This window comes from Pelodiscus sinensis, chromosome 2 (genome assembly GCF_049634645.1).
Source record: "Pelodiscus sinensis isolate JC-2024 chromosome 2, ASM4963464v1, whole genome shotgun sequence".
NCBI classification, from domain to species: domain Eukaryota; kingdom Metazoa; phylum Chordata; order Testudines; family Trionychidae; genus Pelodiscus; species Pelodiscus sinensis.
The window spans coordinates 223,393,151-223,641,774 of NC_134712.1; the positions used below are offsets into that span (position 1 = coordinate 223,393,151).

The 248,624-nt window shown below is 46.3% G+C and overlaps 3 protein-coding genes and 1 long non-coding RNA gene across 13 annotated transcripts; 3 read left to right on the plus strand and 1 right to left on the minus strand.

Moving 5' to 3' along the window:
• The first annotated feature begins 659 nt into the window (after positions 1–659).
• ARMC3 (armadillo repeat containing 3) lies at positions 660–141,035 on the plus strand. Of its 9 annotated transcripts, XM_075922516.1 has the most exons (22): positions 661–1,372; positions 8,988–9,099; positions 12,573–12,630; positions 17,697–17,745; positions 33,357–33,474; positions 40,154–40,279; positions 50,452–50,520; positions 50,842–51,017; positions 53,294–53,506; positions 57,392–57,575; positions 67,064–67,216; positions 67,338–67,443; positions 101,955–102,204; positions 105,711–105,847; positions 116,609–116,777; positions 117,920–118,020; positions 120,876–120,968; positions 130,063–130,155; positions 132,036–132,236; positions 137,058–137,220; positions 138,917–138,966; positions 140,521–140,658. In XM_075922516.1, the coding sequence occupies exons 4-22, from the start codon at positions 17,698–17,700 to the stop codon at positions 140,525–140,527; spliced, it is 2,457 nt and encodes an 818-aa protein (XP_075778631.1). In that variant the 5' UTR covers positions 661–1,372; positions 8,988–9,099; positions 12,573–12,630; position 17,697; the 3' UTR covers positions 140,528–140,658. The 9 variants fall into 9 exon arrangements, with proteins under 9 accessions (XP_075778633.1, XP_075778631.1, XP_075778630.1 ...); XM_075922510.1 differs by lacking the exon at positions 138,917–138,966 and having other exon boundaries at positions 663–1,372; positions 140,521–141,035; XM_006119527.4 differs by lacking the exon at positions 138,917–138,966 and having other exon boundaries at positions 665–1,372; positions 53,312–53,506; positions 140,521–141,035.
• Positions 77,714–105,147, minus strand: LOC142827363 (uncharacterized). 2 transcript variants are annotated; one of them, XR_012902074.1, is made up of 3 exons: positions 104,924–105,147; positions 81,759–81,832; positions 77,714–79,231 (listed from the first exon to the last, which is right to left on the minus strand). It is a non-coding gene; the product is annotated as an uncharacterized LOC142827363 (long non-coding RNA). The 2 variants fall into 2 exon arrangements; XR_012902073.1 differs by having other exon boundaries at positions 81,685–81,832.
• Positions 120,991–124,993, plus strand: LOC142827362 (uncharacterized). The gene is made up of 2 exons (XM_075922519.1): positions 120,991–121,987; positions 122,510–124,993. Exons 1-2 carry the CDS (start codon positions 121,414–121,416, stop codon positions 122,998–123,000), a joined length of 1,065 nt encoding a protein of 354 aa, XP_075778634.1. The 5' UTR covers positions 120,991–121,413; the 3' UTR covers positions 123,001–124,993.
• Positions 141,036–237,640: 96,605 nt separating the features above from the next.
• On the plus strand, positions 237,641–240,501 carry PTF1A (pancreas associated transcription factor 1a). Its single transcript, XM_006119534.4, has 2 exons — positions 237,641–239,471; positions 239,978–240,501. Exons 1-2 carry the CDS (start codon positions 238,841–238,843, stop codon positions 240,178–240,180), a joined length of 834 nt encoding a protein of 277 aa, XP_006119596.2. The 5' UTR covers positions 237,641–238,840; the 3' UTR covers positions 240,181–240,501.
• The last annotated feature ends 8,123 nt before the right edge of the window (positions 240,502–248,624 follow it).

Below are 248,624 nucleotides of genomic sequence, written 5' to 3' on the forward strand. Positions count from 1 at the left end.
GCCCCTCTTCTCGCTCGCCTGCCCTGCACAGCAAGCAGTAGGCTCCTGGGGGTGTGGAAGAGGCAGTTCTAAGGCAAAGGGCAGGAGATGTGCAGTAGTAGGGGGAGGGGCAGTTGACGTGCCCTGCTATGTAGATGTGCCCTAAGGTGCCACAAGATCCCCTATCAGGTGTGGTGTTTGTTTATTAGGTGGTGTAGAATGAAGGATCAAGCAGACTGCAGATCTTACTTATTTTTTACCCTTAAAGTGCTCAAAGCTTAGGGGAGGAAAGTAAATGAGATTGTTTACTCCCGTGTGAAAAAGCATAAGGGATTAAAAACCTATTTTTGTGCAAAAATCTGTTCTCTAAACTCTAGACTAAAGTCAATAAGGTTACAAAGGTGTAGCTGTCAACAGGAATTGCCTTTTTTCTCATTCCCTTCTCCAATCATACACTTTCCATGCTTACTCAACATTTTCCATTTGGGAAATAAATTAGTTTGTGTTGGCACAGAAAAATTAGGATTCACTTCAGGTTGATTTAGCTTTAAGTTTTGGGAACAAAACTCAAAAGAAATCAAACGTGAGGTACCTTTATGATGGATTGAACTGTTTCAGACACAGTAAGTGGATAGAACCCTTCCTTTGCCTATTTACCCAGTCTTTTTTATTTTGTTTTTTTGTTACCATAATAGGGCTACCCTACTTGAACTTTCAACTCAGGCCAATGTGTTATACAGTATCTACACAACAGTATAGAACCCATTCATACAACTTGAGTTGGTAGGTACCGATCCAGATGACACACCTCAGCGGGAATGTCTCTTTTTTGAAGTTCAAATATGGTACCCGATCATAGCTGCTAAGAAATGATACAGCGGGAGGACCACGGCAGCACCAGCAGTCGCTGTGGGCATTGGCGAGCTTCCCGGAGAGGTGCAGCCCATCTGGGTAACTTTCACCCCCTCTGCCCTATCGCCCTGGCCGGGGCTCTCCCCTCTGCCCCCTTTTCAACGCTGGTTTGCGCCTCGGCCCCGCTCCTTAGTTCCCTGCCTCCAGCTGTTTGACCCCGCCGCCCCGGCACGTCACAAAGCGGTCTCGGTCCCCGGAGCAGGAGGCTCACAGAGGCTGTACATGGGTGCGAGCGCCCCCAACGCATCGGATGCAGCGCACAGCGCCACAGGCCTCTGCGGGCAGCACAGAGCGCGTAGCGCGAGATTCGAACCCCCGGACCAGGGCGCGCGCGCCTGCGCCATACGCCTCTGCGCTGCCTCCTCCCTTGGTAGCCTGAAGGGAGCGTGCGCCTCAGGCATGTTCTGCGTTTCCTAGCAACCGGGAAAACAACACGGGGGCGCTGGGCCCCGGCTGCTCCCCTGGGCACCCCTCGCCGCGGGTGAGTGGCGCGTTCCCCGCGGGACTGGGGGAGCTGGCGTGGTGGTGGGGGGGGGGGGGCGATGTCCGTCTGTCTGAGGGGCGGGCAGCGTGTGTGTTTGGGTGGGATCTGCCCTGGCCGGTCCGTGCAGGGGTCTGTGCCTGGCTCCCAGCCCCGGGGAGAGGGGCTCGGTGCCGGGGGAGTCTGTGTGCTCCGTGCACTTCCCCACTCGGATGTTCTTTCAGCTCTGATCATCCCCATGCCAGTCAGTCCCCATTGAAACCGTCTGGTAAGTCTGTTTATGCGCGCGCCGCTGCAGGGGCCCGCGGTGAAGTACGGGAGGCAATGTAGGAAGACGCTGTAGCAGTGCGAGGACCATTCCGGGTTGCTGCGGGCAGGGTCCTGCGCGCCTTAAATGGGATACTTCCCCAGTCTCCATCAGTAGCTCCACAACTGGGCTAGATCAGTGGTGCTGGAACCTTCAAGCTTCTGTGACTGCGACTCTAAATTGCCTCCGGTCCGGTCCAAATCCTGCTGAGGTCAACCCCAGTTTTCTGTTGACTTTAAGGGGAACTTCATGCGACCCTTAATAGCAGGGCTACTCAACTTTGGAAGCCTGGGGGCCACAGTGATGCTCACTACACATGCTGAGGGCCGTAACTTAAGTGCGGTTGCATATACATGCCAATACAGATGCAAATATATGCATATAGTTTCTTTCACACATTGTCCCCAAGCTCCCAGCACCTCCTTCCTGGGGCTGGGAACTCTGACACCTGGTACCTGTCTGTCCCAACCAGCCCATTCACTTGCATCTTTCAGTGTTCACCCCGCCTGGCAGATGCCTCGCCGTTGTGGAGTGTGTTCGCAGTGGAGATTGTGTTCAAAGGATCCCACGCATGTGCTGCGTGTTGAGCCTCGCGTAAACCCAAACTGTATCATGGGCAGGACTGGCCCGAGGCGGGCTGTGGCAGCTGGCACCCTAGGCGGAACGTGCGATCAGCGCCCCTGCCTGCACGGCCATCAATGGAGTAATGTCCTCATCGGGCGCCTCATTGAAGGCGGCGCCCTAGGTGACTGCCGAGTTGGCTTATTGTCATGGGCTGCCCCTGACAAACAGGCTGTGGACCACATGTGGCTGTGGGTTGAGTAAACCTGCTTAATAGTGAACTCTAGTATTCTGGAGTCTCTTCCTGCTTCTCATTCATTTGTGGCTACTCTGTTCTCTTGGTTGGCTTGTGGTCATGCGACTAGAGCATATTATTACCAACTCAAGGTATTTAAAAATCAAGAGTCAAGGTCCCCCCCAAATGAATCATTTAAATATTAATTTTATATTCTTTTTATTTTCCTTCTGGCTTTAGTCTGTTTAGAGTTCCCCTTTATGCTTTTCTTCACAATAAGAAGGGCTAGAAATTACTCTGTAAAATACAGTTTCAGAGGGATAGACATGTTATTCTGTAACTGGAGAAACTTAAACAACAACAAATAGTCTTGCAGCACTTTAGGCTGTGTCTAGACTGCAGAGAAAAGTCAGAAAAAGATACGCAAATTGTGAACCATAATTTCCGCCTTTTGGAAAAAAGAGGCATTTCCGAAATTTGGCCGGTCTACATGGGGCCAAATTTCAGAAAAAACTCCTCTTTCAGAACATCCCTTATTCTTCTCACCAAAAAGAATACAGGGATGCTGAAAGAACACGTTCACTTTTTTGGAAACTTCCGAAAAAGCGGACGTATTCCCTGGATGCAGCAGAGCAGTCCAGACAAAGCGTTAGAGAGACTAACAAAAAAAGTAGATGGTATCATAAGCTTTTGTGGGCATAACCCACTTCTTCAGATGAATGGAGTTTAAGGGGTCCAGTTTTCACATAAAAGCACAGAGAGGGCATGGGGAGGGGAAAGGAGGAAAAAGAAGAAAAAAGGGGGAAGAAATTCTCAATTAGAGAGTCCATGCTAAATGAATCTGATAAGAATATTTAGTACCCACTTTAAGTACCCTTTGTTTGAAGTTGAGATTCCCAGAGACTCACCTAACTCCAGTAAATAGAGTTGTAGGATAAACCCAAAAGTTGCAAGATTTATGATAAAGTCTTAAGAGTTGGCAACACTGTGAAAAACTAAGGTGTGAGAATTCACACAACTGAAATGGGAATCAAAAGGCACGGTTTGTTACAATTGAGATCTTAGTTTAGTAAACTGGCATAGCTACCTGAAAAGTTAGAAACCTTTGATTTATATAACTCTTAAATCGTTTGCTTATGAGGCAGATCCTCTTTGACTTGAGTATTAAAACTATCCTGCTGCTAGTGTACAGAAGGTGATTGCATAACTATCATGTCACAATTATTTTAGATTAATATTAAAGCAGTTCTTCCCATCTCTCTCTTGGGATGAGGGATTTTGCTGTATTTCTCAGTGTGACATTTAAAATCCCACACATAATTTTTAAAAATCTCCATCATTCAAATTGTCACACCTTGGATTCTCCAAGGATGTATACTAAGGATGTTAAAGACTAATCGACTAGTCAACTATCCAATAAGCATTTGCTTATCAGATAGTCTTTTTACTAGTCAACTAGTCAATATGCCCTCCCACTTGCTGCCTCTGTGAGAGAAACAGCAAAGGGGGGGGGGGGAACGGGTACTTCAAAGTGGCTGCTGCACAGTTGGTCCCAGGTTCCAGGGAAGTGCCACCGTGAAACACAGAGTCAGCTGGGGACTCCCCAGCTGATCCCGGGTTCCGAGTCCCCCAGGTGACCCCCCCCAACTTCCGAGTCCCCAGGTAACCCTGAGCTCCACAGCTGCCCCTTTAAAATGCCGCTGCCATGCATTTCAAAAGGGCAGATGCCATGGAGCCTGGGGTCAGCTGGGGACTCCCTAGCTGACCCCGGGCTCCATGGCTTTGAACTGCACAAGAGCCTCCACTGGGGACTCTTGTGCATTTCAAAGCAGGCACGCTGCATGCAGCCCAGAGCCAGAGGGAATTCCCACTGGCCCCTGCTGGGGCTCTTGTACATTTCAAAGGAGGAATGCGGAAGTGCCTGTCGACTAGTCGATGGAAATTCCATTGACTAGTCAATTAACCGCATTTTAACATCCTAAATATGTATTAGGTCTGGTGTTATGTAATATGTCCATTAATGATTTGAAAAGGGAGAAAAATGTGAGATGGCAAAATTTGAAGAAGAGGCAATTTCTTTTAGTTTAATCAACAGAGAAAATTGTGTCCTCAGTATCATCGAAAAGCTAAGTGAAGGGCTGCGCTATGGCAAAATAATGTATATTGGAAGGAATATTTTGAATTTTGCCATCACATTAATGTGTTCTAAATAATCTCTAACCACTCGGGGGAATGATTTGAACAGCCTTGTGGCAGCTCAGTGAAAACATCTGCTCAAGAAACTTAGTAGAATTCGAAATTTTATGATCCCATGTTAGAAATAATTAGTACAAAGTAAGCTGGGATTCTGTATTCATTTCTGGTCATTGCATCTGAAAAAGATGTAACAGGCATTGAAGGAGATGAGAAACAAGCAACAAATATGATTAGAGATGTGGAAAGGCTGCTGTATGAATAAACTTAAAAAACAACAAATGGTCTGGTAGTACTTTACAGACTAACAAAACATGTAGATGGTATCATGAGCTTTTGTGGGTACAGCCCACTTCTTCAGATGATCGGAGTTTTTCTGGAAAGGCCTGTTTTGAGAGATGAAAATTCAGAGAGAAAATAAGGATATAAATAAAATGAATAATGCAAAGAAAAGATAAATCACATGCATATAGTTAACTCAGGCTTAAAATAAAATAAAAAAAACGGGATGGTCTATGAAATTGAAAAACAACAAATTTAAAACTAATAAAATCATGTGTACATAATGCATAATTGACTTGTGGAACTTGTTGCCACAACATACCATGGAGGCTAAGAACAAAGAATTTAAAAAGAGTTTAAATATTTGTATAGATGATAACATCTGCAATTATGTTAGGATAAAAAAAATTGTTGGAGATATAAACCCTTATGCTTCAAGGAATTCAAGCAAACCACTAACAGATGCAAGTTAGGAAGACTGATTTGAAGGCAGGTGTGACGGACTGGGCTGTGTCTGGGCACAGCTGAGGGCGTCCGCTCAGGGCGAATTGCTCAACTTTGGGGCTCCTTACGGTCCCCAGACTGGTGACCTCTCCAAACAGGCCACAAACCAGTCCCACAGAGCGCTTCAGCTGCTGCCTGAAGCCTCACGAGCAAAACCCCTCCAACACCCCAGCAATATCTGTGCCCCAGATGGCCCCGGGCCTCATACACAGGTTGTGGGGGGGGTCTTAGAACCCAATCCCACCTACCATGAACAAGTTCTGTCCGGTTCCAAGAAACCAGCCACAGATCCCTGGTCAATTTACACTCTGGACCTTACCCACAAATCATGCTGAGCCAATCCTTTAGAATCTACCATCTAAAGGTTTATTACTGCAATAAAGAAAAGCATGAGAGTAAGGTTGTTAAAGAATAGTACATTACATGCATCGAATCTCCCAGTTCTCAATGCAGGCTCTAGCAGAGATGTTACAGCTGCTGGTTTAAAAGTCCTTGTTGCGCATCTTAGGATCAGGATGGGTCCACAGTTCTTTCTGGCTCTTCGATCCCTGCATTGCTGCCTCTGGGATGAAGTGCTGAGCTGAAGACCAAGATGGAGTCCACCACATGGCCTATTTATCCCTCCTTCCTGGTCTCTTCTTGGCTACAGCAGGTCACCTGGCCCACAGCCTATTCCTGTGTTCCCTGCTGGTAGCCCTTAGGCATGAGTCACCACTCATTCTTTAGGTGTGTTCTTGGCCCATTGAGTGCCATTGTCCCACAGGGCCTCGCTGATTAGCATGTCCATAGGCCGGGCTCTGCCCAGTGCTCAACCACCTGCAGGGAAATATTCAGTATCCACACAGATTACAGATTCCTAACTGCACACACAGACATTATACAATCACATGACGAGCGTACGAAGGATTAGCAGACAGTGAGCTTCTATTCAACACCCCACATGGCCCCCTTTTATACCTTTTTTGGGGCCAACACCCCCACCTACGGGTGCAGCAGTGATCTGGCTGCTTCCCTCAAATTCAGTAACGTGACAGCAGGTTACATGCAATTTCATCTGAAGTATTTGGTACATGTCAGTGTCAGATTCAGGATACTGGAATCCATGCACCTGTTCCGATCCAATATGTTTCTTTCTAGTGGCTTGAAGGGAACACTGTTATTGTCTTCTTTTTCTTTAATTTCTACTCATTTATTCAACTTCTTTGTTTATTAATCATAGACTATGCTTTGTACTATACAAAACAGAGAAAGACAATTTTTTGCCACAAATAGCCCACAGTCTAATAGAACTAGACTCAAATGTTTTCAGCTGCACATGTAAAGGGATTGAATGACTCAGGGTATGTCTACACTACAGCACTAATTCGAACTAACTTAATTCGAATTAGTTAATTTGAAGTAAGCTAATTCGAACTAGTGCATCTAGACCTATAAACTAGTTCGAACAGCATTTTGCTAATTCGAACTAGCATGTCCACATTGAGTGGACCCTGAACCGAGGTTAAGGATGGCCGGAAGCAGTGCCGGCAGGGCATCAGGTTAGGACTTAGAGCGTGGAGCTGCTGTCTCAGGCTAGCCGAGGGCTGTGCTTAAAGGGACCCGACCCCCACCCCGGACTGACAGTTCTCAGGGGTTCTCCGCTTGCAAAGCAGTCCTGACTTGGAGTGCCCTGAATGCCCACACTCGGCACATCACAGCACTCGGCCATCAGCCCGGCTGCACTTGCCGCTGGCTGCCATCCGGGGAGGGTTAATCGGGGGGCTGCAGGAGAGCTTCCACTCCGAGGAGCCCGCAGAGCCACCCCAGTCCTCTCCACTGGGGGCTCGTACTCCATTCCTCCCTCACCTCCTTCCACTTACCCCTCCCTAGCCCCCCTTCCTGATGTACAAAATAAAGGACACGTGTGTTCAAAAATAGAAACTCTCTTTTTATGGAACAAAACTCGGGGAGACTGGGAAAAGGAGGTGTGAGAGGGGAAGAGAGAGGGTGGGAGAGGGGAGGGCAACTAAAATGATCAGGGGTTTGGAACAGGTCCCATATGAAGAGAGGCTAAAGAGACTGGGACTTTTCAGCTTAGAAAAGAGGAGACTGAGGGGGGATATAATAGAGGTCTATAAAAGCATGAGTGGGGTGGAGAGGGTGCATCAAGAAAAGTTCTTCATTAGTTCCCATAATAGAAGGACTAGACGACACCAAAGGAAAGGAATGGGTAGCAGGCTTCAACTAGTAACAGAAAGTTGTTCTTCACAAAGCAAATAGTCAACCTGTGGAACTCCTTGCTGCAGGAGGCTGTGATGGCTAGAACTAGAACAGAGTTTAAAGAGAAGTTAGATAAATTCATGGAGGTTGGGTCCATGGAGTGCTATTAGCCAGGGGGTAGAAATGGTGTCCCTGGCCTCTGTTTGTGGAAGGCTGGAGATAGATGGCACGAGACAAATGGCTTGGTCACTGTCTTCGGTCCATCCCCTCCAGGTTACCTAGTGTTGGCCCCTGTTGGCAGACAGGCTACTGGGCTAGATGGACCTTTGGTCTGACCCAGTACGGCCATTCTTATGTTTTTATGTTCTAAGATCAGGGCTCAGGGTCGGGGTCTCACTCGACCACCTTGATTTTCATGCAAACCTGCTCCTGGGTGGCCAGGCTGGCAGCTATCCTGCCCTAGACGGCTGCTTTCCTGTGCCTAGTGCAGAGGTCGTGGACGTTGGAGGCTTCCCCCCAAACCTCGATGAGGTCCACAATGTCCACATTAGACCAGGCGGGCGCCCGCCTCTTGCATCCCCGGGCAGGCTCCCGGGAGCCGCCAGCCTGGTCCCGGGAAGAGGCGGAGGGCTGGGTGGCAGCGGGTGGCTGGCTCATGCCATGCCAGCTGCAGGGTCTTCTGGCTGGGTGCTGGCAGGCTTGCATCTGGCACGAGCACCGTAGCCAGACCGTGCTCCTTTAAGGGCTCCGGGGCCGGGATGGGGGCAGACGAGTTTCCCTGGTGGTGCCTAGAGTGGCCACCAGGGCAAGCTGGGAAGGGCTAGCCTTCCACTAATTCGAATTAAGTGGCTACACAGCCCTTAATTCGAACTACTTAATTTGAACTAGACGTTAGTCCTCGTAGAATGAGGTTTACCTAGTTCGAATTAAGTTCGAGCTAGCGGTTTGTATGTGTAGAGCCTATCTGTTAGTTCGAATTAACTTTGTAGTGTAGACATACCCTCACCTACTAGTGTCTGTGTTTTTGTGATAAACATTTTAGTTTGAGTTTTTCTGAAAATAAAATGTAGTAGTTTAGTACTTTTTCAATATACTATTTTTGTCACTGGATGTGTTGGCATAGAAGATTGGTAAAGAGCTATGGATCCTTATATATCTAGGATGACTACTCAGATTTGATCCCAATTGGTGATTTCTGTGATTAAGGTCCAGATTGGTGACACTAGCTATTTGTTGATTTATCAGCAATAAATTGATAGACAAGATTTGTTCTTAGTGGAAAAAAAAGTCACCAAAGAAAATCCTCACAATTGGTACCTTATTGATTATTTCAGAATGCAAGGGTTCGGTGAGGATGAAGACTGAAATACCCTCTCCCCAAGTGATTTGACAAGCTCTCTTCAGAAGAGATCTAAAGTATGTTTGGGGAGTGACATGGAAAAAAAGGTAACACTACCAGTCACTGTTAATGTTAGCAATCCCTGTGATATTATCACAAGTCTTATGATATTGATGCATTTTTAATACCCTAGATACTGGAATCTCATGAGAATCTCAGTTTCCATGAAAAAATAAGTAAGTTTCTAGCCCTTATGATTGTGAAGAAAAGCTTGAAATTATTATTCAGGTAGACACTAAAGGTTCAAAAATCAGAAGGCAAATAAAAAGAACTATGTGGTGGGGTTTACAAATCCCACGTTATTAAAGAAGGGAAGGAGCAGTACTGTCTCAAGAGAGCCTCAGTCCCCAGAAACTATAGTGCATGCTTCCAAATGGAGGGGAGGTACGGAGATACTTTGTGAAGGAGGGAAGCCATTTAGATCAAGAAGGAAAGGGCCTGGTATATCTGGTTTTGGAGGTTAGTTCATATATAAAGGGACAGGATATAAGAAATCTCAACGATGGAATTGGGAGAACGAAAGAAAGGAAGTTGCAGGGCTGGCACTAATGTTAGAGCAATAAGAAATGACACCTGAGATGTAGGCTGGGGCACAATTATACAGGGTTTTGGTGTCAAAGATGATACATTTAAACTTGATACTGTAGACTAAGTCATTGGTTTGCAAAGTTTTTGGCCCGTGGCCCACCCGGCTTAATACAAACCTTCTGCAGACCACCAGCTGCTAATGGTAACTCACCATTAATTATATAATTACACCCAAACCATTTTGCTAGTACTTCAGATAGGGAGAATGGTTAAATTTAGCCAGTAATAATTTAGATTAATATTTCCTTTCATAAAACAGATTAAGCACTTTAACTTTCTCATGTTAGTTTACCAAACTTCATTTTAAATAAAGTAAAATATTAATTTATGTCCAACACAAAAGCTTTCACCATTGCCTTTATTTATGGCAGGAGTGGGGAACTTTTTTTGAGTCAGGGGCCACTGATCCACATCAAAATCAGTTGGGGGCCACACAAGTAAAAAGCAAAAAAAAAACCCAAAAAACCCTCTGAAACCCCACAACTCTCACTGATGTGACCCCCAACTAAGACACCTCATTCTCATGGCAGTCCAGGGAGGAACAGTGAGGGCTGAGGTTCAGGGCTTCCCATAGCCCAGATTCAATCTTCTGGGGTTCTGGAGTAAGTGGATTTTGTAGACCCCCCCCCCCCCGGCTCCGGGGTGGGGTAAAAATGTGGGGTTCAGTGTGTGGGGCAGGACTTCCAGTGAGTGGGAGAGGGAAAGGGATGCAGGATCTGCACAGGAGGTGGGGTACAGAAGGGGGTAAAGGTACAAGGTCTGGGTGTGAGGTAGGGTACAGGAGCAGGCTGGGGGGAGTGTGCAGAAGCAGGGATGGGTAGTAGATGTTTGGCCATGGCTGAGGATACAGGAGCAGGCTGGGGTTGCAGGGTTTTGGTGGAATGAAGAAGTGAGGGAGATAGGGGTCTGGGCATGAGGGGAAGGGGAGCACTTACTTGCTTTCACTCCTGCTGCTCCCATTGGCTAGATTCTGTCCAATGGGAGCAGCGGGGAAAACCTTCAGGTAGCATGTCCATGCACTGGGGAGAGGGAGTGGTAGCGTGCAGAGCTGCTTCTAGCTCCACTTTCCTGCGAGCTGTATCCAGTGGGGAGGCTCAGGGCTTTCTCCCACCCCTCCTCCAACAAATGTTATACAGGCAGTCCCCGAGTTACGCGGATCCGACTTATGTCGGATCTGCAGTTACGAACGGGGCCCTTCCTCTCCCTGGTCTCCAGCAGACCAGGGAGAGGAAGCAAAGCGGCGGAACACGCGGCCAGCTGACAGCCCAGACGCGTCTGGGCTGTCAGCTGGCTGCGTGCTCCGCGGCTTTGCTCTGCTCTGCTCTGCTCCTCCTCCCCCTCCCCCTCCCCCTCCCCCTCCCCCTCGCCCTGGTCTGCAGACCAGGGGGAGGGGGAGCAGAGCAGAGCAAAGCGGCGGAACACGCGGCCAGCTGACAGCCCAGACGCGTCTGCTCTGCTCCCCCCCCTCCCCCGTCTGCAGAATCAGCCGCTGATCAGTTTCAGCAGCAGCTGACTTGGGGATGCCTGGGGTCCTTAAGTTGAATCTGTATGTAAGTCAGAACTGGTGTCCAGATTCAGCCACTGTTGAAACTGATCAGTTTCAGCAGCGGCTGAATCTGGACGCCAGTTCCGACTTACATACAGATTCAACTTAAGAACAAACCTACAGTCCCTATCTTGTACGTAACCCGGGGACTGCCTGTACTTGTAGAAATAGAACTAGCAGAATCTTGTTGGGGGATAAGTCAATATGCCACACTGTTTGTAAAGGCAGAATTCATTTACTGTCCCTAGCTAATAAAATTACCCACCACACATACAGACACTCATACACACAGTTCAACAGATGGAATATAATTACCAGCCTCAGTTGTTCATGCTATTCCACTGGCCAGGTGGTCTAGACATGAAGAGGGGAGCCGAGTTGTGTCAGTCTGCGCTGATGATCATGGAGGATGATTGTAGAACTGAAAGACCCAGTTCTGGTGTTTTGCACTCATCTTTTTATGTGTTTTAATCCATGGAGCCTGTCCTTTCCCATTGCCCCAGGACACTGTATTACCATGAGTCATCAGATAAGGGCAGATGGGACTTTTGTCTCTCTCTTTCTTGGGTGGGTTCTTTTGCAGGGTTTGCTCATAATGCTCTTCATCCACCAAGGTGGTGCTGGCAGCTGGTCTTCAAGGCTGGCTTGAGGGACTGATTCTTTTACACGAACACACATTCATACGTTTACATAGACTCACACCTAACTTTTTTAAACAGAGTTAAGGCAGTATGAAGTTTAAAATGGAGTTTGTTACTTTTTTATAACCTTTATATAGACTATATATATAGTAACATTAACAGATTATCCAAAGGCAGTTCTTAACAGGTTACTAACACATTAATCTAAATCCCATTCATAAACATTGGGCTGGAATTCATGAGGTTACATACATAATGTGCAGACCTACACAGGAAGCCGGCTCTGCAGAGGGTCCGCAAGGCAGGAGCACCAGTGCAGGCTCCCCATTGTGGGGAAGAGAGGGAATGGAGGAGGCTGCAGCTCAAACTGTGGACCACCTGCAAGGTGTCCACAGACCATTAGTGGTCCATGGACCTCCTTTTTAGAACCACTGGACTAAATTGTAGTAATCAAGGTAGGAAATGACAAGCTGTTGGGACAGAAGGAAAAAGTTGGATTTCTATAATGTAAAAGACAAACCTAGACTTTATTTAGTCTAATTAATTTTATTTTTAAGTCAAACTAATTAACATGTTGAAGAGAGAGAATACATTTCTGGGTCCTTAGGAAAAAATAGAAGCTGGTGGCAAAGACTGCAGTAATACAACCACAAACTATCCTGGGGCAGGGCACCATAAGCTTCAGAAGTGGATCAAGTGATAAATAAACTGGTCAGAAGTTATTCTTACATCCTTTTCTCTCTAGCTCCTCTCCATAGGAAAAAATTCCCTCCAGAACTAACCTCTGATTTCTTGACAAAGAGGTAAGTTCCACATCTGATGGTGCTTCTTTTTTTTCCCTTTGCTTTGTGTCTCAGCTGACTGCTGCTCATAGCTTGCAGGGTCTTAGGCTGTTCCTTGTCATGTATATTTTAGATCATGGTAGAAGAAAAGAACTGGAGGCAGTTAGTGCTTTATAAGTTCAAATATCTGATCCTCTCATCATGTAAATTTTTGTTTTTAAATGGATAGAAATGGACATTGTATTTCAATCCAGTATTAGAAGTCGATATTTGGAATACAGTAAACTTCCGATAATCTGGCACCTTTAGGACCCAGGGGGTGCCGGATTATCAGATATGCCGGACTATCGGAAGGGGGGGCTATGAGCAGCGGCTGAATCTGGGACAGCTGGGGTGCTGTAGGGTTGGTCCCGCAGCCCCGAGGGGAAGCACTACGGGACCTTCCCCGGTAGCACTCCAGCTGCTCTGCCCCCGGCTTCCCGGATTCAGCCGCTGGTCAGTTTTAACAGCGGCTTAATCGGGGAAGCTGGGGGCAGAGCAGCTCCAATGGTCCGGTTGCCCGGAGCACTTCCGGGTTGCTGATGGTGCCAGACCATCAGGAGTGCCGGACCATCGGAGTTTTACTGTAGTTAGTAGGATTTGAAAGTGTGTTTGAACACTGCAAATTTCATTTGGGCTTTTCATATTTTTCAAAGTAAGATTTGCAGACCATTTTCCTTATAGTTCACTTGCCATCCATCACTCTTGTATGAATTAGTGGAAAGGAAAACTATTTCTGCACTCATTTAATCTTTGAGTTTATTAGGGAATGATGCATTGAAAATCCACTTCTTGTTATGTGTTACTCTTCAATATAAAAAAGCCAGTTGTCATAAGATACTAATTTACACTTGACTAAGTTATTAAAATACTTTTATGCCCTTAATTCTTTGATCTCAAGTAACTTAGGAAAAGTATATGTCTTGGTAACAGCTTTTAAAATCAGAGAGTGTTTTTCTGCATCACTTTGGTTAAAAGATCCTTTACCATGTTCTATAATTAATATAGAGTTCCATCTTTAAAAAGGACATAATGACAAGTATTTCAGACCCAGAATTTTGTGACAATTAAAGTAATAATCTCACTTGAAGGATGTCTGTATACTAAATATTTAATTAAAATATTTATTTTCAAACTTAAAATAATAATGAAAACAATGGAGAATAAAAACAGTAAGACTATTATAGTACTTGAGTGTATTCTGTTTCAGTTACATGTGATGCATTTTCCTTTCATTCTAACCTTAAAAGGGCCTTGCTACATAAACCAGTTAGGCAAACTACTGTGCTGGCTATAATAAGCTATTGAGGAAGTAGATATGAGAGATGCATTTTCAGCTGGCGGAAGCTTGTTTGAATTTTGCATATACTGAAAACTGGAATACAGGTTTTTTTTAGTCCAGGGGCCAGGCTGTGGAAATTGACAGAAACTGCACTCATATTACTTGTTTTCTGGTGTTGCTATTTCATCAGTCTAACAGCTGACAAAAATATAAAATCCCTCACTTGTCTTTAGGAAGCTTTGATAACACAAATATGGTGATGAGAGAATGAAACAAAATAAAAGGAGAAACAGAATAAAAGGATTAGTCTCTCTAGTCCAGTAGTTATGGCATACACCTGTGACTTGGCATGATTGGGTTTAAGTATCCACTCTAAATCAGGCAGAATACGGATTTAAACTTAATTATCCTATGTTTTTGTACCCCTGGTGAATGCCATAACTGCCAGGCTATGGACGATGGGCTCACTGATAGCAGGAATTCCATCCTGGATCTGAGAAACCTTCCTAAAAAGGATTTGTCAATACTACTCTTTAATAGGAAAAGTTTCTGATTTTGATGAATTGCCACTTTTGGATGAAAAGTTGTGGGTCAGTGTCTTTTCCATATCTATTTACCCCAATTGACTGAGATAATACTGTATAAAATTCACATTTTTTTAATTAGCAGAAAACAATAAGGATCCATGTACATCATTGCCCAGAGTAGCCACTAAATAAAGGTAGTTTTATGTGAACTAACCTGACAAAACCATTTAATGATAGAATATACAGTAAAACTCCAGTGGTCTGGCATCCAATGGTCCGGCGCTCCTGATGGTACGGCACCATCTGGAACCCGGAAGTGCTCCGGGCAGCCGGACAATTGGAGCTACTCTGCCCCCGGCTTCCCCGATTCAGCCACTGCTGAAACTGACCAGTGGCTGACTTGGGGAAGCCGGGGGCAGAGCAGCTGGGGTGCTGCCAGGTTGGTCTGCAGTGCTGAGGGGCGCATTTCCCCCCCCACTCCACCCCAGACCCCTCATAGCCCCCCCTTCTGATAGTCTGGCCTATCTGATAATCCAGCACCCCCTGGGTCCTAAAGGTGCCAGATTATCGGAAGTTTACTGTACCAGGATAATCACTGTAGTGGCAAAGTAACTGTCTGAATAAAGTAATTAAGGTCCTGAGGTGAGGCCAAAGGCTGTTAGATCACTGAACACACAATTCCTTCATTCTACCGGTTGAACCTCTCTAATCCAGCACCCTCAGGACCCGTCCGGTGCTGAACCAGAGAATTTGCCGAACAATGGAAGGTCAGTATTTTCTAGCGGCATTATCTACACTTCCACTGGGATCTTGGAAGGCATTTAGGAGTAAATTAGAGCTAACTAACAACAGAGAACACTGAGCTAAGACTGGTGGCTGTAAACAAACTTTACAGGACCGTGAGAAACTTTGTCATACTCATGAAAAGTGAACATTCAGCTAACTAAAATCATGCTGGATCACTGATGTTGCTGGACCAGACAATGCTGGAGTAGAGACTCAACCTGTAATGCTCATTCATATGGATCATACCACTTTTTAACATTACCGACAAACCCAGAACTCTTTGAATATTGTAGGGAAGTGTAGCATTCCTTGCATATTTATCTGAGTTTTGAGTAAGATCCCATGATAAAATTCTAAGTGTTTGATTCTTCACTGCCTTGAATCGTGTGTATACATCTGTATAAAGTGAATGAAAACACTGTCAAGTTAGAATTGAAGTATGTTACACTTGCTTTGCACAGATGCAAATGAATGCACAAGGTACAAAGCAGTGGAGAAATAGGCTCTGGATTTTTATTAAATAATTTGTTCGGTCGTCTTTTCCCTTTCCACTTCCAGGGGCTAATCTGCTTCTATCCACAGCATGTAGTTATTCCACTGATCATGAATGTCAGTGTGTCTTCATAGAGATCCCTGTCTATATTTGTGTAGGTAATTACTGCAACTATACATAGAAAATATATTTGTGCAACTAAACATCCATTTTCATGTACAGTTGTGATAAATGTGTGCATAATTTTGTGCATGCATATAAACCTAAACCTACATAAAAGTTGACCCTTAATATATATCCTATATGCGAACAACAACTATCACTACAGCCTTACTTTGTAACAACATCTTGCCTCCAATAAAGTGTCTCTTTCTTGATCACTTTTTGGAGGTATATTTTGTTGGCATTTAAGCTTTTCTAAATCTGATCAGCTACGTCTACACAAGCCAGTCTTGCTCAAGAACATATGCAAATGAGGCGCGATGATGAATATTGCCACACCTCATTTGCATATTAATGAACCACCATTTTGTGCAAGGGGCTTTTGCGCAAGAGCCGTTCTGCCTGAAAATAAGGAGTAGAATGGCTCTTGTGCAAGAGGGGTTTTTTGCACAAAAAGGAGCAATGTAAACTGCTCCTTCTTGCGGAAAAGCCCCTTGCACAAAATGGCGGCTCATTAAGTATGCAAATGAGGCATGGCGATATTTATTGCCACACCTCATTTGCATATGTTCTTGCGCAAGACTAGTAGTGTAGCCGTAGCTATCAAGTGTTAAGAAGTTTGACGTCTTGGATCACAGAGGTTCCCTTGAGACTGTCACCTGGACTATGTCTACACTCGCAGCTTCTTGCACAAGAAATATGCAAATTAGGCTAAGTGTGGACTATTGCAGAAGCTCATTTGCATACCTCATGAGCTGCCATTTTTGCAGAAGAGGCTCTTGCGCCAGAAGGAGCTCAAGAAAAACCCTCTTGCGCAATGCCACTACGCCGATTATTTTCAGGAATAACGGGATTGCGCAAGCGGGTTTTTCTTGTGCAAGAAGGGGCAGTGTAGACAGTTCCTTCTGGCGCAAGAGCCTCTTCTGCAAAAATGGCGGCTCATTAGGTATGCAAATGAGCCTCTGCGATAGTCCACACTTAGCCTAATTTGCATCTTTCTCACGCAAGAAGCTGTGAGTGTGGACATAGCCCTGGCGTGCTGATCATACCACTGAGCTCATCTTTCTGCCCTCTGGGGTGCTCCATCACTTTGTCCTGCTGGGCCAGGAGTTCTGGTCTCCCCAGAAAAGGCACCCAAGATGGAGTAACAGCTCTCCCTCCCCCCCGCAGAGTAACACAGATGCTGAGAACAGCTCTGGAGGTTTCAGCTTCAGGGACTTGTCAGCATCCAGGAGCATAGCCTTCAAAAAGGACCAAAACCCCAGATAAATCAGTCTTTCTCTGTATAAGAGTTTTAGAGTTTGCTTTCTTTATCAGTGAAAGAGAGCTATGCACAGCTGTTGCTTTCCCCCACCCTCGGTAACAATTATTTACAACCCCATGAAAAAACACCAAATTCAGGATGGATTCCAGCACCAGGTGGCTTGGTCTTTATATGACCAATCACAGTTTAAGCTTACAGGAAAAACAGAACTATTTACAGATCATTGTCTTGAGCACCTTGCCATTAGGTTTATTAAGTACCACTATTGGCTTTCACTAGATTTCATATTTCTAATTTCATAAACAAGCATGATGCTTGCACACATAGAATATGAACATTCAAGTGATCACAGGCTCTTAAATGTTAGGTTACTTGACCTGTTTTGCAGAAAACATATTTGAGATATGCATATTCAAAACGTATTTCCGTAAAAATATGGAGACATAGCATCCCGACAGTATCCCTGATGGCCTGTGTCGTAAGACATACAACATCACTTGTTTATTAACTGCTTTGGGGTTTTTGTTTTTTTAGAATGGGCAAAAAAGTAAAGAAGGAAGTGGAGCCTCCTCCGAAGGATGTGGTAAGTGTATAAAATGCTATGTACTGTGAAATGAACATATCACACAATTAGGCTATGTCCACACTGCTGGTTTTTTTCAGCAGAAGAGATGCAAATCGTGCTCTCATTTGCATATCTTCTGCTGATCCTTTTGCAGAAGAGACTTTGCTACTAAAAAGCCTCTTGTAGACAGGACCATTGTTGGGAAGAAAAACTTTTTCACAAGATCCCTTATTCCTCAAAAAATGAGGTTTACATGATGTGTTGTTTTTATGAAGAGTGTTATATTTGGCAGTGTTTACAAACAGTAATGTATAAAATAATCCATGCTTCATTTTTCTCTATGGTCTGTATGTTCCCTTCTGACTGTAAACATCAGAGAAAGGGAAAAAGTAACCAAAAACTCCCTGGCATTCAAACTGTGGAGACTGGCACATTCTCAACTCAATGAGAGTAGATGTGTAGCAGTGTGGATGTCTCTGTTACTGCACAGACCTTAATGATTTGCATATGTTTTGAGCTCTAGCACCATGGATTCTGTGTTATCTGCAAAAAATCAGTGTCGATGCATTGCTGTCAATTTCGCCCCCTTCCCCTCACAGTGATCTGGATTCTTTGGGAGCCATGCTGCTATTGGCTGTGCCTCCAGTGACTCTGCAGTATTCTCCTTTTTGGGGGAAAGATGGGAGAGGTGGCAGAGACCATCAGAGAGCGTTAATGATGCATCATATTAAAAAATTCACTGAATTTTTATGGGAAGCATGCCACATAGAGTGGCTGCTCCCTCGCTCTGCCAGTTGCCTACAGGCTTGCAAAGCCTGGACCTCAAAGTAGTTTAAGGAGGGGCATTTAAGAGTTCCTGGGGAAGATAGAAGCATGCTGTGTTGATTCTATTACTTACTCAGTCTTGTTGCTTTCTTGGGTTATTTTTGTTCTCTTTTCATCAGGGGTGGATGAGAGTGCCGCAGGGCCCAGGGCAGCGTCACGGGGCCCCGGGCAGTGAAATTTCGCGGGGCCCCCCCTTTGACACGGCGCATGCGCCGTGGCGCCACGGCGCATGTGCAGGGCCTCGGGAAGCGCGGGGCCCGGGGCAGCCGCCCCACTCTCCCTGCCCTAAATCCGCCGCTGCTTTTCATTTCATTTGCTCCCATATACATTGTGAAAGAGAACACATAGTCTAAACTTAGCTCCTCAGTTCCTTTTCATTGGCTATTGGTGCCTTAGCAGGATCCTCTTTATGTAGTTTCTTTTTTAGAGGTGGTAGACTTGTTTCTTTTCACTATCCACTGTGGGCCAAATCCAATGTCCATTGAAGTCAGTGGGTGCTGGCTCAGGCATTGTGTCATGTGCCTATCCTGGTAATCTGATGAATTTTTCTTAGTTTTAGATGCCTGGCTCTATCCTTGCAGGGATGAGGACATTTTGGATGAGAGCAATACAACTTATGTCCAAACTTTGTAACCCAGCAACTTGCAGAAATGATACTTTTTCCATTATGATTAGCTAGTTTTCTAGGAAACAGTGGAATTTTATTGAAAAGTGGAAAGCATTCATTTAAAGCATCCATTAAAACAGAGTGTCCAACTTATTAGGGGCTCTAGTGGGTGGAAAATAGTATCTGAGTTCCTTGTGCATTTTTCCATTAATATTTAGACAATAATGAATTACACATTTTCATGTACTAGAAATGTCATCCATCTGAACTACAGAAAGATGTGAACTGCAATCCTTAAAAATTGCATTTAATTTTTATACGCGCTATGTATTGGGCCAGGTGACATGCAATGGACATCCAATGTTTTATTCAAGCTTCACCTCTGTCTTCAAGTATAGGACAAGTGTTGTCAAGGCGGGAAGTTTTACAAACAACTCATGTAGATTTAGATTAGAATATTGAATTTACAGTTTGTAAATTTTGGTCTGAAATCATGCCTGCCTCAGAGAAATATATTGTTCTAAAAATTATGATTTATCTGAAGATCAAATAGGACTCTTTTACAGAAATGTTTTGCAGAAGTAATACATCTTTGAACTTTTTCGGACTGGAATTGATAGCATGGGAAAGTCATCATTTTGTTCCCTGGAGGTACTGAAAATAGCAATGCAGATATATGTAGTTATCCTTTGCGTTACAGAGGCAAAGGGAGGGGACAACACATTGATATATCTGATGCTATAAACTATTGTAAAAAATACTGAATAGTTTCTTTAAATGATGTGAATGGGTAGCTGGTTAACTGGCAGCTCCGCAGGGCTGGCAGCTCCGTGGACCTGGTGACTGGGAGCCAATAACCCCATGGTCTAGGGGCTGCTCCAGCTGGGTCAGGCCCACCGCCCGTGGGATCCCACCTGTTTACTGATTAAATGGGATTTTACATCCCTATCTTTAAACTTGTTTCACTTTGAAAGTGTCAGGTCTTAACATTCTTGTATAATTCTTTGTTTCTTTGGGGGACTAACAATCTACATTCTAGAATTAGAATTATGTATTCTAATGATAATAATAAATTGATAATAAAGCAGGTCCAGATAACTTACATCCTCAAGTTTTAAAAGCTACCTGAGGAGTTTGCTGGATCGTTAATGTTGCTTTTCAATGTTTTAAGAACACTGGTGAAGTTTCAGGTGATGAAGAAAGCTAAAGTGCCAATATTTAAAGAGGGTAAATGGAATGACTTGGGTAATTATGGGGCTGTTAGTCTGACATCGATCTTGGACAAGATAGTGGAGCAGCTGATCAGGAACTTGATTAATAAATAAACAAGGGTTGTGTAGTAAATACCATTTGATATGGGTTTATGAAACAGTGATCATGTCAAACTTGATAGTTCCTTTTTTAAATGATAGACAAAGGTAGCAGTCTAATATATTTAGACTTTTGTAAGGCATTTGACTTTGTAGTGCATGATATTTTGATTAAACAATTGGAATAATATGGCACACATTAAATTGATTAAAAGCTGGTTATCTGATAGGTCTCCAAATGTAACAGTAAAAAGGCAAGTGGGTGGATTTCTAGTGGAGTTGCACAGAGAAAGGTTATTAGCCTACACTATGTAACATTTTTTAACAGTGACCTCAGCCTGAAAGAGAACATAAAATCATCACTAATAAAGTCTGCAGACGACACAAAGATTGGGGGGAGTGGTAAATAATGAAGAGGACAAATCACTCAGAATGATCGGGCTTGCTTATTAACTGGTTATCTAATAAGTGTCCAAATGTAACTGTAAAAAGGGAATCATCATCTAGTGGGTGGATTTCTAGTGGATTTGCCCAGGGGAAGGTTTGTTGCCTACACTAAACAGTATGAAGTTGAATATATTCTTATTGAATATGGAACCTGCCAAGCCTAATCAAAGCATCCTCAGCAAAGTGCAGAGCCCTCAGACCCACCATCAAATGGGATTAAAGTGCAGTCATCATTGATAGGAGACATTAACTCTTTTTTTGCCACATGAGGGATCCTGCCACTGGCCACAGATATACAAGCCTGGTCATTGACCTTGTCCATTGGAAATTCATTCAGAATGACTCACAAGTAGCATGGCAAATCAAAGCTGGGTGTACACATTGTAGGGTCATCATAAGAGATTGGTTTCTGATGTCAGCTGAAGACCATTCTTCATGTCACATTGACATTACAGAGAAATCTGGGTAGGCCAAGTTGTCTCACAGAGCCAAGTTGTCTCACAGAGCCAAGTTGGCCCCACTGACAAATGCACTCCTGGATGGTCAAAGAGATCTGTGTATATTGGTAGGCATGGGTTTGCCCAGAACTTATTAACCATTCTGGCTGTACTATCCTCACAACATATATGTGAAGTAGCGATGCCACTTAACATGGGAAGTCACAGTACTGATGTGGGTTAAATTTTCCCATTTATGATGTGCATGACTGAGTGTCGCTGTGAGTCAACCAACTTGACTAAATGTAAATGGGAATTATTAGGGAAGTTGCTGACCTTCCTCCGTGACTAACTTTGCTGTTACATACCCAATAAGCCCAGCTACATAGCCTTGGAAATGACATAGTGGCACTATGTCATTTATCTTTGTTGACTTCCCCTGATCACTGCACCTGAACTGCTGAAGCAGTGCTGCAGTTGCAAAAGCCAGGGTGTACTCAGCTGCCCAATATACTACTGAACTCCATTGCCTGTCTGTAGATACTGAATGGAATGAGGCTGCACAGAGACATCAGTTTCATATTAGCTTGAACAATGGTATAAACAATGAACTGGCACAGGTTGAGCTGCCATACTGTCTCAATGATTTGATCTACCTATATATCAGAATTAACATCTGCCTTACTGACCAGTGCCATGAATAGGGCTCACCCCTCGAGCTCTAACAATGTCCTGGTCTTTCACCTCTCAACCACCCACCCTACTCAGGAAACCATAATCCATGCATGTAGCCAGGCCTGCCCAAGCCTCACTGAAACTGAGAAGTCTCAATGCCAAACTTTGGGTCTCTGCCTATATTGTGGGGTATAATGGGGTTTGGCATGCAGGTCAGACCAAAGAGAGGTTGTGTCATCTCTTGCCCTGCAACCCTTAGTGCATTTCAACACTTACTGCTATATCTTCCAGCCTGGGATGTTCACAGCCAGCCACGAGCATATAGGTCAGATCCTGAGTGCCTGCATATAACCGCAGTGTTGGTCCAGCAGTTCTGACCCCAGCAGCCTTCCATTCACATTCCCTGGTCTCTACCAGTTTTAATTACTTGCAAAGTCACCCTAAAACACACCCACTCCCAAGACTAATTTTCAAAGAAATGAAAAGAATAAGTTACATTAAATTGAATCTTTGGATATATGAACTCCCATGACAACTGCGCTCCTGTGGGATTATATGAAGCTCAAAGCCCAGGACCTGATGAAATGCATCCTAGAATACTCAAGGAGCTGATAGAGGAGGTATCTGAGCCTCTAGCTATCATGTTTGGAAAATCATAGGAGACAGGAGAGATTCCAGAGGACTGGAAAAGGGCAAATATAGTGCCCATCTATAAAAAGGGAAATAAGAACAACCCAGGAAACTACAATCCAGTTAGTTTAACTTCTGTGCCAGGGAAGATAATGGAGCAAGTAATTAAGGAAATCATCTGTAAACACTTAGAAAGTGGCAAGGTGATAGGGAACAGCCAGCATGGATTTGTAAAGAACAAATCATGTCAAACCAATATGATAGCTTTCTTTAATAGGATAACGAGTCTTGTGGATAAGGGATAAGGTAGATGTGGTATACTTAGACTTTAGTAAGGTGTTTGATACGGTCTCGCATGATATTCTTATCAATAAACTAGGTAAATACAACTTAGATGGGGCTATTATAAGGTGGGTGCATAACTGGCTGGATAACTGGTCTCAGGGTATGTCTACACTACAAAGTTAGTTCGAACTAACGGACGTTAGTTCGAACTAACTTTAATAGGTGCTACACTAGCGCTCCGCTAGTTCGAATTTGAATCGAACTAGCGGAGCGCTTAGTTCGAACTAGGTAAACCTCATTTTACGAGGACTAACGCCTAGTTCGAACTAGCTAGTTCGAACTAAGGGCTGTGTAGCCCTTTAGTTCGAACTAGTGGGAGGCTAGCCCTCCCCAGGTTTCCCTGGTGGCCACTCTGGCCAACACCAGGGAAACTCTATGCCCCCCTCCCGGCCCCGGACCCCTTAAAGGGGCACGGGCTGGCTACGGTGCCCGTGCCAGGTGCAAGCCTGCCAGCACCCAGCTAGCAGACCCTGCACCTGGCACGGCACAGAGCCACCCACCCGATGCCCCCCAGCCCACCCCCTCTTGCCGGGACCAGGCTGGCGGCTCCCGGGAGCTTGCCCTGGACCACAAGAGGCGGGCACCTTCCTGGGCTAGTGCAGACATCGTGGACCTCGTCCACGATCTCCGCACTAGGCACAGGAAAGTGGCCGTCTAGGGCAGGAGAGCTGCCAGCCTGGCCACCCAGGACCAGGTGTGCATGAAAATCAAGGGGGTCCACTGAGACCCCCGACACTGAGCCCTGAGCTTACAATGGCCGTCCTGGGTCAGACCAAAGGTCCATCTAGCCCCGTAGCCTGTCTGCCAACAGCGGCCAACCCTAGGGACCCTGGAGGGGATGGACCGAAGACAATGACCAAGCCATTTGTCTCGTGCCATCCCTCTCCAGCCTTCCACAAACTTTGGGCATGGACACCACTCCTACCCTCTGGCTAATAGGACTCCATGGACCCAACCTCCATGACTTGATCTCACTTCCCTTTCAACTCTGTTCTAGTTGTAGCCTTCACAGCCTCCTGCAGCAAGGAGTTCCACAGGTTAACTATTTGCTTTGTGAAGAACAACTTTCTCTTACTAGTTTCAAGCCTGCTACCCATTCCTTTCCTTTGGTGTCCTCTAGTCCTTCTTTATGGGAACTCAGGAAGAACTTTTCTGAATGCACCCTCTCCACCCAACCCCTACTTTTAGAGACCTCTATCCTGTCCCCCCTCCGTCTCCTCTTTTCTAAGCTGAACAGTCCCAGTCTCTGTAGCCTTTCTTCATCTGGGACCTGTTCCCAACCCCTGATCATGTTAGTTGCCCTCCCCTCTCCCAGCCTTTCTCTTCCCCTCTCCCATCTCCTTTTCCCAGTCTCCCCCAGTTTTTTTTCAATAAAGACAGAGTCAATGTTGGAAGAAACGTTATCTTTATTTTGTACATCAATAAGAAGGGGGGCTAAGGAAGGGTAAGTGGAAGGAGGTGAGGGAGGAATGGGGTACGAGCCCCCGATGGGGAGGACTGGGCTGGCTCTGCGGGCTTCTGGGGTAGCCTGCGGCAAGTGCAGCCGGGCTGATGGCCGAGTGGTGTGATGTGCCCAGTGTGGGCACTCAGGGCACTCCAAGCCAGAACTTCTTTGCAAGCGGGGCACCCCTTAGAACTGTGTGTCCGGGGTGGGGGTCGGGACCCTTTAAGCGCAGCCCTCGGCTAGCCTGAGACAGCATCTCCATGCTCTAAGTCCTCCTCTGATGCCCTGCCGGCACTGCTTCCAGCCATCCTTAAGCCCTGTTCAGAGTCCACTCAATGTGGACTTGCTAGTTCGAACTAGCAAAACGCTAGTTCGAACTAGTTTTTAGTTCTAGACGCGTTAGTTCGAACTAGCTTAGTTCGAATTAACTAATTCGAACTAAGTTAGTTCGAACTAGCGCTGTAGTGTAGACGTACCCTCAGAGAGTAGTTATTAATGGTTCACAATCCTGCTGGAAAGGCATAACAAGTGGGGTCTGTTTTGGGACCAGCTCTGTTCAATATCTTCATCGACGATTTAGATATTGGTATAGAAAGTACGCTTATTAAGTTTGCAGATGATACCAAGCTGGGAAGGGTTGCAACTAATCTGGAGGATAGGGTCATAATTCAAAATGACCTGGACAAATTGGAGAAATGGTCTGAGGTAAACAGGATGAAGTTTAATAAAGACAAATGCAAAGTGCTCCACTTAGGAAGGAACATTCAGTTTCATACATACAGAATGGGAAGCGACTGGGAAGGAGTATGGCAGAAAGGAATCTAGGGGTTATAGTGGACCACAAGTTGAATATGAGTCAGCAGTGTGACGCTGTTGCAAAAAAAGCAAACATGATTCTGGGATGCATTAACAGGTGTGTTGTGAGCAAGACACGAGAAGTCATTCTTCCGTTCTACTCTGCGCTGGTTAGGCCTCAATTGGAGTAGTGTGTTCAGTTCTGGGCATCTCATTTCAAGAAAGATGTGGAGAAATTGGAGAGAGTCCAGAGAAGAGCAACGAGAATGATTAAAGGTCTAGAGAACATGACCTATGAGGGAAGGCTGAAGGAATTAGGTTTGTTTAGTTTAGAAAAGAGAAGATTGAGGGGGACGTGTTAGCAGTTTTCAGATATCTATAAGGATGTCATAAGGAGGAGGGAGAAAACTTGTTCATCTTAGCCTCTGGGGATAGAACAAGAAGCAATGGGCTTAAACTGCAGCAAGGGAGGTTTAGGTTGGACATTAGGAAAAAGTTCCTAACTGTCAGGGTAATCAAACACTGGAATAAATTGCCCAGGGAGGTTGTGGAATCTCCATCTGTGGAGATATTTAAGAGTAGGTTAGATAAATGTCTTTCGGGGATGGTCTAGACAGTATTTGGTCCTGCCATGAGGGCAGGGGACTGGACTCGATGACCTCTCAAGGTCCCTTCCAGTCCTAGTATTCTATGATTCTATGAAACTCAAGAAAGCTGGGGACAAAGTGGACACTTTGCCTTATCTGCAATATTCAGCCCTCTTTTGGGTAGTTTATAGAAATGATACGGTTTGTTTGTTGCTCTAGAACAGTGATTCTTAACCTTACTGCAGCCTGCACCCCTTTGGTTCTTAAAATATGTTCTCGCACCCCTTATTAAAAATTGTTGAAGTAGGTCAGTTTTAAACCTAAGATGTATCATAAAAATCTGGCATGTCTCGCACCCCCAGAAAGGGCATCCCACACCTCCAGTGGGTGCGTGCACCCCAGGTTAAGAACCACTGCTCAAGAGAGACAAAAACACATCTTATTAAGTGGGTTAAACATACCTTTCTCTTCAAATGCAGCACTGAGTTGGTTTACAGGAAAAATTACACAAATTTATTAATGATAGGACATACGTTAAGTGATGCCAAGCAGAAATTATTACAAGCAAATAAAATGAAAAAAACATCTAAAAGTCTAAAACATAATCTAGCAAGGTACAGGCTTTGTTTAAGATGGTTTCTCTCACCAGTCTCCCTTCTTCCCAGCCATGACTGACTTTCCCTCAGCCAAGACCTTCCTCAGAAGTGCAAAGGGCTGGTTTCCTTTGTCTTCCTAGATGAAATTTCTTTGCTTAAGCATGTTTCTCATTTATATTCCATTTCCAGAGATTTCAACTTTCAATGGTTAAAGAATCCATCTTTCTTAGCTTGAAAGAACTCTGTTCCTTTATGTCTGTCTAGTCATGGATGCCAAAAAATGACTTTTGAAGATAAAGCAAAGCCAAAAGTTCAATGACCTTTTTTCAAGAGACAAGATAACATCATGTTGTTTTTCCTATCCTGTGGGGTTTCCATCTGCCTTTATGTAAAAGAGTATTCGTAATTCCTTATATAGTGCTAATACAGAAGTTTTACAATTATATTAATTACTGATTTCTCATGGGCTTTCACAAAACACCTATCTCAATGTGGCCGCATTGAGGGGTGCGATCACCCCCGTCCAATAGGAAGGGGGGGTCAGCGAACCCCGTCGCCTGATTCTGGTCCGCTGGACTCAGAGTCTAGTCCGGATTAGTGTCTTTGGGTGCGATCACCCCGCTCACCTGATTCTGGGGGATCCGCGAACCCAGGGGTTGTCTGTCCCTCTGCGCGGGGGCTCTTCCCCACGGTCTCGACTGGAGACTCCCTCTCACTGGCGCTGGAGCGACTCTAGGCTCCCTACGGTGGCGGAAGGGGAGGGGGACCCGGGCCCACCCTCTCCACCGGGTCCCAACCCGGGGTCCTAAGCACAGGGGTCTGTCTACTCGCTCCCTGTGTGAGAGACGTGGGATGCACTCCCGAAACACGTCTACCCACGGACGCCAAAAGGGCCCTGCCCCGGGCTGCTTCCTTCCCCCCACGTATCCCGTCGTCCTTCCCATGGGGCCCCCGGAGCTTACCATGATTCGGTCGCCTGGCGGAGGAAGCGTCTGCTCTCCGCAGCAGGTTCCGGGGCCGTCGATAGCCCGCGTCTGTGGGGGTCCTCGGTCTCCGGGGGCTTGCGTCGGGGCACCGGACTCCCTGGGGGCGGCATTACCCTGCTCCCGGCCCCAAGCCTCTCTGGAGGCGGCCTCAGAAACCGCCCTCCTCCGTGCTGCCGGTGGGCCCTTTTTAAATGGCCCGCCGGAGGTGACGTGCTCCCGGTGCACCGCCCCTCCTGCGTCGGCGCTCGCTCCCCCGCCCCGTCCTGCCCATCAATCCCGGTGCCTGCCGTCAGTGGACACATGCCAGGAGCCGGGCTATCCATGGCTCAGTTTCTCAGCCGCGGGGGAAGTTGCGGCCGGGGTTGCTGCCTCCCCCAGCCCTCCTCCGTGCTCCTCCGTGCGGGCCACCTTCAGCCCGTCACACTCAATAAGCATTTGTAATGCATTACTACTGTGTACAATCAATTGATTCAATTACTTATCACATGAGGTTCAGACTTTGTAGCCCAAGTAAAACTGGGGAGAGACTGGGGAAAAAACCTGAGGGGGGAGGGAAGAAAGCGGAAGAGGGGGAGGAAGTGAGAGGTGGGGCTCAGGGATGGGGCTGGGACTGGTGCCTGACTTGGGTGATCCCATTGCCTCATGTGCGGGGCCCTCAGTGGCTACAGAGGGACTAGGAGCAGAAGCCAGAGTGTGGGTGTGGGTGTGGGTGGGGGACTTGGGAAGGAGAGGGTGCTGTGGGGCTGCTCAATAATGGCGACCAGGCGGTCGACAGCTATGGTATATGCTGCACACATGCTCAGGACCTGATGCGACAGCTCCTGCCAGGTGGTGTGGCACAGAGTCAGGTCGGCATCCAATCTCTGCTTCTACAGCTCAAGAGACTGCTACAGGGCACACAGGCAGGCAATGCGTTCCTGCTCCAGGTCTTCCTGGGGTCTCTGGGGTAGTTCTATGGTCTGTGTTATACTGGAGTTCAGTGTAGTTAATCACAGTGGTCCCTTCTGGCCTTTGAATCTATCAATAATTTACATTTACAGTGTATAGAACCCAGCGTCTGCCCCATACTGGCCCTTCAAAGGTTAAAACCCAGCCCTGAGCGAAGGCTGAAAGCATGAAGCCCACAGCTGAGGCAGGTACTGCCAATTAGGGCCCAGATTGGGCTGTATAAATAAGGGTTGCTGGAGGGAGGAGAACAGAGACACTTGCTCTAGCTGGAGAGCAGGAGGGACCTGGCTGCTAGGGAAGCTAGAGGCTTCCTGAGACAGAACAGTTCTGGGGAAAGGCAGGCAGAGCTGCGGAGCTTTGGCCTGACCTTGCTCCCAGGCTGCAGGGCCTGAGGCAAGACTTAAGGGTACCAGGGCTGTAGGGAAAAAGCCAGGATAGAAGAAGACAGCAGGTCTGCACCCCTTGCCAATGATGAGTGGCCCTTTCAGACTGCAGTTTGGCCCTGAGATTGGGATTAGATGACGACTGGCAGTGGGTCACTGAGGGAAGGTTGATGTAGGGAAATTGGGGGAGGGGGGTGTCTCTGGGAGGGGAAGACCCCAGATTGCAGGGGCACTGACATAGGACAGTACTAATAGGAAAAGGCACTGTGGGTGGTAAGGGACACAGGACTGAACCAGCTGAAGACCTGCAACAAGGCTGGGACTGACCAGCAGAGGGGCACTCTGAGTCAGGAAAGCTGATTCCCCAAGTGACCAACAGGAGGTGCCATGGGGATGAGTCCCACCCTGTGACAGTCCCAGATCTTTTCAAACTGAAATGCAGAGGTAGAAATGGGGGATAGGACATTAATCTGTTAAAATTCGACTGCATCAAAGGGCCCTGATCCAAACAATTGGAAAGGGGGGCGGGGGCTAGAACAGGTTTGTCTCGCTCTTTATCTTGTATTTATCACATAGCTCTTCTCTAAAATAACTTCCTATGTCCCAACACTGAGCATTTTTGGGTTGGGACAGGAAAAAGATCCTCAGCTGTCCAGTGGCCATTTGCCATGCAGGTAGAGTGAACCAAATCCAAGCGCTGTTGCAGTTCTGAGGCTGTTGTAGAGGCTGTGGAGTGGCTGTACTTCCTCACTACAGCCTAAGGAAAATATTCCCATAGAGATCTCCAGGGCATATACCTGTCATTTGGACTGTGCATTTGGGTCAGAATTGAACTCACTATGTTCAGACCTCACAGAGCTGGTGTGATGATTAATTAATTGCACTACTTTCTATGTCTGCTGCTGATCACAGCATGAACTGCATGGGGGTTGCTGGGCCATACTGTCAAGCCAACTCATCAAACTGCTTGATGGACATGAGCACAGAAAAGTGCATTAGCCAAGCAATCCTCTCATAGTTTTAGGGGGGCCAGTGCAAACTCTTACCCAGGTGAGTTGCCCATTGAAGCCAATGGACAGTAATGACACGGCAAAGACTAGTTATGTGAGGTGGAATTTGTAGGATTGGACTATAGGAACATATTATGCCTTACTTCTGCTGCACATGTATGCTGAAGAAAGGCGGCAAAAAGCTTCCTGTGTCCTCATCTACTCTCTTCTAGCACACCTTGCAGTTTAGTCTAAGAGCTGAGTGATCTAACTGGTCCTGAGTGATATCCTTGGCTGATGAGTTATATATATACATTTCTGTCACCTCAGCATTCAGGATTATTTAGCAACATGGAATACTGATATATTAGTGGTATGAAAATACAATAATGAATAGTATAGCAAAACAAATAATAAATGGTTTTAGGTGTGCGATTATATTGTATTAAAATATTTAATAATATACTAGTACTAACAGAATATATAATATATATGCAATTATTCATATTTTAAATGGTTTAATTTACTGTATTTTAAATAAAAGTACATTTTACAGGAAATCTTCATAATTTTAGCAGTCTGCTACATATTAGCCTTTCTAATACAGATGCTCTGACACAGCCATTGAATGTGATATAGCTAGGACAGAAGACCATTTTCTCAAAGTTTCAAAAATTGTACTATTTTTTAAAGCAAAAAACTTATTTTTTTGTTCATGGTTCAATTTTAAAGTCTTCAGAAATACTTCAGTCTAAATAAAGAACAAAAAGCTTTTTAAAAATTTGCCCTTTCTCAAGCTATGTCAGTTTGAAAGAGTCTATTACCAGGATCAGAGCAGCTGCATTTGATGGAAGGTTTCTTTCTGATTGTAAGAGGTCAGGAATGGAAACAAACACTTGTACCACTTCCAGCTGTCTGAATTGAGAATGTGTCAGGGTAATGCTCCATCTAGCATAAGATCATGGAGAGCGGGTGTTTAAGAAGGGATCTTAGGAGAAGACGATACAAGAAGGATCATTTTATTTTTAAAAAGCTATTACAATGTAGCAGTGCAGCAGAGTGCGCACCAGGGCAAACTCCTGTTCCCCACACAACACCTGAGTTCATGGGTTCCTTACAAGGGTGTGCTCTTCAAAGAATTTTTCCCCCAGGCTGCTCAGTGGCTGATACTGCCGCATCTGTGCAAAAGTTTCCCTCTTCTGCATGATGAAATCACATAGTTATTACTGTCTTCAGGACTTTCTGGATATACAAGGAAGTGTGAAGATTTCAGGTTTTCACATATGACTTTAGTGGAACCAGAGTTTCACCCATGTTATCAGACAGGTATTTGCAAAATTCACTGAGGCTGTTACTACAACCACATGTAATATTTTTGGGGACCATATTGTATTAAGGGTATGTATCACTGTGGTCCAGTGATTATATACAATTCCACAAGAGAGAATGATCACAGCTCCTCCAGGAATCAAAAACAGGAGTGGGGGATTAAGGTGAATCACTCAGGTTATAAAACACCTCTCCCTGCCACCCCAGGCGGCTTGGTTTAGACTGGTTCCAGAAAATACCATTTTTCCAGAGACCAACAGACAAAGGATTTTTGATATAAAAACGCTGGGTTTGAACTGACTTGGTCCTTGTTTCTGATTCAGCAAATAGTCAGGACCTTCTGTCCAATGGAGGCCTTAACACTTAAGGGATAGAAAGACTGTGGCCTACAAGTGCCCAAGAAATCTGATGGATGTATGTTTAGGCTACATCTGCTGTACAACAGAAAGTTGACTTACGAGCTAACCAACTCCAGCTATGTGAACTTCTCTTAAGTCGAGTTGCCACAGACTCACCATCATGGGGGGTCAACAGGAGAAAATCTCAATTGATTTTTCCCTTACTCCTCTTGTCTGGGGTAGACTGGCAGGGTTGATGGAAGAGTGATGTGTGGTCAATTTGGCAGGTCTTAACTAGACCTGCCAAACTGAACACCAGTGGATTGATCTCAGAGTGTTGATTTGGGCTGTAGTGTAAATAAAAATGTAGTGTTTTTAAATGTGATTATTGTTTTCATTATGTATTTTCTGTAATCCTTTTACTTTAAGATTAAATGTGCTTACTTAGAAAGAGTTTTATGGAAACTTGTAATTACTGGCAATACATTCCTTGGAAAAACAGCAAAGCACAGCTGCTACTGGCCTTTAAACAGAATGGCTTACTGAGGAGATCATATTGTACAAAACGGATCAGTGCAGCCTTAAACCCCCTGTTAACTGTTTAATTAGTTAATCATTAAACATTAAGCCCCTCCAAGCAGCAGGGAGCCCTTGCTGCCATTGCAGCCTTGTGGTCGGTGTGCAGATGCAAGCCTGCAACACCAGTTTCAGCTTCCAACTCAGAGGGGGCACAGGGGACGGGGGTGCGGAGGTGAAGAAAGCAACTCACACACCCCTTGCATGGGCCACGGAGCTACAGGTGGAGGAGCACCGACCTGTCCCTCTCCATGGGAAAGTCCTGCCCGCCACTGGGCGTCCTCCTCCCTTAGGCTCCACCAAGCTTACGGTCACAATGGTAACAGTGGTGCTTCTCTCAGTTGCTCCTGTGGGGCAGGCAACAGGTTGGGCTGCACAGGGCCCAGCTGGGTAGGGCGGGCTCTCATTGTGTGCAAGTGGCTAGCGCCTTACCTGTTCCCCAGCAACTGGTTAGGCTGTGTCACATCTAGCAGCAGTGGGAGAAGGTGGCTCTGGGGCTGAGGAACCCACACACTCAGGATGCAGTTGGGGGCTTGGGGCCCTTCAAGGCTTTGCACCCACAGGGACTCGGTCTGGGGGAGGGGCCAAGCCACCTCAGCACCCGCCCACTGAGGACGCCGTGGATCGGACCCCTGCAGGCCCCCACTCCAAGCAAGGCTGTACACCCTGGGGTCACCCTCCCATCCACTCCCCATCTCACCACACCATGCCATGCACAGCCTCCCTGCCCCCTCTCCTAAGGGTACCCTGCCCCCCATTTCTCTGAATCCTCCGAACCACCCTGACCCCCAGCTTTGTCCCCAGGCACTCCCTGCCCCCCTTTCCCTGCCTCTGGCAAGATATCCTACCCCAAACTCCCTCCTGCACTTTCCAACCTGGCCAGATACCCTACCCCCAGTCTGCTCCTGCACCCTCCCTCCTGGCCAGACACCCTACATCCAGCCTGCTTCTGCACTCTCCCACCTGGCCAGACACCCCTAGAGGAGCCAAAAAGTTTAAGAACTGCTGGGTTAGTGGGTTTTGATCTAACAAGAGTTTAGGATCTCTGCTTTGGAAACTATCATGGGTAAGTAATTTAATATTTTGCATGTGTAATCTATATAATTAGTTTAACTGAATTTATAACTTATTTGACATTAAATCTTAAAAGTGAGTTTTACTTTCTTAACTTCAGCAGAAGCTCAAGCTGTTATTAGGAAAAATGAAAATATAATGTTGTCCATGAATCTTTTAGAGTAGTTGGAAAAGCCATTTTAACAAATCTAACTAGCCAGTAAATCTCAGACTAGATCAAGTCTGATTTAAAAAAAAATGTAGGGCTGCTGTATTGAACAGTAAATCTTGTATGATTCAGAATATGCTCTTTTTGTGTGTATTTGTAGTTTGATCCTTTATCGATTGAAAGCAAAAAGGCAGCAACAGTGGTGCTTATGCTTAATTCTCCAGAAGAGGAAGTTTTGGCTAAAGCATGTGAATCTATATATAAATTTGCATCAAAAGGTTTGTCTTTTCATTATCCATCTCACTTCACATTTACTTAGTTTCTTAGGCTAGTTGTCTGACATTTTATAATTTCCAAACAATAACTAACCTACTTGCCAGTAAATGCTCCTATTGGAATGTTGTAAAATATCTCACATTTATATTTACAGTTATAAATAATTCCTGTTTTCTGCATGAAATAATTATTTTCATCTTTTAATAATAAAACTTACACTGAATGTAGGCTAGTCTAGCTCTGTTTTATCTTGAGGAAGAGATTGTGACATCTTGGAAAACAAGAGATTCTGCTTTACATATTATAATTTGCTGTACCAGTACATAATTTAAAATGGAGAAATATTTATTCCAAGCTCTTTGTGCCTCTGGGGATTTGTTGGCTTGATTGTTTTTTTGTGTTTTACTGTTTTTTCATTTCTTTCTCAAGAACAGTCTTTGCAAAGTAGAAGATCCTCATGAGAACAACCTTAAACATTGCTACATGTTTAGGAATCAAACAAGTGTCTAGTTTTTCATATCTTGCAAATGTTCTTGTTTAAGTTATATATAATCAAACCTAAATCAGAGTAAGACCATGTTTGTGTTCTGGAATTTTAGAGTGTATAAAACAATGAGGTCCTGGCTTTTGACTGGGGGTCCTAAGCCTTACTGTAACTATATATATGGTTTGTGAGTCTGTTTGTCCAAGAACACCTCCTAAATGGTAAGAGCTAGGGCCATCAAATTTGGTATGCAGCTTCCTCTTCTCCTAACTTAAAGTCAAGTCAGAGTTTGGATGTGCCAGCACAACCAGGAGTCCTGGAGAAAGGACTATATTCCATAACATGCAAAGGGAGGTGCTGCTGTTCAAAGTGACATGATATGAGAGTAGCCACTGAGGGCAGTGAGTACAACGGGGAATTATCTTGTGGCATGTCCACGGGAGGCAGCTGTACCACCAACTGAGTGGCCAGAAGAGCTGGGGCTCCACCATTTTTCCTGAGAGCACACATGTAGCCTGCCTACCCTAAACCCTTCCCTTCCTCCCCCTGTCAGCGTTTGGCCACAGTGCTTGAGGTGGGGAGTAATAAGACCCTGGTGTCCATGGGGTGGGGCTGGGAGATGAGAGAAAAGGGCCCCTGGCAACCAGGGGGGCTGGTGAAGGAGAGAAAAGGGACCTTGGTGGCCGGGGAAGCTGGGGGCAGGGGGAGAAAAAAGGGGTCTGTGGCAGCCAGGGGTGAAGCTGGGAGGGAGAGAAAAAGGATCCTGGTGACTGAGAGAGCTGGGAGGGGGAGAAAAAAGGGCCCCATGCGGCCAGAAGGGCTTGGGAGGGCTTGGGGTGAGAGAAAAGGGCCCTTGGTGGTTGGAGGAGTAGGGGGGAGAAAAAAGGATCCCTGGTTGCCAGGGGTCTTGGGGGGCTTGGGGTGTAAGAAAATAACCCCTAGCAGTCAGAGAAGCTGGCGGGGGGGGGGGGGGGAGAAAAGGGTCACTGGCAGCTCAAGGGAGCTGGGGTGGAAAGAAAAGGGGGACCCTGGAAGCCAAGGGGGGCTGGAGGATCTAAGGGGGGGAGAGAAAAGAGTTCCTTGTGGCTGGGGATGTGTGGGGAGGAGACTGGTGGGGAGGGGGAGAAAAATGGACCCTGGTGGCTGGGGAGGCTATGTGGGAGAGAAGAGGGCTGCTGGTAGCCAGGGGGCACGTGGCGCGGATGGTGGTGGTGGAAGAGAAAATGTAAGAGAAAGGGGACTCCAAAGAGATCCACCTAAACTCTTATTTGGTTCTCACCCTTTTCATCTGTCTATCAGAGTACCAAATGAGGCGTTCACACACAAAGTTATAAAGACTTTATTATCTATGGGATAGGGAAGGTAAAAAGGACTAGGGAAGGATGGAATAACTGGGTCTGTAAACTGAGGGACTCACACACAAACAATCAAACATGCACAACAGGAAAGAGGAAGTGAATGTTAGGCCTTCTGTCTTACCCCGCTGCAGGGAAAGCTGACTTCCAGTTTTCTGTCCAGATGACAGGGATTGGGAATGATCAAGCAGTGGTAGGAACTTAGGTTTGGCCCCAACTCCAAACCCAGCCTAGCCCCTTTGCATCATCTTGTGTGTGTTAGCCCTGTCTATTCAAGATGATCGGTGCTTGCAAGTGTGCTCCCCAATGATCAAATACCTTCAGATGTTATTCCACCTTAACAGCAGCTGTCACTCCAAGCCAGTGATCAGTCTTCTGAGGAGTCCTTTCACTCAGGGAAGCAGCACTCACTGCATCCTTTCAGTGAGCAAGCTAGAGAAAGAGAGACCACTCTGAGCTCCCTCTATTTGTGCGCTCCACTTACCTAGCAACATTTTCCTGCTTTTTCCCGGTTTTTCCACCTTTTTCCTAAGCAAGGAAGAAGAAGGCTAATCAAAATGGAGGCTCACCTGTTGTTTTGAACCAAAAAAAATGGCGAACCCACAAATAAACATCTCAGCTGAATTGCTGATTACAAAGGAGCTAACATGAACAGATAAAGAAGCTCGCATTAACAAAAAGGCCAGTGCTGGATAGGCTCTCCGGCCCTGAAGCACTTGGAAGAGGGGAAAGTGATCAGGAATAGTCAACATGGATTCACAAAGGGCAAGTCATGCCTGACCAATCTGATTAGCTTCTATGATGAGGTAACTGGCTCTGTGGATATGGGAAAGTCAGTGGATGTGATATATCTTGACTTTAGCAAAGCTTTTGATACAGTCTCCCACAAAATTCTTGCCAGTAAGTTAAGGAAATATGGATTGGATAAATGGACTGTAAGATAGATAGAAAGCTGGTTAGACCGTCGGGCCCAACGGGTAGTGATCAACAGCTTGATGTCAGGTTGGTAGTCGGTTTCTAGCAGAGTGCCCCAAGGATCTGTTCTCGGACCTGTTTTGTTCAACATCTTTATTAATGACCTGGATGAGGGGATTGATTGCACCCTCAGCAAGTTTGCACATGACACTAAGCTAGGGGGAGAGGTAGATACACTGGACGGCACGGATAGGGTCCAGAGTGACCTGGACAGATTAGAGGATTGGGCCACAAGAAATCTAATGGGGTTCAACAAGGACAAGTGTAGAGTCCTGCACTTGGGAGAGAAGAATCCCAACCATTGTTACAGGCTGGAGACCGACTGGCTAAGTAGCAGTTCTGCAGAAAAGGAACTGGGGATTACAGTGAATGAGAAGCTGGATATGAGTCAACAGTGTGCCCTTGTAGCCAAGAGGGATAATGGCATATTTGGTGCATTAGGAGGGACATTGCCAGCAGATCCAGAGAAGTGATTATTCACCTTTATTCAGTGCTGGTGAGGCCACATCTGAAGTATTGTGGTCCAGTTCATTGCAGAGGGTCCAGCAGGGGCTGGAGAGCACGATCTATGAGGAGAGACTGAGGGATTTGGGTTTGTTTAGTCTGCAGAGGAGAAGAGTGAGGGGGTATTTGATAGCAGCCTTCAACTTCCTGAAGGGAGGTTCCAAAGAGGATGGCGAGAGGCTGTTCTCAGTAGTGACAGATGGCAGAACAAGGAGAAATGGTCTCAAGTTGTGGTGGGAGAGGTCCAGGTTGGATATTAGGAAAAACTATTTCACTAGGAGAATGGTGAAGCACTGGAATGGCTTACCTAGAGAAGTATTGGAGTCTCCATCCCTAGAGGTGTTTAAGTCTCGGCTTGGCAAAGCCCTGGCTGGGTTGATTTAGTTGGGATTGGTCCTGCCTAGAGCAGGGGGCTGGACTTGATGACCTCCTGAGGTCTCTTCCAGCTCTATGGGTATGTCTACACTGCATTCCTCTTTCGAGAGAGGAATGCAAATGCAGCTGAGCGAAATTGCAAATGAAGCACGGATTTGCAATTTCCCTGCGCTTCATTTGCATAATTGCGTCCAGCCGCTATTTCGAAATACCCTATTTCGAGATAAAAAATGCCGTGTAGATGCAGTTATTTTGAAAGAAACCCCTTCTTTCGAAATAACCCTTACTCCTTAAAAATTAGGTTTAATGGTTATTTCGAAAGAAGGGGTTTCTTTCTAAATAACTGTGTCTACGTGGCGTTTTTTATCTCTAAATAGGGTATTTCGAAATAACGTCTGGATGCGATTATGCAAATGAAGCACGGGAAATTCAAATCTGCCCTTCATTTGCAATTTCGCTTGACTGCATTTGCATTCCTCTCTCGAAAGAGGAATGCAGTGTAGACGTACCCTAAGATTCTATGATTCACTGCAAAGTTGACTCAGGTAATAGCTTGAGTGCCTCTACCTTAAGTCCCATCCACACACAAAAATGATGCAGTGGTTCTTTTAATTTGAGTTGGCTAGCTCAATAGGGTGTACGGACTTCGCCAGTCAAGTAAGTTCTTCCACAATTCACTGGAAAAGAATTCATGGAGCAGCTCAGTTTACTGTAGTGCTAAGAACCACAAGTTGTGCCCCCAGTAGTCTTAGCACCACAAGTGAGTGAGTAGAACACTAGCTCAGACACGGCATTTTGAGTATTACATCATAGTGTGGCTGCAGTCACTTAAGCAAGGTTAACTTGAAATGAGTAACTTGAATGTTGATAACATGAGTTACTTTTTGAGTGAAGATATAACCCTGATATAAAGCTGCACAGCCACAAGAACATACTAGAGAATGAACTGAAACAGTGAGAGTCACACAATTCTTTCTCTGCTTCTACTTGTTTGCAGTGTAGAGTAAGTTATTTCACCCCTTTTAATGGAGCAGCTGTCTCCTCGCTGCTTGGTCAGCTACTCTGGCCAGTACATAGTACTCCGCTCCCTCCCTGCCTATTTTCTTTAAGTGAAGATGGTTGGCTAATCAGCTCCTACATTTTCCGTTGTGGCAAGCGTAATAATTTGAGCTGGACTATATAGTGGAGAAAAGGAGAGCTTTTACTCCCCTTACCATTCTGTGCAGCCAACTAAAGGCCATGACAATGTACCTCAGAGCTATTGTTTTAGTCTGTCTGTAGATTCAGGCAAATACCAGTACATTTGTTTACATTTTATTCACATTTGATAACCATTTTTAAATGAAGTTTTAGATTCTCAGGTTCACTTATGAAGCAATTAATGTGATTATTTATTTGCATTATAATAGGGACCTACGTACAGTACAAAAATTTGTCTGCCCAGGCTATTTTTGCCTTTTCTGCAGCTAACATTTCCAGAGTGTGCTCCCTGATGGTGCCCACTGCCATGTCAGATGCTTTGGTGCTTTTATTTTGCCATACAAAAATACCTGAGGGCTCATACCATTTGTGGCTTCTCCAAAAATGGATTTGTTAAGATTTCCCAACAATTATAAGACTTGGTTTTCAGTTCTTATAATTTTGCCAGAATTTATTTAACCACTTGAGTGGAAATTTTCCATGCGGGATGTCTGTCTCAGGCTAAGTCTTATTTTCAGTGAAACTTTCCAGAAGGCATTTCCAAGAGTTATATTAAGGAAAAATACGTTGTTTTGACTGTTTTAACAAATTGATTGTACAGGTTTTTGGTGGAGCTGTAGCAAGGACTTGAAATTTGGCAGAGAGAAGTTGGGTTGCCCTAATCTCAGTGATGTGGCTTTGCTATTTCTGTGAAAAATCACTCTAATTGAACAAGATAGGAATGAGCCTTTGGAAAAATCTGTTTACACATTACCAGTAGAGTTATTTTACAAAGTAGCTGATTAATTGTAAAATTATTCTCTATATTGAGCATGGCCATCCATACATGGGTTTACTGAGTGTTTGGACTATGCATGTAACATACCCACAGAGTGACTGGGTATATTGCCACTGGAGGCTGCAGGGACTGAGCAATACTCTCCATACAATTGCCATCAACAGATGGGAGTCACAGCAATCTTTAATGTGCAGAGGATGCTATTTTGTTCCAGGCAGCAGAACCTCACACGTATGCATCCTGACCGTGCACAGAATGACTTTGTATGTGTGGGGTGTGTGAGGGCCAACTGTGCAGAGAATGTCAGTTTACTCTTCAAAATGGTGTCCTTCATGCTGCCTAGGGTTCCAGCAGGAAAAATTTCATTAAAATGGGGTCATGTCAGCAAAACTTTGGAAACCTCTGGGCTAGTGGCACAAATTCTGCTTTTCTCCTGCTCCTTTATTAGGTTGATGTTGGTAATATTCCTCCAGCTTAGTGATCCTGAGATCAACACTCCATTGAGATGGATAGGGCAGTGCACAACTTTCAGAGCTGTTGTTTCAGGCTGTGTGAAGACAAGAAGTTATGCTTGGTTCATGTTTTCAAACTTTTTTCTACAAATGGTCTAGAAACAATTTATATCTTCATGAGGAATCAGATGTGATCACGTGACTCCAAGAGCTGGGGTCTTAAACCCAGGCATTTAGTACCTATGCTTTAGTCCATCCCTGGATGAGACATCACACCTATGTGAACCACATAATGTACTATGTTTAAGGGGTTTTAGGAGTATAATTCCATCAGTGAATTTTAATGACAATATTATGTTAGACTGCTTGATTTTAGATCACTTTGATACTATTTGAAATATATTCTGTAGTCCAATAAAGGCATTTATATCAATGATACCTTATATTAATATGTAATACCTTATATTAATATGTTACTATGAATGGCTTTTTATTGCATTTTGGTCTCAGGTAATTTTTAATAATTCACATTGAAATTTAAACCTAATTACTATTTAGGTGACGAAAACAAAGTGACACTCCTAGGTCTTGGAGCTGTGGAACCTTTATTTAAACTAATCTCACATGAAGACCCACTTGTGCGCAGAAATGCCACCATGGTATTTGGGATAATGGCTTCTAATAGTAAGAGTCTTCAGTTTTTAATTTTTTGTAATTAGATTGTATTTTGTGGGAATACAGTTGATGTAGATATAGCTTATGAACAGAAACTTTGATACAAATTAAAATATCCTATTAATGTTTGTTTCTTTGGTAGTTTGAAAAATATCTACATTTTTTTAAAATGCCAAATTTATCTCTGGTGTAACTCAATTGAGTGTGATATAGTTAAACCAGAAATGCATTTCACCCTAAACAACTTAATGTAGATGTAATAATTAGGTCTAAATTCTAGTTCACAATTGGTATTCTAGCATATCTAGAAAGGCTTTTATAGAAAGTAGAGGAAAAAGAATTAGCTAGTGCTTAGCAAAAGCTATGGTTAGGTAAGTTATTTAAGAAAATGAAGAAATAAGTAAATAGTCTTTTTACAGTCTATTGTAAGTTTCCACCCTACTAATATCACAAATGATGTCACGTTTTCTGGGTAACCTGACCAATTTTTTTTCCTGTCCTATCTTATTTAATCTTTTCACCGTCTTCCCTCTGCCTTCCTTACCAAGTTCTAGCTTCTGGTTCTGATTTTCAAGGCACTCCACAACTCCGCACCTGCTTATATTTCTGATCTGGTTTCTTTTACTCTTCCTCTTGTCCTTTTGCTCCACACCTCTTTCTCACTGACTGCATTATAAGCTTTTCCCTTTTTCATCATACCTTCCTTCATACTGCCCCTTAAATACAGAACAGACTCCTATTTATGATGTACCAACAATTACCACAGGGGTCTGAAGGATCTTCCCCTGTAAACATCTAGGACCTCTCTCTTTATGTAAGTTCTCCTCTAACTGTTTCTCCTTCAGTATAAATGTGAACATTGTGACATGCTGATAGGCTGCCTCACAGCATCATAATATGATATTGATTGGCTCAAAGAGTGTCTTAATTTAACTCCTGAACCTGTGTTTCCTGTTTGTTGTGTTTATGCTAAGCAAATGATCAACAATAATAATGTCTTGTGAGGGAGTGAGAGGAGGGCCTGGCAGTGCAGGGGCTAAACAAGGCCTTTTTGCCCAATTAGCTCCACCCCGTTTCACCTGCAGCCAATGCCAGGTCTAGAGGGAGAATGAAAGTAGGGAGCCTAGCTCAGTTAGGTGCTGACCAGCGAGGAGGCAGGTGCTGGTTCTGCCATCAACAGCAGCTGTTCCAGAAGATGGTCCAGCAGCAGCAACAGCTAATCGGAGAATTAGCAGCCCAACAACAACAGCTGATGCAGCATGTGATTTCCCTGCTACAACCCAGGACCCTGGCTGAGCTGCCGACACCTGCACTGGCACCTATCAAGCTTGCTAAGATGCAGGGGTGGCCCTAGACTTGCTACCAGCAACTGGCGCCCTAGGCGAACCATGCAATCGGTGCCCCTACCTCCAATGATATTGTGCCACCATTTGACGCCTCATTTAACTTGGCGCCCTAGGCGACCGCCTAGTTCACCTATATGGACGGGTCAGCCCTGCTAAGATGGGACCAGCTGATGATCCTGAGGAATTCCTGGAAACATTCAAGTGGGTGGCTGTGGTAGCCCAACGGGCCTGAGTGCAGCGGGCGGCAATCCTGGCCCCATATCTGATGGAGGTCGCCCAGACTGCTTACCGTGCCCTGAACCCTGTCGCCGCTCAGGACTACACCCAGGTCAAAGCAGCGATTCTGGATGCCCTGGACATTTCGGAGGAAACGTTTAGACAACATTTCCGGGGGGAGCAGTATTCTCCAGGAGCCCGACCCCACCTCATCTCCCAGAAGCTGTGGGATGCCTGCTGAAGGTGGCTGAAGCCAGAGACAAAGACAGGAGTGCAGGTTGCCTAGCAGATCCTGCTTGAACAGTTCACCCAGATTCTACCTTCTGGTGGGAGGGAATGGATGATGCAGAACCACCTTGATAGCATAACCACAGCCATCCAGTTGATGGAGAACTATCTCGTGGCCAAGTCCCCAGGGACGACACCCTCTTTGGGCCCCAGAGCAACCAAGGGCACCCCGACACCAACAGCTGAAAGTGGCCCAAACTATTTCTTTTTGAGTTTTTGGCTAGCTGTTCCTCAAAATCTTTTTTTGCTTTTCTTATTACATGTTTACACTTGATTTGACAGTGTTTATGTTCCTTTCTATTTATCTCACTAGGATTGGACTTCCACTTCTTAAAAGATACCTTTTTGTCCCTCACTGCTTCTTTTACATGGTGGTTAAGCCACGGTGACTCTTTTTTAGGTCTCTTGCTATGTTTTTTAATTTGGGGTATACATTTAAGTTGGGCCTCTATTATGGTGTCTTTAAAAAGTTTCCATGCAGCTTTCAGGGATTTGGCTCTAGTCACTGTGCCTTTTAATTTCTGTTTAACTAATTTCTGACTTGAAAACCTACCCCCGCTCCCAGGTGACCTTACAAGTAGGAAGGTGTGAAGAGCCTTTAATGGTTGGCCTGGCCCCAACCCTCACCTACCTAGTGATACTGGGCAGAGACTAGGGATATTTTGGGGAACTGCTGTCAGAAGTCATTAAACCTTCTGCTATGGAACGGCAACCCTAGTCTTTGAGAGCCAGTCAAGTTGAAACCACAACTCTTGCTGGAGTGGGGGAAGTGGCGGATCTGGGAGAGGGGACCTCCCAGGGCCCAGCACAAACCCAAGAGGACCCAGGCACCAACCAGCCTGAAAGGGAGCCAGCCTCATTACCCGAATTGGCAGTCCTAATGTGCCCCTTGGACTTTGTGGGAGAGCAAAGAGTTGACAGGACCCTGAGCAGAGCATATGACCAGGTGGCTGTAGTACATGGGGAGACCCCGGGGCCCCATCAAGTGGGACGGTTCCCCCTTTTTGAAATTCGGGGAGACTGCCTATACTGAGTAGAGAAGGACCCTCAAACGGAAGAAGTGCACCACCAACTCCTGGTACCTTGGCTTTATCAGAAGGAGGTCATGAGGCTTGCCCATGCCATCCCCATGGCGGAACACCTGGGGAGGGAAAAGACTCTGGCTCGGATCATGGCTTGCTTCTTTTGGCCCGGGATCCACTGGGAGCTGGCAGACTTTTTTGCCTCCTGCCCAGAGTGTCAGCTCACGGCACCCCGGCCAGTGGAGAAAGCCCCACTAATTACCCTCCCACGAGTGGAAGAGTAATTGTACCCTTCAAGCAGATTGGGGTGGACCGAGTTGGCCCGCTGGAGAAGAGTGCTGCTGGATACTAGTTCATCCTTGTCGCAGTTGACTATGCAACCCGGTACCCCGAAACTGTGCCTTTATGATTCATGAGTGCCAAGAGAGTGGTGACTGAGCTGATGAACATCTTTGCTTGGGTCGGAGTCCCTCAGGAAATCCTAACAGATCAGGGAACAAACTTTATGTTCCAGACAGTGCAGCAACTCTGCTGATGATTAAAAATCAAGACACTCCGGACATCCGTTGACCACCCCCAAATGGACGGACTAGTAGAGCTTTTCAACCAGACCCTGAAGGCTATACTCCGCAAATTTGTTCTAATGGATGTGCACCACTGGTACCAGCTCCTCCCGGCCCTCATGTTCACAGTCCGGGAGGTCTCCCAGGCCTCCACAGGGTTTTCACCTTTTAAACTCTTATATGGAAGGCAGCCACGTGGGATTTTGGACTTAGTTCAGGATATGTGGGAGGAATAACCCTCCCAAGGTAATAACATAATACAACATGTGCTTAACCTCTGAGAGAGGCTTGAAGCGCTAGGTACATTTTCTCAGGAGAACCTCCTCCAGGTCCAAAGGGCTCACGAGGCAACTTATAACAAACGTGTAAAACTCTGTGAGTTCCAACCAGGGGATTTGGTACTACTGCTGCTGCCCAGTGCAGATTCCAAACTCCTTGCCTGCTGGCAGAGGCCTTATGAGGTGTTCCGGCAAGTGGGCCCAGTAAACTATGAGGTGCACCAGCCTGACAAGTGCAAAGTGAAACAGATTTACCATATGAATCTCTTAAAACCCTGGAAAGCCCAGGAAGGGTTACTAATAACACCTTACCCACCAGACCTGGAACTGGGGCCCTAGGCGGAGGATACAGCAAAACCAGAAGTCTAGATTGGGTCTAAACTCACCCCTGAACAGAAGCTTCAGCCCCAGCAGTTAGTCACCCAATTCTCCTCTGACTTCTCGGTGAAACCAGGTTGAACTCACCTGGCCATCCATCACATCCAGATGGAACCTGGGGTTAGGATCCGGTACCATTGAAGGATGTGGTGAAATAAGAACTTCAGTCGATGCTGGCATTGGGGATAATTGAGGAGTCCTTCAGTGATTGGAAGAGCCCAATAGTCTTAGTCCCTAAACCTGATGGGAGCACCCGGTTTGCATTGATGTCCGGAAGGTAAATGCCATGTCCAAATTTGATGCATACCCCATGCCTTGGCTGGATGAGCTGCTGGATGGGCTTGGGGAGACAGAGTACATTACCACGATGGACTTAACAAAAGGCTACTGGCAAATCCCCCTGTCAAGGCTTCTTCCCCACTCTGGCACGATAAATGCAAAAGTGGCAGCCTGCAAAAGTACCCCAAAACCTTATCTTTCCAGGCTTTGGTATAAAGCTTCCCCCCAAAAATCTTAAAATCCTAGATTTTGGGGATAAGAAATCTGCTGCCACCACCTAAGTAATAATAAAGAAACCAGGGAGAGACCACTTGGGAAATCTCAGCCTCAAAAGTAAAACCAGGACACAAAAATTAACCAATACAGGTTAATAAAAAGAAAGGGGAAAAACTTTTATTATCACCACAATATTCCTATTGCCAGGGTAATGACTAGATGGAAAAGTCACCAATTAATATACTCATGAGGGGATTCCACCATGGGTCAAAACTTAGTTACAAAGTAGAGGAAAACCCATTTTTAAATGCACAGACATCAGATTCCCATTCCCAAACCATAAAATAATAAAACCTAATGGATTTATCTAAACTTTACCCTACTTACAGATAGTGAAGAGTCTTTCTTTGGACATTTTGTCTGTCCCACTCAGTAGCTGGAGAGAAACTGCTCAGGGACAAAGGAAGAAAAAAACCCAAAATGTCTTTGTCCCAGTTTGAACTCCCTATCTGCATTTCTATTAGCTGAGCAGATACCTGGTTAGGTAAAGTTAACCCCTTAGTCCCCAGCCTGCTGCCCATCCCTCATGGTCATGACATCCCCTCACATCCGAGTCCAAGAAGAAGATGGCTTTCTCAATCCCTTTTGGACTCTTCCAATTCTGAACCATGCCCTTTGGGTTGCTTGGCGCCCCTGCCACATTCCAGCAGCTGATGGACCATGTTCTGCATCCCCATGACCAGTACATGGCTGCTTATTTGGATGTCATAGGGTATGTCTACACTACAGAGTTAGTTCGAAATAACTTAGTTCGAATTAGTTAATTCGAACTAACGCGTCTAGAACTAAAAACTAGTTCGAATTAGCGTTTTGCTAATTCGAATTAGCATGTCCACATTGAGTGGACCCTGAACAGGGCTTAAGGATGGCCGGAAGCAGTGCCGGCAGGGCATCAGAGGAGGACTTAGAGCATGGAGATGCTGTCTCAGGCTAGCCGAGGGCTGCGCTTAAAGGGACCCGACCCCCACCCCGGACAGACAGTTCTCAGGGGTGCCCTGCTTGAAAACCAGTCCTGGCTTGGAGTGCCCAGAGTGCCCACACTGGGCACATCACAGCACTCGGCCATCAGCCCGGCTGCACTTGCCGCAGGCTGCCATCTGGGGAGAGGGGACAATTGGGGGGCTGCAGGAGAGCTTCCACCCCCAGAAGCCCGCAGAGCCAGCCCAGTCCTCCCCATCGGGGGCTCGTACCCCATTCCTCCCTCACCTCCTTTTACTTACCCTTCCCTAGCCCCCCTTCTTATTGATGTACAAAATAAAGATAACGTTTCTTCCAACATTGACTCTGTCTTTATTGAACAAAACTGGGGGAGACTGGGAAAAGGAGGTGGGAGAGGGGAAGAGAAAGTCTGGGAGAGGGGAGGGCAACTAACATGATCAGGGGTTGGGAACAGGTCCCAGATGAAGAGAGGCTACAGAGACTGGGACTGTTCAGCTTAGAAAAGAGGAGATGGAGCGGGGACAGGATAGAGGTCTCTAAAAGCAGGGGTTGGGTGGAGAGGGTGCATTCAGAAAAGTTCTTCATGAGTTCCCATAAAGAAGGACTAGAGGACACCAAAGGAAAGGAGTGGGTAGCAGGCTTCAAACTAGTAAGAGAAAGTTGTTCTTCACAAAGCAAAGAGTCAACCTATGGAACTCCTTGCTGCAGGAGGCTGTGAAAGCTAGAACTAGAACAGAGTTGAAAGGGAAGTGAGATCAAGTCATGGAGGTTGGGTCCATGGAGTGGTATTAGCCAGGGGGTAGGAGTGGTGTCCCTGCCCAAAGTTTGTGGAAGACTGGAGAGGGATGGCACGAGACAAATGGCTTGGTCACTGTCTTTGGTCCATCCCCTCCAGGGTCCCTAGGGTTGGCCGCTGTCGGCAGACAGGCTACTGGGCTAGATGGACCTTTGGTCTGACCCAGTACGGCCATTGTAAGCTCAGGGCTCAGGGTCGGGGGTCTCAGTGGACCCTCTTGATTTTCATGCACACCTGCTCCTGGGTGGCCAGGCTGGCAGCTCTCCTGCCCTAGATGGCCACTTTCCTGTGCCTAGTGCGGAGATCGTGGACGAGGTCCACGATGTCTGCACTAGTCCAGGAAGGTGCCTGCCTCTTGCGGTCCCGGGCAAGCTCCCGGGAGCCGCCAGCCTGGTCCCGGGAAGAGGGGGTGGGCTGGGGGACATCAGGTGGGTGGCTCTGTGCCGTGCCAGGTGCAGGGTCTGCTGGCTGGGTGCTGGCAGGCTTTCACCTGGCACGGGCACCGTAGCCAGCCCGTGCCCCTTTAAGGTGTCCAGGGCCGGGAGGGGGGCAATAGAGTTTCCCTGGTGTTGGCCAGAGTGGCCACCAGGGAAACCTGGGGAGGGCTAGCCTCCCACTAGTTCAAATTAAGGGGCTACACACCCCTTAATTCGAACTAGTAAGTTCGAACTAGGCTTAATCCTCGTAAAATGAGGTTTTCCTAGTTCGAACTAAGCGCTCCGCTAGTTCGATTTAAATTTGAACTAGCGGAGCACTAGTGTAGCGCCTATGAAAGTTAGTTCGAACTAACGTCCGTTAGTTCGAACTAACTTTGTAGTGTAGACATACCCATAGTGATTTATAGCCACAATTGGCAGGCCCACTTACAACATGGGGCGGCCGTATTGCAGTCCCTCAGGGAAGCTGGCCTGACAGCAAACCCTGCAACATGCCACCTCAGAAGGGATGAGATCACCTATCTGGGCTATATCTTGGGGAAAGGCATCGTATACCCCTTAGTGGGAAAGGTCCAAGCCTTCCAGCAGTATGCCCCTCCATTGTCAAAAAGGCAAGTACGCCATTTCTTGGGGTTAACCGAATACTATCCACGCTTCATCCCGGGCTTCTCCTCCATCGCAGCCCCTCTTACCAACCTCAAAAAGGAGAGTCCAAACCGAATCCAGTGGACCCAAGCTTGAGGAAGCTTTCCAAGCCCTAAAGGCCCAACTCTGTTGAAAACCCGTCCTGTACAGCCCCAACTTCTGAAGGGAGTTCTTGTTACAGACAGATACCTCTGATGTGGACCTAGGAGCTGTTCTCTCCAAGGTTGTGAAAGGTGATGAGCACCCAATTCTTTACATCAGTAGGAAGCTATTTCCCAGGGAGAAGGCCTATTCTGTAATCGAAAAGGAGGTGCTAGCAGTGAAATGGGCAGTGGACTCACTCTGATATTACCTCCTGGGTAGACACTTTACCCCCGCCACAGATCATGCCCCGCTTCGCTGGCTACATGCAATGAAAGAGACAAACCCCAGAACTATGAGGTGGTACCTCTCCCTCCAACCCTTCTTCTTCTTCTGGATTCAACATTGGGCTAGGAAGGCCCATGCAAATGCAGACTTTTTCTCTACGGGGGATAGAACGCAGTTGGGGAAGGGGCAGACCCCAACGGAGATCATGAGGGGGTGGTCGTATGAGACAGAGAGGGGAGGGCCTGGCAGTACAGAGGCTAAATAAGGCCTTTTTGCCCAATTAGCCCCGCCCCGTTTCATCTGCGGCCAGTGCTAGGCCTAGAGGGAGAATAAAAGGATTGAACCTAGCTCAGTTAGGGGCTGACCAGTGAAGAGGCAGGAGCTGGTTCTGCTGTCTGCTGGACCTGAGCCAGAGCTGTCTGCTGGGTTGGCTGCAGGGGGATGCAAGCCTCCAACCCCTCCCCCTGGCACAAAGGGGGAGAACCAGAAGGAAAACCCTATGGTGGAAGGGGAAATTGGACTCTTGGAGCCATGCCCCAAACTGAAGGAACAGACTCTGATAAGTGGCCAGAAGTCTTACACCCAGGGCCCCCAGCTAACACCAGGACCTAACCACTAGGCCACCCCACTGCCTGGGAGACCTGTCCACATGTCTTTTAAAAGTTTATCGCAGAATGTCTATGAAATAGTTTTAACAAAACCTACAACATTACATTTTTTAAGAATCAGGTTTGAAATTTGCTGTGTGTGTTGTGCCATCAGGAAATTAAAATTTAAATAAAAAATGATTACTTATTGTCGACAGAACGCGGCAGTAGTGTAGATGCAGGTATAGTTTTGTCGACAAAAGCCCACTTTTGATGACAAAACCCTGTAGTCTAGATATACCCACAGTGATCAGTTTTGGGACCTGCTCTGTTCAATATCTTCATCAACTGTTTAGATAATGGCATAGAGAGTACGCATATTAAGTTTGCAGAAGATACTAAGTTGGGAGGGGTTGCAAGTGCATTAGAGGGTAGGGTCATAAATCAAAATGATCTGGACAAACTGGAGAAGTGGTCTGAGGTAAATAGAATGAAGTTTAATAAGGAGAAATGCAAAGTACTCCACTTAGGAAGGAACAATCAGTTTCACACACAGAATGGGAAATGACTGTCTAGGAAAGAGCACTACAGAAAGGGATTTAGGGGTCATAGTGCACTAGAAACTATGAGTCAAGAATGTGACATTTGCAAAAAAGCAAACATGATTCTGGGATGCATTAACAGGAATGTTGTGAGCAAGACACAATAAGTGATTCTTCTGCTCTACTCTGCACTGATGAGGCCTCAATTGGAGATATTGTGTCCAATTCTGGGCACCACATTTTAGGAAAGATGTGGAGAAATTAGAGATGGACCAGAAAAGATCAACAAATATAATTAAAGGTCTATAAAACATGACCTAGTCCTTTGCCCTGGGCTGCTTCCTACCTCGCCCTGGTTCCCCTGGGACCCATTCGCCTTCAAGTCAGTACTTGCCGGGGTTGTGGGCGCGCTTCTGCCTCCCTGGGGTTGGTGGTTGCTGGCTCTGACTCCAGATCAGGCACGGGTGGTGACTCCGGTCTCAGCTGCTGCAGAAACACTGGCCCGGCCTGGTCTACTGCCTCATCCTGCGGTCTCCCTTGCTGCAGGGCTCCCTCTGCTTTTATACCCAGGCTCTGCTGGGAGTATGCCCAGCAGGGTTGGAGGGGCAGGGCTTTCTCCACCAGCTGGGCCTGGGCTACCCCCTGTCCTTCAGTGCGGGGCCTGTCCGCCCTATCACACACCCGCTACACAGTTTTGGTCCCAGTGTGCCCTGGGCATAATCCAGAGTGCAAAGGTGTGCATGAACTTTGAGATAGTTACTCACAGTGCATTGTTCTCAAAGTCGATAGCAGCCACCATGCAGGGGATGCGCTACGTCAAACTACCTTGAATTCTTGCACACAGTGGGAACATTCACCTTTGACTGTACAAAATTGGTTGCTAAAAAAAATCGACCTTAATACATTTGAGCTTATCTCTCAGTGTAGGCTTGGCCTAAGAGATGGTAGCTAAGTTGGCAGAGGTCTTCTGTTGACTTAACTGCATCTATACAGGGGTTGGAATGACCTGACTAAGGGCACAACATTTTTCACAATTTTTCACTGATCAACATAGCTAAGTCAATCTAGTTTTAAAGTGTAAATCATATGTAAATCAATTTCTTAGGATTAGGCAGTAGCATTAAGAAACCTTGCTTTTCATTCTGCGCATCAACTGTTTTTCTACATTATTTCCACATAACCACACAATATTTTTCATATTTATTTTTCTGTCCTTATAGATGACATCAGAAAATTGTTAAGAGAGCTAGATGTCACAAATTCAGTCATAGCTCGACTGGCGCCAGAAGGTAACCTGCAGTGCTCCTTTGTGTAAAACCTGTCAAAAGTAATTTACTTTTATTGTTTGATCAGGCAATTTAATAAAAAGCTTTCTTATAAGTTATGATTTGTCATAACACATTAAATAAGTGATTGACCTGATGCTTTTATAGCCACAAGTCAGTAATTTACTGAGTTATGATATGTTATGTAGATTGAACAGCACGTTTATAGCAAAGTATGGTAAGATTAACAGATAATGTTTATTGACTTTTAGATAATATTACAACTTACTAGCTGAATGAGTATATATTCTATTGAACAAAACTAATTTTATTTTCACATTGTAGAAGATATAATTGTCCATGAGTTTGCCAGTCTTTGCCTAGCACATATGGCAGTTGAATATACCAGTAAAGTGCAAATATTTGAGCAAGGTGGACTAGAACCACTTATCAGATTGTTAAGTAGCCCTGATCCTGACGTTAAGAAGAACTCTGTTGAATGCATCTACCACCTCGTACAGGTAATTATAGAAACAGATAAGCATTACATTTGCATTTCTTTTCTAGAGATTAATCACTAAAAATATCTGGTTCTATTACTATAATACCTATAATTTATCAATTTATTTAAAAATTGCTTAATCTCAAAGGGCTTAAGTCTCATTTCAGTTTCAGCTATAATTTTATCTTACTATAGCTATTTTGACTACAGTTCAGTTACTCTTGATTTTCATCATGGTTTGTCTAGACTGTGGAGTTTTTCTGGGATACTGGAGGAATCCCAGAAAAACTCCACCACATTCAGGGAACGCGTCTGCTCTTCCAACATTTTTTGTGGAAGAGCAGATGCGCTCTTTTTGAAGCTCTGTCTTCCTTGTTTCATGAGGAAGAAGGGCTCTTCCGAAAGAGGAGGTTTTTTCCGAAATTTGGCCCAGTGTAGATGGGCCAAATTTCAGAAAATCCTCTTTAAAAAAAAATCGGAAAATTTGCGTACCTTTTTCCTATAAAAAACGACAGTATAGACGTAGCCCACGTGAGCAAGATGAGAATCAAACACAAAAACATTTAATTAAATACAAATCTTGTTTTTCTATCTGGTAAGTCCTTACCTCCTACTGAGGATTGGACAGACAGACATACCTATAAAACTGCACAAATGGGGTGATTAAAATTGCTTCTGCCTTATTTTTGCAAACCAGTCCACAGCAATGATTTTGAACTTCTTCCTAAGTAGAGGTGAAAACTGTTGGCAGGGTTTTGGGTTTTTTTCCATATGAGAGGAAGGCATTGTAATTGACTACTTTCACAATCAGCACTAATATCGCCCACACGCTGGTTAGCAAAAGAACAGTACAGTTGTATAGTAGTTCTTTTCCGAGGTTAAGCAAATGAAGTTGTTTAATTAATTCAATTCTTGTCTCTCTTTTTTGGAGAGAACATGTCATCAGAACATGTCTTTATTCTGAATCATGTTTTGCTGTTTCTCTTCTCTTGCTAACTTTATTGCAAGGTGTATCTGGATAAATTGCACCAGGTGCTGCTTAAATTGATAAGGAAAATTATACACTGCACAGGTGCAAAATGCTATTATAAACACATTATAACTACTTTATTCCTTTTTTCATTTTTAATATGGCATAGTATACGTTCTTCATTGAGCAGTATATATATTCAAAGGTTGAAATATTAAACAAAACCAAGCTTTTAGTTACTGGAATATAAGGGCACGTCCAGACTATGTTTTTTTTTCGAAAGGAGATATGCAAATTTGACGCTAATCTGCATATCTTCTTCCAATCGCATTTTCAAAAGTGGTTCTTTCTAAAGTGAAAGTAGTCTGGACGTGCTTTTTTTGGAAAAAAATTCCTTTTTCAAAAACCCCGCTCTTCCTAAAAAAAGGAGGTTTACGTGGTTTTTCGAAAAAGGGTTTTTTTTTCCTGAAAAAAACACGTCCAGACTACTTTCACTTTCGAAAGACCCGCTTTCGAAAACACAATTGAAGATATGCAAATTAGCACCAAATTTGCATAATCTCCTTTTGGAAAAAAAAGTGGTCTAGACGTGCCCCAAGAGAGAAAATCAGGTTAGTGCTTCAAAGTGTGGAAAAGTCTCTTTTTTGTCACTAAGAGTGCATTTGCACAGCATCCTAAACTTGAAATAAGATACACAATTTGTGCTACACAAATTCCGTATCTTATTTTGAAACTATTTCAGAATAGTTTATTTTGAAATTCTGTGCATCTACACAGTGCCAGATTTAAAAATGAACGCACTATTACCAGCCATACTTTATCCTTTGTGCAATAAGGTTTACCAGAATGGCAAAATAGCACACCCATTATTTTGAAAAATATTTTGGAAAATATTTTGAAATAAATGGGTGGCTTGTATAGACATGGGGTAGCTATTTCAGGATACCTCCAGTATCCCAAAATAGCCATTCAGTGTAGAAGTGCCCTAAGATAACTTGAAATGATCAAACTAAATATCATCAAACTTTTCAAAAAAATCTTTATATGAACTAAAATAAGCATCAACATTTGGAGCCTCCTCAACTATAACTAAACATTATAATAAATACTTTAGTAATGCAAAATTATTTGGATTGTTTTGAATATTATTTTGTGGACTACTCATTTCAATTTCTATTTTTAGCTCAAATGAAAATAAACCTTCAAAATTAAAAGTTACAAAATATTAGCTCATTAGCATATTTTTGAAACTAGAGTTTCTTTGTTCTCTATGTAAAACCAAGAGTTGAGAATATGTCTTTTTTTTACTAATTACACTTACTCAGTTTGGTATTTCACTGCAGGATTTTCAAAGCCGTGCTGCAGTTCGTGAATTAAATGCAATTCCTCCTTTACTGGAACTACTGAAATCTGAGTATCCCGTAGTTCAGTTGTTAGCTCTCAAAACCTTTGGTGTAATTAGCAATGACAGAGAAACTAGAGTAATACTGAGAGAAAACCAAGGACTAGATCATCTTTTTAAGATACTGGAAACTAAGGTAACGTTTATTTGAATTATGAGTTAAACTATAAATGTAATCCTGGAAAAATGTGTTTCAGATATTCTGTATCCAAACTTCATCCATGCATCACACTAAAGAGATGAACTTCATCATTTAAAATTTGCTGTGTGGGGATTAACACTGTTTTTATAATGACATCACTGGTAATTTACTATACATTTTTATTTTATGTGAAGATTACTGCCTCAGTTTTAACCATCTATAAAATAAGTATGGTATTTATTAATATCCCTTGTGGCCATGTGCAGCAGGTGAACCTAGGTCTTGGGGAGACTAGCCCCAGGCATGCCCCTTCTGTATGGGGACCTGCATAGGCGTGCACAGCACATTTCATTACTGTGTGCACCCAAATAATTTTTTTAAAATGTACTCTTTGACCCCGATTAGCCACATCCCCTGACCCCCATTAGCCATGCCTCTGGGGGTATACTTTCGGGGCAATATGGACACATGACCAGAAATAAAAGATATCATGTGACACCCCCCCAAGGACTTTTCCCACCATCTTACTTCTCTTACCAATAGGGATTAGTTTGGCCCTCACTAACCCGCCCCCCCATGCAACTATCCTGCAATTCCATTAACCCAATGTGTGTGACATTAACTCGGGGGGTGGAGAGGCTGGGGGAAGTTTCTTCCCTCTAAGAGTTTCTTCCCATGAGCACAATAATTTTTGTGTTATGCACCAGTACTGAGTTTGTGGCTTGTTTGGATGTGCCACTGTGGCACCCAAGTTATTGATAAATATCTTACGAACCTCTACCTTTTCCCTCTGCTGCCATGTCTCCTCCCCTTGCTCCATCAGCTCCCCTGGTGCCTGCTGCCCCCCAACCCCTCACCCACCTCTGCTGTCCTGACTCCTGCCCTTCTCACTGTCCTCAGCCTTCCTGAGAGCTCCCCCCCTCCACCAGCCCTTTTCTCCCCCCCGTGCCCACTCCTCCAGTAGCCCCACTCTGATCATGTGAGCTACCCCTCCTCAACCTCTCTCCTAACACCTCCCTCTTCACTCCTGCCCTGCCTCTCTCCTCTGGTGCTGGTCCCTCCCCTGAAGGTGTCTGCCCTTCTGCTTCACTCCCAGAATCCCCTGGCATCTGCACCTTCCCTTACCCCTGCACCCTCTTGGTGCCTCCCTCTTCCCTCACTGTCTCTGCCCCCTTTGCCTTCTTTTTCCCTGATGCCCACCCCCTCACCACCCTCTGCCCCCATTCCCTCATGCCCCTGTGCCCTCACACATGCCTTGCTCCATCCCTGCCTTCCTCATGCCCACCACTTCTTTCAAGCCTTCTCCCGGCACCTACCCTTCTCCCCTCTAGCCCTCAAAGCCCTTCCCCTCTCCTCTCCTAGCATCATCCTGTCCCTCTTCTCACTGACACCTCCCCTCCTGCCCTTTTCCTCATTGTCTCCACTTCGCCCCCTGGCATTTGTCTTTCTCCTCCACTCTGTCCCTTGGTGCCTTCTCCTTTCTTCTCCTGACCTGCCCCCCCTCCCCTCAGCACAAGCCCCTTCCTCTCTGACCCTTTCCCCCTATTTTTCCCTCCTCCTCCAGCAGCCCCAGCTGGTCTGTAACAGGGACTGTTACCCTTCTGGTGCTCTCCTTACTCTGTCTGTCTTAGGTTTCTCAGCCCCCTTTTGGACCACAAATCCCCACCCCACAGTTTCTGGTTCCCAAAGTTCCAGCAGTCTCCCCATCACTTGGTCCGGGTCCAACTCGTAGGGTTTCGAGGTGTCCGGTTTTTTACTGGACAGTCCGGTTTTTGGGCCCTCTGTCTGGTAAAAAAAAAACCAGAAAATACCCAACACGTGCAATGTCTGGTATTTCCTGGTTTTCCGGCTGGGTGCCAGACTGAAGCCTGGCGGCGGCGAGGGAAATGACTGGAAAGTGGGGCGCAATTGGCACTGGGAGCCTCTAGTGGGGGGGGGGCTGGCCAGAGGAAGTGGGGGCGGGAAGCAGAGCTGGCAGTGGGTCAGGGGCCACAGGGCTGGCCAGGAGGAAGGGGGGGGCCGGGAGGAAGGAGGTGCAGGAAGCAGAGCTGGGGAGGGGGTTGAGGAACGCGGTGTTGGCCAGGAGGAAGAGGGGGGCTGGGCGGAAGGGGGGATGGGAAGCAGCTCTGGGGGGGTGGGGGCCAGCCTCACTGCCTCCCTCCCCAGACCAGCCTCACTGCCTCCGACCTCCCCAGGCCTGCCGCGTTGCCCTGACCCCGGCCCCCCCACCCTGACCCAGCCACACTGCCCCTGACCCAGCTGCGCTGCCCCAGACCCCGGGCCCCCCAGGCCAGCCGCGTGGCCCCAGATCCCGGGCCAGCCCCCGACCACCACCACCACCACCCCAGGCCAGCCGCGCTGCCCCCGGGCCAGCCACGTTGCCCCAGACCCCGGGCCAGCTGCGCTGCCCCCACACTGCCCCCGACCCCAGGCCCCCCGACCCGAGTCCAGCTGTGCTGCCCCCAACCCGAGCCCAGCTGTGCTGCTGCCAACCCCCCGGGCCAGCCACACTGCTCCTGACCCAACCCTCCCCCACACACCTCAGCTGTGCTGCTCCCATCCCCTGCTCAGGGACGGGCACCCCTCCCCGCCTTCCCGCCCGGGGTTTAAACTTACCTTGCTTGCAGGGGAGGCGGGGGTGACGATTCTGCTCCCTGCCGCCTGTTTCTGTGGGGTCCTAAGACCTGCCGGTTTTAGCCACACATGCGTGGTAAACCCTGCGCAGCATCTGTTCCCCGGCACACCAGGGTGGCCCTTTGAAACATTAGGGTGTGCCTGGGCACACCTGGTACACCCCGTGCACATGCCTATGGGAACCTGTCACTTCCCCCTTCCCTCACCAGAGCACAGAAGGCCCCCTCCCCAGCCCTGAGCTGCCCAAGCCTAAACCCAGACCCCAGTTGCCTAGTGGGTGGGCAGCAGGGTTCCTTCTAAGGTGCACCCCTGCATGGACACACACCAAGAATTTGAGTCCCGTCCACCTCCTCAGCAGGGGGCCCAAGCTTCCATATGGAGAGTGGCAGCAGCTGCTCTGGCGACCAGGGTTGGTGCCTGAGCCACTGCATGGAGGGTGGTAGTGGCTTCTCCAGGGCCAGGACCTGAGCTGCTGGAGAGTTGTGGCGACTGCTCTGGCAGCCGGGGCCCGAGCCGCCATGTGGAAAGCAGCAGCGACTGCTCCAGCAGCCAAGGCCAGGGCCCAAGCTGCTGCATGAATTTCTCAGCTCCCATTGGCCAGTTTCCATGAAGCCTCTCTTTCTCCCCCAGTACCCGGAGCAGAGAGCCACGTGGAGCAGCCACCTACTTAAAGCAGCATGGGGCTACTCTGAAGCAGCTGGCTGCTCTGTACCTGAGGGTCCCGGCAAGGGAGGGGAGCCTATGGGCCAGATCGGGTGGTCCATGGACCAGATAGGGTGGCCTGCAGGCCAGATCCCTGTGTCTTGCCCACCCCTCCAGAAGAGCCTGGCATGAAGCAGTGGGTCTGTCTGGATGTAGAGTATGGGCAGGGTCATGCAGGCAGTTTGGGTGGCTTAGCCTTCCCCTGCTTCTTGGTACCTGCAACTCATGCTTGTGGGAGTATCATGTGGCTTAATATATATTAAAGGTATTTGAAATTTTAAGATATCAGGTTCTCTTTAATGGCCTGATCCAAAACCCACTGAAATCAATAGGAGTCTTTTCATTTTTTTCATAATTATAACCAAGCTTGACTCCATACTAATACAGGTTCTGGAATCTATCAAAATATTTTTAAAAGATGAACAATGGATTTCATTTTATACCAGAATGTGCAGTAATTAATTATGGTAATTATCTTAGTTGGTAGAAAAGTTAAAGGTATTTTTAATCCTCATTAGAAGGCTTTTTATTTTTTTTCACTAGGAATTTAATGATCTTCACGTGGAAGCCCTTGCAGTGGTAGCAAATTGTCTTGATGATGTGGATACTATGCAACTAATTCAGCAGACAGGAGGCCTTAAAAAGCTACTTTCATTTGCAGAAGTGTCTGCCATTCCTGATATTCAGAAGAACGCAGCAAAGGCAATTGCTAAAGCAGCTTATGATCGTATGTTAATTTTCAAAGTTCTGTGCTCTTTTCTTTATAGAAATCCTGTGTGGTGAATTTTCAGCTAGCCTGAGGGTCACTTCTCAGCATGAGAATACAATACTAATTGTGCTAGGAAAAATACATCCACAAACGAATTGCAGTTTCAAATCTTAGTGGTCAAACTAGCAAACAGTTACTACATTGGATATAAAAACTCTAAGATTTTGCTTTGAGTTTATTTTTATTTGTAATACATGGGGGCAAAATGCTTTCAAAAAAGGAACCTTGGTCTCTGAAAATTGGAGCCTTTATCATTTATTTAATGATTTTAAATACTTGCTATCACAAGCATTTTTTGCCAGAAAATATTCCTTATTGGCAGTGGTTAAACCTGAATAGAAATAATTGGGCTAGTTCCCTCTCTTAAACCTACAACTGCTCATCTAAATGTCAGGAAAATTAAGGTGTGAATTCCTGTTGCAGGGACATAACATGGTTTAAAATGGCCTGCAGATTAATAATCCCTGTGGAATTAGGTTTTTTTTTCTTATCTTTCTATAATTATTCATAGCATGGCTCCTATTTTTACAGACAGTTTTTTTAAAATTCACCCTTGACTTGAGAATTATGCAGAACATATTCATTGCTTTTGCCTGTGAGGATGCTATTTAAATTAGTGTACATGTGAAAATACTTCTGGTGGGGGGAGTGGAGAATTATTGCAGTGCCTCTGGGAATGAAAAATAGTGTGGGGTGAGTAAGGTCAATTCCTTAGGTTGTAAACACCTCTGAGGAGGCACCACCCTCTAAGGAGGCTGACATATACTATTTCAAACTGGGTCTCCAGAAAGTAACAAGCAAAGAAAAGGTTTTCAGTATAAAAGGCTGAGTTTAAACAAAAAGGGCTGCCTTTCTGACCTAGCAGACAGTTAGGACCTTCTGTTCAGCAGGGGCACTAGTCCATGGAGAAGTGTCCTATCTATTTGCTGAAACAAAACGAAGGCCTTGTGTCAATTAAAACTTATCTTTTTATTCAAAAAGCTCTTTCTTTGTCTTCTAATCTCTGGAAAGCCCAGCTGGAACCAGTATACACAAACCACCTCAGGGGTGGAACTTTTCTGGAGTTGTTTAGAATCTCAGGAGTAATAACTGTCTACAGTTTTAGTTCTTATAGGATATGTGGTAACCCTCCTGTATGGAGTAGCACATAAACCTATGTAAAGCATTCTTGAAAGTAAAACAAAAGTCCCCAACGATACAGCACGAGGATGCAATATCTGTCAAATCTCCCCCATAAAGAAGTGGATATAATTAGGATGCTTATTTAACATCCTCAGGGAAATCACAAGTTTATTCCCTGGGTGGAATGTCTGCAATGCCTTTTATAACTCAGCAATGCACATAATAAACATTCTCCCCCGATAGCCAAATTTCTTTATCCTTTGAGGTTGGACCTTGGAACACTGGTGGCGTAAACTCAGTTTTGTTGAGTCGTGGAGAGAGAATATTGCTGTTGTAAGTTGAGGTGCATGGCAGTTCCTTGTTCCCTTGCTCATGGTACTTTATATTTTCACAGACCATGAGGCAATCACAGACTCCCCCTTCTTTGCAGTTATCTCCAGTGTCAGTTCCTTTGTTACCTGCAGAGTGTACCCATCCCTTCTTCTCCCAGTCACCTGCTCCATTTGCATTTTGGCTGGTGTGGTCCCTTGTAGCATTGGGGCTAACTGAGGGACCCAGTTCACCCATTCTTCCCTAAAAGCCGCAATAGTCTTTCACCAACAGGAAATAAATGAAATGTCTGCTAGCTCACCTATAACTAATACTTCTGGTCTCCTGGGTCTGTGTGGAAGTTTTTGCTGTGGATAGAGTGAAGGGTTTTATACTGGGAATTTTAACCCATGTGGGCAGTAGCTTAATGTGAAAATTATAAGCCATCAGTGAATTGGCTGTGTGACTCACCCCTGCTCTAAAGGTTGGGTTGCACAATGTATTCTGAGGTTGGGGTAGAGCTGACCTTCTGAGCACTGGCACTGGGCCTCAGTGGTTGGATTGGGAAATCCCAAGCAAAATGACCCAGCTAGACACAGATGGGACATCATTTTTCCACATCATTCCCAGAGCTTTTCAGAGAATGCTTCCCTCCCCCACCCCTTCCATCTCCTAGTGTGGGTCTCTACTTGGGCACAATCATTGTTCCTTGATCCCATTCCATCCTGGTTTGGTTGTCTATCAAACCCAATCCGGCTGTCTGCATAATGATTTGTCAATTTCCAAGCTATGATTATATCTCTAGGATATTTTGTCATTGCTGCAACCTCTGCAGTACTGTCTCTTTAGTCCCTGCAAGTCCTGTAGAAGGAAAAAGGGAGCTCTTCTGGCTCCTTCTCTGCAGGGGATAACCCATTCTGCTTCAGATTCTCTGAATGCAGGATGGTTTACTATCTCCAGTTTCTTCACATAATACATTTAATTTATGCACATTTTATAAACATATAATCTAATTTAATATATTGTTAGAAAAAACCTCTTATTCCCCTCCCTTCCCCCTCAGGTTCTTTCTTGTGTCCTCATCTTTCAGGTAGTTCTAATTCTTCTCATAACTTCCTTCATTTGATGAACTGAATATTTACACTAATTTCTATTGCAAATGCTGTATGAGTAAAGGGAACCTGCCTCTCCAGTCCACACTATGGATCTCTGTTATATTTTCTGCTCTTGTCAAGTCCATTCATGGAATGGCTATGAGAGTTCTGTACATTACTGATTGGCACTGTAGATTGGAGAGAAAGAGATTGTCAAGACTTTTATTATATATTTTTTTCAGTGTTGCTATTTATTATGACATTCTGGGGAAAAAAGGAACAATAAGAATATAAGCACCATTTTTCATAGTCCTATGACAGATTTCCATGTACTGCATACCGAGTAGATTACATATGTCCCTACTAATACAATATATTTTTATTTCTTCTTTCACACACTCTTGCATATAAACACATGCCTCTCTTCTTCCCCTGCTGCTTTATCTATCTATCTATCTATCTATCTATCTATCTATCTATCTATCTATCTATCTATCTATCTATCTATCTATCTATCTATCTATCTATCTATCTATCTATCTATCTATCTATCTATCTATCTATCGTTCTAACATCTACAGTATAACATTCCGAAAGCACATTCTAACAAGAACTACTCATAATATTTTACTGTACCATATGCAATCTTATATAATTGGATATAGCTGTCAGTGACTATGCATCTTACCTTTACTTTCAATGCAATAAAAGGTGTCAGCATAAAGACTTGCTCTTGTCTTCAGGCTATAACATATTGTACAAATGAAACAAGTTAAAAAATAAAGGTTAGAGAAGAACATTAAGACTATTTACCACAAAACTGTAGGATTTAGGGTGGCTGAAAGTTAGATGAAGGGACAGCATGTTATTCTGGGCTAGTGTGAAACCTCTGTCCAATAAACAAGCTCCTAGACATGGCACTAAGGAGAAAAAGAGGTATTAAATACATTGTAGCTAGCCTTGTGATCTAAAGTTAACTTCTCAGTGGAAGAAAGCATGGAACAGTAGCAATTACCAGGAACAGAGTAGGGGAAAATAAAAATCAAGAATATGCAAGTATGTTTGGAGGGATTTTTTTGTACCATAAAGGTATTGAACATCCAACATTTGTAAATTCATTGCATAAGTAGTATGCTTAGTGTCTGATACAGTACTCCATTATTACTGTGATTAAAATATAAGTGCATGACTTCTTGGGCAAAAATCCAATAGAGTACATTATAGCTCTGACTCACCATGTGACTTCATCATTAAAATCGGTTATATCTATACAGTAATCTGCCCTTTGCAGGTTTGGTGAACACAGCTGGATTTTCAAAACATTTCCAGCAGAGAAGAAGAATTATGGTCTTACATTAAAATGGAAAATTGTATTTCTTTTATGATGATACATGTTTCTATTTTTGACTGCAATGGTTAGCTATAAAACAGTGTCAGTTTCTGAAATAAGTAGTGTCGGCAGCTGTCACTGAAGTTGCTTTTTTCCTGATGGATATGATGCTAGTAAACACTTTTTTTGCATGTCATCCTTCAAAAAAGTATTTGCCTTAGCTTTTCTTTGTTGGGAAAAATGTCACAAAAGGATTCCACTATATGAACAAAGCAACTTAGGTGGCACAACTATTGTATTAATATTTGGACAGCATTTTAAGTTGAGTCCTCTGTTTATAATAAGGCCAAACTGGCAATTTGATCACTGTGCTATTAAAGTTTGCTTTGTTGTACAACAAAATTCTGAACTGAATAACATTTCCTTTTCAGAGCTTTTATTTATTCGGTTTGTATTTGACCCTGATTCACTGTTCTCTCACAAATAATGCAGTCATTTATATGAGTGCAAAGTGAGAACAAAATGGTCTTAAAATGCTGTAACTGTAATTTAGCAGTATTTTCATTCACTTTGCCCTGCTTTGGTTTGGTATAAATGATTACACAAGGTGCAGGGCAATAGTGTATTGGACTCTTTGTTCCTAATTTTGGGGTAAGAAGGAGAAGTAGAAAACAGACAGACAAACAAACAGTAGTTAGTCGGCGGTGGGCTCAGTGCTCAAAAACTGGGTTTGGTCCTCCACACTCTTCTGGTTGCTTGTGTCTGATTGCCCTGGTAGTATTAGATCAATATATTCAAATGATTTCAGGGTCGAGAGATTTTTCACTACAAATATGGTGTTGGCATCTGAATGTGAAAAGTGCTGTGGTGAATAATGACGCTTCTTTATTGTACATAAAAGGCATAATGAAACTCAAATGGACACACTCATGCAAACAGAAATAGTCAGCCAGAAATATTTGTCCTTAGACTCATAGACTTTAAGGTCAGAAGGGACCATTATGATCATCTAGTCTGACCCCCTGCACAGTGCAGGTCACAGAATCTCACCCACCCCTCCTAGAATAATCCTCTCACCTATATCTCAGATATTGAAGCCTTCAAATACTTTGAAGACCCCAAGATGCAGAGAATCCTCCAGCTGTGATCTGTACCCCATGCTACAGAGGAAGGCGAAAAACCTCCAGTGCCCTTAGAATACAATTGGAAATTTAAAATGTTCATAATTCATAATTTTCTTTATGCATGTAGTATACCATAAAGTCAAATAAAAATCTGCTTTTAGATTATTTGTAATTCTTCGTAATACATATTTGAAGGGCTGTATTTACTCGTTTAAAGGAACTATTGCACACTATTAATGTTTGCCTTCATATAGACAATAAATCTCTTTTTACCTGTTTCCGAGGGGGTAGCTGTGTTAGTTTATAATTGGAAAAAAATTAAAAAACAGTGAATAGATTAAAAATAAATTTGCAACCTGGACCCCTTTTCTCCGCACCTCTGGGGCTCGTCTACACTGGCCCCTTTTCCGGAAGGGGCATGTAAATTTCACCAGTCGTCGTAGGGAAATCCGCGGGGGATTTAAATATCCCCCGCGGCATTTAAATAAAAATGTCCGCCGCTTTTTTCCGGCTTTTAAAAAAGCCGGAAAAGAGCATCTACACTGGCCCCGATCCTCCGGAAAAAGTGCCCTTTTCTGGAGGGTCTTATTCCTACTTCAAAGGGCGCTTTTTCCGGAGGATCGGGGCCAGTGTAGACGCTCTTTTCCGGCTTTTTTAAAAGCCGGAAAAAAGCGGCGGACATTTTTATTTAAATGCCGCGGGGGATATTTAAATCCCCCGCGGATTTCCCTACGACGACTGGTGAAATTTACATGCCCCTTCCGGAAAAGGGGCCAGTGTAGATGTAGCCCTGAAGAAGTGGGTTGTGCCCATGAGAGCTCATGATATCATTAAATTTTTTGTTAGTCTCTAAGGTGCAAGACTATTCACTGGTTTTTATCTTTTTACCTATATATGACAAAATGTTCATCCTTAATTACACATGCCATTTGGAAAAATAAGAATATAATTTTAAAATACATAAATTCCATATGCCTGTAGCAATGATGAATTTGCTATTTCAAAATAAATTATTGAAGCAAGAAGACCCCCAAAAGAGTGTTATTAGGGTTTACAGACTAATTTGGCAAGCAACAGGTCAGAAGCAGTCTTGTCAAATCAGTCTGTAATCGCATAATGCCTTCTTGAGAGAGTTGCTATTCCATATCAATGCCATGCCAAGTTTCTGCTCTTGGTTAAAATTCTCCCAATACTTGCATTTTTGTATATTGTACTTTGTGATTTATATTATGTAACTTTGAAGAATCTAAAATATATAGAAACTGGTTTGTTAGTCTTTAAGGTGCTACTAATCTATTTGTTGTTTTTAAAGTTTTTCCTGGAAAAGAAAAAATAGTTAGCTGTGTGATATGTATGCACTGAGCTATTTCTGAAATAATGAGGCTTGATTAAAAATCTAGTTTTCATTAGCTTTATGCTCAAATTAGTAACTTTTTTTAGCTAAACCACGGGTGGGGAACCTCAGGCCTGAGGGCCAGATGTGACCCCTGGCTTGCCTGGATCCATCCGCCAAGACTCAGGGCCCATCCCCCAGTATTGAGGCGCCCACACTGGTGCTCCAAGCCCCACCCTCCACTGCCCTACTGCGGGGTTGGAGCACACAAAATCTATTAGGCTGGGCCCCCCTAGGCTCTGTTGTGGGAGGAGAATGTAGGGAGTGCCTTTCTCCTTTTCTGTCGGAGGGCCACCTCAGTGAGGGTTTCTTTTTTTGCTTCTCACTTGTGTGCGGCCCCCGACTGATTTTTTCTGAGTCAGTGGCCCCCGACCCAAAAAAGGTTCCCTATCCTGAGCTAAACCAAAGCTATCACAGAAGTTCAGTTTTCATTTAGAAGAACAATTTTAAATAACATTAAATAATACATTTATAAAATGTATTTAAATATTTAAAGTTAAATTAAAATGATCTTGTTTTTTTTCAGTTAGACCACAAACTAAGATGTATCTTGCCCTAGGCTGTAATTTCAGCAATGCCTTTGAATAGTAGTGGCAAAAATGTCAAAAGTGGCTGTGACTTATATACAGGCAGTCCCCTGGTTACGTACAAGATAGGGACTGTAGGTTTGTTCTTAAGTTGAATTTGTATGTAAGTCGGAACTGGTACATATTGTAGGGGAAACTCTAGCCAAACATTTTTTTTAGTTTTGGATAGCATAGGGAAAGGTTAACTCCCCTCTAATGTTTGTTTTGCTGTCTGTTCCCCTGTTCAGAAGATTTCACATCTATTTCTGTCCCTGTGACAAACTCAGGACTAAAGGAGTAACTCATCAAATACCAAACAGCTCTGCACCATGCTTTGAGCTAATAGCTTTATTTCCACACACCACCCAGGGTTCTAGGAGGAGGGTCCTTTTTTTGCTAACACAATGAGGCCAGCACTTTGTTTGTTTTGGTGGAGTCTTTGTTTGCCCAGGGAGCCCAGCATGTATAGGGGGAGGAGGGGCGGAGAGGCTGCTTTTGTCTGCTGTTCGGCAGCCTGTTGCTCAGGGGAGGGGGCAGCCTGTTGCTGGCAGGGGAGGAGGGGGGAGGCGTGCAGGATGCGAGGCCGCGGGGGGGGGGGGCAGCGGGCGTGGGGAGGCACTTTTCCTCTGCCTGGCAGCTCTGCGGGATCCCTGTCCCTGTGGCCAGCTGCTGCAGGCAGAGGCTAGTTGGAGCCGGCCGAAGAGGAGGAGGAGGGGGATTCTAGGACCCAGGTGAGCGAGCCCTGGGGACGCTGCTGCGCTCCGGGAGCCCAGCATGTATAGAGGGGAGGAGGGGCAGAGAGGCTGCTTTTGTTTGTTCGGCAGCCTGTTGCTGGCAGGGGGGCAGCGGGCGTGGGGAGGCACTTTTCCTCTGCCCGGCAGCTCTGCGGGACCCCAGTCGGAGCCGGCCCGAGGAGGAGGAGGATCCTAGGACCCAGGTGAGCGAGCCCCGGGAATGCTGCTGCGCATGTGCGGGAGTTGCCTCACCCCGTTCGTATCTAGGGATCCGACGTAAGTCGGATCCACGTAAGTCGGGGACTGCCTGTATCTGTCCTGTTAAAAGTCAGTGGAACTTGTGCTCCTGAATCACTTATGAACTTTTAAAAAGTGTACCTTATATGCATAACTTTAAGCACATAAGTAACCCCATTGCTGCCAGTGGACTACTCACAAGCATGGGCTATGCACATGCTTAAGTATTTTGTTTGCTCTCAGCCATAGGGTACATCTATACTGCGGGCTAAAGTTGAGTTAATATATGCAACTTCAGCTACGTTAATTGCATAGCTGAAGTCAAAGTACACTACCTTACTGGACTTTTGGCACTGTCCACACAGCAGGAAGTTGAAGGAAGAACATTCTTCCTTCAACTTCCCTTACTCCTTGTGAAATGAAGGGTTATAGGGTTACAGTAAGAAGCCCGTTATTTCGAAATAATTTTGAAATAATGGGCTTGCTGTGTAGACGTGCACTCTATTATTTCAAAGTAACGTGAATTATTTCAAAATAAGCGTTCGGTATAGACAAAGCCTTAGTGATTAGACTGATGAAGAGCAGCAGATATGCTGACCAGTGCTGCTTTTACTATGGAGTCCTGTCTCAGGGAGGATGCCCTCTGGTGTGCATTTTATTGTTACTCTGAATGGGGCTGTTGCCAGCAACCTACCAGCTGGGTGAAGTGAGGGACAGGACATACCCTCTAAACTTCAGAACATGCCTATTTTGTGGTAGGTTAGGCCTTCAAGGCTATTGGGAAGGCCTCTTTTGAGCGCTGTGGAATGATCCTGTGTTGCTGTTTGTATAGTAGGAAGAGACTTCCTATTCACTCTTCCTAGCCCCAGCACATCAGTGCAGCATAGGGCAAGATTGAGCTTTAAGTCTTTTGACATTGTCTTTAAAGCTGCATTTTAATGAGTTACTGTACAGAATTTAAAATGCACTTTTAAAATCTGCCTTTACCTTTTGTTTGTCCATATAATACAGTGACTGATATGGGAACCATCAAGTACACATCTTAACCGTTCTTTTATTGGCATATTTCCCTTTAAAATCCATGTACATGACTCCTGTTAGCATTAGTTGAGGGAAGAATATATCCCTTAATGAGTGTGGCTGTAGTAAGCAGAGAAAATGTGAAAACTGAATCATTGAGTCTGCACAAATTAGGTGATTTTAAGCCTATCGGAACAAATCCTCTCCTTAATTTGGTTGTGTTCAAAGCTGGTGATTAAAATGCATCCTTTTTATCTCCCTTGCCATTTGACATGGGTCTCTTCCCATGAAAGGGGACATCTGATAAAGCAGGAGCTAGTGTGAGTGCCCTTACCCGACTGTGAGGGAGGAATATAGGTGCAGTTGCTCAGCACTGTGATGCTACATGCCAGGCTTTAGATTCTCATTTGTATCTAAAGCAGGGAACAAATGTGTGTGATCAAATTGACATCTTTGTTCCCATTTGCAATCATAATTCAATCAAGATTAATGCTGTTTTTCTTTGTTTGGTGTAAAGCTGAAAACAGAAGAATTTTGCATGAAGAAGAAGTTGAAAAGTGCCTAGTAAACCTTTTGGGTACTGACAATGATGGCACCAAAGCTGCTGCTTCTCAAGCTATTTCTGCTATGTGTGAGAATTTAGCTAGCAAAGATGCTTTTGGAAACCAAGGTGAGTAAATTGGGGAAGAGATGGAATTAGTTTCATTAAACTCAGTTTTATAAGGCTTATATTATCATTTTACATTTCCCATGGTTTTTTTTAAGCAACATATGTACAATTATTTTTAAAGGGATTCCCCAGCTAGTTCAGTTGCTAAGCAGTGACAATGAAGAGGTAAAAGAAGCTGCTGCCATAGCTCTGGCTAATCTGACAACAGCCAGTCCTACCAATGTAAGGTAAGTATGTAATTAATAAATAACTATGTAAAATACTAGTCTAGACTTTCTCCTTTCTGTGTCCTAGATCTCAAGTCAATGTCAGTGAGAGTTATACACACACATGAAGAGAACACAGTATTACAGCTCAGGGGCCAGACTTTAACCTGATGCAAGGAATCTCTTGATGGCAATGAGCTGGTGTGGTAATTCTGTGCCACCCTCATTAGTCCCCGATGTAAGGGAGAAGGTCATGAAATCCCTACTCCATGGTGGTGTCCAGCTGCAGGAACAATTAATTCAGGCCTCTGGCAGCTTTTGGCTGAGCTGACCAAGAATGAGGGGAAAGTAAAATGGGCTTAAATTCACTTTTCTCTTGTCACACAGTCCTGCACCAGCCTTAGATAGGCTGGTGAATTTGATCCTAGGTCTGCAGATAAGAAAGTGATAATTTAGATTAAATGTGAATGTTGGATGAATGTTGTGTGACTATAATTACTTGCCAACTTTATTCCTAAATCAGACTCTCCTCTGAGTCATAGATGAGCCAAAGAGTAACTTTGGATGCATGAATGATACAGCCAAACTCTTCACTGGTACAAGTCAGCATGGCTCCAGCTAACCAGCTGAGAATCTAGCCCTATTTGCTCTATATTCATTTAACTCAAAAAAACCCCTAATCTTTTTCTTAATTAGAAAAAAATTCCAGCCTATAGATACTGAGGTACTGTAATCCATATTGATTCAAGAACAGTTTTTGTTTGTTGTTTTGTTTTTGTTTTTTGTCTCACTTGCAAACCACTGAAAGTAAGTACATTTAATGAGAATGCAGATATATCTTTAAAATTATGTGAATTTGCAGTGTCACGATATTGAGGCTATTCTAGTCATGTGTGGGGCTAATAAGAATAGAACAATTTTATTAGTTATATATTACCGTATTTTCCGGCGCATAAGGCGACTGGGCGTATAAGACGACCCCCTAATTTTCCAGTTAAAACATAGGTTTTGGCCTATACTCGCAGTATAAGACTACCCCCCCCCTTCCAAGGCAACACCATTTAATAACATCAGATTTGATTTAAATAATTTTAATTAAAATGGTTTTGACTTACCAGTACTTAAAATCCATATTGACTTGCAGCAGCACAGTTATTATGTTCCTTGGCAAAGTTTACAACTTTCAGCTTGAAACTGGCTTCAAATTTCCTTCTTCTTGCTGGAGCCATGATGGGGTCTTTTCTACCACCCACTTACAGAACGTCCCTAATCTTTTAGGCCGCTGGATGTGCGGTAATACAGTACTGTAGCTTCGGCTACATACAGAACGTCCCTGTGCTGATACTTTATGTACCGTGCTGAGCCAATCCCGGCAAGCGGTGTATTCTATTAATGCATACAAAGCCTGCAAAGGTTGTAATAGCCCGCCTCTCTGACTCAGCCAATCCGAGCAGGCTTTGTAGGCATTAATAGAATACACCGCTTGCCGGGATTGGCTCAGCGCGGTACATACAGTATCAGCACAGGGACGTTCTGTATGTAGCCGAAGCTACAGTACTGTATTAGGGCACATCCAGCAGGCTAAAAGGTAATAATAGGGACGTTCTGTATGTAGCCAAAGCTACAGTATGTTTATAACCGGCGTATAAGACGACCTCCGATTTTTGGGGGATGTTTTTTAGTATAAAAAGTCGTCTTATACGCCGGAAAATACGGTAGTTCCTTTTTGTGAGTCCGAGAGATTGCAGTCATAAAGGTAACAGCAACATATAAAGTTTTGTGTGACAAGAGCAACATAGTGGCTAACTCAAAAAGAGGTAGCCACTGGGGTAGAAGCATAGCATCTCTGACTGAGTAGACTGCTGAAGAGACCAGGGAGCACCCAGCAGTGAGGGAGCTGTGTGATAGTGCTATAGAGATATTTTGTGGTAGGCCCCTCTAATCTTTTGTCTGTCCTGCCCAGAGGGTCCTAAGCAAGATGCAGCCAAAGGTCCACAATGAGGTGTTACTTCAATTGCACCTTTACAGACTCTTTGGATTATAGGGTCCACACCCCAAACTGAAAGGACAGGGATGGGAAGTAGCTCAGGGCAGAGGATTTAGGCTACACTTGCACTTGATTGACAAAACTTTTGTCATTCTTGGGTGCTTATACCGTTCCCCCTCCCAGGAATGACAAAGTTTTACCACAGCAAATGAAAGTGTGAATGCTGCTTTTTTAGCAGAAGAGCTTCGCTGCTGACAAAGCAAAACCCCCTTGTGGGGAAGGAAGTATTTTGTCAAGAAAAGTGCTGACAAACAGCATCCACATGTGCAAACTTTTAGCGACAGGTCTGTGTCAACACAGCTTTGTCGCTAAAAGCTGCATAGTTCAGACATACTCTTAGACTCTCTGCTGGGAGTTGCTGCTTCCTCAGAGTCCCCATTCCACACCTATTGGTGACTGAGGCACCTTTGCTAGGGAAGCAAGTGGGCTAGAATTAATCACTAGGTCACCTAGCTCTCCATTACACAATTGGTGGAGAATGAAGGCAGATGTCCTAGTCCTAAAGGAAGTCTGGGATCAGGAAAAACACCTTCTTATGACAACAACCCCTCCCCAACTCTGCTAAAATAGAACATAAGAACATAAGAACGGCCGTACTTGGTCAGACCAAAGGTCCATCTAGCCCAGTAGCCTGTCTGCCGACAGTAGCCACCACCAGGTGCCCCAGAGAGGGTGAACCGAAGACAATGATCAAGCGATTTGTCTCCTGCCATCCCTCTCCAGCCTCTGATGAACAGAGGCCAGGAACAGAGGCCAAAATGAATGGCCAATCAGAATGTATAAGATCATCATCAGCAACAAGTATTTGAACAAATGGGCAATGAGCAACAACTGTTGGGCCACAATTTAGCAGCCCCAGAGCAGCAATAACAGCAGTAGCCTGTACAGCAGGCGGTCATGATACTACAGCCATCTACTACAGCAGAACCAGTGAGCCTCAACTTAGCCCTGGACACTGCCTGTCAGGTTACTAAGATGCAGCCTGGTGATAATCCTGAAGCCTTCCTTGAAACCTTTTAGCAAGTTGCCATGGTGACCTGATGGCTGCTAAACCAAAGAGCTATTTTGCTGGCTCCATGCCTAAGTGGGGTGGCACAACTGCATATTGTGCTTTAGACCCTGTGGAGGCCCAAGAGTATGCTTAGGTAAAGACAGCCATTCTTGGTGTCTGGGACACTTCCACAATGAACAGTATTCTCTGGGACCAAGATGCCCCCTGATTTCCCAGAAGCTATTAGATGAAGATGGGTTCCCAGGTTGCTGAGCATGTCCTGTTTGAACAATTCACCCAGATACTGTCCCCTTGAGAAAAATAATGGGTGACATCCTCCCAAAACCATTAATGACACTGTTCATCTCATGGAAAGTTATCTAGTGGCCAAGACCCCATACTGGCACTCTACCAGGGACCTGCGGGGACCACAGGTCCTATAGCACTGAATGATGGAACAAGTCATGAAAGCCAACACCTTGAGTGACTTCAATCCATTCCCTCCCCACCTGGGCCCAGGAGATCCCAAGGATCAAGAGGCCCATGGAGATCCTGGACTAAAAATGCAGAGCCTTTGACCCATACCTCAGTCTGAGAAACTACCATCCCACTGGAGTTTAAGAAGGCAATGTCATTGATCCCCAAATTAGGATGATCCCTTGCAGAGGGGACCTACCAAATACCCAGAGGAGGGCCCAATCATCACTGCAAAGACCAAGACAGGCCTTTTGCATGTGGTCTTCCAGGGCACTGGTTTCAAGATTGCCTCTATATAGAGTTTTGAGTTATTTTTTTTTGAGTTTTGAGAATATTTGGACCCCAGGGGCCTGAGCATGACAAGGAAATCCTGAAAAGATGACGTGCCCCATAAGCATGAATGGATAGAAATGGTGGGGCTTATCGATTCAGAGTGTCTCAGATCCTGGTGATCCCAAATGGCACCTTTACTTAATAATGTGTGTGTGTGTAGTGATGTGAAGTCTTACCCCTACATTCAAGTGTCTCTAACAGTGAGTGAGCATACAAAATCCTCATAGATTGCATCCCCTCTTACAAATCTCCTTAAAAAGGGCACCCTCTTCATACAGCATGACCTCTCATGCACCATACATTCAGGGTCTCACAGGTGGAGGTGGGGTCATATCAGCAGGGGCAGGTCCATGTTGTTTTTGGAAGTACTGGAATGTCTGGTATTCTGGGAATGCATGAATGAGCACCCTAATAAGGAGGAATATATGTGATGAAGCTAAGAAATCTAACACCTGAAAAAAAAAGGTTGAAGAGTACCTGTGAATCCAGCTAGCCAATGCTAGGCCTGGAGGAAGCAGAAAAGGTGAGAACTTGGCTCAATTCAGGGCTGACTGGCACAAAGGCAGAAGCTAGCTGCCTCCCTAAGGGGTGGCATCACTAGAAGCATGGTGGCTGGGGCAGACACAGGGAAGGAAGTACAGCATCCCTGATCAAAGGAGACTGCTAAGGAGATCAAGGAACATGGGGTCCCATTTCACATTTCAGTGGTGGCAGTAACTTTAACCATAATTCCAGGGGCTACTACTAGGCTGGTTTTTTTTTCCAGGTAATAAATGTATATATTAGTTGACAAAGTTCTGATATAAAGAAAGAAAAATATATTAAAACACCAAAAAGCCATATTTTAAGTTTATACATAAGTTCAGAACAGTCAGGAGATAATACAACAAGATATTCTCAATCACAAACTTTGAAACTTTGAAAGAACAAAGTTAGAAAATATATGTGTACTGCACATTTTGATAGGAAGTACCAAGAAGTAACAACAACAACAATACAAAGAAAGATTCTGTGTGTCAGGGGCATGTGCATAAGGGAAACTGTATGTAAGAGCTGTCCCGTTCATAGGCTGGTTTGTGGAAGCTGTCCCAAGCCCTGCTCCTTAGGAAACCCCGTAGTGGCCACCTCAACTGTCCTATGGACAGGTCCCAGGGTGGTCCCGGGAATTACCTAGGGGAGGAGCCTGGTGTGGGGTGGCAGCCACGTTATCCATGAATGTGAGCCCCTGCCACATTCTCCATGGCGGCAGGAACCAGAACAATCCTGGAGCCTGATCCACTCCGTCCCACACCACTGCCTTGTCCCAGCCCACTGTGCTCTGCTTCACTGTGGCAGTGAGAAGCAAAGTGCTTCAGCCCCAGGGTGCTCTACTTCCTGCCACCATGGAGAAATGGGGCACAGTGGGCTGGGAGAGGATGTCAGGGCAAAGCAGGGCAGGTTGTCAGATTGCTCCGGCTCCCACAATGAGTGTGGGAGAGAGCTGACCACTCCTTCCGCCCCACGCCAGGCCCCTCTCATACCCTGGTGTGTGTTGCTTGGGGGAGGAGATGGGAAGGGGCAGGGCAATGGCAGGGCTTGGAGGAAGAAGGGGAGCAGGGGTGGGGCCTGTAATGGGGGGTTGCCCTGGGCCCACACCTGGGGACCAGGGAAGGTTGCCCTAGGCCCTGTGCCCCCCCCCCCCCAAGGGACAGCCATACCGTGTGTGTGTTGGCAGAGTGTGTGAGAGAGCATGTATGTTGGGGCAGTGTGTATGTGAGAATGTGTTGGGGAGTGTGTGAAGGAGAATGTGTGTGTGAGAAAGTGTGTATAGGGGTAAGGGTAGGGGGGTGTAGGAGGCTGTGTGTGCCACCAGTGGAGGCCCACTCAGACATGACCACTTCTTCCATCAGTGAGCTCCCCAAGCACCCTGCCAGCCATTGATCAGCTTCCCAAAGAAGGGGATGCTGCCGTGGCAACTGGAGCTAGGCAGCTGGAGAGCAGCTGGCTGGACACCCAGCTCTGGAAGGGGTGGCTACAGGGGAGCTAATACAAATTTTAGGGTGGCTGTAGCCCCCATAAGTCTGCCCAAGACTTAGGTTTTATATTTTAGCAGGTTTACTATTAGTTTATAACACCATTGCCATCTATTGGACATGAAAAAAATTATTCCCTGCTGGACAAATCATTTTGGAACCTGAATATCGGGTTCTATTCTTATATTAATCTTTTAAAATATAGCTATATCTTATTGCCTTTCATTTTATGGGCTAGTCTATCCATGCTATAGACAATTATTAAAAGTAAAATGAAACTATTTAGATACATTGTGAAGTAATGTAGGATTAAACATGTTAAATATTCAAGCTGATAAGGCAAAAACTGATCTGACTATGTCTCTTATTTTGAATGTTGTTTCAATGTATGTATCATTTTTATAGCTGACTTAGTAATGTTGGTTACATTTTAATGTTAGGCATCTACTGGAATTAGCTTGTAGGAAGAAATAAGCTATTAAACTTATTTAAGATTCACACTATCCACAAAAATGAGGAGAAGAAAGCTTCTGAAATGTGTATATTTGATAGTTTGTTGTAAGTGCAAAATATAGAATTTTCAGCTAATGGTGTGTTTAGGAGAGAACAGAGGAAACCAGATTATTGGGGGTGCATCAAAGGCCAAAGAGAGCTGTATGATGCATGTTTGTGTGACAGAACACAAGTCTAGGTGAACACTTTTGACTTGCTGGGGATCTTATAAATAATAATTAGGGTACTGGGGATCACAACATGTCAAGGTTTCTAGACTAGAGGATTTAAAATTTTTAATTTTCATTTTTAATTGAACTCAGTGGAGTACTCATGTTGATACAATTCTACCCATCTATGGCCTCTCTCACTGTAATATCTGAGCACCTTTTTACTTACATGTATAAGTGTTTGCAGGATCTGGAGCTTAGGTTGTAAAATCCAGATCAGGAACTTGCTACTTGTCATCCAGGCTCATCTAGAACCTGATCCAGTGTTCTCTGATATCATGGGGGGCGGGGGGCGGAGGGGAGGGGGGAGATTTTCACCATTAATTGTAGTGGGCATTGAATCAAGCCTCTGTTGAAATTCATTGATCTACTGATCAAACTTAAGTACTGGACCACTGTATCTGGACAATGCTTTATAAATAGTAACAAAACGGACTTTCCTCTGTTGAGAATCTGAGCACTGTTTTTGACAAAATGCACTTAATATCCAGTGGTGATATTCCACTGTGGATGACAAGTGCTTAAAAATGCATAACTGTCAAGGGAAGAAACATTGAGCAATGAGTTTGTTTGCATTTGGAATGTTTGTTGTCATCAGTAGCCCAGCTAGTGCCTGCCTGACACACCTAGTAAATGGTAAAAGCATAAAACTAAATATACAGGTATTTTGATTATTAGTAAGTTGTATTTTATTTAGTGTTCTGTTAAAAATGGCCGAGAAAGTGCCTGATGTGGAAGTTACGAGAGAAGGGAAAGTTTAAATAAAGCCCTTCTCTCCCGCAAATCATGGATTGAGTCTGACACACAATTTGTATTCAAATGAAAGAGTTACCATACAAGATCATCTTTTAGAATTGATATACAAGTATCAATGTACAAAAATGCATACTAAAATAGTTAATCTATTGTTGAGTATACATACAAATTGTCAGGCCTCTTCTGAGTGCTAATTTTTTTTAAAGTGATGTGTGATTATAATGCTACAGATTTTATTGATTTTCCTAATTTAATAGTCTCTCTCATAACTGAAGTTTGTACTCCTGAGAGGGGGACCTATAGTACAATTTCACTAGCTGTATTGTAGGAAGGTAATGTGTCTTAATACTGACCCCTAGTGACAATCAGAATGAATTATTTCATATAGTGCTATTCTGTTCAAAAGTAGAAGGATTTTTGTTTGGTTTTGCAGGTGTTTGTTGTTGTTGTTGTTGTTATTACTTTTGCACCCAAAGTCTCTAATCTGCTAGGCACTGTACAAAATAAACATGGTTAGTCCCTGCTCTGAACATTTTGTTTAGTTTCTTTTTATTGTTCTTACATGTGTTCCTCAAAGCTGAAAGAATAGCCTTTATCCAAAGTAGATCAGTCTGTGTATAACCACCTCGTGATGGAATGTAACTTACATTGATTTGTTTTTGTCCAAAAAAGTCTGTAAAATTGCACTAACAAAGTGAATTTGAAACAGTAACTGCTATTCAAAACTGGAAAATACATCAATCTAAATTTCTTAAAAAAAACCAAACAGTTGAAATCTAAAGCTATTTTAGCTTTCAGAAATGGGCAATCATTTGCAGTTTTAAGATGATGCCATGTGACAGACACAAAGACCTCTAAGCTAGGAGTTCAGATTGCCTATTCTTGTGCAATATAAGAAATATTACTCAACCAAATATTTTTTTCATTTGACATACAAATGCTTGGCTATATAGAAGAGTCCCTCCTTTTATATAATGTTACTGTAGCTGCATTGCTAACCAGAACTGCTTGCTGCAGAGTTCTTTGATGGTGCAGAGGAGTCACCCCTGTTGATGACTTTTCTGTTTTTGACTTGGTATTGCTCATCTTTCTTGTTGGCAACAGAGAACTCTTTTATGCCATAGAAAAATTGTTTATCGCTCTCCCATCTTATAGAAACCTTAGCATTATAGAAATATGGGACTGGAATGGATCTCAAGAAATCAAGCCCAGTCCTCTGTGCTGAGGAAGGTTCAAGTAAATTTAGAACATCCCTGATTTGTATTTGTCCAACCTGTTCTTAAATCCCAAACGATCATCCTCTTTATAACACCATTCTTTTTATAACAACTCTTAACAATTTTGAATTCTGTTAACAGGTCTCCTCAGTCTCCTTTTCCTCAAGAAGGACCATACACAGGTTTTTTTAACCCTTCCTCATAGATCAGGTTTTCTAAATGTTCTATCATTTTTAATGTCATTCCACCTTGAGATATAGGTATCCTGAACACCTAATCTGGAGGAGACATTTGTGTAACAGTTGTAAATATCAAACTAATTCAAAATAGCAAAGAGAGTGACTCTAAATTGGGAATATAATAGTTAAGTATAGACCCTATCTAATGGAAGGTGGCAAAATCTGTTGGGCAATTCCGCATTCTTGTCCACAAGCCACTATTAGAGTTGGGAGTCAAACTTATAGAGCAGTACAAGGTATACCTACCCTCTTATTACTGCATGTCATTGTTAGGCTGTTCAGTAATATACACTGACTCACAATTTCTCATTGCAGTGAATTTCTTTAATGAATTAAAGATTCCAGGGCTTCCTGAATATTAAGTTCACATTTGGTAAAAATAAGCTTGGGAGGCAAATTTTCTGATGCTCTTGCATATTTCTTACATATGTATTTATATATTGAAAAATGTAGTAGTAGCACTTCGGGGGTAGGCATAGCTCAGTGGTTTGAGCATTAGCCTGCTAAACCTAGGCTTGTGAGTTCAGCCCTTGAGGGGGCTGGTTAGGGAGCTGGGGCAAATCTGTCAGAGATGGTACTAGATCTTGCTGTGAGGGCAGGGGACTGGACTTGACTCAATGACTTCTCAAGGTCCTGTCTAGTTCTATGAGATGGTATATGTCCATATTATTATAACTTTATGTAGTTTGCAATGACAAGCAGTGGCAATTAGGAAATGGCAGATTTACAGTTGTACAGAGAATCTTAATTCAGCCCTCTTGTGACTCCATCCTTTGCCCTGACTGTTGCAAGAGTCCTGCAGGAAAAAGTGTGTGTGATCATGTAATTAAAGATTGCATGTGCTCAAGGGCTTAGAACTAAGATTACACGGGCAGTCTGAATTCTGGTATTTCCTACTTACTGAGTGCTTGAATATGAAAACTTATTAATATTCTTTTAGCATATTTTATATGTAATTTTTTAGTTTGTTTTAAAGGGAAAAACAAATTCTGTAAGAATCCCTCCATCACACACCAATAGCAGGTTTTGAATCTTCTGTGTAACACTACGGACTATTGCCAGAATTACATTAACTGTTAGCAGAAGGCTGTGATTCCAAAAGGGAAGATGGGCTGCTAAGGCCAGTGCTAAATCTCAGAAAGCCTTGCAGAACTCTGTTCCTTTCTCCTGGAGCTGGGGAAGCTCCTACGTCATTTGGTGCACCCAAAGGAAGAGATGAGCTACTGGGGCCAAATCCTGGGTTTTAGGTGTGGTTGTGGGGAGCTGGATATGGCTTTGTCCTCTTCTCACCTGCCCCCCAATGCTGCAGCTGCTCTGGCAGCTCCCAGACATTTCCATTGCAATGTCTGCTGCTTCTGCTTAGAATGTTCATGTTACTATAATTTTCCAGAGCCACACAGGCAAGCTAAATGTAAATGGAATTTCAAAGGACAAAGAAAAGGCCGTTTTCTAGCCAAAGCGCTTTCTCTTTGCTGCATTTCAAAGCCCTTCTGCAAATAATGGAGGCATTAGAGTTCCTCCAAAAAAGACTGCAAAATCTTTTATTATGTAAAGTGTTAGGCAGTCTAAATAGAGAGTTCCCTACCATCTCCTCCAGTAATATGGATTTGAATTTCAGTATACTCTGGTGTTATAATTGAGGTCTTTGTAACTATTTCAGGTAAATTTAATGACAGACAGATATTAGAATGTATCAATGGGCCTCTAAATGAGTCAGCTGTCCCAGTCCCTGCCAATGAAGGGAGCTTAAGACTCAATTGCTTCAGGACTGCTAGGTTTATTGTCTTTTAAACTAGGTACCTGTCACTTACAATAACACAAACAGTATTTTGGGGCCTGAACCAAAGAATAAATATTTCTTGTTTAATGCTATCTAAATTGTAAACTTATTATTTATTATTTGCATTGTGGTAGCTTGTAGTGGCCTCAGTCAGGGAGCAGGCTACACACATAATAAATAAATCATCATTAATATCTCTTGTACATCACTGACAACAATGTGAGCTATTTAAATGATTTTGTACAGAGTAAATTAATTTATATTAAGCAATAAGTTACTTTTGGAAATTATTACAGGTCAAAGCAAAGACAAGGATTGTGATAACCATAAAAGACATGAATTGCATATTTATTCCCGTGGTTAATTTTTCTGATTATATGACAAGACAAATAAAGATTCAGTAAAGCTCAACATTAAAAAAGGAGGAAGAAAGAACATCCTTTGTGAGGGTTTCATAGTTCTGCTTTGCTGCTGTTTTTCTGAGCTAAAGTTGTTTTAGAGTCAGAAATTATATAATTGAGCTGGATCAGAAATGCCTTGTGTGGAAATGAAGTCATATGATTTGACACATATAGGGCCTGATTTAAAAAAATGAGTGTGTGTAATAAGATGCACATAAATTATGCATAAAATTAGGCAATTATTCATGAAAATTAGGTGTATGTATGCATAAATGGCCAGCTAAGCATCTTGCACACAATCACAGTAATTTTGCACACAAATTGCAAACATTTTGAAAATGAAGTCCCATAAGGAGTTCAGTGTCCCTGTGTGAGAAGATAGCATTTGATTTTTCTGGGCTGTAATTGAGTAAAATCCCACTCTTGTTGGAATACAGAATAAGAACCTAGGAAAGAATAGACTAGATATAGGCTAGTGGTGGAGGTGACAGAAAATAAAATTACTTTATAATTTATTTCATGAGTGTCATTAAAGCACTGCCCTGCAAAAGCAATGATGTGGAGCTGCACCCCTACATATAATTCAGGGACAGATTTTGTGAGATACAATTTGTCTCCAAGCTTACTGGTGCACAAAGACCAAGCATAGTCTCCACCCATATTTTTGAACAATGCTCATTACTTGTTCCACTGTACTGGGCTTTTTCTCCACTGTGGCCTGGGCACAAGAGGTAGGACCATGAGGCCACCTTCTTCCTGTCCTGTTTGGGATGATACGTGTTGCATTGAAGTTGCTCAGTTATGCTTGTAGCTGTGATTGTTCCTGACTCTTCCCTACAGGAGAAGGGGAGGAAAAAAAGCTCATTGGATCCTTCCATTCACACATAAAAGGGACAAGGGCTGTCTGGCCTGAGGTTGGAGAACTCTTGTGCAGTCAATTTGTTCACTTATTCTTAAAATCAGTGTACTGGATTCGTAGCTTTGTATTTCATGCCTTTCCTAACTAGTGGTGATTCGATTATCATAACAGACCAGAAGGGACTGTTATGTATCTAGTCTGACCTCTTGAATAACTAAGGCTATAAAATTTACCTGATATAATTCCTAGAACATATCTTTTAGGAAAACATTCCATTTTGACTTTAAAATGCCCATTAATGGAAAATCCACCACACCCTTGTTAATTCTCATTGTCAAAAATCTACAGCTTATTTCCAGATGGAATTTGTTTAGCTTCAGCTTCCAGCCACTGGACTGTGTTACACTTTTCTCTGAAAGATTGAAAATCCTATTATTAAATATTTGTTTTCTAGGTAGATACTTATAAACTAATCAAGTCATTCCTTAACTTCCTCTTTGTTAAGCTAAATTGGCTTTTCTCTGAACCCTCTCCAATATATCAACATGCTTTTTGAATAGTGGGCACCAGAAATGGACACAGTATTCCAGCAACAATTGTACCAGTGCCAAATAAAGAGGTAAAATCACCTTTCTACTCCTATGCAAGAGTCCCCAGTTTATCCATCCCAGAATTTCATTAGATCTTTGGCTATAAAATAGCATTGGGAGCTCATGTTCAGCTCATTATCCACCATGACTCCCAAATCTTTTCCAGCATCACTTCTTCCCAAGGTAATGTAATGCCAAGAACCAGTCCTTATGGGACTCATTGAAAACACACCCACGTGACAATGTTCTATTTACAGTTACGTTGTGAGACCTGTCATTTAGACAGTTTTTAATCCATTTCATGTGTGCCATGTTAATTTAATATTGCTCTAGTTCTTCTCTGAGTGATTGTTCATGTCAGTTCTAGTCAGGTGTGTGTGTGCCCATCTGCAAGGCCATCCCTACCAATATGCAAAATACATATATGTGTAGGGCACCATGAAATTTGGGACACCAAATTGCCACAAATTCCCTGGTGCCCTAGGCAGCTGTGTGCTGCATATTTGGTGTTGCCAGCCCCATCCCCTGGCCAGCCCCCCTGCAGGCTGCACTCAGCTGGGCCATTTCTAGGTGGGTGCAGGGCTCGGGACACCTCCCCACTTCGCCCCTGCCCTGCCCATGCTGCACCACTTTCCCTAACTGCCGTCCCTCTGAGCAATGTGGCCTAAAGGATTAGTGGGGAGGCCTGGAGCCAACATCAGGGTTTGGGCCTGTCCCCACACTCACTAGCAGCAGCAGGAAATGGAGGAACCTGGTGGCCCCAGCCCACTCCACTTCGCTGGCTGCTTGCCATGTTACTCCACTTCTTGCCACCAGTGGGTCTAGGGATGATGCCACCTCTTCCTCTGAGCCCCCTTCCTGAGTGATGCAGCTGGGATTGGGGGAGCAGAGTGAACTGAGTCTGCTACCAATTAGTGCAGGGATGGGCCCAACATCAGCTGTCCCTCACAGCTCTGGGCCTGCCCCCCAGAGTTCTTGCCCCTGCAGCTCTGCCCCTGCAAAGGACTGCATAGGGTACCAGAACATTTAGGGATGACCCAGCCCATATGCACAGCCAGAAGAATTTTTTTCCTAGCAGCATCTGTAAAGTAGGTCTTGGCTCTCCCTGGAGTTGTGCCTTCATGGCACCTAATATGAAGCCCTGCCAACACACCATCCCCTCAGTTCCTTCTTACTGCCAGTGACAGTAACTGGAACTTCCCTAGCTCTTTCTCTGGCAAGTGTCTTAGCAATTTGACTTATTCTATTTTCTTAGGCCTTGTCTACACTTACCGCTGTGGGAATCAATCTCTAGAAGTTGATTTAGTGGGTCTAGTTGATTGTGATCCTGTTGACTCTGGTACTCCACTGGAGCAAGAAGAGTAAAGGAAGGCAATGGGAGAGTTTCTTCCATTGACCCCCTGCTGTGGGGAGTGCTGCGCTAAGTTGAACTAAGATACATTGACTCCAGCTACACTATTCACATAGCTGGAGTTGCATACTTTAGTTTGACATTGCCCCATAGTGTAGACCTGGCCTTAGTTAGACAGTACAATAGTTCATAGTTCATTAGTTATAAATTTCCATTATGTGGGCTTTTCCCCTCACACTCTTTTCCTTTTTGCCCCTGGGACATGCCATGATCTCTGAGTTTCAAGACCTGCAAAACTGCATGAAGGTCATGCCGAAGACCCCCACATGTCCTGCTTATGATGTCTGGGCAAAGGTTACCAAAAAACCTTTTGCAAAATCTGTCAGGAATTCCAATCAAGAACTCTAAAAGAAAGGGACTAGCAGCTAAAGATCCTCCTCATGGAGGTAGCTCTCCCACCTATCCACCCAAGTGCCATGGATCTTACCACAAGCACGGCCTCTTCGGTGCATAGTGCGCCAGTTTCCTCTTTGAGGGACCAGGTGCGGAAGAAAGACGTACCTAAAGAACCTCAGCACTGACATCAAGTATTTTGGGGACACTCCAGCCTGTGGCACTGCTCGCAGTCACTGGTGCTGAAGAAAAAGCATGTTGAATGGGGTCAATCCCCTACTCAAAGACCAGCCACCTTTGGCACCATAGTTGCAGGGGTGCCTTTTCAGATTTTGGTGTGTGGGCCAACTTATGCATGCCGCAATGGCAGGGGCAGAGTGAGGGCATGGGAGGGGCCAGACTGAAGTCAAGTAGGGGGTAGGGTGCCGAATCCCGTCTGTCCTCCCCCTCCCAAAAATCAAGGGGCTATTAAGATGCATGAAAACCTAACTTTTTTGGCAGGTAATATAGCAGTTGGTTGACAGAGGCCCTATATCTAATTCTTATATAAAAGAAAGAAAATTAAATAAATAAACTCAGCTCCTAATACTAACGTGTTTTGACATCTTGTGGCAAGCCACTTAAGGGACACTGATTAGGCTTAAACTTTTAATGTATATTTTCACTTTGTTACTAACTCTGCAGACAGACTCTGTTAAGACTCTTGGGCTCTATCTCAGCTATGGGAGGGAAGTCACAGAATAGGCAGGTACATCTGGGTTCTATACGAGAACATCAGAGTGGCCATGCTGGGCCAGATCAATTCTCCATCTAGCCTAGTATAGTGTCTTCTGACGGTGGCCAGTGCCAGGTGCTTCAGAAGGAATGAATAAAAGAAGCAATCATCCATTCCCTGTGGCCCATTCCCAGCTTCTGGAAAATAGAGGCTAGAGAAACCATCCCTGCCCATCCTGACTAGTAGTTATTGATGGACCTAACCTCCTTGAACTTATTTTGTTCTTATTGGAACCCTTTTATAGTTTGGGCCTTTCCACCATCCACTGGCAAAGAGTTCCACAGGTTGACTATGAAGAAATAATTTCTTTCATTTGTTTAAATCTGCTGTCTGTAAATTGGGTGTTACATAACTCTTTCGTAAAAAGGAGTTATTCGTCGCAGAAAGAGGTATACCTATACCACAAAAAGCCCTCTGTTCTGCTGTTCTACTGTACATTTTCTTGTGCAAAAACGCGCTTGAGGTGTGGACGCTCTGTGGGTTTTTGCACAAAACAGCCGTTTTTGTGCAAAACCCCTGGGCTGTGTCTACATTGGCACCCTTTTCCGGAAAAGGGATGCTAATGAGACACTTCGGAATTGCAAATGCCGCGGGGGATTTAAATATCCCCCGCGGCATTTGCATGAACATGGCTGCCGCTTTTTTCCAGCTCGGGGCTTTGCTGGAGAAAAGCGCCAGTCTAGACGTGATCTTTCGGAAAATAAAGCCTTTTCCGGAAAATCCCTTATTCCTGATTATTCCCCCGCGGCATTTGCAATTCCGACTTGTCTCATTAGCATCCCTTTTCCGGAAAAGGGTGCCAATGTAGACACAGCCCTGTAGTATAGACGTAGCCAGAGTTCCTAGCACAGATCCCTATTCAGGAAATCTACAGAGCATGGTCTTCCATCCACACTTTTGCTGCCCACTATGTGATCACTCAACAGACTAGGGATGACATGGACTTGGATTAGCAGTGTTCCAGTTAGTGGCAGACTCCAACCCCACCACCTTTAGGCTTGGGAGTCATCTGATTGGAATGGACATGAACAAGCACTTGAAGACAACTACTCACCTTCTTGTAACTGTTGTTCTTTGAGATGCGTTGTTCATGTCCATTCCACTACCTGCTCTTCTTCCCCTCTATTGGAGCATCTGATAAGAAAGAATTGAGAGAGTGGCAGGTTGGCAGGGCTCTACCTTGGGCGCCATAAAGACACAATTCCAGGAGCAACCCAGAGTGATCCTGCAGCTGCTACTAAGGAAAAATCTTCCAGCTTTTGTGTACATGGGCATGCACACCTGATCAGAATGGACATGAAAAACGTATCTTGAAGAACAACAGTTACAAGAAGGTGAATAACTATTTTTTAATCAAAATATTTGTGGTATCAACTCAAATGACTTACAGAAGTCTAAATATATTACTACAACACTGCTATCAATCAAATTTTTAATCTTATTTTTAAAAGATAAGATCTATTTTCTGTAAATTCTTATGAATTATCATTAATTACTCTTCTTTAATTCTTCATTAATTAAGTCCCTTATTGGCCACTCCTTGTTCTTGTCAGGGATTGATATCAGGCTGACAGCCCTATAAATACATAGGCATCCCTTTTATTCTTTTTAAAAACTGACACACCTTTAGATTTCTTCCAGTATTCTAGAACTACCCCAATGCTCCAAGAATTATTGAAAGTCAATATTAACTGTCTAGTGAGCTCATCAACTAGCTCTTTTAAGATGGTTGGGTGCAAATTAAGCTAATTTAAAAATATCTTACTTTAGTAGCTAATGTTTAACATCCTCCAAAAGTACTAGTGGAATGGTGAGAGTGGCATCATTACCATATGATTAAACAATATAATCTGTTTTTCCATAAATAGAGAATAGAAATATTCACTGAACCATTTGCTTCTTCTGCATTATTATTGATAATGCTATAATTACCATCTTGAAATGGACCTATACCATTGCCAGGATTCTTTTTGTTCCTAAAATATTTTTAATACTTCTTATTGTCATACACTCTGCTGGCTATTTCACACAAGTAACGATAGTATAGATGTGAAAACATAGACTAGCTGTGCAATTACAAGCTCACTGGGGAGCCCAGATATATAATCAGGTTGCTAGTCTGGGCTGACATATCCACATGGTGACAGTTATTACCTGTGCTAGAGCTAGATTAAAGCTAGCATGAGTAAACCTAACTGTGCTACAATTACCCTTTCACTTGTGCTCCCTATCTCCCTCTTCAAAAAGGGCATAATAATACTCCGCAACTTCATAGAACGTTGGAAGAATAAATCTATTAATGATTGTTAGGTGCTCAGATACTACAATAATGGAGTTGTATAAGTATAGTTACTATTTTCACTTGTAGTGTAGACATACCCTAAGTAACTTGTCCATGGTCACATGAGAAGGGTATGGAAAAGTAAGGAATTAAATTGAGGGCCCATGATTCCCTAATCAAATCAATGGACTGTCTTAATTCTCTTCCTCAGCAAACCTATACATTTGTACCTATATACATAGTGCTGGATACAGTGTTACTCCTAAGTGTTCAAGCTCCTGTTAATGCCTGATCCTCCTATATGTTGCATACACTCAATTCCCATTGCCTGCTGTAGTAGAATTTCAGTCTACTCCTTCACATTAACCTTGATTAGGTTCTGCCAGCAGCAAAACCAAAGATACCAAGCTTCAAAATAGATTTTTACAACAGTGGAATCTGGACTGTGGGAAACTTGGCCACATCCATGATAAGTGGACATCTGGGTAAATGAAACCTAGAGAGGTTCAACCTGTGTTAATATGTTGACATTAGTTCCCAAAACTAATAGTTATTAATATGTTGACAGTAAGTTATCAAAGCTAATAAAATACTAAACTCTTCTGTTGCAGTAGTAGTATAGATTTGATCTTGTAATAGGGGCTGTATAGTTTTTAAAGAATTTGTATTGCAGTAAAGATATAAAAATAAGTCAGCACAAGAAAAATTCAGATTGCCATCTGTATATTTCCTGTGTTAACAGCCTTGCCAACTTTTGTTTAACAAACAGATCATCCAAATGTAAAATTACTAAGAAAAAAACAGTAAATTGGGCATATGCCTCCAGTCATTTGATCAAATAGCATATACAAACTTATCAGAAAAAGAATTCAATTTTACAGTGATTTCTGCTATACATAATACTGGTAAGAATAAGAAAAAAAATGAGAATGCACATTAAGATGGGATAAATTAGAAATCCATCCACTTTTTGGGATCCCAGAGAACAATAGAAATAAACCTGAAGCTATAGAAAAAACTGTCCCAACATATTTGAAGGAAGTAAAATATAGTCCTATTCTCTCTCTCTCTTTTTTCTTTTTTTTTTTTTGGTCTATGACACTTAGGCTATGGCTATGTCTACATAGCAGTGTTATTTCAGAATAATGGACGTTATTCTGAAATAATTTTGTGAACATCAACACAACAAGCCCATTATTTCAAAATAATTTTGAATTAATGGGCGTCTTATTCCAAAATCTGTAACCCTCATTGAACAAGGAATAACGCCTATTCCAAAATAGCTCTTTTGGAATAGGGCATGTGTAGACAGGGCAGATGGAGTTATTTTGAAATAAGGGGCTTCCAGCCCTTCCCACAAGTGCCCTGCTGGCCACTGTGTCCACACTCATGAAAACTCTGTAGTCCCTCTTCTCCTGCAGCCCTGAAAGCTGCACCCAAAGGGGAAAGGGCTTGTGGCTCACAGTGGGCCTGGACAACCCTGAGCCCCACAGCAGCTGCCAGACCAGTGTGTTCAGCCGCCATGAGCAACCCCATTGCTCCCACTGAGCCCTCCACAGCTGCAAGGGAGCTAGCTCCCAGGACCCTGGCTGGAGACAGAAGAAGCATGCATCTTCCTGGTCTGATGTAGAGATCCTGGACTTCATTGAGGTCTGGTGAGAGGAGGAAAATCTCCAGGATCTCCACAGGATCACCAGGCTCAGGAATACAGACATCTACGGCTGGATGGCCAACATCTTAGCCACCAAGGGCCACGTGCGCACCCTGGAGCAGGTGTGTATGAAGGTCAAGGGACTAAGGCAGGTCTATGCCAAGGCCAGGGAGTGCAGCTCCTGCTCTGGGGCAGCACCACAGGCCTGTCCGTACTACACTGAGTTCCACCACATCCTATAGAACCATAGAGCTGGAAGAGACCTCAGAAGGTCATCAAGTCCAGCCCCCTGCTCTAGGCAGGACCAATTCCAACTAAATCAACCCGGCCAGGGCTTTGTCAAGCCGAGACTTAAAAATCTCTAGGGATGGAGACTCCACTACTTTCCTAGGTAACCCATTCCAGTGCTTCACCACTCTCCTAGTGAAATAGTTTTTCCTAATATCCAACCTCCACCTCTTCCACCACAATTTGAGACCATTGCTCCTTGTTCTGCCATCGGTCACTACTGAGAACAGCCTCTCTCCATCCTCTTTGGAACCTTCCTTCAGGAAGTTGAAGGCTGCTATCAAATCCCCCCTCACTCTTCTCCTCTGCAGACTAAACAGACCCAAGTCCCTCAGCCTCTCCTCATAGGTCATATGCTCCAGCCCCCTAATCATTTTGGTTGCCATCCTCTGGACCCTCTCCAATGCGTCCACATCCTTTTTGTAGTGGGGGGCCCAGAACTGGACACAGTACTCTAGATGTGGCCTCACCAGAGCCAAATAAAGGGGAATAATCACTTCTCCGGATCTGTTGGCAGTGCTCCTCCTAATGCACCCTAATATGTCATTGGCCCTCCTGGCTACAAGGTTACACTGTTGACTCATATCCAGCTTCTCATCTACTGTAACCCCTAGGTCCTTCTCTGCAGAACTATTACTTAGCTGGTTGGTCTCCAGCCTGTAACAATGCTTGGGATTCTTCCATCCTAAGGGCAGGACTCTGCACTTGTCCTTGTTGAACCTCATCAGATTTCTTGTGGCCCAATCCTTCAATTTTTCTAAGTCACTCTGGACCCTGTCTCTGCCCTCAAGCGTATTTACCTCTCTCCCTAGCTTAGTGTCATCAGCAAACTTGCTGAAGGTGCAATCCATCCCCTCGTCCAGGTCGTTAATAAAGATATTGAACAAAACTGGTGCTAGAACCGAACCTTAGGGCACTCCGCTAGAAACCGACCGCTATCCTGACGTTGAGCTGATGATTGCTATGCGCTGGGCCCGGCCTTCTAGTCAGCTTTCTATCCATCTTACCATCCATTTATCCAATCCACATTCCCTTAACTTACTGGCAAGAATATTGTGGGAGACTGTATCAAAAGCCTTGCTAAAGTCAAGGTATATCACATCCACTGACTTTCCCATGTCCACAGAGCCAGTTACCTCATCATAGAAGCTAATCAGATTGGTCAGGCACGACTTGCCCTTTGTGAATCCATGCTGACTATTCCTGATCACTTTCCTCCCTTCCAAGTGCCTCAAAATGGATTCCTTAAGGATCCCTTCCATGATTTTTCCAGGAACCGAGTAAGACTGACCAGCCTATAGTTCCCTGGATCATCCTTCTTCCCTTTTTTGAAGATGGGCACTACATTTGCCTTTTTCCAATCATCCGGGATTTCTCCCGATCTCCACAACTTTTCAAAGATAATGGCCAAAGGCTCCTCAATGACATTTGCCAACTCCCTCAGTACCGTCAGATGCATTAAGTCTGGATCCATGGATTTGTATACATTTTGCTTTTCTAAATAGTTTCTAACCTGTTCTTTACCCACCAAGAGCTGTCCATCTTCATCCCATCTTGTGTCACATAGCACATTAGTCCGAGAGCTGACATTGTCCGTGAATACAGAGGCAAAGAAAGCATTGAGTGCTTCAGCTTTCCCCACATCATCTGTCACTAGGTTACCTCCTTCATCCAGTAGAGGCCCCATACCCTCTCTGATCACCAGCTTCTTCTTAACATGCCTGTAGAAACCTTTCTTGTTATCCTTCACATCCTTTGCCAGTCGCAATTCCAATTGCGCTTTCACCTTCCTGATAACCCCCCGGCATTCTCGAGTTATACATTTAACCCCTCCCTGGTCATTTGTCCAAGTTTCCAGTTTTTGTAAGTTTCCTTTTTGTGCTTAAGTTCACCAAGGATTTCCCCTGTGAGACAATCCGGTCTCCTATCATGTTTGCCTCTCTTGCTATACATTGGGATAGTTTCTTTCTGTGCCTTCCATAAGGCTTCTTTAAAATACTGCCAGCTGTCCTGGACTCCTTTCCCCTTCATGTTAACATCCCAGGGGATTCTGCCCATCAGGTCTCTGAGGGAGTCAAAATCTGCTTTTCTGAAGTCCAAGATGTGTATTTTACTACTCTTTTCTTCCTTTGGTCAGGATCCTGAAATCTACCATCTCATGATCACTGCTTCCCAGGTTGTCACCCACCTCTACTTCCCCTATTAGTTCCTCCCTGTTTGTGAGCAGAAGGTCAAGCTGCGCACAACCCCTGGTCAGATCCTTCAGCACTTGTACCAAGAAGTTATCCCCAACATTCTCCAAAAACTTCGTGGATTGCCTGTGTACTGCTGTATTGGTCTCCCAACAGATGTCAGGGTGATTAAAGTCCCCCACGAGAACCAGGGCCTGCGATCTGGAAGCTTCTCTCAGTTGTCCGAAGAAAGCCTCATCCACCTGATTTGGTGGCCTGTAGTAGACAGCAACCATAACATCACTGCTGTTGTTTGCACCTCTGAACTTAACCCATAGATTCTCAACAAGTTTTTCTCCCTCTATATACTGGAGTTCTGAGCAATCATAGTGCTCTCTTACATATAGTGTGACTCCCCCTCCTTTTCTCCCCTGCCTGTTCTTCCTGAACAGTCTATACCCCTCCATGGCAGCGCTCCAGTCATGTGAGTCATCCCACCAAGTCTCTGTTATCCCAATTAAATCATATTTCTTGGACTGGGCCAGGGCCTCCAGTTCTTCCTGTTTGTTGCCCAGGCTTTCCGTATTAGTGTACAAACACCTCAGATAACCAGTTGATCGCCCTATCTTCTCCATTAGAATCAGGGGTCCTCCTTTCTTGCTCGTTCCTCTTTGCATTTCTTCCTGGTATCCAACTTTCCTACTCCCCTCAGGGTTTTGGTCACCGTCCCCCAACTAACCTAGTTTAAAGCCCTTCTCACTAGGTTTGCAAGCCTGCCCGCGAAGATGCTCCTTCCTCTCTTTGTTAGGTGGATCCCATCTCTTCCTAACAATCCTTGTGCCCAGAACAGAGTCCCATGGTTGAAGAATCATAGAATCATAGAATAATAGGATTGGAAGGGACCTCAAGAGGTCATCGAGTCCAGCCCCCCGCCCTCAAGGCAGGACCAAGCTCCATCTACACCATCCCTGACAGATGTCTATCTAACCTGTTCTTAAATATCTCCAGAGAGGGAGATTCCACCACCTCCCTTGGCAATTTATTCCAATATTTGACCAAAGCCCTCATTGCGACACCACCTGCGCAATCACGCATTTACTTCCTTTATTCGACAATCCCTGCCCAGTCCTTTCCCTTCAACAGGGAGGATGGACGAGAACACCACTTGCGCTCCGAATTCCTTGATCCTTCTTCCCAGCGCTGCATAATCCGCAGTAACCTGCTCAAGGTCATTCTTGGCCATATCGTTAGTTCCCACATGGAGAACAGGAAGGGGTAGCGATCCGAAGGTTTGATCAGGGAGTTGGTCAGTCCCCTTCCCTCCCCATTGTGGACTAAGGGCTGGAGATGCCCATCATCACCTTCCTGCGGGGCACAGCTGGGGAGGATGAGGAGAAGCCAGATGAAGCCAGCACCAGCTAGATGCCTGCCAGCCAGGAGGTCATGCTCATCCTGGAGCTGGCACCCCCCACCTAGGATGTCTCCCAGGCATTGTCCAAGGCTACGCAAGGCCCCTCAGGTGGGTGCCATTATTGTCCCTAGACACACACAGGTGGAGGCAGCAAGTGGTCAGAGGTTGCTTTGTGCTCCTCCCTCAGCCTTTTGGGCTTGGGGATTGCACAGCAGCCTGTGCACATGGGTGCACGTGGCATGCCAATGTGGGGCACACAGCCCCAGGAGGCAGCAACAGAGGACCTTTGTGCTCTGGTTCACAGGGTGTCAGTAGAGGCCTGCCTTACTCCCAACCCCTCACCCTATTACCTCTAGAAGGAAGCTGGGGAAATGGAGCCACACACACACTCCGGAGTAACACACACGGCCCACACTCTTGGGGCAGCATCTGCTCCCAGGAACAGAGAAGTGAGATGGAGGAGCATCTGCCGCTCACACAGACACCTCCTCCCAACACCCTGCTCACCTCTCCTCCAGCGGCCAGGGATACAAGTCCTTTCCCTGTGGGACATTGCCACTGCCAGACCCACCATGTGCATGGCGTGGAGGGAAGGCCTGCCACCCCGTGGCCCACCTCCCACCCATTGGCTCCTGGTCTAGCGGGCACCTTCCCATGCCTGTTTGTCCCCAGGATATGGGGATAGTGAGGCTTCTCCGGGACATGTGTGTCCCTGCAGGAAATGGCATGCTGTCTAGGTCACAGATGACTTTGCTTGAAGCACATCACCTTTGTCTGACCCGGGGTCTTTTGGTCTCAGCTCAGAGATGAGGGCTGGCTTCATGCACAGTGTCTCCCAGGATGACTGCCCTTCTCTTTGTTCTCCACAGCTGGACTAGCTGTGAATGGGGAGCGGTCAATACCTCCTGTGCCATCCTCCTGCCCTCTTGTGACCCACTGGCACTGGAAAGTCCATTAGAACCTCCAGAGGGAGCATATTGCTGCCCTGTGAGCCCTGCAGTGCTCCATGGACCCTCAGGACTGGGGATTCGAGGAGGACCTACAGCTGCACCATAACCTCTGGCAGGAGCTGCTGCAGCAAGGCCAAAGCATCTACATGGCCTTCCACCTGGCCATCGACCACCTGGTGGGTGCTCCCATGCCAGCTCCCACCCCTCCATCTTCTCCTCATGGCTGCCGAGGGCCCTGCACAAGAGGCAGTGGGGCAACCAGACACAGGCGCCACTCCCAGACCTAGCCCTGATCCTCTCATTCCCTCTTCTCCCCCTTCAGTCTTCCCCCCTCCAGGTTCTTTCCCTAGTGTCCCTTCCCCAGTTACATTCACCCAAATAAAAAAAACCCAGAGTTTCTTGTTCCAAAACAAGAAGTGTAGATTGTCTCTGCAGGGGAGGGGAAGGGGGAAAGAGCGCAAGGGAAGGGAGGGTTGTGGGAGGAAAGGCAAAGAGGGACAATGCACAGGCCCCTTGTGGGGAGGCCCAGGGGAGAGTGTCACTGGGATCCTTGTGTGAAACTCTCCCTCAGGGCCTCATGGATACGCACACCCCCTAATGGGTCTGCTGTTTACCAACCTTGCTTGACTGCTCAAAGTCCTGCCGATCTGGCTAGTCTCGGCCCCCACCCTGGCAGGAACATCTCCCCCTTGCTTTCACAAATATTGTGAAGGACACAACACATTGCCACCACCTGGAAGATGTTCTGCTCACTGAGGTCCAGCTGGGTGAAGAGGCAACAGAACCTCCTCTTGAGATTGAGACACCTGAAGGTGCCCTCAACAACAAAATGGGCCCTGCTGAGCCTGGCATTGAAGCGTCCCTTGATTTGGTCCAGCAGTCCAGTGTAGGGCTTCATTGGCCAGGGGAGCAGAGAGTTGGCTGTGTCCCCTACAATATAGATCAGCATGTCCACATCTCTGACCCTGATGGTGTGGTTGGGGAAAAAGGTGCCAGCATGCAGCTTCTGGAAGAGGCTGGAGTTTCAAAAGACATGTGCGTCATGCACCTTTCCTGATCACCTGACATAGATGTCAGTGAACTGGCAGTGGTGGTTGATGAGAGCCTGCAGGACCATTGAAAAGCACTCCTTCCGGTTGATGTATTCGGATGCCTGGTGATCAGGGGCCCGGATGGAAATATGGATGCCCTCCTGCAGCTGGGGAAGTCCATGGCAGCAAAGCTGGTGATAACGAGGCCCACGTCACCCAGGTTGATGACTCTGCAAAGCTGGACAGTGTTGATGCCCCTCATCACATGTAGGAGGAGACAAACAGAGAATCACAGGGCTGCCAGGGCCCTCGGGAGGGCCCTGAACCCAACCTCCCTCCCCCTCACACACCAGGAGCAACCCCGACTAGCCCCATCCCCCCAAAGGGCTTTCTGAAAGCCAGTCTGAAACACCTCCCAGGGAGGGGGCTTCCATCACCACCACCTCCATTCTCTAAGAAACCCCAATCCAGCAGTTCACCACCCTCCTGGGACAATAGCACAAGAGTACCATACCTGCATGAGCACAGCCCCGATGGTCGATCTCCCCATGCCAAACTGGTTCCTGATGGATTGGTAGCTGTCCGGCGTGGTGATTTTCTTGAGGGCGATGGCTACCTTGCTTCTGGAGGGGGATGGCGGGTCTCTTATGGGTGTCCCATCGCTGGAGGGCAGGGGCAAGCCATTCACAGAGCTCCAGAAAGATGTCCTTCCACATATGGAAATTTTGGAGCCACCGCTGGTTGTCCCACTGCTCCAGGACGATCCGGTCCCACCACTAAGAACTGGTGACAGGTCACCAGAAGCAGTGGTGCACAATGTGCAGAGGAGAGAGGTGAGGAGGTGCCCCACAAGGAGCTGGGGGTCCTGTTCCTGCAGGACCTGGAAGGAAGCCTGCAGAAATTATAGCAGGAGGTGCACTAAGACATATAAGAAGTGTCAACTGCTGGGAGGCAGGTCTGGCTCCATGTCTAGAGAGCTGAGGTGTCCGCAAGGGCAACCACAGCAGGCAAAGAAAAGACTTTGCTGTCCCTCAAGAAGGTAGGCAAAGGAGAGGAGACATGGCTGTACAGGGGGGTCCCTTTAAGTTCAAGCATCAGCTCCAGGAAGAGAGTGCTGTCCTGGTAGCCTTAAATACGATTCAGCATTCAATGAGTGTAGATGCTCTATTTCAAAATAGCTCAGTGCTAATTCAATGGGCATTTGCTGTGTAGATGCTCTATTTTGAAATAAGGTATTTCAGAGTATTTCCTCCAAACTAGCTTATTCTGAAATAAGCGTGCAATGTAGATGTGCCCTTAGAGAACTAGATTCATTTTTCCCAAAAGGGTGTAGGGTGGAATTGTTAACACAGAAAATGTACACATTTGCAGCATGAGCAACTCAGAGATTTGCTGGGAATCACAGCATTTCTGCCCCACTCATAGACTCATACACTTTAAGGTCAGAAGGGACCATTATGATCATCTAGTCTGATCCCCTGCACAGTGCTGGCCACAGAATCTCACCCACCCTTCCTAGAATAATCCTCTCACCTATATCTCAGATATTGAAGCCTTCAAATACTTTGAAAACCCCAAGATGCAGAGAATCCTCCAGCTGTGATCTGTACCCTATGCTACAGAGGAAGGCGAAAAACCTCCATGGCCTCTGCCAATCTACCCTGGAGGAAAATTCCTTCCCGACCCCAAATATGGTGATCAGCTAAACCCTGAGCATGTGGGCAAGACTCATCAGCCAGACACCCAGAAAGTTCTCTATAGTAACTCCTATCATCCCTCCATTGACCTATTTCCCACTGATAATGAATGGTCAATTAGTTACCAAGATCATGTTATCTCATCAAACCATCCCCTTCATAAACCCATCTAGTTTAATCTTGAAGCCAGATAGATCTTTTGCCCCCACTACTTCCCTTGGAAGGCCGTTCCAGAACCTCACTCCTCTAATGGTTAGAAACCTTCATCTAATCTCAAGTCTAAACTTCCTACTAGCCAGCTTATATCCATTTGTTCTTGTGTCCACATTGGTATTAAGCTTAAATAATTCCTCTCCCTCCCTGGTATTTGTCCCTCTAATATATTTAAAGAGTGCAATCATGTCCCCCTTCAGCCTTCTCCGAGTTAAGGTAAACAAGCCAAGCTCCCTGAGTCTCCTCTCATAAGACAGGTTTTCCATTCCTTGGATCATCCTAGTGGCCCTTCTTTGTACCTGTTCCATTTTGAATTCATCCTTCTTAAACATGGGAGACCAGAACTGCACACAGTATTCCAAATGGGGTCTCACCAATGCCTTGTATAATGGCACTAACACCTCCTTATCCCTACTGGAAATACCTTGCCTAATACATCCCAAGACCATATTAGCCTTTTTCACGGCCATGTCACAATGGCGGCTCATAGTCATTCTATAATCAACCAGGACTCCGAGGTCCTTCTCCTCCTCCGTTTCTTCCAACTGATGTGTCCCCAGCTTATAACTAAAAGTCTTGTTATTAATCCCTAAATGCATAACCTTACACTTCTCACTATTAAATTTCATCCTATTGCTATCACTCCAATTTACAAGATCATCCAGATCTTCCTGTATGATATCCCGATCCTTTTCTGAATTGGCAATAGCTCCCAACTTTGTGTCATCCACAAATTTTATCAGGACACTTCCACTTTTGGTGCCAAGGTCAGCGATAAAAAGATTAAATAAAATTGGCCCCAAAACTGATCCCTGAGGAACTCCTCTAGTAACCTTCCTCCAACCTGACAGTTCACCTTTCAATATGACCCGCTGTAGTCTCCCCTTTAACCAGTTGTTTATCCACCTCTCAACTTTCATATTAATCCCTATCTTTTCCAATTTAACCAGTAATTCCCCATGTGGTACTGTATCAAATGCCTTACTAAAGTCGAGGTAGATTAGATCCACTGCATTTCCTTTATCTAAAAAATCTTTTACTTTCTCAAAAAAGGAGATCAGGTTGGTTTGGCACGATCTACCTTTTGTAAAACCATGTTGTAATTTGTCCCAATTGCCATTAGCCTCAATGTCTCTAACTACTTTCTTCTTCAAAATTTTTTCCAGGATCTTACATACTACAGATGTCAAACTAACAGGCCTATAGTTACCCGGATAGCTTTTTTCCCTTTCTTAAAAATAGGAACTATATTAGCAATTCTCCAGTCAAATGGTACAACCCCTGAGTTTAGAGATTTATTAAAAATTTTTGCTAATGGACTTGCAAGTTCATTTGCCAGTTCCTTTAATATTCTTGGATGAAGATTTTCTGGACCCCCCGATTTACTCCCATTAAGCTGTTCAAGTTTGGCTTTTACCTCAGATATGGTAATATCTACCTCCATATCTTTAGTCCCATTTGTTATGTTACCATTATCCCTAAGCTCTTCAGTAGCCTCATTAAAGACTGAAGCAAAGTATTTGTTTAAATATTGGGCCATTCCTAGAGTATCCTTAACCTCCACTTCATCCTTAGTAATTAGCAGTCCTACTTCTTTTTTTTTTTTCCTATTTATATGGCTATAAAACCTTTTACTATTGGTTTTAATTCCCTTTGCAAGGTCCAACTCTACCTGACTTTTAGCCTTTCTCACTTTGTCCCTACATGTTCTAACCTCAATAAGGTAGATTTCTTTACTGATCCCTCCCATTTTCCACTCCTTATATGCTTTCTGTTTTTTCTTAATCACCTCTCTGAGATGCTTGCTCATCCAGCTTGGTTTAACACACCTGCCTATAATTTTTTTCCTTTTTTTTGGGATACAGGCTTCTGACAGCTTCTGCAACTTTAACTTAAAATAATTCCAGGCCTCCTCCACTTCAAGATCCATAATTTCTTTAGTCCAATCAACTTCCCAACTAATTTCCTTAATTTATAAAAGTTAGCCCTTTTGAAATAAAAAACCCTAGTCTCAGATTTATTTTTGTTTATCCTTCCATTTAATTTGAACTGAATTAGCTCATGATCACTCGAGCCAAGGTTGTCCCTTACAACCATTTCATCTATGAGGTCCTCGTTACTCACCAAAACCAAATCTAAAATAGCATCCCCCTTTGTTGGTTCAGCAACTACTTGATGAAGGAATTCATCAGCTATCACATCTAGGAAAATCTGAGCCCTATTATTATTACTAGCACTTGTTCTCCAGTCTATATCTGGAAAGTTGAAATCTCCCATGATTACACAGTTTCCATGAGTATTTACTTCATTAAAAACATTAAAGAGGTCTCTATCCATATCCAAATTGGATCCTGGTGGTCTATAACACACCCCAAGCACTATCCCAGGGGAGGATCTGATAGTTTTCTTTCCCAATGTGATTTTTGCCCAAACAGACTCTGTCTTCTCCATTCCATCACTTTTTATTTCTTTACAATCTACCTCATCTTTGATATACAATGCGACTCCACCACCTTTACCGTTATTTCTGTCTTTCCTAAACAGCACATACCCTTCAATACCTGTACTCCAGTCATGCCTAGTATTCCACCATGTTTCTGTTATTCCTATAATATCTGGTTTCACTTCCTGGACCAATAGCTCTAGTTCCTCCTTTTTGTTACCTAGGCTCCTCGCATTGGTGTAGAAACATCTTAATTTTTGCTGTTTGGCCTCATTCACATTCTTTACCCAATTTGGCACGGATGTTATACCTCCAATATGACCTATTAGACTAGTATCCACCGTACCCTTCCTCATGTTCATTCTTCTACCCCCAGCTATATCCTTTACTTCGTTTTCCTCCCTCTCAGGCTATGTCTAGACTGCAAGAGCCTCTTTCGAAAGAGAGCGTCTAGACTGCACGCGGAACTTTCAAAAGAGCAAGCCGCTTTTTCGAAAGAATGCACCCAGTGAGTCTGAATGCTCTCTTTCGAAGAAGCCCTATTTACATTCAAGAACGCCTTCTTTCGAAAGAAGCACTTTCGAAAGAAGGCGTTCTTCCTCGTGAAATGAGGTTTACCGCCGTCGAAAGAAAAGCCGCGTTCTTTCGATTTAATTTCGAAAGAACGCGGCTGCAGTCTAGACGCAGGTGAAGTTTTTTCGGAAAAAGGCTACTTTTCCCGAAAAAACCCCTGAGTCTGGACACAGCCCCTGTGTTAAAATCCGGCGTAGAGATTACCTGGACATCTCCCAACCATCTCCCCCAAATTCCTAGTTTAAAGCTCTCTTAATCAGTTGAGCCAGCCTCCATCCTAGAAGTCTATTTCCCTCCCTACTTAGGTGAAGTCCATCCCTAGAGAACAGTCCTCTGTCCATAAATGCATCCCAGTGACCATACATCCCAAAGCCCTCCTTACAGCACCACTGCCTAAGCCATCTATTGATCATCATAATCCTGTCATATCTTAGTTGCCCTTCTCTAGGAACAGGCAGAATCCCACTAAAGATCACCTGAGCCTCAATTTCCTTGAGCATCCTCCCCAGCCTAGCATAGTCTCCCTTAATTCGTTCCAGCGAGAATCTAGCCGTATCATTTGTTCCTACATGAAGGATGATCAATGGATTCCTTCCTGCTCCCTTAATAATCCTCTTCAGCCTCAGTTCCACATCTCGTATCTTAGCACCTGGCAGACAGCACACCCTTCGGGTATGTCTACACTACCCCCCTAGTTCGAACTAGGGGGGGTAATGTAGTCATACGGAGTTGCAAATGAAGCCCGGGATTTGAATTTCCCGGGCTTCATTTGCATAAAGCCGGCCGGCGCCATTTTTAAATGCCGGCTAGTTCGGACTCCGTATCGCGCGGCTACACGCGGCACAGACTAGCTAGTTCGGATTAGGTTTCCCAATCCGAACTAGCTGTACGCTTCATGGAATGAGGTGTACAGCTAATTCGGAGTAGGAAGCCTAATCCGAACTAGCTAGTCCGTGCCGCGTGTAGCCGCGCGACACGGAGTCCGAACTAGCCGGCATTTAAAAATGGCGCCGGCCGGCTTTATGCAAATGAAGCCCGGGAAATTCAAATCCCGGGCTTCATTTGCAACTCAGTATGACTACATTACCCCCCCTCCCTAGTTCAAACTAGGGGGGTAGTGTAGACATACCCTTCTGTTCTCTGGATCAGCTCTGGTTACAGGCCTATCTATTCTTCTCAATAAGGAGTGCCCAATCACATAGACCTGCCTTTTCCTAGTGACAGTGCAATTCTCTGTTCTATCTCTAGCTTCCTCTGGCTGCAAGTCCTTGCCATTCCTATGTTCCCTTGTAATCCTCTTTAACCCATCCTTTATCCTCCTAATGCTCATTATTGGTGTTGTCTCCATTAAGTCTTCTCCTTTATCTATGGGACTAGCCACTCTTCTCTTCTTCCTTACCCTTCCATCTTCATTATCTACCTGCTGTACCCCTTCTTCATTCTCCAGCTCCACGTACCTGTTCATAGTATATTCATAGTATATTCATAGACTTTAAGGTCAGAAGGGACCATTATGATCATCTAGTCTGACCCCCTGCACAGCGCAGGCCACAGAATCTCGCCCACCCCTCTTAGAATAATCCTCTCACCTATGTCTCAGATATTGAAGCCTTCAAATACTTTGAAGGCCCCAACATGCAGAGAGTCCTTCAGCTGTGATCTGTGCCCAATGCTACAGAGGAAGGCGAAAAACCTCCAGGGCCTCTGCCAATCTACCCTGGAGGAAAATTCCTTCCTGACCCCAAATATGGCGATCAGCTAAACCCTGAGCATGTGGGTAAGACTCACCAGCCAGACACCCAGAAAGTTCCCTATAATGAATGGTCAATTAGTTACCAAGATCATGTTATTTCATCCAACCATCCCCTTATCATAGAATCATAGAACTGGAAGAGACCTCAGAAGGTCGTCAAGTCCAGCCCTCCGCTCTAGGCAGGACCAATCCCATCTAAATCAACCCGGCCAGGGTTTTGTCAAGCCGAGACTTAAACACCTCTAGGGATGGAGACTCCACTACTTCCCTAGGTAACCCATTCCAATGCTTCACTACCCTCCTAGTAAAATAGTTTTTCCTAATATCCAATCTGGACCTCTCCCACCACAACTTGAGACCATTGCTCCTTGTTCTGCCATCTGTCACTACTGAGAACAGCCTCTCTCCATCCTCTTTGGAACCTCCCTTCAGGAAGTTGAAGGCTGCTATCAAGTCCCCCCTTACTCTTTGCTTCTGCAGACTAAACAGACCCAAGTCCCTCAGCCTCTCCTCGTAGGTCATATGCTCCAGACCCCTAATCATTTTGGCTGCCCTCCACTGGACCCTCTCCAATGCGTCCGCATCCTTTTTGTAGTGGGGGGCCCAGAACTGGACACAGTACTCCAGATGTGGCCTCACCAAAGCCGAATAAAGGGGAATAATGACATCTCTGGATCTGCTGGCAATGCTCCTCTTAATGCATCCTAATATGCCATTAGCCTTCTTGGCTACAAGGGCACACTGTTGACTCATATCTAGCTTCTCATCCACTGTAACCCCCAGGTCCTTTTCTGCAGAACTACTACTTAACTGGTTGGTCCCCAGCCTGTAACTATGCTTGGGATTCTTCCGTCCCAAGTGCAGGACTCTACACTTGTCTTTGTTCTTGAGCTCTATTTTTCCATCACTGACCCATCTTTTCCTCTGCCTGGTTCTCTGAGTCACATGCTTCCACTGTCCATTTTCTTCGCCCAGGAGTCCCCTCTGAGGCCCTTGATCCTGCTTCCATCTGCATATCTAAGCTTTCCCTTTCAGCCACATCTTGCCTTTGCCCCATCATCTGCTCAAACCCCCTTCTAAACTCGACCAGAGTTTCCACCTGCATCTCCAGTCCTCGGATCTTTTCTTCCATCAGCTCTATCAGGTGGCACTTCATGCAAACAAAACTCCTTTCAGGTACCCCCTCCAGAATCATGTACATACCGTAGCTACCACATCCAATCATCCTCCTTGTGTTCTCTACTACTTGGGCCATGGCCACTACTGCCTCTGTGTTTCATCTACTTTCTCACCAAAATCCTATTAGTCCGGTGAACACAAAAACAGACCAAAACACCCTCTCCACAGCAAAAACAAACCCCAAACAAGTCCCACAATCCAAACGCCCTTTACAAACTTCCACTCAAACTCCCCTGTTTATAGCTCTGTTTGCTTGGCTCCTGTGCCGCTGCAGCTATCTATATAAAGGGTGTAGGGTGGAATTGTTAACACAGAAAATGTACACATTTGCAGCATGAGCAACTCAGAGATTTGCTGGGAATCACAGCATTTCTGCCCCACTCAATCCAACTTCTCTCTTGAGAGTTTGGATTAGGAAAAAAGTCACAATTTTAGTACCTTTATAGACTATATCAGCAGCTGTTTTCAGGATGTTTCTTTCTCCTGGATATTAGACAGTGAGATGATAATAATGGCGTTTGCCTATATTGTCCTTGTTTCATAGCTGCGCATAGCTGTTTATTGATGGTTTATTGATGCCTTCCTAGAGTATTAGATAGGTGTACTTTTACAATGAGGGCTTTGGGATCAAAGTTATTTAGGAATCCTACAATTCAGTATTCTAAATGTTCAGCCGGTTTTCTAGTATTCCCAACTTTCTTTTCTTGCAGAATTATGATTAGCAACTTTTCAAATCTGGATGCTTCTTCTGCTATCTTTGCCCTCTAAGACTACGTCTACACTACCAGCTTATTTCAAAATTAGTTATATCAAAATAATAACTCCTCAAGTAACTGTTTCAAAATAAGCTTGTTCCTCTTCACAGGCAGGAGTTGTTATTTCGAAATAACAAGTATTTATTTAGAAATAACGGGCTTAGTAGTATGGATGCTCACCTTCTTATTTTGAAATAAGGGGAGTTATTTCGAAATCCTCCCTAGTGTAGATATGCCTTCAGTGCATGACTCTGATCTCATTTACACCAGCATCAATCAGGAGCAATGCCATTGACATCCTCAGGATTACATTTGTGTGAAACTGGTGCTCTCAATCTGCATATGGTTCAGACATATTCAACTGTTTCCATGGTTCAGTGGTTATAATTTTTTCTGTTTGCTATACTCTAAGAGGTCTCAGTGTCAGAGACTCCATGGAGGGCGTAAAGCCAGCATAGCAGCCCTCTTCCATCACCTCTCAGTTCTTCCATCCTTGGGTCAGCTGATGACTGAGTTGGCCCACTATGTAGTTTTGGACTACTACATTTTAAACTATGGCTCAGCTGCAGTGGCCTCCTAAGGAGCCCTTCACCTGCTAGAGATTTCTAGAGCTCAGTGTGTTTAGACAAAGGCCTCCACCTGTCCTCAACTAATGCTGCGCATTGAGAGGGAAGAGAGGGCTGCTGTGTTGGCTTAATGCCATCCAAGGAATTACATCAGAAAAAAATATAACCATTATCTCTTTATACACTATAATCCCCATTTTACAGAGCAAGAGGGTTAAGAACATGATTTTTCCGGAGGTGCTAAGTATCTGCAGATCTCCTTGATTGGAAATGAAGTTGCAAGTGCTCAGCATCTTTAAAAATCAGGCCATAAGTCACTTACTCAAGGCCTCAGAAAGACTCCAAGTCTGAGCTGCAATTAGAACTCAAGAGTGTCTGGCTCTGCCATCTGTTCATACTATGCCTCTCTAAACGCCACCCAATGAATGAAATATATTACTGGAATCAGAGTATTTTTCAAGTTAGGTGCATTTATATACTGTAATTTGGAGTTTACAAACAATCTCTGTTGTGTTTTCTAATCATTTTAAGATAAAATACTCATTTGGTTTGTACATATTTTAAGATTAAAAAACATATATTTGGCTTTAAACTAATCAAAATTTCCCCCTAACCCAATTCAACTAGTGCTGTTGCTGAAGCTGAAGGAATTGAGCCATTAATAAATGTTCTGAGTGCTAAGAGAGATGGGACCATTGCTAATGCAACTACAGCACTAACAAACATGGCCACGCAAGAGCCATTACGTCTCAAAATCCAGAATCATGGTGTTATGAATGCAATTGTTGAACCACTACAGTCTACCAACAGCCTGGTACAAAGCAAAGCAGCACTCACTGTGGCTGCACTTGGTTGTGACGCTGATGCAAGAACTGAGGTGAGTCTTACGTTACCTTATGTCTCCTTTGTGAATATTTATTATATTTAATTTTTAAAAATAAAATTGAGGGTTTTTTTGTTTTACTGACCCTGAGGCCAAAATAATTTAATCTGAGTCTCTGAAAAATCCTTTGTTTTATAGAAAGTAAAAAAAATTGTGTCTCCTTAATAGAGAAATTCTCATTCAAATGAGCTTAGTTCAGTTTGATTATGAGCATTTGGAAAAACTGAAATATGGAAGACTCTCTATAATCTTCATTCCATTGTTCTAGACATACGTAAAGGCTGTGTCTACATTGGCACCCTTTTCCAGAAAAGGGATGCTAATGAGACCAGTCGGAATTGCAAATGCCGCGGGGGATTTAAATATCCCCCGCGGCATTTGCATGAACATGGCTGCCGCTTTTTTCCGGCTCGGGGTTTTGCCGGAGAAAAGCGCCAGTCTAGACGGGATCTTGCGGAAAATAAGCCCTTTTCCGGAAGATCCCTTATTCCTACTTTCAAGTATTCCTTATTTCAAGTAGGAATAAGGGATCTTCCGGAAAAGGGTTTATTTTCCGCAAGATCCCGTCTAGACTGGCGCTTTTCTCCGGCAAAACCCAGAGCCGGAAAAAAGCGGCAGCCATGTTCATGCAAATGCCGCGGGGGATATTTAAATCCCCCGCGGCATTTGCAATTCCGACTGGTCTCATTAGCATCCCTTTTCCGGAAAAGGGTGCCAATGTAGACACAGCCAAGATGAATGGGCCAAGCTCACCTCTGGTGCAGCTCCAGTGATTTCAGTAAGCTTTCATCCCTGATCAAATTTAATCCCCTAACATTTAGAAATGTATCCCCCAACCAGGAACTTTTTTAAGCTCAGAAACTTCCCTGATTCTTTTGCTGTCTGCCTTCCAGGCCCTTATGGCACAGTGATTGACCCTCTATTTAGTCTATTAGGAAAGATGGACATGGCTCTTGTAAACCTAAGTCATAGAGAGGATCGTTAATCCTTTGGTCAGTGGGAGGATCCAGTAAATGAACCTGTTCCAACCTATGTATCAATGGCTGTGTTTTGACTCTTCTTCCCATAAATTGGAAGCCTTTTCAGGGGGTCAAGGCAGCTGGTTAGGTCAGGAAATATAGGACATGGGCTTATTCATTTACCTGTAATATACAAACATAGAACATATTTCCTCCTGAAAATTGGAATGTGTTAGAACACCTGTCATGCACCGACCCGTCTAGCCACATGTCGGGGCTCCCCCCGTGGGGTGAGGGGGACCCTTAGTCCTCTGTTGCAATAGCCCGACCGGCCCTTATGGGGACCTTCCGAGGCGGAGGGGACCTGGGCCCTCCCCCTCTCCAGGTCCCAGCCCAGGACCCTAAGGGTAGGCGTCGTAGATGCGCTGCCCGACTGGGGGGGCTACGGCTGCAACTCACCAGTCCCCGGGGTTTTCCTGACCCCGTCCTGGGCTACTTCCTCCGTCTCGTCTGGTCATAATCTATGGGTATGTCTACACTACCCCGCTAGTTCGAACTAGCGGGGTAATGTATGCATACCGCACTTGCTAATGAAGCCCGGGATTTGAATTTCCCGGGCTTCATTAGCATAAAGCCGGCTCCGCCATTTTTAAAAGCCGGCTAGTGCGAACCCCGTGCCGCGCGGCTACACGCGGCACGGGCTAGATAGTTCAAACTACGTAGTTATTCCGAACTATCCGTACGCCTCGTGGAACAAGGTGTACAGATAGATCGGAATGGCTACATAGTTCGAACTATCTAGCCCGTGCCGCGTGTAGCCGCGCGGCACGGGGTTCGCACTAGCCGGCTTTTAAAAATGGCGGAGCCGGCTTTATGCTAATGAAGCCCGGGAAATTCAAATCCCGGGCTTCATTAGCAAGTGCGGTATGCATACATTACCCCGCTAGTTCGAACTAGCGGGGTAGTGTAGACATACCCTATCCTACTCCGTCCGGCGGGGGGGGTTCACCTCTTCCTGCTGGGTCAGTCCTCCATTGGTGTCTCCGGTATCCCGTCGGGTTTGGCATGGTCCCGGCGGGTTTCCACGGGCGCGGTCCAGTTCTTCCGCGTCCTCCTCCTCCTCCTCCTTGCTCCCAGTCGGGAGCCATCTGTTGAAGCTGGCGCTCCTTGCCGGGGACGCCGGCGCCTGCGTGCTGGGCCGTTGGTCCCTCCTCCCCCGGGCGGCCCGCCAGGGAAGCAACGGCGCCTGTGCAGGCGGCCGCCGCTGAACAGGCTCGGCAGAGCTGCTCAGGCTTCCCGGTGGCTCCGCCATCCGGCGCTCTAATGCGGGGCGCGGGGTTAGCCTCCGTGGTCCCTGCCGCCCCCTCACAACACCCCAGGAGAAAGGGTGTTAATGAGATTATGTACACATACAAGACAACACAAATTCATATATAATGTCATATATTTAGTTGCTAACAAGGCCAGATTAACTCTCCTGTTAAGCCAGGGCTATTAGGTTTTATGGGTCACCTGGGGGTTTGGAGTGTAAAAGTGGGCTCAGAGCTAGGGAAGAGGATTGGGGTGAGGAAAGGGGGGCAGCTCCAGCTAGAGGGGTGGTGTCTAAGGAGGGGACATGGATGAGACAGGGGGTTGGGATACAGCATGAAGTTATGAGTGTGGGGTCTGGGTGCAGGAGAGGACTCAGGGCTGGGACAGAGGGTTTGGATGAAAGTGGGTGTGTGGTGTGCAGGCTCTGACTGGGAGGCACTTACCTTGGGTGGTTCCTGGTCCATGCCACTGCAGGGCTAAGGCATGGCCCCTGCTTTTCCTGGCTTTGTGCTGCTGTGCTCCCCTAGGTAGCCAGCAAGTCTGGCCCATAGGCAGAGAGGTTTGGGGACCAGTGTCCAGCCTGCAGTGCAAACATGCCATGGGCCGGATGAAAAGAAGCAGCAAACCCGTAGCGTATGGGGACCCCTTAGCCAAGGCCCTTAGTTGCAGCCCGTAACGGCCCTTGTTAATCCGGCCCTGGTTGCCTGGAGACATCAAAGTTCTGAAAATGTGTACAACTCTCCATGGCAACCTTAGTATGTACATTCTGTACATTAAAAAAAATATCCTCTGCTTGTTGATGAAGAGACCAGAGATAGAAGTGGCATATGTATTTTCCCAGCCCATCCATAAACTTCTTTCGAGAGCCTACTTGGAGTGTGCAGTAGATGGAAAAAACTTGTATGTGCCCATCCCTTCATCCACCTGCATAGCATTTTTTCAGGACTCCAGTGTTTCAGTAACAGACAGGTCCTGTCAAAAGCAGATGTTTGCTTGAAAGTGGAATGTAACCTGGGGCTCTTGGGTCTTAATATATGAGCCTCTACTGCATGAGCTAAAAGCCAGCTGACTCATCTCGGACTGTAGAGCAGACTCATTATTCTCGCTAAGTGGTCTAGATGCCACTAGATGGGACACTACCACACCCAGTAGGTATGTGGGTGACACTTGCACAGACTTCTTCAGTGGGGTGAATGACTAAATGAACAATATTTTTGTGTCTCTTTTTAGTTAAGAAATGCAAATGGACTTGAGCCACTGGTTAAACTGCTACATTCTAAGAATGATGAAGTCAGAAGAAATGCCTGTTGGGCTGTTATGGTTTGTGCAAGCGATGAACTAACAGCAGTTGAACTTTGCAGAGTAGGGTGAGTAGAAGTGTCAGGGGTAGAGCGGGTGCTTTAGAAAAAAATAGATTGAAGTGGGGCTCACCTGTTGTTACTGTTGATTCATAGAATCATAGAACTGGAAGAGACCTCAGAAGGTCATCAAGTCCAGCCCCCTGCACTAGGCAGGACCAATTCCAACTAAATCAACCCTGCCAGGGCTGTGTCAAGCCGAGACTTAAACACCTCTAGGGATGGAGACTACACTACTTCCCTAGGTAACCCATTCCAGTGCTTCACTACCCTCCTAGTGAAATAGTTTTTCCTAATATCCAACTTGGACCTCTCCCACCACAACTTGAGACCACGATTGCTCTGAACTCCAGTATAAAGAGGGAGAAAAACCTGTTGAAAGTCTATGGGTTAAGTTTAAAGGAGAAAACAACAGCAGTGATGTTGTGGTTGGTGTCTGCTACAGGCCACCGAATCAGGTGGATGAGGTAGATGAGGCTTTCTTCAGACAACTGAGTGAAGCTTCCAGATCGCAGACTCTGATTCTCGTGGGGGACTTTAATCACCCTGACATCTGCTGGGAAACCTATATGGCAGTACATAGGCAATACAGGAAGTTTTTGGAGAATGTTGGGGATAACTTCTTGACACAAGTGCTGAAGGATCCCACCAGGGGCCGTGCGCAGCTTGACCTTCTGCTCACAGCAGGGAGGAACTAATAGGGGAAGTGGAGGTGGGTGACAACCTGGGAAGCAGTGATCATGAGATGGTAGATTTCAGGATCCTGACCAAAGGAAGAAAAGAGAGTAGTAAAATACACATCTTGGACTTCAGAAAAGCAGATTTTGACTCCCTCAGAGATCTGATGGGCAGAATCCCCTGGGATGTTAACATGAAGGGGAAAGGAGTCCAGGACAGCTGGCAGTATTTTAAAGAAGCCTTATTGAAGGCACAGAAAGAAACCATCCCGACGCATAGCAAAAGAGGCAAACATGGTAGGAGACCGGATTGGCTTACAGGAGAAATCCTTGATGAGCTTAAGCACAAAAAGGAAGCTTACAAAAAGTGGAAACTTGGACAAATGACCAGGGAAGAGATTAAATGTATAGCTCGAGAATGCCGGGGGGTTATCAGGAAGGCGAAAGTGCAAATGGAATTGTGAATTGCTAAGGATGTGAAGGATAACAAGAAAGGTTTCTACAGGCATGTTAACAAGAAGAAGGTGATCAGAGAGGGTGTGTTGCCCCTAATGGATGAAGGAGGTAACCTAGTGACAGATGGGCTGTGTCTACATTGGCACCCTTTTCCGGAAAAGGGATGCTAATGAGACACTTCGGAATTGCAAATGCCGCGGGGGATTTAAATATCCCCCGCGGCATTTGCATGAACATGGCTGCCGCTTTTTTCCGGCTCTGGGTTTTGCCGGAGAAAAGCACCAGTCTAGACGGGATCTTGCGGAAAATAAGGCCTTTTCCGGAAGATCTCTTATTCCTACTTGAAAGGGATCTTCCGGAAAAGGCCTTATTTTCCGCAAGATCCCGTCTAGACTGGCGCTTTTCTCCGGCAAAACCCAGAGCCGGAAAAAAGCGGCAGCCATGTTCATGCAAATGCCGTGGGGGATATTTAAATCCCCCGCGGCATTTGCAATTCCGAAGTGTCTCATTAGCATCCCTTTTCCGGAAAAGGGTGCCAATGTAGACACAGCTATGATGTGGGGAAAGCTGAAGTACTCAATGCTTTCTTTGCCTCTGTATTCACGGACAAGGTCGGCTCCTGGACTTCTGCGCTAAGTGACGCAAGATGGGATGAAGATGGACAGCCCGTGGTGGGTAAAGAACAGGTTAGGAACTATTTAGAAAATCTAAACGTACATAAATCCATGGGTCTGGACTTAGTGCATCCGAGGGTACTGACGGAGTTGGCAAATGTCATTGAGGAGCCTTTGGCCATTATCTTTGAAAAGTTGTGGAGATCGGGAGAAATCCCGGATGATTGGAAAAAGGCAAATGTAGTGCCCATCTTCAAAAAAGGGAAGAAGGATGATCCAGGGAACTATAGGCTGGTCAGTCTTACTCGGTTCCTGGAAAAATCATGGAAGGGATCCTTAAGGAATCCATTTTGAGGCACTTGGAAGGGAGGAAAGTGATCAGGAATAGTCAGCATGGATTCACAAAGGGCAAGTCGTGCCTGACCAATCTGATTAGCTTCTATGATGAGGTAACTGGCTCTGTGGACATGGGAAAGTCAGTGGATGTGATATACCTTGACTTTAGCAAGGCTTTTGATACAGTCTCCCACAATATTCTTGCCAGCAAGTTAAGGGAATGTGGATTGGATAAATGGATGGTAAGATGGATAGAAAGATGGCTAGAAGGCCGGGCCCAGCGGGTAGTGATCAATGGCTCGATGTCAGGATGGCGGTCGGTTTCTAGTGGAGTGCCCGAAGGTTCAGTTATAGGACCGGTTTTGTTCAATATCTTTATTAATGATCTGGATTAGGGGATGGATTGCACCCTCAGCAAGTTTGCGGATGACACTAAGCTGTGGGGGAGAGGTAGATACGCTTAAGGGCAGAGATAGGACTTAAGAAGCTATGTTTAACATTAAAGGTGAACATATATCAACAAAACTTAGGGCCATGCACACGACAGATATAATTGAGATAAACTCTATGGTCCAAATTCAGCCCTGATGTGAGGAAGTGCAACCCCATTGAGCTCAACGGAATTTTTATATATTGAGATGTGTACTAACAAGTGCCTACTCAGGGCTCTGAGTGCTTTGGTCATACATAAAACACAATCAAGCAAGTATCAACAAAATAAATGCAACAGTTTTCCCAAACCTAGAAAAAGGAAAAATACCACCCCAGCTACAAACCAAATGTTGAAATCCAAACCTGAAAACTCTAACCAGAATTCAACGGGTAGCCACTGTAGCTCACATGGAACACTACTGTAATGTGCTCCTGATGAGAGACTCCATCTTGTAATTGAAAGAAAGAGCTGGAAGCCTGGGTCTGGTGTAAAGCCTGAGACCTGAACCAAAGTAAGCAAGAGTTGTACTATGAGTAACAGACAGGGCCTGTCAAAAGCAGATGTTTGCTTGAAAGTCAGTATCCAGGACATGAACACAGTGCTAGCACTGCTAAAACATATGGAACATATAAATACATTCCACCAGGACAGTACAAGGACATCCCAATCTAGCACACGGTAACATAGTTTGACAAAAGTGATGAATAGTGATATTTTGTCTGAAACGTCAGAAGTGAAAGCACATTAATAGGTGGTGAATAGGAATGTTTTGGCAGAAATATCAGGAGGAAAGTATAAGGGAAGGCAAGAAACATATCATTAATGCGTAAGATAATACGTAAGATGTGTATTATAGATTGTTTGCCTCACAGGACATAGATGAAAAAAATTACCAAACATATCATGTATATTTTCTTTTAATAGCAGCTGGGGATGCTGCAGTAATCCCAGACTGCAAATACTGACAATGAATGAAGGGTAGATATTGTCTTTGTTATATTTTTTTCCACGATTTGTCCCATATACCAGCATTACTTCTGTTTGATTTTGAGTGAGCATCAGCCAATTAGCTCTCTCTCATGTCCCATTCTAAGTCAAATCCAGGTAAGGAAGTTGATAGCACTGTGTGACGGGACGGCCCCGCCCTGCACTCAAGGCCAGGAAAACCACCTGGTGCCGGGGGCGGAGAGAGCCCCACCCACACAGCCCTACTGGGCATGCGCCAAGGGGAGCGCAGGTACAAAAGGCTGCTGGCCTGCTCAGAAGGGGCAGACTGCAGCCCGAGCTGGAGCTAGCGTCCAACTGCCAGAGAGGGAGTCGCCAGGAGGGCTGAACGTGCCACTGCTGAGCCTGAGCCGGGCTCGGCCCCAACGCCGCAGCCGCCGACCGACCCCCCGTGACCCAAGTGCCGGACCGGACCCTGCCAACTCCAACGCTGACCGGGGAAGTACTAGTACAGCCATCCGACCAACGCCGACAGGTGGGACCGCTACGGGCCGGGGGTAGGAAGCGACTCAGGGCAGGGAGCTGTAGAAGCCCCTGAGGGCTCGGGGCGTTGCGGGGAGGAGCCCCTGCCGAGCCAGTGGTGGGAACCACCCGCCACTACTAGAGCCCTGGGTCGGGGCCCGGTGGAGAGGGAGGGCCCGGGCCCCCCTACCCCTCCTTCCCTGACCCCTGGTGAGTGGGGGCTGGGATAAAGAACTTTGGACTAGGCCTCTGGGCCTGCGAGCTGTGGTCTAGGCCGGGAGGCCGTATTTCCCCTAGTGCAGGGGCAGTGAACTTTGGACTAGGCCAGGAGGCCATATTTCCCCTATTGCGGGGGCAGTGAACTTTGGGGGTTAGGCCGGGAGGTCGTATTCCCCCTAAAAAGGGGCACCACGCTTCGGGCCGAGGCCCAAGCGGTGTGAGTGATGCCCCGGAGGAGGGTGGCAACCCCCAGCAAGGGGGGGGCCCCTGACACATGGTGGAGAATGAGGGCATTGATCCCCGCCCCTGGGCAGAGGGGTTGGAAAAGGGGGTTGCTAAACCAGGGCAAAAAGCGCCCCGGAGACAGAGCGGGGGGTTGTTGACCTGGCAACAGCAGCAAGAAGGATACCTGACGGAACTGCAGAGTCAGTTAGCGGGGTTATGAAAGCGACAGGACCGCTGGGAGCTGGAGGTCGCGGGCCAGTTGTGGGCCCAGGGAAGGCTGGGGTCCCGCGGGGTCTGCCCCTTTGGGCAAGCACTGACTGCAGAGCCCGGAATGGGGCCAATGGAGCCCGCTAAAATGATGGTGAGACTCAGGGTGGAAGGGAGCCCCACGGTGGCGCTGGTGGACTCAGGGTGCAGCCAGACCCTAGTTAGGGCTGACCTAATATCTGAGCCAGAGCCAGCAGGGGCCCCCCATCCAGTTGTTATGTGTACATGGGGACGTACGGGCGTATCCGACAGCATGGGTGCGGCTAGATGATGGCCAGGATGTGGGGGTCTACAGCATGGGGTTGGTCCCGACATTAGCCTACCCCGTGATATTAGGCTGAGACTGGAGAGGCCTAGGCAGGGTGTTGCGAGAGTGGGGTCAGCAGTCAGTGCTAGGGCCTGGCACCCCTCCACCCGACCTGGAGGAGGCCGCCCAAGGCAAGAGTCTAGGGAGGGAGGCGAGGCCGACCCCAGGCCAAGCGACGGACCTGCCACCGACCAGGGGAGATCACCCTGCCTGGGAGGACGAAGCCGAGACCCTGGAAGTAGAGGACGACTTCATGAGAGAACAGAGGGAAGACCAGACCTTGAGTCGAGCTTGGGAGCAGGTACAAGACCCAGGGGAGGGGGCAAGCCAAGAGCCCCGTAAGCCACAAGGCCCATGGTTCTGCGTGAAGGCGGATCAGCTATATAGTGTGGTCCGGGAACCCCAGACGGAGGAAGACATCTGGCAGCTCCTGGTCCCCCACAAATTTAGGAATGCTGTGCTCCAGCTGGCGCACCGGCTGCCTTGGGCTGGCCATCTCGGACGAGGAAAGACCCTGCAACGGATAGGGATGAGGGTTTTTTGGCCGGGCATACACCACATCGTGCGGACCTTCTGTGAATCCTGTCCTGAGTGCCAACTCACCAGTAGAAAGGTGGTGCCGAAAGCCCCACTGGTGGCACTGCCCGTGATAGGGATCCCCTTTGAAAGGATCGGGCTGGACCTGGTGGGACCCCTAGAAAAGGCCAGTTTGGGCTGTCAGTACATTATGGTGGTGGTGGACTATGCCATGCATTACCCAGAAGCGGTTCCACTACGCAATACCACCGCCCACACCCTCGCAGAGGAACTTTTTAAACTATTTGCGCGAGTAGGGATACCGAAGGAGGTTCTGACCGACCAGGGGACCAATGTGTCGTCCCGACTGATGGCAGAACTATCGCGGCTACTGAACATCCACCCTCTGAGGACGACGGTTTACCATCCCCAGACAGACAGCCTGGTGGAGCGTTTTAACCAAATGTTAAAGATGATGTTGCGTAAGTTTGTGACTGAGGACCCTCGACAGTGGGACAAGCTCCTACCAGCCCTGTTATTTGCCATTCGGGAGGCCCCCCAGGCGTCGACGGGTTTCTCCCCATTTGAACTCCTGTATGGGCGACAGCCGAGGGGAATACTCGACCTTTTACGAGAAAGTTGGGAAGAACAGGAATAACGCGTTCAAGGAGCAGTACCCAGCCGAACAAGGTACGATGGTCAGCAGACTGCGAGGTGGCTTTCAGGACACTGAAGGACAAGCTTACTAAAGCCCCTATCTTGTTCCACCCGGATTTCTCAAAGCCCTTCCTACTGCAAACGGATGCATCAGAAAGGGGCTTGGGGGCAGTGCTGTCCCAACAGGCAGAGGGAGGGGAGCACCCGATAGTATATCTGAGCCGTAAGCTCTTCACACGAGAACAGAACTATGCTACCATAGAAAAGGAGGCACTGGCAATAAAGTGGGCTATAGACGCCCTAAGATACTATTTATTGGGCAACACGTTTCAGGTGGTAACAGATCATGCCCCCCTGAAATGGTTAAATAGCATGAAAGAGACTAACCCCCGTTTAATGTGGTGGTATCTGTCTTTACTGCCATACAGTTTCAGCATAACCCATCGCCCAGGGCAGGTGCACACAAATGCCGATTTCCTTTCCCGGGTGGGGGAAGAGGAGATGGGAACAAGTGAGGGGGCAGGTACCCACTTAAAGGGGTGTGTGTGTGACGGGGTGGCCCCGCCCTGCACTCAAGCCCAGGGAAACCACCTGGTGCCGGGGGCGGAGAGAGCCCCACCCACACAGCCCTACTGGGCATGCGCCAAGGGGAGCGCAGGTACAAAAGGCTGCTGGCCTGCTCAGAAGGGGCAGACTGCAGCCCGAGCTGGAGCTAGCGTTCAACTGCCAGAGAGGGAGTCGCCAGGAGGGCTGAACGTGCCACTGCTGAGCCTGAGCCGGGCTCGGCCCCAACGTCGCAGCCGCCGACCGACCCCCCGTGACCCAAGTGCCAGACCGGACCCTGCCAACTCCAACGCTGACCGGGGAAGTACTAGTACAGCCATCCGACCAACGCCGACAGGTGGGACCGCTACGGGCCGGGGACAGGGGGTAGGAAGCAACCCAGGGCAGGGAGCTGTTGAAGCCCCTGAGGGCTCGGGGCGTTGCGGGGAGGAGCCCCTGCCGAGCCAGTGGTGGGAACCACCCGCCACTACTAGGGCCCTGGGTCGGGGCCCGGTGGAAATGGAGGGCCCGGGCCCCCCTACCCCTCCTTCCCTGACCCCCGGCGAGTGGGGGCTGGGATAAAGAACTTTGGACTAGGCCTCTGGGCCTGCAAGCTGTGGACTAGGCCGGGAGGCCGTATTTCCCCTAGTGCAGGGGCAATGAACTTTGGACTAGGCCGGGAGGCCGTATTTCCCCTATCCCAGGGGCAGTGAACTTTGGACTAGGCCGGGAGGCCATATTTCCCCTATTGTGGGGGCAGTGAACTTTAGGGGTTAGGCCGGGAGGTCGTATTCCCCCTAAAAAGGGGCACCACGCTTCGGGCCGAGGCCCAAGCGATGTGAGTGATGTCCCGGAGGAGGGTGGCAACCCCCAGCAACACACTGACATATGTATATGAAGAATGTACATACACAGGGCTCGCCGAACCGCGGCGAGCCCTGCTGTCCGGCGATCTGCACATCCGCAGATCATTCTGTGCATGCGCAGATTGCCTGAACCCGGCTCTTGCGGGTTGCAATCTACTCACCACGGGCGAGTAGATTGCATTATTTGTCAAGCCCTGTACATATATGTAGATGGAATATACATATAAGGTCTTATCCAAAGCCCATTGAAGCCAATGAACAATACTTTAATTAACCAAATAGGCTTTGGATCAGGCATATTAAACTGAGTATCATCAACAGTGTTCTCTGTAAGCTGTGTGCTTGTGTGGACACTCAGGAGAAATTCAGATGCTATCCAGCTGATTAGCAAAGTGCCCACAGGTTGGTTTTGTGTTTTTATTGGTGGTGCACATTCATACATGCCTTGGTGCACATGAAAATTATTCTGTACATAGAGGGAAAAAATCCACACATTGATGGAAAAGATCAGAGGAAACATTGGTCATCAGTATATACAATACTGTAGCCCACACCTCCTTAAACTTCATAACATATTTACACTGAAGATAGAGATGGGGCAAGAATTTCCCATCAGAGAATCACTGGAGCAGAAGAACAATTTCCCACAATTAACACCTTGAACCTCTCTGATGGTCCTATAATTCTATGATAGGTGGGAATGTAGCTACTAAGAGCTGCTCTGTTTACCTTTGCTTGGGTTCAGAAGTGTGTCAACAATAGCCTCTGCTCAACAATATTGAAAGCCTTTGCAAAGAATGGTAAAGGCCAGAGCAATATGATGAGTTTAACTGCTCGGATAACTATCTTTGCATGACCTTCATGATAATCTTAACCAAAAATGGAAGACTAGTTGTACCAGACACTGTGGGTATGTGTAGACTACATGGCTCCGTCGACGGAGCCATGTAGATTTGTTTTTTGGCAAAGGCAAATGAAGACGTGATTTAAATGATCGCGGCTTCATTTAAATTTACATGGCTGCCGCGCTGAGCCGACAAACAGCTGATCAGCTGTTTGTCCGCTCAGTGCGCTAGTCTGGACGCTCCCCTGCCGACATCAAAGCCCTTTGTTGGCAGCCCCGGTAAACCTCATCCCACGAGGAATAACGGGGCTGCTGACAAAGGGCTTTGATGTCGGCAGGGGAGCGTCCAGACTAGCGCACTGAGCGGACAAACAGCTGATCAGCTGTTTGTCGGCTCAGTGCGGCAGCCATGTAAATTTAAATGAATCCGCAATCATTTAAATCGCGGCTTCATTTGCCTTTGCCTACAACGCTCATCTACATGGCTCCATCGATGGAGCCATGTAGTCTAGACACAGCCTGTCAGGTAGTATGCCACGAGGTCAAATCTGCTGGTCAAAATATAGCAGACTCTGTGGTAAAAACAGAGAAACTATTCTTCCACATAGCATATGTCATGATCATGACAGCATACAATTTCAAAAATCCTTCATTGCACAGTTAGTTAAACTCAGCACAAGACTTCCCTCATCGGCGCACTCTCCATTTTCCTTCTTATGTCAGTGGTCACAATTCATCTGTAGAGAATGGATTTGCACACATTACTCAAAGGTTGAATTTTGCTTCCAGGTCTGACGGGCTGTGTCTACACTGCAGGGTTTTTGCACAAGAATACTTTTGCGGAATAGTTCTTGTGCAAAAATTTCTTGCGCAAAAGCACGTCCACACCTCAAAGTGCATCGCTTTTGCAATGCGCTTTTGCACAAGAGAGTGTCCACATTGCATGGACATTCTTGCACAAAAAAGCTCTTCTGGCCATTCACAGAATGGCCATCAGAACACTTGTGCTTTTTCAGATAGGCTCTGTTTGCACAAGAAACCCCTCCGGAACATCCACACATGCCTTTTTGTGCAACAGTTGTGTCCAGTTCTGGACACTGCATTTCAAGAAGGATGTGGAGAAATTGGAGAGGGTCCAGAGAAGAGCAACAAGAATGATTAAAGGTCTAGAGAACATGACCTATGAAGAAAGATTGAAAGAATTGGGTTTGTTTAGTTTAGAAAAGAGAAGATTGAGGGGGGACACGATAGCAGTTTTCAGGTATCTAAAAGGGTGTCATAAGAACGAGGGAGAAAACTTGTTCATCTTGGCCTCTGAGGATAGAACAAAAAGCAATGGGCTTAAATGGCAACAAGGGAGGTTTAAGTTGGACGTTAGGAAAAAGTTCCTAACTGTCAGGGTAGTCAAACACTGGAATAAATTGCCCAGGGAGGTTGTAGAATCCCTATCTCTGGAGATATTTAAGAGTAGGGTAGATAAATGTCTATCAGGGATGGTCTAGACAGTATTTGGTCCTGCCACGAGGGCAGGGGACTGAACTCGATAACATCTCGAGCTCCCTTCCAGTCCTAGTAATCTATGATTCTGTGATTCTATGAACAGCTGTAGCGCAAAAAGGAGTTGTGCCTTTTAGAAGGTTTACCTACACTGAAAAAAGCCCTCCGTTATACCGTATTACTCTTGATATCCTTGTGCAAAAATGTATTTGAGGTATGGACTCTCTGCGGGTTTTTGCCAAAAACCTTGTAGTGTAGATGTAGTCCAAGTAATGTAGTTCTCCTGAAACATCACAAAAATGAATGCTGTGCAAGATAATTATTCGTTTATTCTGCTACAAGGGACTCTGCAATTTCTGTCCATCAGCATTGGAGTTTATGAAGCTGAGTTTGCCTGCAAGGCTTGTGGAAGAACCATAACTCTTCTGTGAAATTATATATTTTGTTATTTTTACTATAAAATAAACATAATACATTGTTAAATCACCAGGTCCTTATGTGAGTTTGAACTGTCCTGTTTTGCTTACTTTTACACTGCCCTTATCTTCAACATAGTCAACATCCTTTTGACTGAGAACTAACTAGAACTCCCCTTTCATCTTAATGCTCTGCTTCACTGGCTAGAGAAATGGCTTTTGCTTTTGAGTAATATAAAGGTGTTTTTCCCCCTCAAGAGACAGACAGCTGCATGGAATTCACAGCCTCCTGCTGGGCCAAATGGCAGGAGACTAGGATTGAAAATAAATGTATCTAGAATATCTCAGCACCATTTAGTAAATAATTAATTCGTACTTAATGATGGATTAGTCACATTAATTGAACAGTTGTTTGTATTTCATTGAACAGTGCTTTAGACATCCTGGAAGAAATTAACTTGTCAACAGGGCGTAAAAATAACTTCAGTGAAGGAGCTCTGGACAAACTACTTGATAACAACCTTTCTCAAAAATACAGCCAGATGGGGTACTTATCATCCAGTAACATAATTACTGATGGGTTCTTTGATTATGGTCAGGTAAGTTACTTTAAATATTATTTAAAAGTCTATGCAGGTTCTGACTCTTCTCTTCATCAGACAAAGTACTGGGTTTATGGCTTCTTTGTACCACCCAAATGCAAAAGAGTCCTAGCAGGGACCGGGATCACCTTGCTTCCTTCTCATGTTGTATCTGTGTCTGCATGGTGAACTTTTGTCACCTTTTTTATCACCTTCTCGGGCAAATGAATCCACATTTTTTCTCATACTTCCGCATCTCTGGAATCTTACTGCTGACCACATGTACTTAGCAACCAGTTTCCTTTTTTGGATTCTTCCTGAGATACTTGGTTCCTCTCCTGCTCTTTTTCACTACAGTTTGTATAATGAGATGCCTCAATTGTCCTTCTGAGTGTCACTGTGAAGCCTAGAATGTCTTGAGTCAGTGTGAAGCAATGGAAACAGCTACAAACATAGTTAAGAACCTTTTTGTTCAAAATATCACCAGGTTCAATCATCCCTGTTATTCACTGTCTGCTACTGTACAGTTTAAGTTACCAGCCATTTTTACTTTACTAATTATACCTGTGAGATATTTAGCAACAGTAAGGCATGTATCTATGCCATCCAAGAGGTCTTGACCACTGAGATATCAGAAGTAACTGAACCATTCATTGCCCTTACTCTACAGTTAGTTTGCATGATGGAACAATTCAGTGATTGTGTGGGAAGCTTTCCATAAAATGGCCTTTCTAGAAAAACCACGCCATACTTTGTTTCTGTCTTAACTGTGCATGGGATCCTCAAAATTACCCAAGTAAATTACAAGCACAAGTCCTATTGAAAGTCAATGGGTTTGTGCTCCTAAATCACTTGGGTTCCTTTAAAAAAAACACGCTGAATTGCATGGACATGTTTTTGTTCTGAACTAGTTTTGGATTATATAACAATTACAATATAATAACAACAATTACAAATGAAATTATTTGTAAAACAGCTTCTCAGTGGGAGGTAAGTGAAGAAGAAACTGATTTTTTTTTGTGTTTGTGATTCAAGTTCTCAGCTATATTCTGTTAAAGATTCAGAATCTTACATTTTTAACCTTATTTTTTCAAAATAAGCTTTTTCGTTCACCTTTAATAGACTAAAGTGTCTCTTCTTTTATTCTAATTTTCCTGTAGGTAAAGCCTGGAGTGAAACTTTTGTCTTTGGAGGAACTGTGTACACAAGAGCTTAATGATCGTCGTGCTATAATTTTAGTTAATGCTAAACTACCAGAAGTGTGAGTCAGATTGCTTTGGAAAGATCACATTTCATTAAAATAACTTGCTTTTCCCCTCTGCATTCCCATAGCCCAACAGTACTGCAATTTTGACTTTCTACTGTGCATGAGATCTTTCTAGGTTAACCTTAACATTGTACTTCCTTTTTCAGGAGCCAAAGGTTTTGCATTTTATAAGCTAAGAGTTTTGATAGTTTTTTTTCTTGAAACAGCAAAGACCTGTTCAGAGAATTGCTCCAACTCTCAATAAAATGCTCTGTTCCAGTGTCCCATCAAGTAGCGAAATGTCCTGGAAACCCCGCTGGACATTTCACTACTCGATGGGACACCGGCTTGCAGGAAGAAGCAAGAAATGGTGCCGTGCCATTGCTCCTCATGTGGTGCAGCAGCCTCCTCCCCCTGTCCCCCAGTAGGGTGCGCAGGGCAACTGGGCTGGCTTCTGGTGGCATGCGGCCCCTCCCTCTTCCTCTGCAGGACTGCCTCTGCTGTGTGGAGTCCTGGTACAGAGGCACCGCCTCCTTCTCCTCCTCCGGGCCACCTTGGAACCCTGGCAGGAGCCGTGTGGAGCCCAGCTGGGGCACTGCAGGGCAGGTCACACTTGGGCTGGGCAGGTGCCGGGATTGCAGCAGAGTCCGCTCATGGTGCTATTTTTAGTACTGTCATCTCGGTCCTGGCGGGTGGCCCCAGCTCCAGCTGTAGTCAAGTGGCAACCACATGAGGTGTGTTCCAGCTGGGGCAGCCTCACCAAAATGGGCCTTGTGTGGCTGCCACTTGACTCCAGCTGGAGCTGGGCAGCCCGCAGGCAGGAGCATGGTACTAAAAATAGCACCGCAGGTGGCCTCTACTCTAGTCCCGGCACGCAGTCCTGCCCCGGAAGCAGCTGGGGCTGGAGCTGTGGGGAAGTCTAGGGCCGGACTGTGGTAATAAAAATAGTGTTGCAGCCCAGCTCCAGCCCCACAAACTGCTTTGCATGTGGAAGGTAAAAGGCGAGGGAAGGGGCAGGGGGAGAACTAAGGGGGAAGTAGGGGTGAAGAGAGGAAGGGGCTTGAGCTGAGGGGAGGGGGGCAGGGCAGGAGAAGAAAGGGGAAGGCACCAAGGGTCAGGGTGGAGGAGAGACAAATGTCAGGAGGCCAAGAAGAGACAATGGAAAAAGGCAGGGGAGGGAAGGTGTCAATGGGGATGGGAGAAAGAAGAGGACAGGGTGATGCAGGAGAGGGGAGGGACAATGGAGGCAAGAGGGAGGAAGAGGAGAGGGGAGGAGTGGAGTGGATGTTGGGAGAAGAGGAGTTGAAAGGAGGGGTGAGCATGAGGAAGGTAGGAGACGGAGCAAGTCAAGCATGAGGGCACAGAAGGGTGTGAGGAGAACTGGGACAAACGGTTGTGAGGGTTGGGCACCAGGGAGAAAGAGGGAAAGGAGGGCAGGGGCAGTGAGGGAAGGGGGAGGCACCAGGAAGGTGCAGGGGTAAGGGAAGGTGCAGGTGCCAGAAGATTCTGGGGGTGAAGCAGAAGGGAAGACGCATGGAGGGGAGGGACAGGCACTAGAGGATAGAAGAGAGAGGCAGTGAAGGTGGGTAGGGGGAGCTGTTAGGAGAGGGGATGGGGAGGGGTAGCTATAGATGATCAGAGAGGGGCTAGAGGAAGAATGGACACGGGGAGAGAAAGGCTGATGCGGGGGAGGGGGGCAGGTCCCCCAAAGGGCTGAGGGGAGTGAGAAGGGCAGGAGCAGAAAAAGAGGGTGAGGGGTGGGGGGGGGGCAGCAGGCACCGGGGGAGCAGATGGGGCGAGGGGAGGGGAGGAGAAATGGAAACAGAGAAAAGGGAGAGGTTTATAAGATATTTATTAAGAAATTGGGTGCCACAATGGCACATCCAAACAAGCGCACATGAATTCAATACTGGTGCACAAGACAAAATTCACTCCACTCATGGGAGGAAAATCTTAGAGGGAACACTTCTCCCAGCCTCTCCCCCCAAGTTAATACAATGCAAATGGGGTTAATGAAATTGCAGGATAGTTACATGGAATGTCCTGTGAGGGCCAAACCCGTCCCTATTGGTAGGAGGACGGGGAGGAATTCTTAGAGGGGTCACATGATACCCTTTACTTCTGGTTATGTGTCCATCTTGACCCTGGTCATTTGTCCATCTTGATCCCAGGAGTACTACCTTCAGAGGTGGGACTTCTTATGGCAAGGGGCGTGGATAATGGGGATCAAGGGGTATGACTAAAGGGGGGCCAGGAGGCATGGCTAAAGTGTCCCTAATTTTAGTTCAGAAAATATGGTCACCATATATTTACCTCAAAGCAAGAAACAGGGAAGCATCCTACTCTTAGATAGCCTTCTACATTTGTGGGTCAGTAATGTCAAAAACTGATGACTTCCCCTTTCCTACTAAAGTTAAAATACACCTAACAAACCCTGTTACATTTGAGCTCAGGAAATTGGTACTCTGAAAATCATTTAATCTAAACAGTCTTATTAGACAAGGCTCTGTCAATATCTTGTAAGTCCCAAATCCACTTCTCTGCTGTCATCACATCTATTAATTGAACCCTGTTCTCATTTTTATGCTGTACGTGATACCATAAAGATTTCTGAGATCACCTATTACAACTCAGTGCTCTTTGCAGGTCCCTAATTCTATCAAATATTCTTTCTTTGCCCTTCTTGACACAATCCTTTGCCCTGGTGGCACCTTCAAGTTTACCCTGGAGGCAGAGAACAGTTTTTGTTATGTGGATCTTTGGATTTTTTACTACTTAATAACTAATCACAATCACTAGTATACTTGCTATGCTTTGAACAAGTCTAGTGTCCTATTTTAAAGGTATACAAATATCTTGTATTTTTTCAGTTCCCTCAGTGCAGAGGACAAGTCACAAGAGCTATGTTCTGGACGAACCACATCTTCTTCTTCTTTTAGAAAAAGTAGTAAAGAAAGAACAAGGTATGACCTTAGGTTTTGTTAACAGTCAGCACACTCTGATTGCATAAACAGTCAGGCTGTGTCTAGACTACAGAGTTTTGTCGACAAAAGTGGACTTTTGTCGACAAAACTATACCTGCGTCCACACTACCGCTGAGTTCTATCGACATAACGTCGACAGAACTCAGCAGTTTTGTCGACGTATGTAAACCTCATTCTACGAGGAATAACTCCTTTGTCTACGTAGTTCTGTCGACAAAACAGCAGTGTGGACGCAGGGGAAAAGTTATATCGACATAAAAGGCCTCCAGGGAGAACCCCTGTTGGACACTCCTGCCACAGCTTGCAACTCTATTGTTCCTGCCAGTAGCCATCTTTAAAAGGCACAGGCACCCAGGAGCAGCACTCTGGCAGCAAGCGAGCTCCAGAGCAGACCAGGGCTGTACTGCTCAGTTCAGGTCGAGCTATGTCACAGGGACAAGCCCCCCCAAATCCCTCCGGCCCTTCCAGGGAATCATCCCCCCGGGAACCCCGGGGCTCGAAGCGCCGGGCACCCTCCTGGTCAGGGCCGGACATAAAAGCCCTCCTGGGCCTCTGGGCTGAGGAGGAGTCCCTCCAGGCCATGCACTCCACCAAGAGGCAGAATGCTGACATCTTTGCCAGAATGGCAGAAGACCTGGCCAAACAAGGCCACCATCCCCGCACACTGGAGCAGGTTAGGGCGAAAGTGAAGGAGCTGAGGCAGGGGTATGTCCGGGCCCGTGAGCAAAGCTCCCGCTCTGGGGAAAAGCCGTACTCCAGTGACTACTACAAGGACCTGGACAGGATCCTGGGGGCAGGGGATCCTCTGCCTCCTGAGAGACTGCTGGAGTCTGGGCTCGAGCCCCCCGTTGTACAGCTGCCAGAACACCTGCTGGGGGACCAGGAGCTCCAGGAGGAGGCAGACGAGGAGGAGGACGGCACCCAGAGCACCCAGGAGCCAGGCCTCGAGACACAGGAGGCCTCCCAGACCACCTCGGACCCTGGGGAGGGAACATCAGGTGAGTGCTGTGAGGGTCCAACACACACAGGGCAGGGCAGGGCAGGGCAGGCGGGAGCAAAGGGGACGGTGCAGTGCTCTAATATGTCATGCTGAGCAAGGCCCGGGGGGAGGGAGAGGGCACACCCATGGCTGCCCTCAGGGAGGACCGTGCTACCCCCCTACATCCACACGGCTGCTAGGCACCGCTTGTTCCTGCAGGCAGGGATGCCACATGCAGGCATGGGCTGGAGACGCTGGGACAGCCTCGCAGCTGCAGGCCTCTCAGCACTCTGTGGGAACCCCAACCGTGGCCCGACACTCATCCGTGTTGCTCAGCCATGGGGGATGCATGGGGGTGGGGGGGGTTATGACGGTGGCCTGCACACTGCCTGGGCCAGGCCACACCATGCCTTACTGAGACACACAAGAGCAGCCTCTGACCCTAGCACAGGCACTGCCTGCTGAAAAGAAGGAGGGCATGTCCTCTCAGGGAAAGGGTGAGCATGCATGACTGACGACTTTTCCCTCTTGTCCTCCACAGCTGGACCAGCTGACCAGGAGGGGGGCACCCCACCTGCCCGACAACCCAGACAGCCGCAGGGCACCCGTAGGCACTGGCGCACCTATCTAGAGCTGGTGCGCCAGCACGTTGGAGTCCTTCACGAGATGAAGGACTCCATGGAAAGGAGGCTGGAGGCAGATGCCAAGTGGCACCGGCAGTTGCTGCTAGAATTTAGGCAGCAGCACAGGGACATCTGCGCTGCCGTCCAGGGGGGCCATGGCCTTCCCTGGTCCTTTGCCTGCTCCTGCCCCTCCTCCTCAGCCTGCCCTTTCCTCTGCTCCTGCCCCCTCCTCAGCCACAGCCCCAGCCCCACCTCCTGCTCAGCCCCCTTCTGTGGCATCCCGCACGCGCAGCCGGGCGCGACAAGGCCACCAGAGCCAAAACAGGAGGAACTCGGCCTCCAGGCAGCCCCCTCAGCCCTGAGCCTCCCTCCCCCATTCCAAGTTCATATTCCCCCTTCCCACCAGTGACACAAACTGAGGGAAGCATTTTTTTAAGCACTTTATTTTCTAAAGCAAACATTTTTATTTTGTCTCTGAATCGAAGAGTTATTTATTTTCAATTGTTACAAAAAAACAGTTAAATAAAGTGATTTTTTTCAACATCACCTGTCTACATTCTCAGTGCGTGGGGACTGAGTAGAATGGGTGAATGTGGGGCAGGGAGGAGTTGCAGGGAGGAAGGCACCAGGGGCATGGGGCAATCCCACATGTGGAAGTCCCTGGGGACAATCAGGGGCCTCCCTGTGAGAATTCCTCCCTCAGGGCTTCCCGAATGCGCAGGCCCAGCTGGTGGGTTTGCCGGGTGGCAGCTGTCCGGGGCTGCCCAAACTGCCTCCCCTCCATCTCAATCTGTGTCCTCCATGCAGGGAGGAAGGCCTCCCCTTTCCTCTCTACGAGGTTGTGCAGCACACAGCATGCTGCAACCACATCGGGGATGTTGTGTTCCCCCATGTCCAGCCGCGTCAGCAGGCACCTAAACCTGCCCTTCAAACGGCCGAAGGCGCACTCCACCTGGAAGCGAGCCCTATTCAGGCGGGAGTTGAACAGTTCCCTGCTCGCGTCCAGGTGGCCGGTGTAGGGCTTCATGAGCCAGGGCATAAGGGGATAGGCCGCATCGGCCACAATGCACGTAGGCATCTGCACATCCCCGACAGCCAGGTTCCTCTCTGGGAAGAATGCCCCAGTCTGAAGCCTGCGGTACAGGTAGGAATTCCTGAACACACGGGCATCGTGTGCACGGCCTGACCGCCCGACACAAACATCCGTGAACTGTCCTCTGTGGTCGACCAGAGCCTGCAGCACCATAGAGAAGTAGCCCTTCCTATTGATGTACTGTGCCGCTCGATGGGGCGGGGCACGGATAGGGATGTGGGTCCCGTCCAGTGCTCCTCCGCAGTTTGGGAACCCCAGCCCCGCAAATCCAGCCAGGATGGTCTGCAGGTCTCTGAGGCGAACGGTCCTGTGGAGCAGCTCCGCATTGATGGCCGTCACCACCTGCAGAACGGGAGAAATAGAAACACACAGCACAGGACTTTAAAGGGATTGGCTCACCTGATGAGAAGTGCTCCCCTCTTTGTCCCCCAGACAATCCCTTCCCTGGCCCTGCACCATGGTAGGGGGAGGCTGAGAGGGCTTCTGCCTGTGCCACCCTATCCCCAATTCCCTGTGCCTGGTCCTGACTGCCCCCTGGACTGTCCCCCAAGAGTGACTTACCTCCATCAAGACGGCCCCAACGGTAGACTTCCCCACACCAAACTGATGCTCCACAGAGCGGTAGCTGTCGGGGGTGGCCAGCTTCCAGAGCGCAATGGCAACGCGCTTCTCCAGGGGGATGGCGAGCCGCAAGTGGGTGCCCTGGTGTTGCAGGGCAGGGGCGAGCCAGGTACAGAGCTCCCAGAAGGTGGCCTTCCGCATCCGGAAGTTTCTGAGCCACTGATCGTCGTCCCACTGCTGCAGCACTAGCCGGTCCCACCAGTCCGAACTGGTGTCCAGCCTCCAAACCCGCCTCTCCGGGAAAAAGTTGGGGGGCAAGGGCAGCAGGGCTGCAGCTGGATCCTGAGCGAGGGGCTCAAAGCTGGCCTCAGGATCCAGCTCTTCTGCAAAGGTCAGCATGCTCTCCTGAGCATGAAGCAGAGCTTCCAGCAGCATGGTGTGGGGCCATCGCCTGCCCAGGGCCAGCTCAGGTTTCATGCCCAAAGAAGCCAAAATAACACACAAACAAAAGACCAAAACAAACAAACACACACAAGAACAAAAATACAAACAAACAAAAAAACCCAAAAAGTCTAAACCCAAGCAAGCAAACACACACAGAAGCAAACAAACACACAAACAAACAGACAAACCAGATAATACACAGCTGTGGTGTCCAACAAAGCAAGGCAACCAGAGCCAGGAAAACTGCAGCAGCTTTGCTTTCCCTGTAAAGGTTGGCAAGCTAGAAGCAGGAGCAGAGCAACGGCTATCCAAGAGTATCCCTTTAAGCACGCGTCTCTGCAGAGAGCTTGCAGCAGTGCCAGGGCTTTATGGCTGCCCTTGTGACCTTTCAGAAGCACTTCCGGGTGCCTCCTCCTGTCGACAGAGCGTCCTGCAGTCTGGACGCTCTTATGTCGACAAAGCTGATCGCTTTGTCGACAAAGCAATGTAGTCTGGATGCTCTATGTCGACAGAAGTTTTGTCGACAGTATCTGTCGACAAAACTTCTGTCGACAGAAGCCTGTAGTCTAGACGTACCCTCACAGTTTCAGGGTAGCTGCACCTGTATCCCTCCAACTGTGAAAATGCCCAGCCAGGTCTTGGGTCTCCAGACACCGCATAAGAATATAGTAATAACCATACTGGGTCTGAACAAAAGTCTAGTTAGCCCAGTATCCTGTTTTCTAATAGTGGCCAATACCAGAGGGAATGAACAGAACAAGTAATCATTAAGTGATCCATCCCGTCGCCCATTCCCAGCTTGCGGCAAACAGAGGCTAGGGACACCACCCTGGCCCTTCCTGGCTACAAGCCATTGATGGACCTATTCTCCATGAACTTATCGGCTGTGTCTAGACTGGCCAGTTTTTCCGGAAAATCAGCCGCTTTTCCGGAAAAGCTTGCCAGCTGTCTACACTGGCCGCTTGAATTTCCGCAAAAGCACTGACTTCCTACTGTAAGAAATCAGTGCTTTTTGCGGAAATACTATGCTGCTCCCATTCGGGCAAAAGTCCCTTTTGTGCAAAACTTTTGCGCAAAAGGGCCAGTGTAGACAGCAGAGATTTGTTTTGCGCAAAAGTGTGTCTAGATTGGCCACGGACGCTTTTCCGCAAAAAGTGCTTTTGTGGAAAAGCGTCCGTGCCAATATAGCTGCTCTTTTCCGAAAATGCTTTTAACGGAAAACTTTTCCATTAAAAGCATTTCTGGAAAATCATGCCAGTCTAGACATAGCCATCTAGTTTTATACTCTTGGGCTTCACATCTTCCTGCAAGGAGTTCCATAGGTTGACCATGCATTGTGTGAAAAAATGCTGCCTTTTGTTTGTTTTAAATTTGCAGCGTATTAATTTCATTTGGTGAAATTACCCCCTATTTCTTATGCTTTGAGGAATAAATACTTCCATATTTACCCTGAAACAGTCACGATTGCATAGCCTTCTATCATACCTTCCCTTAGTTGTCTCTTTTCCAAGCTGAAAAGACCCTGTTTTATTAATCTCTCCTTATATGGAAGCCATTCCATATCCATAATCATTTTTGTTGCCCTTTACAATTCTAAATATGGTCATCCCATCTCAAAAATATGTCTGCATACAGTATTCAAGATGTGGACATACTGTGGATTTATACAGAGACAATCTGATATTTTCTATCTTATTATCTATCCCTTCCTTAATGATTACCAACATTCGGTTTCCTTTTTTAACGGTTGCTGCATACTGAGGACTTCAGAGGACTATCCACAATGACTCCAAGACCCCGTTCTTGAATGGCAACAGCCAATTTAGACCCCATCATTTTATATGTGTAGTTGGGATTATGTTTTCCAGTGTGCATTACTTTGCATTTATCAACATTGATTTCATCTGCCGTTTTGTTGCCCAGTCACCCAGTTTTGAGAGACCCATGTAACTCTTTGAAATCTGCCTGAGACTCAACTATCCTGCTTAATTTATCCTCTGTGATTTTTCCACCTTATTGTTTATCCTTTTTTTCAGATCATTTATGAATATGTTGAATAGGACTGGTCCCATTATAGATCTCTGGGGGATACCACTATTTACCTCTCTCCATTCTGAAAACTGACAATTTATTCTTATCCTTTGTTTTCTGTATAATATTGACTCTCACTGGGTGTTTTAAGATTGCATTGTGCTATGCCTAGCAAACCAGACTGCCTATGGCCAGCAGCACTTGTGCTTTGAATTCTCTCTGAGGGCTATGAACAGTATATTTCCAGCAGTTGCAAGTTACCACAGAGCACTTTCTATGAAAGCGCATTTATTCTTCAGATAAAAGCCTTACAGAAAAAAAAACAATAAAAACCGTAATCATATTTAACTCCTTTAAATGTGCAAGGAGTCACTCATCAGCCTTATGAGGTGCTAGTCAGCCAAAGTGTTTCCAATCATTCTGCAAGCATTGAGGCCCCTGCTGGACAGAGGATCTTATCCATTTGCTGGATCAGAGAGAAGCCCCTGAGTCAGTTTAAATCCAGCTTTTTTTATATCAAAAAGCCCTTAGTCTGGTGTTTCTGGAAATATCTGTTTGAATCAGTAGATGCGAGCCTTCCAGAGGAATCTAAACCTGAGTGATTCACCTAAATTACCTCTTCCCCTTCACATTGTCCTTTGTTCTGAAGGAGCTATTGCAGCTCTTTCCACCCTCCCTTATAGAGCTCATATGATCCTTGGCCAACATTGTTACATAAACCATCCATAAAACTAATACAATCTGCTTTTCCAAAGAGACAGCATGCGGTTGCAATATCTGTCACACAATCATCTAAATTCAGACAAGGCTTACATACTGACAGACTTTTAAACAAAACTGTTTCCAATGGAGTGAAAAAAAGTCTAAGGGTATGTCTACACTACCCCGCTAGTTCGAACTAGCGGGGTAATGTATGCATACCGAACGTGCAAATGAAGCCCGGGATTTGAATTTCCCGGGCTTCATTTGCATAAGCCGGCCGGCGCCATTTTTAAATGCCGGCTTGTTCGAACCCCGTGCCGCGCGCCTACACGTGGCATGGGCTAGATAGTTCGAACTAGCAAGCCATTCCGAACTATCTGTACGCCTCGTGGAATGAGGTGTACAGATAGTTCGGAATGGCTACGTAGTTCGAACTATCTAGCCCGTGCCGCGTGTAGGCGCGCGGCACGGGGTTCGAACAAGCCGGCATTTAAAAATGGCGTCGGCCGGCTTATGCAAATGAAGCCCGGGAAATTCAAATCCCGGGCTTCATTTGCACGTTCGGTATGCATACATTACCCTCCTAGTTCGAACTAGCGGGGTAGTGTAGACATACCCTAAGGCTACATCTAGACTGTAGGCTGCTTTCGGAAGAAGCTTTTTGTGGAAGAGATCTTTCGAAAAAACTTCTTCTGAAAGAGAGTGTCCACACACAAAAGCGCATCAAAAAAGCGATCTGCTTTTTCAAAAGAGTGCATCCTGACTGATTGGATGCCCTCTCGCATAAAAGGCCACCTGGAACCAGTTCAGGCAGGGCTTTAGGTCACCAGTTGCTTCCGAGTACTGGTGCTGGAGCCTTGCAGAGTCATGTGCTTAAAGGGACCCCCCTAGACAGACGTTTCTCTGCTTCTGCTGCATGCTTGCCTGCCTCTTTGAGGGACAGCAAAGCTCTTACAGTGCTTGCTGTGGTTGCCAAGCTTTTGTGGATGCCTCAGCTTTTTCTTGTGAGCCATGGAGCCGGAGCAGCCCCCGGGCATGCTATGGCCCCACACGGCCATGCTGCAGTTTTTGCAGCACTTTGTGCCAGCTGCCTTTCTGGTCCTGACCAAGCTGGATCCCAAGCTCATTCTGGGGAAGACGTTTTCCCCACACCCCAGGATTTGGTGCAACTCCTGGTAATAAGGGCAGGTGTGGGGTCCTGCCCCTGAGCACGAGCTGCACTCTCTAGCCTGGACATAATCCTGACACAGCTCTTTTACCTTACTCTGGACCTGTTCCAATGGTCCAGGGTGGGTGTCCACGTTCCGCCAGGGACTTGGCCATGCGCTCAAATATGTCAGCGTTTCGGTGCTTGGATCAGAGATCCTGCAAGGTGTCTCTCGCCCCACAGCTTGAGGAGGGACAGGATCTCCGCTCCAGCCCAGAAGGGTGCACACCTCTTGGTTCTCCTAGGTGGGTCCTGGGACCTCTGGGGCTCCTCCCTGCAGGGGCTAGGGGGAGTCGCAGGAGACTTGAGGCTCTGCCATGGGTGGCAGAGAGAGCTGCGCAGTGAGGTGCTGCTCTTAGGCCGGCTTCCTGCCACAAGGCTTGTCCAGGATGCTTGCAGTTTTAAGAGAGGCCAGGAGACAGGAACTATAGAGTCCTGATTACTTTGGACGGAGTGTCCACCGAGGCAACTGTGTTATTTCCTGGAAAACTCTTCTTTCAGAAAAAAAAACCCTTCTCTCCATCCACACAAGCCTTTTTCCAAAAGAGCTCTTTCAGAAAAAAAGGGTTCTTCCTCGTAGAAACAGGATTACCAACGCCGGAAAACCCCCGCTGTTCTTTCAATTTACTTTCAGAAGAGTGCAATTGCAGTGTGGACATATCCTCAATGAATAGGTCTGTTTTAAGACAATTGTCTATTAAAAATAGAATTCTGATTGAAATGGGTGATGAACAGTTTTCCAAGACAACAAAAATGATTAAATGTAATGTTAAGTCTGTTAACATTAATGTCTGTCAATTTCAGCCAGAAGAAGTAGCTCTCTATTGACAATCTTCCCACTCGGACTGAATGGAGGGGAAGAGGAAAAATAAACATGTTGCCTTTCCCTCCCTGGTGAAAGGCAGAGGTTTCTACAATGCCCAGTATGCACAGAGATATCCTTTCTGGTTCCTTTTTGCTGTGAAGGCGAGAGAGGAACCATCGTCCCAACTCAGGGTTTAGGGGCATCATTTTGACAGCTGATGCCCCTTACAGAGAGACCTAGAAGATACATCTGTAGCTATCTTACCTGTTCATTTGTGGGAGGTGCCTTGTATATGTAGGTGAGGGAGTTGAGAATATCTGAGGCACCTTTGTACAGATGACTTCCTGCAACATTGCATGGACTGTGGAGCAGACAGAAATGGATGTTGATAAGGAGATATATGGAATGAGAAGACAACAGAAAATGGTAGTGGTTGTGGAGCAATATTTCCAGTTTTTTCTTGGGGAATCATCCACAAATCACAGCACCCCTTCATTCTAGATAAGAGTTGTATTGCTAGAGATGGTGATACTTAATGTTGCCTATGCGCTTCTTTGTGTGTGTGTAAATTGAAATTTACTGTAAGAATGTAAACAGGATTTGGGAAACTACTTTTTAATTGTAATAGTTCAGTGGTATCTCCTGTGGAGGAAAAACAAGAAGCTTCTGGACGATCTCCCTCTTCACTCACCAAAAGCAGCACGAGAGAGAAAGGCTCCAGGTATTATAATTTGGATGAAATATTTTGGTATTTTAATTTGGAGTTGAAAAGCAAACTATTGATAAATAATAAGTGTTGACTATTAAAAATTAGGGACCTAATTCTCCGGTTAGGCTGAGTTCTGTTTGTGCAGAACCTAAAATAGGGCTCAAAGGTGGCCATGCCTCCATGAGGAAGAAAAGTTTAGTAGTAGACAGCTTTTTAATCTAACAGACAAAGATATAACAAGATCTTGTGATTGCCATTCATGATCATATGCATTTCTCAAATCAGAAGCTCCAGTAAGGAATGCAGAATGTGCAGTGAATAATCAATAAATATATTGACTTCTTATGAAATCTTACTAGGACATGCCCTATAGTAGTTGAACTTTGTAGTAGAGATGTCAACATGTAGATGACTACATGATTAACTGATAAGCCTAGGCTTATTGGTTGATCCTGTTGACTACACGCTTCCCCCTCTTGCTGCCTCTGTATCAGAGGCAGCAAGGGGGAGGTGGGACTGGTGCCTGTGGGGAGTCAGCTTAAAAGCCGACTCCACACGAGCATTGGATCTGTCTGCTCCCCATGCGGATAGAGAGGAAGCAGCATGGAGGGTGAGTGAGGCAAGTGGAACCGATACATGTGGGGAGCTGGCTTTTGTGCCAGCTCTCATGCATGCCAGCTCTGTGGACCCACCTGCCCCCACCTTTCTGCCTCCTATGGAGTCTGGGGCGTGCAAACAGAAGCCAGTGCTGGGGGAAGCTGGCTTAAAAGCCAATTTCCCCCAGCACCGGCTCTGCAGTGCTGCTTGTCTTCCACCCCCACACTGCTGCCTCTATCGGTGGGGTGGGGGTGGGCAGGGGAGGGTGCCACAAAGCAGCCTCTGTCTGCGGTGGGCCCCGGCTCACTACGGACAGAGGCTGCTCCTTGGCAGCAGCCCCTATCTGGGGGGGCTCCAAGCTCCCCGTGGGCAGAAGCTGCTCCAGCATCCCACTGAGCAGCTTCTGTCCATGGAGAGCCTGGGCCCACTGTGGACAAAGGCTGCTCTACATCAGCAGCTCCTGTATATGGGGGGGGCCAAGCTTCCCACAGACTGAGGGTGCTATCACAGAGCAGCCTCTGTCTGTGGTGAGCTCAGAGCCCCCCATGGACAGGGGCTACTGCCACCCTGCATAGCTACCTCTGTATCAAAGACAGCAACGCTGGGTGGTGGATGGGAGCTGGTCTGTGTGGGGAGCTGGTTTTTAAATGGGCTCGCCTTGGAGATCGGCTCCTGCCTACCATCCCACACAGCTGCAAATTTAAGGTGGTTACACGACTATTCAATTACACGCTAACATCCCTTGGTTGTAGCAACTTGCTTAGTATTACTTGCTCAACGATTTCATTGTTTTTGTTTGTTTGTTTGACGTCTCAGACTTCTTTCAAGTGAAAACTAGGATCTATAGAAGTTGTTTTGTTTATAACATTACCGACATTATATGGGACCAAATTCTCTTCATTTACAAAAATGATCCAAAAACAGGCTTACATATAGGCTGTAGAAACCTCTTATTATTATGTGCTTATCTTCAGACTGGTAGTGCTTACCACTGCAGATCCAGTAGTACAAACAGTCCTTACAGGGAGGGATATGCTGATGTCATTGTAACTGGTCAGGATTATGTGAGCACAATGCCACTTGGTACCTAAACCTTCCACAACTAGTGTCCACAGATCCTGTGAAATAGACTCTTTGACTGGATTTGGAGGCATTCAGAATCAGGAGAGAACTTCCCAGGCTCCTCCCCACAAAATAGGATTTTTGGGTGTGTCCATATACAGAGCCATGCAGCTAGAATTTGACTCTGAGAGATTACCACATTCTAAATAAACATCCATTATTTTCTATTAAAGAAAAGGAAAAGGGAAAAAAGAAGAAGAAAGACCAAAAGAAGAAGAAGAGTTGCAAACAATGCTTAAAGTCCAGGAAGTAGTTCTTGAAAAGTTACCGTGGCTGCCACCATTTGACTCCATTTTACTGGATTACATTATTGATGCTTCCAAAATAATCCTACCATTAACTACAACCAAAGAACAGGTTGTGGCACTTGCACAGTGAGTACTGTACTGTGTAGGAATGGGCAATAATTTTTTCAGGGGGGGGCACTTCACAAATTTTGATATGTGCTCGTTGGCTGGCTCCAGGCCCTCTGGAGAGGGCAGGGCCTCGGGCAGAAGGGCTACAGAAAAAGACAGTGTGTGTGAGTGTGAAAGAGAGACTTTTTGTACGTGAAAGACTGACTTTGTGACACAAATTGAGCGTGCGAGGAAGTGTGTGTGTGACAGTGACTGAGTATGGGGGGGGGGCGCAGAGACAATACCAGATGCTCCAGAGGGAGGGAACACAACAGGTAATCCTCACATGATCCCTCCCCTGTCACCACCTCCAGTGAAACAGAGGCTAGGGACGTCATTTCTACCCATCCTGGCTAATAGCCAGGGCTCGACAAATGCACTCGTCCGCTCGCCCGTGGCGAGTAGATTTTTCCAGCTGGTGAGTGCAGAGGCGGACTGGCCCGGTGGGCCGTTGTGATGGGCTGGCCGAAGCCCTCACTACGGGCGGCGCGGCCCCATGCGATCCGCTGGCCAGCAGAGGAGCCCAGCGCCACTGGGAAGGGGGAAGTGCGGCGATTCTTCCCACCAGGCTGCCTGTGTGCAGCTCTGGCACGAGGAGGCGGGGCAGGACACCAGAATGCTGGCGTGACCTGGCCCCGCTGATTTTAAAGGGCTGCGGCATCTCGGCTCTGGCCGCGTGTCCCTGGGAGCTGGCTGCGGCGCACGGCACAGCCAGGGCCTGCCCCACCGGCTCCAGTCCTGTCACGGCCCCAGCCTCCCTTTGTCTCCGCGCCACCGGTTCCCCACACCTCCCCTGCACCCCGGATCCCCTGCTCTCCCTCTTCCCTGCAACTCTTTGGCTCTGTGCCGTCCTTACACCCCACACCTTGCCCCCCCATCCCTGCCCCCCAGCTCTGTGCTGCCCATTCCCTGCACTGCCTCTAGACCCCGATCCCTCTGCCTCTCCTGTTCCCTGCGTCCCATTCTCTGTGCCTCCACCGCACCCTGATACCCCTGATCCCTGCATCCTTCTGGCTCTGTGCCTCCCGTTCCCCGCGCCACCCCCATACTCCCCCACTGTTCCCTGCACCTCTCTGGCTCTGTGCTGTCCCTGCACTCCCTGTGGGTTGGGAGTGAAGGGTGCTTGCCCATAGGGAGGGGCTGGACAGGGCAGGGAAAAGGCTGCTGTGACCCAGCAGCAAGTGAAAGGGGGAGTTCACTTGAAGCACCTTTGCCTTTATGGAAAAAAACAAATGAAAATGCTATTTGATATTTATAGGGCTAAAATGCCGGGACAAAAAAAGAAAAAAAAACCATTGCAAAATGCAAATATGTGTAAAAGACAACAACAAAGTGGGGGGGGGGCAAAATATTTTGCTTGGGGCAGCAAAAAACCTAGAGCTGGCCCGTGGGGAGAGGAAGGGGCTGGGCTGGGCTGGCCTGGTCTGTGGGGAGGGGAGGAGGAAAATATGGGGAAGGGGCTTGTGCTGAGGGGAGGAGGTCAGGAGAAGAATAAGAAGAAGAAAGGGGAAGGCACCAAGGAACAGGGGTGCAGGAGAAACAAATGCCAGGGGACCAAGTGCAGACAATGAGGAAAAGGGCAGGAGGGGAGGTGTCAGTGGGCGGGGGGACAGGGTGATGCTGGCAGAGGAGAGGGGAAGGGCACTGCGGGCTAGAGGGGGAGGGGGAGGTGCTGGGAGAAGGCTTGAAAGAAGGGGTGGGCATGAGGAAGGCGGGGATGGAGCAAGGCATGTGTGAGGGCATAGTGTCATGAGGGGAACAGGGGCAGAGGGTGGTGAGGGAAAAAGAGAGCAAAGGGGGTAGGGGCAATGAGGGAAGCGGGAGGCACCAGGAGGGTTCAAGTGCTGAGAGATTCTGGGGGTGAAGCAGAAGGGCAGACACCTGCAGGGGAGGGACCAGCACCAGAGGAGAGAGGCAGGGCAGGTGTGTAGAGGGAGGTGTTAGAAGAGGGGATGAGGAGGGGTAGCTCACACGATCAGAGTGGGGCTACTGGAGGAGTGGGCACGGGGGGAGAGAAGGGCTGGTGGAGGGGGACAGGTTTCAGGAAGGCTGAGGGCAATGAGAAGGGCAGGAGTCAGGACAGCAGAGGGTAAGGGGTTAGGGGGCAGCAGGCACCAGGGGAGCTGATGGAGCAAGGGGAGGAGACGTGGCAGCAGAGAGAAAAGGTAGAGGTTTATAAGATATTTATTAATAACCTGGGTTATATTTATTAATAACTTATTAGTAATTACTGTTCTTATTCTTATTAGGAATATATGCCATTGAAAAAAAACACTTTTTGTGGAGGAGGATGGCGAGTCCCTTTTTTGTCTGGCGAGTAGGGTTTTCCATAATTTGTTGACCCCTGCTAATAGCCATTGATGGACCTAACCTCCATGAATCTATCTAGCTCTTTTCTGAACCCTATTAAAATTATAGCCTTCACCACATCCTCTGGCAAGGCATTCCAGAGGTTGACTGTGCACTGAGTGAAGAAAAACTTCCTTTTGTTTGTTTTAAACCTGCTACCTATTGATTTCATTGATGACCCCTAGTTCTTATATTGTGGGAATAAGTAAATAACTTTTCCTTATACAACAGACTCTGCTGTGTGTCTCCTGCTATTATGTCTGAGACAAAATACAAATACATAGAGTTGGGAGGGAAATACTCTTTCCACTCCAGGAAAATATTTGACAGTTTGTAAAGTTTTCCTGTCTCACGTTGGCACATTCCCTCTTTTCTGGATAGATTATCCCATTTCTCAAGTGCCTAGCAGTTCATCACCTCAGACAAATCTCAGACAAATAGGTGTTAAGCATGGTGGAATTGGGATATATCCTGCATTTCCTTTCTGCCCCTTCATCCCACACCTCTACCTGGTCCCCAGGGATCCCTCTCACAAGTGTGTTCTAAGACAATAAGTGTAGATTCAAATACATCAAGAAAATAATATTCTGGATGGTGTCCGTTGGCTATGATTATTTCACCCGTAGACCCTGGAGGCTGGCATACTGTCCTTGACTTACAGGATGCCTAATTGCATGTGGCGATCCAGTCTGACCACAGGGTATTTTGGAGGTTCGTGGTAGCAGATTATCATTATCAATTTACCACCCTGCCATTCAGACCCTTATTGTCAGAGTGTGCTTTTACCAAGTACATGGCAGTAATGGTGGTCTGCCTTCACATATATCTTTACCTGCCTCAGCCATGAGGTCAGGAGCATATCTTGATCTACAGGCTCATAGTTTATGGACTGTCCACAAGGCCAGCTTACACATAAAGTGTATGTCTACACTGCCACCCTAGTTCAAACTAGGGTGGCTAATGTAGGCATTCAAACTTGCAAATGAAGCCCGGGATTTAAATATCCTGGGCTTTATTTGCATGTTCCCGGGCGCCGCCATTTTTAAATGCCCCGTAGTTCGAACTACCTGCCCGCGGCTACATGCGGCACGGACTAGGTAGTTCGAATTAAAGATCCTAATTCGAACTAACGTTACTTTTCATTGCAGACAAATCTGTCTGATTTGTCAATTTTATGTGTTCACTTATTTTTGATTGTATCACTTTGCTATATATGGCCGTGCCAATTTTCTTCCACAAATTGATCTGAGGAAGTGGGTCTGGCCCACGAAAGCTCATCACCTAATAAACCATTTTGTTAGTCTTTAAAGTGCTGCATAGTCCTGTCTTTTGTTTTAGATATTAGGGGCAAAGGTAAGAGAAAGGAATTTTTTTTTCTATTGTTAATACAACTTAGTTTTTTAAATGTTGTGATTGGAAACTCAAAAATAGCTTTCATCTAGTTAAATCTTAAATTTTCTCCATTCTAAAATTTCTCTGTGTCTTATGTTTAAAATGTTTCCGTCCACAACTTACTGCCATTTTTGTTTATATCGCTTTTGAATAAGCATGAGCAACCAATGACATTGCAGAATTTTTAGCAGCTTTCTCCTATGTAACCTTCTGTGCATGGAAGGGGTACTCAGTAAAAAGCTTTAGAGCCACTACGTTATACTAACCACTACCTTTCAATTCTTCCTTAAAAGTTACTTCTGATGTTCCTTCAATGGACTGTTGAAGTTAATGGAACTTAAGCACGTGCCTAAAGTAATACTAACTGCTTTGATGAACAGGAATAGACTTCTGAATCAGGGCTTAATTTTTTGGCATATGCACTTGTGTGATAGTAGTTGATAGTAGTGCACTCTCACAGTAATTGCACTGGCATTTTTTTAGTCCTGACCTTGGATTTCCTTGGTTTGTCCATTAATTTTTATATATAAATTACAAAATACAAATCAATACAATTACAAATGTTGGCTCTGGTTCAAGAAAGCAGATAAACACATGCATAACTTTTAATGTAATAGGGTTGCTTTCATAAATCAGCAGTTATTAGCTGTGACCTTATTTTTCTTATTTCATATTCTAATGTCTTTGATGTTATTTACTTAAAACACATGGTAGTACTGAAAAAATTGTAGTAAATAGTGCAAAAGATTCTACTAACTTCAGAGATGAATCCTAGCTTCTGAACTACTTTGTCATTAATTGTATGTAATTTTTGCTGCTTCTCTCTTGATAATTGATATTAAGTTGCTCAGCTCCGATGATCTTCATTATCATTTTAATTTATTTAATGGTGAGCACACTTCTAGTAACTGAATAATAAAACAAATGCATATATAACAAAAGTAATACACTTTTATATGACATACAGGTATTTTTGTATTTAAACAACTGCATTATTCCATTAAGCATGTATGATAGAAATGACAGATTTAATTGATTTTTTGGTGTACCTTAAAACAGGTTTGTTGCAGATAAAATGGGTGGTCCAATTGAAAGAGACAAATTACATGAATTCAGCTGGGAACTTCATATAAGCGAAATTGAATTTGAACTGAAATGCAATGTCGTACCCATTGGTAAAATCAAGAAAGGGACTTTCTACCACAGGGCTTTGCTTTTCAAGGTATATTATCATTTACTTTGCCCCTTAACTGATCTAAAGATACCGATGGAATTACGGTTCTTTATTTTTGTTAAAGGGATAGCACAAACTACAGTACATTAGATTCAAAAGAACCTTGTCATGTTATATTGCTGTTTGTGTGTATATTTAAGATATTTTCCATTTGGCAAATATTTGATTTCCTTTTGAATGAAAACCAGCCTGTCTTCTTTCTGTAAACATCCTTGTTGTGATAAGCATCATTGAACTTGTCTTAAGCGATGTCAATAGAATGCTTGATATAAGGCAAAAAGCCAAAATATTTGATTGGGAATCAAAATATATTCATTTTCCTGTAAACTGTAGAGCACTACATTATGAAGTGCTTATTATTTTTTCAACTGCAAATGTAAAATAGTTGAAACAATAGCTTCTGGCTGGTGCTTATGTGTAATACATTATGATAGGAGAAAGGGTCTTTCTTACACAGTCACAGAACATTTGACAGTGTGATGTGCTGTTGGGCAAATATTCATTTTTCCAGTATGAGTTAAGTGAGTGCAAATAAATGTTTCCTACAGTAACAGTGATAAAATATAAATTGAGCAGATACATGATCCTGTGGAAAGTAACCTGTAATTAAAAAGCAGTACAATTTATATTTAATAATGGAGGTTGTATCTTACAATGTAGAAAAGATTAGGTTCAAAATCTGACACTAGTGAATAGCTGGAGAGTTGGGCAGTTCCTTGGGGAAACATTGGCATGGAGTTGCTTTAGCATCCCTTCCAACTGCCTCCTGTTATCACTACCACTCCTCCCACTGGGGGAATTACTAGAGGAATCAAACAGACCACCTCACCAGCCCCTACTGCACAGCCACACAATAGGTATGTCTACACTGCATCTGGGAGCATGCTTCCCAGCCCTGGAGACAGATATGAACTAGCTCAAAGCAAGCTAGCAGGCTAAAAATAGCAGTGTAGACTTTTACCAGAGGGGTTGGTCTATATAATCAAAAATGAGGTGTCGTAAGACACCTTAAAGACTAACAGATTTATTTGGGCATAAGCTTTTGTGGGCAAAACTCTGACAAAGTGTTTTTTTGTCCACAAAAGCTTATGCCCAAATAAATCTGTTAGTCTTTAAGGTGCCACAAGACTCCCAGTTGTGTTAGTGTAGGTATTGCAGAAGAGGTGGTGGCACAGACTAGTAGCCAAAGTAAAATCCCATCTGACCCCATGGCTCTGAACTTGGATGACTATCTTGTGCTGCCGCCCATTCTGCAACATCCATACTGCTATTTTAGCATGTTAAAGCAGAGCTAGTGTGCATCTGTTTACCAAAGCTAGGAGCGCACCCTTAGCTGCAGTATAGCTATACCTACAGAGAGCACTCACAGAATTGGGCTCTGTGACAGTAAAGATATAGTGTGCCCCTCAAATTTTACTCCTTCCTGCATAGTTAGAAATGGGAATTTTATCCTACTGGAAAGGAAATGCCCGCCTTTCCCGTGGATTCTATAGAATGTACTTTGAGACCTAAAATACTTGATATTTTGGACTTCAAAAATCACCTAGAGTAGGATTTTCATACATAATAATGTGATTTTAAAGTTTCTAAAATTTGTTTTATATCATTTTCTTTTCCTTGTGAAGTTTTTATGTACATTTATGTCCTAAAAGAGCCTGGCTTAATCATGACTTCTCTCATTCAGCGATATGGGAATGGTAAACATACCCCCAAGATGAGAACACCACTAAACAAGTACTTTTGTTTATATTTTGACTCTTTAAAAATATATATATAGCATTAACAGACTAAATAATGGTGTGTTGTACAGATTGTACTAGCACAGTGGTTACCAACCAATAATCCTGACTGGTTTGGCCAGGAAGCTATCAAGCGCTGGCACTTCGGTTGCCCCTCTACCTAATGTTGTGCTGCTCCTGCCCTCTGCCTTGGAGCTGTCCCCCAGGAGCCTACCGCTTGCTGTGCACAGTGTGGGAGGGAGAAGAAGGGGGGTGCTGATGAAGGAAACCCTGACCTCTCTCTACTCCTGTACCTTATCTCCACAAAGAAATTTGCATTGCCAAGCTCCCTCCATCCCCTTCTCTCTGGGTATGTCTAGACTACCCCGCTAGTTCGAACTAGCGGGGGTAATGTAGTCATCCGCAGTTGCAAATGAAGCCCGGGATTTGAATTTCCCGGGCTTCATTTGCATGAAGCCGGCCGGCGCCATTTTTAAATGCTGGCTAGTTTGGCAGAATTCTATTTTTTTATCACTTTAAGAGATAATATCAATGTTAATTTTTTTTATCAATTTAAATTTTCAGAGGCGTATCAATTTGGGGAGGGGTTTCTCAGATAACAATTACTTAATGGCAATAGACATTCCCAAAATTAACTTGTGATATGAAGCATGGGGGAGGAGCAGGACAGCTCCCCATGGCTTTACCTAAATGGTGCCCCTAATCCTGCTCAGTCTATGCTTGCATGACCATATGATTTACATCCATTAAGATGGGACTAATAATACGTTTTCAAGCAGCATTTTTCTTACTTTGTCTATGTGTATATTATCAGTGAAAATACTTTTTTGTTGGTTTGTGTGTGTGATGATATTCATGTTTCCTAGCAATTACCAATACAAATATAATCCTCCCAAGGATGATTACAATATGTCAATTATAATGTAACATGCAAGAAAACTCAGGTGTTCCACATTCCAGTCATTTTTCACACATCTCAATGGCTTGTATCATACACTAGCCGGTCTGAATGTTGAGAGGGAAGTTTATAAGTGATGTTTCAATCACAAACTGAGTTAAACCTTGATTTCAAGCATCATCGTATTTTCCATGTTGTACACACATGCAGAGCATACATATATATCTTTATTTGTATAGATTATTGTAGGGTGTTGTACTTCAAAAACAGCTCCCTTAGGATTTTCTAAATTTGTTGAAAAGACTGTCTTGGGACCACATGTGCCCTATTCAATTTGAGGCCTGGAGGAGTGACTTATCATACAAAATGAATTAGTTCTTGAAAATAATTATAGTAACTGTATATCACTGCTGTTCTTCTAGAATATAGCAGAAATAACATTTTAAAAATGCAGTTTCCCTCCAGGGCCAACAGTGAAAATTCGCTGTTTGCAGAATCTTGTAGGGAATCCTACAAAATCTCCATAACCAAGTCTCCTTTAGGAAGGCTCTGCACCTTTCTGTGACCCGGTGGTGCATTTCATGAACTAAATATATTGCTTCAGAAACTAGTGATAACTTTCATTAACTCCTTTTTTGTTTTCTTTCATAGGTTATAGCAGACAGAATTGGCATTGGCTGTAGCTTAGTTCGTGGAGAATACGGCAGAGCTTGGAATGAAGTTAAATTAGTTGACGATTCTCCTCAAGGAATAACTGGGCTTCTACTTCCTCCTCAAGTTTATATTGTAGATCTAATGTACCAGACAGGCTACTTGATGAAGCAAAAGAGTGCAGAGGCAGATTCCTACCAACGTATTTAATCCCAATGCCAGATCTTTTCAAAAGGAAAATATTTTAAAGAGATTTAATTTATAAATTTGTATGAAATGTAAAAGTTTGTGGGCCCAACTTTCAAAGTTCGATGCTGAAATGAAAGCACCTATTCCCACATTAAGTTGTCTAAAGAGGCACTTTGACTCCTAAATAATTATTTTAAGTCTCTAAATCCTTGTTTGTGATCCATAATATGAATTTAGGCATCTCATTTTTAGGTATCAAGTTTGACATAGACGTTTTACTCATTTTATTTGATGCTGTATAATAGAATAAAAGGTAGTGATTCAGACTGTCAGTATCAATGGACATAATACTTGACTGCATTATCATTTCTCCCAGCAAAAGTATTTGAAATGATTAAGAACTAAAGGTCTTGTTCTCTTTTTTCCTTTGGCTCTTTCATCTTCCATTGATGTTAATGGATGTGTGTGAGATAAGGAGAATAAAAAACACATGACATAATTAGGCATGATTAAACCAATTTATAATATCTTTTTGTTAAGATAAGCAGAGTACTAAAAATTGTCTTAGACTTTGTCTTTACCAGCAATTTTGTTCCTAAGCTCTTGTTTGTCAGAGGTGTGAAAAAACACACCATTGACCAACATAAGTTTCACCAACAAGAGCTATGTGGAAGGGAGAGATGGTTGAAGATGATTTAATTTTGCCTGTGGGAAGTTTGGCTGACAGTTGGCGAAGTACTTCCATCAATAACCAGGGTCATCAGCATGTGGAACGCATGCTTTTGAGATATGTGATGAAAGGCTTGTATTTGTATTTATGACTGCTGATGAAACAGGACACTGTCATCTTCTTCACTCTCTAACCCCCTGCTGCAGTTCTACAGACATGCGGTGTGATTTCCTGATGGTTATTTTGGTAACATTTTCTCTTCTTTGATTGAAAATTCACTGAAACAAGTATTCTGAGATACAAGCCAGGTGAGATGAGATACCTTAGAAGTTGATCCAATAGAAGGTATTACCTCATCCACCTTTTCTCTGTCATACCTAGGACCAATATAACCACAACAACACTGCTTAAAATGGATATTGTTGGTCATTAACATCATACACTCAGCAACAACTTGAGTGGCTGTTTTAGCATCAGCATTGAAAAGCTATAGATTGACACAATATGTACACACATTGGTAGCAGAATTGAGATGCAGATTGAGTGTCTATTGCTGCTTTCTGTCACATAACTCATAGGAGTTGGTGCAGAGTGAAGCATTCACACTGATTTCTATATCTGGAAATGCAAAAATGCAACTTTAAAAATATGTGGAAAGAAATATAACATTAATTTCATTTCTAACTAGCTACCTATAAGGATACCTGTTCTACACATTAATATTTCTTTTTCTAGACAGGAAATGTAAAAACAATGTGTGACTTATTCTACTTCTTCAAAGAGTTCATGAGAAAATTTTTTTTCAAATGTATCAATGAAGAGTCAATGCAAGAGAAATAAAGTATAAGTAATTTGAAGTAAAAAATGAAAAATACTTTTCTAGACACGTAGCAAACACATTTGACAAGTAAACACTCAGCAAAACACATTGTGGGTCACAGACATCTTTGCACACTATAGACTTTGACAAAATTTCTGTTAAAAAAATGTCATTTGTGTACATTTGTTTTGGAGGCACATTTTCTGTCCTGTCATTAGTTTTATATGAACTGAATCCTGTTGCTTGAAAACTATAAAACACCAGGAAGGAATGCTCTTGCCAAGCAAAAATTGGCAACAACTCACAAGCAAGGTCAAAGTTGAATCAACATCAACAGGATACATGGAGAGCTACAGGGGTACATCCATACTACAGGAAAAAGTCGAATTAAAATACGCACAATTTCAGCTTCATTAATTGTGTAGCTGAAGTCAAAGTAGCTTAACTTGGCTTTTGGCGCTGTCTACGTTGCAGGAAGTCGAAGGAAGAACACTCTTTCTTTGACTTCCCTTACTCCTTGTGAAAACAGGGTTACTGGCATCCCTTACTCCATGGCTACGTCTACACTGGCCCCTCTTCCGGAAGGGGCATGTAAATTTCATGAGTCGTCGTAGGGAAATCCGCGGGGGATTTAAATATCCCCCGCGGCATTTAAATAAAAATGTCCGCCGCTTTTTTCCGGCTTTTAAAAAAGCCGGAAAAGAGCGTCTAGACTGGCCCCGATCCTCCGGAAAAAGTGCCCTTTTCCGGAGGGTCTTATTCCTACTTCGAAGTAGGAATAAGACCCTCCGGAAAAGGGCACTTTTTCCGGAGGATCGGGGCCAGTCTAGACGCTCTTTTCCGGCTTTTTTAAAAGCCGGAAAAAAGCGGCGGACATTTTTATTTAAATGCCGCGGGGGATATTTAAATCCCCCGCGGATTTCCCTACGACGACTCATGAAATTTACATGCCCCTTCCGGAAGAGGGGCCAGTGTAGACGTAGCCCTTGTGAAAGCAGGGTTACTGGCGGAGTGCCCTTCTCACTTTGAATTAGCTGTCTTAACTAGATCCTGGAAGATCGACCACAGCAGCTTCAATCTTACTCTGTAGTGTAGATGTACCCTCCATGTCACCAGTCAAACATTTGGAAATCAACAAATATCCTGGTCTATCAAAATGTCAGGAAATGTAATAGGAGATATTAACCATCTTTCCTACACTAAAGGGCCTGTTTTGGCCTCTTGAAAAATTTCTGTTGAGACAGATGATTTTAACAATTCAGGTCATTAACAAAAATCTATCCCCAGCCAGCCCTGATTTTCATCAGAATTAACATTTTATTTCATTTGTAGCCAAGTGGAAATAAATTGAGATGGAAACCATAAGAAAGAAGTGTCATTCTGGGATACAATACAAAGTCAGGCTACGTCTAGATTGCATTCCTCTGCTGACAGAGAGATGCAAATCAAGCACTTTGGAAGTGCAAATGAGCCCAGGATTTAAATATCCTGGGCTTCATTTGCATACTCACGTTCCGACACTATGCCGATCAGGCTCAGTGTCAAAAGTGAAAGTAAAGTGTAGGCGCAGCTCTGCCAACAGCGGGGAGCTTTTTTGGCAGCTTCTGTACTCCTCATACTCCTTTTTTGGCAGCTCCTGTACTCCTCAAAATATGAGGAGTACAGGAGCTACCGAAAAAGCTCCTTGCTGTCGGCAGAGCCGCGCCTACACTTTACTTTCACTTTTGACACTGAGCCTGATCGGCACAGCGTCGGAATGTGAGTATGCAAATGAAGCCCAGGATATTTAAATCCCGGGCTCATTTACACTTCCAAAGTGCTTGATTTGTATCCCTCTGTCGGCAGAGGGATGCAGTCTAGACATAGCCTCAGACACAGAGACCTTCTATTCATTTTTGAAGGAATTTTGTTTTAAATTTAGCCTTGGAAAATATACTTTCAGTATGGAATACAGTCACATATAATGACAAATTAGACTGCACTGATAGGTGGTAGGATGTGATTTTACAATTCTGAACTGGCTTGAATCGTCCAAGTTGTAATGAAGTCAATGGGCTGCATATGTAACTATGGGCTACAGTGATGAATTGTGAAGTGCTTTGCTCCATGCTTATGAATTCTTATGCTGGTGAAAAGGCCTATTAAAGTCAATGGTGTTCTGTGTGAGTAGTTGAAGGTTTTTCTGCTAGGGGTTGTGGCTCAGAGCCAACTCTGGATTACATACATGCAACTACACTACATAATATAATATAGTTAATGTAGTAGATGCATTAGCATGAGAAATGTTGTGTTTGTAGCTGCTCATCACTGGATGGGGAACATTTGCACTTTGGGTGGGCTGGCTTTTGGATGTCAGTGTGATGTCTTTTGAAAAATGATATGGCAGTTGAATCCCCTGTTTTTCCCCTAGAGCAGGTGCAGCGGATGTACAATTTACTCACAGCAGACAGTGCAAGCAGGCCCACATTGGCCCACCAATATCCTTTACCCCAATCTGGAGAAACATTCAGGGTAACTGACGTGTGTTTTATCTTTGTATGACCAGGGAACAGCTGCTATACAAATAATAAACTTAACATTTTTCAAGTAGTCTCTAATTACACCAGTAAAAATATACTCTGGTGGTGACTGATGTGAAATAGTATATATCACTCTCCCAAATAATTATTACATGTATCTCTTCACATTGCTGGTTATCAATTTATCTAGAGAAACCCCAGACTTGATATTCCTGTTAATTTTATGGGTTTTTTTAAATGCTCTAGTCCCTGTTCCCCTTCTCCCTCAGAGAGTATTCTGAGCCTCTCTCAGAGCAATAGCATATGTTTCATCATGAGTGAATTCATTGTGTGATCACAGTTCACCACTCAGGACCACGGGCATTCTAGGTACCATACAAACACATATGCTTTTGTTTTTCAGATTTGATTTGCTTTTTACACTTCCAAGATGTTGTCTCTTCCTGCTGATTTTATTATCTTTCACTTTCTATACCCCTTGGATGGAGGCTAGAGAGCAGCTGCAGGGAAGAAAACCAAAGGGTGCATGTCTCATACAGCAGCTGTGCTCATAGCAAAGAAGGGTTGATGAGGAAGAACTGCAGAAGGACTCGTTTTGCTCACAGTTGCCTATCACCAGGAAAAACTGAATCAGTTTCTCCCTTTATGCTCTATAGCATCTCTAAGCTGTGTTCACAGTACTCATTTGTAGAATCAAATGAAATAAAAATATTAAGTGAATCAACATGTTCCATAGAATCGCTATGGATAGAAATTCCATGCTCCAATAATAAGAAATTAGCAGTAGGGATATATTACCGACCACCTGACCAGGACAGCAATACTGACATAGAAATGCTGAGGGAGATTAGAGAGGCTACCAAAATAGAGAACTCTATAATAATGGGGGATTTTAATTACCCCCATATTGACTGGATACATGTCACCTCAGGAAGAGAAGCGGAGATAAAATTTCTCAATGGCTTAAATGACTGCTTCTTGGAGCAGCTAGTGCAGGAACCCACAAGGGGAGAGGCAATTCTCGATTTAGTCCTGAGTGGAGTGCAGGATCAGGTCCAGGATATAACCGTTACAGGACCGCTTGGGAATAGTGACCATAATATAATAACATTCAACATTCTGTGGTGGGAAGAACACCTCAGCAGTCCAGCACCCTGGCATTTAATTTCAAAAAGGGGAATTACACAAAAATGAGGAGGTTTGTTAAACAGAAATTAAAAGGCACAGTGACTAGAGCCAAATCCCTGAAAGCTGCATGGAAACTTTTTAAAGACACCATAATAGAGGCCCAACTTAAATGTATACCCCAAATTAAAAAACATAGCAAGAGACCTAAAAAAGAGTCACCGTGGCTTAACCACCACGTAAAAGAAGCAGTGAGGGACAAAAAGGTATCTTTTAAGAAGTGGAAGTCCAATCCTAGTGAGATAAATAGAAAGGAACATAAACACTGTCAAATCAAATGTAAACATGTAATAAGAAAAGCAAAAAAACATTTTGAGGAACAGCTAGCCAAAAACTCAAAAAGAAATAACAAAATGTTTTTTAAGTACATTAGAAGCAGGAAACCTGCTAAAAAGCCTGTGGGTCCCCTAGATGATCGAGCTATAAAAGGAGCAATCAAGGACGATAAAGCCATTGCGGAGAAACTAAATGATTTCTTTGCTTCAGTCTTCACGGCTGAGGATGTTGGGGAGATTCCTGAATCTGCACCGTCCTTTGTGGGTGATGAATCTGAGGAACTGTCCCGGATTGAAGTGTCATTAGAGGAGGTTTTGGAACAAATAGAAAAATCTCCGGGACCGGATGGCATTCATCCAAGGGTTCTAAAAGAACTTAAATGGAAAATTGCTGAGCTATTATCTGTGGTTTGTAACCTATCCTTTAAATCGGCTTCCGTACCTAATGACTGGAAGGTAGCCAACGTGACACCAATATTTAAAAAGGGCTCTAGAGGCGATCCTGGCAATTACAGACCGCTAAGTCTAACTTCAGTACCGGGCAAATTAGTCGAAACAATAGTAAAGAATAAAATTGTGAATCATGTAGAAGAACATAATTTGTTGGACAAAAGTCAACATGGTTTCTGTAAAGGGAAATCCTGTCTTACTAATCTATTAGAGTTCTTTGAAAGGGTTAACAAACATGCAGACAAGGGGGATCCAGTAGATATAGTATACTTGGATTTTCAGAAAGCCTTTGACAAGGTCCCTCACCAAAGGCTCTTGTGTAAATTACATGGCCATGACCATAAGGTCCTTTCTTGGATTGAGAACTGGTTAAAAGACAGGAAACAAAGGGTAGGAATAAATGGTAAATTTTCAGATTGGAGAGGGGTAACTAGTGGTGTACCCCAAGGGTCAGTCCTGGGACCAATCCTTTTCAACTTATTCATAAATGATCTGGAGAAAGGGGTAAGCAGTGACGTAGTAAAGTTTGCAGATGATACCAAACTGTTTAGGATAGTCAAGACAGAAGCAGACTGTGAGGGACTCCAAGAAGATCTCACCAAACTGAGTGATTGGGCAACAAAATGGCAAATGAAATTTAATGTGGATAAGTGTAAAGTAATGCACATCGGGAAAAATAACCCCAACTATACGTACAGTATGATGGGGGCTAATTTGGCTACGACAAATCAGGAAAGAGATCTTGGAGTTATCGTGGACAGTTCTCTGAAAACTTCCACACAGTGTGCAGCGGCGGTCAAAAAGGCAAATAGGATGCTAGGAATTATTAGGAAAGGGATAGAAAATAAGACCCAGAACATCTTACTGCCCCTGTATAAAACTATGGTACGCCCACATCTTGAATACTGTGTACAGATGTGGTCTCCTCACCTCAAAAAAGATATTTTGGCCTTGGAAAGGGTTCAGAAAAGGGCAACTAAAATGATTAGGGGTTTGGAACGGGTCCCATATGAGGAGAGGCTAAAGAGACTGGGACTTTTCAGTTTAGAAAAGAGGAGACTGAGGGGGGATATGATAGAGGTCTATAAAATCATGAGTGGTGTGGAGAGGGCTGATAAAGAAAAGTTATTTATTAGTTCCCATAATAGAAGAACTAGAGGACACCAAATGAAATTAATGGGTAGCAGGTTTAAAACTAATAAAAGGAAGTTCTTCTTCACACAGCGTGTTGTCAACCTGTGGAACTCCTTGCCAGAGGAGGTGGTGAAGGCTAGGACTATAATAGAGTTTAAAGAGAAGCTGGATAAATTCATGGAGGTTAGGTCCATAAAAGGCTATTAGCCAGGGGATAAAATGGTGTCCTTGGCCTCTGTTTGTCAGAGGCTGGAGAGGGATGGCAGGAGACAAATCGCTTGATCATTGTCTTTGGTCCACCCTCTCTGGGGCACCTGGTGTTGGCCACTGTCGGTAGACAGGATACTGGGCTAGATGGACCTTTGGTCTGACCCAGTACGGCCGTTCTTATGTTCTTATGTTCCCTTGCCCAGTGAGGTGAATAAGGAGGCAACTTAGGGAGATGATGAACAGATTTTCCAGCACACTTTGACTCCTTCAAAGTGTTTGACCTCTTGATCACATATTTTTCTGCAGGAAGATTATGCCTGCCTGAGTAAGAAGTGTGTGGCATTTGGTGACAGATGAACTCTCTCTGCTTTGGAGACCTTGCAAGTTGTGCCATGTGTAATTGGATCATTAATTTCCCCTAAGATTGCCTAGAATGGCCTGATTGACCTACTAGTATAACATCAATAATTTTAAACAACTAACAATATCATCCAAAGCCCAAGATTTGGTGGTGATGGGGGACTTCAACTATCCAGATATATGTTGGGAAAATAACACAGCGGGGCACAGACTATCCAATAAGTTCTTGGACTGCATTGGAGACAACTTTTTATTTCAAAAGGTTGAAAAAGCTACCAGGGGGGAAGCTGTTCTAGATTTGATCCCAACAAATAGGGAGGAACTAGTTGAGAATTTGAAAGTGGAAGGCAGCTTGGGTGAAAGTGATCATGATATCATAGAGTTCACAATTCTAAGGAAGGGTAGAAGGGAGAAAAGCAAAACAGAGACAATGGATTTCAGGAAGGCGGATATTGGAATACCTCAGAGAGCTGATAGGTAAGGTTCCATGGGAATCAAGACTGAGGGGAAAAACAACTGAGGAGAGTTGGCAGTTTTTCAAAGGGACATTGTTAAGGACCCAAAAGCAAGCTATTCATCTGTGTTGGAAAGATAGAAAATATGACAAAAGACCGCCTTGGCTTAATCATGAGATCTTGCATGATATAAAAACAAAAAAAAGGAGTCATATAAAAAATGGAAAGTAGGACAAATTACAAAGGATGAATATAGGCAAACAACATAGGCACGGGCAAGATTAGAAAGGCAAAAGTACAAAATGAGCTCAAACTAGCTACGGGAATAAAGGGAAACAAGAAGACTTTATAAATACATTAGAAGCAAGAGGAAGACCAAGGACAGGGTAGGCCCACTTGTCAGTGAGGAGGGAGAAACAGTAACAGGAAATTTGGAAATGGCACAGATGCTTAATGACTTCTTTGTTTCGGTCTTCACCAAGAAGCCTGAAGGAAGGACTAACATAGTGAATGGTAGTGGGAAGAGGGTAGGTTTAGAAGATAAAATAAAAAAAGAACAAATTAAAATTCACCTAGAAAAGTTAGATGCCTGCAAGTCACCAGGGCCTGATGAAATGCATCCTAGAATATTCAAGGAGCTGATACAGGAAGTATCTGAGCCTCTAGTTATCATCTTTGGAAAATCATGGGAGACAGGAGAGATTCAAGAAGACTGGAAAGGGGGAAATATAGTGCCCATTTATAAAAAGGGAAATAAGAACAACCCAGGAAACTACAGACCCGTTAGTTTAACTTCTGTTCCAGGAAAGATAATGGACCAAGTAATTAAGGAAATCATCTGTAAACACTTGCAAGGTGGCAAGGTAATAGGAAACAGCCAGCATGGATTTGTAAAGAATAAATCATGTCAAACCAATCTGATTACTTTCTTTGATAGGATAACGAGTCTTGTGGATAAGGGAGAAGCAGTGGATGTGGTATACCTAGACTTTAATAAGGTGTTTGATACGGTCTTGCATGATATTCTTATCGATAAACTTAGCAAATACAACTTAGATGGGGCTACTATAAGGTGGGTGCATAACTGGCTGGATAACCGTACTCAGAGAGTAGATATTAATGGTTCACAATCCTGCTGGAAAGGTATAACTAGTGGGATTCCGCAGGGGTCTGTTTTGGGACCAGCGCTCTTCAATATCTTCATCAGCGATTTAGATATTGGCATAGAAAGTGTGCCTATTAAGTTTGCAGATGATACCAAGCTGGGAGGGGTTGCAACTGCTCTGGAGGATAGGGTCATAATTCAAAATGATCTGGACAAATTGGAGAAATGGTCTGAGGTAAACAGGATGAAGTTTAATAAAGACAAATGTAAAGTGCTCCATTTCGGAAGGAACAATCAGTTTCACACATACAGAATGGGAAGTGACTTTCTAGGAAGGAGTATGGCAGAAAGAGATCTAGGGGTTATAGTGGACCACAAGCTGAATATGAGTCAGCAGTGTGATGCTGTTGCAAAAAAAGCAAACATGATTCTGGGATGCATTAACAAAACAAGACATGAGAAGTCATTCTTCCGCTCTACTCTGCGCTGGTTAGTCCTCAGTTGGAGTATTGTGTCCAGTTCTGGGCAACGCATTTCAAGAAAGATGTGGAGAAATTGGAGAGGGTCCAGAGAAGAGCAACAAGAATGATTAAAGGTCTAGAGAACATGACCAATGAAGGAAAGCTGAAAGAATTGGGTTTGTTTAGTTTAGAAAAGAGAAGATTGAGGGGGGACATGATAGCAGTTTTCAGATATCTAAAAGGATGTCATAAGGAAGAGGGAGAAAACTTGTTCATCTTGGCCTCTGAGGATAGAACAAGAAGCAATGGGCTTAAACTACAGCAAGGTAGGTTTAGGTTGGACATTAGGAAAAAGTTCCTAACTGTCGGGGTAGTCAAACACTGGAAAAAATTGCCCAGGGAGGTTGTGGAATCTCCATCTGTGGAGATATTTAAGAGTAGGTTAGATAAATGTCTATCAGGGATGGTCTAGACAGTATTTGGTCCTGCCATGAGGGCAGGGAACTGGGTACTAATAGAAATGTAGCCGTGTTAGTCTAGTCTAGCTGAAATAAAAAACAGGACTATGTAGCACTTTAAAGACTAAGAAGATGGTTTATTAGGTGATGAGCTTTCGTGGGGCAGACCCACTTCCTCAGATCAAATTGTGGAAGAAACTTGTAATGAGGGAGAATAAGTAGTTCCCCAGAGAGCGTCTTTGATCTCTTGATGTCCCTATTCATTCATACTCACTGTTAGTACATTTCTGAATCAGGGCTAGTCTCACTAGAACATGTTATTGTGTTTGCCATGAGTTGAGTTGGCTCATCTTGACTGGACAGCATAGACCAAGGCAAATCACATTCAGCATTGTAACAGTAACTTGACTCTTCTCAACTGTGTTCTGACATGATGAGATTTTCTAGTCCTCTGTGAAAGAAGGCAGAATGTGAAGGATGAAAAAGCTATTGAGTATCATTCAGCACAGAACTAGACACCATCATCCTTGGAGTGAGCCCACTGAAATTACTTATGCTGCCATGGAAGAATTTAACTCAATATGTTTTTTTGTTTTTTTTTTACCATATACATTAAGCAGATGGGGGGGGGGGGGGGGGGGGGAGAGGAGGGACCATTTGGTGGAAAGTACCAAGAAGTTTGAAACCTGCAGTGTTTGATACACAGGCTGTTCTGAAGTACCTGTGTGTGTCCTCCCTGTGTATGTTCTCACTGTGCACAAGCTCTAACCATTTTGTTCTCACCATCTAAGAGCTAGGCCCCTTGATGAAGTTTGTTGCAAGCAAATCTGTGACTGTGACAAGTTCCTACATTCTGCAGCACTTTGATGCAGCAGAGTGGAAATCTGGTGGCAAACTCATTTAAATTTAAATAAGGGAGGGTTTTATTTAAATATAAATATGTACAGTAGGGCCCTGTGTTATTTCTTTTGCTATCGTACAAGTTATCTTACTCAACAAGTTGGAGACATACTGTTACTTTTCGGTATGCCTCTGATTTTTCTTTTACTCACCATGCTATCTGCATTGTAGAAGATTCTAGTAGGGTCATGGAGTCTGGCAGCTTGGACAGCTGGGGATTTTGACTCATGTGAAGGTGGGGGGAAGCAGTTTGGAACAGAGAGGCAAAACATTGGCTTTTTCTGATAAAATATTCAGCAGAGAAATAGAGCAGGTAATAGTTAAACAGAGCTGACATTTAAAATGGTCACCTTTCATCCTTAACAGCACATTGAGGTTAATTCACATCTTCAGAGCTGTTTTTCAGGCTGCCTACAATTTATGAAAACAACAGTGCAACTCATTTTACTTGGCTTATTATTTCAAGGGTATCGTCACAATTATGAGGGCTGGAAACAGTTTTGTTATCAATAGCTTTGAGACTGGACCACAGTTATGATATATGAAGGGGGATTCTGTGGCAAATTTCAAAGCTGCAGCACTGGAGATGACATAAGACCCTGCAAGCAATGAATTAGAAACAGGTAACAGGCATTTCACATTCAGTAACAGCTGTCACAAAAGAGTAGGGCACCAGACCAAACTGACAGCCACTGCTGAAAGTGAAATGTCACTGGTTTCTAGCTATAGGTAGTGGTGAAAAGGCACTCTCAGATACCCCATTAGACTGTCCCCTGAAAATGTGGGCAGTGAGACCTGATGTAATGGCTTTTGACAACTTGATTGAACTGGTAAAAAGAGTCAACAGTTTTCAGTTTTAAAAATATCATTTTTAATCCCTCAGTGTCAGGTGCTGGGATATCTTGGCACGAAATGCCATGCAGCACTCCATGCATTTCACCTAATGCAGCATGAAGTAAGTGTGACTGACACAAGCAATATGACAAATGTAAGCAAACCAGAGAGAGTGGAAAAGGAAAGGGGGCTGAAAACCATCTTTCCAAGACAACAGCATTCAAGGAAGTATTTAGAAATTAAAAGTGCTCTTGAACAATAACAGTTAAGTTTTGCATGTGGCTTAACTATGGCACCAGAAAATCTTATTGGTGGACTCATCCACCCTCCTGCTGTTTATTTTACTCTTTTGTTGCATCTTGTTTCTTGGGCCTTGTGTAGTACTACTACTAAGTATTATCATTAATATTGATGCCATATCTTTTATGTAATGTCTTTCATCTTTAGATCTCAAGGTATTTTACAAAGAAGGTCAGTAACATCATTCCCATTGTACAGACGGTGAAACCATTACCAGATGAAGTTCACGCTTAACTCATCCTTTTGATAGGTTCCCTTTTCTAGGCCCCAGGTCTCAGTCTGTCCTTTCTCTTTCTAGATGGAATCATATGATTCTCCCACCCTCAGATAAGGCCCTGGGCTACAATCTCCTGTGATTACTTAAGCAGTTCTGACTTAGGTGCATCCCTGTAATTCTAAGCAATGACCATGGCAGTCAGTGACCCAGTAGTCTCCTTCAAGCAAAGTATTTATTTAGAACAAAACAATTACAGAGAAAACACATTTTAAAAACAATAATACAGGCTGGCCATGTACATAGCTGTTCCCTAACGTTTACCATTCCTTGGACTGGTGAAGATGATAGCTGCTGAGTTATATGGCCCATGGGTTCTCATGCTCCACCAATATTCAGGATTCACCAATGTTTGGGCTTATATTTTCAAAGCCATCCCATCCATAGGACAGATAAGGCCAACTGCCCTGAGTCCCATACTTCAGGAGGACATGGGTGCATGGTGGCCTGGAGCATTAGCAGAGGGCTTGGTGCCAACAGCAGTAAGCATTCTAGTCCTACTCCACCCTGCTGAGCCCCACCCCCACTCCAGGTCTTAACAGAACTCTGGGAAATGTCCCCGAGGCCAATTACTTTCTGCAGTGAGATGTCTGCTAGAATCTGCTCTTACCTTTGCCAAACCCAAGCTTGCATGTCTCTTGGAGACAGGATCCTAACAGTTTGCCTGTTGTCTTTCAAATCTTTGCTGGAGTGTCCTTATCTAGACCCAGGGTGTTGCTTTTCTGTTTGTTCTTCCCATAAACCTCCTCCTCCCCAGTCATTTAGATCAGATTTACCTCACTGACCTGATCACATACAATATTCATATAATTATTTATTATACATCAGTATCAATACATAAACACATAGCAATCCCACATCCTGGTTACTTGCAAACGTCTCAGTAATATTGTTATTAAACTAATAGCACTGCACCAGTTATGTCTCATCATAGTGCTGTGCTTGCATTGATTTAAACTGCCTCCCAATTGACCCATGTTGCAAGCATGAAGCCCAGTATTGCATTGACTGAAGAAAGCTGCTTCTAGGCACATGGCATTCTGGGCAGTTGTCAGGGCTAATAGTTGGATACCATCTAGAGCTTGGAAGAATTGTGGGAATAGGAAGCAAACTCCCATGACCTCTCCTCTTCTTAGGATCCCACAATTCATTTAGTGTTCTTTTGTCCATGCCATTTGAAAACTTCCTTCTGCCACCACTGTTAGCATGGAGGAATTCCAGAAGACTGCTGCAATTCTGTCTATAGCTGAGATTACTAGAATGACTATATGGTTGAGATTTGAAGAAGGCGAGGAGCTTCTGGTCCAGATGACCCTAGAGCAGTGAAGTGCAGAAGGGTAAACAGGCAGGTCACTTTTGAAGTGACAGATGCAATGTGGTTTAGGAGTGGGAGGACCCGCTAAACTGGTTTAATTAAACTGGAAAGGAAACACGTCCACATTTGCCAGTAAACTGATGTAACTCTGTATGAAATAGAGTTGTCAGTTTCAAAGTTGAATTTATATAGCAATATAAAACAATGTGGGTGGACACTCACCAGTATGTCTTTTGCCACTAAAAAACCCAGGCAAGGCCAAATCAAATACTGTAAGTTCTCTGAGTCAGAGTCCCTAGAACAGGGGTCTGCAACCTATGGCTCTCTACAGAGCCAGATATGGCTCTTCTGGAGCCTCAGCTGAGCCCCGCTTGCTTCCCGCGCATAAGGAAGACAGCGCTGGCGCTACAGCCTTACAGTCCCTGCAAGACTGGAACTCCAGAACCAGGTTCCTGCGGGGAGGGGGAGGGAGAAAGCCCCCTCCCAGCTGGCTGGCGTGCGGAGAACAAGCAGAACTAAATATGGCTTGGTGCGACAGCGTTTTCCTTCCTCCCCCCAGTGTGGGGGAAGCCAAGAACCAAAGGTGGCTCCCAGAGCAGTGACATTTCCTTCTCCTGCATACTTCCTGCAGCTTCCCCTACTAGCTCGTGGAGGCTTCTGAGGAATGGGAGCAGCAGGAGGAGTGTTACACAGTGCCTGCCATGCGGCACGAAAACAAGTAAGTGCCCTCCCCACCCCATCATGCCCAGCTCCTCCCCCCAGATCACCTCCCAGCCATACACCCTGCCCCCAGCCCCCTGGCCAAACACCCCCTGCCAGACAGCCCTTGCCCCCTGGCCAAAACCCCCCCTTCCCCAGCCAGACTCCCCTTGCCTCCAGCCTCCTAGCCAAAATCCCCTCTGCCCCCAGCCTCACACCCCCTATCCCTGACCAGACACCCCTGGCCTCCAGCCCCTGGCCAAAATCCCCCCAGCCTCCTGGCCAGACACCCTCTGCCCTCTTGCCAGCATCTGCCCTGCCCCCTGGCCAGATGCCCCCCTGTCCCCAGCCCGCTCCTGGCCAGGCAGCTTGCCCCCTGGCCAGACGTTGCACCCTCACCCCTCCTACACCACACCTTCCGCTCAGATCCTGCACTCCCATCCTAATCCCATTCACTGGCAGCCCTGTCCCACACACTTAATGCCTCATTTTCCCTCCCAACCCAGAGGCAAGGGGGCCCCACAAAATCCACTAACCCTGAAACCCCAGAAGAGTAAACCTCAGTCCTCCCTACCCCTCCCACCCTATTGTGGGGCTGGAGCACCAGGGGAGTGAGGCATTTCAGTTGGGGACCATATCAGTGAAGGTTGGGGGCTTTGTGGGGGGTTTTCCTCACTTGTGTAGCCCCCTACTGATTTTTGTGTGGGTCAGTGACCCCTGACCCAAAAAAGTTCCCCATCTCTGCCATAAAGGAAATGTTGAAATCTTTTGTGTTGGACATATTTTACTTTATTTAAAAATGAAGCCTGGCCAACAAGCCCCCAATTGGGGCCCAGCCCCCATCTGGCTGCAGTGTCATAACACTACTGCACTCCCCACACCTCAACCCTGAGCCCATCATATACTGAACCCCCTGCCCTGAGCCCCTCATACTCCCGCCTCCTGCTCCTCCATGTTTTTGCAAAGTTCTTTGAAGTTTACATCATAACTTGCCAAATCCAGCTTCATGCACACATTCAGACGGTCTTCTGTTAGTCTTACCCCCACATTCCCAGTGCCCTGCCATAATACTCCAATAACCCATGCACCCTAACCTTGTGCCCTGCATCCATCATACACCCCAATCTCCTGCCCGGAGCCACTCATACACCCTAATCCAGACTCCAGCATCCCCACATCACCAGCCCCCTGCCATAAGATTGACAGAAAACCTCCTGAATGTGTGCACGAAGCTGGATTTGGACAGTTATGATATAAACTTCAAAGAACTTTGCAAAAAGATGGAGCAGCAGATGTCCCATTAAAGTCTGTGAGTACAATGTTTCATTTATGCTATTATTAATCATTATGTCACAATATTAAGTTGTATATTTTCAGTCATGCAAATGGGCATTCTTATCAGGAGCGGCTCGAGGAGAGCTGCCGGCAACTGGCAGCTAGGTGGAATGTGCGATCGGCGCCCCGGCCTCCATAGCCCTCAATGGCGTGTCGTCCTCATTGGGCGCCGCGTTAAACACGGCCCCCTAAGCAACTGCCGAGGTTGCCTACATCCACGGGCCGCGCCTGATTCTTATACAGCTCTTTGTTGACCACTTGTTCTGAATTCTGATGTAGTTTGGCTCTTTGGTTTGAAAAGGTTGCCTACCCCTGCCCCTGCAGTTCTTCACTCTGGGAAAAAGTTAGGGCTACTACAATGTGTTTAACACACTTGAAGCATCACTTAATACTTAATGTAGACAAAGACGTGGTGCAGCATAGACACACACCTATTTAAACGTCTGTTAGCCAGCTAAGCACTTTGGTATTAACTACAATCAGCAAACATATTTTGCCATGCCCAGTTAACTTATTTCATATGTCTTTGCCCACCCTATCTGTTGTAGTGTTTAAATACATGTTTATTAAAACAACGTGCTCCCTCTCTATCATTGCCATTCTGCATTCTCCCCCCTCTTTGCTATATTGTCTTCATTGCCCAGAGATGCTGGGCTTCTTTATTTCATCTCCAGAAAATATTTATGAAATGTAAGCAGCAAAGGCTTTTTTTAAAAAATATGACAATTTAGTTTTAGTAGTGGTTGCTGATCATAGCCCCAGATATGTGGGTTAGGCTTTAGTGAACATGTTTACTTTATTATTGCTATATTAGCAAACCTGTAATTTTTTTCTTCTGTGAACACATGGCCTAGGGGCTTTGTTGGTAACATTAAAACCCTGCAACTCAGTGCTGAAGCCTGCAATCAGCTAAGAATATGGAAAAAGAAACCCTTCCATAAGTGCAGAATTCAGAGTGAGGCAATACAGGCCATACCCCTGTGGCAGAATCCAGGGTAGTCTGTGGTGAATGGGTTGTTACCATTGTGTGTTGGCTGGACAAAGAGGGCTCCAAGCTATATGACTAGATTAGGATCCAAACTTCCAATAGTTTCTGTGGTGTTCAAATGTGAGGATTGCTGTTGTTTGATCTGGATAAAGAGAAACCTAAGCTCTGGCAAATGTAACCGTGCGAGTAGAATATGTGAGCAGATCCAGGAATCCGCAGCTGTTCTTTGAACACCTCTAAAATCAGCACTGTCATCCTAGTTAAGCAAATTAAAGGCAAATAACCAGTGAAATGTTTCTTAAACCAATTTATTTGGGCTCTCAGCAACAAGCACCAACAATGGACCACTTAAAATTTTTTTTACAGATCACCTTTTAAAAAATCATGAACAATGAAGTGCTCCATAACCAGATTACTGTACAGTGTGACACGGATACATATCAGTCATGCTGGAGACATTTATTGCCTCATCCATCCTTCCTTATCAGTTGTTTCCTAGACAGAATTTACCCTTCAGAAGCAGGTAGGTGCATACAGCATACGTTCCTCTGACTGTTATTTTTTAGGACACACCAAGCTACAAGGGGACAGTTTTCCAGTGAAATCTCATCTCATAAACAACTCTGCCTATTTTCATGCTAAATAATCAGATTGTTCTTCCAGCTCATTAATGTTGCACTGACATGCTGGCACATCAGCACATCACTGCAGTTTGCTTTTGCTCAAAATTGGCCAAACAATGGAAACATATATGAATAATTCATTATTTTTTGAAAAAATCACCATTTTTACCACAAATTTTGCCTCCAGTCTAGCAAATATCTACAGTCAGGCAGGCCCCAGGCTCATGCAGAATCCCATTGATGAGCATCGACTGGCAGGATTGGAACCATTGTTTAACCAATTGTTAAACTAGCTGTTCACAGAACTTCACAAGTAAGAATTTCAGAGCCTTCCTGCATTTCTAGTTTGTGCTAGCTATCTGTCTGCCTGTCTGCCTTGTCTCCACTTAAAAGTTTTGCTTACATCACTATATCATTAGGACCATGTTAAAAAACATCTCACTAGGGCTAGGGCTACACTGCAAAGGTAAGTCAGAAAAAGAAACGCAATTTGCAGTATGCAAATTGTGTATCTTTTTCTGCTTCACTGTCTAAAGAGGCTTTTCTGAAATTTGGCGCGTCTACCCAGCACCAAATTTTGGAAAAAAGTGCTCTTTCGACACATCCGTTATTCCTTTTACAACAAGGTTTACAGGAATAGTGAAAGACCATATCTGCTTTTTTGAAAAATTTTCCGAAAAAGCAGATGCGTTCCTTGGATGCGGCATTGCTTCTCTGGGATACCTCTGGTATCCCAGAAAAACAGTGGAGTCTAAACGTAACCTAAGTAACAGAACTAGCTATGCAGAAAAAAGCCTTAACATAGATGTATTTATTCTGGCAAAAAGTCCTTATGCCTGTCTTTAGCTTATTTTATCCAGGGAGCCTGTATCAGCAATACCAGTGGAAGCAGTCTTTCCCACTATGTGCCTCCACTAGGAGGGTTTGCTCGTATAGCTGTCCTGGTACAGGTATACCAGCATTCACTTTCTAATATAGACTGTCCTGAAGATATAATGCTGCCCATCCCCATAATATCCATACGTCTTCCCTGTAAAATCAACAGCAGTATCAAAGTTGCAAGTGGACTTCATTGAATCACTGGCACATCTCCCTTTTCAGGGTCATAGTCTACTTAGGATCGGGCTTTTTGTTTTGATTGTTTAGATTTTGTCATTTACTTTTTGGAGGAAGGAGCTTTTTTGCTTTTTTTGTGTAGAAGGGGGCGTCAGTGCTGTTTGCCATTCATATGGTGGAATGGGCTTTTTGTGATTCCTAGATCCAGGGTAGGATTTAGGCAGGCCCTCTGTGGTGGCACTGGGCAGCATAAGCTACATTCCTTGATTGTGATTAGAGATTTAGGGAGTCATGGACTCTGGATGCAGCAAGCTCTGTGTTTCCAATGCCTGAGTCTTGACTCTTCTTTTTCAGGAGGGGGACTACAGTTTCTGGCTCTACTAGGAAAAAAACACCCCAATATCCTCCTTGGAATACTGGAAGAAGCAAGATTTGCATTTTCAGAACAGTATCTGTTTAATATTTATACATTCAGAGAATATAAATTTGAATACAATTATAACTGATAGGGAAATTGGAGTTGGTATGCAAATAAGATTATAAAATTCCCCTGTGCCTATAATTAAAGAAAGTCTGAACTAGACGTAGTGTTTCCTTGTTACTTAATTACCTCTTCAGACTTTCCTTATTTCGATGAAGTGTCCCTGGATTGTGCTAGCTTGTTTATTTGTAAAATAAACAACTTGTCCTTCAGTTCAGTGGTGTCTGCTACTTATGAAATGCAGTTGAAAACTAGAAAGCGTTGTTAGATACAAGAGTAACATCAGGATCTTCTTTTCTCCTTTGTTATTCAAATCTCTTTTCCCCAAAAGTAATTAGGGCCAGATTTTCAAAAGTATTTAGATACCTAAAGATGCAGCTATCCAGTGATTTAAGTGGGAGTGAGGGCCCTGATTTCTAACAGTATTTAGGTGTTGTGCCACTACTGTCAGGCCTAAAAAATGAAGCTGATTAAGGCACTTTGGGCTGGATCCACAAAGAGATTTAGGTGCTTGATTCTTCTTTTGGCACCAGTGACATTCTCAGACTCACCGTGCATTTATTGCCTAACCCTGGAGCCATCTACAGTCTCCTAATGGCACATGCAACTGCAATCAAACACCGTGGCTGGCCATTGTTAGCTGACTCAGCCTCACGGGGCTTGAACTGAGGAATTATAAAATTGCAGTGTATACATCCAGGTTTGGGTTGGAGCCCAAAGCCTTGAGCCGTAAGAGCGTTCACGGTCGCAGGCAGATCGAACTGCTTCTCCTTACCCTGACTGAAAAAATTTAGAAATAGTTAGTTTATACTTAGTTTTTAGTCATAGTTACTTGTTCTAGACATAAACTCACTTGTTAAATCTTATATATATATATATATATATACACACACACACACACACACACACACACACACACACACACAGGGCTTGACAAACGGGGGCTTGACAAACGGCGGCAAAATCTACTCGCCAGTCCTGCACTGCACATTCGCGCACCACCGGTAAATGGGGCGACCAACTGAAATCTACTAGCCACAGGCGAGTAGAAACAGCGGTTTGTCGAGCCCTGTATATATACATTTTATTTGCCTAGGTATAGTTTTCTCTAGTTATAATAGTTATAGTTGAAAGACTTCAAAGAGATGCCGGGCTCCCCTGGTTTCAAGAAATGTTCTACATGCCATGATGCGATGCCGGCGTCCTACAGCCATGCCAGCTGCATCAAGTGCTTGGGCAAGGGCCACTTCCCTCAGAAATGCCCACGCTGCTCAAAGCTGACAGCGCGTGTGAGACGAGACTGCGAAACGTGCTTAAAAATGTTGTTGTTCAGCAAGGCATTGCAACCTGCTGACAACAAGGTGACTGGAGCTCTTACCGCCGCAGGAAGACCACCAGCAGCCCACAAGATTAGCACAGCTGATAAGCAGGGCACATCCGGCTTGTCTTCCAGCACTCCAGCTCACAGACATAAAACGAGCCGTACTGTATCTGAGCCGAGCCCAGCCTCACACAGGGAGGCAGCACAGGCAATGCCAATAGCCCCAAGAGCCAATTCGGCACCTAAGCTGAGCAAACAAAGGCCACCAGCACTGGCAAAATCGGCATCAAAGGGGCACATGATGGCACTGATTACAGCACCAAGATCGCCATCTCTGGCACCGCCCCTGCGTCTGTCCTCATCTTCAGGCTCAACGACTAGCTCAACGGCGCCGAGTCATGTGGCACTGACCCACACTGTGCCGGGTTGCACTGCACCCGATCACACGGTGCTGACTGTAGCGGCACTGAGTCCGGCGGCACTGACCACAGCAACACAGCCTCCAGCGGTTCTGCTCCCCACACAAGCACCACATCGATCAGCACTCACGGCACTGGCTCTGAGCTCAAAAGAACAACCAGTACCGGCATCACATATGGCCCCGACGGCAGCACAACTTTCTCCTCAAAGACGCAAGGCTACTCATAAATCCAGGAGGATAATTACACCTTGCCCTAGCCTGGAACCAGCTGTATTTTCTCCACAGCTTTCTTCACCAATTTCAGTATGCTTGGTCCCTATGCAACATGAAGGCTGTCCCAGTCCCTACCAGAGGTGCTCACCATGGTACTCACCATCACCGCAGCGCTACCATAGATGGTCATACTCCCCAGCATACTCTAGAAGAAGATCTCATTCTCCTAGGTCACCTACAAGATCCACCTACACCAGATACCACCATATGTCCCATAGGAGATACTCACCATATTATTATTCTTCTCACCATGGTCATGATAGTTATTATCATTGCAGTGACTACCATTTGCATTGTTGCTCTTATAGCCATTCCCGCTTGTCGTCTCCGCACTATCATCAAAGGTATTCACACAGTACTACTAGGTTACCATCACCGTCCCAATCATCTACAAGGCCACCAACCTCTTAGGGGATGCACCTCCACCAGTGCAACAACCGGAACAGCAAGAAACTCTTTCAGAACAGGCTCAACCCCAGTCCTGACTCCAATCCCTCTTCTAGAGGCTAGACAATGGCTCGGTACTCACCTTCAGTGGAGCACCCACGGCGACACTGTCCGAAGAAGAAGAGGAAGTTACTCACCTTGTGCAGTAACGATGGTTCTTCGAGGTGTGTCCCCCCGTAGGTGCTCCACAACCCGCCCTTCTCCCCGCTTCGGAGTCTTTTCTTATGTTTTTCAGAGTGACCCGATTAGGAGGAACTGGTGGGAGCTGGACCGCGTGCAGCCTCATAAGCGGCATGAAAGGCATGCGACAACAACACGCATGCACGGTTCAGCTAAACCACGACTGATGAATCTTCAACCTGCGGCGCCGGGATGAGCCCAACACCTTCAGTGGAGCACCCATGAGGGGACACACCTTGAAGAACCATCGTTACTGCACAAGGGGAGTAACTTCCTCTTCTTCAGATGACAGAAGTGGATTGTACCCACGAAAGCTCATGATACCATCTACATGTTTTGTTAGTCTTTAAAGTACTACCAGACTATTCGTTGGTTTTAAGTTTTTCCTGTTACAGGCTAACTTGGCTACCCCACTGAAGCTTTTATTTTCTTATTTTCCATTCATGATTTTATAACCTCTTATCATATCTCCACTGAGTCATCTTTTCCATACTGAACAGTGTCAGTCTTTTTAATCCCTCTTATGGAACCCACCCCATTTTTGTTGCCTTTCTCTGCACTTTTTCCAGTTCTAATGTATCTTTTTTTGAAATGGATAACCAGAACAATATTCAAGGCATGGGCATACCATGGATTTATATGGTGGCATTATGTTATGTTCTGTCTTTTCTATCCCTTTCCTAATGGTTCCTAATATTCTTTCAGCATTTTTATCTTGACTTATTGAGTGGATATATTTCCAAATTTAATATGGATACTGCAGAATATTTGTGGAAGGCAAATTTTAACATTTGTAATCATAAGACTTTGTACCCCAACGCTGATTCTAACAATTAAATTACTCTGGTCATGCAACAGAAACCAGGTGACCTTGCTATCCAGTTTAAACAGCAGACATTGTGAATATAAAATGCTGATTCTCTCAACAAATTGCCTGTGAGTGACCTAAGCACCAAGAATTATAGTGAAATCTTAAATCACTACTCCATGAACCAACAAAAAACAGATTTGCCCTTAGACAGTTTGTAAACAGAAAAAGAGAAAATCATTCAATAAATGATGTTACGAGTTATTTTCTGAGCTTTAGTAGGTACTATATCCAGTAATCTAATTTATCATATATCCTATTCAGAATGCCTGAATTCTTACTCAGGCAACAACCCCATTCATGACAATATGCAAAATCCTATCCAGGTTCACATAAGGGCTTCATATTGTGACTGGCGTGCAACAGGAAAAAGAAATGTTGAGTATGTGTGGGGAATCTGCAGCATGCTGGCATACAGACTTCAGCAACATGGGGGCTCTCCCCCATCACCCACGGGGTCTAAACTGTTAAATGAATATTGATTTTGGTGTTGCCTTTCTAGAAGTGCTGTTCACAGCTGAATTCAGAAAGACTGTGGTCATAGGGGATGAGAAAGAGAAGAGACAGTGGATGAACTGAAGTGGGGGGGTCACACAACAAAAGCCAAACTATTATAAAACATTAAATAATCCTCCATGCAAAAATTTTACAGTTTAAATGTTAAGCACTGATCCCTACGTTTACATTTATGTGGATTTTGAGGTGTGCACATTTAATAATGAACCTAGGATTAACCCCCTATGTAAAACTCTCCACTATAGGGAAATGCTTTTTACAATATAGTGAAGCTTTGTGCAGTGTGTCTTTTGCAATTAAATATATTCACACAATCCATTCAGAAAAGGAAGCATTTGAATACTTATTGGAACCTCTGGAGTCTAAAAACACCAGACTGGAAATGTCAGGAGAAATAATTTTCCCATACAAATTACAGTAATAGTAGTATTGCAGTAGCCCCAGTTTACTAGGTGCTATACAAACCACATTTAGAGAATTTTTCTGTGCAAAGAATTTGTATTTGAAATAGACAGAATGGGTGCATCTAGACTGGCAAGATTTTGCACAAAAGCAACCGCTTTTGCGCCAAAACTTGGAAGCTGTCTACACTGGCCACTTGAATTTGCGCAAGAGCACTGACTTAGTAATGCACAAAATCAGTGCTTCTTGCGCAAATACTTTCACGCTCCCGCTCGGGAAAAAGCCCTCTTGCGCAAGAGGGCCAGTGTAGACAGGGAAGAACTGTTTTGTGCAAAAAAGCCCAGATGGCTAAAATGGCGATCGGGGCTTTCTTCTGCAAAATCGCGTCTAGACTGGCCACGGATGCTTTTGCACAAAAGCACTTTTTGCGCAAAAGCACCTGTGCCAATCTAGACGTGCTTTTGCGGAAATACTTTTAATGGAAAAACTTTTCCGTTAAAAGTATTTCTGCAAAATTATGCCAGTCTAGACGCAGCCAACAGATTTAGAGTGGGAGGAGAAACAGGCCCACAGAAGTGAAAGTGACTTGCTAAGCCCACTGCAGGTCAGTGAAGAGCTGGGAATAGGAACCAGGTTTCCTGACTCCCTGCCCAATACTGTAGCCCTAGACTTCATTACATGCATGCTCAGAACAGGACTAGACAGGCTTAAAATGCCATTCAAGGCTTGAGTAGCATTATTATTGTCATGATTATGAGGGTTAGCCAGCAGCCTGGGGAATAAGGGGTTAACTACACCTAGCCAGGTAGAGTGGCCAATAAGAATGTAGGTAGGACTTTCAAACTGGGACAAAGGAATTTGGGTTTTTTCCCTCCTTTGTTTTTTTTGGGTGAGTCTTCTGCAGCTACAGGGAGGGACAAGCATGTCTCTCTCTCTCCAAAAAACAATTCTTCACTTTCTGTAAGTAGGATAAAGTTTAGGTAGTTTCATTAGGCTTTATTGTTTTAAGGGTTGGGTATGAGATCTGATATCTGGCACTACGTAAGAGATGCTTGGCTTTTCTTTTTACTTAAGTTCTATCCCATGGTGTAATTCCTCCATGAGTATATTTTGTTACCTTTCCATCTGATCCTTATGCTTGCAACAGGAATATTGTTGTAATTATAAAAGTTTTCTTTTCTTTTTATTAACATGGCATTGATTACTTGTGTCCCCTGATTTTTATAATAGGGGTGAGATTTCCCAAATGATCTTTCCCCTAATTTCGTTATTAATATTTGGGTGGTGGCAGCGGAAGTTTTATTCCCAAAATCTAGATTTTTAAGATTTTGGGGGAAGTTTTATACCAAAGCCTGGTAAATAAGGCTTTGGGGTACACTTGCTGGCCCCCACTTCTGCATTTATCATGCCAGAGTGGGGAAGGAGCCAGGACAATTCTAGTAGTACCTGCAGACCCCCACCAGGATTGGGGCCTGGTTGTGGTGCAGGCTACACAAAAACACGTGTAACAGACAGTCCCTCACTGAAGAGCTTGCAGTGTAAACAGACTAGACAGAGAAAGGGTGCGGGAAAAGAGAAGTACAGCAAGGAAAGCTGACTTGTCCAGGATCACACACCAGCTGGGTGGTAAGCCAGGAGTATACCCCCAATTTCCTGAGTCCCAAATCAATTCCCTGTTTATTAGATCCGATGTTGCCTTCCCTGTTTTGGTCTGGCCACAAGTCCCAGTTTAAGGGGGTAGACCTAGCAGCTCTGCCACTGCTGCAGACACAACCTGTCTCCTCTGCAGGTGGCGTGAGGACTGAGGCTGTAAGGAATTTGGAATGCTGAATCAGGCCCTTATGTGTTACTTTTTGCTCTTGCAGCTTTACTGCTTCAGCTGCATCAGATTTTTAATAAGGGAATCCTAAGGGACAGCAAGGACAAACAATTAGATTAAACATTCATATAAATCTTAATCCACTCACAGCTATTAAAAATATCAAATGCAAATCAGAAGCTGAAATCATTGCTAAGCCATCATATCTGCTGTTTGGCCAAGTGTTGCCAGTACCAAGTGATTTAAAATTATCTTTTGAAATGTCATGTGGATTGGAGCAGTAAATGCCCCTCAGCTTTCTGCCCACCTCCTAAATCAGAAGTGCAAATGCAACACCAGAGCAGCATTAATGGGCAGCTTTACATGCAGAGAACCAATCAGCAGCATTATGCAGGTGCCTATTGTAGTGGGATCGGGCATTTATTTTTTATTGTGAGAAGGCCCAAAGGTTTGGAGGGTTTGGCAACAGCAGATTTTTCATCCTGCCTGCCTGAAAACACTTTACAAAATGCCATTCTCCATTTCTTGGACCCCCCTGAGAGAGAAAGGAAATATTACAGGAAAAACTTAAAAAACAACAAATGGTCTGGTAGCACTTTAAAGACTAACAAAACATGTAAATGATATCATCAGCTTTCATGGGCACAACCCACGAGAAGACATCAGCCCCTCTGAACTGAGTGTGGGGTCGTCTCACTCTCTCAGGCCCCCTCTACACACACCCCAATCCCCCACGCCCTCAGTGGTCATTTTTTTGTAGGGGCAGGATGCCTCAGTTTCAGATTTTGAGCATGGCCCCTCAAAACTTCTGTGCATGACTGAGCAGTAGAACCTGCTACGTGGAGCCCTGCTCCTGAGAAATTCCTGCCTGCCAGAAAGGAGACGCTCTATAATCAGGGAAATCAGTCTATCAACGGGAGAGCAATTTTCCTCTGACTGTGTGTGAGACATGTCATAGAACAGCTCCTAAATCATTTATATTTTACTTTTTTATGATCCAGTTGTGAATTAGCTTTTTCTACATTTTCATTGAAAGGATGGAACAGATGTCCAGGGCTTTCAGGGTGATAAAGCCATTAAAATAACTTACCCGAAGCTGAGGTTCCCCACCACTACTTCCAAGGGATTAGTCATTCAAACACATTGTTTAGGGTTGCATTGGGTGGAAGGAGGCTGTGACGTAGTGGGGGTACTTGCTGGGCTGTGGTGACCCCTGCTGTCTGGAGCAAGACCCAGCAGGGAAAACCTCGCTAGGCAGAGGTAATGCCAAACTTGTTGAACCAGTGGCCAGACACCCCCCATGGAGAGGAACAAAGGAAGGTGGAATGCTGCCCTGACTGGGGGGCAGGGCTGCAAGGGAATTTAGTTAGTTACTGTGGGAGAGCATGGAGGAGAGCCTAGGAGAAGGGGCTGGAGTTTAGGGGCCCAGTCTCCCCCATCTCAAGGGGGCCTGAGGCATCCTAGCCCAGCTCTGTGACCAGACTACATCTGTGCTGTGCTGTATCCTGGAGAGGCAATAAACTTCCTCTATTCCACCGGCTGGTGAAGTCTGTTTGTGCCATTTCGGGGTGCAGGAGACGGGGAACCCCCAACGCGCCGTCACACTGGTGTCAGGAGTGGGATGCACTGCACCCCGTGGATGGAGCTTCCAGCGGCAAGCGACAAGGCGCAGTAGAAGCAAGAGCCCTGGAGCCAGGCGTGCTGGAGACAGAGCGAAGCGGTTCCTGGGAATCGTGGGGCGCTGCAGCACTAGACTGGTGAGTCTGCACCGAGGGGCCCAGCGGGCAGATGGCCTACGCCCGACTCTTGAAGGCAGAGCTGGTGGGGCTGTGCAGAGAGAGGGGCTTGCCTGTGCAGAAAGCAACCAAGGCCCAGCTGATTGCCCAGCTGGAAGATAATGACCAGCCACAGGGCCAGGATCTTGTCCCCAGGGGAAGCAGCCAGACCCCCCCTGAGAGTGTGTCAGGCTCAGAGAGGGGGAGGAGCGCTGGAACCCAACGGAGAGATGAGACAGCGTCTCCCGGGAGGCCTGCAAGCCGTAGCCCATCTAGGGCAGGGGCCAGCCCAGCGGAGCTGCGGCGGCTGGAGATCCAGCTGCGGATCAGGGAATTGGAAGTAGAGGACCGAGAGAAGGACCACCAGGACCGAGAGAGGGAGCGCCAAGATCGAGAGAAGGAGCGCCAAGATCGAGAGAGGCAGCGGCAGCATGAGCTGGCCATGGCAGAGCGGAGAACCGGCGGGGCACCGGCTGCGCCAAGTGCGGATGGGCCCCAGGGTCCCAGGACTGCCAGACGCTTGGAGAGGCTCGTGGTGGCCCAACTGAAGGACATGGGTGACATAGACGGGTTCCTCAGTGCCTTTGAGAGGGCCTGTGGACTGCAACGGGTCCCCCCAGCTGACTGGCTGCAGGAGCTCATCCCTGCACTGAACCAGGAGGCGGCCGGAGTGCTCAGTCAGCTGGAGGACCTACAGCCAGGGGATTACAACCGAGTCAAGGAGGCCCTGCTGCACAAGTTCGGGCTGACCCCCGAGATGTACAGGAAGAAGTTCCGGGGGGTACAGAAAGGGCCACGGGAGACCTATGTGGACCTGGCCTCCCGCCTGGCGCAATACTGCCGCAAGTGGGTGTCTGGAGTCGGAGCCCAGACCGCAGAGGAGCTGCTCAAGCTGGTCATGATGGAGCAGTTCTATGAAGCGTGCCCACCCAAACTGAGGCTGTGGCTCAAGGACCGGAGACCAGAGAACCCCCAGGAGGCCGGGAGACTGGCGGATGAGTTCACGGAGAGCCGGTCCGGGTGTGAACGGGAGTCCCGGAGAGAGAGGGAACCGCGCAGAGACCGGATCTCGGCTGAGCGACGGAGGGAGTCAACTACGGGGCGAGACCAAGGAACAGGTCATCTGCGCCCCAGAGAACCAGCCAGGGCCTGGACAGAGACAGCCCAAAGCCTAACTTGCCATCGCTGTGGGCAAAAAGGCCACAAGAGGGCTCAGTGCACCAGGTCCCAGGACCGGGGACTTTCCAGGGTTAACTGGCTGGGGCGGGAGGAAGGGCAGGCTGCCCCAGAGGCAGGGGCTGGCAGGCAAACCTCAGCTCAGAGAGAGGGGAAGGATGCTCAGTGCACCTCCCCTGGGAGGTCTGATTCTCAGGAGGCGGATTTCTCCGTGTACCGGGTGGGGACAGGACGGCCCCTGCGGAGCGAGTGCCTCATACCCCTGGAGGTGGATGGTAGGAAGGTGACGGGCTTCTGGGACACGGGGGCGGAGGTGACTCTGGCCCGATCCGACATAGTGGCCCCGGAGCGGATACTACCCCACGCGCAGCTGACCCTGAAGGGCATAGACGGGTCCCCGTTTAAGGTGCCTGTAGCCAGGGTGCATCTGAAATGGGGGGCCAAGGAGGGCCTCAAGGAAGTGGGGGTGCACCCGCACTTGCCCACCGAGGTGCTGATGGGGAATGACCTAGAGGAGTGGCCCCATGAATCCCAGCGGGCTCTAGTCACTACCCGGAGCCAGAGCCAGCGGGGGGCTGACAACGTGGGTCCAGGGAAGGACTCCTGGCAGTGTCCTCAGGGTCCCATCCCAGTGGACACGGGGTCCAGCCAGGCTGGGACTCCGGACCTAGGCAGAGGTGGGGGACAGGTCCCAATCCCTGCCTCAGCAGCTGAATTCCAGGCTGAGGTGCAGGCAGACCCCTCCTTGCAGAGGCTAAGGGACCAGGCTGGCCTCCATGCAGCTCAGCCCCGGGGGAGAGGTGGCCAGGAGAGATTCCTGCGGGAGCGTGGGCTCCTGTTCCGTGAGTGGCTCCCCCCCAGGAAGGCGAGGGCATGGGGGGTCCAGCGGCAGCTGGTCGTCCCCCGAAAGTATCGCCTCAAGCTGCTGTATTTGGCCCACGATGTCCCCGTTGGGGGCCACCGGGGGATCCGGAGCACCCGGCTGAAGCTGCTCCAGCACTTCTATTGGCCGGGAATCTTTACAGCCGTGCAGCGGTACTGCCGGTCCTGTGACTCCTGCCAGAGGGGCGGGAAGGCCCAAGACAGGAGGAAAGCGGCTTGGGGGTCTCTACCCCAGATAGACCCTCTGGGCTTGCTGAGAGAGTTATGGGAGGGGAAGACCTCCCTGGATGGAGCTTCGGGGGTGGAAGCCGCCCTGGTTGTCCAGAGAAGGCTCACTGGGCTCATGGCCCCGGCCCGAGAGACCCTGGCCAGAGATCAAGGCCAGCGGAAGGGTGGGTGTGACCCCCGAGGACAGGCCTGCGCCAGTCGCCCTGGAGCGGGGCGGCGAGTGGACAGAGGGAAGCCAGCTCATGTGGGGCCTTGCCACGGCCGGCCTGAGTCAAGGGGAGCACCCATGTCCCCGGGGCGGGTTCCCACGCAGAGGACCCGAACTTCCCTAGGTCACGAGTGGAGTGACCCTGCTCAGTTCGCTCTCGGAGGGGGGAGAACTGTGACGTAGTGGGGGTACTTGCTGGGCTGTGGTGACCCCTGCTGTCTGGAGCAAGACCCAGCAGGGAAAACCTTGCTAGGCAGAGGTAATGCCAAACTTGTTGAACCAGTGGCCAGACACCCCCCATGGAGAGGAACAAAGGAAGGTGGAATGCTGCCCTGACTGGGGGGCAGGGCTGCAAGGGAATTTAGTTAGTTACTGTGGGAGAGCATGGAGGAGAGCCTAGGAGAAGGGGCTGGAGTTTAGGGGCCCAGTCTCCCCCATCTCAAGGGGGCCTGAGGCATCCTAGCCCAGCTCTGTGACCAGACTACATCTGTGCTGTGCTGTATCCTGGAGAGGCAATAAACTTCCTCTATTCCACCGGCTGGTGAAGTCTGTTTGTGCCATTTCGGGGTGCAGGAGACGGGGAACCCCCAACGCGCCGTCACAGAGGCTTTTCAAAATGGCTTACTACCTTAGGGTACAAGGAATAGGATCCTACAGTTCAGGGTAGAGGGACAGTTAGGAGTTGCACAGCCATTTTGGAAATGCATTATCTATTGTCAGATTAATTCATCTAACATACCTTGCACAATGGGTGTGGTAGCTGTTTATCACAATGGGCCACACTGGCTTTGGATCCCAGTGTCGGGCAGCACTACTGATGTTAATACACAGATCTGACAAGTTTGCCCAATATCTTTTTTTTAAATGGTGGTTAGGAAGAGATTGGTTTATGCTGCTTATGATGCAAAAAGGACTATTTTTGACCACTCTTCTATTTTCTCACTAATTTTTTTTAAATAAACACAAAGCAAAACAATACAGGGCATGCTGTTCACTTGAATGGTTGTCTTAGGCTAAACCAAACCTACCTATAGCACAAGTTAACCTCAAAAGATCTGGTGAGTCAGTTTCAGTGTGTTTCTGAGCCCCCTAAAGCTCCTGATGCTACAGAACTAGAATTGGTAATGTGGGGGGAACAGGCTTTGTAGTGAGATTGTTGGGATTTCGGCCAAGCCTTTTGTCATGATGCTTCAGCACTTTTACTGCTGAGCCCAGCTAGAACTCAGGACAAAGATGCATAAAAATTATTTCAACAGCTAGTTGACCCCATTTCCAGCAAGGGCATTCTGTGAGTGAATGTAGCCATGTATCTTTAGATATTATTTGCATACCAAACCCTTGTTGCCTGTCACCATACAGCCAATTACCAGGTGACTGCATGATCTTGACACTGTTTCAGGAGGAATCCAAACAGAGCTTAGAGCTATGGGTGGCGAGGGAAGGATCCTTGCTGGAGATGACATGGAGTTCTAAGGAGGTCTTGCAGATGAACGCCCTGGATTTCTCTGACCACAGTGGAGCTCTATGACTGTCAGGGTATGTCTACACTACCACCCTAGTTCGATTTGAATTTCCTGGGCTTCATTTGCATATTGCCGGGCGCCGCCATTTTTAAATGTCCGCTAGTGCAGACTCCGTGCCCCGCGGCTACACGCGGCACGGACTATGTAGTTCGGAACTCCTCGTGGAACGGTAGTTCAGAATAGGAAGCCTAATCTGAACTACCTAGTCCGTGCTGCGTGTAGCCGTGGGGCACGGAGTCCGCACTAGCGAACATTTAAAAATGGCAGCGCCCAGCAATATGCAAATGAAGCCCGGGAAATTCAAATCACTACCACTAGGGTGGTAGTGTAGACATACCCTCAGATACATCCAGCAAAGTGTATATATTTGTACCCCTTTCCTCAGTCCCCGGAACAAATCAAAATTGCAGTTACATATGACTGGCTCAATTTTGCAAGCAAACTCCCTATGTAGAGGGCTAACAGAAATGGGATGCTTTGTGGAATAATGTGCTGAAAACCCCCAGGAGCAGGGACATTGGAACAATTTTTTCTTGAGTGCTTGCTCATATCTATTCCAATTGAGGGGTGTGTGCACACTGTGTGCACACCTGCCGGGAAGTTTTTACGCTAGCTGCAACCCACTGGGTTGACTGTGGAGCCCCCTGAAGTGGCGCCAGTGCAATGCCCTGTACATGACAGTGCCAACCCAACAGCCCCTCAGCTCCTTCTTGCCAGCTACTCCAACAGTGGGAAGGAAGGTGGGTATGGAACAGACATGAGCTACACATCTTGAAGAACAACAGTTACAAAGTGATTCTGGAGTACTGCAGCTCCAAAGGCCACATCACATCTGGACTGCTGTACAATAGTGAAGTACGATGTAAAGGTATGGATCGAAGACCATGTCACAGCCCTGCAGATTTCCTGGAGAAGAACATTGGCCAGAAAAGCACCCATGTGGAGTACCAGGCTATGACAAAACTGGCAAACCCTTCACCCAGTCTGCCACTAATTGCTGTGAGGATTTCTGAAAGGGCTTAGTCCTGCCTATGTAGAATGCGAGAGCTCACGTGGCAACCATGGAGTGCAGCTGTTGCTCCCGCAGGCCTTGGTGAGATTTGGGATAGAAAACCAGAAGGAAAATATCCTGGCCTGTGTGGAAGTCAGAGACCACTTTTGGGAAAAAATCCAGATGAGGGCAAAGCTGAACCTGGTCCTTATGGAAAACAGTATATGGAGGGTCCAACACGAGGGAGCAGAGTTCCGACACCAGACTGACAGAGGTAGTGGTGAGGAGAAAAGCCATCTTTCCTGAAAGGTAGAGTAACAAGTCAGTAGAGGCTCAAAGGCAAGACTAGGGATGCCAGTGTGTAAGTGAGTACACAATTAACTGATAACGCCTGGGCTTATCAATTAATCTTATTGATTACATGCACTCCCCTCCCCCACTTGCTGCATCTGTATCAGAGGCAGCAAAGGAGGGGGAGGTGGGAGCTGGTGCTGTCAGGAGCCAGCTTTTAAGATCCAGAAAGCTGCCTGCACCCGCACCCCAGCACTGCTCTCTCTGAGAGAGAGGCAGCAGCGCACAAAGTCAGGGGGGCAGGTGGGAGCCGGTACATGCGGGGAGCTGACTTTCAAGCCAGCTCCCCATGTGTATTGGCTCATGTGAGCCATTTTCCCCCCTCACCCCACACTCCACACTGCTGCTTTTGGATGCTGGCACAGCCTCTGTCTGCAGGGAGTTTGGGCCCCTCATGGACAGGACCTGCTGCTGTCCTGTGCTGCTGACTCTGTGTCAGCAGCACAGAGTGACAGGCGGGAGTTGGTCTGTGCAGAGAGCTGGTTTTTAAATTGGCTCCTCTTGTGGACTGGCTCCCACATGCCACCCCGTGGAGTGGCAGAGGGCTCCCTGGGAGCGGGGCCAAGAGTGCACTGACTGCCGTCCCATCCCTGGGGACTTTCGAATAGCTGTGTAACTGCTAAAACTTGATGAGGTTACATGACTATTCAATTATTCACTATCTAACATCCCTAGGGAGGACATGTGACTGCCGAGAGAACCAGGTTGAGATCCCAAGAGAAGACTGGGCACCGGACCAGCAGGTGGAGTCTATCCATACCCTTGAAGAAGCATCTGACTAGGGGGCTCATGATGACAGAGCAACCGGCCTCTCCTGGGTGAAAGGCCAAAATGGCTGCCAAGTGAACATTTAACAAGGAGGTAGCCAGGCCCTGGTGTTTCAAGGAGACCAGGTACTCCAATACATAAGGAATGGAGGCGGATAAGGGCGCCAAGGTATGCTGGGGGCACCCACAGGAGAATTGTTTCTACTTTTCCAGGTTTGTAAGCCGAGTGGAAGGCTTCCTACTGCCAAGGACCTGATAGGCCAGCTCCGTGGGGGTCAGCCACAGAGCCACCATGCAGTAAGATGGACAGTAAGATGGGTGGTGAAAGCAACTGTGGTCCTGGATGATGAGGTTGAGATCAGGGGAAAAGAAATTGGTGGCTAAACCAACAGGTCCATGAGGGTACCAATGCTGGTGTGCCAGGGCAACAATTGGAATAAATATGAGCAACAAATTAAGAAGAGCAACAGTTACAAACGTGAGTAGACATTTTTTAGTGTGTAGAGGGGGTGTTTAGATGGAAACCATGTATTTGATGTTTGATATTTTTACTTCAGCACCCCTAGTTCCAGCACCAATGACCAGAAAAGTAATTTATACTGTTGCACACATGATTATATCGAGAGAATTTCAACATATGTAATGTCTGCTAATAAGAAACTTTATCAAACAGCTGCCTAAATGGTGGTTTGAAAAGGGTTAATTTTCTTTCTGTGTGTCACATCTGCTTGGCTGACTGCTCACTATCTGCCAGCCGAGGCATTATGTGATGCTCTGCTTGTTTCCAGAGCTGTCATTCAAGACAAGCTGGGCTGAGAAATGGTTAGAGCAGGAATAAATATCAGCAGAATAATCTGGACCGTGACCATCCACCTCCTACACTCTACCTCACCCACCTACACACATGCTGCTGCTGCTGCAACACAGCCACTGCAGGGCCAGGCACTGAGCTGCCTTCCCACCCCCATATTTAACAAGATGTTGTGCTTTTCCTGTGTGGCCCTTCTCTGTATGCAGATTGTACGACTGGCGCGCTGAAGTCTGGTCAGACACTTCCCCCACAAGGTAGCTGGACTGTAATGCAGGGAGAATTTACTTTAAAATTAACACAGTATAGTGAGGGGAGACTCCCTTGTGCACCGAAAAATTAAGTAACAACCTAATAGGTGTTTATGACAGTCTGCCAGGAGACATGCAGGCCTGTTCTCTGCCTAGCTTTGCATGAGCGGACACTGGGGAAGGCACTGTCACAAGCAGACAGGGACACTGATTCTGTTTTATCGCACTGAATACCTGAGCAATTTTGTTTTCAAGCCAAGGAAGGCTGGTCGCTATGGACTTCACTGGGCTTTGGATCAGACCCTTCTTGAAAAGTGACAGCTAATAGAACAAACAGCTGTGATTCACTGCTGCCTTGCACCTTTTTGATTGTTTGCACACATGCAAAGAGAGGCTAAAATGGGCATAACATGCTGCCATTTTGCTTTGGTCACATTTCATGCCTACTTGGCTCTAGTGTGAATGATTCCATCCAGTCCACGGGACTGGGGACTGGGCATGGAGTGTGGAAAATGGCTGTGGAGGTGAAATGGACTTGGCAGTATTACCAGTGTGTGTTTTAATTAAGCAATGGGTTGGCTGCACACTTCCTGTCAAATAAAGAGAATTACCAGCTCGGGGCTGAGGGGAACTAGTTTTTTTCTCATTCAGTGTAGCCATCTGCTGCTCCCATGCTGAACTGGACTGCTCTGGAGTATGGTGCAGCCAGCAAAGCAGTGGAGCCACCCTGCTTAATTTCTCTCTGTCTGTAAATTGTGGCATTTCTGAATAACTGGGATGCAACAAAGACATTGGGCTGGAGAGAAGCTACTGGCAGATTTTTTTTAACTTGGTGATTTAAAAACATGCTACTTAAATCAATGTGGATTACTTTAAAATGCATGTCTCAGAACTAAACACTTCTCCCCTATCTGCTCTCATTTCCAAGATACTTCAGGGGGAAATCCATTAATTAGTGATTCAGCCTTGGGGATACCTCCTGCATGAGTGCTGGGGCCACAGTGCAATGGAAATGCTTAATTTACATGCTAGAGTTAGGGGCTGGCAGCAGAGACAGGGTGGAGGAAGTGGGAGGCTGTGCTTTGTTTTGTGCTACTGAGTGTCTGCTCTGTGCCAGGCATGAGAACAGTGGAATGTCAGATTAGCTATTCTAGTGCTAGTGCAGGGCAGTGGTTGTCAAGTTGCTTACAACCTCCATCCAGGTTGCAATTAAGGCTTTTGTCTAGACTTCATGAGCTCCTGCTGGGGTAACATGGCTCCGCACCACCCTATCTCACTATCCACTAACTGAGCCCTTAATTAACAATGTGCTGCCACAGAGCGCTGCAAATCATCACGTGCAATAATTAACTAACCTTAGCGTGGGCCCTCTTTCAGTGCAGGGTTTCATGAACTTTGTAATCTAATCTTGAAACCAATTAATTGGCCTGATAACATGGTGTGTTGAATACCCTCAGTTTCCACTGGATTTATCACCTTGAAGGATTAGAATCAGTATTTGATATAAAGGTATTTGTGTCAAGAAGGCTAGACATACAGCAATAGTTTATGTGCAGAATTTATCTTTCCACTGGACGATGTGGAATTGTTCAGGCCAAATGTTATCTTTCTAACAAATCTTCAAAATGACAGCTCTTATTAAACATATTGATTTCTGGTCTCTTTATTATTCAGTGAAATTAAAATAGTTATTTCCATGACATTCAGTAACAATAAACAAATACCAAATCAGAAACAGAGCACAGAAATGTTGATAAAAGTACCTGATATGGTTTACCTTAAAAACCACAAATAGTCTAGTAGCACCTTACAGACTAACAAAACATGTAGATGGTATCATGAGCTTTCATGGGCACAGCCCACTTCTTCAGATGACAGGAGTTGATGACAGGAGTTGTCATCTGAAGAAGTGGGTTGTGCCCATGAAAGCTCATGATACCATCTACATGTTTTGTTAGTCTTTAAGGTGCTACTAGACTATTTGTTGTTTTTTACATTTTTCCTGTTACAGACTAACTCTGTGGTTTAATGACTCATTTGTAGAACCATGTTCTTAAAATAAGAGACCCAAACTATGAAAGACAAAATACATGACTATTATATAGATATATTTATCTGCAGTTGTCAATGCAAATCAAACAGATGTGAGGGCAAATAGTCAGTGAGGTGTTCAGTTGCAATTGCATAACCAGTACTCACAACTGCATTGACTGTGCTTGCAAATTTAGGAGCACAACAGCATACACAGTTTTGCATGCAGATACTGGGTATGTCTTATTTAAAGATTGATCCACACGGTTTGAAAGTAAATGATTTGACAAGGAATTTTTTCTTGAACAAATAAACATATTTTGTGCAGTTTAGGGCTAGAGCCATTATTCAATTGTAAGCCAATCTCTTTTTTCTCTCTTAATAAGAAGAGATTGAAATCTGTCAGGCTTGTCTTTTTATGGCCTATTCTGTGCACTGCTAATTTTAGTGCAACCCTTAATGACATGCAGATCACATTTTTATGTTTTCATATTCAGATGGAGAATAGTTAGGAGATTTGTCAGGTGACAGAGGCTTTCTCTTCCTCACAGATATGTATATGAAAGGTCATTCTCTGGTAAACCCTTCACCCCATTACAAAGTAGCCTTTAAAATCTTTTGGTTGGTTACCACACAATGCTGGCTCTTTCAGCCACTAGTTTGTAAACCAGAGTATCTTCCTAAAGCTTCTTACTTTTTAACACGCTCATCAGACCTTGAAGGCCCGATTCCAACATGACTTTCTAAAACCAATAGGAGCTGACCTCATGTATCTGAGGACAAGAAATGAGTACGATGAGAGAATCACGGCAATCCTCCTGCTCCACACAGACCATTCAGCTGATTTATTTTGTCAAGAATTTAAGTGATAAGACAAGGTGAAAATCTCTTTCTTACTAGTCTAATGCCTATATGCATTGTATGGACGTTTAAATCTATTTCACTTCTTGTGTAAAACATTCAGCTTCAATCTGCAACACAAATCTTGTTATAAGGCTGTATTGGACAAACTGGGCTACTATACTTTGGCTCAGTCTGCCAAGCTTAGCTCAATAAAATCATCCTCATTAGAGAAAATCCCACAATCTTTGTTTATCTGAATATCAAACATGACTAATTTTTTTCTTTTACACATTAATCTATATATAACCTTACTGATCATTTGAAATTACAAGGCTGTGGAAATTAAATGTTGTTCTAATGCATACACTGCCAAGGATTCTTCCTTTTTGGAGAGAGAACTTCTCAGCTCAAGGTGAAAGAGCATCTTGGAACATGAGAAACAAGAGTAAAAGGCCACACGGAGGAGCTTAAACTGGAATTGAAAGCAGAGGTGCAGTTGGCTTTGAGAAGCTGGACCTAAGGAACGAGGCCTCTTGCACCTGAAGCACAGTACAGTGTCAAAGCACAAGCTCATGCTGCTCTAATTTAGGGATGTTAAGTTGCAATTAATTAGCTAATCGAGTAGTCAATGGAATTTCCACTGATGGGGAGCACTCGCTATTGCAGATCCAGTAGCAGGGTTAGCGTCCAGGGGCAAGCGCAAGCTGGGACTGCTTAGTCCTAGAAGCTACACCTGCTGCAGCTCTGCATTTTAAATATAGTAAGAGCCCAGGTAGCTTCTGGGACCAGCATGAGCTGGGACTAAGCAGTCCCTGCTCACACTCCCTCCAGGACTGCTGTGGTTGTGCATTTTAAATGTAATAAGAGCCCATTGGGCTCTTGCTATATTTAAAAAGCAGAACTGCAGTGGGGTTAGCTCCCGGGGTCAACACAAGCAAGGACTGAACAGTCTCGGCTCGCACTGGCGCCAGAACTGATGCGGTTCTGTTTCCCGTCGCTCTCCCTGCATTGTGGAGACAGTGCTGGGAGGAACTGGCTTTTAAGCCAACTCCCCCCACCACCGGCTCCTGCTCCCCCCCCCCGCCTCTGACACAGAGGCAGCAAGGGGTGGGAATGAGTAGTCAACTCGACTACCCGATAAGCATAGGCTTATCAGGTAGTCAACTACTCCCTTACATCCCTACTCTAATTACAGCAGCATGAATCTATGGCATAAATCTCCTACACCGATTTAAACCAGGGCAGATTTTGAATCCCAGCCTGTATGGATAATGGAGTAGAGAAAGGATTATGCATATGCTGGGCTTTACCATGTTTCTTACCTACACCCTTGGAAGCACAGGATGTCTGGGAACAAAACACAGCTTCAAGAATCCTTCTCATGGGCTGTCCATTGCCTTACCTTAACTCATTTAGATGTTAAGGCAAGAAAACCAAAGGTGGCACTGGTTACAAGTGCATGCTGCTTGTGTTAGACCAGGGCTGAGCAAGAGGCTGTCAGCGGGCTGGATCTGGCCTTCAAAGCATTTTGATCCAGCCCACGGCAGCTCCCAGCTCCCCGCTGATGTGTTGTCTGGGAGCCCTTTTAATTGCTGCTATTGAAAGGGCTTGCAGCTCCCCGGCAATGCATTAGCAGCGGAGCCGGAGAGGCGCAAGCCCTTTCAGTTGCTTCTATTTAAAGGAATCGCACCTACCAAGCGGCTGCTACTGTCTTACCGAGCAGCCACCCGGCAGACCCAAGCCCTTTAAATGGGAGCAATTGAAAGGGCTCATGCCCACCCCACTCTGCCGCTAGCGTGTGGCCTGGAAGCTGCTTAGCAGGCGCATGCCCTTTAAATTGCTGCTATTGAAAGGCTCATAGCTCCTGGAGCCTGAGACCAGAGCCCTTTGAATAGCAACAATTGAAAGGGCTTCTGGGCTGCTGCCACCCTGCTGCTTCTCCACCCTCAGGCTAATCAAGACCTGGGGCTGGGTGGAGCATGCGAAGACTCCTCCCCCTACCAGAGCTGCAGGGCACCAGAGGGAACCACCAGCTGGTCAAAAAAGCTGGCAGTTGTCTCTAGGCGCAGCGTGCCCCTGGCAAGGCGGGGTGCAGGGGAGAGGCAAGACTTCATGTGCTCCCCCACATGATCTTGGACAGTGGAGTCTCCTGGCCCCATCCCTTCTGCTTGAGGCCATGCCCCTTCCGGGGCAACCTGCGACCACTTCAGAAATTCATGAAGTGGCCCCTCTTCAAAAATTATTGCCCACTCCTGTATTAGACACATATGTACACTCTCCATTTGTGTCCATTGGACTGTATAGCTAGGGTGGATGGAAGACGTATAACAAATCTGACATTAAGTTATAGCGTACACAGGAAATTAGTGTTCAGCGTAAAAATCAGAAGCTACTCAAACCTGCTTAGCCAAGTGTGCTTCATGTAGCTGTGTGTTTACTAAAACTCACTTTGCACTCAAAGAACATGTGTTTGTTTCTGAAAGGAAAATAGCATAGCAAGAAAGGGAAAGAAATAGCTTATGAATTGCACAGCTGGACAAACTGCATAATTAGCAGATGTCCCAGGATTAATTTCAGCCAAAGGCCAGTGGTTTTATGAGGTATTTCTCTGTGGTAGTAATAATACCTAGCACCGATATAATGTTTGTATATGTGGCTATCAAAGCATCTTACACAAAAGCTTGAGGGCCATTTTACAGGGGAGGAAACTGACACACAAAGAAGTTAAATGGTTTGCTCAAGGCCTAACTCAGAATCAAGCAGCAGCGGGACAGATGCACCAGAAGAGCTACAGAAGCCTGCTCTAAACAGAGTGGAGGTGAAACAGGAAAAAGCATCTGCAGCCCCTTCCAGAGGTCCCAAAAGAGACAGCACCACTGATGCTAAAGGCTACACTGGTTTATCCTAGCCGAGACTCTGCCTTCCATACTTGGAGGCATAATTTGTACTAATTATGGACTGGCCTTTTGCCTCTTTCAGAACTCGTTTCAAATCTGGCTCAGGTGGCTAGTTACAATGAGCCTTGCCTAAAAGTGATTTCTAATGGATGTTTTCTTCACAAAACCATGGAATGACTGGCAATTGCTGCTTAGAAACAGCCCATAACTGCAACAGCAGAGATGAAGTATTGCAGGCCAAGAAGGAAGCAGCATTTGGCAGAGTAGTGTGAGTGAGGAAGCTTTCCATAGAAGAAAATAAACATGAATCTTGTACCATAGTTAATGATTTTTGACCTTTTGACTCATCCATGTAAATCATTGCAAAATTGAATTGCAAGAAGTATGTAGCGTGGGAGAAGACAAATACATAATCTCCTGCCTGTATGTTAGGTCTTTTAATGACACTTTTTGTGGTGTCTCTTTGGAATAGTGTCTTAGAAGCTTGAAAGTATAATTTCATTAATTACTGATTTTGTCCATTTCCATTTGACCAACACGGAGTCATCCTAGCCACTCAATCTCTTTCCTAATGAAACAGGACAAATTGGCTCTGTTTGGCTTTCTTCTACAGAGGAGTCACCAGGCTATTGTAGAGGGATCACAGTATTGCCACCCTTACTATTGCACTGCCGTCAGAGCTGGCTGACTGGACAGTAATAGCTCCTGGCTGGGTGCCTTCCTCCAAAGGCAGAACTGCCATCAGCAGCATGGGAGTAAGAGCTGCAGCACTGTCTGTGACACCCCTGCCCTCACACACACAATAGCTTTGTGACCCTCTTTCAGGTCAGGATCCCCAGACTGAGAGAACCTGTTCTTTTGTATACTTTTCCTTATAGCATGAGGTACTTTTACAGTGTGGTGTGAAGATACACAAAAGACCAGTTTTCATGGTCTGTGTGCATTTTTCATGGCCTTGAATTTGGTAGGGCCTTAATCATGGCAGTATCTCAGCACCTTCCAGTAATGCATTAAGCAAAGAGACTAAGGGCATGTCTACTCGTATGGCTAAATTGACATTGCTGTGATCAAAGCAGCAGTGTCAGTGTAGCAGGCCTGGTGAAGATCTGCCAAGTTGATGGGGGGGGGGGGTGCCCTCCAGTCGACTTCTGTACTGAACCTCTCTGAGAAGCCTAAGGAAAGTCGGTGGGAAACTGTCTCCTGCTGACACAATGCGGTGCAGACACTGCTGTAATTTGACCTAAGTTATATTGACTTCAGTGCTTAATTTAGGCCAATTTAGAGCTTTAGTGTAGACCAGCCCTGACGTCTGTCATCTGTGGTTCATTCTCGCTCTCAAACTCTCCCCGGGGAGGAGATCTGTGTGTGGTAGATATAGTCTTTTGTTTTGACAGGGTTAGAGTTTTTACCTACTCATTACAGAAGGCAGCTGGAGATGTGTGCTCTGTAGTTGGGGTAGAAGGTAATGAGGTTTGTGAGTTCCTAGAGGAATTTGTTCCACAGTTGCAGATCAGACCTCAGGAAAGCTCTGTCTCCCTCACAGAGGAGGTTTCCCCATATTGCAGTGTTTCATTGTCAGTGGAGCGCAGTTGGTCCTCACCCCAGAGCTGTGTGTCACCTAGATATTGCTGGCACTTGTATTCGAATCCTCTAATTAGCTCCCATATTGGCTGCCTGTAAATATTGAACAGAGGTGGGGATAGAATTGACCCTTGTACCACTCCATAAGTGACAGATCTAGTGGCAGAAGTGCAGTTTCCCATCATTAGTTGTTGGGGATGTCCCTTCAGGAGGTACTCAACCCCTATAAGTGCATAACCCTGGACTTTGCCACCCCTTTCAGGTGAGACATAATTATCTTGTAGTCAACTGTGTAAAATGCTTCAGAGCAGTCTGGAGAATGGATATCTGGCCTGAATGAGAAAGTTTCAGGCAGAGAATATTAGCATTAGTAAGATGAACTTTTAGTTGGCTGTTAGTTAGTTAACTTCTCTATGAGCTTGCCGAAGAACCACAGGTATGACACTGGCTGATGTTTGGCGATCTGTTCAGTGTATGCAGGATCGGTTTGATAAGTGATGGCCAGACTATTGCATGTTTGAAGGAGAAAGAGAAGATTCCTTCCCTGAACAACGTGTTGTCTGTTTGCCTCGGGGGAGGCACCAGATGCTCATGACTGTCCTTCATCAGCCAGAAAGGGCATGGGTTGGATTCAGATATCTTGGGTCATGACTCTTTTAGGGTGTCCAACACCCAATCCCAGTTGAGATGTGAATGTACTGAACTCCAGGGATGCAATATGTTGGCTCTCTTCATCAGGCATCAGAAAACTGGGGAAACTTATATGGGTGATGGAGACAAAGGCGTTATTTGGGAGCCAATGTAATGGTCAAGGTTTATATACGATAGTAGATTCATGAGTTCCTTGTCCTGTAGATGGGGCTCTGCAGTCCTTTGAGGTCTTTTCAGTAGACTTTGGAATTTGATGGTGTCTTTGTCGTGGGATTGGGATCATGGGTGGATATTGGTTCTCAGAGGCTGGAGGAGCTCTGACCACTGCCTTAATGAGGCGATGATCCAAGATAGTGATTAAGTTTTGATACCTCCATATCAACATCTAATCCAATAAAGTCCAGGACTACGGTATGCCGGCTGTGTGGTTGGATCAGAGATGACGTGTGGAAGTTCTAGAGAGGTAAATGAGGAGAGGAACTTTAGAGTGTTGGTATCTGATGTCTTATAGATGTGAATGCCGAAGTATCTCAATATGACAAGTCTGAGATATTTCACCACCATTGTTGACAATGTATCAGAGATTTCCTCTGGTCCAGTGGTTCTCAAACTATTTACCATTGTGGGCTACATATGCAACTTATCTGTGGGTTACTCCCACACTACATATACTGGCTGAATAGCCCTGAGGATGTAATATGGGCCACAGCTGTGTGCTGATTGGGCCACAAGTGGCTTGCGGAGAACCACTACTTTAGTCTTTGATGCTCTGTAATTGGCAATAACATCTGTCAGCTTTGGCTCTGATTTCTAAGAGTCAAATTATGCCCTTGCATGAATGTATAGGGGTGAAGAAGGAGCACCTGAAGGAGGGGCCAAGCTGGGGGAGTTCCAACACAGGGGCTGTGTTACACAGCTCGGCTATGTCTAGACTGGCATGATTTTATGGAAATACTTTTAACAGAAAAGTTTTTCCGTTAAAAGTATTTCCGCAAAAGAGCGTCTAGATTGGCAAGGATGCTTTTGCGCAAAAAGTGCTTTTGCGCAAAAGCATCCGTGCGAATCTAGACGTGCTTTTGCGCAAGAAAGCTCCGATGGCCATTTTAGCCATCGGGCTTTCTTGTGCAAAAAATTAAGGTGCCTGTCTACACTGGCTCTCTTGTGCAAGCATTCTTGCGCAGGAGGGCTTATCCCTGAGCGGGAGCATGAAAGTATTTGCACAAGAAGCACTGATTTTGTACATTACAAAGTCAGTGCTTTTGCGCAAATTCAAGCGGCCAGTGTAGACAGCTGGCAAGTTTTTGCGCAAAAGCAATTGCTTTTGCGCAAAATCTTGCCAGTCTAGATGCACCCCTCCAGTATCTTTAACATAAGTGGTGTATAGGGGCTGCAGTCACAGTTCCAGCGCATAGTATGGAGAGTAGGTGTGGAGTTTTGCACTGCAACAGCATGCCCAACTCCTCTGTTGAGTGTGGCAATATTTAACTCCCAGAACCGCCTTCCTTGCCTTTATATTACACATATAAATCCCCCCACTATTCAGCTGTTTGTGGGCAAAGTTAATTTTCAGCCTGATCTTTAAGTAGAAAGTGGCCAGCAGATTGTGTTTCAAAATGAGAAAACACGTATTTAAAAAAAATATTCATTTCTTTTTCCAATTAAAGAGGATGGATCTCTGACTAGATATGATAAAACAGCTGTCACCACTATTGGCAAAATAAATTGACTCTGGAGCAGTTCTATGGCACAAGAGAAAAAGGAATTGAAATGGTAAGCAAGAGATCCAATGTCCGTCAAGAGACAATACTAGAAGTATTTCATGTTTCTGGGCTGAATCTATCCATCAGCTATTGGGAATGGGGGAGAGACTTTCTCTGGGATTGCTTATCCCCATCTACTGCAGTATTTCTTTTCTCTGGTGCTGGCCTACATGGGAAACTGGTCTGATCCAATGCTGCAGTCCCTGTGTGCATGTAAGCTGGGGTGCAGTCTCAGCCCTTTCTTTATGTGTTGTTTGAGTTCTAAGAACAAAGCTCAAAACCATAAAAAAAAACACCTAAGACATAACCAAAACAAATCAATTCAAATGACAGGTTAATAAAGGCTGGGGCCTTTCCAGCTCCACCCAACTGGGAGGGGAGAGAATACGACTTTCCCCTGAGGTAACCGCCTTTGCACTGTCATCCTCTTTCCTTTTATAACCTCATCCACAACAACCATGGAATGTGCTGGAACCCAATCACCCCTTGCATGCCAGACCATGTTCATACCTCATCACCCTGTTATATTTCATTCTCGAATTGCAAGGCCATATGGTTTAGTTCTATGTCAGGAACTTGTTGTGTGCCCTTGGACCAAATTATGTAACCTGTGTCCATTTTCTTAGCTATAAAATAAGGGTAACAATTCCCTGCTTCCCAGAGGGGCTGTGCCGATTAGTTAGTTTGTAGAGTACTTTGAAGTTGTTGAACTCTATATAAGCGACTTAACTAATCTGTGGGTGCTGCACACTTTCTGAGCTCTTAGAAGGTCATGACTCTGGTCCCGCTACTTCGATGATTTACACATTTGATGTTGGACTGTAGTCTGGAAGCTTGGAAAACAGGGGAATTATTTGTAGTTAATCCAAACGCATATACCTCTCTCCCCCCCCCCCCCCCCCCCGCTTCTGTGTGTTTGTGTTTGTTCCTCAAAGGCCACCTGTGAAGCCTTTGTTTTTCTTGTTTCAAATCTAACCCCAAATGTCCTTGTTGCCGATGTTGAGCCTTTAAAGCCGTGGTCACCAACCAGTAGATCGCGATCTACCGGTAGATCTCAGGGGCTCTAAGAGTAGCTCTTGAGCCCTCTCTGAACTGCGTGCCTGCACAGTACATTTACATTAGATTTCCTCATTTGAGGAGCAGCTACTCACCGAGCAACAACACAGGTGAGTAGCTGCGAGGAATGGTGGGAGCTGGGAGGTCGGGAGGGCTGAAACACCCCAGCAAGCTGACTGTGGCTTTCAGCTGAAAGTGGCTGCTCTGCGCTCCAGCTGATTGGCGGCTTCTCCTCTGCGCCTGCCCACGTGGAGCTTGATGCACCCTGGCTGAGTGCCATGGCCAGCTGGCCGGGCAGCCACTTCTCTTCCCTCCAGCCCAGCTGCCCTGCGCTCAGCCCAGGGAGGTTGCGTCTAGCTGCAGCTGTGCTGGAGCAAGCTTCCCAGGCTGAGCGCAGGATCACAGATGCCCATCTGATGGACTGTATACGAATAGCAATCTCAGACTACAACCCAGACTTTAAGACACTGGCATATACTGTTCAGTCACAGGTGTCACACTGAGACTTTGTTATTGGAAGAAAAAATATATAATTATCAATACTCGATTTTAGATTAGCAGAGAACAAAATGTATAATTGTAAATGCTTCATTTGACATTTGAATAGCATGAATTAAAAACAGACCATTTATTTTATAAGTATAAACATGTGATTTTAATTTTATATATTGCATAATTTAAAAATAAACTGTTTAACAGAGTGTATAAGGGCTGGGGATAGCAAGTGATGGACAGGATAATAGAGAGGGCGGAGGCTTCAAGGAAGGAGTGGGGTTCAAGGAAGGGGCGGGGCGGTAGATCTTTGCCTGTTCTGAGACTTAAAAAGTGATCTTGGGTGTAAAAAGGTTGGAGACCACTGCTTTAAAGAATTAATAGAATCATAGAATACTAGGATTGGAAGGGACCTCGAGAGGTCATCGAGTCCAGTCCCCTGCCCTCATGGCAGGACCAAATACTGTCTAGACCATCCCTGATAGACATTTATCTAACCTACTCTTAAATATCTCCACAGATGGGGATTCCACAACCTCCCTGGGCAATTTATTCCAGTGTTTGACTACCCTGACAGTTAGGAACTTTTTCCTAATGTCCAACCTAAACCTCCCTTGCTGCAGTTTAAGCCCATTGCTTCTTGTTCTATCCTCAAAGGCCAAGATTAACAAGTTTTCTCCCTCCTCCTTATGACACCCTTTTAGATATCTGAAAACTACTATCATGTCCCCCCTCAGTCTTCTCTTTTCTAAACTAAACAAACCCAATTCTTTCAGCCTTCCCTCATAGGTCATGTTCTCTGGACCTTTAATCATTCTTGTTGCTCTTCTCTTGTTAATACTATGCTGTGCTTCAGCCATTTATTGGAATCTATCTGAATAACAGAGCTCCAGCAGGTACCATTTGTATGCTCTAATGCCCCATGGTTTAAATAAGGGCCTCAAAATTCCATTGTGTATGGCTGTCCTAGTATGACAGGCAGTGCAACCTATTTTAAAGAGGAAAAAAATCATAGTCCAAGTTATCAAAAAATCCTTTGATGCCAGCATACTAAAAACTGTGCATGCGATTTCCATGATGCTGGCAGGGACATGGGTTCCTATACTTAAGCACATGAAGATGGTTATTAACACCTATTTAATTTTTGCTAACAGTGGGTCTGGGGACCCTTGTCCATTATAGGGAAGTAAGAAAACTTGCTGAGTTCCTCAGGCACTTCTGGTGTAATTCAAAACAAACTGGACACACAGCTCCAGCTCTTCCCAGCGGGACAGATGGTCAGGGCTGGCTTTAGGCCGATTCGCCTGATTCCCCCGAATCGGGCCCCGCGCGTAAGAGGGCCCAGCACCATAAAGCTGGAAGTATGTTGGCATGCCGGGTGTGCTGTGGGAGGGGACGTCGGCCCAGAGGAGGAGCACGGCAGCTTCCCTGCACTGCAGGAGGGGTGAGTCAAGCGCAGGGAAGGCAGGACTCTGCCCTGTAGCTGGGTATTTAAAGGGGCTGTGACTCTTTTCTTGAGTGCTGTTTTTTTTTCTCAACAAAAAATCCTGGCTGTTGGGGCCCCATTGAAACTGTTCGAATTGGGACCCGCACTTCCTAAAGCCGGCCCTGCAGATGGTGATAAGAGGCTGTAGCACAGGCAGGATCGAGCAAAGGCAATCTGAGTCCTAGGCATACCATGATGCTGTGTGGGCCTTCCCCCATCTGGTGGAGACAGGAGGACCTCCATGCTTGCCAGAGGCAGATGCAGCAGCCTGGGCTCCATTCCTCACCCCTTCCCCCCACAAGAGCAGAAGCAGGGCCCCCTTCTTTTTAGAGGAAGCAGTAAGGATCCCCTCTGGAGATGTGGGGTGACAACAGGCCCTTTCCACCCCCTGCCTCAGCGCTTTTCCCAGAGTGTATCTGTACAAGTGAGTGAGCCAGGTGTCCGCACTCTTCCCCTGCTCCACAGAGGCCTCAATTGAGTGATACGGCTGAGCCCCAGAGTAGCAGGTCTTGGTGCTTATACCCTATGGTGACTAATGAGGAAGATCAGACCTCTCTGAGCTATTATTTCAGGCTGCCTGAAGATTCAGGCAGACATAACTTTACCAGTCATACTTGGGTCTCCCTTTCAAGGCTCTTCTCAACCAGGCGGGAGAGGAATCTACTCTTAGAAATAAACCAGCCAACCAAAAAAAGAAAAAAAAACAAAAACCCTTAGAGTCTGATTTAGTCACATGACTCCAGAAGCTGGGGCCTACACATGTCATACAATGAAGTCATTCTGCCGCTCTACTCTGCACTAGTTAGGCCTCAGCTGGAGTACTGTGTCCAGTTCTGGGCGCCACATTTCAAGAAAGATGTGGAGAAATTGGAAAGGGTACAGAGAAGAGCGACAAGAATGATTAAAGGTTTAGAGAACATGACCTATGAAGCCAGGCTTCATGAACTGGGCTTGTTTAGTTTGGAAAAAAGAAGATTAAGGGGGGACATGATAGCGGTTTTCAAATACCTAAAAGGGTGTCACAAGGAGGAAGGAGAAAATTTGTTCCTCTTGGTTTCTGAGGACAGGACAAGGAGTAATGGGCTTAAAGTGCAGCAGGGGAGGTTTAGATTGGACATTAGGAAAAAATTCCTAACTGTCAGGGTGGTCAAATATTGGAATAAATTGCCAAGGGAGGTGGTGGAATCTCCCTCTCTGGAGATATTTAAGAACAGGTTAGATAGACATCTGTCAGGGATGGTGTAGGTGGAGCTTGGTCCTGCCTTGAGGGCGGGGGGCTGGACTCGATGACCTCTCGAGGTCCCTTCCAGTCCTATGATTCTATGATTCTATGAATGTCTATGTCTTCACCCCCTCTGCAAAGCCTTTCAAAATAGCCTGTGCTCAGAAGCATGCTTTGAGGAGGGGTTTAAAAGAAGCATGAGAAATTGGGATAAGACTACAAGGAAAGAAAAATGGGGATCAGTCACTTCCCTGAATAATGGGAGAAGACTGGGACTTGACACATGGAATTTTAAGTTGGCAGAGTTTTAACTTTAGAAAAGATTAATTAGGGACTTCAGTGCAGCCACTGAAGATTACAGCCTTGCAGAAACTCTCCTGGGTGTTTTTATTTCTTTCTAAATCCCCCCAAAAGTGACTCGATGATCCTTGTTCCTTAATTTTATTTATAAAATTGTCAGAGTTATGGATAAACAAATAGAGCATACTCTCCCAAAGTGAGCAAAGCTGGTATTGCTAATGACAGCTATTCTAGATTTGACATGTCTGCACAGGTTTACAGGCAAAATGAAATAGCAACTCTGATTCTAGAAGCTGAAAAGACATTCTGTAAAGTGAACTGAGAATGTGCATTACAGCTGAGAATAAAAGGCTGGCTTTAATAATAATTAATATCCAACTTTGATATAGCACTTTTCATCAGTAGGTCTCACAGCATTTCATAAAGGAGGTTAGTATCTTCCCCAATGGGGAAACTGAGGCATAGAGCAAGGAAGTGACTTACCCAAAGTTACTCAGCAGGAAAATGGAAGGGGCATGAAGAGAAACCAGGTCTTCTGAATCTGCATCCAGTGCTGTGTCAGCTAAGCAACTTACCACTTAATTTAGAGCTAAGCAGAGCTGGTTTACTCAAGCACAATTGCTGCTGTGTCTATGTAGAAGAGGTTCAGGGATGAACAAAAAGAATGACCAGAGGCAAGGGAAAATGTTCATATGAAGAAAGAGTGAAAAGACTGGATCTGCTTACTTTTGAAAGGGGACAAACAAACGTATGCTCCATATGTAGGGCCCTACCAAATTCACGGTCCTTAGGTTAATTTCAATCATAGGATTTTAGAAATCATACATTTCATGATTTCAGGTACAGGCAGTCCCCGACTTACGCGGATCCGACTTATGTCGGATCCGCACTTACAAACGGGGCTTTCTCGCCCCGGAGCTCGCAGGCAGCGGTCCCGCCACCTTGACCTCCGGGGTGAGAAAAGCTGCTCCCGGTGCCCCTGGTCTGCTGGGGACCATCTCCAGCAGACCAGGGGAACCGGGAGCAAAGCCGCAGCCGCGGCGGGTTCCTGCGCTTCTGAGCCTTTGCTCTGGCAAAGCCTCAGAGGCGCGGGAACCCGCCGCGGCTGCGGCTTTGCTCCCGGTGCCCCTGGTCTGCTGGAGACGGTCCCCAGCAGACCAGGGACACGGGGAGCAAAGCCGCAGCGGTGGCGGGGTCCCGCGCCTCTGAGGCTTTGCCAGAGCAAAGCCTCAGAGGCACAGCACCCCGCTGCCGCTGCGGCTTTGCTCCCCGTGTCCCTGGTCTGCTGGGGGGACACGTGTGCCCCCCCCCCCAGCAGACCAGGCTTTTGTTGTGGACCCTGGGGCAGAGCAGCTGGGGCGCTGCCAGTTGGTCCCGCAGCGCCGCTCTGGGTACTACTGGACCAACCCGGCAGCACCCCAGCTGCTCTGCCCCAGGCGTCCCCAAGTCAGCCGCTGCTGAAACTGACCAGCACTGACTACAGGAAGCCCGAAGCAGAGTTGCTCTGCCCCGGGCTTCCTGGAATCAGCCACTGATCAGTTTCAGCAGCAGCTGACTTGGGGATGCTTGGGGTTCTTAAGTTGAATCTGTATGTAAGTCAGAACTGGCAGTCAGTTTCAGCAGCGGCTGAATCTGGACCCCAGTTCCGACTTACATACAGATTCAACTTAAGAACAAACCTACAGTCCCTATCTTGTACGTAACCCGGGGACTGCCTGTATTTAAATCTGAAATTTTGCAGTGTTATAATTGTGTTGTTCCTGATATAAAAAGGAGTTGTGGCAGCGGCAGGGGACAAAGTTATTGTATGGGGAGAGTTGGGGATTGCAGAACTTTTACCCTTACTTCTGCACTGTTGTCTTCAGAGCTGGGCAGCTGGAGAGTGAAGGCTGCTGATGAGAGCCCAGCTCTGCAGGTAGCAGCACAGAAGTAAAGGTGATGGTTACTCCTTATCTCAGATATTTATCATCCACAGAGGCACTCACCAATGATCTCCATTGTCTCTCCTACTTTCAGATTAGCCAAAGAGACTAATTACCAGCTGCAGAATTACCAGAGGTCATAAGGGCTTGATTCTGAAAGTGCCGGAAAGGAAGTAAGGAAAAGTGGTCATTAGAAGTACTTACTGGCCAGCTGAGTAGCCTTCGCATCCACTGCATCCAGGGAACACTGTTTGCTTTTTTGAAAGCCCCTGTATTCCTCATTCTCAGAGAAAGAAGGGGGCTTCTGAAAGAGGGTTTTCTTTCTAGGTGTTTCCAACCATCTCTTTGGGTGGGGAGACAGAGGAGAATCCGACTGAAGACAATCATTGTTTTCCTCTCCTGCCTTAAATAGAATTTCCATAAGGTGGGATCCTTTGTTTGATTCCCCACCCCTCAGTGGAAAAGTACAGCAGATCAAATGGTGATTAGTATCAAGTGACCAAGTCACCTGATTCTATAGTACCATAAGTTTGAAGCAGTATTGAATATCCACAAGAAGGCCAAGCTTTTTCACAGTCCATTGTCCTCACTGATGGGCATCAGCTCTGTCTGCCTTTTCCATTGTAGTACCTGATATATCAGCACTGGAAGTGACCCAAAGCAGCAAATACAAATTATAGATACTCAGGTCAATATTCCTAAGTCCAGAGACAACAATGATACACGCATACAGACAGGATAATAATATGCAGTAACTCATAACTTTTCCAATGATACCTTTAATAAATTATTTCTCATAAAGTATATATATCAGTTGTATTTGTATTATAAGCATAATTTCAAACCAATATGTAATGCCACAACACCAATGTCTATAAATGTTTTAAAATGTACATTTCAGACTAGAACTTCAGTGGGAGCCTGAGGAACTATGTAATAGGGCAGTAAAATAAATTTGAAACCCCCCTTAAAGGCTATAGTAAAAATGAAGCTGGTCTCAGCAATAAACAGAGATAAAATTGTATCTTGATAACTGGGAACTGGCTTTGAGTGAGCATGGAAATATAATGAATACAAATAAACACTCTACTTAAACTCTTGTATCATTTTAGTTCATTGCTCATGAACATTTTGTAAAGGTTCAGAAGCTAGTAAGATGTTGCAAAATGCGGTGAAAACAAGGTAAAATGACTACAGTAGCCTAGAAAAGTGGTATCTTCTAGCAAATCAGAGAGTCTTAAAATTCTAAAAATTCAAAAAGCTATTGCTGTTCCTTTACATTAAAGCATCCTATAAACTTAATGTTAAATAAAGACAGGCAAGCATGAAGATGGGTCACTACTGAAAAGAATTGGGTTACTTGCTTTCGTTTGTGCTAAAATTCTAGTCTTACTGCAATTTTTAAAAAATCATACAACCCTTCTTATAATACACTACTCTAGAATTTCTTTCAAATAAATTAGATTTTGATCAGGTTGTATGAAGGAGGTCACATTCAATAACAACCATCTTTTAAGAATGGAAATAGTTCATTTCAATCTATGAATTTTCCTAGATAAATTTTTCCATGGACCAATTATTTTAAAAAGTATTTGAAACTAGTATTTGAAAAGAGAAACATTCATCATATAGATGAGCTACACACAAACACACACACACAACTTCCCAATAAAAAATCTGTATTTTCTAAAATGCATCCAAATTTTAGCCGAGGATAAACATATATATAGTTGATTACTCCCTACTACCATATGCTCAGTGAAAAAGGTTTAAAATACATGAAACAAAGACTTCAGCCTTTATAGATAGCAAATCATGAAGTTTTAATGAAACTTCAAACCTTCAATAACTATACAGCTGAGGCTTATATACAGTAAAAAGCATTTTTAGAATTATCTGGACTCCATCAAAGATGGCTAACAGAAATCAAAGAAAATGACATGTGTTGGAAGTATAGTATGGTGAAAGCTAATCTAATGCATATGTTTTGGGAAAGTCCAGTTATCCATAAATTCTGCGATTAAGTACTTCAAAGGACAAATATGATCTTGAACAGGGGTATTATTGTGGCTACTAAAATGTTTCTGTTAGGGGATCTAAGTGATATATCTACTGGTAAACCACACAGGGACAATTTTCTGTTGAAAGCTGGTTTTAATAGCCCAGAAGATGCTTTGAAAATGGAAAACCTCTCCAGTAAGGCTTAAACATTATAAAACTGGTGTAGAGGAGTAAATGAACTAGCAAATTTAGGGACAGATCCAAAACCTGTTGGGGACATAGTGGAAAAACTTCCATTAACTTCACTAGGTTTCAATAGGGTCCTTACAGCGCATCATCTCATTCTAATGAACAAAAGGATAATTGTAAGGAAATGAGGCTGTTTCTTTATAATTTATTATCAATATTCTATTGCGATTTCCATGTACTGTATGTAGGTGGTGAGGAGTTAGCATATTAATGTATAGAGTTTATTCTTATGTTCTGAAATTAAAACTATTAAGGCAGACAAAAAGAAGCAGAACTAGATGAAGTTGTAACCTGCTGACTGTATTGGTTCAGGTCATGCTTTAGGATGCTTCATGTGGCTCTTTACTGGCCCACATGTGTTGGCAAAACTGTCCCAGATCCTATAGAGAGGCTTGCATAGGAGAGTGACAGCACTGGGGACCACACAATGTCCCTTCACCAAGCCGTATGGAGAATCTGCAGCTCTGTTAACTTCCCTGGCATGAGCCCCCTATAATAGTGTTGAATACCATCATGAGGTAAGAGGGCGCGTTCCAGTCAGCAGATGACAAGTCTGGAGGAGCCCTTGGAGATCTGGGTCAGTTGAAGCCATGCAGTGTAGATGCACTGGGTCTCTGTGTGTAATAGTCATGCTTGGCTTCTAGCAGACCCTTGAGATCCATGGGAATTGGGGGCCAAATTCTGTACATCTTTTTCAAACCTGTAGCTAAGCATTTTAATTAATGCTTTGTATCTTCTATGTAATAAATAGAGCAATAGTTCTTAATGACTGTAGGATCACTCCTCTCCTTGTTACAGTCTCTGATTTAATATAAAAGATTATAATGCTTATAAAATTTACATTTATTTATAAATTATGTGCCAGATGTACATTGCTACTTTTGACGTGAATTAAAGAATCATTTTAGAGTATTAAAGCATTTTAGAATCATTAAATGTATCAGCTATTGATTAATACATCTTTCTGGAAAGCACAGGAAGTGTCTTTCATGACCCATCATAACTTCTTATCTTAATTAGATGTTTCACTTGAGACCATTTGTGATACAAGACTCCCTTTTGCTCCTGGAAACTCTTCTGTGGTGGTAGTGTCTCTGTATACCACTAGGTGTCACTGTGAGCATTGATTTTGGGGGACACTGCCAAAGCTAACCCTGGGATAAGAAATTCAAAACCTGGAAAGAGACCTTCAAAATTAGTTCTTCAATATACTTAGCATAGTTGTATAATCAGTCAGTCTTGATTTGTTGCAATGTCGTATAAATCTCCTATCCATAGAAATGAACAATTCTGACCTAGTTATTATTAAATCCTATTTTATTTATAAAGGAAGGAACTTTTAGATTCCTTTGAACTGAATTTTAAGTCTAAAACTATTAATTTGATCATTGTTTATATTAGATTTTAAGATAAATGTGCAACTAGTTTCTATTGATAATCCCATATATTAACTGTAGTATTCTTTCTTTTTAAATGTCTATCTGGAGAATGAAAATGGGTGTAAAAGAGGAACCCTTAGTAAGACAAATAAACTGAAACTATTACTTGGTGACTAGCCCAAACAGTGAAGGCTGCCTGTGCAGGAATGGAATGTTTCTTCTGTAATGGTAGGTGCCACTATATCCAACCATAGGTTTTACCGAGGTGAGAAACAGCTGGTGATCATCCACGTGTGCTGCAGAATAACCTGAGGGAAAACTAAAATAAGGACCAGGGTAGCTTGCAAGGCTCTTGTTTTTAAAAAGAATGTATTTCCAAAGCCATCTTCTTACAGACTGCACAGATCATAGAACTACAGGGCTGAAAGGCACCTCGCACAGTCATGAAGTCCAGCCCTCTGCACTTACGTGGGACCAAGAAAACCTAAATATTCCTGCAACATATTCATCCAACCTGTTCCTAGAAACCTGCACAATACCTCTTGCCAGCCTATTCCAGAGCTACCCTTGTTGGTCCAAAATTTTTTTCCTATTTCATAAAATCATAGAATATTAGAACTGGCAGGGACTTCAAGAGATCATCAAGTTCAGTCCCCTGCCCTCAGGGCCAAGCATTGTCTAGATCATCCCTGATAGATGTCTGTCTAACCTTCTCCTAAATACCTCCAGTGATGGAGATTCCACAACTTCCCTAGGCAATTTATTTCAGTGTTTATCCAACCTGACAGTTAGGAACTTTTTCCTAATGTCCAACCTAAACCTCCCTTGCTGCAATTTAAGTCCATTGTTTTTTGTCTTATCATCAGAAACCAAGGAAAACAATTTTTCCCCCTCCTCCCTGTGACACCCTTTAGGTACCTGAAAACCGCTATCATGTCCCTTCTCAGTCTTCTCTTTTCCAAACTAAACAAGCCCAATTCCTTCAGCCTTGCCTTATAAGTCATGTTTTCTAGACCTTTAATCATTTTTGTTGCTCTTCTCTGGACCGTCTCCAGTTTTTCTTTCTTGAAATGTGGTGCCCAAAACTGGACACAATACTCCAATTGACGTCTAATCAGTGCAGAGTAGAGTGGAAGAATGATTTCTTGTGTTTTGCTCACAACATTTCTGTTAATGCATCCTAGAATCATGTTTGCTTTTTTTTGGAACTATGTCACACTGTTGTCTCATATTTAGCTTGTGTTCCACTGTGACCCCTAGATCCTTTTCTGCAGTTCTCCTTCCAAGACAGTCACTTTCCCTTCTGTATGTGTGAAACAGATTGTTCCTTCCTAAATGGAGTACTCTGCATTTGTCCTTATTAAACTTCATCCTATTTACCTCAGACCATTTCTTCAGTTAGTCCAGATCATTTTGAATTATGACCCTATCTTCCAAAGCACTTGCAACCCTTCCCAGCTTCATATCATCTGCAAACTTAAGCGTATTCTCTATGTCATCGTCTAAATCATTGATGAAGATACTGAACAAAAATGGTCCCAAAACAGACCCCTCTGTAATCACACTTGTTATGTCCTTCCAGCATGACTATAAACAGTTAACTACTCTCTGAGAATGGTTATCCAGCCAGTTATGCATCCACCTTACAATAGCCCCATCTAAGTTGCATTTGCCTAGTTTATTGATAAGAAGGTTATGCAAGACCATATCAAATGCCTTACTAAAGTCTAGGTATTCCACACCCTATTTGCTAACTTAAATCTCCCTTGCTGCAGATTAAGCCCACTACTGCTTGTTCTGCTATTAGAGGGCATGGACAACTATGCGCAGTCCTCTTTATAACAGCCTGTATTGTAACAACCTGTATTGTATTTGAACAGTATTATTGGGTTCAGCCCCTCCCACGGTCTTCTTTTCTCAAAACTCAATAGGCCCAGTTTGCTTAACCCTCCCTTAAAGTTCAGGATTGCTAAACCTTTTATCATTTTTGTAATTCTCTTCTGGACACTCTCCAATTTACCTACATTGTTCCTACAGTGACCCAACTTGGACAAAGAACTCCAGCTGAGGCCTCACCATTGCTGAGTAGATTGTGACTATCATCTCCACTCCATATATACACCCTAGAATGACATTAGCCTTTGTCAGGAGTGTATCAAATTGTTGACTCATTCAATTTGTGATCTACTTACCACCAGAGCCCTACCATTTAGTCCCTTACTCCCTAGTTGTGTAGTTGTTCATTTGGTTTTTCTTTCCTTAATGAAACACTTTACTGAAGGTCATTTGGATGATGTCAGACGAATTCTCAAATATGGTTTGAATTTAAATTCTGGCCTTCAAAGTGCTCACAGTCCCACCCAGCTTGGTGTCACTTGCAAGTTTTATAAGCATACTCTCCACTCTGTTATCCAAGTGATTAATGAAAATATTCAACAACTCCAGCCCAAGGACTGATCTCAAAGGGATACTCCTCCACTAAGCACATCTTTCCACTAGGACAGCAAACCACTGATAACAACTCTGTGAGTATGGTCTTTTAACCAGTTGTGCAGCCACCTTATAGTAATTTAATACAGACCATATTTCCCTAGTTTGCTTTGATGAATGTCATAGGGGTCTGTAAAAAAAACCTTACTAAATGTCAAGATAGAGCAAGTCTGCTTCCCCTCTCATAAGCCTAGAGCCCTGTCAAAAAAAGAAATTACGTTGGTTTTTGGCATGATTTGTTCTTGTCAAAGCCATGTTGGCTGGTCTTTATAATCCTGTTATCTTTTATGTGCTTGTATAACACTGACAGGCAGAACTAGAAAGAGATCCATGCCCTGTTCTGCAAAGGAAGGCAAAAAATCTCAGCGCCTCTGCCAATCTGATCTAGTAGTAAAGTCCTTCCTTACTCCAAATATGGTGATCAGCCCACCTTGAGCAAGTGGGCAAGATCCAGCATCCAGACACCCGAGAACAAATTCTCGGTAGAAACCCAGGGTATGTCTACACTACCACCCTAGTTCGAATTAGGGTGGTAATGTAGGCAACCGGAGTTGCAAATGAAGCCCGGGATTTGAATTTCCTGGGCTTCATTTGCATAAAGCCGGGCGCCGCCATTTTTAAATGTCTGCTAGTGCGGACTCCGTGCCGCGCGGCTACACACGGCACAGACTAGGTAGTTCGGACTAGGCTTCCGAGGAGTAATGGTAGTTCAGAATAGGAAGCCTAGTCTGAACTACCTAGTCCGTGCCACGTGTAGCCGCGCGGCACGGAGTCCGCACTAGCGGACATTTAAAAATGGCGGCGCACGGCTTTATGCAAATGAAGCCCGGGAAATTCAAATCCCGGGCTTCATTTGCAACTCCGGTTGCCTACATTACCACCCTAGTTCAAACTAGGGTGGTAGTGTAGACATACCCCCAGAGCCCTGAGGGCCTAGTGTCCCATCTCCAGCCACTGGAGCTATTTAAGAATCAGAGTCACAGATGGGCCATATTCCATTGTAGCCAATCTCATCATACCATGCCCTCCATAAACATATCAAGCTCAGTCTTAAAACAAGTTAGATTTTGAAGGCTGTTCCATAACTTCACTCCTCTGATAGTTAGAAACCTTCATTTGTCAACCCTAAACATACTAACAGCCTGTTTCTATTCATTTGTTCCTGTGCCACCACGGAGCATTAAATAACTCTTCTCCTGCTGATACTGTCTTTCTGCTATATTTATAGAGGTAATCATACCTCCCCTCATCCTTTCTTTGGTTAGTGTAAACTAGCCAAGCTCCTTAAATCTCCTTTGGAAGATAGGGTCTCCATTCCTCTGGTCATCCAATAGCCCTTCGCTGCATCTGTTGTCATTTGGATTCATCTTTCTTCAGTAGGGATGCCCAGCATTGCACACACTATTCCAGATAAGGTCTCACCAGTGTCTTGTATAATGGTACTAACATTTCCTTGTCTCTACTGGAAACACCTCACCAGATACATCCCAAGATGGCATTAGTCTCTCATGGCCATGTAATGTTGGTAGTGAAGGGCATGTCTACACTAGGAAATTATTATTTTGAAATAACTCCTGAAATAATTATTTTGAAATAGCATGTCTACATTACAGGGAAGCCTAGAAATTAGTCCAAGGCAGGCTCCCTTAATGTGGATGCACTACCTTGACGTAGAGCCCCAGGAAGCAATGGAGACTAATTTCAATTACTCTGGGGAGTAGTTATTTTGAAATAGTGGCACTGAAACGTACACACTACTGCTATTTTGAAAATAGTGTTATTCCCTGTGGAAAGCAAGAGTTATTATTTCAAAATAATCAGCTTTTGAAATAACAGGCTTGGTAGTGCGGACGCTCCACTTGTTATTTCAAAATAACTCCCTAATGTAGACCAGGGCTAATAGTCCTCTTGTGATTGACCAATACACCCAGGCTTTTCTCCTCCTTTGTTGCTTCCAGAGGATACATCCCCATCTTATAGCCAAAAGGTTGGCTGATAGTCCCTAAAAGCATGACCTTGCACTATTGAATTTTATCCCATTTCTCTATTACATGAGTTTAAGGTCATTCAGATCTTGTTTGATATTCTGGTCCTCAACCATATTGGTAATACCTCCCAACTCTGTGTTATCTGCAAATTAGTACGCGCCCACTTTTTGTGCCAAAGACAGTAATGGAAATAAGACCAGTTCTTAAGGAACTCTACTAGTAATCTCCCTCCACCTTTCAGTATGACCGTGTGTAGTCTCTTCATGAATCAGTTCCTTACCCATCTGTCTCTTATATAGTATCAGGACATTGGCCTCTGCTCCGCCAGCAAGGCCACCTTTTATTGTCCATCAACCCAGTTTATCCTCAAACATCTTTATGCTTTCCCCCCTGCTGCCCCTTATGCATCCACTTTGCGAGGTAGCCCTCTGAGGCAGTAGCCAAAGAAGACTGGAATGGGCTGGCTAGCATAGAAACAGACATGGCTAGAATAGAAGCAAGCCAGAGCTGGAGCAGGAGCAAAAGCAGTTTGTTGAAACCATTAGCAATGTAAATGCTTCCAGCCAGGCAGATGTTCAGTAGGCTAGAGACACTGCTTCCCATAGGAGCGTAGATATCTGCCTTGGGATCATCTGTGTGTGTCCTCCCCTATGGATTAGCTGAACCCTAGGTAAATGATGGAGATAAGGGGCTGTCACAAGACTTGTAGGTAATTGCATCTGATGATTCATCACACTCTCCATCTTAGGAAGGACTCATCAGGCTTAAGCAGCTGGGGTATTGTTATGCATGGGAAGATCTCCCCTTAAAAGGAGATCACTCCCTGAAAAGCCACTTCATTATCCTCTCTCTTTAGATCTCAGCTTAAATCTCACATCTGCCTACACAGCGCTCAAGAATGGCTAAACAGCTGACATGCTCTGATGGCTGCTTGTTACACCAGTTGTAGTTACCTTGTGCTGTTCCACATCTGTCAGGTGTAGGCACGTGGTGTCTTAACACAGATTTTGGCACTGTAGAGACTTACACCCAGACATAATTCCTTGCACATCAGTGGCCCTATTGAGCTCAGTGGGACCACTTGTGTTCATAACTAAGCATGTGGAGACATTTTTGCAGGGATTGATTATAAGCTCCGTGGGGCAGGAAGCTTCTTTTTAGTATCTGTGTGTACAGTAGGACTTGTATTCTGATTGCACCCTCTCATCTGAATATGTAATTATTATAATAATAAGGGATTGAAACAGAAATGTGCTTGTAAATGCTGGCCTTTATTTTTTGCTTTTCTGTGTATTATTTTGAATATTATTTTCTCTTTTGCAGGACTGTGAGGTTGGTAAAAACCAAGGTGAGACTCATCCTGCAGCAATGCCAGCCCAAGCCAGAAGGCCCCATGGGTAGCATTTGCCATACCAGAGCTGATTCTGAGCGTATGTAGGCCAGGATTCAGTTCTGAAAGCGGCTGTATGCGACTTTCTGCAAGATGGTGAAAACATCCCACTTTTGCCAGTGGCAGTTAGCAGACTATGCTGTGAGTGCTCAGCTTGTGCCCACAGGCACGTTGACATCTGCCTGCCATCAAATGTCAGTATGAGACATGGGCCTTCCTTGCAGAACCGGAGAGTCCTGCCACCAAGCTGGTGGGCTGGCCCTTAGTCTGTGCACTTTAACTTACTTCTGAGGGGCCAGAGTTGCAGGGGCAATTGTGCTGTAGCAGCTTTCAGTTCCCAGGACACGGCTGCAGCTATTGCCAATGGGAGGTCAACTAACTATAACTGAGGAGTGAATCCTTTCCTTTGTACTTGGTAGTGTTTGAAATGCACAAGCCCGGGGCTCGGAAGTGTTTTACAGCCATTTTCCTCTGATTTTGCCACCTCTTTCTTTACACAAGCGAGGAGATTTATAATCAGGCCTGGTGATGGGGGAAGGGGTACAAAGGGGGCAATTATGCTGACGCCCAGAGATTCAAAGGGGTCCAGAGCTCCCAGAAGCTGCGGCCACTACAGTGGCAGCGACAGCAGCAGCAGCCCTTTGAATTGCCGCCAGAGCACCACTCCACAGCTCTGTGCGATTCTGAGGGCTGGAGGAGCATGCAGTCTGGGCGGCGGCACTAAGGGTTGATTGCCTGAGGCCCCACCCCTTCTGGAGGCATGGAGCCAAGCCACTCCCCCCCCCACACACCTTGCCCTGAGGTGGCTGTTGGCCCCGCTGGATATAATGATGACTATGGTCCTAATGAACAAGGGCTCAGATCACTTCTCTGAGGCAGCCACTTGCACAAGGTCACACAGCAAGTCTGGGACATGCGAAATGTATCTGTAGAGAAGGAACTCTGAAACCATGCACTGCCTTATCTTTTCCCCTCTCCTCCTTTGCCAGCCCCTGAGAGCTTCCCCTTCCTTGCTCTATGCCAAACGTATTCATTCTCTCACATGCATCTCCTCTGAGACCTGTTATTTAACCCCTTGCTCTTTTGAGCACTCCCATCTACAATATCCTAGGTATGGTGCAGGGGAGGGGAGCAGCTGCATGGATGCCCACCTTGGTCTGTGCCAATAACTGCTGCACGTACTGGTAGGGAAGCCTGTTGCCCACAACGTTCATAATCCCTCAGCAATGCTGGACCTCAGATTCCACATTGATCTGTGTCAGGAGCACCAGACTTCATGGGGTGCACTGCAGAGTAGCAGCATGACAGATCAGGGGCTGATCTCTGAAGTCTATCTGTACTCACTTAACAAGCTGTCAGTATTACCACCTCCTTCAGGTGCCCAGCCTGCCAGGCTTTACAACACAAGGACAAATACTGTTTACTGTAAGACTGAGAGGGGCAGCCCCTGAAAACAGGAATATTCTCAGTCAGGGCCGGCCCACAACATTTTGGCACCTGAGGCGGGGAGCTCAAATGACGCCCCCATGCCTTCTTTTCTCCTGCCTGCCTGTTATGTCTCTTGTGCCCTCCTACCTCCAGCACAGCACTCCACCATCTCTGTGCATCTAGAGCAGAGAGAATACATATGCACCAGCAACAGACACAATTTTCTACACTCTGGGTCCTAGTGGCACCCCCCCCCCCCAGACTGGCACCTGAGGCGGCCGTCTCAATTCGCCTCCTGGTAAGGCTAGACTTGTTTTCAGTTTTCAGGGACACATGGGTGCCCTATCTCTCAACAGAGACAGTCTGTGCTGGTTATACCCATTAATCTGGGTGAGGTGTATGTAAGAGGTGCATGAACTCATCTTTCTTTGTTTGGAAAGCTGGGAGAGGAATGATTCCTGATTTGGTGTGGTTGGGAGAGGAGAGCGGGAGTGATGGCAAAATGTTTTGTCTGCATGAGGCATTACAATCAGAGAGGGAAATGGAGACAGAACTTTCTCTCCAGAAGAGGTGTTTGAATAACGCTTTCAGTATTGGAAGGTTTATGTGCAGCCAGGTGGTGGCAGATGAAAAGCATCTAGAAGGATGGGAGAGAGGGATCAGAAGAGCCAGGGGAGTAAAGAAGTTGAGGTCTACTTACACTGATGTGACAGACTCTTGGGGGCATTTATGACATTAGAGCTGTAGCAGGAGAATATATTTTCCTGGATTACGAAGGGGACCTGACTCTTTACTAAACTAAGTTGAGCTAGAGGTAGGTGTTTGCAGTTGGAAGTTTAGGGGCTTGACCATGCTATCTATGAAGCTCACTGTTAATCAGTACACCAGCTGAAGACTGAACCAATAGGCATTCACAGCCCCAAGAATGACCTTTATCCCAATCTAGAAGAATTTTATTCTCTGTTTTAGGCTTCATATAATATCTTAGTCCTGGGCATTTCCTGAATGCATTTGGGTATTCATGCTTGGGGTTCATTCTGAGTAAAAGCCATTAAACCCTTTTCATGTACCATATGCTTAGCAAAGTATGCATGAGTTTACATGGGCCCCAAAGAAGGAGAAAGGGGCCTTCATGATGCTTTACTCAGAGTCTCTGACTGTGGGCTTACTCTGTAGGGATCTAACAAGGGGATTTTTCAAAAATTGATCACATGTAACTTTCTATGACCTTAGATCCTAGGCCTTATTTTAATGAATGAGCCTCCATTAAGAGCAGGGGGTAAATGTTTTCCCTTTGTTCCTCTTTTAGTTTACAAATTTGTCTTCTCCCATAGCTGTCTGTTAAAAGATTGGTTCTACCCCTGCTTTCACCTTTCTAATTTGATTACTAAGACATAAAATTGAGATCCTGACCACTTAGTGTTAAAGATCCACCATTGTGAGGTTAATGGTGGGCAGGTCAGTCTCCAGATTTTAAATGTCAGTCTTGAGGGTTACTTAGATATGATGTTCTATATGTTGCATCCTAAACTGTTGTGTGCTGTTGCTGCACACTGTCAAACAACATCAGTGTTTTGCCTCAGAGGTAACAGCAGCTAAGTGGTGGGTAAAAGGGGTAGCATATATTCCTATCTCACAAGCACTGTTGTGAGGCTCAAGTAGTTGATATTTGTAAAGTGTTTGTGGTTTTGTAAAGCAAATGTATTACTATTTCCCATTGTTGCTCTCATTTCTGTTGCCTCCTACTCTCTTCTCCACTATTAAAGCTGGGATGTCCTTCCCAACATGGTTTCTTCGTTGCAAGGTTTCACCTTCATGCTTTGCAGCCTATGGTCAATTGAGTCTGAGACAGCTGAAAAGTACGGGCCAATAAGGATTATGGCCTAATGCTCCTTCTTGGTTCTCGCTATTACACATCAGATTCAAGTAAGAGTCTAGATCTGTTGTGGGCTTTGTTAGGGCACAGGACTTGTCAAGGACAAAGTGTTTGCCATGTCATTGAAGCTGATAAGACGATATGTTTTATGGTTAGTCTAGTGAGAGTCTGCTGTATTTTTTTAAAATGACTTTGGGCCTGATCTTGTTTCCACTGAAGTGACGGAAACTTTGCCCAAGCAACTGGGGGTAGGAAAGGAAATCCTCATCTTTGGATCCACAAGAAAAAATATTGTTTAAAATTTTGTTTTCTTCATTGACACTTTTCTTTGAACCACAGTAAACAATACACCTCTAATACATACCAAGCACTAGCCAATTGGCATTAATTCAGTGAATTCTCTTTTTCCACAACTAGTATTAAGGGTCAATTTCCAATGACAACTATAACATGCAGTTGATTGTTTTAGGGAGGCTTTGATACTATGAAAAGATAACCCAGTCCTTTCCCCATTATTGTTAATAGGTATCTTGGGCCATTTTTTAAAGTTGGGCTTCTATTTGCAGATGCAATTAAGTAGTTAATATCTAAATACTTGAATTTACTAATGTTGCAATTGTGTTCTTTCATTTAATTTTTTTCCTCCCCCACCCAAATCAGAGACCTTTTGTCTACTGAGAGAAATCCAGGGTTGTTGTTTATTGAGAGAGAAAAAAAGGCACGTATTGAAGAAAATCAAAGCAAACCCAATACAAAAACAAGGAAAAAAGCAATGTTTATGGTTGACATTTTGTTTGGTTTCAAGGTGGACACTGGTCATTTGAGGGAATCTAAAAAACCTTTTTAACAATCTTATTTAACATGTCAGATAACCTGGCGGTTAATTCATTGTATAAGATAAGAGAACACAAGACAGCTCTGCAATGACTTCTAGGTTTTCAGACCTCCAGTGACATTGACACTGACAAAGGAGTAGCTTCTCCCTAGGGAAGATTGTGATCAGTTTTCTGTTATAAACCTGTGTGACGGTGCAGTTGGGGTTCCCCCAAATCCTGCAGCCCCGTAGCAACAAGGACAGACTCCACCAGTCGTAGAATAGAGAGGGGTTTATTGTTCTTTCAGGATACAACACAGCACAGATGTGATATGGCCACAGGGGCCAAGGGCCAGGATGCCTCAGACCCTAGGGTTAGGGGTACATCATCCCTAGGCCCCAGCTTAGCCTCTTCTCTCCATGCTTCTCCGACAGCAACTGTGTCCCTCCCAGGCCCTGCCCCCCAGCCAGGTGTTGGTCTCCACCTTCCTCCCTTTGTCTCTCTCCCGGGGAGGCTGAGCCTAGGTGTATGGATTAATACACATTTGGGAGTCAGTGAGAATCTCTCATCACAGCGCAGGGGCACACCGGGTTACAGAGCGAACAGCACCCACACTACGCCACAACCTGGATCTCACCCCTTTCAAAAACTCACAGCAAAGGTCTTTCCCCACCTAAGATCATATATAGAGCTTGAACCTCACAGTGCTAATCATCTGCAATTCTCTGCAGCAAGAAAGTTATAGGTACTCAACATGGGCCAGCCCCAGCACTCATTGGAGTAAATGAAAGTCATTCTTTTGACTGAGTGTAACCAGAGCAATACCCACCTCTGAGTGTTAGGTCAATAGACAATGCCAGTCCCTTAACACGCTTTAGTCTCTCCTGTGTGGCCCTTATATAAATGTTACCATTTTTTCCCAACAAAATCACCAGGTTAAATCCAACCAAACGATCATACTGGGTCAGACCAAAGGTCCATCTAGCTCAGTATCCTGTCTTCCAACAGTGGCCAATGGCAGATGCTCCAGAGAGAGTGAACAGAAGAGGGAATCAAGTAATCGCTCTCCTGTCAGCCATTCTCCGCCTCTGACAGAGGTTAGGGACAACATTCCTACCCATCCTGGCTAATAAATATTGATGGACCTCTCCCTTCATGAATGTATCTAGTTCTTTCTTGAACCATGTTAAAGTCCTCTGGCAAGGAGTTCCACAGGTCAACTGTGCACTGTGTGAAGGAAAACTTCCTTTTCTTTGTTTTAAACCTGCTACCTATTAATTTCATTTGGTGACTCCTACTTCTTATTCACTTCTTCCACACCAGTCATGATTTTATAGCCCTGTATCATAGCGCCCCTTAATCTCCTCTTTTCTAAGATGAAAAGTCCCAGTCTTTTTAATTTCTCTTCATATGGGACCCATTCCAAACCCCTGATCATTTTTGTTGCCCTTTTCTGAACCTTTTCCAATGCCGGTATATCTTTTTTGAGATGAGGCAGCCACATCTGTACACAGTGTTCAAGGTGTGGGCATATCATGATTTTAAATAGAGGCTATAAGATGTTCTCTGACTTGTTCTCTATCCCTTTTTAATGATTCCTAACATTGTTTGCTTTTTTGACTGCCGCTGCACACTGAGTGGATGTTTTCAGAGACTATCCACAATGACTCCAAGATTTTTCTTTTAAATAGCTGTAGCTAAATTAGTTCTCATCACATTGTATGTATAGTTGGGATTACTTTTTTCCAATGTGCATTACTTTACACTTATCAACATTAAATTTCATTTGCATTTTGTTGCCTACTCAGTTTGGTGAGATCGTTTTGAAGCTCTTCACACTCTGCTTTGGTCTTAACTATCTTGAACTGTTTAGTAGCATCTGCAAATTTTGCCACCTTACTGTTTACCCCTTTCTCCAGATCATTTATAAATAGGTTGAATAGGATGGGTCCCAGTATAGACCTGTGGGGGACCCCACTAGTTACCTGTCTCCACTCTGAAAACTGACCATTTATTCCTACCCTTTGTTTCCTGTCTTTTAACCAGTTCTCAATCCATGAACCACATTCCTTTTGCCAACCTTCCCGTTGCTAGACCCTGCTAACCTGACACCGTTTCTCTTTAGCTCCTTTCTGATGAATTGTGATGCAGGCAGGTTGCTGACAGGGGGAGGAAAATGCAGCAATGGTGCTAGGGCCCAGCAACTCAGAAAGGCCCAGGGCTCCCAGCTGCCACTATTGCTGCAGTGGCAATGGCCAGAATCTCGGGCTCTTTAAATCGCTGCTGGAGCCCCATGCAGCATGCTGCGTGGCAGCAGTGAGAGCTGCCTGGGGGGAGGCTAGCTCCAGCCCTGCCCCTTCCAGGAGCATGGGGCTGTGCCAATCCCCCCACCACCACCACCTTACCAGGGGCCCTGCAAGTCTGTCAGCCCCACTGGATGTAGGAAAAAAATACAGCCACCCAGAAGGAAACTTCAGACCTGATCCTACTAACCTATGCAAGCAGCATTTCTCCATGAGTATTATGCTACTGACTGCAGTGGGATTGACTACTCATATGAGTAAGAGGTTGGAAGACTGGGCCTTGAAATAGAAACCCGATGAAAACAAAATGAAAACGAATGCAGACCACTTGACAGCAGAAGGTAATCAGGAAGCCACGTTGGAGACAGGTGGCCCAGACCAAAGAAAAATCTGCGTTTTTTAAAAAATGGCTTTAAGTCTCAAGGCTAAAGAATTCTCATAAATTTCAGGGCAAAATTGTTCCAAAAGACCGAACACAAATTTGCAGTAGGAAATTGAAAATAAAATTGATACAGCCCTACTTACAGTCACTATTTCATCCTAGTGTCTCATGTCTTTAAAGATAGTCCTTATGCATTAATTTGCCAACAACTTCAGCTAATAATTGAACTTCAGGGTGGAAATTAGAGCAATAGCAGGTGGCAGTCTAATTACTATCCATCTTCTATCTGAATCCTCATTTGTCATCTACACTCACTACAGCTGGCTCTTAACTCTGATTATCTTCATTGCTAATAACTAGAAGTTCAAAGGAGGTTTGGATTTTAGGTCTCTCATTTGCATGCTACCCCGAGCCAAAGCCGTCTGTGTGATTTCGAATATGGCAGCAGAGGCGTTTTAAGGTGCAACGTTCAGAAGACTAGCGCATGAAGTGAACTATCTAGGCTACAGAAATAAGTACCCTTTTCATTCTATTCACAGGAAATAATTCACTGTGCAACTTGGTATTCATTAGCTTACCTAGCTAGCTTGATTCATCAAGCTAAGAATGACTGAAGAGAGGAATAATGCAAGCTAAGGAAAATTCATCATCAGGTCTGGTATGGAGCCAGAAAGCAGCAAACATCTGAGAAGGCAGCCCAGCAATTGGAAAACAATGAGTTAGCTTTCTTTTTCCCATCAGCAAAAATAATAGAACAAATTAAAACTAATTTCAGAGTCCATTTCAGTGATATTAATAACAGTGCTTGTTTCAAGGAGTTATCACAGTGAAGAAGAGATACTTTTTTATTCTACTTTTGAGACCAACTTGCCCACAAAAGCTCATGATACCATCTACATGTTTTGTTAGTCTTTAAAGTGCTATCAGACTATTTGTTGTTTTTTAAGTTTTTCCTGTTACAGACTAACTCGGCTACCCCTCTGAAGCTTTTGAACATGCATTCAGCCATATGGCGTGGAAATCCATCAACTACACAAAGAAACTCACACAGATCCAAACAGATATCATCTTCTTTTCCAACTGCAAACAGATGAACATCATACCTAAGGGATTAAAGGTGAACCCACTACAATCTACATATCCCACAGACTACAGCCAGAGATTATGCCCCACACTTGCAAAAAACTCAGGGTACGTCTACACTACAGCGCTAATTCGAACTAACTTAGTTCGAATTAGTTAATTCGAACTAAGCTATTTCGAACTAGCACATCTAGAACTAAAAACTAGTTCGAATTAGCGCTTTGCTAATTCGAACTAGCGCATCCACACTGATTGGACGCAGGGGGGCATTTAAGGGCAGCTGAAACAGGTTCTGGCAGGGCATCAGGTCAGTAGTTGCTTTGTGTGGCTGCTGTCTGAGGCTATCTGAGGCTCGAGCTTAAAGGGACCCCCCTGTACAGCCGGTTCTCAGCTTTTCCTGCTTGCTTGCCAACCTCGCCGAGGGACAGCAAAGCGTTGGTCTCTGTGCCCGTCTGTGTCGGTGCTTCCCTTCGGGGGGGCCGCCGCAGGTGGCAATATGGAGCCACAGCTCGCCCTGCACCTTCTGGTGCACTTTCTGGACTTGCTGCTGCAAGCCTGCCACCAATGGCTCGAGGCTGCCTGGCACCTCCTGGTGCATGTCAGCCCCCTGCCTCTCTGCCTGGCCACCCTGTGGGCCGTGGAGGAGCCGCGGCGGCGCCCCGGCACCGGCGTGCCCCGCCGCGTCTGGCGTCTGGACACCAGCACCGACTGGTGGGACTGCATCGTCCTGGAGCGCTGGGAGGACCGACAGTGGACCCAGAACATCAGGATGAGGAGGGACACCTTCCTGGAGCTCTGCGAGTGGCTCGCCCCTGCCCTGCGCAGAAGGGACACTTGCATGAGGCCCGCCATCCCTCTCCAGAAGCGGGTGGCCATCGCCCTATGGAAGCTCTCCACGCCGGACAGCTACCGATCCGTCGGGAACCAGTTCGGCGTGGGGAGATCCACCATCGGAGCGGTGCTCATGCAGGTATGGCACTCGTCGGCCACCGAGCCGGGGGGGTGGGGGGCTGCGAGGAGGGGATGGGCCACCCCAGGGACAAAGGGGGGGTGGGAGGAGGCGAAAGCGCCCCGCACCAGAGGGGTCGGGCTGTCCCGGCCGTACGACACACCGCCAGGGGGGTTGCTTCCAGGAGTGGGGCGCGGGGCACTGCCAGGGCACGAACGCTCCCAGCCACCTGGGCGCCCCACTGATTGGCGCTTTGCTGTGTCTCTCTCCGCAGGTGGTCAAGGCCATCAACCGGGTGCTGCTCCGCAGGGTGGTCCGCCTCGCCGACCCGGATGCCGTCATCCGGGGGTTCGGCGCCCTCGGCTTCCCCAACTGCGGTGGGGCCATCGACGGGACGCACATCCCCATCCGTGCCCCAGAACACCAGGCGTCCCGTTACGTGAACCGCAAGGGGTACTTCTCCGTGATCCTGCAGGCCGTGTGTGACCGCCGGGGCCAGTTCACGGACATTAATGTGGGCTGGTCTGGCAAAGCACACGACGCCCGGGTGTACCGCAACTCCTCCGTGTGCCAGCGGCTGCAGGCTGGGACCTTCTTCCCCGACCGCCACATCAGGGTCGGGGACGTGGACATGCCCGTGTGTCTGGTGGGGGATGCCGCCTACCCACTGCAGCCCTGGCTCATGAAGCCCTACACAGGGCACCTCAATCCCTCCCACCAGGCCTTCAATGCCAGGCTGACCAGGGCCCGCATCATGGTGGAGGGGGCCTTCGGGTGACTGAAAGCCCGCTTTCGATGCCTCCTCACCCGTCTGGACCTGGCCGAGCACAACATCCCTCCCGTGGTGGCAGCATGTTGTGTGCTCCACAATTTGTGTGAGCGAAAGGAGGAGGCTTTCCTGCCAGCCTTGATGGCTGAGGCTGACCGCATGGCTGGACACTACGGTCAGCCCCGCACCGCCGCCATCCGGGAAGCCCAGCGGGGGGCCGTCCGGATCCGGGAAGCCCTGCAGGAGAGCTTCCTGGTGGAGGAGGAGGACTGACCTCTCCCTGCAAGCCCCACTGGGGCCTTCTTCCACCCTACCCCCCTTCCCCTTTCCCCTCCCTACCTACTGTAAAATAAAGACACCTGTTTTTCAAACAAAAACGTATGTTTATTTAACATAACTGGGGTGGGGGGAGGGAGGGGAAAGGGTGGGAGAGGGGAGGGGGAAACCTGGGACGAGGGAGCTAGAAGGGGAGGGAAGGGAGGAAGGGAAAGGAAAGCTCAGGGGTGGGAGTCTGGCTGCCTCTCCCGTCTCGCCACACTGCGGGTCCGGGGGCGTCGGTGGGAAATGGTTGTGGAGGGGGGAGCAGGAGGGACAGGGGGTGTGGAGGAAGCAGGAGCGGAAGCAGGAGCGGGAGCAGGAGGGGGAGCAGGGGGAGCAGCAGGAGGAAGAAATGGGAAGCGGTCGAGCAGGCTCTGGAGGTGGCCTCGCAGGGCACGGCCCTGCTCCTCCAGGGCCTCCAGACTCCTCCGGTGCAGCCTCAGGTCCTCCTGGACCCAGTGGTCCTGGGTGCGGAGCTGGTGATCCATGAACCGGAGGTGCCGCCTTTGGTACTCCTCCTCATTCCTGGCTCTCCTGCTTGCCCGGGCATGGGCAGCTGCTGCAGGCGGTGTGGTGCGCCCTGCAGGCCCAGGTGCTGCAGCTGTGGTGCAACAAGACCAGCGGTCAATTACCCCAGGGGCCCAGGTGTGTGAAACCCAGCTCTCCTCTGCAAGGCCAGGGCCCCTGCAGGATCCCCAGCTGCTGCTCCGTGGCAGGCAAGGCCCAGGCGCACGGTCCCGGGGCTCCCTCTCGCCCCAGCCCCCCGTACACATAAGGGGAACACGATGGTACTCACATGTGGATGCCTCCCCGGCCTCGGACGACACAGGCGAGCGGCTCTGTGGGGTGCCTCGGGGGTCCCGGGTCCCGGGCAGGCTGGCGGCAGGCTCCTGGCTCTCAGAGCCCTCCTCCTCCGTCTCCTGGAGCCGGCCCTCTGCCCCGGGGTCTATCACGTCGCGGGGGGCAGGGACGGCATGAGCCCCCAGGAGGAGGTCCAGGGCGTGGAAATGGGGTCAGGCCTCCGGGTCGGCCCCTGGCTGGCAGGCCCGGGAGTAGGACTGCCGCAGATCTTTAATCTTGCAGCGCACCTGCTCCCGGCTGCGCTGGTGGCCCCTGGCGGCCAGGCTGGCAGCCATGCGGCCATAGACGGCCGCGTTCCTGTGGCTAGTGCGGAGATCGTGGACATTGGAGGCTTCCCCCCAAACCTCGATGAGGTCCACGATCTCCGCACTTGACCAAGCGAGCGCCCGCCTTTTGCGCCACCGGGTAGGCTCCTGGGAGCCGCCAGGCTGGTCCTGGGGAGCACTGGAGGGCTGGGTGTCCTCGGGTGGCTGGCTCATGGTGTGGCAGGTGCCGGGTGTGCTGGCACGGGTGCTGGCAGCCTTGCAACTGGCACAAACTGTGTAGCCAGCCCGTGGCCCTTTAAGGGCTCCGGGGCCGGGAGGGGGGCAATAGAGTTTCCCTGGTGTTGGCCAGAGTGGCCACCAGGGAAACCTGGGAAGCATTAGCCTCCCACTAGTTCGAATTAAGGGTCTACACAGCCCTTAATTCGAACTAGCTAGTTCGAACTAGGCTTAATCCTCGAAAAATGAGGTTTACCTAGTTCGAACTAAGCGCTCCGTTAGTTCAAATTAAGTTCGAACTAACGGAGCGCTAGTGTAGCGCCTATCAAAGTTAGTTCGAACTAACGTCCGTTAGTTCGAACTAACTTTGTAGTGTAGACATACCCCCAGGAACCGCTTAATCAGCATTTTATACAACAGACAAACAAAAAATCAAGGAGGAGCTCTCAACATTAGAAACTATCATAAAAAAACAAGTCTCCACACAGACTTCATCTTTTCCAGACATTACTAAAATTCAAAAAACCACCAACAAGGACCACCTCATCTCCCTTAGGAAGAAAAAGGACAATAAACTATCCAAACTGCTACATGCCTCAGGATCTCTCATTCCAGATACTTTCAACTCACCCAGCAACATTGTCAACCTATCCAACCATTCCTTAGCCCAGCGGAGGAATCTGTCCTATCTCAAGAACTCTCCTTCTGCCCCACTGCCCCTACGAATATGATTCAGTTCTGTGGAGATCTAGAATCCTATTTTCGCCGCCTCCGCCTGAAGGAATATTTCCAACACACGGATGTACAACATACTGACCTTGCTGCTCCCCACTGCCAATTCCACAAGAGGAAGGCTTCTACGTGGACCCCTACTAGTGGTCATAACGAGAGTCTTGATTTCTACATCGACTGCTTCCGCAAACATGCTCGAGCTGACGTTGTCAGCAAACAACAACATATAACATATATCCTGAGTCATGCAGAACTCAATGCAATCCACAGCCTCAAAAACAATCCTAACATCATAATCAAGGAGGCTGACAAAGCAGGCACTATAGTTATCATGAACAGGACAGATTATGAACAGGAGGCAACCGGACAACTCACCAATACCAGATTCTACAAGCCTCTCTCCTGTGATCCCACTAAAGAATACCAAAGAAACCTGAAACAACTGCTCATGAAGCTCCCTGATGCTTCTCAAAACCAAATTTACACTACCACCCCCTCTCCCATCCCCGACCAGGAGTTTTCTGTCTGCTACCCAAGATACACAAACCCGAAAATCCCGGATGATCCATCATCTCAAGCATTGGCATACTTACAACAGGATTATCTGGCTATATTGACTCCCTCCTCGGACCCTATGCTGTCAGCACTCCAAGCTACCTCTGCAACACCACGGACTTCCTGAGGAAACTTCAGAACATCAGTAATCTACCTGAAAGTACCATCCTGGCCACTATGGACATAGAAGCCCTTTATACCAACATTCCACATGAAGACAGATTATAGGCCCTCAGGAACACCATCCCTGATGACAGCACTGCATATCTGGTTACAGAGTTCTGCGACTTTGTCCTTACCCACAACTACTTCCGATACTTTGTATCTTCAAGTCAGCGGCACAGCCATGGGCACCCGCATGGCACCACAATATGCCAACATCTTTATGGCTGACCTTGAACAATGTTTCCTCAGCGCTTGCCCCCTAACAGCCTTACTTCACTTATGCTACATTGACAACATCTTCATCATATGGACTCACAGGTAAGAGACTCTTGAAGAATTTCACAAGGATTTCAACAACTTCCATCCCACCATCAACTTCAGCCTTGATCAGTCAACACGAGAAATCCACTTCCTTGACACCACAGTACAATTAAACGATGGACAAATTTCCACCACCTTCTATCGGAAACCTACTGACTGCACACTTACCTTCATGCTTTCAGTTCCCATCCCAGACACATTTCTCTATTGTGTACAGCCAAGCCCTAAGATACAACCAGATTTGCTCTGGTCCCATAGACAGAGACAAACATTCCTATACAGAGCATTCCTAAAACTGAAATACCCACCTGGAGAAGTGCAAAAACAGACCCAAAAAAGAAAACAACAGAATTCCACTTGTCATTACCTACAGTCCACAACTTAAATCCCTCCAACACATTATCCACAACCTACAGCCTATCTTGGAAAATGACCCCTCACTCTCAGAGGCCTTGGAGGAAAGGCCTATTCTTGCTTACAGACAACCCCCCAACCTGAAACAATTTTTTTCCAGTAACCATGCTACACAGCTACATCATAAGCATCCAGGAACCCAGCCCTGCAGTCAGCCCCGGTGCCAACTCTGCCCACATATCTATACAAGCGAATTCATCACTGGACCCAACCACATCAAATGCCAGCAATGCCCCACTGCAATATATATTGGACAAACTGGACAGTCCCCATGGGAAAGAATTAATGGACACAAATCAAATATCTGAAAAGGAAACACACAAAAACCTGTTGGGGAACACTTTAGTTTTCATGGACACTCATTAAGGGATCTCCAAGTTGCTGTTTTGTTACAGACCAATTCCACAAGCCAAATACACAGAGAAGGATTGGAACTCCACTTCATTCACAAGTTTAATTCTCATGCAGATGGTTTAAATCCTGATATTGGATGGTTGGGATATTATCAACCAAACAATGAAGGTGCCAATGGTTTTTGATGTCTGTATAGAATCTGTTGTTAGTACTCTTCCTCTCCAAGTGCAAACTAATGGTTCTTATCAGCCTCTTTTAATTATCTAGTCTTTAAGGTGCTAATATACATCCCCCACAATACACCTTTCAAGGCTGTACTGACACTTGGGGTCCCACCGCTGGCCTAAGGATCTACCCCTGGCGTTAGCTTGGGTCTCCACAGCCACCTCTAGTTGTGACTGGATTGCTAACTCTTCCAGACTGGATATATTGGATGCCATTTGCAGGTCCAGTCTGGGAGAGTTGGCAATCCTAGGTGTGACCCCAACTTGGCATGCTAGGGGATGCAAACAGGTGTCAGAAGGTGCAGGTTAGCATCCCCACACTAAAAATAGTCCCAGCACCACTGCTCTGTGGGTGAAACCAGACAATCATAAGACTCTTGAATGAACACAGAAGAATGATAAAAGACAAAACCACTCTTTCATCCGTGAATGGACACTTCATAAAACAGTCACTCCCTATTTGACCACTCAGTCCTCGTCCCCAGAGGAAATCTGCACAACACCTTTAAAAGATGAGCTTGGGAGCTTAAATTCATAATTTCGCTATACACTAAAAATTCATGGACTCAAAGACTATTTTTAGGTTTATTACAATATTTTGTAAGCCATTAACCTTCCTTTGTCCTATGACGGCAGAAGTATTAATTGCCCCCTTCATCTTGAATGGTCACATCCAACCTGGGTTACCTCCTTATGCTAAACAATCTTGTATTTAGCTGTGACCCTCTGAGTACCTTTGCCAGAGCTGAAGAGCTCTATAAGCTCAATAGCTTGTCTCTTTCATGAAGAGAGGTCAGTGAAAGATATTACCTTGGCCCACTTATCTCTCTCATATCCTGGGACCAACCCTGCTATGACACTGCAAAGAAGCAGAACAGTTAACATGAAATATAAAGTGAGGTAAATTTTAGCAAATTTTAGCTTGAAAATACTCATTCCAGAATAAAGCTGGTTCCCCCTTGACAGTGTATTGATTAATGCAGGCCAGACAATTCAAAAATGAACTTTTGTGCATGAAGGCCAGGCAACATAGCCCCAAAACTATTACTCAAAAACTGTCCTGTGTGGAGAAGGCTTTAGACTTGGCACCTGCTATCCTTGCTCACAAGGGGCAGTCCTAATAAATTTAATCAGAGGGATTATTTGTGTGAGTAGAGACCACAGATTTAAATCAAAGTTACAGGATCAAGCCCTTAAACGGTAAAAGAAGATAAGTTTCCTTTACCACACATATCTTGTTAAAATCAAACTCAGCTCTTTGTAACAGGTTTGGCCATATGTGCCTCATCAGACCCCAAGATCTCCTTTCATGAATTCCTCTTCCCAAAGGCTCCACCAGTTGCTGTGTTCCCTTTGTTTACTAATTCAGCAATTGGTTAGTCAAAACTGCCAGACACCATAGAAGTCTGGCATGTGTCATGTCATTCCTTCCAGACAAACCCTTCAAAACAATGTTCCCGTGGAAACCAACCAAGACTCCCTGCTATTCCGGAATATATACCTCTGCTGAACAAGGCCCAGGGGCTATGCTAGGGTTCCCCCAATGAAGAACCGGGCATATTGGGAAAGTACTAACATGTTATTTAAATTAATAATAGAACAGTGGAATGAGACAGCTTTGTGAAGCCTGTATACCACAGCACAAGTGTTGAAGGAAGTGATGAAGTAATTCCAGGGTAACTCACAAGATGGAGCCAAAGAATTTGTTTAGAGCAATTAAAGGCAATGGTCTCAGAGGGTTTTTTTTTTCTTTTCAAGGCTGCTTCTGTATATTCTTGCTTTTGTATATTCTGTTTCTGTATTTGATAAAAAAGCAAGTGACTACAAATAAGTTATAAACACAGTTTTCCCTTTACTTTTGAAGATGCTATGCTGATCTTCTAGCATGTGGTAGTCTGACAAGAATTCAGTGTTAGTATCACTTATCTAAATCCAGCTATATTTCCTTCTTTGTGCATTTTACATTGTCATTCAAAAGCAATATTTTCTTTCCAAAGTCAGACCAGCAAGGTAGATATGAGACAAAAGCATTTAAATCAGAGGAGAACCATGAAAAGAGCTGAAATGTTGGATGAAATGTTCTGTCTGCCTCCAATGTATCGGGCAAGTTTATACAATTCAGTTTTTTCCCCTTTTTAGGTTTTTTCCCAGCATGCCTAAAACTATAAGCTATATGTAATCGGATTGGCTACATCTAGACTGGCATGATTTTCCACAAATGCTTTTAATGGAAAAGTCTTCTGTTGAAAGCATTTTCGGAAAAGAGCGTCTAGATTGGCACGGAGGCTTTTCTGCAAAAGCACTTTTTGCGGAAAAGCATCCGTGCCAATCTAGACACACTTTTGCGCAAAAAAGCCCCAATCACCTTTTTGCGATCGGGGCTTTTTTGCGCAAAACAAATCTGAGCTGTCTACACTGGCCCTTTTGTGCAAAAGCTTTGCGCAAAAGGGACTTTTGCCCGAACGGGAGCAGCATAGCATTTCCGCAAAGAAGCACTGATTTCAGACAGTAGGAAGTCAGTGTTCTTGTGGAAATTCAAGCGGCCAGTGTAGACAGCTGGCAAGTTTTTCCGCAAAAGCACGTGCTTTTGCGGAAAAACTTGCCAGTCTAGACACAGCCATTGTGTTTTAGTGTAAGAGATTGCTTCCTTTACATAGGCTGAAGAGAAAGGAATCTTCCTCCTCAAACCGTCTCACTGAAGTTATGCAAAATGCAGGACAATGTAGCACTTTAAAGACTAACAAGATGGTTTATTAGATGATGAGCTTTCGTGGGCCAGACCCACTTCCTCAGATCAAATAGTGGAAGAAAGTAGTCACACTAACTCATGGAGTAAGGTGCTATTTAATGTGAGGGAGTGGGACAGAATCCAGCTGATAGTACCCATCAGCTCAAAACATTTTACAAACTGTGGAGCAAATCCTCTCCCATCCTCGCACCTTACACACAAACTCCTGTTTACATGGGTAGCCAAGGCTAAACAAGAGTGGAATGATCATTGTTGTATTGCAGGAGTGGACATGGGATGCAAAGGTTATGCGGGGAGAGTTCACATATCCCTGTGAGCCAAAGCCTCTCTCTCCACAGCCATGCGAGAGATATGAGGGAAGGCAGGTGGATCCTGAGCTATGCTGAATCAATGCCCAAAACCCTGATTAGGGTGCTCATAATGGCCTGCCACTGCTACCATAGCCTAGACACTGCACTAGCAACCTTAAAGCAACTGTGTGACTGTTCTGCTCCTTGGTTCCATGTTGAGGAAGACTTGATTCCTCTATGTAACACCCAGTGACCTGTGAAAAGTGATTGGCTGTCAATTAATCTAGCAGCCCTGAATGCAGCCATCTCTGCAATGGAGGCCAGCCTGAGTAGTTTTGGCTAAGGACACTAAGGGTATGTCTACACTACCCTCCTAGTTCGAACTAGGAGGGTAATGTAGGCATACCGCACTTGCAAATGAAGCCCGAGGTGTACCGGTAGTTTGGAATAGGAAGCCTAGTCCGAACTACCTAGTTCGAGCCCCGTGTAGCCGCGCTGCACGGGGTTCGAACCAGCGGAGTTTTAAAAATGGCGGCTCCCCGCTTATGCAAATGAAGCCCGGGAAATTCAAATCCCGGGCTTCATTTGCAAGTGCGGTATGCCTACATTACCCCGCTAGTTCGAACTAGCGGGGTAGTGTAGACATACCCTAAGCAAAGGCTTGTATTTATGAGAAATGATTGGAACTTTTAATGTCCAATAGGCCAGAATGAAAATGAGTGAACATCATATCTTGTGCCCAAAAGTGTCTCAAACTTTAGCTGCTCTGCTGGGCCAGTACCAACTTTGCCTAGGCGTCACTTTGCCCACTACTTTGAAATTCATCCTCCTCTGGGCAGGAACACAGTTCTTCAGGAATGCCCAGCAACACAACACACCAGTGTCTGGCCAGCAGGATGATACTGTCAGCACTCCCGTATCTAACCAGGCTGCACACTGCTATGTTACAACATGATTGCTTCATCTGAGGTGTGAACTAGTAATTTGTAATGCTTCAGCCAAGCAATAAGGTGGTGTGGCTGGAACAAATTCAAATTTAAATAAAATTCTTCTCCACCCCCAAATGACAATACACTACAAACATTCTAATAGTGTCACAGCCGTTCCAAAAGACAAAGCACAGGCCTTCATAGAATCCTGCACAAGCTGCCAAATCTTGGCTGCAGTTTTGGATGCATTTCCGTGAAGTGAACTGAATCACAGTGGCTACTTCCAAAGTGCTCTGAGCCTAATTTTACGTGGCGTGAGCCCATCTGACAATTGCCTAGGAGGTCCCAGCGTGCTTTTCAAATTTAGAGCAAAAAAATCTTTGGGATTGGCCACAAGAAATCTCTTCTCGGACAGAACACATTCAGTATGGCAACTGTAAAGAAATGGGGCAGCATAGTGACACAGATCCCTTTGGAACCATGGTTTACTAGGACAGTGTGAGGCTAACCTCCTGGCCAGCACACTAGATATTGGACCAGGACCACCACAACTAGAAGTATCTCATCAGCTGCTGTAGCTTTAGGTAAACAGTCAAGGCTCTGTAGTTGGGTACTACAATTCCTCAGATATCCTGTCAATTATCAAAGAGGGGGACAGAAACACACTGACAAGTGGGTGACAGCAGCACGGGATTAAACCAGGGAATACTAGATACAATAAAATTCTTATTGAATTATTTATTGAGTCCATTTTCAATTAACAAACTAGCAAATAGCTTTGGAAAATCTCTCTCATACTAGAGCTTCAGGTGGTAAGCCAAGTTAGTCTATTACAGAAAAAAACAGCAAGCAAAGTGCTACCAGACCATTTGCTTGCTGTTTTTCTCTTATTCTAGTTAAGATTCCCCAACACTTTCAACTGTAAGACCATCTTTCAGTTGCTTGCAGATTTGCTTAACTGTAAGGCTACATCTAGATTGGCATGATTTTCCACAAATGCTTTTAATGGAAAAGTTTTCCGTTAAAAGCATTTGTGGAAAAGAGCATCTAGATTGGTATGGATGCTTTTCCGCAAAAGCACTTTTTGCGGAAAAGCATCCATGCCAATCTAAACGCGCTTTTGCGCAAAAAAACCCCGATCGCCATTTTCGCAATCAGAGCTTTTTTGCACAAAACAAATCTGAGCTGTCTAAACTGGCCCTTTTGCACAAAAGCTTTGCACAAAACGGACTTTTGCCCGAATAGGAGCAGCATAGCATTTCCGCAAGAAGCACTGATTTCAGACAGTAGGAAGTCAGTGTTCTTGTGGAAATTCAAGCAGCTAGTGTAGACAGCTGGCAAGTTTTTCCACAAAAGCAGCTGCTTTTGTGGAAAAACTTGCCAGTCTAGACACAGCCTAATTGTTCAGGATGAATTTTTCCATGCTGGGTGCTTCTCAGGCTGAATTTTGGGCTTGAGGCTGGCTAAAACAGTTCAGCCATTTCCAAGAATGAGATTGCAGAGAACATATGTAGCTTTTGTCCATGTTAAACAAACTTGCAACTGTTTCCTGGAGAAGTTCTAGCACCTAAATGCTTTGCAGCAAGGGTTTGAAATTCAGCTGGCGGAGAAAACTGGCTTTTGGTTAGGGATGTGCCTTGTGCTATCCCTTTGAAAATCTGTCCATATCTAGGCCACTTTTAAGACCTTGAAAAATCTCAGACTGCACATGCCCAATAGTAATGGACACCAGAAGCAGGGGAGGGACAAGGGGGGCATGGTTCCCACTTTTAAAAATGGGCCTGCCCACTTTTTAACTTGGGTGTACTTTGAAGGGCCGGGGGCTATATTGACTCTGCCCTGCCAAACTGCAAGCCTTGGGAAGGAGAGGAACTGCAACAGCAGGGGCTGTAGTATGCAGCAGGGTGATCAACTCACCTGTGAAGCACCAATCCTTGCCCTCAGTATCAGCATCCTCTTGGTGGTGGGGGGGGGGAGGCGGGAGGTGGGCCTCTCAATGGCCCTGCCCCTGCTCCTCCTCTTCCTCCTGAGGCTCTGCCCACTTGCCCAGACAGAAGCTGGAGCCAGGCCAAGATATAGTGAGCCTGAACCCTCCATCTGCACTGGGTGCAGGGCCAGGGCCTAAGAGCTTCCATAGGGAATGCTGCCTACTAGGGAAGTAGATTCCATTTGCATGGGACATGAGTCAGTCCAAGCCCGCAAGGTCTGAGCAAGACTTTATGTGGTTGTTCCTTCTGGTTACCAGGGGCCTCCAGATGATAGACAGACTCTCGTGTGCTTTCAGTGCTCTCCTTGCTGGCACCCAGGGGCTGCGTCTAGACTGGCAAGTTTTTCCGCAAAAGCAAAAACTTGCCAGCTGTCTACACTGTCCGCTTGAATTTCCGCAAGAACACTGACGATCTCATGTAAGATTGTCAGTGTTATTGCGGAAATACTATGCTGCTCCTGTTCGGGCAAAAGCCCTCTTGTGCAAATGCTTTTGTGCCAGAGGGCCAGTGTAGACAACGCGGTACTGTTTTGCACAAAAAAGCCCCAATCACGAAAATGGCAATTGGGGCTTTCTTGCGCAAAACTGCATCTAGATTGGCACAGATACTCTTTTCCGCAAATACTTTTAACGGAAAAACTTTTCCGTTAAAAGCATTTGTGGAAAATCATGCCAGTCTAGATGTAGACAGAGAGTATAGAGGGCAATACTGCTAGAATAAACTCTACAGTGGATAAGGGCCAGACTGAGTATGGTGGAGGTGTGGTGGTGGGGGTGACAGCAGCAGTACAGGGAGCAGACTGGGATGTGGAGGGAGACTAGGACTATCTAGGTTTGTGGGGTGGTAGAGAACACTGGTCTCAGCTGGGGAGTCCAAAAGAGAAGCTAGGACTAACGGAGCTAGGAGACTGGGAATGAGGAGTTTGGAAAGGTAGACTGGAACTAGCTAGGGTAAAAGACAGGAGAAAGGATTTGGGCAGAGACTGGAATGACGGAGACTGAGCGAGCAACCAGATGTTCGATAAGAGGACTGAATAGGCTGGAATAATGGGCAAAGAAGTTCTGTAGCTACTTGGACCCTTCTCTCCAAAATTAAATGAGGCCCAAGAGTGAGTTTCACCGTTCCTCACCTATCAGCACACAGCTGTGAAACCCCCTCGCAAAGTCTGTGTCTCATCCCCTTGTAGCAGCTGGTCCATGACAAGGACAATCTATAATGGCTGTCTGTTATTGCATTAGTTGAACTGGCAAAAGTCTGTGTGAGGGGGCTAAAAGTTTCCAACCCTGCTGATGAACCATGTGGGAGGCACTTTTATTTTTTCAGTTTGTTTTTTTAAAATCCAGCAAGTTATGTGGGCACCTTTAATTCTGGTATTCCTTAACTTTTGAGTGCTTGACTTAAGCAACCTTAACCTTTTAACATAATTTGTTGTTTGTAATTGTAAAGTTGGATACAAATCTTAGCTAAAATATTTAACAGGGTTCAGGATCACACAGCTTGCCTGAAGGAAAAAGCTAGTGGATGAGTTCACTGTACAATAGACCTCACTGCTCTTCGTCTGCCACAGAAATGCCATGATGTTTCCACTTTAACCTTCTTCCTTGCAGGACTTTGGGGTCGTCTTAGGCCTTTGTGAGGCCATTCACTCAGAATTTCATTCTGCAAAGCTGCTCTCCAGTCTATGAAACTGTTGCTTTTAGCAGGCGTAATACCAGGAAATTTGTAATGGTTTGGGCGGGTAACTTTGGGACACAAGGCAAGTGTCTTTGGGTTAAAAGAGACCTAAAAGTCAATATTTAGTTCTTGAATGATGTTAGTTTATTACTGCTGATAAGTAAACAAGATAAAGTGTATATATAGAAACAAAGCAAAATATTTGGCTTTGAGAGTCAGGCTTCTCTCAGCTGTCAGGTTTGGCAGGTCTATGGCCTGTATCAAAGATCTCCTTTCCCACCAATAGCTGAGGAGACATGCAGCAGCAGCAGCATTGCTTCTGTCAGTACTTCCTCCTGGCTAGACAGGGACAGTGTGTCCAGCCTCTCACAGTAGGACTGAAGCAGATGACACACCACGCAGAATGTTCAGAATACCTTCTTGTATTTAAAGTTAACCAAGAAGCTTTCTCTGAAAACAATATGGTGTTTAAAATATTCACGATCCAAAAATTGGCCACGAAGTATTTGGGTAGCTGTCAAAGGGACACCAAAACTTACATTTTAAAACCAGCAGGAAAAAATGTCCTCCTGTTTTAATTAGCCAAGATCTCATGAGTTTAAGGTTCCAGTTCCCCTGAAGTAACTCAAGGCATTATACCTAAAACAAAGCTGGGAAACTGCTGTGTGTTAACAATGCCACTTATCACTTTAAAGGCAGAGACGCCCTATTGACTAATTAAATAGTGGATGCAAAATACATCTACTATTCCATTCGTCAATTACTCAAAATGTAACATCCCTAGTTTCCAAAGAAGGCTGAACAGCAGGTGACCTGGCAGAGATAAGTGCATATGAAGTAATTTAATGTTGCTAGCATTTTCTAATACTAAGTTTATAAAATGGTAGGGAGAAGGAACTGTAAGCGTAAAGCTACCTTTTCAGGATTTATCACTGGAATAAATGTCCTGGTTATACGACCTTAAGATTCAAGGGAAATTCCCTCAACCTTCCAAGACTGGTGGTGTACTAAGCACACTATGCTATATAAATGCTGGTACCTTTGCCGATGCTGGTCACATTTCTCTTGTGCGCCCTCTAGAGAAAGATTGCGTTCCAAGTTCTCGCTTGTTGCTGCGCTTCCTTTCTCTGTACCCTGGAGAAGATTTAAGGCACACGGCTGAGAAAAACAGGTGGGGAAACAATTTTCCTGGCTCTGAATCGGGACACACATTTCAGAGCTATTGCATTACAGTGTTTTGGAGCGTGTCTTCGGTCTCTTTCATATGCATGGCGACTGTGTCTTCTTCAGCTGAATTCTAGGAGACTTACAAAATGTTCTCCCAGAAAAGATGGATCAATTTACCCACCCCTCCGATTCACAATCTCAAAAGGACAAGACGTATGTTTAGAGTGACAGCAGCAAGAACGTTACACCATTAATTAAAAGCAAAGACATATTCGCACGCAACTCGCGTGCTTCCCCCTCCCCTTTTGATTAGGCAGTTTCCTCTCCTCGCTAAACAGATTTGCATTTTGCTATTAAAAAGGGCTCGTATGCTGCAAGCAGCCCTTTCGTATCCCCCCGCCGGAAGCACGAAAAGCCCGAGTCATCGTTTTCCTTCCTCTGCAGTTTTAGCCAAACAGCCAGCCAGAGCCCCCCCCCCCCCCACACACACACGTGTCCTGTACTATCTTACGCCTTGTCAGCCACAACTGTGGATGCTCTGTTACCTCCATGGCTGCGCTCAAGCCTGAGGAAAGAGGGCTGTTTACAAATACCACCGAAGCCAAGGAGGGAGGGGGTCGGGTTGTTTGCCCTCCGCACGCTGTCTAGTGCCACTGCTCTTTGCACTGCGCTATTTCGGTTGATTTAAATGATATTAGCGTTCAACCCGGGCATTGTGAGACCAATTTAGAAGCCGGGAAGACAGTAAATTGTTTATGGAAATGCAGGCAAGTTTCTGCTCTGCCAAGCAGGTGCCTGACGTTTTTAGCCCACGATTGGTAAATTTACAAGAAGACCGAAAACGAGCTCCCCCCCTCCCCGCTATTGTGAAATGCCGCCTCTAACAAAGGCGAATGTGACTATTCAAAGAGCAGCCTTTCAGCGTGTGGCGTTTCGCCGGGGCCTTTCCAGCACGTCCGAACACTCAGCAAATACCTGTTTGAGGTTGAAAACACATTGAAATCATCCGGGAGCGACCATATAATTTGATTTGCCAGGCAATCTGCAGAGCGATTGCACATCATTTATAATGGTCATTGAGCATTTCGCTTAATTGTGTCTCTTTTTGTAAAGGCAGCCCAGCCCCCTCCTGGCGGCGAGGCGCACAAGTGGTGAGATTCCCATGGACTGCTCCGTCCTGCAGCTTTGCAGGCAGCCAGACGCGGGCCTCGGCCTGGTTTGTTCCCAAGCCGGGGGAGCGGCGGAGAAAGGGGCTCAGGTACGAGCTCGCCGCTTGACTCCCTTCCATTCACAACCCGCAGCGCTTGCAGGTGCTGCCTTTTGAAACGGCCATTAGGCCGGGCGCTGCTCACTTCTCGGGGGTGGCTTGTTTTGTGCGGGAAGAATAGGGCTGATTAGTCGGGGGGGCCCGCGCACAACCCGCGCTGGCTGGTTTCCTGCGCCCACTAACGAGGCGTTTAATGAACTCCGGGTTGCACGGGAGCCCAGCGGCTGCCAAGCGCCCGGGCGCTACTAGGGGGAAAGGGCCTGGCCCCCTCCCACCGCCAAGCGCAGCATGTGGCTGAGCGGCTGCCCGTGTGCCAGGGCCCGGCCCGGGGGATGGAGGCGAGGCTCCCCCAGAGGGGGGTCGGGGCGCTGTCCAGGCCTAGCCGGCGCCATGTTTCTCATGGCTCTGGCCTGGCACCCTGCCGGGCAGTTGGCAGTAGCCTGACACGCTCGAGCCTTTCCCCCCGCAGCCCGCCCGCCAGGCGGCGCCGGGCCCGGGGACAGCCGCGAGTTGCGCCGAACGCTGCCGTGCAAAGCGCCCCGCCTCGCCCCCAGGCCGCCGGGGTGAGGCCTCCCGCCCTGAACGCGCGGCCGCCTCAGTGGCCATGAGCTGCAGGCCGCGGCGGGGCCAAGGGCAAGGGCCCGAATCGGGCCGCCCGGTGTTGGGGTTCCCAGGAGCAGGCACCCGGCCGGGGAAGGGCGCTGGCAGGCGCCAAGAGCCTGTTTGCGGCGCTTTACCGGCCGCGAGCCCCGGTACCAGCTCCCCGCGCTGCAGGTGCCTCCCAGCCAAGCGCCCGCGGGCGCACAGTCGCCGGCGCGCTGCTTTTGTGGCGTTATTTATAGACTGGGTTTTTGTCCTGCTCGCTGCACAGCAGCCACCTCGCCGCTGGCGTCTGCCCCCGAATCTTGCCCTGAGATGGGGCTCGCCAGAGCCGCCTGCTCTTCCTCCGCAATGACTCCCGATCAGACGTGCTCTGCCCTCGGGTCACAAGAGGGCCGTGCCAGGCACAAGTCACCGCTGGCCTGAGAGGCTGCAGGAGCCTTCATGAAGCTGACCAAGTGGTGCAGCATTTGCCTCCCCCCCCCCCCTTTTTTTTAAATTTAACTCCCTGCCTTGCAAGAGACACAAGTGATGTCTAAAGACCAGCCCGTCTTTCTTGCCTCTCATTTAATAACAGTTCTGTAGGCTACCTTGACTGGCACAGTGCTTTATGCTGATGCCGGAAACAGAACAGATTCCAGCTCTCTCTGCCATAGAAGTGTTTACTCTGGAGCTTTAAAACTCCAAACACTTGGGCTGTGTCTACATTGCAGGCTTCTTGTGCAAGAAGGGCTGTTCTTGTACAAAAACTTGCAGAGCATCCACACTACAAGTCTGTTGTTGCCCAAGAAAATGTACAGTAAATTTACAGTACATTGTCAGAAAGAAGGCTTTTTGCACAAGAATTATTCCTCTTCCCACAAGGAATAAGCCTTTTTGAGCAAGAGCTCTTGCACAAAAAGGCTAGTGTGGACAGGAACAGCGGTTTCTTGCGCAAGAACCCTCTATGGCTCAAATGGCCATCAGAGCTTTCTTGCGCAAGAGAGGGTCCACACTGCCATGGACGCTCTTGCACAAATACACATGGCAGTGTGGACGGGCTCTTGCGCAAGAAGCCTGCAGTGTAGACATAGCCGTGGTAGGGTCAATAAAGTCAGCAGTGTTCTTGGGGGTGTAATTTTATTTTTTGATTTCTATTTCCACCTACAGCCTTCTCTAGCTCAGTGTTTTTCAAAATGTGCTCTGCGGAGCCCCAGGGCTCCACGAGGCATCTCCAGGGGCTCCACGAGGTTGACAAACTGGAAACATTGATAGATACAACACATACAATCAGTGGACCGCTGGGGCTCCGCATAAATTTTTACGCATGTAAAGGGCTCCGGAGCCCAAAAAGTTTGAGAACCGCTGCTCTAGCTAATGTAACCTCTGTACTTCTGAGCATCAAGCAGAAGGCTTCTAGGTGTAAAAGTATAGCCACAGAAGTTTACAAGAGGGTTTTTCAGCCAGGGGTACTACCTTATACAGAGGTCTTTAAGGGGGTACATCAACTCATCTAGATCTTTGCCTAGTTTTACAACAGGCTATAAAAAGCACTAGGGAAGTCAGCATAAACTAACATTTCATACAATGATTTGTTTATACTGCTTCATATACTATACACTGAAATGTAAGTACGATATTGATATTCCAGCTTATTTTATATGCCAAAAATGAGAACCTAAGCAATTTTTCAATATCAGTGTGCCAAGACACTTTTGCATTTGTATGTCTGATTTTTAAGCAAGGTGAAACTTTGATTTGTCTTGCACATCCCCAATGCCTGAAAGGGGTATAGTAGTCTGGAGAGCTTGAGAGCCACTGGCCTACAAGAAACCCCACCCCCCTCCTCATCTGAAACACTGCACACTTTTGCACTATAGGTTCTGGAGAAACCCACAGCTTTACAGTGGATTATTTATCTGGACGGAAAGTGGAAACACGTAACCAAGTTATGTATTTAGAAAATAGTTGTTCTTGGATATTTCTTATTTTAATAATAAGTTTAACTGAAAAGATACTATCCGGGTTTGGAATGGGATATATAGCTGGTGTAAGATATTATGGAAGCATCTGCATGTCTGGTAACATAAGCAAATGTAAATACACTTGCTAAATTCACTGCTGTGTAAAGATCTGAACTGCTGTTTAGGCACCAAATTAAGGCTATGTCTAGACTGCAAAGGTTTTGCACAAAAGCCATTTTTGCACAAAAACTTGCAGAGCATCCACACTACAAATGTGTTCTTGCGCAAGAAAAAGTACAGTTAATCATAAGAACACAGGGCTTTTTTGCTCAAGAGTTATTCCTCTTTCTGCAAGCTCTTTCTAAGAGCTCTTGCACAAAAAGGCATGTGTGGACGGGCAACAGGTTTCTTGCGCAAGAAACCTCTATGGCTAAAATGGCCATCAGAGCTTTCTTGTGCAAGGGAGTGTCTGCACTGCCATGGACGCTCTTGCGCAAAAGCACATGGCAGTGTGGACGTACTCTTATGCAAGAACTTTTTGCACAAGAACTCTTGTGCAAAAATTTTTTGAGCAAGAAGCCTGCAGTGTAGATGTAGCTTAAGTGCCCTTTTCAAAAGTGCATCTTTTCAAAAGAGTTCAGCACATCACTTGTTACTGAGAGCTGCTGGATTCTAAGGTCTTTTGGAAATTGAGCCCTGAATTATTCTGTTTGTGTGTGTGTGTGTGTGTGTGTGTGTGTGTGTGTGTGTGTGTGTGACTTTATTGAGCTCAGATCCTCGCCATGAGTAGGTTTATAATAATTTCCACAGGTCAAAATGTGTCCTATAGCTCAGGAAAACCTGGGAAGAATTTCTTCATATAGCTGTACTACAGGTCTCAGAAAATTAGAAAAAAGTCTCTTTCCTGAAAGTGTGTCTCTTCCAACCTGTCTGTTTTCCATGTGTGTGACAGTGGATCACCTAGAAGTGGGGGAGTCTTACCTAAAGCTATGAAGATCACTGCACGCTAGCACAAGCTAAAACAGGAAGATCTCGAGATCATCTTAAATTAGCATCAATGGGCAATGGAAATAATGTATGCATAAGAAACTATTCAGGAGATTAATTCCCAAAGTCCATGGGAATTTTGTGTGAGATAGGACTGCAGGATCAATCCCTAGGTTTGTATCTAACAGTAATTTATCTGAGTGCATGAGATTTTACACACCATAGACAACAATAAATTTCAACATTCAGGAACTTTATGTGGATTTGGGGAAAACTTGGGGTCCATAAATCAATGAATGGATATGTTTCTGTTTCAGTCATTTTAGTGTTTATGGATAGTGCTTTAATTCCAAGCACTAGGCAGCAGCTACCTTGGCACTGGGTGTCAGTTATTAACAATATAAATTGTTAATACAAGTTAAAGTAGGCTTCGTTTATTTTGGAATACAACAAAATGGGCATTTTACTGCTAGGATATATAATGTTAAGGGACATACAAAATGAAGGCAGTTGAGTGTTTTATTGTGCCTTTAATGTGCAGGCCTATGCTAGGGGGCAGTTTGGAGCTGTGCCTCCCTGGGGGAGGGTGGGGGAGGACACTCAACCCCTGTTGCTTTTTGTACCTCTCACTGTGAGAGTACAGAGCACAGGGCTGAGTAGTGATAGAGATGTAGCCGTGTTAGTCTGGTGTAGCTGAAACAAAATACAGGACTATGTAGCACTTTAAAGACTAACAAGATGGTTTATTAGATGATGAGCTTTCGTGGGCCCACGAAAGCTCATCATCTAATAAACCATCTTGTTAGTCTTTAAAGTGCTACATAGGGCTGAGTAGTCTTTCCCTGGCTTGTCTGGCCAGCTCCCCTGGCTAATTAAATATAGTGAGGGTGGGATAGCTCTGCCTCCTCCACTCTCTGCCACTTTGGGGGTTGCTAACAGGGCACCCCAGGAGGGCTAGAAGGAAACAGACCGGCATTACTTGGTGTGCGTGCCTGGGTTTTGAAAGAGAGGGAGGAAAAGCTTTTTGGGTTTTCCCCACCTACCTTTTGCACCTGCAAAGAGCCAGGCATGGGCCTGCCTTTCCACAAAAGATGATACATTGCTTGTAAAAGGAGAAGCATGGTGGTGTAGTTTCTCTGAGAAGGAAAACTTATTCCTGTAAATCTCAGAGGGGCAGCCGTGTTAGTCTGTAACTTTAAAAACAAGTAGTCCTGTGGCACCTTAGAGCAGTGGTCCCCAATGTGGTGCCTGCGGGTGCCATGGTGCCCTCCAGGGCATTTATGTGAACCCGCAGAATGATCTGGGCTGGCCCTGCCCCCTGGCTCGCGGCGCAAGGGCGGCCCCTGCCCCCGGGCTCGCAGCACAAGGGCGGCCCCTGCCCCCGGGCGCACGGCGCAAGGGCGGCCCCTGCTCCGGGCACGCGGCGCATGGGCGGCCCCGCTCCCGGGCGTGCAACGTGTAAGCGGCCCCATGCCCGGCAGGCCCGAAAGGTTGGAGACCACTGCCTTAGAGACTAACAAAATACATAGCATCAAGAGCTTTCATGCGCAAATACTATATATTTTTGTTAGTGTCTAAGGTGCCACAAGACTATTGGTTGTTTCAAAATAAATCTGTTTGTCTTTAAGGTGCCACAGGACTCCTCCTGGGAAGGGGCTAATTTTGGGAGCACATTTTGGCTGGAGCAGCCGGAATGAATAACATAGTAAACACAAAACCCTTGGATCCATGCATGGGGATACAGATGGGCTAGACACGAATTCTCTTTGGCAGAAGAATAGATATAAAAACCCTCTCCACAACCAGATCAGCAAACACAGACCCATGGAAATCAAAAGGCTGAGGAGGACTCACATTCTGCTGACCTTTGGAGACCTTGCTGCCCTTTGACATTTTCCATGTTTCCTTTATTTTTGTGCAGCTCCCAGTTCAGGTTGGAACGCTTTAAAGCCAGTGAGGCAGGGAATTATTTCCTTTTGTGCTTTGCAAAGTGAGGGTGGAGTGTGGCCTTTGAAGTCTAGGTGGGTGTTTGGCGTCCTTGCCATGCTGCAGTGATGGATCTGCCCTTTGCCTTGTCAGTCCAGCTCGCTAAGGGGGTGTAACTTGTTTAGCATAATATGCTGCTGGCTGGCACTTTAGATACAAGTTTACATCAGTTAAGTGTGGTGGGGGGAGCCTCCGCTCTGCCCGGGAAAGCTGTTTTATTGGCCGACAGGTCTTCATTCCCCTGGCACAGAGGCCCTGCACCTGCTGAACCCCGACGCTGTGACGCGCCGCCGGGGTCGAGCCTCTGGCAGGGAATCCCAGGCAGAGACGTGGGATTCCTCCGCAGAGGAACTCAAAGGGAGGCGAGAAAGCGGAAAGTACCATCAGAAAAACAGACTCGTGCCTGGCTCTGGGCGTTGTGCCGGGGGTGAGAATGAGCCATCCGCGCTACCAGACTCGGGAGCCCGGAGCGGCCACGCCGCGGGGGGAGGATGGCGGGGTCAGCTCTCCCGTCGGGGCCAGGGCCAGTGCCCTGTGGCGGGGAGACGGGGATTGCTGGCAGGGGGGCAGCGGCGATGGGACACGCCCCAAGTCGGCACCTGGACCCAGATTTTGCCCGAGTGGCGTCACTGGGTGCCCCTCGCGCCGGTGAATGGCGCGTTTGGCGAGGGCAGGGACGGCACATCCGCGGCTGCCAGAGGCTCGCCGGCTGCGATCTGCCCGAGGAGCAGGCGGGGCAAAGGGGCAGGCAGAGGCGGTAGAAGTGAGGGGGAAGGACCCGGAAGAGGTGACACGCCAGGGCGCCCCGGTGGGGACGAGAGCCCGGGCCACACACGGGGGCAGTGAAAGAGTCCGCGCCAGACACGGGGCGGGCGGGCGGGCGAGACTCGGTGCGTGCACACTGCGGCGCTGCCTGCTCCTCGGGCACTCACATCAAACACTTGCCCATCTGCCGGGTTGCCTGTGCCCTGCCGCTATGCGGGACACCCCTTCTTCTCCCGCTCCCAAGGCTAGGGGGGCTGCAGCAGTCCAGAGTTTGCTCCTCCCGCCGGGGGGCGAGCTGCCTTTGGGGCTCCCTGCAGCCGCCCCCGGCGGTGGTCCCAGCCTGGGGCGGGGAGGGGCACGGATGGAGTAAGACGAGGGGGACACCGCCTCGCCCCCCCAAAAAAATATTGTTTCAGCTCCACTGCCACCCCGTTTTCTTTTCAAAATCTCGTGCTCGCGGCAGGAGACTGGCGCACTGCGCTGACTGGCAGCTCCCTTCGCCTCTGGGGCGCTGCCCTTCTCAGGCTGTCTGCGCCCGGAGTTCTGCTAGCCCCGGCTTACTACAGCACTGGGGGACTTTCTGGGCATACTCAGCGGAGACCCATCCACCCTCCTCGCCATTCCTAGGAAGCCAATGGCCCAGGGTGGACAGGATACAGACAGGGCCCGTGATGAGCCCCATTCAAAACGCCCAAACGCGTACCCCGTGGGAGGAAGGCAGTAGATTTCGCAGCGTAGCCTCTGGTGCTTCCAGGGACCAAGAGCTGTGGGGTGAATTTCTGGTGGCCGAGGCTCTGTACCAATGTGACTGGCCGATCTCCCGTTCGGCCAATTTTTCTCGACGGTGAGTTCTCGCATGCAGAAGGGTCACGGGGGAGTTAGGAGTTGCTAGGCACTGAGCATTTCATTACGGTCAAAGCAAAGAGAATCCAGTTCCCCATTCCCTGTACCTTGTGTCCTTCACGGTCAGGTATTCTCTGCCAACCTCTCAACACACACAACCTCACACAGGTATCTCATTGTAATCCCTGGTACCTTTTTTACTCTTATTTTTATAGGGAGTGTAAATCGGTCACAAAATTGTGTTGTCTCAGATTAAGAGGTTGCCAACCAGAAGAGGTTGAGAAACACTGCCAGTTAGTTCACTTCGGTGAAGTTGCAGGTTTGAAATCATACTCGGCAGCAATAAAGCTGAAGTCAACACCACTACACTAAAGTGCACCCATTGTTACAATTTCTTCCGCCATTGCTGACGACAAAACAGTGATACCTTGGTAGGCCCCAGGAGTGAAAATGCCTTCAACTTGGAATAGTCCTATGGAAAATGTAATTCTCAAAGCACCAAGTCCGTCACTAAGCAGGGCGACAGGGGATAGCACAGCGAGCGCTTGTATTTTCGTGGTGACGTTTCAGGATTACAGTACCTGATTTTGTTCCCCATTCAAATCACGTGTTGACTTAGAAGGGGGAAGAAGAATTTGGCCCTTTATGGCAAATGCCTCAAACCTCCACTTGTCCCTGGATTCCCAGGGTTATGCAGTTTTTATACAATATTTTAAATTTGTCATTTACTTTGCTGGAGATGGACATTCCAGGGTATGGAACCTGCCCACAGAGGTTCGTATTGATGGATGTACGGTCCTGCCTTACAGCTTCCTCTCCAATCAGTGAGAGTGTGGCTTTAGTGCATAAGTCACTAAAAGGCAAGGTAAAATACACAGCTAATTCAAACATTGAAACGGCCATATTTGCACCAGTCTGCTTCCCCGAGGGGATTTCTGTGGTTAAGATTTCACTTCAGTGTTGCTTTCTCACTGCTTACGAAAGTTACAATTTCCTAGTGTCAGGGACAATCTAAGATATGTGCTTTCGTTAAGTGTCCCCACCTTTCTAAGTTTGCTCCTTCAATCTTTGTGGGGGGATGGGTCCCCGTTATTAACCTTTCAAATGTAAATGAAATATGGCAAAAATTATTTGCCTGTAAAACATCATTAACCTAGTCCCTTTCCCGGTTAACTTCAGCATAGTGACTGACGTTGGCTACACAGTACAATAAAATCACAATGTCGTGGCTAGCATCATACTGGCTTCAAAGAACCCTGGGATCTGACCTGATGTCAAAAGGTCCATGCGCTGTCTAGAGCAATCGCACTGTATCGTCTGTGCTGTACAGGAGCCGTAGTGCCATAAGCGAACGGCGGTGCGTATTTTAGATGCGAGGCGTCACGCTTCAGCTGAGTTCTCCTAGGCAGGGCATTGGCCAGAGCACATCCCGTACCCGTATCAGTTCGACTCCCCGGGACTCTACTAAGCCCAGTATTTCCAGCTCCTGCGGAGCGTTCCGTTTCCAACGTATCCTCAGTGTCCTTCCTCTCTCTCATCCCCGCAGCCGTCCTGCGGTCCCACTGCCCGTACACCTTGCGCGTACTTATTGCTCCCCACGCCAGCCCTAGCACTCCCTGCGCCCCCACCCCGTTATCCACAGCGCTTCTGCCTTGCCTGCCACGCTCCCCGCCCCTCTAGCGCGCAGAACAGCCTTGCTCGCTGGAGCCCCGGCACGTGGAAGTGTGAGCAGCTCTGCGGCCGCAGCCCCTGCCACAGTCGGATTCGAAGGAGAAGGAGGCGAGGGCTTTTCCCGCTGCTGTAACCAACACTCACTGCCAGGCCGAGTATGGGCGCCTCTCCGCCAGCAGGAGCATTCCCGTACCAGCGGGGCCTTGGGGGCAGATCCGAGTCAGGACGTCAGTCAATCCTACAGACGCCCACGGGCTAACTAAACCCAGGCTCAAGCAGGGAGGGATGCGGACAGGGCCAGAGGCTGTGAGTCCACCAGAATCTCTGAGTCACTGGTCACAGTTAGTCTGACAACGTGGCTCCTATTTCAGCCTTTCAGATCTCCCAGGCTGAAGTCTTGCTGCTTATCCGTAGCGCATCCATCAGCCCCATAACTCCTGCGTATTAGAGAGAGGCGTTCCGGGAGGTGGCTAAGTGACAAAGCAATGTCAAAGGACCATCCCGAGAGCTGGTGGCAGAGGCTTCTGGGTGAAGTGTTGCTCTTTGGAACGACTAGCTGATTTTCAGGAAGCAGGGACATAGGAATGGCCGCACTGCGTCAGACTAAATATCGGTCTGGCCTAATAGCCTGTCAGGGGTGCTTCATAAAGAATGAACAGGGAATCATTAAGTGGTCTACCCACTCTCGTCCATTTTCAGCTGCTGGCAAACAGAAGCTAGGGACACCATCCTGCCCATCCTACCTAACAGCCATCGAGGCCAAGCTATCTGCCAGGAATGTTTCTATTCCTTTTTTTGATTCCTGATATAGTCTTGGCCTTCACTACATCATCTGGCAAGGCGTTGCAAAGGATGACTGTATGTTTGCGTGAAGAAATATTTCCTTTTGTTTGTTTTAAACCTGCCGCTATTTGGTGACCCCTGGTTCTTGGTCTTGCTACAAGGACTGACCCTAGGTCTTTCTACCCTTCTGTGAGTTCAGGACTTGAGTGCCTAGCTGTAGCAAAGGTGACTCTAGGTCACTTGCGTGCTCCCTTGATTCTGAATAACCCAATGTTTGTTACACCAACCAGGCAAACAGTTTTTTACAGGCAACAGGAACATTTATACTAGCAATCAGTAGAGCTCTTCTGGTCAATGGGCCGGTACCTGTTCACTGCCATTGTATTTTCGTTATTCCTGAATGAGGCCACGAAGTACAAGTCTGATTATAATAATTTATTATGTTTGCTTTTCAGGAGTTCAAACAACCTTCATAGCTGCACAAGTGAAGGACACCGCAGGAAACCTTTGGCTTTCCATCTGATGAACCTTGGAATGACAGGGCACAGTTTCTTATGAATAATTGCACCGCCCGGAGTCTTTCCATTACCAAGATTAGTAGCCAACAGTTACAAATGGGAAGGCGAGAAATTATTGAATAGTAAAGAAACTCAGATGAAGGTAAAGTCTCCCTTTCATGCAACGGGCAGAACAATAGGTAATTATAGTGAGCCAATCAGCAGAAAGGTTTCCCTTTTCCAACACGGATTTAGGCCCGTTTTTGATACTGCTCGGCATTCGGTTTGCACTTATCTCCTCTTGTATTCCTTAAATGTGCCAATCTGGGCACAAGCAGGTAACATCCCAGGTCCTTGGTGCTCTTGCCTAGACAGAGCGATTTCAGAGCTTGGGACAATTGCTGCAGCTTTGTCTCTCGGGCTCAGTGGCTCTTATCGTACCCGCTAGCCTGTGCCTCCGCGAGTGAACTGATTCTTATAGCTGAGCTGGGATTCCGCAACGCGGCAAGCGACAGGAGGGAAGGGGGTTATATTCCGAACCCCAAGGCGAAAGGTGGGCTCGAGGCATTGCAGAAAGCTGCCTCCGACTGGGCTCCACTGAGACAAGGGTAACCAGGGCAAGCAATCGGAGAGATTTCCGAGCAAGGCTTAATTTGTGCCAGGGCTGAGCCCCGTCATCGCTAGGCCTCGCAGTTCACAGCCCCGCTCTCCTGGGCTTGCTGCATCGGTTATGAATGCACACACTTGGCTGGGGCTCAGCGCCGCACGGGTTGAGCCTAGTCAGCGCCTCCAAACGAAGCCCTGTGCAGCCCAGCCCTCCACGCAGGGCAGGAATGAGAGACAGATACTTTCATCGCCCTTCCTAAAACCCAGCCCGAGGCCAGGCAGGGAACGTCAGCTGCAGGAGTATTTCTAATGCTGGGCATGGGGCTTTCAGCGACCAGTCGAAGCTGTCCACTTGCCGGGAGAGCCCGCTGAAGCTCTGGCTCCCCTAGTCAGTGCTCCAGTGCTGCAAGCCTCTCCCCTGCAGTCATTGCGCCGGCGGGTCTGCGCGCCCGGGCTCGGCTAGCAGCGGGCCCGCCGAGAGGCGGAAAAGCCGAGCAGTAGCTCTTCCCGGCGGGGGCGGAGGGCGAGAGCCTGGCCCCACGGAGCTCCGGGGGAGTTTTGCCGCGCTGGGTTTTCACCCCTGTCCCCGGGAGCAGCCAGGCCGAGCGCTTCACGCGCAGTTACAGGGACGTCTGACCAACCCACCCGGAGCACGAGCCCTGGAGTGTCGCGCAGGCTGCGGTCGGGCACCTCTGGGCTTTAGCACCGCGCAGCTCCTAGGGCCGCCCCAAAGTTTCCTTTCTCGGGCCTGGAAGCCCGCGCCCCAGACCCCCGCGCTAGTTCCCCCCGACGGGTCCCTAGAGCCGGGGGACGCCGCTGTTCTTTGGCGGCTGGCGAGGGAGAGACGCCTCTGCTGAGCCCCGCGGGACCCCTTGGGACTGCTGGGCGGCTGCTCGAGAAACGTATTGACCAGAGGGCTGTGGCTGATTGATGATCCTGCTGCCTTTATGCCTTCGATCCTAGGAGTCCCGCTGCATTCACTGGGGTCACTGGCTTACAATGCGGAAGGGTTTTCCAAACCTAATAGGCCAGGCCGGGATTAGGGCGCTGTCTCCTCCCCAAGCAGTTAATTCGAGGTCATATTCTGTCGGACAAGGTCACATGCAAGTGTGCGGCAGAGGTGTGCGCTGCTCTTAGCGCCGCTTTCCCCTTCCCCCGAGCCAGCCATGCCGGCATGCCCACTGCCCGGGACTATGCTTTGCTCATCGTGGTCTTAATCCTGCAGTCCATGAGCACCCCCTCCCCAAAGAGCCAGTGGGAGGAACAGTTACTAGGAGGAAACTCCCTGCTAACTACTGCTGTGTGAATATTCATTCTTCTGGAAAAGCGCACGCTAACTATGGGCGAGAGCTCTTGGGGCACAGCTCATCTAGGCCGATGCTGACCCAATATAAAGTTGTACACGTTCCCACATTTCATACGGAATGAAAGCAAAACTAGGAGCGAAAGAGCCTCTCAACCAGTTCCAGCCTCGACTCCGGTGCGAAGAACCCCTCAGAGGAGACGCCTCCTATGGGGATTGAAAAACAGACCCAAATCGCTCCAGTGCCTTGGAGCTGCTCTTCCCTTAGCACAGTGGCTGCCCCTCAGCATAACAAAGGAGGAGTGTCTTGCAGCGGCCCACCGGGGCTGTTTCATTCTTGTTCTTGTTTCTGAATCGAGCCTACCCAACTAAAAGGAGGACCTTACGCTTTCCTGTGACACCCCGGGGTGGTTAATCCAAAATCCAAGAAATGGCTCTCGCTGAGGCCTTTGTTCACTGCTATGAGACACATTATGTCTTATGTAACTCTTATGGTATCAACATTTTGTTAAGTGCTTTGAAGTCTAGTCATTTATTAGGTTTCTTGACTTGCTTTGCTGATATAGGAAGGGCATGTTTCCATTTTTGTTTTGATCTGTGCAAAAGGGCTCAGTAATACAATGGAAAGTGAATTTCCATAAACCTCAACAGACTGCTGACAAAACATGGCAGCGTGAATCACAGAGATAATCTTTCCCTAATCTGATGTGTAATCCATTTTACCCCACTGAGAATTTTTAACACTTTAATCAATTAGAGTCGGCTAGAGAATTATTAACAGAACCTCGGCAAAATGAGTTCATTCAAGTCAGAGGAGCAGTGGGGAGGGGAGGAAAAGTAAAATCCGATATGTTTAAAATCGATACACACCCAAACGCAAGAAGTTGATGTAATTAATTCTGATGTTAGAGCGTCTTAATTTCAAACGTCAATAAAATAATAAACTAACACTCAAGCAATCCATCAATCATAGGCTTGCTTTTAAAATAAAACTATGTAAAGGCACAGAATCCCTGAATAAACTGCGTTACCACTTACACACGCGGTGGAAAAGTATTTGAGGGGCTTGACAAATAAAGACATCAACTATCAAGGCAAGAAATACGCCTCTTTGGAAGGCATAGTTGGCCTCAGTGGGTTTTGCGAATGTGCTCTCTATACGTAGCCAGTGTGTTTGATACAGAAATAAAGGGCGGTGTTCATTTCCTGTGCAACACCTTGCTTGTGTAAAGTCACCAGTGAAGCAGGAGCTGCTCAAAACTTGCTCTGCCACGTCCCTATTCTGTGACAGAAGAAATGGACGCACGTTGCTTTAATTGGTCTCCCGAGAGCACAGCTGGAGAAGGCGAGTAGCACGATACTTTCTGATAGAGCAGGTGAATGGGAACGCCCAGCAGCTCAGTCTGAGCGGAGTATGAGCGCACCGTTCCAGCCTTAGGCTTCGTGCTGTCGGTGGCAGGCGGCATCCCGCATCACCAGACGAGCCTGGAGACTTGTACCCTGCCCAGTGATGCTCAGCAAAGCCCTTCCAGGGTGCACATGGCGAAGACCAGCCTCGTTGATTCCGGGCGGGTTTGCTGGGGGTTGCGTCCCAAGACAGGTGAATAGCACCACGACTGGCAGGGCCACCCCGGTCCTGCCCGCCAGCCCAGTGGTCGGGCGCAGACAGAACCTCTCGGAGCTACTTTTCCTTTCCCCGCCTCCGCCTACAGGTGCCGCGCGCCCCAGGCGAGTGCAAGCACCTGAGGTGCCAGAGCAGCGCCAGGTAGCACCGCCGGGGCAGCTGGGGGCGGCGGGCAGCGCTTCCCCTGCCCTGCCTGGCGCCGGCGCCGCCTCGCCCCTCCTCCCGCAGGAGCCTCTAGGTGTGTGGACCCCCCTCCCCGCCCAGCGCCTGAGGGTCTCCCTCTCCGGCTCGCTCGCGCTGATTGGCTGGCGCTGCTGGTTAATGGCACGCGCCTGAGGATGTAGTTATAAGAATCCTCGCGTGCCAGCCCTCAGCTCGAGCAAGTCCCCAGCCTGCCTCCCCAGAGAGCCCGCGAGCGGCAGGGCAGGGGCAGGGGCAGCGCCTGCAGCCGGAGGAGGCGCCGGGCAGGGACTGCAGCAGCAGTAGCAGGGGCCAGCGGCTCGGGAGCAGCGGGAGGCTCCTGGCTGCGGGGTCCCCGGGCGGCAGCCGCCCCGCGTGCCCGGGCCGGGGCGCAGCATGGAGACGGTGCTGCTGGAGCATTTCCCCGGGGGGCTGGACTCCTTCTCTTCGCCGCCCTACTTCGAGGAGGAGGATTTCTTCACGGACCAGTCCTCCCGCGACCCCCTGGAGGCGGACGAGTTCCTGGAGCAGGACGTGGACTTCCTGAGCCACCAGCTCCAGGAGTATTACCGGGACGGGGGGCAGGGCGAGGGGGGCTACTGCTGCGAGGCCGCCGCGGCCAACTTTTCCTCCCCCTCCTCCCCTTCCTCGCCCAGCTTCCCCTACGAGTGCTGCGGGGCGGCCGGCTCGGAACTGCTGTCTCCTGGGGGCAGGCTCAAGGCGCTGAGCGCAGCCAAGCGGCGCCGGCGGGTGCGCTCGGAGGCCGAGCTGCAGCAGCTGAGGCAGGCTGCCAACGTGCGGGAGCGCCGGCGGATGCAGTCCATCAACGACGCCTTCGAGGGGCTGAGGTCCCACATCCCCACGCTGCCCTACGAGAAGCGGCTCTCCAAGGTGGACACCCTGCGCCTGGCCATTGGCTACATCAACTTCCTGAGCGAGCTGGTGCAGTCGGACCTGCCCCTGCGGAGCGCCAGCAGCGAGGGCCCCAGCCAGCCCAAGAAAGTCATCATCTGCCATCGGGGCACAAGTAAGTGGACAGCGCAGAGGCGCCCAAGTGCAGATTCCTCCCTGGCGCGCACACGGCTGCATAGCACCTATCAAGCCACCTCCATCACACGCGCACACAGCCAGGCTTGCACAGGCTCTCCAAGGCGTCCGCACGGTGCATTCCCGCACGGTGCATTCTCCTTTGATTCGTTTGTCTGAAGGAATGTGCACCTTGCCTGTTGCCACTACTTCTCTCCTAGCGCAAGACTGCGGCTTGGATAGAGAAGGGAACCTTGCAGAGTGTTTGACACTAGGCACTATCCCCAGCTAAGCGGGTCTGTAGAAGGGGGGGGGGGGAGGAAATCTGGTATTTTCAAACCCAGAAAAGCCGCTATTCTTTGCATGCCACGGGGTAATGCTTATACATTTAGCTGGGTCAGTCTCCTGCATCACTGAAATGACCAAGAACAAAGAGAAGGGGTTCGTGGATTGGTTCCCACTGGTATATGGCAAAATATTTATTTCCCTTTTGATCTCTTTTTCCAGGATCACCTTCTCCAAGCGACCCTGATTATGGCTTGCCTCCTCTTGCTGGACATTCTCTGTCATGGACTGATGAAAAGCAACTTAAAGAACAAAACATTATTAGAACCGCTAAAGTGTGGACCCCTGAAGACCCCAGAAAACTGAACAACAAATCGTCTCTAAACAACATAGAAAACGAACCTCCTTTTGATTTTGTATCATGAAACGTGAATATTTTGACTGTAAATGTAAGCACGACACCAGTGTATATTTGTATGTAAAAACCTATATTTTAAACGTAATTTAAAATTCAAAATCTAATGGCAATCAATGTTTTTATTTATCTATTTATTATCAAGTAGAGATGAGGTAGTATTGTCTATTTGTATTGTAATTTATATAATTTATCCTGATTTTAAAATATGCAATAGTTTTATTCCACCAGCACCTTTGGATAAAACTGTTTGGAAAACACTTCCAGAACATGAAAAATAATTTATTACCACATGTGGACTATTTCTATGTTTGTTAATAATAAAGCTCGAGTAAATCGTGTACACTAGTTTATTTTGTTGGATATCAATCCTAAGACTATCGGGCAATATAACATTAAAGTCAAATAATAAAGGAAAGATAATGAAGTTGGAAGTTTCAGCTAAATCAGAGACAAGTTCCCTTGAAGAAGTCCAAGAATAGCGGTGGCGTTTAAAAGGGCATTTCCTGAAAACAGGGATTGAGGGGTCCGGAGGAGACTTGGTGCACAATGCAAGCGTTTATTATACCCGTACCATTGCCTCTGCACCGGACAGGACTAGCGTGCAGCACACCCAGCGTTTCTGGGGGCCGTGCTTACATGGGGGAGGGCATACTTCCCCTTTTCACTCTACTACCCCCTGAGACGTGCCCCCGCGCAGTGCTCTAACGCCACGGCTTTGTTCATGCCAATGGGCGCGCCCGTGCCCCTGGGCTGCGTTGCAATGACACCGAGCTCCCCGAAGATGGAGGCTGCTACTTCCGCACTAGCTTAACCAGCGCTCCCCGAGCAATTTGCTAGTACCAACCCCGCCACGAGCGTAACTTCTGGGAAACAGCCTGGGTAGCCCGCCCTTAGATCCGTGCAGCGCCGAGCCCGCTCCCCCCGCACGCGGCATCTTGCACCAACCAGCAGAACCCGCGGAAGGAAGCGGACAAGGGACCGGCCTGACTGAGTTCCCGCGGCAGCCTGCGGTGCATTTCCTAGCCAGTGGCCCCGGGGAGCAGGGCGCTGGGGCAGCGTCCGGGCACCAGGCCAGAGCGCGCCCAGCAGCTCTGCTCCCGGGCTAAGAGCTGCAGGGCGGCGGACCCGCACTCCCCGGGCCGCACGCTGCCCCCGCGCCAGGCTGCCTTCCAGGAGACGCCTGATGCCAAGGAGCGCCCATCCCGGGGGCGGGGGTCATTTGAGCGAGGCGCTTCTCTGTGGCCAGGGATAAATGACCGGGCCTCGCAGCCCTTACTCAGGTAAAGCGCCCACTGATGTCAAAGCCCTTTGCTAGCTGCCCCTTGGCCTCAGCTGCCTGGGACGAGCCAAGGAGGCCGCAGAGCGCGCGCCCCTGGGGCCTTCCACCTGGCAGAGCGCAGGGGGCCAGCGCGGGAAGGGTTAATGCGCTGCTGGGGGAGGGGGTGTCCCAGGGCCAGCGCTCGAACCTAGCTGGGAGGGGGAGCTGGGAGGGGGAGCGTGGGCTGCGGGCCTGGTGCTGCTGCTGGCCAGCGCTGCAGGTGCTGATTTTCCCGTGGTACCCGCCGCGCCTCAGGCTCAGCCGCCGACGTCACTGCTCCCGGGAGAGCCCCAGATGCCCACCCAGCCTTGCACGCGGAGTCCCAAGCAGACCTGACCAAACGAGGTGCCCAGGCGGATGGGAACGGCACTGGCGAGCCAAGGTATAATTATTACTCCTCATATACTGGACTCGGTTTTTTAGAGCTCACAAACTGGGAGCAATATGTTGCATGGCTGCTAATTGCATTAACCTAGTTAAACACATTTAGTTGCCCTTGTGCTAGCGCGGATGGCATGGACCACTTCCAATAGCAATTAGAGGAGCTACTTACCCACACAAACACTGCAGAGCTGGGGCTCCGGGTCTTTTTTTTTTTTAAGCTCAAAAATCTGTGTTGGTCTCAGAGTGCAAATCTCCCTCTCTCCGCCATTCTGCAACAACGGGAGGGAGACGTTTGCACCAGAGTAATTGAACTTAACTGTGCTCTTTGGGAGAGAAAAAGAGTCAAACTATAATTCGATTTTGTCCTGTATTAGGACCTCATTAAACACAGAAAGTCGGTTTTGCACAAATGCTTCCATCAGGCATGTAATCTCATTACACTCATTAGAAAGTCAAATGTTAGTCGGACTTCAGCTTAATTATAAGTTATGGAAGTGTTGTACCGTTTTCTTCTGTTGTATAGACCCCTCCGTTTCAATTGGCTTTGGTAATGTGGTACTCCACAATTAAAACACTACCATCATTGTTATGTGGCACCTTTTCTCTGGCGTGCCACTTTTTTTGTGATTCAATGCTTCAACACATCCTTTAGTATGATGCAGATCAAGCGGAAGAGCCGGGCTTCGCATGTAAAACACCAGGGTCTCTATCTTGTCACTCTCCTGTCTTGACTTGGCAAGTCCCTTTAAACACAATCTTCAAAGAGACTGACAGCTTCTTTTTACTTACTCATAATCCATTCATTCTAATGCAGCAGTTCTGCAAACACAACCCGGCAGCAAAAGGCAGAAGGAACGTATCATTCCAGGTCTTCCTGTCCAAAAGGAGAGCAGAGCGCCAAGGCTGAACCCGACACAAGCGCTACTGTGGCAGGAGCCAACGCTGAAATTTGCAGGAGCTGTAGGGTTTTTGCTGGTCAGGAATCCTGCCTTGCACTGTAAGGACCAGCGTGTGGGGAAGCATGAGTGACAGCTATTCAGCCTCTTCTTAATCAGCCTGCCCCTTGTCTCCCAACCACACTGAGGACCATAATTGTAGCAATAAGAATATGTATAAACGAGCTTCCACTCCCCCAGGCATTTACTTTGGCTAAAATGAATGATGTCCCTCTTTAAAACTGAGTTAATCAATCAAAAGACTGTGCCTGGTCAAAGCTGGTGCCGTATTTTAAAAGCTACTTTGATATTTGTACTGCCTAAAAAACCCCCAAACTGCTGAGACTTCCGTGCCAGAGGCTACAGATTACATTGGTTTGAGTTAACATTGCCCCGTTCCCCAACTCAGTTCACACCTGCTCTAACGTGGAGGTATCTTCTGTCAGTGCTAGGAGGAGAAGCAATGGCTATTATGCAGCTATGAAAATAATGCGGCGACCTCGCCTCTCATGCTCCTCTTTGGTGGTTTCTCAGTCTCAGTGCAGGCTGCTTAAGGATGTGACTAATTATAGGCCATACCCCCTCACATTCCCCATGTGAGAAACACACCCGGCCAGCACAGAGATCTCTGATTTATGTTAAAAACAAAGAGAAAAGGAATATCACAAAGGCTGCTTGTATTTTTAAAAGAGACTTCGAGCCATGTAACTTCTCACAGCCTTTCGAGAGGGGGGAATCTGTGTCTAGTAATGTATAGAGCGACACCGTCCTTCTGAGACCAATAACATTCGTGATGCCCCTTAAAGCCCATTGAAAAGACAATTTAATTGTAAAAAAAGACCCCATAAAAACCTGCAGGCATCAATCTCTTTGCCCTAAAATACAGAAAAGGTATGGGAAAGAGAGCAAGCCTCCTTCAGCAAAGCAGTGCGCATAAAGAGTCTGTCATTGGCACTGTGAAATTGTCCCACTGTGATTCCCATGGCTTCTCATCTGCCAATATTAGGATTAACGCCCTATACTGTATAGGATGTGAAGCCTCTTAAATCCATGAACTCATCCCATTTTCATTAATGTATCTTTCGGTGGCATCGAGTACCAGCTGCGAGGTTGAACAAACACCAGTTGAGTGCTCCCTGGTAAATCTCCCTCTTTCCAAAGCATTCTGCAGCCTGTGGGAATGGTCCTAAATAATTCCACAACAAATTGCATTTCAGAGATCTGGAATCATTGGTAGGGAACGATTCCCACGACGGGATGTGAGGTCTGGCCAACAGGTGTTCGGATTTGGCTGAGGGAGATAGGGAAACCCAGGGAGGGAAAGCTTTGCTGCCAGAAAACAGGCTGCTCCGGCGCCTCTTGCTTTACATGGCGTGGAAGCCGCAGACAATCGAAATGATATCTTTATTGCTAGGTTCATGTCCTAGGCTATAACATATCAATCCCTGTCGTGCTTCTCTAGGATGCACCTGGTATTTCAAACTTGGTCTTTTTGTGCTTCTGGGTGCTGGAGTGCAGCTGCCTAAAACAAGCAAAGAGAGAGGCCCTTACAATGTCTCCAAGACGGGTTGGCATGGTTTGCTTGTCTTTAATGTACCATTAACTATTGTCTTTGCACAATATGGGAACTGTAAAGCATGACATGTGTTATAATAAAACACATTTTCAATGATACACTTGGACTTGAAGCTGGGATGCAAGCAAACAAACAGGCCCAAATCTTGTTTTGTCTCCCTTGCTAAGCCTACTGGCAATTAAACTTAAGACCACTGCTTTCCCCCGATCAGCCAATTAAATTTTATGTCTCCTAATTTTTCACATAGAAAAAAAGTCTCAGGGCTGGCCCCTAAAGACATTGATTTTCTTGCTATCACCTGGCGTTCAGACCTTAGTTCCATTTATCAAGAAGGGAAACGTCAGGCGTTACATAAAGTGACTCTGTTACCATAAGGCTCTCACCATCCTGGCCTATTGTTTTCCCTTGTTAATAACTCATTACCAGGATTTAACAAATCAACCATTACATATGTTTTGTGTCTCCATATTTTGATCCGTACGATTAAGCAGATGTTACGATTGAAAATTGAAAAGTCCAAGGCTACTCTAGGCTGAAAGAAAGAGGGCAGCCTCAAACAACGAGCTAACAATGAGATTCAGAAGATCTTCAGAAAAACATTTACGACCAATAAACAGACTCCAACCTGCTCCATTTCAACCATTGTGTGCCTTGGGGGAATAATTAAGTTTAATAGGAATAGGTCTGAAGGGTTTTCAATGCCAAGACCACAGGTGCGGGGTGGCATGATGAATGATTTGCCTGATTTTTGCCAAGCTCAAGGGCCCTTCTCTTGGACTTTCAAGCAGACAGAAAATATTGTCATTTCTTTTAATTCACAGCATTACTTTCAAGGCGAACAAAGGGGAGGGGGGATGAATGGCTCAGGCTGTAAATGAAGCGCGCCCGGGCGGAGGTGGCCTCACTGGAGAGAGGCCTCCATGGCTGAGCGCGCTGCTGCGTTTGTGCGCAAGTGTCTCCCTGTGCCACACAAAGACCTCTCTCCTCCCCCCTCCCTGCCGCCTCCCAACCTCAGCCCGCCCCGACCCGTAGGCTGAGAGCTCCCCGGGGCCTCAGCCCCGCTCCCCAGCGGCTTGAGCCGAGCGTCCGAGCGCCCGCTGCCTCCCTGGCAAACTTGGCCAAACTCTCCCCAAACTCTGCAGCCAGCGTCTGTGGAGGGACCCCGGCCAGAGGCGCGCATGCGCCCCGCCTCTCCCCGCTGCTCCCAGAACTCCGGGGAACCACAGAGGAGCCGGGGGAGGCGGCCCCGGGGAGGAGGCAACTCCCAGCTCCAGTCTGAGCCCGGACCCGGGCACCGTCGGTGGCCCCTCGAGCCGGGAAGGGGCCCCAGGCGCAGGCTCTCCGACTAGCCTGGCCACTTTGCGCATGGAGGTCTCCAAGAGGGGTCCCGGGAAGGCAGGGCGGGACCGCGGCGCTAGAGACACAGGGGGCGACCGGGGGCAGAGGCTGGGGCATCTCCGAAGGATCTGCCAGGGGACTAACCATGTCTCCCGGGGTAAGGAGCCCCCCACCCAGCTGCCGTGGGGGGCAGAGTAGGGTCCCCTTTCCCCACGGGCGGCGGCAGCAGCACTTGCTGGCTGCCGTAATGCCAGCGGCGCAGCTCCCTCGCCAGAGGCGCCGGGCTGCTTGGCCAGCGGCGCTGTGAGCCTGGAGGCGCCGGAGTGAGGGACCTGACCCCTGCGCAGCGTCAGCCCAGGGCCGGCTCCCCGGGATCGCCGGGCCTTCGCCTTCAGCTCCAGCTCCAGCTCTTCCCCCTTCCTTGCCAATGCACCTGCTCCGGGCAGCCTGTTGCACGGAGCTGCTTGCAGAGCGCGCGAGAGGCGCGTCCATGGCTAGAGCCTCTCCTGGGGCAGGGCAGGCGGTGCCACCCTATCCGGAGCCACGGATCAAAGAGCCCTTCTCCGGCAGGGCCACGCGCATCCTCTTTTTAACGCAGGCGACAGCAGAACGACAAGCACTAGAGTAACTTGGGCGCTAAGCGCTTCCCCGCCTGGCTCTCCTTGCCGTCAGCCCCGGGCGCCTGGCTCACGTAGCGGTGCCCCTCGCTGGCTGCGCTGCCCCCACACCGAGAGGGTCTCATCCTAGCCAAGCTGTAACGTCACAGGTGTGTGGTGCGTGGCACCCAGAGAGCGGAGCAACGCTCGGGTCTTCTGCAGGAGCAGGTGCGGGGCAATGATGTGAACCGCAAAATAGCCCCCAAGAGCCCCCCGGAAGTGACTTTGCAGTTCTCGTCACCCTGCAAAGCGCCTGGGATTTGCGCGCCCCGAACTACGAGTCAACTTTCACATGCCACCTAAACTGGTTAGCTCATTAAGTTCCCTCCCCAATTAAAGTGATCGCTTGGGGCTCCCAGGCTAGCCGGAGCAAAAGCCAGACCCTGCCTGAATAATTAGGTGTGCCGCAGGGGGGTTGCGTTTTCGGATGTTGGCAACTTAGAGATGGGCCAAGCAGCTTCCTGTGAAACTGGTGGCTGCTCTACGACATGCAAATAAAGCTATCAGCCGGTGCCACACACAACTGAAGTCTGGCACCCGAGGGACGTCTGGGTTTACAAGGAAATATCTGGCTGAAACCAGGGTCCTTCAGTTCACACAGACGTGGCAAAATGCGTAGGGAGTTTCTCAAGCAGGGGGGACGCACGCCTGGAAGCCCCTTTGCTGGGCGCTCAATAGGCACTCGCAAGAAGTTGCAAAGTGTCTCCCTTCCCGTCGTTTGCCCTGCCCCCAGCACTCTCAGTGCGGGCTTGGACCTGGCTGGCAAAGGTTGGGAAAAGCAGAAGAAAAGGCGCTGGAAAGTCTTGGAGCCCGGGACCCTTCGCAGGTGTGGGAAGTGTCTAACAACCGTGCAGTGTGTGCTCTCCAGTGGGGCGAGCCTGACAGGGCCAGCTGGCTCCCTCTGCACTGTGAAAACACCCCCTCGGTGGACCATACACAGCGACACTGACCTTTCTGCGGGGGAACCCGGGATGTGCCTTTGACTGAATTAGCCACAAAGACGTCTCGCTATGGCTTTTGTTCCCCTAGAAAGCCAAGGGATATTGCGTTTAATAGGAGAAGTGTTGCCCCCAGCTTTGCCATGCCCCTGCAGAAACAGTGCAGCGCTGCCTGATGTGGCTGGCTGCTGAGGCGCTCTGCCCTGAGCCGTGGGGCTGAGGAGGCGCACGGCTCTTGCCAAAGCGCGCCGGCGGTGCAGCGGCGAATTTATCAATCTTTTCAGCGGGCGCTCCTTGGAAATACATCATTGTCACCGGGGTGGGGTGATAGATTATCTGGAGCCCAGAGCCCCTTCCCAAGGTCAAGTTGAAGATTCTTGTTTGCTGTTTAACTGGAGTTTGTTAAAACGCCGAACAATGCCTGCCTGTGCCCCATTCTCTCGGGCGAGTGGGACATTGGAAAGGGGAGTTTCCTACTGCACAGACCCGTGGCTCTTTAATCCGCCTGGGTTAGCGAGCTTTGGCAAACCAGGTTTGTTAGTGTAACAGGAATCCTGACATTAGCAAGGCTGTGAAGGGGGAAAGGCATGAAATGTTCTGCATGGGGCCTCAGAGCAAGGAGCGTTCGTTGCTCTTACAAGGTGTGAGTCTAGCTCTGCACAATCACCGCCCAACAGCTGTTTGCACGGGCCCCCAAGTACGTTTTAAGAATTGCACTGCTCAGGACGGCATAAGCTGTCCGCTTTGCTGCTTGGCGGCTTGAGGGAAGCTGTGGCCAATAGCCTTATTAGCATTTAACCTGCTGTCCGCAGGACTCATTGAAATAAACTTTTGTCAACGTTCTGAGTTTAAAAAGTTTGATTTCGCATCGAGCAGACTTTTAACGTCTGCCTTAAACAGTTTCATCTCGCCCCCTCTCTCTGATGATTGATATTTTTTATTCAGACAACTTTTATTTACCTTGCAAAAATGTTCGGGACAAATGTGATAAATTACAGATATGCAAATTTCTTTGAATGGCGTTGTAAGTGTGTCTAGCGGGAGCTGAATAACTTCTTGCAAGTCGGTCTGTGCGCACTCAGGACCCCAGGGAGCTGATCAAAGCACCCATTCTCTTTCATCCCCAGTATTCTCCTCCAAACTATTTCGATACAATATGTTTCCATGATGCACTTAATGTGCTAGGGACACAGAACTCATTACAACCTAGCTAGTTCTGCCGACCCCTTTGTTCAGCAGCATAAAGTTAAAAGGGAAGGGGAGGGGGTGCTGCCAGTTGCCAGCTTTCTGAAACGCTAAAGCATGC

Coding starts and splice junctions, on each gene's coding strand:
- ARMC3 (XM_075922510.1), top strand. CDS start 17,698: ATGGGCAAAAAAGTAAAGAAGGAAGTGGAGCCTCCTCCGAAGGATGTG. Junction 53,507..57,391: donor TTAAGATACTGGAAACTAAG/GTAACGTTTATT, acceptor TTTTTTCACTAG/GAATTTAATGATCTTCACGT. Junction 120,969..130,062: donor AGTAGTAAAGAAAGAACAAG/GTATGACCTTAG, acceptor TAATTGTAATAG/TTCAGTGGTATCTCCTGTGG.
- LOC142827362 (XM_075922519.1), top strand. CDS start 121,414: ATGTCACAGGGACAAGCCCCCCCAAATCCCTCCGGCCCTTCCAGGGAA. Junction 121,988..122,509: donor CCCTGGGGAGGGAACATCAG/GTGAGTGCTGTG, acceptor TGTCCTCCACAG/CTGGACCAGCTGACCAGGAG.
- PTF1A (XM_006119534.4), top strand. CDS start 238,841: ATGGAGACGGTGCTGCTGGAGCATTTCCCCGGGGGGCTGGACTCCTTC. Junction 239,472..239,977: donor CATCTGCCATCGGGGCACAA/GTAAGTGGACAG, acceptor CTCTTTTTCCAG/GATCACCTTCTCCAAGCGAC.